Below are 288,358 nucleotides of genomic sequence, written 5' to 3'. Positions count from 1 at the left end.
TAATTAATTGCTCTTGATTACTCACATTAATTCACCTCCACTCTGATAATGGCTTATATGAATAACTTTGATATAAGTGGTTGACTCAAAGAGGTCTGTGTGGTATCAGTTTCAGAAATACCGATCTCCTCTTAGAAATATTGAAGTTCCAAAAGACGAATGCAAGTTCCAGTTTTCTCTAAGTCTAAATGAACACCATTAGCCTGAATGGGATAAAATTACCCACTTCTGTTATGGCTCAGGCTTGATTCTTACCTAAAAGTGAATCATTTTAATATATCCTACACTTTTAGTTTCTTGAAAAATGAAAATACATTGAATGTAGTGGCCTGTTTATAATAGGCATGAACATTTACTATTTAGGAGGCCATATTTCCAAAAACCCTTTTCAAATTGGAAGTGTGGACGAAAGGGGCCACATGCTGACCTGACAAGCTCAGGGAAGGCCTGCGTGGCAGCCTAGCAGACTCAGAGACCTAAAATAACCACAAAGGATGGTCTGAAATTAAACTTTAACTAAAAGCAGTTATGGTGGGCAGTTATGTCCTAAGCCAGTATCTTCACTGACAAGATCAACTTTGATCCTTACTGAGCCCATTTCCTTTTTGCCTCTAAGATAACATTCCCTTGGCCGAAACCAGTTTGGCTCAGTGGATAGAGCGTAGGCCTGCGGACTGAAGGGTCCCAGGTTCGATTCCGGTCAAGGGCATGTACCTGGGTTGCGGGCACATCCCCACTGGGAGATGTGCGGGAGGCGGCTGATCGATGTTTCTCTCTCATCGATGTTTCTGACTCTCTATCTCTCTCCCTTCCTCTCTGTGAAAAATCAATAAAATATATTAAAAAAAAAAAAGATAACATTCCCTTGAAGTGTCTGGGTAACTTGTAACTTCCTTTTTTCTGGAACCCCTGGGGCATAACCAAATGTTCTGGGCGCCAGGACAGATACTACAAATTCCTTCATTATCATGTTAATTGATCCTGCACCCACCTAAGTATGTGTCCATCATTTTACTTTTTATCCTATCACAGAGGTTCCCCCTCCCCGCCCCCCCTTCGCTTAATCCCACCTCCTTAAATCTGTCACCAATGTCACCAATGAATTTCATGTATAAATACGGATATAACCCTGCCATTCTCCGGAGCACTATCTCAATTCATTGAGGTTCTGCTTCCCGGCATATGTTGACAGTTTGGCTCAAATAAACTCACAAAAATTCTTTACAGGTTTCAATGGTTTTTTACGTTAACAGAAGTGTTAGTGAAGAGGTTGTGTTTTGTGTGGCACTTCATAAATTCTTTGGTAGAATAAAAACTTTTAAAATGTAGTTATAGTATTTCATCTGATCCTTCACCATGGAAGGTCCATTCATAATAAACATAATACTGATTTTATGGGGTTGTTTTCTTACTTTCCTTTGAAGTGGATTCAGTCTCCTAAAGCATGAGGTTTTTGAATTAAGTAGTTATTGAGTTGTGAAGTGGGAAGGAGGGTGAAATATGTTGTTAATTCCTCATGGAGTTACAAGGAGTAATTATGAGGCATCCATCAGCACATATTGTTGCTGAAAATGATTTGAGCTGAAGGGGGGCTATTGACTAATTTTTATGAAGCCCTTACAGAGAGCCCTTATACGCCTTCGACACTCCTTCTTTAGGTATCTCCTTCTTCTTGATTCCAACTCTTTTGGAAAAGTTGACAGACCTGAGGAAGGTGCAGTCCCCTTAATTTGTACCCTGCTGAAGACAACTATTGAAACTGAGACAGTTCCTTCTTTAGTGCTATTCTGTAGTTATTACTACTGACTGATGAATGCCATTTTTTTCAAACTTTCTTCTATAACTTGTATTCTACTACATTATTTTCCTGGAGACCTTTTAATTTGCACATTTCCTCACTAGCAGGGACAGCTATCTTAAGATTGCTGGTCTCTCCTTAACCCATTAAGGATGCCTGTACCTGATGATTATTGGGTTGAAATAGCTATTTTTGTACGTCAAAAATGGAAGAATGTCAGAAATTTCACATGGTTCAAACTTTATTTGCTTTGGCTAGAGATTCACAGAATATTTAAAGGACTGCTTAAAATTTATAAACAGCATATGCTTTGCCATTTTATTTTCTGTTCACTTACAAAAGGAAACAGTTAAGAGATAGGAAGGAATATCATCAAGAAAGTCTATAGAAGTGGCATGAGGTTCCTCGACATTTTGCATCATCGCTTAGCCCTCCCTGGTCCTGCTCCAGGCTGAGGGGTAATGAGAAAGAGGAGCAAAGGAAAGGAAGAGAGGATGGTTTACACTGAAGATCCTAGCCTCAGGCACTGTCTTTACTCTGATGGGCCTCTGCCTTTCAATAATGAAATGAGGATAAGTTCTTCCTACTTTAAAGAATTCTCTTGGTAGAAAATAGGATATCAGAAAAGTATTTTATACTTTGCACATCAAAGAAGCAGGGCACTTCTGAGACTTCTGTAAAGACATTTGTGAAGTAGCTGTAAACTTTCCCCTCCCTTCCCATCAAAAGAAAATACAAAAACAACAGTCACAAAACCTCAAGGTTGTCTAGATTGCCTTCGACCATATATCCATGGAGAAGAGAGGAAAGCATTTAGGAGAGATGACATCAAGGGGGATGAGAAGCCAAGGTGCCTACTTTTCCTCCTTGCCTACTCTGTTACCAGCACTTTAGTTGTGTTAGCTTATTAAATCCTCCCAACCTTTCTGTCATGTGGATATTGTCACCCCATTTTACAGAGGAGGAGATGAAAGCACCCAGAGGGAGTACAGCTTGTTTCAAGTAGAAAGCTTGCTAAGTGGCAGAGGAATAGACACAGCCATGCTGTCTGACTCCGTAGTTGTACTTCTTCCAAAATTATACAGAAAGACCCAAAGGTAGTGGGGCAAGCAGTGGATTTTATGGGAACCAGGAAAGCAAAGAATTCTAGGTAGGGGTAGGAACTCACCTGTCCGCAGCTTCTTTGATAATATATCATGGCCTCATGCGAGCCTTTCATTAGAACATTAATAAAACCCTATCCCTGATGGTCCTTGAAGAAATGTTGGGGAAGAGTGGGAGTGGCTGGACTGGGAATATTGCCTGTCCAAGCCTACCATTGCCCTGTCCCTGCACCCAAAATACAGTTTACCTTGCTGTAAATCTTAAAGGCATACATGCACTTTTAAAGAGAAACACTATATATAAATGCCCTCAAATAAAGACACAGAATGTTATAGGAGAGAGAACATAGTTTGGTGTGTCAGGGGGGTTTTTCAGTTAATGTTTGTAAGATTGTGGACCTTCTGGGACATCTGAAAATGGGCCTAATCAACCCTACTTTGTTGAATTTCTCTGAGTCAGCAATTCTGAATCTCTCTCTCTCTCTCTCTCTCTCTTTGTTTCAGAGCTTCTGTACACTGAACATTTTGTTGAGAACCCAAATAGCTTTTGCTTTGTTAGATATAGGTTATATCTATTTATATATAAAACTAGAGGCCCAGTGCATGAAATTTGTGCACTGGGGGGTGGGGTTCCCTCAGCCCAGCCTGCCCTTCTCACAGTCCGGGAGCCCTCAGTGGATGTCCTACTGACAGCCACAGTCTGGCAGCAGAGGCTCAGAGCAGGCGTCCTGTGTGTGTGTGTGAGTGTGTGTGTGTGTGTGTGTGTGTGTGTGTGTGTGTGTGTATGTGTCCGCTGGGGGCCTGCCCCCAGCCGCATTGGAGCATTGGAGGCTTAGAGCAAACGCTGTGTGTGTGTGTGTGTGTGTGTGTGTGTGTGCTTGCTGGGGACCTGCCATCAGCCACACTATGTTGATCTCTCAGACTCCTGGCCTCCACTACGTGTTTTTCTCTCCCTTGAGCTGTGGCCAAAGTGGGGTGCTGCCTGAAGGCTGCACTTTCCTGCTCATGGATCACCAGATAACTTAGAGACTGGGGGAAGGCCCTGCTGGGTGCTGCTTGTGGGGAACTTTTCTGCTCTGGGATCGCCATGGCATCCTAGGAGCAGGCCCACCTGGGGGCTGACCGCCTTCCGCACTTGCCTGCTCTGGGATCACCATGGCATCCCAGGAGCAGGCCCATCTGGGGGCCGCATGCCCTCCGTACTTGCCTGCTCTGGGATTGCCATGGCGATCACAGGAGCAGGCCCACCTGGGGGCCACCCGCCCTCCACACTTGCCAGCTCTGGGATCACAATGGAGTCTCAGCTGGCAGCGGGGCTTAGGTGGCACATGAGGGTCCCGGCTGGGGGCGGGGCTTAGGTGACGCGATCGCGCCACCTAAGCCCGGCCGCCCAGGGCTGCACCCAGCCAGGATGACGTCTGGCACTGGCCAGCCCTGCCTGCAGTATGCAACTAACCACCATCTTGGATGGCTGTTAATTTGCATATGGCGCTGATTAGCCAATGGGAAGCATAGCGGAGGTACAGTTAATTACTCTTTTTTGTCTTTTATTAGATAGGATATTATAAATTAAAACAAAGACATCTAAAATAGTTGTTAATTTTTTAAATGATAATATTTCTATTACATGTTAACAGATATTATATTTCTTAAGAACAATAATTACACATTCCAAAAAACTTAGTGAGAAGAGTGTCATTGTTTTACAACTTTGCAAATCTCTTTAATATGGGGCTTGCTATAGAACAGTCAGATACTCTGATCCACCATTGCATTCAGTCTGTTGTGATACAGTGTCTTGGCTCACGTGTATAAGACAACTCAGTGTCAAATAGATTTGTAGTTGGAAAAGTGTGGACCTCATGGATCCCCTCAAAGGGAGCCCCCAAATGTTCTGGGACTACACTTTGAGACCAGCTGCTCTGAAGATGAAAAAGAGTGCATGAATACAAAGGGTTTACCACAGTGCCAGGACACAGAGCAGATATATGCTCACTAAATTAAATGAGAAAACGTTATCCTCAAATCTCCATGTACCCACATACCTATATCTAAAAACTGTGTACCAAAATAAAATGTGTGTGTGTGTGTGTAGAGTGTGGGGCAAAAGTAGGTTTACAGTTGTGAATACACAAAATACAGAGTTTATTATATTAGTACTTTTTTATTATTGTATTATTTTCAATATGAACAACTATAAACCTACCTACTTCCCCCCCCTCCATGTGTATATGTAAACTTCACAGCAAAGCAAATAAATTACCTGGAACAAACAAAGCTTGGAATACCCTTGATCTCCCTTAAATCGGAATTTTGATACCACTTTCAGAATTATTTTAACAACATCCTTTTGCCCCCTACCAGGTAGATTGTTATGTCATATGACAAATACATCTTTAACTTCATACAATATTGTCCAATAGTTGACCAAAGCAGCTTTGCTATTTTGGGTTCCCACAATCAAAGGATAAAATTTTAGTTGCTTTATATCCTCACCAGCACTTTGGTAGTCAGTCTCTCACTCCCCACACCATCCAAATAAGTATATTCATGGTCATACATTTGTATTTTTGAGTTTTCATTTACTCCGCTCTTGAACAGTCACATAATAAGAAAGATTAAAATAATTTAGGCAACACTACTACAGCAACAATTGAAATAGTAACTAAATTAATGAGAAAATAACAAAAATCTAAAGTTTTCAATGTGTAAGCAAATGACTTTCTATGCAGTAAGTGTATGTGTTTTTGTCATGGGGTTAATATTTAACTAAATATTATCTTTTGAAATCCTCTAATTAAAAAAATTTAACATTGTATGGCTAGTAACTCAAATGCTAGAAGGCACATTAAAATTAACAAGCAAGTATAAACTCGATGCCTTCTCTAAGTGCTCTTCTAATGCAGCATAAACTTTCATTAAGTTGATATTATTTTTAAAAAAGCAATGTCAGTAATTCTAAACAAATGAATTTTTAATAATGACTATACATCCTGCAGTTGTTTAATAGGTTTTAAATTAGATTTCTACTTTCTTTTAAAAAATAGCTTTATTGAGATATAATTCACATACCATAAAATTCACCTATTTAAAGTATATGAGTCAGTGGTTTTAGTATAGTTGTAGAGTTGTGAATATAACAATCTAATTTTTCCAACTATTTACTTTTCAAAACAACAAGGGCATTATATTAGGTTATATGATTCTTTAAAAAAATTGCTCTAAGCCTCACCTGAGGATATGTGTTTTATTTATTTAAGAGAAAGAGAGAAACACTGATGTGAGAGAGAAATATCGATCAGCTGCCTCCAGTATGTGCCCCTTAAGGACTGGACCCATAACCTACATATGTGCCCTGACCAGGAATCGAACATGCAATCTTTTTGGTGTATAGGACAATGCTCCAACCAAATGATGTTAAGAGTAAAACTCTGCCTCCTCAGACACCTACAGCAGTGCCATGCCAGCTAGGACCACGATTCTTTATCTTTATTTCAGAGTATGCATATTATTACACACATTTTAAGTGATAAGAAATTCATAGCAGCAACAGTTAATTTTCTCCAGGACTAAACCTTTCTATGATTAATGTTAAGATTCTTTTGCAGCTAAATTAATAGATGATATAAAGCTATATTGATAACATTTTATCTGGGTCTTAAAAACTGTAAAGCTTATTTGTAATATTGCAGTAATTGAGTTGAAATTAAGTTAATTAAAAACTCTTCTTAGAAGTAAGCAAATTTAAAAGCCATGAATCAGGAGGCAAAACTTCATTAGGGTTAAGAAAAGCTTAATTTATTTTTCTCCTCACTATTTTCATCTTGTAGATCACATATTTTTCAGATAGCAACATTGCCTTAAACTCTTTAGGCCAAGTTTTCTTTTGTTTATACATTTACATTCAGGCCAGTTTCTATTAAGGATGTTGGGCTGTATTTATCTATGCAAAGTTAGGGGCATTATTTTAAAATATCTATTAAATTGATTTAACAAGTAATCTGAAGGTCACCAAACTATAGGTGCATATGAGGTCATATTAATAAAAACAGTCAAATTTTGCTAATTGGTCCATCTTCAATTTTGCTAACTGGTGTATTTTCAAATAAATTCAACTATCCCCCTTTCAATAAGTGTTGGGGGTCTCATACAGTGCCTCGGAAATGCTCACGGAATGGGCATTGGCTCACAATCAACTTGCTCACATTTCCCCCTCCTTTTACTGCTCTGTAATGAACTGCTAACTGTTGATCAATATTCACCAATGACAACAGCTCTGCTCCAACCTGCTTATAGCCTGTTTCATCTGTGAACTGGTTTGGTAAATCATTCCTTCCCTCTTGGGTTCAGTTCTCCTGCTTGGAGCTCAGCATTTCACAGCATTTATTAGGGCTGTACTTTTATCCAGAGCCACTTTCTACTCTGGGTTCCCATATATGCCAGGTAACTCCATAGGCCCCTCAGGCCCCACTGTGCATCCAGCTAGTCACCATCTCACCATCCTTAGCAAGAGTTCCCTTAGGACCCTGGTAATTCCACCCCTCTTTGAGATTGTGCTGTGCCCTCTCCACTCTTCCTCGACACCTTGCAGCCCATTGCCCCCACATCAACCAGACATCTACCAGTCACAGACACTGCGTTAGGTGCCTGAGGGGGCAGGGCTTTACTCTTAAATCTGCAAAGGAGCCATATTTCCTGCATGCCATGCAGTGGCTCCCTGAAAATAGAATCTGGGGTGGGTTTGCCTAAACTCACAGCAAGTGTATTACATGCACAAATTCAGTTCATCTTCAGCCACTTCAACAGGAACTGGAAAAGGGTTTGGGTAACAGATACACCAAGATTGGCTAGCTGTAACCATGAAGACTTGGTGGAATGTCAGCTACAAAGACAGACATTTGCATGTCTTTGCCCTGGTCTAACATTTTAATATTGCATGGTATTTTCCATAATCCCTGAGTTGGCAAACGAGTTATCATCTTGCATGAGGGAGATGTAGCTATGCAGAGGCACTTGGACTTTTGCCATCCCATTAAATATTGTTGAGTTATCTCAAAGCATGTGTCATAGGATATGAGATTCCCACCAATTTAATAATTGAATGAGGAGTTGATGTTTATTTCAACAAAACCAAATCCCTTTTCAACAAGTCTATTTTTTTTTTCCATTATGAGAGGAGAATTGCTTATGAGACATCGTTCAGAAGCAGACAATCACCCACTAATTTCTGAGTCATGCCTCCAGCTGGTGTTTCACCCTCTCATGTGTCCCTGACATTGTCACTGCCCACAGGGGAGAGGCAGCACTGCCACTACAACTTCACATACAGTTCCTTCTCCCCCTTTTCTTTCCACTTGTAGGTTTGCACAATGCTCTGATGACCTGGTTTTGGTATGCAAAATCAACAGCAACACCATAAAGGAAGCTTCATGGTAAAAGTAATGGAAGGAAGATATCTTTCCACATCAATTCCTTGCCTTTATGTAGAGCATATTAATAAGTTAAGATAATTTCAAAGAGGATATATATTCAAGCTGTTTTAAAAGTAGCATTGACAGATTCAATTTATTTCTCTTACGTTAGCTTTTCATTTGAACAATGACATCTGAGAAGTGGCAGGATACAGTCCCAGACTGCTGCCCAAGATGCCTGGGAAAGTCATTCATTCATCAAATGTGTCTGTCAAACTGTCCTGGGTGCTGGGAAATTCAGTAGTGAACAATACAAGTGAGGTTCCCTCCTCATGCGGTCAAACAAATGATACACACATAATCCAGTAAATCCAACAAGAGACCATCAGCTAGCTTTGAGGCCATGGTGATTTCGGATTTTCAAAGCAGCTCCCCAGAGCGTGTCTTAAGTGGAATCCAATCAGTGGGCAATGCGTGCAGAACAGAAGGACATTTTAGATGCTGCCAGCGAAGGCCTGGAAGGAATTTCAGGGAGGAATAATCCAAGGCATGGTCTAATCCCCTCAGGACAAGCGTTTCCAACCGTTCCTTGGCATCTAGTTCTGTCTTTCCACATCTGCCCCCTCACCTGGCAGCTAAGCAGATGCCGCAGGAATGCAGAGTGGGTGGTACTCGGGGAGGGTGCTGTTGAACCTTAGAGAACAAGCACGGAAAGGCTCACCACATTTAACAGTCACGTTTGAACTAGTTAAAAATGATTTAAAAATAGTTTTCTTCAGAACATATGAAAATTAGAAGAGGGTTGCCTGTTTCTAATCATCAAAGATTTTTCAACTCTGGGGCCAGGAAAAAATCATTTTTGATGCATTTGTAAATGGAATGATCCAATGCTGAAAAAGCTACTCTTTTATCTAGCCCCTGATAATATCTCCCTGAGGAACTAAAGTTTTCCCCTCCCAGGCAATGGAGGGGAAGTAATTACCTAAACAGTTTCTTACTTCTCTCTTCATATATCTTCCCTGCCTGTGATGCCTTCTGCAGAAATACCCCCAAGCCAGTTCATTGCCTGCACGTTGCACTTTGCATGCGACCCATATGACTGAGGGTCCTTCCAGCTTTGATCTACTCTTCAATTCTCACCCAGAGCAATAAGCAGAAAAGTTGTGAATCTGGGAACACCTGCAGTCCCATTTCACTTGATCTTATTGGTACATTAGCCATTGCAGTGGGTTGAATGTTGATACCAAAAGTTATATGCAGGTCCTAATCTACAGAACCTGTGACTGACCTTATTTGAAAACAAGTCTTTGCAGATGTAATTAAGCTCAGTATCCCCAAATGAAATAATCTTGGGCCCTAAATCCAATTTAAAAATATCCTTATAAGAGACAGAGAGATGAGGAGCCCACATGACTACAGAGGCAGAGATGGGGGTGATGCAGCCATAACAAGCCCAGCAATGCCAATCACCACCCACCAGAAGCTGGAAGAGGCAAGAAATGGTTTCTCACCTAGAGCCTCTGCTGACATCTTGATTTTGAACTTCTGGCCTCCTGGACTATGAAGAACTCATTTAAGAACACATTTTCTGTTGTTTTAAGCCACCAAGTTTGTGATAATTTGTTACAGCAGCCCTGGGAAACGAATACAGTCACTATGGATTGTATATTTCATAAAATTAGTGTCTACATGATGCTCCTGCATGTGTATCCTATGCCCAAATTAGTGTGATTTGATCAGGTCAGTTTAAGAATACAGGTGATTAAAAGGTCTATTATAAAAATATCCCTATTTCTGGCATTCATGTGGCATCTCAAGCAGAACGGAGCAGCTCCTCTTTCACTGTTAGAAGAAAAGAATGGGCATTTTGGGGGATCTGTTTAGTTAGGTGACGATAATCATATCCTGACAGCAAACCAAGAAATTAATCAAGGCCAGTTTACAGCCATATTTTCCTGCAGCCATCCCTCTCTTCCTTCACAGAGAGGTCTTTAAGTACCAAACTCAATTTCTCACCCTAGTGCTTAGTCAGTCCAGCTAAGCCTGTTAATTCAGCTTGAGGATGCTGTGTGGATTCGTTATTCCCTTTACACTGAAAAGAAAGCAACCTTGAAGCTCTCTGGCACTTGAACCACCATAAATTTCTTGAGTTGCTAGAGAACAACAAGGGCCAACTGTGGGGAGCGGTTGTTTATTTCTCCAAATACTGATGAAAGCGTGTTGTCTTGTGGTAATTCAGCTTCAAATTTGCCAGGAAAAAAAGAGTCCTTCTCACTCCTCAGTAATAAAACACGGTGGCTGGGGACATGCAAAGACACTGAAAGAGACATTCATCAGGGTGTAGACGCCATTTCATGAAAGCAAACTATCCCACGCCAATGACACTGCGTCCCCAGGAGCTGTTTGATCGTGCTCTCCTCACCTCCAGCGCCACGTCCAGAGCAGACAATGTTCTCCGCTTAAGGCTGCATCCTGCTCACTGCTATAAACAGTCATATGCAGGTAAATGAGAGTTTCTACTTCTGTCATTAGCAAGGTTCAACCTATTTCAGGCTCTTGCGGAACCCCGAGACTTCTTTGGGGTTTAGGAGGGCAGGCCCTGGTGGAGGGCAGCAGGAAAAGAGGATGCTTCTAAATTTCTCCAGGAATGCCTCTACTAATATGATTTATTTCAAATGCTTATTATAACCCATCCTTAGAATTAATTCATGAGGACAATAGCACAGACGAATAATTTTACCACAGCCTGATGTCTTGGTTTTGTTAGCGTGGGCAGTTAGGTAGATAATCAACAAAAGAGGAGGGAACAAATGGAACAGTCACCCCAGGGAGTAACCAGAATCCCTCTGCTGGATCAATGCGGGAGGGAGAAAACTGCAAAGGGGAATTCCTTTTACTAAGCACATGTGCAATAGAAGCCAAGTGATGTAGCAGAACGCTGAGGCATGCGCAGTGGGAGCCAACATGGTGACCATAGAGCGGGAGGGCAAAGCCTGGGAAAATCTGGGGGAAAGATCAGAAAGGGTGAGGCCATATGAACCTGGAATAGCCAGGAAAGAGATTCTAGAGGGGGAAGGCACAGGCCCAAATCTGGAAAGAGATCGGAAAGCCTGTGCTTTCCCAAGGCACATACTTTTTATCCTCTTTTCTGCTAAAATCTAAGGGTCCCCATGAGGCTTGCAACCAGGGGAGCAATTGTCAGTGGCAGAGGACCCTCCATTTGCTTCTGTAACTTCCCTTCCTGAGTCCACACAGTGGGTGCCCTATGGCCTGCCACTCTCTCTGCCTCTCCCAGAGCATAGTGTCACTTGTCACTTTTCGCTCTAATAAACCTGCCACTATCACTGAACTCCTCCTTCACGGGTGTCCCTGAAAGTCTTTTCCTGCAACATCGCTGAAGAACCCATTTCCTCCGGTAACAGTTTTATTGGGAAGAAACCTTTTTAAAACTAGTGGAACTACACTGCAGTCAGCAGAATGACTCAGAGATATGTCAGAACTAAATGCCAGTTTTAAATTTTCTGCACGGAACTGGCCTAGAATTCTAGCAATGTAGGAGAGGAAGTCTCACAGTCAATAATAGCTTTTTAAAGAATTTGTTCATCCTATAACTATAAATAGTGCACCCACCATCTTACCAGCATTACATATGCGCCATGAAAGATAAAGTCTATTACAAATTTCCATCTCCTACATTGTGCAATCTGCTCAAGATAACAGGCATATTTTCTTTAAAAAGTTAAGAAGAAATACAAGAGCAATTACAACATAGTAACTAGCTAATTTTCTAATGAACACAACATATAATGCTATGTGTTTATAGGTGAAAAAGATGTGGCAAGATGATTTGGTAAAGTGGACGGAATCTGGGCCTGTTTCATCCTCCTCCCCTTTTTGCCTTTTCCTAGCTGTGGGATGAGGGCCAGTAGGTTAACAACCTCTTGAGCCTAAACTTCACTCAGGTGTCTGTGCCAGATTCTTAAAGTGTTTGGAAAATGAGATAGAGTATATAAGCAACGACTCATACAATAGGAGTTCAAATGTGTTATAGCATTCTTTACTGCTGCTTCACTCCTATGGCCCACACTTTCCTATGAAGGAACACTGAAATCCTATATAATAAAGAGCTAAAATCCTAATTAGACCAAACAGCAGAATGACGGTCTGGACAACGGTCCAGACGACCTTCCGGATGAAGCTGTATTTGCGAGGGCCCAGCCCCTTGTACGAATTTCGTGCATTGGGCCTCTAATATTTTATAAGATTCTAATGAGGCATTTCAAAGTCTCTGGGATAGTATAGTGTTTGTCACTAGATGTGGTGAATGGGGAACTGCTGATTAAAGTAACACAACGTACTAAATAGAGAGTTCTTACAATCCAGATGGTCCAAAAAGATGGTGGAGTTTGTGACTTATCAAAGAACCAGTGATATGCATAGTTGGACCCCAAATTGAGGCCCTAGAAAGGGTCTTATATGAAAAATCTCCTTCTCAAAATCCAGATCTCATCTCCTTGGTTAATTATGTTTAAGTACTGAATTATCTCTAAGCTTCCTGGTACCCAGGTAAACAATGGAAACACATCAGATTATATGATTGTCATTGATTGATTTAAAAAAAAAAAACATGTGGAGTCTTTCTGGAGATTAAATTCTAAGATTTAAAAGGTGTGGCCATAAAGGAATGTGACTACATGTACAAGATGTATTGAAAAATGTGCTTTATCTCTTTGTTCCACAGGTGTGCCTTCCAGTTCTGCTATCAATGGTTGGAGGGAAAGTATAAAAATGCACACCTGGTGGATATTACCTTCAGGGCATTATGACTGAAGAGGAAGCCTGGGAAGATACAGATGTGTGTATTCAAGAGTGAAAATAAATGTGAACAGCATTAGCATATGTGAGATAAATGGAAAAATGGAGGGAAGGAAACAGGTAAGAATATGTCTAGACTGGCTTCTTTTTTTAAAAAATCTTCATAAAAACATCAGATATGAACAGCAATGGAATTCAGAGACTGGAATGAGGCTAAGAATATTGGACCGGATGGTGTGCCTGAATTTAGGATGGTTTTTATGACAGAATAGATTGAGGTGAGTCACTGGTTGAATTCCAAGTGAATGCAAGAAGAATTTGACCTGTTATTTCAGCCAGCCAATAATATATCTGAATTCAACCAGAAAAGGATTTTTCTTCCTATGACTAAAGAGAGTGAGCACAATCATTCTTGTCTTGAACAGGAAATGGGGCGTAGGAGGAGATTGCTGATGCTTTAGTTGTTGTGCTAAGATTGTTTCCCATATAAATTATTTTGCTTGTTTAAGGAGTACAAATACTGTCTTAGACAAGTCACAAGGTGGTCAGATTTCTGCATTAAGAAATATATGTGAAAAATTCCCAAAGACAAAACTGCTGAGTGATGATATTTCCTCCCTGTTCCATGGGTTAGAAATGATGAAAAATCACTCTGTGTGCAAAGTGCCCAATAGAACTTTCTGCTCTGCAAGTCTTGCTTGTCAATTTTTTCATTGATACATTCATTACCAGTTAACCGTGAGGCCAAAAAAAAAAAAGAAAAAAAAAGCCAAACCAATAAGTATTTTGTTTCCCTTTGGTTCTGATTTGTGAGAGGTTTAAAAATTCTCAAAATGAGCTGGTCCCCTTAAAGGCAAGGTCCCTACCCTCGCTGTCCATTACAATCACCTAGAGAGCTTTTCAAAATCTATATGCCCAGGTCTATTCCATTCTCTAGGGGGGGATTCAGGCACCAGTGTTTGCAAACCTGATCAGGTGTTACCAGTAGGTAAAGAAGGCTGGGCACCACTGTTTTAAAGGATAAACTAGTAAATCAAATAAGGAAATCAGATACAACTGGAAAGGTAACATTGGAATGAATCATGTGGCTGACTGACAATCATGGTCCCTTAGCAGGTGGAGTCCATTTCCCTGCTCCTTGCATCTGGCCTGGATGGTGATTTATTTTGTCCAATAAGATATGGTAGAAGTGATATGAGGTGAGTCTCAGAGCCTCAGTGCTGCTTGTGCCTTCATCCGTCTGGAATACTGCCTTTGCCACATGATTCCTCATGATTCCTGAACTAGACTATTGGATCGTGAGGGACCACATAGAGAGATGCCAAGTCAATAGCACCAATGTCTAGACAAACATGTGGATTTTATCTTGGGTCATCCAACCACAGTAGTCCCCCTCACACTTGATGGAGCAGAGGCGAGCCATCCCAACTGCGCTTGACCAAATTGTCAGCCTCTAAAACTATAACAAGAAATAAATGGGTTTTCTTTTAACCTATCTCTACAAGTGCAGCAATCAATATAAATATGTCGGAAATAAACTTTCTTAAAGCTGGACTGTCAGATGAGTCTGTGGCAGCTAGCCTCCTCCTGGCATTCAGGTCCCTATATCATCTCTTCCGACATTTTACAAGGCTTGGTCTGTATGGCCCATAGAACATGGCAAGATATGGTATGTAACTTCTGATCCAGGACTATACTGTGGCTTGAGCCTTTCTCACTTTCTCCCTGTTGCCTCAGGAGTGTGGAGTCAATGGCCAGATTGTGAGCTAGATAAGCAATGCTTTACAGCCCGAGGAAATGGGAAATGGTACATTTATTCAGGGTGCCAGGTGGTTATCCCAACAAATATAACCCTGTCTAGGAACAGAATTCAGTTCTGTTGGAGATTAAAAGCCTGCCACTGAATGGGGATTTAGGAGCTTCAGCTGAAGAGGTTAGAAAACTTAAGGTTGGTAGGCTGAGCATTACGCACACCTCTAGGGAAGTAGAGAAACCACTTTTTTTTAAATCCCCACTGGAGGATATGCTTATTGATCTGAGAAAGAGAGACGGGGGTTGGGAGGGGAGCGTCCACAGGGAGAAACATCTATGTGAGAGAGAAACATTGGTTTGTCCCGTACAGGGATCAAACCTGCAACATAGTATGTACCCTGACTGGGACTTGAACCCACCACATTTTGGCATACGGAACGATGCTCCAACCAACTGAGCTATCCGGCCAGGACACAGAAACCATGTAAACCAAGAAAAAAATAATATAGAAATTCATGTTACGAGGTAATAAAGAGAAATTTATCATTTTGGGGGCCAAATACCAGCTATGGCCTAAACTAAGAAAGGAAAGGGAGTTGGGAGAAGTAAAAGAAAGATTAAGCAACAGAATTAGAATGGAGAGAAAGGTAAAAAATATTTTAAGTGAGGATAATAAAATTTGAAAACAATATATATATATATATTTAAGTTAATACCTTAGGATAGTTTTTGTCCTTCTTCCGTAACTACTGTAACTATAACTAAGTATGTCATAATATATAGGAAAAATAGGGATAAAATGTGCATGTACAATGAAACTGAATAACTTCAATGAAGAATGCTAATATGTAAATTTCAAGAAGATTGTCAGTTTCTGTAAAACTCCTTAAAGAACAGCTTAGTTACAAGGCAGAGTGGAGAAAACAGAAAAACTGTAAACAGCTCAGCAGCTACAAAATAGAGACAAATGAGCAAAACTAAATTTACCAAAATAAAGGTCTGTAAGCTGTGGGATTTTATTGTGGGACATGAACTTTGTTATATTCTTACCCAGAAGAAGTAATTAATTGCTGAATGCTGAGGCAAAATAGATACAAAATGAGATTGTTGGATTCCCTAGCTCACTTCCCAGATATTCTCATAATTAGGTTGGTCAGGGGTATAAAGTTTCATTTATGCAAAATAAATAAGTTCTGGAAATCCAATGTACAGCAATGGCACTATTGTTATCAGCACTGTGTTGTGTGCTTGAAATTTGCTGAGAGGGTAAATCTCAAGTGTTCTCACCACATACACATACAAAAGGAAACAAAAGATGGTAACTATGTGAGGTGGTAGCTATATTAATTAGCTTTATTATGCTGATTATTTAAATACTAGTGGCCTGGTGCATGAAATTCATGCACATTAAAGGGAATTAATTAGAGGAAATATTTTAATATTGCTATTTGCCCTTTCTCTATAATATAAGTGTAAGAGATGAAAGGAAATTAGTAAAATGTATATGAAAATCTTCCTCCTGTCAGAGTCTGGGGCGTGCCACTGGTCCCAGAGTCAAGTCCCTGCCCACCCCCATTGGGTGAGACCCAGACCCAGCCAGCCCCACCCCTGTCAAGCCCATCTAGGCTGGGGGGCACAGCCTCAGGTCCCCTGGCTCGTGCTGGGTTGGGGAGTGAGGCCTGAGGTCCCCTGTCAAGCCCCGTGGGAGGGGGCATGGCCTGAGGTCCACCACCCTGGCCAGGTGCCATGCATCCTTAGGTCCCTGCTGTATGGTCATTACATTATGGTGTCCGGGCCAATTTGTATATTCCTCTATTATTAGTGTGTGTGTGTGTGTGTGTGTGTGTGTGTGTGTGTGTGTGTGTGTGTATCAAAACATCAAGTTGCACACTTATATATAAAAATTTTTATTTGTCAATTGTACCTCATTAAAGCTGGAAAAATTATGATGTAACAAATGGCATCGTCAGGAAGACGGCTCCAACAGAAAAATTCAAAGACAGCATCTATGAATAAATGAAACCATGATAAAAATAAATGAAAAAATAAACTGGAAGTAGAGTGAAGGCAGATTGAAAACAAAAAAGCTGTCAAAGAAATATGATTCAAAGGATGAATTAATCTGTTTAGCAGAGCATTTAATATAAATACATATTTATACTTATGCTTTTGAAGAAGCAATATGCTTACTAGTGGAAAAATCAATTTTAGACTCTAGGACATCTGACTTCAAAGTCTGTGCTTTTAACCATCATGTGATGGATGCTACCTAATAAAACATCTTCTATTTCTGAATGCATTAAGTTCTGTGTTTGTCTTTGTTTCTTGTAACCAACGATGGCCCCGATTGATCTGCTCATTCCATCCCAGCTACATTAGGTATCCTCACATCTTAGGGCTTTTCCCTTTGCTACTTTTGGAAGAATCTTTTCCCAACTATCCTCATGGCTAATAGATTCCTTACGTTTTTATCAAAGCTCAACTTTTACAAATGAGGCCTTCCCTCATCACTCCATCATCTGATTTAAATTAGGAATGGCCTCTCATATCCACTCTGGAGTCTCCCTTCCCTGGATTGGTTTGTTTCTGGTAGCATGTACCACCTTGTACCATATTATATAACTGACCTTCTGTCTTTCTACCCCAAGCAGAATATAAACTCTGAAAAAAGCAGTCATTTTTATCAGTTTTCCAATATATTCGATGTATTCCAAGCACCTAGAAGCAGTGTCTGGAATATGGTAAATCCTCAGCACATATTTATTGAATTACTTGATTGATTATTTATTTTAAATGTTTATTTCTTCAGTTTTTTTTCTCTTTTTAGGGACTACTATATTTAGTAGTAGACTCTCCTGAATTTATCCTCTAATATCTTTGTCTTTTAAAAAACATTTTTCATCTTTTTCTTCTGCTTCTATTTTCTGGAATTATTCCTAAACTTTCTCCTTTAGCATTTGAATAAGTTCTTTAATTTCTGCTATTTATTTATATTTAATGTTCATGAATCCTATATTGCTTCCTGATTTTTCTTTTTTTATATAGCATTCTATTTCCTGGATGTCATGTCTTCCCTTACCTGTTTGAATAAATTAAATGTAGGATTTATTTTTTTTTCATTTTATGATTATGAAAACAGACAGGAAACTGATAATGGTGAAATCCTATTGGAAGTAGAAATTAGGGGGAGAAGTCTTTAGTTTTTCATTTTATATCCTTTGATACTATTTAACTGCCTTACAATATGCATGTAGTACTCTTATAATGAAATTATTAATAATAATAATGGGGAGAAAGGAAAAGGAGAAAGAAAAATCATTAGATAAGCATTTTGACCTTTGACCAATGGATTTATAATGCTCGTGCAGCCTCAGAACATGAATATCCTTAAATGCCATCATAGGCCCAGGAGGAGAATTCAGATTCCATCAGGCAATTTAATGTCCCTCTGCATTCTATAGTAGGCCTTCAATGCATAATTTAGAGTTCCTGTAATGAGTTCTACTAACCAATGTCACTCCCCATCCTTACGTTATCTACTGCAGAGTGGGACTTTGATTTTTATATGATCTGGACTTTTATTCATCTGTGGCTATGCTACTTGCATGGCAGTCTTGGATCCCTTTAACCTACCATGCAGTAGTCTAAAGGGAAATCTTTCAGTTATCCTTAGTTAGTAATTTCTACTTTGACTCATGGGCCTCAGAATGGATCTGTTTCCTTGCATAAACCTTAAGTGTTTGAGCAAACATGAGCTGGGAAGCTGAGCCATCACTACCAAAGAAATGTGCACCAAAGAAGGCTTACCCTTCTATACTCAGATTGGATAGTTTGGGCCAACCTCACATGACCTGTGCTTGAGGCAATTCGTGGCAGACCAATCCTGGCCTAGGCGAACCTTCCATACAGGTACGACCAAGAACACAAACCATGTGCAGAGGACGCCAACTAGGCTGCTTCTGAATTCTGCACCCAGGTGAGGGCCTCACAAGGAGTGCTGCCAGGAGCAGACTTTTCACTAGGGTTCTGCCAAGAATCTCAGGCTCATTACTGTCCCCAGACTTTTGAGTTTGACTTATGCCAATTTCTATGGCCCAGGGTCTTGTTAGGGCCATCCCACTCCTTTCTGGTTTGTTCTGTCTTCTGCAGCAGAATCTTTAGGAGGTTTCTGCTCCTCATCCCTGTAAGGTTTACTAACATCTACCACAGGTAACATTGAGAAGCAGAAACAATGTGTTCTGGTACCTTCCCATCAGCACATGCAGCCAAAAGTGATGCCATCCTTTGAGGTCTTGATCTCTGTTAACTATTCACATTCATTCCACAAACATTAACTGTCCAATTACTATCTACCAAGTACCCTTCTAAACATTGGGGATATTTTGGTGAACAAAATAGGCCAAATCCCTGCCATCATGAAGCCTATGTTTTACTGAAGTGTGTCCTCAGAATCAAAAGCTTTTAATAAAGTATTTTCTGTTCCCAAAGGAATTGCCTTTAAACAGGTGCTTATGGGAGTTCAGAGTATACAAGATCTTCAGGAATTCAGTCAAATGATATTAGATAGGGACAAACTAACTATAGTCTATTATTACAGGAAATGTGCTTGTGGTGGAATATATCTTTAAAAGTACTAAATGTTTCATGTTGGGCTATTTGCATTGTCCTAAAACAACCTGTTATAATGGAAAGAGCTTTGGCTTCCGTATCCAAAGACATAAGTTAAAATACTATCTCTGCTCTGTGGTGTGCTTTATGGCAAGTTATTTTACCACTTTGAGCATTAGTCTGTCACCATCCCCCGTCCCAAGTATAAAGGGGACTTTATTATCCACTGAGAGGAAATAGTGTGATAATATATGTTTAGCATCCTAGGATGGTCTGCTGCAAAATAAAGACTCAGTGTGTCTGTACTCCCTCTGTAGAAAGGGCAAGGAATGAGCACCCTCAGCAGAGCCCTCGATCCCAACAGGTGAGCACAAGTATACAGGTCCTGCAGCTTTTGAGGGTTCTGCCTGTGGGAGAAGCAATTTGGGGCAGACAGTGGAGCCCGCCCAGCTCCATGGCCACCAGGCTGCAGGGTTGAGAGGCCTGGGTCTGACAGGGGGCTCTCTGATGCATGACGCCCTTCAGTGGAGCCATTCCCTTATGAAATAGGCAGTATTTGCCCACTGCAGTGTGTTTGCAATGAAAGCATATGCAATCTTCTTGCAGATGTCAAACCCCAATGACCTAGGAAAAAGATGGAGAAAAACCGTTTTGGAGGAGCAAGAGGAGAATGATGCTGAATTATGGCAAGGATGGCTGAGGACATGCACATGTGCTTTATAGGAGCTTAATTTATTTGTCACTATTATAAAAGTGAATTATATATTCTTCATTTCTCTAATTCAGAGGGAGAAGAGTCTAAGTAAAAGGCCCATTAAAATGACAATGCTATGGGTGACTCCCTCTAACTACCCTTATAGAAGTTTATATAGATGATGTAAGAAGGGAGAACCCCTTAGACATAAATTTGGTCCCTACTGACATGTACTTGTAACTCAGTTCACAGAAGGTCAGGATGAGATTCGGTATCCAAAGGCTTCAATGGGAAGTTTATCCTTGTCAAGAAAGAAAATACAAACAAATAGATAGTAAGAAGTATTCCATCGAAAGGCAGGAATGACATATGGATTTAGTAACACAAGGTAGGGCGAGTGATTCTCTAACAGAAAAGAGGGGTAAAGACAAAAGATAGAAGGTAAAGCAAAATTCTTATACAGTATTTTATGTGCTAAGATTTTTTGTGGAAAAAAATTTTACAGTTATCTATTCATCCCAATGATGGATATAGTTACTTAGGTTGACAACAAAAACATATTTTGAATTATCAGGGCTTTGTGGTGGCAGATAATATGTCCTAAAAATACCAGAAATTATTTTCATATTTTATACAGTATCATAATTATATCTAATATCTGTAGGGGAGGGAGAACATATTCCTTGAAAAAATCTTAATTTTAATATAACATTAAGAGACCTCAGTGAACTAGTCAAATAAAATGACTGGATCCTATTTTGATTGGCTTAGGAAGGCCTCAGTCTCAATGCCTGTACTTGCTTGAAGGGCATCCTCAGATGGGTTAAGAGAATTTTCTGGCAGCAGAGTTTACCAGTTAGCCTTCTTCCAGAGGGAAGTGATTTTAGATCAAACTTTTGGAATTTAGGGTTAAAATAAATAAAGCTTCTCTCTGCTACACATAATACAAACTTGTTTTGAAAGTATTTGAATAGATGTAAAATATTATATAAAATAGTTTTGTTTGTGATATTTTTAAGCAGTGAAAACAATGGAAAATTAAGATTTCAGTTTGATATTTTATGCAGAGAAATGTATATGGACATATATGTTTCTGCATATGTATTTATATATGTATGTGTAAATTATCTATCTATCTATCTATCTATCTATCTATCTATCTATCTATCTATCATCTATATCATCTATTTATCATCTATAATCTTGCTCTGCCCTGGGGTGTGAGGCGATAAAGGAGTTGAAAGACTTCTGCTATGTGAATTTAATTGCTTTTCTGCTTTCTTCCACTTACTGAAATTTGTGGGAGAGAAAAAAAACCTTGAACTCCCCAGTGTCAAGATATTCTCAGCTGCTAAATGATGAATGCCTGGATTAGTAGAGGCTTTGTCTAATCCAGCACCCCAATGAAATTGGAGATGTACAAGTTGAGGTTTGTTTGATATAGTGTCTCAAGGTTATGGTCATGGGATGCAGCTGGGCCCCACGGGCCTATAAAATTGTCCATAAGAAGTTTGGCAAGATCACAGGAAAATATAATTATTTGGTTCATACACAGTTCACAATTTTAAACATTAGATTATTTTTAATTTTTACAGAAACCCTTTATGTACTTAATATTTTTATCAAAGGTTTTTCATGTGCTTAAAGAACTAGGTTGGTCAGTTCTTCTTGACTAGGAGTGGTTTGTCTTGGCAATGGTATTTTCAATATTCAAACAATAAAATCAGTTGCTTGTGTATTGCTTTTGTTTGTTAAATTGTTTTTATTATCATCATGTGTGTATTTCAAATATTCCCTATTGATTAAATAAAAATAGTATAACCCCAATCAGGATGACTAAGAAATATTTCACTGAAGATAAAAGTGCTCTTAAAAAGAAAAGATATGCTCAGATGAAATTATGATATAAATAGTAAATGGGTCTTCAGTAAATGCTCAGATGAAATTATGATATAAATAATAAATAGTTATACAATTTCACATATGTAGAAAAAAATTAGAAGTGAAAGGGGAAATATAATTATTGATAGAAAAAATTAAATTTTTATAAGACTAGTGAGACTTCCATCTCCAAATATGTCTGCTATAAAACTTTTGAAAATATGCTCAAAAGGCATTTATGTTTACATGTCACTTTAAAATATATAATGGAACTTTCACTTATCTTTCAAAACAACTGTAAACTAATGGATCACAAGAAAATGGAAAAATTTATCTTTAAACTCAAAGATGAGATAAGAGTGAGAGATGCATAATTCAGTTTTTCTCTTTATAGGAAAATGGATGTTATTCTTGTTATTGCCAGAATGTTTATAAAAACACCATAATATTAATGATAAGTATAATGCACAGAAAGGAAACTAAATAAACCATCACCAAAACAAGTCTTTACCCAAATTATTTTACCCATTGACATTGTTAGATATTCCTTTTCAGAGGTAGGGTGTTATGCTTAACATAATTCCAATTTGACTCAAAAGCATCATCAAAGGAGTCACTGTAGCCTCAGCCTCAGGCTGATATGTTTCACCCTTTGAGTATTTTAAGATATCTGGCATACTTCCTTGTACACATTTGCTTCATTGTCTACCCCCTAATATCACAACATCATCACATTACAGGGACCAGCTGGGTATGATTGGTAAATTATTTTGAATCAGCTCAGTCCTTCCTTAGAGGTAACCATTAGGTGGTTTTCTTCCAAGTGAGTACAAATCATATTGCTATTAAAAACTATGGAAAAATCACATGCTTCTTTTTGTTAAAGCTGATTTTATAATTACCAGTTGTGATTAAACTGATCTGCCTTTTCCCATACCCTGGCATATTTCATTCAAAGCAAAAGCCAATTTTCTTTTCTTAGTTAGGTCCATTTATATTTTAGAATATTATTTAAGCTTGAACATTCTGGTGTATTTTATTGTTCATTGTGTTCTGCACCATTATCTTTACTCTCTAATTATTGTGAGTGCGGTAACAAGTTAGATGAAAACAGAAATATATAGTGTCTGAATCAGTCCTTAATATATAAAGGAGGCATTCTCAACAGAGGAAGTAATGAATACTTTTTTAAAAAATGGGTTTTATGCTAAAAACAAAAACTAAAGAAGAAGGTAATTTCTGTTTAATTGTTTTATGAGCACTGATGCAGACTTAATGTTAATGTCAGACCCACTGTCCATGTAACAAAGAACAATGTTGTGCAGCTGAAGGAGGCTAAGGCCACTAGGTGATTAGTCACTGAGAATAGTTAGCTACTGACCATTTGCCTCCTAATCCCAATTTACTAGTAGAATGGAAGAAATAATAATTGTCAATATAACTAAATGATTATCAGTTAATACAGATAGAACACTTGACATACTGAAGACTTTCATGAGAAATGGTGAGTACATGAGTCTTTGAAATGTGGGTTGAGATGAAAGATTTTCCCCATTACCTAGAGGGAGACTGAAAACATTTCCATGATTGCCACTGGCTTTCCCATGGTGCACTATCTCAGAAATATTGTCAGATTCTTTAGGGGCATGAATGTATCACCCCTGGACCAAAAATACACAAATTTAAAATAAAAAATTAGAATGCATCAAGATTTCTTAGGAAATTCAAATTTTATTACCTCAATTTCTAAACAAACAGCTTTTTCTCCAACAATCCCATATAATAAAAGGCTAATATGCAAATAGAACAAGTGGAAGAACAACTGAACAACCAAACAACCAGTCGCTATGATGTGCGCTGACCACCAGGGGGTGCACGTGGAACATGGCAGGTGTAGGCAGCAGGTGACAGAGCCTGGAAGATGGTGGGTGTCAGCCACAGCAGAATGGTGGAGTAGGTGAGCCAGAACAAGGCAGGGCACTGGTTGCTGTAATTGGGGCAAGCCTCTGGTGGTTACTGAAAATTCTTTGCTCCCACGCACCACAGTCCCACCCAGTGCTCGCACCCACTGCTGGCGCCTGGAGCCAGCCCCAATCACTTGGTGCTGTCAGCAGTGTGAGCAGCGGCTGCTGGCCCTGATCACCCCTCAGGACTTTTCCACCTCCCCCTGCTCCTGAGGGGCAATCTGGGTGACAGCCATCTCTCACACCTGCTGCTGGCAACTGCCCCATTCGCACCTGCTACTGGCGCCAGCCCCAATAGCTATGTGCTGTGAATGTGTGGGAGCTGCTGCGGCAGGAGCAGGGCTGCCAGCAGACAGGGTACTGGGGCTGTGGCTGGAGGGGCCAGGTGGGGGGCGTAGAGGATGGGCCAAGACCCACCCCTATGCCCTCTACAGCCACACAGCCCACAGCTCCTTTCAAGGTATACAAATTCATGCACTGGGCCCCTAGTTAATAATAATACTCTTGACTGCTTAATTAAGAAAGAAAATGATGTTCAAATTTTGCATAATAACTTGATTGCTGAAAATGTGTCTTTCCCTTCCAACTTCATAAGTTTGCATACTTCTTGTAAAAAAAAAAATGATGGCCCAAATGATACAAGAAAAAATGAACAACAAGTAATTCTTTTCAGATATGAATTAATCCAGCATAAGGATGAGGATTACATTTGCAAGATGAAATATGTAATTGTTTGTCTTTTGAAGGCTGATGTGACTATTGATTCAACAACCAGAGCAAAGTCATCTTTATTGAGATGTATCATCATATGTTCAATATAGGCTGAATTAGTCCACATTCAAATTAAATTGCCAGAATTATCTGTCAGGCCAAACATGGTCCACCATCCCTCCTGACATGTAATTGTGAATTAGGGTTTTCTAATTTTGTTTAAAGCAAATATAATAGTTAAAATAATAGAAACAAGTGATTGAATAACAACCCACTTCCCAGTTTATCTATCATTAGGCTAGATATAAAAACTTTGGCAAAAATTTACAAATGATTTTGTTGCTCCCAAAAATATGAAAAAATTATAACTAAATTTAATATTATTTACCTAAATGGGTTTCATTTGCATTTAAAATTATTGTACTTTCTTTTAAGTTGCTAAAAATTGATGGTCCATAAAAATTCTGATCAATCATTAAATGGTCTACTGGTGTGAAAAACTTTGCCAACACACTGTAAAAAATAATCACTCAGGTTAAGCACACTGAGAAAATTTAATAAGCAATCAGAATCACCAATTGCACTAATTGTCACAATTTAAAAATAGAAAAGCAAATATATTTTGTTTCAGGCATTCAAATCTATTAATACAAGTAACATAACCTTTCTGATTTTAAAAGAAAAAATCAGAGGACTAGAATTACAGACTCTAAGATATAGGTATGTTTTTAGAGAATGAGAAGATGCTGCCTTTATAATAAATGATGATCCTTACTGAAAGAAGTTAGTGTGATAAATACATGACTGCCAGATTAATGTCAGGGGTCCCCAGGAAAACCCTTGCCAAGAGAATAACTTTTCCAGGAAATATAAAGAATGAAGGCAGCAAGCTGTAGTTATGTCTACAAAAGAAGCTTGTCAGGCAGAAGAAAGAGCAGGTGCGAAGACCACAATGTGGGAACATTTGTGATGTGTTCAAGGAACAATGAGTCAGTCAACATGGCATGAGCATAAAAGAAAGAAGGGGAATGAGGTTGGACAGATCATGGGGAAGGGAAGTTCATATAAAGTCTTAGAGGTTTAACAAAGACTTTTGCTTTATTCTGAGTGAGATGGGAAACCTTTGTATAGTTTTGAGCAGAGTTGTGACATAATCTCATTGTGACTACTGTGATTGGGGAGACCTCTTAGTAGCTAATCCAAATGAGAAATGGTGATGGTTTAAGCAAGATGATGCCAGCAAGAAGAGTACAACTTGGTCAAAATCTGAGTATCTGTTTCAATAGTGCATTCTCCAGGATTTGGTGATGGATCTGGCAGGTGTTGCATAAGATTGAATCGCGAAGGACAGTTTTTTTAGGCCAGGTTCCCAAGAGGAAGAAGCGGAGACAGATTCCTGGGTATGTGATTTCAGGAGGATGAACTCTCAGGAGAGACATGTAAGGGAAATGAGAGAAGTAGGATGCAACAAGGGAGTAAGCCAGGCAAAGATGTGCACTTAACTGGTGACCAACTCTAGCTTGATCCACAGGCTTTGTGCCACTTGCTAGCCAATCATCCATCTTCTATAGGCTGCCCTCCGGTAGCAAGGGTGGGGCTTGGCTCCGAAGAGCAGTCACCTCCCAGGCAAGGCAGCTCTTATTCTGCCCAGGCCAGATCACAGGAGAAGGCGGCACCTGGGAGCTGTTAGCAGCAGCTGGATGCCCAGGAAAGGGGATCTGGGTGGGGCAGCAGCAGCACCCACTACAGTGGTATGGAAACCTGCCATCCAGACATCTTCACTTTCTTCCTGGGAGGGATGGTACAGATTGAAGGTCAGCATGACTGCTGTTTATAGCTTCCAGAGCATCAAAAATGGAAGTAAAGCATTCTAAAAACGACTGACTGTCAATTTTCCCACGAGTATCTTATCATTATTGTCCAGGCGAGCTGTTCAGAACCGAAGTTCACCTCTGTCCTCTGTCCTAACCGGGCTGCCCCTGGGGAATCCCTGGGGCTGAGGTTCTGAAACATCATCTCTGCTACCTCCTCCAAGGAGAGTTCCCGTCCAAAGTCCTCAGGTGATAGTCACAGCGATGACAATGACTTTGCACCTGATGCTTCTTGTTCATGTCATAAAGTACTTTAATTTGTGGGTGGCTGACAATAATCACTCTAACTCAGCTATTTTCAACCTTTTTCATCTCATGGCACACGTAAAGTAATTACCAAAATTCTGCTGCACACTGAAAAATACACTTTTTGACAATTTGACAGAAAATATAGGTATAGTTTTGATTCATTCACATTGGACAGCTATTATTTTGTTGTCTGTTGCCATTTTTTTTATTTAACAATCTAAGGGAAAAAAGGTTGGTGCCTCTGACTAAATAGTCAGGTATTGCATGTTTTAAAGTTCTTGCAGCACACCAGTGTTCCTGCCATGGCACACAGGTTGAAAATCGCTGCTCTAACTGCATTTGTGCGATATCCATGCAGACTCATGCTTCGTATTTATGGCTTTAAATTTGGCAGATGTAAATAACATTAACCACATACTTTATGAAAATGCGAGAAAACAGTGTTGCGGGGCAATTTTAGGAATTTGGAGCCCAGGGCCACTAGATTTTGGTTCTGCTACTTTGTAGCTAAATTTGGCCAAGTCATTTAACTTTACTGAGATTCAGACTTCTTATCTTTAAAATGAGAATAAAACCAATACACACCCACACCCGCAAGAATTTTAAGGAGGCCTCAGCATAATAAGACAGACAGGATGCCTTGTAGGACATCTGGCTCCTTAAATCTCTGCTCTTCTGCCTCCTTCCTCCCTTCTCGCCTCTGCAGAGGGTGGGTTTATGAATACTTTACTTTTCCCATTTATCCTTCAAAGGACCTCATTCTTGCTAAGTTCTGAGGCCAAGAGATTGTCCTGCGATGTCTGTTTGTAGGCTGTCACCAATTTGTACCCTACCCATCAGATCCTCAGCAAAGCCTCATTCTGTTTTTAAAAAGAAAAAAAGAAGAGGAAAAAAAAAAAAAAAACCTACCTCACCTCTACAGAATATACTAGAGAGAAACAGAAAATTTCCTGCTTCTCCCAAAAAGAAAATGTAACAGCATCCACATTTTCTTCCTACCCACACACCAGCAATTTTAAGTGGACCCTGCCCCCCATGGCTGTTCTTCTATGTCCCCTCTGAGCACACCAGCACCTCTCCACCCAGCGCCCCACAGAGTCTGCACCTGGCCTTCATCATGCACCTTCTTGTGAGGTTTGTGCTAGCACTCCGAACACTTATTAAAGTGAATCTTTCCAATGAATGCAATTCGCTACAGAGAGGAGCTCTAATTAAAAAAAAAAAAAATCCCCCCTTATTATAGTAAGAAAGCAGGCAAGAAGAGGAAAGGATATATTTAGTACAAAACAGCCTCCTTTTGCTTGGTAGTAAAACTCTTTTTCTATCAGTCATTTGTAACCCGGAGCTCTTCTTTCTTGCTTTTAGAGTCTAAATAATTGTGTAAACTTCATTTGAAACTTGACTGTCATTTCCTATCAGGAGGAAAACAAGAGGAACTCTGACTACACGTTCGTCCCCTGATTAGCTGTCAGCCCCACAGGAACAAGCCTCTTGCAATTTGTCCCTGCCCAGGAACTTCATCTTCAAACAGAAACTGCAGCTTAATTATAGCCTTTAATGGGCTGCCTCACTCCAGGATCAATATGTGTGACAAAAACCAAGCTCCACTAAAAGCTCATTAATTCACATCCGACTAATTCAGGATTTGTGATGATTTTGGCAGGGACTGAGCTGAAGTTTACCACCTGTATCATTGCTTACAAAGGTTCAGGCTGGCCTTTCAATTGGGGAAAAGAGAATTGCCAGGGAAGAATTTATAGAGCATCTATGTGCATGGAGATAACAGGCTGATTGTAGCTTCTAGTTCCTACTAGGCAACCCCAGTTAAGCACTATTTCCTGTTAGCACCTTGAACTTGAAAACTGCAAAGTGCAGTGCCTCAAAAATGTCTTCAAACCCACTAGTTTTCCCTCCCTGTGGTCTATGCCTTTGGTATATTGAATCACAACCCTCACCCCACCCCTGATTTCAGCCACAGCTGCAGCGGGCACTTCTATGTGGAGTTAAACTCATCTCTGCCAGCAGCATCTAATCAGCATAAACGTGTGTCTCATTGCTCTTTTGCTCAGTGCCTCCTCTGGCCCCACTGTAAAGGCAGACCAGAGTGTAGAGGGTTAATGCCTGCATAGGGTCACACTCCAGCAAGGGGAGCTGGTGGATGTATTGATGGGCACTTTGGGAGGCATTCTGTGAGTTTCTGAGAAGTCCTGGTAAAAGTGAGCCTGTATAGCCAACAGCTGTGACCTTGATCTTGTGTAGCTGTATTGGCTTTTCCTGCTTTCCTATCTTACTCTCCCTGCTGCGTAGCGCCAATTCCTAAATAAATTACTGGTCCTCACTCTGCTGTTTGGAGAACTCAAATTAAGGCATCAACTCCTTTAAAATTATGTATTTGAGATGCTTGCTTATTCCTTGGTGAATGCATTTCTTCCTTTTGTTTCCTGGGTTAGAGCTATCCTTTGGCAACAGTAGTGAATGAGCAATGTCTATTTTTTCCCTTTTCTCCACTTCCAGAACATTTCCACTTCTCCCTGATGTTCCTTCCGTTCTCTCACAGTCCCCTCTGCAACTCTCTATCCAGTTCTGATCTGTTTCTGGTACCATTTTTCTGTCTCCTCCTTTCCCCCAATATCAGCATAAACCATTCCCCCTTTTTTATCTTCTTCCTAGTATTCTCTGTTTCTTAGTAGCATAGCCTACACCAGTGATGGCGAACCTATGACACGCGTGTCAGAGGTGACACGGGAACTCATTTTTTGGTTGATTTTTCTTTGTTAAGTAGCATTTAAATATATAAAATAAATATCGAAAATATAAGTCTTTGTTTTACTATGGTTGCAAATATCAAAAAATTTCTATATGTGACACGGCACCAGAGTTAATTAGGGTTTTTCAAAATGGTGACATGCCGAGCTCAAAAGGTTCGCCATCACTGGCCTACACTAACGAATATGATAGATGGATCCATGTCAAAAGAACTCATGTGTTTTTATATTGTCCTGAAAAGACAAAAGAAGCATGTGGCTTAACCATGACTTTCCAAGCAACTAGGGCCTTTTCATTATCACTCAAGCCATCTTAGATTTGAGTGTACACAGACATGCCAAATGGTCCTGCCTTCTTGAACTATAGTTGTCTCAGATTTTGGAATATCACCATCACCTTATTCTCTTTTGAGCCCTGTGGTTTTGCTTCTTCATCTTTTGTACCTTCTTCCCATCATTTAACTTCTTGTTATTCATGGTGTGATCTGTGGACCAGTAACATCTGATACACCAGGAAGTCTTCTATAAATTTGGAATCTTGCATCCCTGCAGCATATCTACTAAATCTGTATTTCTAAAAGACCCCCAGGAGGTTCTCTACGCCAAGCTCATGCTCATTTGTGCAACATTCAACTGTCTGCTGGATTCAACTGTCACACAGGTGAGCCCAACTCAAGATATGGAGGTGTGGTGACTCTAGTGAGGCTATTGTTTATTGCGTTGCACATTCCTGGATATTGGCATCAATTAGGACCAAGTCAAATTAAGTTCAGGTGGTTACTTGTTGTTACTTTAAAACAAACAAACAAACAAATAAATAAATAAATAAATAAATAAATGTGTTCTTTCTTAAATTTGGAGTCTAGGACTATTTTATTCTAAAGAAAAAAAAAATAATGGCCTTTTAAAAAACTTAATCCCACAAAAACAAAGAAAGACCAACCTAGTGGTGGATAAAGTGTTACTCCTCCAGATCCTCTCTTCAGGATCAGTATAGCTCTCCTCTCCTGGAAGTACCTGCAGCTGAATCCCTTACTGGAAATTGTCTTGGGCTGCAGAAAACTCATGTTCTCAAAGGTGTGCCACTTTCAAGGTGGGTAACCCAAGGCTAATGAGCAAGAGATACCAGGAGATAAAGATCTAGTCCCCTTGACTCAGTTTAGAACTCTGAAGGGCTCATTCAAGCTTTCATGGGATCAGCTGGGGTCTCAGTTGCAACCACATTGTGGGTCAGACTCTACCTCTACTGTGTCCTGCTGTCCTCACTTCCCCACAGGTCTATCTCCTGAGAGCACTTTCCAATAAAACTTCTGTGTAAAATACCATCCCAGAGCCCGTTTCTAGGGAATCCAACCTTATACACTGATTTTCATTACTCCTTTTCTTACTGAATGCACCAATATTCATCCTAGTTTAGGCAAAACCAGACAACTGGGAATTATTATTTTTAAGTCTTTATTGTTGAAAGTATTACAGCTATCCCTTTTCTCCCCCATTGATCCCTTATAGCCTGCCCCTTCCCCCTGCCCAAGGCCTTCAGCACATGATTGTCTGTGTCCATGGGTTATGCATATCCTATATAATAAAAGGGTAATATGCAAATTGACCCTAACAGCAGAAAGACTGGGAACGACTGGTCACTATGACACACACTGACCACCAGGGGGCAGACGCTCAATGCAGGAGCTGCTCCCTGGTGGTCAGTGCGTTCCCACAGTGGGAGCTCTGCTCAGCCACAAGCCAGGTTGACGGCTGCCAGCACAGTGGTGGTGGCGGGAGCCTCTCCCGCCTCCTCAGCAGCACTAAGGATGTCTGACTGAATCTTAGGCCTGGTCCTTGCTGGCAAGTGGACATCCCCCGAGGGCTCCTGGGCTGCCAGAGGGATGTCTGACTGCCAGCTTAGGCCTGATCCCCAGGGGAGTGGGCCTAAGCCAGCAGGTGGACATCCTCCAAGAGGTCCCAGACTGCAAGCAGGCACAGATTGGGCTGAGGGACCCTCCTGAGTGCACAAATTTTTGTGCACCGGGCCTCTAGTATGCATATAAATTCTTTGGTTAATCTCTTCTGGGAATTATTTTCGACTTTCCCCTCACTGTCTCAGGCTACACACTAAGCTGTCAATGTTGCATTGATCCTACCTCTCCATCCTTTATGACTACTGTTCTAATTGAAGCTTTCATCCAACTGTTAGCTAGATAATTACAACAGTCTTATCACTTGTGTCCTCTATGCAACCATAATGACAGTTTTAGAACTAAAAATAAAAGTTAATTCTAAAATTTACAGTTCTTCAATACCTCCCATTTTTTTCCAGCATAAAATCTCAACTTTTTAAGACACCATATAATGCCTATTTGGTGCAGCCAGTACCATGCTTACCTTTCTCAGAGCACTCACTTCATTGTGTTACTGCAGGTTATCAGATTCTCTCCATAAAATTTGCCTTTTCAATGCCAAGGATGTGTTTTTGTATCTCAATATTCCTACAGCATCGAGTGGGAAATTGAATAAAAGTTTCCAGCAGACATTTACTCAATTCTCCTCTGTATGTTATTCCACCTGTCCCATCTATTCTAAATTCAAGCAAGGCAATTCAACAGTGAAATGCTTTCAGTGTTTGCTTATGTATCTAACCTGTCACTTACCTTTACTTCTTAAAAACAACCATTTAAATTTGAAGGCATGATGATCCATTAGGAATTTTCTGGGGTGACTGGACAGTCAGAATTTATAGCACTCTGCCGATGTGTTTCATTTTATGCATACTGTAAATTTTAGTTATAGCTACACTTGTCTGTGGCCAGTATGGACAAGGCTGGGTCCTTTTTGTAAATTCATAATCACAATAAGGTCATAAATTTCAATCTGCTTTTTTGGTAGCCTATTCCTGAAGCCAGATAATAGACTTCAAAGAGAAATGTCAGCATTAGTAGACAGCCACTCTCAACGAGCCAGGCAGTGCTGCTTCAAGGTTATGAAAAGTTTGACCCCATCTCTTGACTGAAGACTCAAGATTGAAAAATTTCTAGGATGTTCTCTGGAATCAAGTGGCCATATCTTTCCAGACCTGAAGGACAGGTGTGCAGATATGAGTATCCAGATGTTAATGATATCTTTCTGCCTCACCCAGATGGAAACTAGTCTTTAGAAGAACCATACAAGTAGTCAGACATCATGGGAATTTGCTTAGTTTTCCTGGAAGAAATAGCCATGTTTTACTTCACTATTATGTCAAACTGTCCCCATGCTGCAGTCTATGCTCACCCAAAGAATTGATCTTAAAGATTCGAATTATTATTTTGTAATAAATATTGTATTTTAGAATAGTCATAGATTGAAAGAAAAATGCAAAATAATACAAAGAGTTTTCATGTCCTTTACATCAGTTTTCCTCATTATTAATATCTTACATTAGTATGGTATATCTGTTAAACATAAAAAAACAATATTGATAAATTATTATTAAGAAAAGTCCATAATTTATTCACATGTTTAGTTTTTTCTTTAATGTTCTTTTTCTGTTTCAGGATACCTTCAGGAATACCAATTTATATTCACTTGTCATGTCTCGTTAGGTCACTTACTGGGGTGACAGTTTCTCAGACTTTACTTGATTTTGATGACCTTGACATTTTGGGGGAGAACTGGTAAAGTATTTTGTAGGATTCCCTCCATTGGGATGTGTCTGATATTCTTCTCATGATCTGACTGGGATTATGGATGTTTGAGATGAAGACCACAGGGGTAGGGCCATTTGCATATCAAAGTATATGCATTTAACATGACATCACTAACCTTGATCACCTGGCCCAGGCACTGCCTTCAGGTTTCTTCATGGTAAAGTTACTCTTTTTCTTTTTATACTATATTCTTTGGAAGGGACTCACTATGTGCAACCCACACAAAAGCAGAGACAAATTAATCTCTATTTCCTTTAGGAGAAAATATCTACATAAACTATTTGAAATTCTCTATGAAGATTTGACTATTTTCTCCTATATTTTATCTATTTATTTAATCAGCCATTTATTTATATCAGTATGGATTTGTCGGTTTTATTCTTTGCATTGTAATCCAATACTACTTTACTTATTTTATTACTCAAATTGTTTCAAGCCTGACCATTGAGAGCTTTTTCAGTTCACACCTTAGTCCTTAATATACTCTCATCATTGTGATTTGTTTATTTGTTGGAGCACTTCCTTACTTTATATATATCTTATAAATTTTTTTTAAGGCATAATATATCAGGTAATGGGGACAGAGTAAATAGGTCTTTGGTGCTAGGTTTTATGTTAATTGATCTAGGAGTTGTACTGTGTTTACTGGTGCTGTAACTATATTGTTTTTATCCCCCCTGTTGACTTTGGGCTTCCCTAAGGGCTCCTGCTCAGATAGAGTCTGCATCTTGAAGCACTTGGCTATTACACTGGAATGCTGGTGGTGTTGTGTTAAGGTATGGCAGAAGAGAAGCATTTTATAATCTACTAGAGGCCCGATGCATGAAAATTCGTGCAAGAGTAAGCCTTCCTTCCCCCGGCTGCCAGCACCGGCTTCCCTCCGGCACCTGGCCCCGGCTTCACTCTGGCTGCTGCTGCTGGCAGGTGCCCGGGACCAGGGCTGCTTCACTCCAGCCAAGGCTTCACCCAGAAGAACGTTCAGTCTAATTAGCATATTACCCTTTTATTATTATAGATAATTAAATCTCAATCTTTCATTAGGCCTGCGTCCCTGGACTATGACCTTCTCCTCTCCTCCCCTCCCCTCCCCTCCCCTCCCCTCCCCTCCCCTCCCCTCCCTTCCCCTCCCCTCCCCTCCCCTCCCCTCCCTTCCCCTCCCCTCCCCTCCTCATCTCTTCTCTTCTCTTCTCTTCTCTTCTCTTCTCTTCTCTTCTCTTCTCTTCTCTTCTCCTCTCCTCTCCTCTCCTCTCCTCTCCTCTCCTCTCCTTTCCTCTCCTCTTCTTCCTTTCCTTTCCTTTCCTTTCCTTTCCTTTCCTTTCCTTTCCTTTCCTTTCCTTTCCTTTCCTTTCCTTTCCTTTCCTTTCCCTTCCCTTCCCTTCCTTTCCCTTCCTTTCCCTTCCCTTCATTTCCTTTCCTTTCCCTTTTTCCCCTTAGATGAGACAGGAGGCTAGAGGGGACTGAAGTGGGAGAAATGTTCCTCACCTAGCTGGGATTAGCCCTGGGAAAACATTTTCTTGCAATGAAAGCCTTCTTAAGGAGAATGCTCTGAGTATATTGTACAAGGATTACCTCCCCCACCCCTGTCCCAGATCAGTTAGGGGCTCTTTTCTGAATCTTTACCATGAGAACCTTGTGGGGTTCCTGGAGGTAAGGCTCATGCAACTGTAGAGGCTCCAGTTGCAGCCTCCAGGAATTTTTCATTCCCCCACTACTTCAAACTCCACTTCCAATAGTTCCTCAAGATTTCCACCTAATTGTTCCTACCAGTTTGTGACCCCAGAAGCTCTGCTCCAGGTAAGCAGATCTTGGCCATGGCTCTGGATTTGCCTGTCTCTCCAGATTTTGGTGTGGCAGTTGCCTTGCCTTGAGACTTGAATTATCTGATGGCTCCAAGCAAAGTCTTTGATTTTAGTTTATTCAGCTTTTTTTATTATAAGGACAAGACTGGTGACTTCTGAACTCTTTACATATCAGAGCTGAAACTAGGAGCCAAGAATGGGACTTTAAGAAGAGCATAAAGAAGTCAGGATAACATCCAAAACACCTAGATGTCACCTCCACGATTCATTATTATTCAATCAGCTTCATATTAAACATATATGTGCTCATGTGCACACATGCATATGCAACATACAACAATAATAAACACTCAATTCTATAAAAGGCATTTGATAATTGAGTATCAGAGACTTTAGAATCTTAGAGTAGATGTTTTTTCCTTTTGTATTATTTCATATTATTTGTATCTTATGATTATTTTCTTACCTGTTAAACTGACATATAATATGTTCTCAAAGAATGTTTCATAAATAAACAAATGTCTTTAAGTAACTATACAATGCATAAAATCAAGTACAATGTGAGGAAAGAACACTTTTGCTTCAGTATATTAATGGATGATTAGTAACTGACAGATGATTTTGGAGATTGATCATTATTACTACTTTCCTGCCACACCAAAGAAAAGAAATATAAAATTGTAAGTTTGGAAATGAGAACTGAAATCACCATAATTTCCTGTCTCAGTATTACACAGTACTGAGACTGGGGATATTTTTCTCTCTGTGCGTTAAAGAGTACAGAAAACAAGCAACATTACTTAGCTTCTTGCTCCAAATATACTTTTTCCAGGAAAATAAGATTGTAAGCAACTGAAGTTACTTAAATGTCACAACTGATCATGTGAATATCAAGATCCTCACCAGCTTCGCTCAGCAATCTAAGACTATGGTGTCATAACCTCTGTTCAGTTCCCACCAGTTCCCCACCTTCCAAAACTCACCTTAAAATCAACTTGCCCAGCCCTAAAACCCCATACATATCCTCCCGTTATTTCCCTATACTGAGACACTACTAAGACCTGTGAAGGTGCTCTTCTACTTTCCTGCAATAAGTTTAGTAATCTTAGCTTTGCTTGAGCAACAGGTTTTCTAATTATATTTTGGGCTGAAAAAGAAACTGACTGCACTATTGTTTGGGAGCCTCTGCAAAGTCATACATACCTCTTGTATTTAAAAATATTTATGCAAAAACTCCCTCTAGTAACAGGACACTTTTAAAAATTATTTTTATTTATTTTTTTCTTAGACAAATCTATCAGATTTACCCCCACCCCCTTATTTTGGCTAAATTTCATGTTCTTTTTACATTAACCACTGCAAAGCTCATGACAGCCTCATGAATGATGTGTAATGATGTTTGCTTTTTGTGTACACTCCCAGAAAAACATTGCAATAATTTTTCATTTGAAAAACTTAAATAGGAAGGGAACTTATGACTATTCTATCATATTTTTAAAATACAGATGACTCCCTAAAGACCTCAAATTGACAACAAAGCACTTTTAACAAAATCTAAGGAAATATTTAGTGATGAGATTTATTTGTAAAGATCTAAATTTTATTTGAGATTATTGTAAATTAAGTAAGCCAATCCTAGCCAGGGACTGACAAGGTCCCCCCACATCTCTACTTATTTTTCCTCTGTTGCCTCTTCTCCAACACACACAGTACAGAGAGCTTGAGAAATGATTTTCCTGTCAATAAATGATTGTATAGTCTTATGGGATAGTAAGTAAATCATTTTTTCAAGCTAGGTAAATTGTGCATGCTTTTGATCGATAGTGTTTGCATTCTTTTTTTCTTCTCTCTGTGTGTGCTAGCATACATTACACAGATTATTTTGTTTACAATCCTAAACCACATACATTTGTCAACAAGTGTTTGGCTCAAGAAATGTTGGGGCAATCTGGACTTGGCCAATATCTATCTGCTCTGGGCCATGACCAAAATGAGCATGATGAGAAGAAAATCTGGGAGGGACATGCAGAATCCCCATTTAACTCCCCACAGACACCAGGGAGGACACCAATCTGCATGACTTGCCCACCTCCTTCATGTGTACAGGCCGTCTGCCACAGCCAAAACCTCTTGGTGTTTCTACTCACGGGCTTGTGAGGACTGGGAGGAGTGTTAATCTAGAGCTTTTCAGAAGAACTGGGCTTTCAAAGGGAGACCAGGAATGAGTTCCCTCTGAGACCAGCACACTTACTTTAACCAAAGAAGTGGGGATTTTTGTTGTTGTTGTTGTTGTTGTTGTTGTGTGTGTTGTTGTTTTTTTACCTAGCTGACCTGGCTCAGTGGATAGAGTGTCGCCTGTGGACTGAAGGGTCCTGGGTTCAATTCTGGTCAAGGGCATGTACCTCGGTTGTAGGCTTGATCCCCAGGCCTGGTCAGAGCATGTGCAGAAGGCAAACAATAGATGTGTCTCTTTCACATTGATGTTTCTCTCTCTGTTTCTCCCCCTCCCTTACACTCTCTCTAAAAAAAAAAAAAAAAAAAAAAAAAAAAAAAAAAAAATCAATGGAAAAATATCCTCAGGGGAGGATTAACCATCAACAAAAAGAAGTGGGTTTTTTGCTTGTTTGTTTGTTTTTTTTTTTTTTTAAATATATTTTATTGATTTTTTACAGAGAGGAAGGGAGAGAAATAGAGAGTTAGAAACATCGATGAGAGAGAAACATCGATCAGCTGCCTCCTGCACATCTCCCACTGGGGATATGCCCGCAACCCAGGTACATGCCCTTGACCGGAATCGAACCTGGGACCCTTCAGTCCGCAGGCCGACGCTCTATCCACCGAGCCAAACCGGTTTCGGCGTTTGTTTGTTTTTTAACTTAATAGTTATGCAGAAGATTCCATTTAAAATAAAAGAGAAAAGGTGCTTCTGATGAAATATTTAGAAACTATCAATTTATTTCCATACTACAGTAAATTAGCATCTGATTAAATTTCAGCCTTTTCCATCCAAATCCATGGGCCTTCCTAGGTCTAGCTACAGACCGAGGTGGTGCATAGATCCTAGACTGAGCATGCTGTCTTAAGACTACAATTAGCACTGTTATGTGCCAAGAACCTTCCTCGATGTATGTTACCTACCCTGTAACTCTACGTGTCATCCTGTTAATGCCTTTGGGATCCTTATCTCAGAGCTTCATCTACCTGTTGGGTCACTCTCACAGCCTGGCCCCCAAGGTCCTCCTTGAAAACCATCTGTCATTTATAGAGTTAGATCACACATCCTCAGTAAGTCTTTCCTGACTCTATCTTGTTTTCTGCTATATCGTCAGTGCCAGGTAACTCAATAACTACCAGATGTATATACAGGGTGTCACAAAAAGTGTATACACACTTTAATATAATTTTATTATATATATATATATATATATACATATATATAATATATACATATATGTATATATATATATATATATATATATATATATATATATATAAATTTATGTATGTACATATATGGTGTTCCCCAAAAATTATATACACACTTTAACAGCTGGTAACACACTTAATTTTTACTCCTTTTCAGGTTTAACTGATTTGAAATAATAGATGAAACCAGACCAAGCTTTGAACAAAGAAAATTTATCCTAAACTGCCACTAAACTTCTTTTATGTGGATACCTAAAAGATAAAGTTTATGGTACAAACCAGCAACAGTCAATGAATTGAGGGCACACAAATACCAAACGAAATGATTCTTGGTGTTTGTGATTCCATTGCTTCCCATTATCAGTAGTGCCTGGACCAGAATGGTCATCAGTTTGAAAACAGGCATTGACAAAAAATAAAAGTATTCATTTCCTGTAGATTCTTTTAAAATTTGAAAATTAATTGTATGATAATAAACACCAACTTTATAATCATTCAAAATGTGTATACGTTTTGGGGGACACCCTGTATATGTGTATATATATTCTAGAGGCCTGATGCACAAAAATTCATGCAAGAGTAGGCCTTCCTTCCCCCAGTTGCTGGCACCGGCTTCCCTCCGGCACCTGGCACCCGGACTTTCCTCCTCCAGCTACTGGTAGGCACCTGGGACCCGGGCTAGCTTCCCTCTGGCCCTGGCTCCATCAGGAAGGACATCCAGAATGACATCTGGAAGATGTCAGGTCTAATTAGCATATTACCCTTTCAATATATATTAAACTGTGATTTTACTCAACTATTCAGGTTCTTGATGCTATTCAGGTTTCATGTCATGCCAGATCCTTCTTGTCTAGGTCCCGTGACAAAACAATTGGAAGATCAGCTTCCTTCTCTGTGAGAAGGGACGTTCTGATTTATACTCTTACTTTGCTTTGTATGCATGGATGGCAGAGCTCCTCCCAGTAAGTAGACTCCCATTCATCTTATGCATTTTGAGTGACAGAAAAGTAGCTTTTGTTACATTGTTTAAAAATGCCTGGTTCTGACCACTGCCTGAGCATCCTATAACTTCCCTTTAAGGAAACACACAAACATCAACAACTCCTATATGAAACCTTAACACATCTTGAGATTCTACATGTCCCAGTTTCAGTATAGCACTGTACTCAACTTACCAAAATTAATTTGAAAATATTTCTATTCCTTACTCAGCAGACCTATTCTCACTCTGAATTGTCATTTCACATGCAAAAATTCTCATGGGATAAAAACCAATACCACTTATACATCTTATTGGAGAATATACTGTATGTGAGTGTATGCAAGGATGTGGGGGGTTTGCTTTGTGTGTATAGGCTCATTTTATTTTGTAGTAGCAAACTTGGTTTTCTCATAGTTAAATTCTATTTCCCAAAACTAAAATGTGTGTTGATTGCAACACGGATAGTTTTTGAAAGTGTGTGACAATAAGGGCCGGGGATGGGGGGAAGGGCGAGAGAAGTTCATTATTTCACTATCCATAATTCAGAGAGAGGATCACTGAGCTTTCACCAAAATACTGATATATTTAAGTGGCACTGACTTCTCTTTTGCAATCAGAAAAAGTTTTGCTTTGAGTAAAATCAAATGAAGGATGAAATCAACTAGTAACTGAACAAGAAAATGAAAATCAATAGTTTTTTTATAGAGCAAGGAAGAAATCAATAAAAATTGGAAGGTAAACTCATTATGTTCAAAGTAATCAGAGTTGAGAAGAAATTCTGCCATTGGTTAATTGACAAAAAAAATACTATATCTAACAAATCAGATTGCTATTCATGATCTGATACTTGAAAGAGCATTGCATTCAGAGCTTCCAATTATAAGACCTGATAGAAAATAGCATCAATAAACATTTCATTTTAATTGAATGTGGTGTTCAAATAGAAAATAAAAGTGAACTCAATCAAAAGACCCAAATTCTTGGTCTATTGAGCCCAATAACAAGGCTAATGCATTTTCTCCTTTTACCATTTTCTCCTTATGTTTTGATGTCACTTAAAAACAGACTATATTTGTTCTTAATTCCATGCACATGGAGCAACAGTTTCTACTTTGGTCCCCAAGAGTTAATCTGCCAAGATTTTCACATGCCCAAGCTTGCCTCATCTATCTTCCAGACAGACAGTGATAAAAAGAGTCAGACAACCAATGGAGCCCAAGCAGGCTTGTGCTCTTAATTAGTTTTGAAACTTTGAGATCAGGATAACCTTTCCAAGTAGAAGTATCTTCATTTTAAATGATGTTAATATTTTTCCAAGATACCACACTTCATTTAGGTCCTGAGCCTGAAAAAATAAAATTCTCTGATACAGGAAATGAGAAAAACCTTCTGCTTTCATTCCAGGAGTTGGAAGATGGTGATAGTGTCGTTTCTGTTAATTACTAGTGCAGTGAAACAATCTTGATAAAAAACAAACAAACAAACAAACAAACAAAAAACCTCTTGATGTCTGGTGTATAGATTCAAATATTATATTAAAATAAAATACATGTATGTGCCATTAACCATTAAGGAAAATAAATCGACACAATAAAAACCACTAACAAAAACATTGTGGGTCTTCTCCTCCAATGGTGGGACTGGTATTTGATCAAATAGAAATAAGAAGATTGTCAAGTGGAGATAATAGAACATTTAGAGTAAGAAGACCTAGGTCTACCACTCTTTTTTTTCTTTTATTTTTAATAACCTGGGTATTTTGACCTATTGAGCCTGTTTCCATTTCTGTAAAGATGGGGATAAAAATGTTGTTACCTATGTTATATTAGGGAGGCCAAAATAAATCATAACATACTTGAATTGTACATATAAATATTTTTATTTCTACACCAAAAGTTGAATAACAATAGTAGCTTTTGCCATTAGGGATCTCTAGTTCTCTTAATGGCTTTACTAGAGTCCCACATTTTATTCTGCTTTCTGTTGTGAAGGATTTCTTCAGTGTGAGGAATTGAGACTGTCTTGAATTATAAAGCATGACTACAAACTAAACTGACTTAAAAAATATTTACACCAGAATGTTACATTACATATGCATATTCTTCTCTTGGAGATCTATACACCTATTTTAGTGAGCTGCCAAACTTTAGCATCTTTGAAAATTTTGACTTTCAGAATAGAATTCTCATCTGTGGCCTGGTCTTTCAACAAACTGTTATTGAGGACCTACTGTGTGCCTGGAGTTGTATCAGAACAAGTTTGTGATTAGAATACAATGAAACTGATTTTACCAATTTAATCCCCAAACTTAATTCCAGACTAAGAGAAAAATAGCATTTATTAAATACTTAGTATTTTCAATCATTTTATTTTCCAAATTTTGAGAATTTTTTTCAAAAGTCCATCAACTATACTTGCCAATGAGAATTAGTGATTTTTGTAAAACCATATTACTAAAATGTGACAGAAGCAAATCCAAATTCAAGTCCCTCTGTCAAAGACCATGTCCTTCCTGGTATGGCAGTTGCATATCCTTAGGAGTTTCAAGTGTTCTATGGGCAATGACAATATAATTAGAATATTTACATAACTTCCCAAGGGAATTACTTAGAAATAAGGAAGTTTTGGAACCAGTAAGGTTAGAATCATTTACCAAAAAAAACAGTCTTCTTTAAAAAAAAAAATGTAATTTTTTATTGATTTCAGAGAGGATAGGAGAAGGCTAGAGAGATAGAAACATCAGTAATGGGAGAGAATCATTGATCAGTTGTATTGGGGACTGAGCCTGCAACCCTGACCAGGAATCAAACCAGGACCTCCTGGTTTGTAGGCCAAGCTCTACCACTGAGCCACTGCAGCCAGATCCCAGTCTTCTTAATAAGAGCACTTTACATGTTCATGCTAAAATAGGACCAATTTCCACTTCAACAAGAGGCAGCAAATTCCAATGGAAGGATGATGAGATGAGATTTAAAATGGCTTACCCAATGGACATTAGTAAGCATTAGCTCCAAAGTGATGAGATCACGAACTCTAAGGCACCTCAAACCCATGACTATTGCCACTTTAGTGACTTGACTTGTACAATTGCCAAAATCCAATCCCAAAATGACACTACTTTGTAAACCCTATTTGTTGTAATTCACTTTCCTAGTAAAAGCATGAAATACCCAAATAGGTAGCATGTTCCTTATCTCCTTCATCAGATTATCATCACTAAAGTCTAGCTAGCTCACCCCCAGGCCATGACCTCTATAACCACAAAATTTAGGTTCAGGACGCAGAGTGTGTGGGTTTACAGATCACGTTGCTGATGTATGCAGACAAATTGGCTGAAACACCATTAAATGACAGAACTGTTAAGGACACAAAGAACTCAGTCAGATGAACAATATTAAGATTAGGCTTTGCTTTTTGCTGGAACATTTTCCTATAGGAAATTAATTCATCCATCATTTTTGTCAAAGTCAGGGACAGCCAGCGTTTTTGTCAACCAGCCATGTTTATTTAATAAGCAGCATGGTATTGCTTCCTAATCACTGGAACACATCAGCTCTGTCTCTAAGTCCCCTTGCCTATGTCCCTCATCTGTGAATTGTTAAGCCATACTTACAGCTGACTCTCTGAATTAGGAAATTTCAGATTAGAAAGCTGCAGCCAACTGGGGCTGAGAACAAGATTGGTGCACATGTCAGCATTGGGTCCATAGCAATCAGTCAGCAAACATTCATTGAGTGGATTCTATCAGCAAACTCTTCCCTCAGTTCTGAGGGTAATATAAAAAAGGATGCCATATGTTTACACAGGAAAGGTTCTTAGAATCAAATTGGGGAGAAAATAACAGTAGCCACTGTTTATTATGAATTCACTTCTGAAATTTGTACATTAATCCTCCCCAATAAAGCTATAAGACTGTATTATTTTGCCCCTTTTATAGATGAGGTTTAAAGAAGGTAAGGAATTTGCACACAACACAGTAAGTAAAAAATACAAGATTTGAACCCAGCTTTCTCCAGCCACAAATCTTAATTTCTACCCATTATACTATTTTAATATCAATGTAAAAAAGGAAATAACATCACTAAAGGAGATAAATACAGTGCAAAAAATGTACATACACAGTACTAAATATGTGAGATAGTATGGGGGTTGCTAGAATTTGGTAGAATGTTTGAGCCAGTCTTGGAGGAGGTAATTGAGAAGACATGACCACCAGTTGACTCCTCACCTCCTCTCCTGTCCATGGAATGAATGTACACTCTGTCTACCTTTCCCACAGCTGAAGCCATTTTCATGGGCACAGCCTTAAGAGAATAATGTGTTACTGAGACCAGCCGGATGGTTTTTGTGACTGAATTCCATTAAGGCCTCTATATAAATCTTAAAATTCTGGTGGGCAGGATCAGAGATCTACTCCTCTTGTGGCCTAACTCAGCCTTGTAGGTAAGTTCCTTTGCTTATTAAATCTGTTACCTACCAATCTGGAGGCATCTGCTTCTTTCTCCAGTCTCTTCTCACCTTCTGTATATGGGGACCAGTGTGCCAACCAAAAGCCAGATTCTAGAGAATAAGGTAGCAGGGTCTTGAGAAGACTTCTGTGTTTAACTAAAATTACAATTTACCAGTCATCACTTTTCACTCTTAAATTTGCAAGCAAAATTTTTGTCATTAGTTAGATGATGTTATAATTGTGCTTTCTTTCAACAAATAGCAATGCACCAAAGCAAGAGTGCTGGCCTTTTAGTGCGATGTCCTTTCATTAACCTAGCAACTATGCTCTTTAGTCTTATTTAATTCTTCTTTGTCTTTATGCAATAAAGATATGGCCTAGATAATGGAACCCACAGCTATAAATGGAAGAGCTAGTACTTGTTAAACTCTCTCAGGTTCCAAGTGTTTTCCCAAATCCCCCACAAAAGCCATCCCAGTGAATTTCCTCAGTGGTCCATTATCTTTATTTTCCAGACAAGGAACAAAAAGAGGAGAACACCTGTTAAGGCCTTGGAAGATTAAAAAAAGAAGTTTGCTTCTGAAATTCCCTCCCCTGAAGCATCATGTGCCTTGTCTCAGAAATGAGCTGGAAGCACCTTTCTCATGGTGCCTGAGAGAGAGAACATGCTTACTTCTCAGAGTCATATGTGAGGCAGTTCCAATCCTGCCCCACACACTTTATTTTCTAGAGAAAGACTTGACCATACTCTTCTCCCAGCTAAATAGTGGCCAGCCCATGTGTTGTTTTGGAGAAACAAAGCAATTAGAAATCTTGCCATATTTTGTTTTCTCTCCAGTTCCAAATCCCCTTGGGTTATTATAGTTATGGTTGACCAAACTTATGGCTCTTATGCTTTCATTATCTCCAGGAAAGCCTCCCAGCATGCTATGAGCTTCTTGGGGGTAGAGGCAAAGTATTATTAAGTTATATCCCCCATCTCCTAGTTTAATGTCTGGCATATGCCATAAATATCATAAATACCTGGAGAAGGGAGCTTAATTCTATAAAACTTCCCCTACCTGATTTGAGTGGTTAAAGTTATGGGACAAGGACTTTCATTTTATAATGAAATATAAGGCTTCCAGGAAATTATTATCATAAAAGTCACAGTATATTGTACCTTTAATGGGAGAGAGAGAACTCTCACTGGCAGGGGGCACACAGGAGGCTGTTGGGGTAACATTTTTATTTCTTGACTTGTGTAGTTGATACATAACTGTTCAATGGCTAATTAATCCTTAGATATTTACAAGCATTTTTTCTGTACAATTTATGTACTTTATGAAACATAACATACATGCAACAAACAGAAAAGTGCTTGCACAATTTAAGGTAAATTACAAACCAAACCATTTTTGTTATCAACAAGCTAAAGGAAGAAGAAAAAAGAGACTTAAATTAAAATGCCCCTGTGTAAAGTAACAATGTGACTTAAATTCCTTCCTTAATGAGTATGATACTTTCTTGTGAGCACAAGGAAGTGGGGGACATTGTAAAGATGGAGAAGAGTATTGACAGTGAAGATTGAAGGATGAGACAAAATGGTCTTGGTACACAGGTTTGGGAAGCAGATATTCTTTTTATATGAGATGAGGAGATACATGTTCCCTGCTCAACAGGCTAGATACTTTGTCTTCAGCGTTATAAAAGAGCAATCAAAGTTAAACTTGTGGGAAGGAAGAGGTGATGTTGGATGTGCGTGTGGGTGGTTTTGGTAGGTCTATTGATTATAGTGCAAAACTATAGATCTCCCAGATTAAGATTATGATGCCTGAATAAGACTATGGTAATTCTTAAATAAAGGAAAATCTTGGCAGGTGTCATGTGAGAATCATTGATATATTGATAATCTTAAAAGGTTACTACATTTAAAAATCAAATATGACATATACACTATGGATCGGAGGATTACTGATCGGCATTATAAAATGACATTGATTTACTATGGTGGCTTGACATTTGTCTTTTTGTTTTTCTGTACGAATTATTTTTATGCAACAGGCTGTGAAGGTCTGAGCTTTGAAGTGATCCAATGTAAGCAGTTGTGAATCCTATTTGCTGAATGAATACTTCTTGGTAGGTGACACTTCTTAATGGAATGGTATTCCACTTGGAAAGCTAACAGTTAAGCACTTTTACACCAGTGGAGCAAGACCCATGGTTGGGCTTAGTATTAACTCCTATGCAGAATTTGTTCCAAGTTCCATTGTTTAAATTCAGAAGGCTAACGGAATGGAAACATGGAATTAACCTGATTACAGCAGAAAGCATTCCAGAGTGAGACCTTTCATTCTCTTGGTTTGTCTTAATGGGGAATCAGATGTGATTTGTGTTGTGTGGAGATGATTGCTGATGGGTAATTACTCTAAAATATCTCTTTCAAATCCTTTGCATGGCAATCAAGGAAGAATGTGCAAGGTTAGGCATTTCATTACCAGAGTTATCAGCAGCATATAATTTCTTAATTATGCATAAAAATGAATAGCAACTACTTGCTCAAGGACTTCCTGAATTTTCTTTGGGAAATGAAGTCTGGAGTACACATGGGCCTCTGAGCCTTATTAGAGAATCTGTGTTTTAAAAGACATGAACAGCCGGGCTGGTGTGGTTCAGTGGTTGACCTTCAACATTGGAACCAGGAGGTCATGATTTGACTCCTGGTTAGGGCACATGCCCAGGTTGCAGGTATCATCCCCAATGGGGGACATGAAGGAGGTAGACAATCAGTGATTCTCTCTCATTGATGTTTCTATATTTCTCTCCTCCTTTACTCTCTGACACCAATAAAAATATTTTAAAAATAAAAGTAAATAAAAGACATGAACAAAGATTCTTTCTTCTTTGTAGTAGCTGTGTGATTGAACCTCAGTTTCCTTACCACTACAATTAGAATAATGGGAATAATAAATAAGAAATCTTTTTCTTCTCAGGGTTGATTCATTTGACATTAAATCATATCACAATCTGTTTATTATGATTTCTGGCACATAATAAAAGACACAAAATTGTAGTTTTTATTCTGGCCATTATCATTACTATCAGCATTAATATTACTATTACTTCTTGTTTTCAAATTTTATTAAATTTATTAGGGTGACGTGGATTAATAAAATTATACAGGTTTCAAGAGTATAATTCTATAATATATCATTTGCATACTGCATTGTGTGTTCACCACCCAAAGTTGTCTCCTTCAATTATCATATATTTTAACCCCTTTACCCTTTTCTATGTCTCCTCACCCCCTTTCCCTCTGGTAACCACCATACTGTTGTCTGTGTCTCTGAGTTTGTTTGTCTTGTTTGTTCATGTGTTGCTTTCAGTTTTATATCAAGCATAGGAATGAAATCATATGTGTTGTGTTTTTGTTTTTTTTTACTTTTTCCAACTCACTTATTTTGCTTAGCATGATATTTTCAAAATCCATCCTCGTTGTCACAAATGGCAGTCTTTTATCTTTTCTGATAGCTGAGTAGTATTCCATTGTATATATGTACCACATCTTTACCCAATCATTGTTTAAGTCAAGTACCTCAACTAATAAAGGCCATATATAACAAACCTTCAACTAATAATATACTAATGATAAAAAAAATACACAACTGAAAGCTTTTCTTCTCAGAACAGGAAAAAAAACAAGTATGCACACTCTCACCTGTTATTAAATATAGTACTCAAAGTCCAAGCCAGAGCATTCAGGCAAGAGAAAGAAATAAAAGGTATCAAAATTGGGAATGAAGAAGTAGCATTGTCAGGTTTTGCAGACAACATGATTTGTTATACAGAAAACCCTAAGGAATCCAATCTAAAGCTAAAAAGTTATTAGAAACAATAAACAAATTCAGTAAAAGTGCAGGATATAAAAATCAATGTATAAAAATTCATTGTATTCCTATATACTAACAATAAAATTTCAGAATTTCAGAAAAAGAAATAAAAGAAAGGTAGTTTCTTTTGCAATTGCAAAAAAAGAGAATAAAATGCATAGGAATAAACTTAACAAAGGATGTGACAAACCTATATCTGAAAACTACAAGACATTATAAAAAATTGAAGGAGGCACAAAGAAATGAAAATTATATATATGGCCAGATTATTATGACCACCCCATCAGTACTTTGTTGGGCCACCTTTTGCCTTCAATACTGCAGCAATTCTTCTTGCCATTGACTCCACAAGATGTTGAAAGGTGATGCGAGGAATCTGACACCATGCCTGATGAATAGCACTGTCCAGTTCTGTGAGATTTGATGGTTGTGGAACCAGCTGCCTGATGGCTCTTTTTAACTTCATTCCACAATGCTCAATTGGATTGAGATCTGTTGATTTAGGGGCCACCTAAACAAGGTAAAGTCTCCCTCATGTTCTTGAAACCACTCCTGCACAATACTAGCACCGTGGCATGGCATATTGTCTTGTTGGAAGAAGCCATCTTCATTGGGATATGCCATCAACATGATAGGATGAACTTGATCAGCAAGAATACTTAGGTATGTTGTGCTATTCAGACTTTGTTCCGCAGGAATTAAAGGGCCCAAATCATGCCAGGAAAACATGCCCCAAACCGTAACACTGCCCCCACCAGCCTGAAGGGTTGTACTCATGCATGTGGGGTGCATGCTTTCATGCTGTTTCCGCCAAATTCTCACTCTGCCATCTGCATAATGCAACTGGAAACGTGATGCATTGGACGACATGACTTTTTTCCAGTGCTCGACTGTCCAATCCTTGTGTTCCTGTGCGAATTGGAGACGTTTTATCTTGGTAACTGCAGACAGCAAAGGTGTTCGAACAGGCCTTGGGCTTCCATATCCCATATGATGCAGTGTACGGCTAATTTGCCTACAAACGTCAGGTGGTCATAATAATCTGGCCACTCGGTGTATATATATGGATTGGAAGAATTAACACAGCTTAAATTGCTATATTACTCAAATCAATATATATACACACACATATATATATATATTTAATGTAATATATATGATATATATTTTTGAAATCAACATGATATATATAGTTAATGTAATCCCCATTAAAATCCCAATGGCATTTTTTTAAAAAAGAAATAGTACAAAAATCATCAGATTTGTATGGGAGCAATCCTGAGAAAAAAGACCAAGGCTAGAGATATTATCTATACTTTCTGACTTCAAATTATACTACATAGGGAAAATAGTCAAAACAGTATGGTATTGCCCTGGCTGGTTTAGCTCAGTGGATAGAGCGTCAGTCTGCAGGCTAAAGGGTCCCAGGTTTGATCCCAATCAAGGACACATGCCAGGGTTACGGGCTTGATCCCCAGTGGGGGGCATGCAGAAGGCAGCCAATCAATGATTATTTCTCATCATTGATGTTTCTCTCTCTCCCTCTCCCTTCCTCTCTGAAACCAATAAAAATATATTTAAAAAATACAGCATGGTATTGGCAGAAAAGCAAACACAGAGACCAATGGAACAGAATAGAGAGCCCAGAAATAAAGCCACACATATGTAGACAAATAATGTTTGACAAAGGTGCCAAAAACATACAAGGAGAAAAGAAAGCCCCTTCAATAAATGGTACTACCACTTCTTATACTACTACTCTTGATTAGGGCCACACATAATTCAGGTAGAGATAAATATAATTGAGGTGAATGTCAGTTAGATATTTTACTTTAGAAAAATATCATGGACACGGAGGTGAAGTGCTACTGTTTGGGTTAATTTCTTCTCAAAGTAAAAAGCAGACTTTACCACTTTGCGTCTTTTCTTAGCTGCTCCCACAAAGCCAGGGAGTTTGTTAAGACCTTGTGCTCTCAATGGCATGTATATTGAGATTTTTGAAGTCACAATTTATTAGCAGCAACATGGCAGAGAGATTTATCTACAAGTTCTTATGTTTGATGGTCAGAAGGGTAGGAATCTTATAAAAAAAAGTTCTGTATAGTGAAGAAAGCACAGTCTAGAACACATTTTTAGCTACTTATATGATGTTCCTCTACCCCCTCCGACCCCAGAAGGCTGCATGAACTTAGTGTGAACAAATTAGCAACTGTCAGTGTTTCTATATCTGGGGTATGGAGTCTGTAGGCTTCCATGGTAAATGCCTAGTGTTTGAGGCTGCCAAGTTATTGAAAAGGTACTACTCTTTCTGATTTGCAAAAGCAGCCATGCTGTCTGTCCTCCATGGAAGAATGCCATTGTATCTCAGAATGCTTGTCATGAACTGTACTTAAATAACAAAAGGAGTAAACCTGAGAATGGGGTGTGGTAGTGTTGTCCACAGCAATATTGATGATTAACTAAAGTTTTCTCATGGAAAAACTGTTGAATCCTGAGTGATTGTCTGCATAATCATTTTTGACAACCACAGAATCCTTCTTTATGAGTAACACAGTTGTAGATTGTATGCCACTCTAAAACATATTAAAAATTAATTAACATATTAGGAAAAAGTGGATCTATAACAACATATAAGAGAAAAGTGTGCTTAGAAAATTGAATTTCAACTGGTTTAATTAAATGCAATATTGTATAGCTATTTTACATAAATATAAATTAACTAGAATACTGTTTAGAAACACTGAACTCCAATATCAATTATTTAGAACACCAGCTCATGCGGAATTGACAATTTATTGCACTTTTAAGCCTTCGGGGTGAAGAGACAATTTACATTTTACCTCCTACTCTATTGTACATTGCAATTATGGTTTAAATCTGAATATGATGCTTTACTGAATTCAAATATATAATGTTTGAGGATGAAGAAAAATGTGGAAAACAAATGACTGCTGTACATTTATTTCATTCTAAGTTTCTGCAGCCCTCCTATGTCTGGAAGAAAGAAAATAGTTTTGTATTTAGATGCCTCATACAGCTTTCACTCAAAGTGGAAGTTTAAATCCTCTGAGGATGTTGAGTAACATTTTTCAGTAGTATTGGGAAAGCCATTTGTTCATTCGTTCCAGATGCAGTAATCTGACCCATTTTTTTCTCTCTCAATTTTCTCCTATTTTAACGTCATCTTGTGGAGGTCAAGGTCAAAATAAAGGGCAAAGTAATCCTCTGTGTCTATTGCAACTCTGCAAATTGAAGGTAGATGGAAATATATTGTTTCTGAGTGTTACAAAAGAACTGTGACATGTACACCCACTCTCATACTCACTGAAGGAGAAAGTTGAATATGTGAGTCCTTGGTACAAAGTGTGTGGGCACAATGACTCCAACCCCCCACTTTAATGTCTGTCTTTCATTTCTAAGTCAAAACATGCAGGATTGCAAAAATTTATTGTTTCAGCTTTTTGCAAGGTCTCCAAGGCTATGAGTAAACTGGAGGTACCAGACACTTTTGGAGGCATCAGCCTTGTCCAATAAATTTGCTCAATAGATGTGCTCAATAGGGAAAGATTCTTCCACTCTGAGACATTTGTGACATTCATGATACAATCTCTCAACAAAAATTGAGAGGTGTAGCTACAATGATAGGTGTAGCTCTCTGTTCCATGTAAGAGCACACGCACATGGCCATACTGCTTCAAACCCTTGGAAAAATGTTCATGGCATTGCACATGACTTTGAAGTAGGTTTATGTGTGATAGTACTTCATGTGCCTCTTTATTTGACAGAGTTTATGCTCTTGCTATTAGAGCAGTGCTCTAATGATATTTTCCTATACTCAGACATGAGCAAGAGATAGAGAAGGCCAGATGAATACTCAAAGGAAGGTCATTTTCCACTCATAACCTGCGACTTGTGTCTATGATGTCTTTTCTCTTTCTTTTTTGCTTTTCCTCCATCTTTTAGCTAAGATGAATCCAGTCTCCATCTATGACATTCCTTTAACTATATTTGAGTTCCTGTTACTCAGGTGGCCTTATTACCAATCTATTACCAATCTAGGATAGCAGCCTTGGTGAGTGCAACAGAGAAGAGGTACAAGAAAGGAGGTTATGATGAAAACCATGAACACAGACATGGGGCACACAGATGTGAGGTACACAGATGTGGGTCATATTGCAGCCCTAGTGCTTACTATCTGTTCGACCTATCTGCTTGATCAACAAGTGCCTTCATTACCTATAACAGGACTCTGAGGATAATAGTACCATCTTCACTCTAAACTCCAAAGGAGGTAAGGACTGTGAAAACTTCCAAGCAGTTAGTTTAGGTTTAGTGAGGACAGTTGATTGATCTCCAGTTTTTCCTTTTTTTTTTTTCTCCTGCGATAGTGTCATTCCTGTCTGCAGTCCCAGGATTAGATTCAAGAAACAACACCAGGCCTGGGGCGAGTGCAGGGGGTAGGGGGAGGAGGGGGCGAGAAGCGGTCAATTGGGGGCAGGGGGAGAAGACATATGTAATACTTTCAACAGTAAAGATTTTAAAAAAAGGAAGAAGAAAAAACAAAGTTTCCTGTTTCTGATAAGAAAATCTGTCACCCTTTGGTTACTTAAGGCATGACTTTTTACACCCATAGGATAATCTGTTTTCTCAGTGTCAGTTAGGGGAGAAATGAGATAAAGAAGTCAGAAAATACGATGGACTCATCAACCCCTGTTCATTTTTTCCAATGTGAAAAGTGAATTATTTTACACATTAGAAATTTCCATTTGTTTCAAATATTACACAAGCAATAACTATTACTATGAATGATACTATTAAAATAGCTTATATCACCAGCACTGTTTTTTAGGATTTTGTGAGCAATTATTTTGTGCCAGACACTATGCCCAGCACGGGTCCAACTCCCTCAGGGAACAGCATGCTAAAACCCTTCCTCTCTGGTGGGTCTCATTTCTCCTTCACGATTGCTGACATATGAAAATGGAACCTGAACCCAGGAAGAAAGGAAGAAGAAAGTCTGTAACATTTTTATTGACCCATAAGAAGGCATAACTCTGGTCAGATCAATAGGTGGTGACTATAGTTGGGGAAGTGGGTGAGTCGTGGCCCCCAGAAGAAAAGAATCAACAAATAGAAGCCTACCAGCCTGAGCAGAGTCTCAAGCATTGCTGCAAGTCTGAGGCTTCTCACTTGCTCTCAGGTGCTCTTATGCCAGGCCATTGAGTCATCATCATTGGCCTAAAGCATCCCTGTGCCTCACATGTGGCCAATGAGAACTTAAAGCTGGAACCCTAAAGTGACTTAATCACAAAGGTCGGGAGGGGGGATGCGTAGTTCAATTCCCTGATGTAATTAGTACCTTGGGGCTATTATGGCATCCAGTGAATATTGTCTATGAAAAAAAAAAAAGCCACACACAAAAAAAGTTTGGATTTGCAAACAAGCAAACTTACAGGCAGCCTTTTTAAAATATAATATTTGAGAGCTGCTTGTATTTATTTTTTGTACATGCAAAACCTGTTTTTTATTTTCACTGTTAGAATTTGGTGCTATAAAGGAGAAGTGTACTCTGAAATCACAAATTCTTCTGCTAGTCTGGGAGCCCTCTAGTAACAGAAACTATACCTTTTCAGTATCAACCATAGAGCCTCTTATTATAGTGTTATTGGTTGTTGACATCCTAGAGCAGGATCTTCAAATTTTATTGTGCCTCAGAATCTCCTAAGAAGCTTGTGAAATGGATTCTTGGGTCCTACTTCTAGAGATGGTGATGCATATGTTTAGGATGAAGCCTAACATTTTGCATTTATAATGAGCTCCAGGTAATGCTGATTATATTGGTCTTTGGATTATGCTTTGAGTGACATTGTCATAGAGCACCATTGCAATTTTTATCTTTACTTTGTTAGAAGATTCTAGCCTTGGTTACGCTATTTTGTTTGAGCAGAGACCAGATTGAATGATTGAACTTCATATCCACGACTCATGCCCTTCAGGTCTCAGTAAGATTCTTGGGCAGTTTTTAGATGTGTTATTCTTAGAGCCCTAAGCCAATAAAGACTGGGATGCAGGCACCCTTGAGACCTCTGGGCCAGCTCACTCTGCAAACTTGGGAGTAAAGAGGAAGGAGGTGAATCTGGAACACAGAATCAGGAAAGTGTTTTATGTGGACACAAAGGCACCAAACTATAAACCTACTTGGTCTCACCTAAGATAATTTCATTCTGGTTTATAAGGTTTGTCATGCATGCTTTTGGAAGGGAGATGACTGACACATGGCTAAATTAAAGCTGTGTTGATACAGAAATCTTTCAGATTTGCCTTGAAATACAATCATGCCCTAATTGGCTCACAGCCCCATTTTGAGCCTGGCTCTAGCTGGCCCCTGAGCATATTGAAGCATTTATGGAACAGTGGTGAAGCAAGGTAAGGGAGGAAGGGTATGGAGGTGCCAAGATAAGCTATGGGTAAATACTTTAGGTTCTCTTAACCTCTGTTTCCTCATCTAAAATATAACATCAATGATATTACACTGACGGAGTTCTTATTAGGACTGCATATAAGCATGTAGAAAAGCATCCAGTATGGCATCGAGAACATAATAATGTTCAATTGGTATTAGTTTTCCCCCATATATTTCACGTCTCCTGAGTAAAATATTGGGGGAGAATGAAGGCTAGAGAAAGAAGATAAATATTGGGTTCTTAGAAACTGCAAAATGGTTGGTTTCCTGGCATGTAACTGAATTAGATTTATTCTTTTTCTTTAAAGGTTAATGGAACTCTAAGGACTGGCCTGGAAACCTAATAGGAATTGTGATAGAAAATCTATAAAAGGGCATCATGCTTTCAAAATAGAAGACACATCTTAGGTGTTAAAGATAACAAGTGGAATATGGATGGCAAATATTTATATGAAGTCTTTAATGTTTAACAATAAAACATAGTAGCACCTCAAAATCCATATTAAGGTGTAAATTATATATAATTGAGTAAATAAGTGTCTGACATAGTGCAGTAGATAGAAAGGGAATGGAGCCAGGGCCTTGGTTTTAATTCCAGTCCTACCTTTAAACAGCCTTGTGACCTTGGGAAAGTCACTCAGCCTCCTCCTATCATGAATGCATACACACACACACACACACACACACACACACATTCCAGAACCAGGGACAGTGACTCAGCTAGAAATACAGTGCTTTGTTTATTATAATCTTCAAGGCTATATTTTGGATGCTAAGCATTCCCGTGTAGAGAAGCATTTCCAAGACAAAACAAAAACAAAAACCTGGAAAAATAAAGCTTTGCTATTAGGATACTGGTCTTTATAACTGTGGACAGAAACTCTGGAGACAAAATGTTGTTGAAAATCTCCACAAATTCTCTGATTCCTAGGCTTTTCTGATCACAGCAGATCATTAGAAGATATTTGAGTCGCTAGATTCTCTCTGGAGGTCAGATCCCCACCCTATTAGTACCATGAAACTGGTTTTGGCACACTGCCTGCCATGTAGTAAGAACTCCATCAAAATTTGTGGACCAGTGGGAAAATGGATGAATGGCAAACTATTCAGGTAATCTAGCCTCAGGAAGGTTGTCTCAGAGAGTCTATACAAATCAAATTGTGAAAATTTCTACCTTTCCTGATTCTGTATAGATGCAGCCACAATTTCTGCCACTGCCTGAAGGATAATCACAATAATCATTCATGTCTCCGTGTGGAAATAAGATATAACATTCGCACTTTCCCTGGGTGCATTACCACACATCATTTTTGAAAGAATAATATAGAAAATTAGCAGTTCCACTACAAGGCTAATGACAAATATTGGCAAAGCATTTGAAGCAATGGAAAGTAATACTTTTTTCCACTATGATCAGTTAAAAGCATGTAGTAGAAAGCCATGCATGGAACCACACTCCACATCAGGCAATAGCTTCACCACACTTCATTTAAAAATTGTTTTCTTCTTTATTTATCAATTCAGTTAGTTTGTCTTTAAAACATAGACGTCGAGTGCAAATTGTGTGAATGGTGTTATTATAAATGCAAAGGTATTAGATAATATATAAGGCATTTTCTCCCTACCAGAACCATGCAGTTGGCTGGGGACATAGACATATGTATAAAAATCTACACATGGAGGGTCTGATGGTGCCATACTAAGCAGAAAGAGGCCTGATAACTAAGATTTTTGAAATGTGCAAGTAAGAATAACAAGCTAGAGTGGTAGGAAGTAGAAGATTGGGAAGGTGAGAAAGCATATTATCATGAGAAGATCAAAATTGATGTAGAACACATATGAATATCTGTGCGGTCAAGTCAGCCCAAGAATCATGATGTGAAAAGCATCAAGGATCATCCAGAGACATGGCATTTATGGTAGCTTTAAGGTACAATAAAAAAAAAAGCACTCGTTTTGGAGTAAACATGTACATAGGAAATCCAGTGCTGCCACTTACCACCAGACAACTAATCTTGAGCCGAATCTATAAGCCCAACCTATATTCCAATTTGTGAAATAGGTTTATAGGTATTTATCTCAGAGAGATCTTCAGAAGAACCAATGTGGTAACATATAAAGAGAAAAGCACATTAACAACACACAGGTACAGAGCCAATCTCATCATGCTCTGGTGCATAAAAGAAGCTTACAAGGGAAAGCTAAACTAAAGGTACAGTCTGCAGATTTGGCTGAGGCTTTGTTTGAACCAGTTTTGACAATTTTGAGTCAATGAGGTTCCCCATCTCTAAGATTTCCGTAAGACAATTCACCGGAAAGCCAAATAATCCTAACATTCATTCTTGCCCTCTTTCAACACAGAGTGTTTACTTTCCATTTGAATAGTGAACCTGCTATTGTAGAGAACTAAATCAGATAATTCAGCCCTTGTTATTTTTATGTTTGAACCAGTTCATTTTGGCTAGCAATACTGAGGAGAGTAAGCAAATAACTGCCAACTTTCTACTTAGCTTGCTGGAAATATATACACACATCCTAGCTGTAATAAGGGTGAATCTGGGAGCAGGGATGTTGTTAAAGGATGAGCAAATTCCTAGGAGAAGAGGCTGGGGTTCTCTTGGGTTGTTCTATTCTTGGAGAATTTCCACCATGCACATTCAGAAAAATGTATACATCTGTCTATGCTCCCTGTTTAAATCACTGTGCTAGTGTCTGCAAGCTCCCTGGATTCAGTTCCACATATACCTTCTAAACAACTTCTGAACCTGGCTTGCACTTTGCCATCTAATAATAACATTTATAGATGAAGGCATTTCATTTTACAGTTTACAAGGCATTTTTACTTAATTATCCACTTGACTCTCCTAAGAACTATGAAAGCCTGGCATTGTTGTTTTCACTTTACAAATGAGAAAGAGTTTTAGTTGGGACAGGGGAACTAGAAAAGGGAAAGAATATAAATCAAGGATGGAAAGAGGAAGGCAGCCTCCTGGAAGTGAAGGAGGCCATGAGAAGTCAGTCAGCCCGATGGCTGGGTCTCTGTGGCCACAAATTGTGTAGTAGATTCTGAGCAGCGTGTTCGTTTCCTCTTCCTTGACAGCCACTATCAAAGCTCAAATTGTTCATGAAATTTTGACTCAGCTAGATAATGACTGAATCATGGGTCTTACCTCACGCCATGTTGCTGACACACTGGGCCTGGGACCTTACCTATCTTCACCAAAGTGTGTCCTTCATATAAAGGGCTAAAGGGATTATGGTGGTACATCAGAGAAAATCTTGAAAAAAAAATAAAATATATATATATATATATATATATATATATATATATATATATATATATATATACTAGAAGCCTGGTGCATGAAAATTCATGCACTGGAGGGGTGTCCCTCAGCCCAGCCTGCCCCCTCTCACAGTCTGGGAGCCCTCAGGGGCAGGAGGCGACCTGGTGATCAGGGGAAGATGACACCCCATCACACCTCTGCTGCTGCCGCTGCCAGCAGCACAAGCCTCAGCCAGCTCTGGTTACCTGAGCCTCGGGCGGCCCTGGGCAGCTGGGCAGCCACCATCTGAGGCTTGCCTGTGCCTCGGGCCAGCCCTGGGTAGCTAGGCGGCTGAGGGGGTTGTGGGACTCCAGAGGCAGGTGCACGGCAAGGCAGGGGCCTGCCTGGGTGGTCTCGACTTTGCCTCCCGCCTGCCACCCCAGCGGGGCTAAGGGGACTGGACACTGCTATCTTGTGGCTATGGGCACTGCCATCTTTGAGGGCAGGGCAGTCAATTAGCATATTCCCTCCTTATTGGCTGTGGGCGTCACCATCTTTGTGGCATGAAGGTCAATAAGATATTCCCTCTTTTTTATATAGGATAAAAAAATCTGTACACAAAGCAAATGCAGGGAGCAGTGATGGGAGGAAAAAAAAAATCCAGGCACTGATCAGATGATAATCTATTGCTGCTTAAATACATATCCCCTGAGCAAATGTGTTGTGATATATACTCTAATCCTTAACAACACTCTGTCCATACATGTGACCTTGTTTCTTGAGCTCCTGTCTTCTGATATCTTCAAAATTTTTAAGAAACAAATTATCCTTCTGTAAACACCAAGGACATATGGATTCTGGGAAAGTGCTGACTGAGCATGGTACAAAGCATGTAAATTGTAACTTGATGCTACCGCTCTTTCATTGACTTTGTATTTGTCTCCCAAGCATATATTTATTTTTAAGTCCACATTTTTCATTCAGAATATTTAATGAAGATGTGTATCTTATTCCTGAGTATCTGAATCCTCAATTCACCTTTGTTCTCTAGTTACAAGATAAAATTTAGGACAAATATAGATCATCATGGCAGAATTGGTTTATGTATTCACATCTGTCTTGTCTGCTCAGGCTGCCATAACAAAATGCCAGAGACTGAATGGCTTTGGCTTAAATAACAGAAATTTATTTTCTCACAGTTCTGGAGGTTCAAAGTCCAAGATCAAGGTGCCAGCAAGGTTGGTTTCTGATGAGACCTCTTTTCATGGCTTGTGTGTCCTTCATACTATGACCTCACATGGCTCTTTCTCTGTGTGCATGAGTACAGAGAGAGAAAACTCTGGAGTCTCTTTCTCTTTTTATAAGAATACCAGTTCTTTGGGATCAGGGCCCCACCCTTATACCTTATATAATGTTAGTTTCCCCTTAAAGACCATATCTCTGAATATAACCACTTTGGGGGTTAGGACTTCGACATGTGAATTTGGGGGTGAGGGGGACACAATTCAGTCCATAACAATATCTCAAAACAAAACTATGATCTACAGCCAATCTTTCCTGAATATTTTATCTCAAAGCATTCTAACCCAAGTGTCCCTTCACCCCCCCCACCCCACCACTATTCCCTTTGTACCCTCAGCTTCTTGCTGAATATTATTTTTTCTTACATTTTCTACACATTTTAAAACTGAAAGAGTCTAGGAGTGGCTGTTGCCTTGTGGCAACCTAAGGAGCCATCCTGGAATAAAGTAAGAAAGACTTGATCAGCTAGGAACTAGACCTTTAAAGCTTTAAGTTTGGGGGCTTGGCTATTTATCCTCCTTTTATTATGGAAAAAAAAGAGAGAGTTGAAGGAAAGATAAGGTCATTGGATAGGCAGTGAGACTTTGTGGAAAATGCACTACGAGAGGGAGTAGGTAGAAGCTACTAGATGGTAATTGAAGAATGTAAGGGTGTGAGGAGAGGTTCATCTTAGTCTGTGGTCTGAAGGCCAAAATCTAACTGGGAATCAATCAGATAAGAGAAGACTCTCTGAGTGAAAGGGTAGAGAAGACAGATGAGCAAAAAATAAATACTCCCTTTGGAAGAGAAAATAAATGGGCTCAGCCAAGAGCAGCTCTGTACCAATAAGTAACTACAAATGTTGGCTGCTGCTACAGTTTGTTCTTATTAACCTTTGTATTATTCCAAGTGCAAACAATATCCTTGCAGTTTCAGAAGGATGGTTCTTTAGTTTTTAGCTTATATTACCATTAGACAAAGAAAAGAAATTATGTTGTGTGTTTTTGGTTTTTTTTTGTCTCTCTGTGGATTACTGACCTCAAAATCTTCCTTTCTTCATTTAATTGACTAATAATAAAATGTTGACTTTAGCAAATGAATGGAGAAAATTGGGAGACAAGAATTCCAGAAACATTGAGTCTTCATTCACTCATGTGTTTTTGCCCCAATTCTACCACATCACAGTGATTAGGATGCTTTGAAACCCTCCTTAAAGTGTCAGCATTTATTATTTAAGATCTTTTCTAAAATGCATGACTCTATTTTGGGTGAATAATAAAATCTTTGATCATTTATTTACACATGGAGTTCCAGAATCAATCTCTATGAACACTAATTCTTGTATAATATCATATGGGGAAGATAAATAAAAGAAGTGCAGGATTTAGGCTGCAAGTGCATCACTGAGCAGGCACAGAGATGCATTTTGTTTGTTTTGGTACAAAGTCCTTTACATGGCTTTATTCTATTGCTGACACTTTTAAGATTCATTTTCCAAAACAGAGGACCAAAAATTTTGGTAGAGAGCTCTGGATTTTTAGCTAAAGGATTTTTTAACTATTCTGGGTCATTTTGGTACACTTTTCCACCAACTCCTCCTCATCACTTCGCTCGGTTAGGTCTCCTCCTACTCCGTCTGTTCCCAGTTGGTCTCCTTTGCTCTATGACCCAGTCTCCTTGACTTTTAAATCAGGAGTCTCACAGGGCTCACTCCTGGTACAGTTTTGATATTAATACTCCTTATTTAATCCCATCCAGTCTCATTGCTTTTTGATGGTCCTCAAAATTATATCCCTGGCCCCAACTTCCCCTACCCCAAAACTTAAGCTAATTCCTCCAACTTCCTGTGCAGTGTATCCACTATGAGAGTGGATAGGCATCTCAAACAAAACAGCCAAAATTAAATTATAAATTTCCTCCCCAAATCTATTTCTCTTACAGTCTTTTCCATATCAGTGAATGGTAAGCCCATTCCTCCAGTTGCTTAGGTCAAAACTCTTAGAGTTATCTGACTTTCTCTGACACCTCACAGCTAATCCATCAGAAAAACATGTTGCCTTCGTTACAGGATTTATCTAGACTTTCAACACATGTGCCCTTCACTGCTGTGAGCCGAGTTTGCTCCATCAACAACAGATCTGTACTCTCCCTGTTCTTCTCAGCTCTAGACCCTTAGAGTCTGCACACAAAAGCCAGAGATGCTTTTAAAATATCATATCATGCTGCACTCTATCTTAAATCCTACACTGACTTATCAACTTACTTGAAATAAAGTATTATGGTCCTATAAGTCTAGACACTTGTTACCCTTCTGAGTTCAACTCTTACCATGTTCCTTATTACTTACTAGAGGCCCGGTGCACAAAAATTTGTGCACTCGGGGTGTCCCTCAGCCCGGCCTGTGCCCTCTCGCAGTCTGGGACCCCTTGGAGGATGTCCACCTGCTGGCTTAGACCCACTCCCTGGGGGATCAGGCCCAAGCTGGCAGTCAGACATCACTCTGGCAGCCTAGCAGCCCTCAAGGGATGTCCACTTGCCAGCAGGGAGCAGGCCTAAGCTGCAGTTGGACATCCTTCGTGCTGCTGAGGAGGCGGGAGAGGCTCCCACCACCACCGCTGTACTGGCAGCCATCAGCCTGGCTTGTGGCTGAGCAGAGCTCACCCTGTGGGAGTGCACTGACCACCAGGGGGCAGCCCCTGCATTGAGAGTCTGCCCCCTGGTGGTCAGTGTGTGTCATAGTGACCAGTCATTCCCAGTCTTTCTGCTGTTAGGGTCAGTTTGCATATTACCCTTTTACTATATAGGATAGAGGCCTGGTGCATGGGTGGGGGCCGGCTGGTTTGTTCTGAAGGGTGCCCCGGATCAGGGTGGGGGTCCTACTTGGGTGCCTGGCCAGACTGGGTGAGGGGCTGATGGGTGTTTGCAGGCTGGTCACACCCCCTTCAGGGTGGGGGTCTCCACTGGGGTGCCTGGCCAGGCTGGGTGAGGGGGTGATGGCTGTTTGCAGGCTGGTCAAACCCCCCCCCCCCCCACAGTGGGGACCCTCACCCCATGGAGGTTTGGCCAGCCTGGTGAGGGGCTGATGGCTGTTTCCAGGCTGGCCACACCCTCTTTAGGGTGAGGGGTCCCCACTGGGTTGCCTGGCCAGTCTGGGTGAGGGGCTGAGGGCCATTTTCAGGCTGGCCAAGCCCCCCGGTGACAGAAGCTCACAGCCTCTCCTTTTTTTCTTTTTTCTTTTTTTTAATTCTGGGATTTATTTACCTTCTATAATTGAAACTTTATAGCCTTGAGAGGAGCTCAGAGCTGGCCAGGGTGGGCGGGAGGGAAGCTTGGCTTCCTCCATCGCTAGAGGCAACCCACTCCTGCTCGCTCCAGCTCCGTGGCCACAGCCGGCTGAAAGCAGGTATCTGGGGTTTATTTATCTTCTATAATTAAAACTTTGTTGCTTTGAGTGGAGCTCAGAGCTGCCACGGCAGGCGGGAAGCTTGGCTTTCTCCATCATTGGGGCAACCAAGCCCCCTGCTTGCTCCAGCTCTGTGGCTCCTGGCTGCCATCTTGGTTGGGTTAATGTTATGGCCAAAGGTGATCCTGAGTGGGGGCGGGGGGGTGAAAGGATTGAGAAAAGACAGACAAGAGAATGAAAGCTGGGTCTCGGTGGAACGCTGCTCCCTAATGAGGAGACAGTGCTGGTGCCCACAAGCCATGTCTTTATTTTATAGCAGATGCCACGAGGCAAAGTAGGGGTGTGATCAAGTTGTTTACAGCATTCTCGTGAGTTCCAACCCTACTCAACTACGTGCACCTGAACTCTAGCACAAGGCACATGGGGCCACGTGTTTGGACCATAGGTTCAAGCTTACAACCATAGCTGTTGGCTATAATTGTGCTGGGAGGGCCCTGCCCTTCCAGCTGGGACTTGCACATGGCAATGAGAGGATCCTGTCCTTTCATTAGCCTGAGGCTTGAACCTGGCCAAAACACTGTAGCCACGTCCTATAGGTTAATTTGCATATAGTCGCTCTGATTGGCTGGTGGGAGTGGCTTAAGGCGTAGCAAAGTATGGTCTCTTTGCATGTTTTTCTTTTATTAGTGCAGATTCCAGTGCAGCCCACCTGACCTCCCTGCAGTTAAGATGCTCATGCCTCAGTGCCTTTGCACACACTGTTTGTACTCTCTAAAAATTATTTCTCCAGAAACATGCCTTGTTCCTTCAGGTCACTTAAATATCTGTTCAGATGTCACCTTATCAAAGACATCTTCCTTGATCAGCCTTCCTAAAGTAGAATCCCTGTTCCTTCCCTCTCCATTCCTTCCCTGTCTTATTTTAGCTCATAGGCCTTATATTCACCTCACATATACCTCCTATGTACCTGTTTATTGTCCAATTTCCCCACTAAGGTGTCAGATCTCTGAGAATAGGCATGATGCATGTTAATTTGTTGATAGATCTCCAGTGCCTACAGTGCCTGGTTCATAGTAGTTAACCAATAAATGAATAAATTGACCTAGTCCTACTTTTTATATGTATTGGTCCAGTATTATCACTGACAATACAAAGAAGCCATAGGAAAGAGAACCAGAGAGAAATCAGAAACACAGCCTTGAAAAAAAAAATTTTCCCTTTTTTTGTGTTTGCTTCTCAAATTGTGGCATCATCTGGGAGCTTAGCTTGTTAGAAATGCAGATTTTCAGGGCTCATCTCAAACCTAAGAGAACACACTCTAGCAAAATCTGTTAATTTGAAGCAAAAGTTGATTTAAATTTTCTAGACCTCAAGGATATTATTTGACCCATTTTGTGGGCATCTGGATAGCTGAGCTGTAGCTGTGTGGACCCCACTGTACCCAGGACCAGGTCTGCATTGTAAGATTGAAATAAATAAGGCCCAGAATCCTGAATTCTAACAAGACTCCTGAGTAACTGGTATGCACCATGGCATGAGAAGCACTACCCTAGAGTCCCCAAATGCAGCTCCTTATTTCCTCAGTGAGACACCCTGTCTTGTTTGAGCAAAATATCGGCTTGCCTGATATCCGACATCAAGTGTCTTTCTGCATTGTCTGCCTTCCTGACCTTGTGACTTATAAATGGTTGATAAATGAGAAATGTGACTTGCATCAGGGAAACTAATAAGACTGGGAACCCTGCTGTAGTTCAATTTTTGACAGAGGAAAGACCCACCCAGGAGAGTGTGCAGGGGAAAATTATCACTCACAAGATCACGGTCCCCTGCCAAGGAGCAGGCTGCCAGTCTGAGCCCAAACAAGAGTCCATTGAGAATCACCACAGGCACAGCTTTCCCACTGGGGTGATCTAAGGAGACAGGTGCTTTGTGCAACAGAGCTTAACCTTCCGATGGCAGAAGGGAGACAGCTGCATTCACATTGTGTCTCATTCCTCTCAAGTTGTCTTGCAAAGAGCATCTTCTCTCCTGGTAGCTGCTGTAATTAGTGTATTATTATCTTTTCATTGTTCCAATTTGGTTTGCTAAATCATCTGAACTTCTCTGACAGGCTGATGCTGCAAGGTCAGAAAAGAACATTTCATACTTATCTTAAGCCAGGTTTCCTAGAAGCATACATGAGATGGGGATTTGAATGCCTGTAATTAATTGGGAAGTGATATCAGGAGAAAAGGAGTGAGGAAAGTAGGATGACACAGGGGAAAAGCCAAGTAAAGATGTGTTTTTTGTTTTTTTTTCAGAAGCTTAGACTCGCCTGATTCCTCAGAGAGCTCAGGGACATAGCATGCAAGACACCAGAGACTAGGTCCCACCTTGAGGCAAAAAGGCTGCTCATTTTTACCCTCTAACCAGTTAGCTGCAAGCTGTCCCCAGAAATTGTGTGTGACCTTTTCCCAATGAGGCAAATCCTTTAGACCAGGGGCAAGCTTCAGGATAAGGAGGGTAGTACTGAGCTGTGAGCAACCAACCCTCACAGAACCCGGGGTGCATCACAGGTAAAAGGTGACTTATAATACTTATGAGTAATTACCCATCTATAGCCACTTTCTGAGGGTTACTTTCATCTAGATTGGAAATATGTCTGATTATTCCAGGCAAAGAAAGAAATTCTTCCAATTTTATATGTTAACATTTTTATTTAATTACCTGTTTTAAATGCATTGTAAATATTAACTCATTTAGTCCTTATGACAACCAAGATATGGGGACTATATCACAAACAGGTTAGTGTTATTTCCTTTTTAATGATGAGAAGAAGAAAAAAAAAAACTAAGGCACTAAAAGCTCAGGAAATTTGCCCAAAGTACCCAGCAGAAGCATATCTGAGTCTAGGCAGTTTGGCGCCAGACTCCTTATCTTAACCACTAGGCTATGAGACACCAACTGGATGACTGCCACTTTGAACATAAGTACAGCACCATAAAACCTCACCCAGTGTTTGACACATTGTAGGTATCCATTTGTGTTGGCTTAAATGAGCCAAATGCCGTAAGAGAAAAAAGTTTGGATAAAAATATGGATCCCTTTGATTTTGTATACATCAGCTTTTGCTGCACAAGAACACATTTCAAAAACTGGTGGCTTAAAACAACAAACCTTAATTTAGTGCTCAATTCTCTGGGCAGCCTTGTAGTTCTCCCGTTCTTGACCGGCTCCCTCTTGCATTCTGTGGTCAGCTGGCAATTATCTAGGGCAGATCTCCCTCATGGATTGGTTTTCTGAAGCCTGAAGTGTTGGGAGCAAGAGGGCCATGTGTTTCTCGTCATCTAACTGGCTATGCTGAGATTGTTCAACTAGCATATTGGGAGTATTGTAGCAAGGAGAATAAAAAGCCTAGGCTAAGGATTGGGGCACCATCACTTCTTTGGCGTTCTGTTGCCAAAGTGAGTTACAAGGCCACCTCAGATTCAAAGGATGAACTGACTTCATCTTTTGAAGGGGAGGAGCTACAAATTCACATTGAAAAAAGCAAGGAAACTGGGAGGGAAAGAATTCATAACAATTTTTGCTTTTATCAGAGATCTCATTGCAGACCTGTTGGTTATGTTAGGCAGGATAGTTAGCTGTAGAGGCAGGAGGAGAAGGGGGGGTGGAAAAAGGAGAGTTTATCTCACCCACTGAACAAAGAAGTCAGCAGTCTAGGGACTTGCCAAGATAAAATCGCCAGATGTTCTAATAAATTCTGGGTAAAACCCTAACAATGTAAAAGTGGGAACTTGAAATCTAGTCTTTCCTTCAGGGGAACCTTGGAACCTATAGGGGGAAAAGTATAAAACTCTTGGAAAACCCCCCGGGTGGTACATTCAGATTAGCTGAGTTGCCTGCTTGTGCTTTTTGCTAAGTGTATTCTTAGTAAATTCACTTGTTTGGCTTCAACAATGCTGACTGTCATGCCTCTGAATTCTTTCCCATGAGAAAGATAAGACCCAAGGAAGAGAGCCTCCTCCAACTTGAGCAGCAATCCGGTAACAGTTACATGTAAATATGCAACATGGCCCCTTCTTTCATATTCATAACTTTCTTTTACATATAAAATATTAATAATGTTAGATTGGGAAACTTACAAACCAAATCATTATTGTTAATTGATTGAAAAACCCAATGTGCACATCTGAAATAAGAAACCTGCCTCTGAATGCTATTCTTTTTTTCTCTGAAAATATAAAAATATGACATCAGCAGTTCTATAATCCTACAATAAATATCTGTTTTAAGCAAGGTTAAAAAAGATTAAAATGTTATACAATGAAATTTGAGTCTCATCTCACTCAGCAATCTACCAATATTAAAAAATGTCTTCATGTATTTGCTAACATTAACTCCCTAAATGGGAATGTACTATACATATTGTCCTCTACTTTGTTTTTTCTCTTAGCCCTATATTTTGAACATATTTTCCTATTAGCACAAATAATTTAAACTCATTTAAAAAAAAATACGTTTTTATTGATTTCAGAGAGAGGAAGGAAGAGAGAGAAAGAAACATCAATGAGAGAGAAATATCGACCCTGCATGGCCCCTCTTGGGGATGGAGCCCACAACATAAGCTTATGCCCTGACCTGGAATCAAAAAATGACCTCTTGACGCCTGGGACAATGCTCAACCAACTGAGCCACATGGGCTGGGCTTAATTCATTTTTAAAATAAATATCCCTCCGAAGTCCAGGATGTTCTTAACTCATTCTAATATTGTGTTGCTGTTTTCAAGTCTAAGTCTGTATGAGGCTTTTTAAAGTTTTTTATTTATTGTGATAAGCATATTTACATGAGACCTACCCTCTTTGTTTTTTTTTTTAAATATATTTTATTGATTTTTTACAGAGAGGAAGGGAGAGAGATAGTTAGAAACATCGATGAGAGAGAAACATCGATCAGCTGCCTCCTGCACACTCCCTACTGGAGATGTGCCTGCAACCAAGGTACATGCCCTTGACCGGAATCGAACTTGGGACCTTTCAGTCTGCAGGCCGACACTCTATCCATTGAGCCAAACAGGTTAGGGTGAGACCTACCCTCTTAACAAAGTTTTAAGTGTACAGTAGTGTTGACTATAGGTACAGCGGATCTCTAGAGCTTATTCATGTTGCTTATTCCCATTAATTAGTGAGTCCCCATATCTCACTACCACCAGCCCCTGGCAACCACCATTTCCCTCTTTGATTCAATTAATTTGACTCATTTAGATACCTGATATAACTGGACTCATGCAGTATTTGTCTTTCCATTATTTCACTTGGCTTCAAGGTTCCTCCATAATCTTGCATATTGCAGAATTTCCTTCTTTTTAAGGCTAAAAAGTATTCCATTGTATGTATACACCACATTTTTTATATCTATTTATCTGCTGATGAACATTTAGGTTGTTTCCACATCTAGTCTATTATGAATAGTGCTACAGTAAACATAGGAGTGCTAAATATCTTTAAAATACTGATTTTTAAATCTTTGGATAAATATCCAGACATGAGATTGTTAGACTATATGGAAGTCTATTTTTAATTTTTTGAGGAACCACCATACTGTATTCCATAGCAGCTGTACCATTTTGTATTCCAATCAACAGTGTATAATTTCTCCACATCATTGCACATTTGTTGTCTTTTGTTTTTAAAAATGATAGCCACCCTGATAGGTGCCAAGTCAAAATCACAAGTACAAGCCTTATATTTCCTTTAAAAAATTAAACTTTTTGTCTATGACATGTATTGCCACTATTTTTTAAATGTACTTTACTTTTATCTTTATTGTTGAAAGATGTCCCCATTTCCCCCCTCCATCCTTCACCTACCCGCCCCCCCACCCCCACCTTCACTGCACTATTATAGTCACATAGGCAAATACACTGATTTTAAGAATATGCAGGGGGTCCCAAAAATGTATACACGCTTTAAACAGCTGTCTTTATAATTATTCAAAATGATACCCTACACTTTAATCAATTTTGGCACCCATGTAACTATCACACAAAGGAAGATATAGGATATTTCTAGCAGTCCAGATATTCCCTTGTGCACCCTTCCAAGCAATCACCTTACGATCCCACAGAGGCCACCACTATTCTAACTTCTAAGAAAATCAATTAGTTTTGCCTCTTCTTTGAATATGCTATAAATGTAATTACTTTTAACATGTAGATTTTTTGGAAAACATATTTTTTTCAACAATGGCATTTCATTTATCAGTAGTTTGTTGCTTCTTGTTTTGGAGTAGTATTTGCTTTTCCGACTGCAATTTGTTTATCTCTTCACCTGTGGATGGATAAATGAGATGTTTTTTGTTTTGTGCTATTGTGCACTAGGCTGCTGTGCACATTCTTATACAAGTCACTTTGTGCACATATTTATTTCTCCTCATATCTACCTAGAAGTTAAATGTCTAACACATCAAGTGGATATATTTTTTACTTCAGGAGGAGTTGCCAAACAAATTTTTAAATAATGTATCATTTTATATTTCTACTAGCAATGCATGTGATTTCCAGATGTTCCACACGCCAACACTTAATACTTCCAGTCTTCATAACTTCAGCTATTTTAATATGTGTGTGCAATGTATCTCCTTGTGCTGTGTTTTTTATTTCCTTGGTAACTAATGATGTTGATCAGATTCTCATGTGTTCATTGGCCTATCATCTATCTTTCATGAAGTGTTTTGTGAAGTTCAAGTATTTTGTCCATCTTAAAGGGGTTCACTTTATTTTTGCATTGATTTGTAGAAGTTATTTATTTATTCAGAATATGGGTATTGCACAAATTTTCTCTCAGTACAAAGTTTTCTTTTTTCTTTTTATAATGGTATCTTTTTTGAATAGCAGAAGATTTTAGTTTTCATAAAATCTTATCAGTGAGTTTGTTTTTCTCTTGGTTATAATTTGTGTTTCTTTTTGCTTCTTTTTCTATGATTTATTTCAAATTGATTTTTGTGTATGGTATGAGATAGGGGTTAAAGATACCTTTTTCTATATGGAAATGTAGTTGTTACAGCATCATTTGTTGAAAAGATTTTTCCCTATTAAATTAATTAGATAGCTTGGTTCTATTTCTTAGCATTCCATTTGATTCTATGTGCTATGCTGTTTTATCCATACAAAAAAATTAACTTCATGAATTTACTGTCACTTTTCAGTAAATATTGAAATAATGTAGTCTAAGTCCTTTTATTTTATCCTTCAGACTTATTTTTGCTATTCTAGATGCTTCATACTTAATATATAGATTTTAAAATCATATGTTAATTAACTTCTACAAGGAACAGTCCTAAATTTTAATCGGGATTTTTGTTGAATCTTAGATCAGTTTGGGAAGATTTAATATCTTCAAGTTTTTAGTCTTTTAATCCATAAACATAATACATCTATTTATTTAGGTCTTCTTTAATGTCTTATATCAATATCTTGTCATTTTCAGTGAAGAACTCTTGCACGCCTTTATTAAATTTACTCCTAGAATGTGATGTTTGATGCTATATAAATAGCATTATTTCAAATTATATTATAAGTTGAAGAAGTCATCATCTCTTTGTAATTTGCTAAGAGGTTTAATTATGCATAGGTGTCAAGTTTATCAAAAGATTTTCTATGTCTACTTAATTACATTTTTATGTTAATTTAGCACATTCTAGTAATTGTTTTCCAAATGATAAATCAAGTTTTCAGTCCTTAGATAATTCCTACTCGATCATGGTTTATATGTTTTGAATTTAATTTACTAAGACTTTGTAACAGATATTTGTGTCTGGGTTAATGAAGGCTATTATTTGGTATTTTTTTCTATGTTTTGTTATCAGGGTTATGCTGGCCTCATAAAATGAGAATATTAGCAATAACTTACATCTATGAGCTACAATAGCTATATACAAATGTGAATATTGAAGAGATAAATTGGAGCAAGAAAAATCCAATCCTAGAAGATTACATGTTAAATGATAAAGACAGATTCATAGAGAGCAGGCTTAGCGGGTGCTGGATAGGAGGTGGAGGGATTGAGCAAAAGAGAAAAAAAAAAGAGAGAAAGAACTCAAGGACATGGACAACAGTGTAGTGATGGCTGGAGGGAGGGATGGTAGGATAGGTATAGGGGGCATAAATGATGATGATCAGAGACTTGACTTGAGGTGGTGAACACACAATACAATGAACAGATGATGTATTATAGGATTGTATACCTGAAACCTGTATAATTTTGTGAAACAGTGTCATCCCAATAAATTTAATTAAAAGGAAAAAATAAAATTAGGTAAAATAAAATAGTACAATTTATATTTAATTACTTAACTACCCTTTATCTATGTTAGTTTTTATGTGTACAGTTAAAGACATAATAAGGTATATATAAAAGCATAAAATTTATATATCAACAATTTATTTTTTGCATTTTAAATTCTCACACAGTTAAATTATAATTAGATATAGTAGAATATATATTTATTCTCACCTTTTACATTTTTATAATCTAATAATTTTCCTTCACCCTTTGTTCCTTGACCACAATTAGTAAAAAGATATCTTAAAAAACAAGGTAAATTCTGTTTCTTCAAGGAAACCATGAAAAAAAATATTATGAAGCAACCCTTCTAGACACAGCTGTCTGGAGTATGATGGGAAGCAATGTAAATGCTCCCGGCACTTGCTACCAGAGTGCTATTCTGGAGCCAAAAACAGGTGCCTTGCATTCTGGGCATCATCGGTCTGAGAGGCTCATCCAAATATCCTTTGGTTATTTATGTGATTTATGTGATAATGATGTGATTGAAGATCACAGGGAATTCAAAAAGGAGACAAAAAATTTCCTTTGGAGTTCAGATTCAACCACAGATTTCAAGGGTAGATAAGAAATTACAGCCCTGGCAGTGTGACTCTGTTGGTTAGCATCGTTCCATGCACTGAAAAGTAACCAGTTCCATTCCAAGTCAGGGCACAAGCCCAGTTTGTGGGTTTAGGAGGCAGCCAATCAATGTTTCTCTCTCACATGGATTTTTCTCTTTCCCTTCATCTCTTTCTAAAATATTAATAAAACATATTTTACAAAAGCTTTTTAAAGACAATACATGGTAGTAGCCACAACAAAAATAGTAGTAACCACAACAAATAGTAGTAACCACAACAACAACAAAAACCAAATGAGCATAAAAAGGAAATTGCAGACCAAGTCTCAAATTCTCTACAGAAGCACTCAATTTTGGAATAGAGGGGGACAAAATCCTACGGAATAGAAAATACAGCTTCAAAATTTGTGCCCAGCTATATTTTATTCAAATTTAATGTCAACACACAGACATGTTTGAGCTTGCAATATTAGACATCAGAACAAACCTAAACCCTGCTTATGAAAAATACCAACTCAATCTAGAAATAAATGCAAATGTAAAATCAGGGATGGAGGGAGGCAATGAAGTCATGGTAAAAGAAAAAGTGATATGTCTTGAATTTACTGAACTTTAAAACCAAGATCAAACAAAAACCATATATTAATCATAAAACTTTGGCAAAGAAAGAATATATATATATATGGCAAAGAAAGCAACCATCGCAACCGAACAGATGACCAAACAGGCTGCGTGGGGTGACCAGGCCCACGGGGGGGGGGGCAGTGAGGGGTGACCAGGCCAGTGGGGGGAGAGCAGTTGGGGGCAACTAGGCTGGCAGGGAAGGCAGTTCGGGTGAGCAGGCTAGCAAGGGGGGCAGTTAGGGGCAATCAGGCAGGCAGGCAGGTGAGCAGTTAGGAACCAGTGGCCCCGGATTGTTAGAGGGATGTCTGACTGTCTGAAACTGGCAGTCAGACATCCCAGGAGGGGTCCCAGATTAGAGAGGGTACAGGCTGGGCTGAGGGGATTCCACCCCCCCTCCCCGCACAAATTTTATGCACTGGACCTCTAGTAATATATAAATGCCAAGTATATATTCATAATGTGTAAACACCAAATATTGGAAGGGGAAGCTGAGGAAGATGTACTAGTTTCCTCAGTTTTCAGAGCAGAAAGTCAACAGAGCATGTCTAAATTTGAAACATAAGGTTAAAAAAATAATCAAACATCTTAACATATCTCTAATTTATTGATTTCAGATTGCTCTTTTGGCAGATAACATCACGTAATAAAGAAATATTTATCTGAAGCTCAATATTCCTTCATTTGAATGCAGTTTTTACCCCCACCATTAGTTAAATGTAATAAATTTTCATTAAAAGGCTAAATATATATAGCAATACAGTATGATAATAATCTTTCTAAAATAATTTATATTTATTTATCTGTTTATTATTTATCATTTAGATCAGTGGTTGGCAAACCACGACTCACAAGCCACATGCGGCTCTTTGGCCCCTTGAGTGTGGCTCTTCTACAAAATACCACATGCAGGCAACAACATATAAACGTGACTTACCCAAACTTTCCAAGGAGATGCAAGGCCATTGTTCACATTAGTGTTTGTCAGTCATTGTCATGATTTAATTTTATGGATATTATAAGGTAAATTGTAAGGAATTTAATTTTATCAATAAATAATATCATTATTAAGTATGATATCAAGTTTTATTCAATGTACCTATAGTTTAACTAATACTTAAAACTTTAAGTAAAGTTTATTAAGTTAATTTTAGGGAACTTTGTGGAGTGAAAGAAGATATGTTGAGGATTGAGAAAGGTATGTTGAGATGGTTTGGACGTATAGAGAGGATGAACGAAAGGAGATAGACGAAACAAGTATACAAGACGAGTGTGGATGGGAGAGTTAGAAAGGGTCGACCTCAGCAAACGTACCTCAATCAGATTGAGGATGTTTTTAGCAAAGGCCAACTTAGGAGTACCCTAATTAAGTTAATAACAATGTACCTACCTATATTGTTTAAGTTTAAAAAATTTGGCTCTGAAAAGAAATTTCAATCGTTGTACTGTTGATATTTGGCTCTGTTGACTAATGAGTTTGCCAACCACTGATTTAGATGAATATATTTATATAGATACACCTGAAATAATAGCCCCTAAATTTTGACAATGATTATTTCTGTGTGGCAAAATAGGAAATAATTTTAAAATTATTTTATTTTTACTTTTTTAATTGTCTGAATGTTTTTATGTACTATTTGCATTACTTGTTATACATAAAACAATTCTTATTCTAAATTAATTATGAAAATTAATGTAAGTGATATTTGATTTAATAAACACAAACTAGAATCACAATGGTCAATGACTTTTTAAAATGCAAATGTATAGAATAGCACTCTAATAAAAAAAGGACAAAAACAAAAGGTAAAATATGGACATACATTAAAAATATATAGTGCAGATTCTCTATTTAGTTAGTAATTAAAGAAATGAAGTTCAAATCAACTTTTCTTTTTAAAAAAAAAACACACATGCTTATAAAGAATTACTGCAATTCAACATTTGTCTGGGTTTTTAAAGTATTAATAATCTTTTGCAACTTTAAAAATTTTAGCCTATAAAGATACTAAAAACATGTAAACAAACACTTATGTAAATGGATGTATATTTCACTGTGATTTCCAGAGAAGAAAAACAGAAACTAACCTAAAAGTCCAACAACAGAATAAATATTGGAGGCCATAATAAATAAAAGTTTTCCATTTTGAGCTTTCACAACGTGTCCAGTTTTGTCAAGGGCTTTGTATATGTGATCTTATTTTATCTTTATAATGACATAGAGAAGCAGGGACTATAAACATTTTACACATGACAGATTGCCCATCTGAGAGATTAGAAAGCAAGGTGGAGATTACAAAACTCATGCATGATTAAAAGATGAATGTTCCTCAATATTATGTACTTCTATAGTAATATAGTGCATCCATTTATTTTTATTTTAAATCTTTATTGTTGAAAGTATTATATATGTCCTCTCCCCCTGCCCCCCGATTGACCTCTTCCTCTTCTAGCCAGTCCCCACCCCCTGCCCCAGGTCTTCACCACCCTATTGTCTGTGTCCAGGGGTTATGCAAATATGCACACAAGTTCTTTAATTTATCTTGTTGAGTTATGATTGAATTTGTCTGTAAAATTAAAAATTTGGGTATTTACAGACTTCAAAAAAGTCAGTGCTGACTTCTGGTTTCCAGTTTCTCATGTTATATGCTTGGACATCACCACTCTCTCCTAGAACTCTTCTTGGATCCATAAGAGAGGGAAGGACACAGGGCATCCCCCAAGACTGGTGAGACAGATAAATCAATACAGGGAGTCATGAGTTACCAGAGCAGAGACTAAGTTCTATGGGAACCAATGCCAAGGTAGGTGAACCATCCTATATAATAAAACTCTAATATGCAAATTGACTGAACTGCAGAATGACCAGTTGCTATGATGCATACTGACCACCAGGGGGCAGACGCTCAATGCAGGAGTTACCCCCTGGTGGTCAGTGCACCCCCACAGGGGGAGAGCACTGCTCAGCCAGAATTCCTGAGCCGGGCTCATGGCTGGCAAGCAAGGTGGCGATGGTGGGAATCTCTCCTGCCTCCACAGCAGCACTAAGGATGTCTGACTGCTGGCTTAGGCTCTCTTCCCATCAGTCGGACATCCCCCGAGGTATCCCAAACTGCGAGAGGGTGCAGGCTGGGCTGAGGGACACCCCCTTCCCCGAGTGCCTGATTTTCATGTACCGGGCCTCTAGTAATTTAATGATTGCAGGAAGCTCAGTGTGAACTGAGAATTAAACATTCCAGAAGAACACAGTTTTGGGGTATGGAACACTCTACAATTTTGTGGTATTTACCTCTAGGAACTCAACCAGGTTCTCTCTTCATGTTTTTGTTGTTGTTGTTATTGTTTTTAATGTTTTTTAAAATATTTTATTTTTCAATTACAGTTTACATTCAGTATTATTTTGTATTAGTTTCAAATGGACAGCATAGTGTTTAGATAATCAAGTATTTTGCAAAGTGGTCTCCCAACATTTCAAGTACCCTCCCAGCACCAGACATAGTTATTACAATATTACTGACTATATTCTGTATGCTGTAGTTTACATCCCCATGACTGTTTTGTATCTACCAATTTATACTTCCTAACACTTTCATCTTTTCCACCCAGTACCCCTCCACCCACATACTCTCAAAACCATCAGTGGGCTCTCTGTATCTATGAATCTTTGTTTGTTCATTTATTTTGTTCTTTAGATTCCACATATAAGTGATATCATGTGATTTGTCTTTCTCTGCCTGACTTATTGTATTTAGTGTAATACCCTCTAAGTTCATCCATGCTTTCGCAAATGGTAAGATTTCATTGTATATATGTACCACAACTCTTTTTTTTTTTCAGTAACAGTTATGTTGGAGTACTTACTCTTTGACCTTGCTCGACTACACCAACTGTGGGAGCACAGGTCTTCTCTGCTAGGGATGATGCCCCTGTAGACACCTGGTATTAGACAGAGATGACAATATGAGCAGTCATAAGCATATAGGAGAGTCTTCATTGTAGGCCAAGTAGCCATTGCTAACAAGGAGCCATCAGACAAAACAGTTATTCAAAATAGCCTCACAAAGTAGCCCTACAAAACAGCAGTAAACATAGAAGCCATTGCTAACAAAGCAGCCAGACCAAGTAGCCTCACACTGGCTGCACAGTAACACATCGTTATACTAACTGAGACAAGAGTCTTCTTGACAAATTGCGACATCAGTATTTGGGTTATAGAAAAGTACGCCTGTGCAGTGCATACAGTAATATTGCTGTATCATTACTTTTGCACCTGTGTATGACAAATTGGCCTTGACCATCTGGCATACTCTGCACAGGGCCCCTACACTGCTATTGGCCTTGAACTTCCAGTGTACTCTGATTGGGGTTCCCACAGATTCAACATTCAACATTATTTTGCATCAGTTTCAGATGTACAGTATGGTGGTTAGACAATCATGTAATCCCCTTGTGCTGTCAGCAGGGGAGAATGAAAAGAGTCATTTTGAAATACACTAAAGCAAGCTGATCTTCTTACCCAAACCTATCCTCAGGAAAAACTACTTAAGCAGAACCTAATCTGTTGTGGTTTTATCAGAGCCTGACTGAATGAGGAAGAAGGAAATACCCAACTTCAGCCCAGTCGAGCCATCTGTCCTACCCATGAGAGGGGAAGAAACTGAGAAACACTTGTGATGTTCACAGATTAGAGACAAAGTCTCATTAAAAGACAGACCTAATCATGGGTCTACAGACATACCTCAGATTGCATATTCAGTTTCAGACATCTGCAATAAAGCAAACAATGCAATAAAGTGTCTCACAAATATTTTGGTTTCCCACTGCACATAAAAGTTATGTTTACACTGTACTATAGTCTATTAAGTATTCAATAGCATTATGTTAAAAAACCAAAAGTGCACACTGTAATTTAAAAATAACTTTATTGCTAAAAATGGTAACCATTTTCTGATCCTTAAGTGAGCTGCATTCTTTTTGCTGGTAGAGGGTCTTATCTTCAATTTGTAAAAAACTCTATGTGTGAGAAGTTCCATAAAGTGAAGCACAGTAAAATGAGGTATGCAACATTTCACCTCCACCCACACCTCACCACCACATTACCAAAGGTCTATTTGCAGCCATTCCTTTTCCCTACCAAGTTCAACATGTCCGGCTGTCAAGAAACATTTGCAAAACACACCAAAAAGCAAAACAAAATAGATCGAAATCCACAGAACAAAAATTTGAAGAGAGAGAGCAAGCATGAACACCAGAAATGGCAGGGGTATTGTAATCATCAGACCAGGAATTTTAAAAACCTGATTAATATGCTAAATACTTGAATGGGTAATGTAGAAAGCATGCAAGAACAGATGAGTAATGCAAGCAGAGAGATAGAAGTCATATGAAAGAACTAAAAACAACCCTAGAGATCAAAAGCACTGCAACATAAATGAAGAATGTCTTTGATAGGATCATTAGTAGATTGGACATGGCAGAAGAAAGAATCTCTGAGCTTGAGGACATCTCAATAAAAACCTTCAAAACTGAAAAACACAGAGAACAAAGACTTAAAAAAAATAACCAGAAGAAATTATCTAAGAAATGTGAGGCAACCACAGAAGGTCTAACATATACATAATGGGAATGCCAGAAAGAGAAGAAAGATGGAAAGGAGCAGAAGAAATATTTGCAATGATTGAACATTTCCCCAAATAAAAAAATGTAGGTATATAGTTGCTTATCACAATGCTATTTATTTTTCAAAAATATCATTAGACTCTAGATTTGTATAATAAGAAAATAGATTAGCATAGATTTATAAGTGAATCTGTATCCATTAAGACTTTTCAAATTTCTTTATTTAGAAAAATACATAAAATATAAAATTCAGTAGGAAAAGAATAAAAATTTCTGTTAGATCTCAATTCTATTTATATGTAGAGAAAAATGTTTTAAAAGGCAGAATAAAATAAAATATCTTAGTGGGTTTGTATGTAAAATGTTTATTTCTTCATATCTTTCTAAAAATTATGTGATGCATACACATGCCATTATTATCTTTAAAAATATAACTTCTTTAAAAAAACATATAATGTGCTAGAGTATTCTGAAACATACCCACAACAAAATAAATATAATTTTTAAATAAAAAGATATTGTACTGAGGTGGGAAATTTGCTAGCTATTCAATAAATGGGTCTGTGTTTATTGGAAAATAAAAAAACAGTTTGCTTTGTAACGCACACCATTCACAAAAAATAACAAGCCAAGTGTATCAAAGACCTAGGTGAAAAAAGGTAAAATGGTTATTTAAAGCAATTTTGTTTAGCCCTGGCCAGGTGGCTCAGTCAATGGGAGTGTCATCCCTTAAACCAAAAGTTTGCCAGATGTTTCTCTCTCACATAGATGTTTCTCTCTCACATAGATGTTTCTCTCTTTCTCTTCCTCTCTCTCTCTCTCTCTCTCTCTCTCTCTCTCTCTCTCTCTCTCTCTCCAAAATCAATTAAAAAAAACAAAAAGCATATCCTCAAGTGAGAATTAAATAAAAACGAACAAACAAACAATTTTGTTCAGTAGAAATATAATGCAAGCCAATTTTCATTGAGGTATAATTCACATGCTATATACAAGCCACCCATTTAAATTATACAAGTCACACAGGGTGCAACCAACACTACAATCAACTTTAAAATATCATCAGTATCTCTTCATAAAGCATGTACCAGTAGCATTAATTCTTCGTTACCTCCAACCCTTCTATCTCTATAAAATCATTAATGTACTATCTATACTATAGATTTGTGTATTACAGGCATTTCATTGAAATAGAATCTTAAAATATGGTCTTTGATGCTTTTGTTTTCACCAGTCATACATGTTGCTGCATGCATAAATACTTTATTCTTTTTATGGCCAAATAATATTTCATTTGAAATATATCATTGCATTTATCCATTTATAAGTTAGTAGATATTCAGATTATCTTCTTTTTTCACTACTATAAATCATGCTGCAATAAATATCCACATGCAAGATTTTGTATAGACATATGTCTGCATGACTCTTAGGTATATACCTTGGAATGGAAACTCTGGGTCATATCGTAACTCTATGTTTTAACTTTTGAGGAACTGGTTTGTAATGCAGCTGCACCATTTAGCACTGTTTCAAAAATAATGTCTACCAAAAGATAACAAAAATGTATTAATGTTATAACTTCTCAACATTCTAGCCAACATTTCTTATTATATGTCATTTTGATTCTAGCTACCCTAATGTGTGTGAAGTGTTATCACATGTAGTTTTGATTTGCATTTCCCTGATTAGTATTTTTTCACATGCTTATAGGGCAAATGAAAAACAGAAATGAGTACATATATCTTCTTTAGAGAAATGTCTACTTGGATTTTTTTTTTGCCAGTTTTTAATTTTGCTTGTTATTTTTGTTGTTTAGTTTTAAGAATTCTTTATACAGTTTTGATACTGTTATCAGATTTATGGTTTTCAAATATTTTCTCCCCTTCTCTGTGTTGATTTTTAGTTCTTAATATTAACCTTTGACACAAAAATTTAAACTTCTAACTTATCTCTATTTTTGTGTCACCTGTGTTTCTGGTGTCCTTAAGAAGGTGTTGCCTAAACCAAAACAACAAATATTTACTCTTATGTTTTCTTCTAAGAGTTTTATAGTTGTAGCTCTTAAATCTATGTCTATGATCCATTTTGAGTTATTTTTTTCATATTATCTGAAGGGTCCAACTTCATTACTTTGCATGTAGGTAGACAGTTATCCAGCAATATGTTGAAAAGACTGTTATCTCCTCTTTGAATTGCTGTAACACCCTGTTGAAAAACAGTAGATTATAAATATGAGAGCTTATTTCTGGATTCTGTTTTATTCCACTGGCCTATATGTCTATCCTTATGACAGTACCACACTTCTTGATTACAGTAGCTTTTTGTATGCCACATTCTGAATATTGAAAAGAAACAAGTAAAATTAATTTTAACTGTGTATTTGACATCTCATATCTGAAGCATTTTAACATGTAGCCAATATTAAAATTCTTAATGAGGTATTTTACTTTATTTTTAATTTTTTTTAAATTCAAAGCTCTATATGTATAGCTCAGTTTAGACTACAACATTTCCAGTTCACAATAGTGATATGTGGCTAGTGGCTATCACATTGGGCAGCATTTCTCTAAAAGAGAACATAGATGAATGTTTCCATAATCTTGTGGTAAGCAACGATTTTTTAAATGGTATTTTTAAAAGCACTAACCATAAGTGAAACAAATGATAAATTTGGCCAATAAAATAAAATGTGTATGTTCATTAAAAAAATACTATTACTTGAGTGATTATTAAAGCACGTTATAGACTAGAAGAATAATTTCCCTACATATATTGAACAAAAGACTAAAATCTATAAACAATTCCTTTAAATCATAAGTAAAAGACAGACAACCTTATTTTTCTTTGAAAAAACTAAAAGTCTTAATTGAGGTTTCCAAAAAAGTGTATGAAAGTTTAACATTATTTGGTTATCACAGGAATGCTAATTAAACACACAAGAAAATACCAGGATCCAACGCCTATAATGGAAAAACAAAAGTGATTATACTAAGGATAGAACAGCCAGAACTCATGCAGTGCTTGTGGGAAGTGTATATTTATACAACCATTTTGGAAAAACTCTTTGGCAGAGTCTATGAATACTAGACATTTCTCTATATTTCTCTTAAGTATATACCAAACAGAAATGAGTACATTTGTCCACCAAAATTTATGTAAACGAATGCTCATTTCAATACAGTTTAAAGTTGCTCCAAGTTGAAAAGTCCCCAAAAACTCAGAAACAATGCAATGGATAATCAAACAATGATACTAGAGACCAAGTGCACAAAATTCATACATGCGTAAGGTCCCTAGGCCTGGCTGGCAATCAGGGCTGATCTGTGGGGTGACCGGCAGGACAATCAGGGGGCCCTTACTGGCACCCGCCTTGGCTGGACTGGGGCCTATGGGCTGGGGGCAGCTCCTGTGTTGAGTATCTGCCCCCTGGTGGTCAGTGCACATCATAGCGACCAGTCTTTCCACCAGTTGTTTCGTTCTGTCAATTTACATATTAGGCTTTTAATTTACATATTAGGTTTTTATTATATAGGATAGTCACCCATGGAATAGTAAACAGCAATGGAAAAGAACAGATAAGACATACAGGCAGATGTATGGCACTCACAGACACAATATTCAGGAAAGCAAGTCAGATGTAAAAATGTACCTATTGGCCTGGCTGGCATGGCTCAGTGGTTGAGTGTTGACCTATAAGGAGGTCATGATTCAATTCCTGGTCAGGGCACATGTCCAGGTTTTGGGCTCAATCCCCAGTGTAGGGTGTGAAGGAAGCAGCCAAAAATGATTCTGTCTCATCATTGATGTTTCTACCTCTATCTCCCTCTCCCTTCCTCTCTGAAATCACATTATTCATATATATATATAATTAAATTTTTTAATATATTTTATTGATTTTTTTTTTTTACAGAGAAGAAGGGAGAGGGATAGTTAGAAACATCGATGAGAGAGAGAAACATCGATCAGATGCCTCCTGCACACTCCCCACTGGGGATGTGCCCATTATTTAAAATGGACCCATTTTTTATTGTATTATCCCATTTGTATGAATTGGAAGGAGGAGCAAAGGAATCTGTGGTGATAGCGCTCAGAATAGTGGGTATTTTGTGGAAGATGCTGAGTGGGAGAGGACAAGAAAGAGCCTTTCAGGCTGCGGGAAATTTTCTAGATCTTGATCTGTGTGATGACTGAACAAAAGTAGGCATATGTAAAATTTCACCAGGTGGTGCACCTAAGATTTGTGCATTTTACTGCATGCATGTTACACCTCAATACAATGTTTGAAAATTTTAAAAGTATAATATGAGGCAATAAAAGATTCCCGTAGGTCAAACAACCCAGGAGTGATAGGAATAAAAATTTAATGATGTAGAAGATAAGTCTTTTCAAGGAAATAAAGATTGCTTGGACTAGAGCATGATATAAATGTCTTATGCTCATTTTAAGTCAGTTTGGTTTGAATATAAATTATTTTTATATTATGGCAGTTTTGATAGGTAAATTGCTTTCGTGATTTGAAATCTCTGGGTATATTTAAAGGCAGGAAGAAAATAATTGCTATAATGAGTAAAAAAAGAACTACTTCTGCCTCAAGCTTACAAATATAAGAGGGCATTTAATGGAGCTTTTCTGTTAACTTTAAAAGCACCCTCTTTCCATATAATTTAATGATCCAGGAAGAGTTTTTGTGAATGGCAAACTATTGCTGGATGTAGCTAGAAAGGAAGTAGAAAGGGTAAGCGGGTTGGCTTATGCCATTAAAGACCCAGTAGACTTTATCCTATCAGTAAAAGACAAAATGAGGAAAATAAATGCACATTAGATATGACACAAAAAGAACAGTTGGTATTTTGTCCTTAGTGCTTTGCACTGGACAGTAGCTCTTTAAAGGATCCACTGGCTCTTAGAGATGACCAGGTAGAGGGAGAAAAAAATAAAATAGTTAAGATTATTTACCATGACCCAGGGAGGTATCTGACCAGTTTTTCTCTGTTCTATGCAGCAATTATTTAAGCCTATGTTTTAGAAGAAACTCGCTAGAAGCAGAGCTTGAAATAGGAATAACTTTGCCTGCGATTTCTTGACGAAATATTCTCAAGTGAAACTTGTAGAAAAATGAGGGAGGCAGGATAAGGCAGGGTAAGAATTGAGGCATAGATATGGGCCTGGCATAGTCGGGGTTAGCCATAGACTAAGGCCATAGGGAGCTCTGGAGTAGGAATCAACCACAGAGGTGCACTAACTACAGGCAAGAAGGATGCTTTTGTTAACTCTTTTTATCAGTTAATCCTCTAGGCCTGGTGGGGCAGAAGGGGCAGCAGGAAGTTATTAGCAGCCTGTTCTCTCGGCATATGAGAAATGGGGCACTAGCCTGATGAAATGGAAGTAGGAGGGGTGGCAGTAGCATACACTTTCCAGGAGTATGGAAGTAGGAATCTTAAATTAACCTCACTCTTGCTTACCAATGGCTGATGATTAAGTGAATACCTGGCTTTGTGTGTAAGTTAGTATTACTCAGACTTTAGCAATTTGCAAATCACATTCACATTATTCACATTCATATATATATATATATATATATATATATATATATATATATATAAATTAAATTTTTTAATATATTTTATTGATTTTTTTTTTTACAGAGAAGAAGGGAGAGGGATAGTTAGAAACATCGATGAGAGAGAGAAACATCATGAGAGAGAGAAACATCTATCAGTTGCCTCCTGCACACTCCCCACTGGGGATGTGCCCGCAACCGAGGTACAGGCCCTTGACTGGAATCGAACCTGGGACTCTTGAGTGCACAGGCTGACGCTCTATCCACTAAAATGCAAAATTTTATACACATATAATTATTCATATTCACACACATATATGTGTGTATATATAGTTAAAATGCATAACTTTATGCGTATATAATTAAATATATATGCCATTATCATCAAATCAAATTATTTAATCAATTAGAATTGACATTTTTCCCTATAAATAAATTACACTTTTGTTTTGGCAATACTGTCTGTGAAGCTATATGTTTGAGTGCTACATTCTTTTTTTAAAATTTATCTTTATTATTGAAAGTATTACAGGTGTCCCCCTTTTTTCCCCATTGACCCCCTCCACCCTCGTCCTGCTCCCCACCCAGGCCTTCACCGCTTGCTCTATAATCTGTGCGTGTGTGATTATTAGAGAACAGTGCCTGCTCTTTCTACATTCAGATGAAAATGCATCTCAAAGAGTTTTAAGGCAATTTAATTGTTTCTAGACCTGACCTTATCATTCCTATACATTCCTTCCAGGCGATGTAAAATTGTTAATCATTGGGATGCATACACCAAAACTGAAACTTCTGACCTAACAAATGCACTTTTGCTTATTTTTCTGCCTTTGAAGCCCCACTCATTTCTCTGAAGTTGGGAAACTCTTTCAGGGCTTCTTGAGGCTCTGCTCTTGGGCTATAGTCCTCAGTGAGACCCAAATAAAACTCTTTCTTAAATGTACAGAGTTTCAGCTACCTTTTTATTGACAATATTTAAACACAATATTGCATTATCAGTAGTACAAGTACTGTTGTTTGAGCAGCGTTGGTTTCAGGGTTGCCACATGTCATACTTGATATCAAAATGTGGTAGCCAACCCAGTACTGTATGTCATTTGAAGCTACCATCACAAAAGCTTAATCTTTTCATTAAGATGTCGCTGTTTAAAGGTCCCAGGGGCCCTGGCTGGTGTGGCTCAGCTGCTTGGAGTGTCCTTCCGTGCACCAAAAACTTGTGGGTTCGATTCCAGGTCAGGGCGTAGCCCAGGCTTCAGGTTTCATCCCAGTCATGGCATGTGTGCGAGGCAACTAATCAGTTTCTCTTGCACATTGGTGTTGTTTTTGTTTCTCTCTCTCCCTCTCTTCCTCACTCAAAAAATCAATAATAAAGAAAAGAATGTTTAAAGGTCTTAGTGTTACTGGACGGGAACCCAGCCCCGGAGCAGGAGGCTGAGGAGAAATGAGCTTAATGTCAAGGAAAGCTTTAAAATGTAGTCTGGCTACACCCCAAACATTACAATGATTAAGATACGTTGGTTTTAGTGAAAATGTAAACATGGAGATCAATGAAACAGAATAGAAATTACACCTATACAGTCAATTGGTTCATGACAAGATTACCAAGGCAATTAAAGAGGGAGGAAAATCTTTCAATAAGTGATCCTGGATCAACTGAATAGTCAGACAAAATTAAAAAAAAAAAAAAAAAAGATCCTTGGCTGTTTGGCTATTACCTGACACTATACACAAAAAGAATCTCAAAATAGGTCATTAACATAAGTGTAAATTTAAAACTATAAAACTTGGAAAATAAAGCAGGAAAAATATTGCGAATTTAGGGTAAACAAAAATTGCTCTAACACAACAAACATGACTCCTAAGAGAAAAACTGGGTAAATTTCACTGCATCAAATTAAAATTTCAGAAGTTCTTTAAAAGGCATTAGTAAGGAAACAAAAAGCCACAGAGTGAGAAAATATTTGCAACATACACAGGCAAAAGACTTGTATCCAGAAAGTATTAAAAAATTGCCAACTCAAAAGGAAGACACATAATCTCATAAAATATGAATAGAGACTTCACTAAAGAAGAAATAAGCACATGAAAAGACACTCAATATTATTAGTCATCAGGAAAATGCAAATTAAAACCAGAAAAAGTTACCAATACATACTGCTGGGGAAAGAGGTCCTGATTTTTCTTTTGGAGGGTTTCTTTCTATATGTTAATATCAGGTCATTTCAATCTTCAAGGGCAAATATAATCAGGAATCATTAACAAGCCAATCCAAAGCAGGCAGGCATGATTTCATTAGGCCAATTTAAAACAATGATAATTCTAAAGATGCCGCCTTTCATCTTTTCCATAATGAACTTGGGCAGCGCAGGATGCTCATTCTTGTGTGTCATTTCAGGCTCCCCTGGGTGCTGCCTCTCGGGCAGAGAAACAAGTAACACCAGCTCGCATCCCTGGCTTTGTCATAGCCGTGCCTGAAGAAGCTCTTGTATAGGTGATTCTGGAAATGTGGGGATTTAAGTTCCACTGCTTGAATAATTATGTCAGAGAAGTGGGATTTGTAGCTGTTGGATTGTGAGGCTGAGAGGGGAGAGAAGATGAAGGGTATTACTAAATAAATGTCCTGCTTATGCTGTTGGGATAGATACATCATCATCCCAGCTGTCACCAGTCACCACTAAATGAGTGTGTGTTTGTCACGCTTCATTTAGCAGGCTTTCAGAACTGGCTGAGCTTGAGCCCGACCAAGATTATAAGCTATATAAAGTCTCTACACCAGAGTTCATAATAAATCCCGCCACAAAGCCAAGGCCAGGAGCGAAGGGAGCCAGGTTATTGCAGGGCTTTGTGAAAGGGATGAAGGTGGGATCAATACTGCAGAAAGGCACTGGGGGAAGGCAGAAAGGCAGGCCTTTTCTGTAGATCAATCTGCACAGATTTTTCTATTTCCATACGAGCCTCATTAACTGCAAGCACATCGCTATCCTCATCCTCATGACTATCATCAATAACAGCTACTAAAGGATAACAGAAACTGTGTAAGTGTCCAAGGAATTGGGAGGAGTTTTTGCAAGGGTAGCCGGGGCAGGAAGTAAGAGTCAATGCTGAGTCTTGGCATTGTTACAACCCTGCTAGGCTATAAGGGTGTGCCTGTAGTCGATGCGAGGAAGCTGTGGCATAGGAGAGGTGTGATCATTTTTTGCAATCAATTAGAATATTTTTTATTCACTTGTGTTAGGGTAGCTATTGCAAAAGCTAGAAAAATGCGTGTACCAAGCAGCTGATCTCATCCTGAATGACCTTCTGAGCAGTGTGAGTTAGGAGAAACCTCCATCTCAAACTCTTCCTCTCTCAACTGCTGTGTAATTTGGATGTTTGCTCTGTACCAGCAAAGATGTACAGAATCAAAAGTGGAGGGGAATCTTCAGGGTGCTTGCTACAGGGTGGGAATGGATGCAGGAGGGAAAGCACAAATACACATGTAAAACTATATGGTGTTGCAGGGACTGGGGCAAAACTAGGTACATGAGACTGTCCAAACCAAATTTTTATGGAAGGTGAGCCAGAGTAGAGAAAGGTATGTGGGAGGAGTGGATGGGGCGTAAATAATGCCAGAAAGAGAGGATGTGAAGTAAGCCTGGAGAGGTGGTCAGAGGCCAGGTCATGAAAAGGCTTTATATCCATGCTAAGGAGTTTCAACTCCATGCTGATGATGAGAAGACATCGGAGAGCCTTAGAACATTAGGGGGTTGTAAGAATGTTATAAAGAGATGCTCGTACTTACAGTGTGGAGAACAAATTAGATGGAAGAAGAACTAAAGGCATGGAGATTGGTGGAGATGGCTACACTGGTCCAGATAAGAATTCATGATGAACTGGCCTACTAAAGAGGCAGATGTGGAGAAATGGGGAGGTGGGGGGGAGTGGATGGATTCAAGGAAGAAGGATAAGCTGACATGGCCAAGGAGAACCAAGATGGCGGCATAGGTTAACGCCGGAGTTTGCTGCTTTGAACAACTACTTCAAAAGTGAAACCAAAAAACGGAAGGGACATCACCCAGAACCACAGGAACGCTGGCTGAGTGGAAGTCCTACAACTAGGAGGAAAGAGAAACGCATATGGACACTCAGAGGAGGCGCAGTGCTGAAGTCAAATTCTGAGGTGCGGAGTGCGCAGAGCGGGCTGGCGGCAGAGGGCGCGGTTGTTGTTTTCAATCCGGAGGGAGTCGCAGACTCTGAGCACCAGATCCGGGCGAGTCTTTAGGGACCCAGACTCAAACGGGAGAAGCGGGACTGTCTGGCTTCGGTCAGAGCGAGTGCAGCTTTCTCTCCGAGCTTTGCAGCGGGTGCTGGGACTCAGAGAGGCAGAGCCCCTTGGGACAGGACTGAGAGCTGCCATAACTGCTCTCTCCGGCCCACCCTGTTGATCCTGTGTGACCCGCCCCGCCCAAGCCCAGCGCAGAACCATTTGCCGGATAGCCTCAGGCAAAGGCTAGATTAGCACCTCCCTAGAGGACAGAAGTTCTCTCACTGCTGACACAGCTGATTCTCTTAGCCACTTGGCCTGGAGGTCAAACCCTCCCTGGAATTAGCTACAACAATCAAGATTTATCTATAAGACTGCGAACAAAGACCACTAGGGGGTGCACCAAGGAAGCATAACAAAATGCGGAGACAAAGAAACAGGACAAAATTGTCAATGGAAGAAATAGAGTTCAGAACCACACTTTTAAGGTCTCTCAAGAACTGTTTAGAAGCTGCCGATAAACTTAATGAGATCTACACGAAAACTAATAAGACCCTCGATCTTATATTGGGGAACCAACAAAAAATTAAGCACACACAGACTGAAATAACGAATATTATACAGACGCCCGACAGCAGACCAGAGGAGCGCAAGAATCAAGTCAATGATTTGAAATGCGAGGAAGCAAAAGACATCCAACCGGAAAAGCAAAATGAAAAAAGAATCCAAAAATGCGAGGATAGTGTAAGGAGCCTCTGGGACAGCTTCAAGCGTACCAACATCAGAATTATAGGGGTGCCAGAAGATGAGAGAGAGCAAGATATTGAAAACCTATTTGAAGAAATAATGACAGAAAACTTCCCCCACCTGGTGAAAGAAATGGACTTACAGGTCCAAGAAGCGCGGAGAACCCCAAACAAAAGGAATCCAAAGAGGACCACACCAAGACACATCATAATTAAAATGCCAAGAGCAAAAAATAAAGAGAGAATCTTAAAAACAGCAAGAGAAAGAAACTCAGTTACCTACAAGGGAATACCCATACGACTGTCAGCTGATTTCTCAACAGAAACTTTGCAGGCCAGAAGGGAGTGGCAAGAAATATTCAAAGTGATGAATACCAAGAACCTACAACCAAGATTACTTTATCCAGCAAAGCTATCATTCAGAATTGAAGGTCAGATAAAGAGCTTCACAGATAAGGAAAAGCTAAAGGAGTTCATCACCACCAAACCAGGATTATATGAAATGCTGAAAGGTATCCTTTAAGAAGAGGAAGAGGAAGAAAAGGTAAAGATACAAATTATGAACAACAAATATGCATCTATCAACAAGTGAATCTAAGAATCAAGTGAATAAATAATCTGATGAACAGAATAAACTGTTGATTATAATAGAATCAGGGACATAGAAAGGGAATGGACTGACTATTCTTGGTGGGGAAAGGGGTGTGGACAGTGGGTGGGGAGTGAGGGCGGAGGGTGGGGTGGGAACTGGGAGGAGGGGAGTTATGGGGGAAAAAAAAAAGGAACAAATGTAATAATCTGAACAATAAAGATTTAATTTAAAAAAAATAAATAAATAAAAAATAAAACCAATAGCTTAAAAAAAAAAAAAAAAAAAAAAAAAGGAAGAAGGATAGTCATGGATTTGTGATTAGTTAACTCATTACTGTTTTTCCCTGATTTGATGTTTTTGAAGTTGGCAGACAGTCAACTTCCTCCACTTGCTCACACTCACGGGAATTCTAATACTTCCTGTTAAGGTCTCCATTCACTGATCTTTATAGAGCAGTGATTCTCAACCTTCCTAATGCCCCGACCCTTTAATACAGTTCCTCAGGTTGTGGTGACCCCCAATTTAATTGTTACAAATTGAACATAATTAAAGCATAGTGATTAATCACAAAAACAATATGTAATTATATATGTGTTTTCTGATGGTCTTAGGTGACCCCCGTGAAAGGGTCATTTGAACCCCAAAGGGGTCGCGACCCACAGATTGAGAACCGCTGTTATAGAGCATCGTCATGCATCTCTCTTTGAATCTGGAAGACCACAGGACCATTACAAGAAGTTGGGTCTAGGATCCATTATGCCACCGGTGTTACCTCTAGTAATAGAGGCCTGGAGATTGCAAATGTTATCTAGGAGAGAAACCTATTCAAGAAAGGTGGTTGCTGCTACCGTCACCTTTGTGTGATTCCCTGTTGTGTCGAAGCAATGTGAGCTCCTACTCTGTCCACTACAGCCATTGGTGCAATACCTATTGAGGCTACACCGCTATTTTCTCATCTTTCACCAGATCCAGTAATAATTTACTCAAAGAAGGATATACATGACAGTATCTGTTGTGGGATCCCAACATTTAAATTTACTTAGATTCAATCACACTGTTTCTTTCTCGAGTGTAGGAATGTCCCACAGTGGGGTGGAAGAGCTTCCACTCTCTGTCATATTAAGTTATACAGACTGCATTTCTGTACATCACTTGTGTGTTAGGTCTGGTTCCCAGAAGCTGACCTTGAGGTGATGATTCATGTAAAAGTGGTTTATTAAGCAAATGCTTCTAGGGAAAAATGGTAAAAGAGTAGAGCAGGGAAGGGGGAAGTAGCTAAGCCAGGGTGTGGTTCAGACAAAGCCCCAGTCTCAGTTTGATCCTAAAGGGAGCTATGAAATGTAAGTTATAACTCAGAGTCTTCCTTAACTCAAGGTAAGGGAGCTGGGCTTTCCTACTCATTGGCCAACATTCATTCCAAGGGATGTAAACTAACAGGCACTTCCAGTCTCTACTAGGGACAGTCCTTCAATCTTTGCAGATATGACCCTTAAAGCTACAGCACACAGAGCTGGGGATGGGAACAGAGAGAGTAAGAGGGGCCCAAAGGGAATGGAGAGGAGCACCAACAGTGCTCAAGTTATAACTGGTTTTGTGTATGAATATTTTTATTAATATTTCTGTGTTCTCCTGATGCCTCATTGCATTCATTGGCTTGGTTTTTGTCTTGTTTTTTTAAAATTTATCTTTATTGTTGAAAGTATTCATGTCCACTTTTTTCTCCATGCAGTCACATTCTAAAGACTCAATTTTAAGGGGAAAGGTGAGGGACTCTTGATTCCTTCCCACCCCCAAAGTCTTGAATTCCTTATGCAAATTTTCATATAAACTTTGATCTCTATATTTTAATATTGTTTCTATTACAAGTGACTGATGGGTGAGTGGGGACAACATAAGATATGGTGAACAGGGAAGAGTACACTTTGAGTTAAGAACTATAGCAATAGACAGAACCTATTGTGGGCTATTGAAACGAATGTAGGAATGTCCAATAGTGGTATAGAAGAGTATCAAGTATCAAGATTTCAGTAGCATGGGCAAAAACCAGAAAACTATATTTCAAAATGAAGTGAAACAAATAGCTGAAAAACCCCCATTAGCTTAGTGACATGGCTGGTAGATTTTTGGTCAACTTGGCCCTAAATCTGAAATCACATAAAAATACATAGTTTATACCCAGGATTCCTTTCACATGTTATTGGGTAGGCAAATTATGCCTTGATACATTTTGAAAAATATTGTACTTCTTGAATTCAGGGAGCATACAGAGCTTTTTACAGTTTACTGGGCAAGTACATATTTATTAAGTATATACAATTAAGGTTAGTCCCCACCAGTTTACAGCAATGAGGTCTAAGGGCAAGTTATAACTTTAAATTATCCTCTTCATTAATAAAATAGATGACATGGTAGAAAAAAAAAAAGTCAGACATTCAACAATGTTAGAGCCAAGTTTTATGCTCCTAATACTGAACTTTTTTTGAAGTCATTTTCCAAAGCAAATTCATAAGCTATAAAGGTGACCGTAATTCCTATTTGCAAACAATGCATAAAACATAAAGTAACAGGCACAGTATTCACATTTAAAAAATGCAATTTGGAATGTAGCTGCCTTGCTTATTTTGAGGCCAGCTGCCAGAGGATATGAATAACAAGATCAGAGAAATTCAATAAAGGCTAAGTGTGCTTGTGAGCAACTTCCCTCCCATTTGGGTGTAGTTCCACTTGGATGAAAGAGAGTTACCTGAAATCCCTGCACACATTTCAACTGGAATTTAAGGGGGGGGGAAAAAAAGCCCTCCTATTCAAAAATCCAATATAATGCAACTTGAACTATTCAACTAAACATCAACACCTCATGATGAAGGCTGGTGCTTCTATTAAATTTATTAGGAGCAGAAATTCAAACCTAGAAGTTAACAAAAATGCCTCAAGAATAACTAAAATATGAAATGTGCTATATATTATAACAGCTACTGGATATTGAATTTTTAAACAGCTATTTGTTGGCTTCCTACCATGTACCAGATATTTTTGTAGGCGCTGGGACAGAAAGATGAGAAATACTGACAAAATCTTTCTCTTACTAAAGTTTACATTCTAGTGGACAATTTGACAACAAATAAAATAAATAAATAAACAAGAGAAATTTGGAATGTAATAAATGCTATAAAGAAAAAAAAGAGTGGAATTATATACAAGGTTGGGCAAATTTAAGTTTACAATTGTTCATATAAAAAAACAATACAATAATGAATAAATAACAATACAAGAATAAGCTGTGTTTCATGTACTCACAACTGTAAATCTACGTTTGCCTCATTCTGTATAATGATGGAAAGGATTGAGTGGGAGCAAATTAGATAGAATGATTAGTAAAGATCTCTGTAAGTTTATAAAATTTGACTTGAGACATGAAACACTGAGCTTAAATAAAATATTTTATATTGTAATTTTATATGTTATATGTGAGTTTTTTAACCTCTTTGTTACATTTAAATAATAAACATAGTTTGTGTTGTTTTTCACTACTTTTCTTACCCCATGTTTAGTACTATGCATATCTAACAGGGCTTGAAACAATGACTGTTATTGGAAAAATATTAAAATATTAACATATTAAAACAATTTATGCATCTAATATTTTACACAAAAATTAACTCTATCATCAGCAATATTGTCCAGGTCCAATGCTTAAAGAATTTGTTTTGTCTACTTTCTGGATCAGCTAGCTATTCAGTGCTTAATACAATCATTTATCCTAGTTTGTGTATCTATAGGTAGGCTGATCAAGAATTGGCTTACATGAGTGGATACAGGTCTACCACAGGTGTTTTTCATTCTCCTTAAATAAGTAGGTAGGTCTTTTCATATAGAAATGGAGAATCACAAAAGATAAACCCCATTCATGAAGCACCTTTTAAGTTTCTGCTTTTGTCACATCTACTAACATCCCACTGAGCAAATAAATTCACATAACCAAACCCTAAGTCAAGTGATGCCGATAACGTGGCCTGAGGAATTCTCATTGCTAAACCCAGTATCAAAGGGGCACAGTTATAACACCTCCTTTCCAGGCAAAGAGAGAAAGCAAATATTTGCTATAAAGCACCTTTCATTCACCAAATAAATCCAGGGTGGTCCAAAAGTGGGTTTATAGTTATTCATATTAAAAAATAATATAAAATTAATAAATAATTATAAACTATGGGTTTCATGTACTCACAACTGTAAACCTACTTTTGCCCCACCCTGTATTGAGCACTTAGTGCATTCTAAACATTGTATAATGTGCTGTGAGACATAAAAACAAAAAGCAGAACACTCTATGTGCAAAGAAATTCTGGGTAAGTGTATTTGAGTAATTAACACAAGGTAACAAGTGAGATATGTATTCTCAAAGATTCAAGTAAAAGGTTTTGGATATTTAGAGAAGGATGAAATTACAGATACTCTTCATCTTGCATTGTCTTTTCAATATAGACTATCTTCTTAAATTAAAAAAGTATATACATATACTTACTGCCATGTCTACACATAAACACACATAGGCACAAAATCATGCATGAGTGATACATTTTACTGAAAGTTGAGCATATATTGTAGCTACCAGAGGAGTACATGAGTGGGATTCCTCAGTTGTTTGTGGGGGTGGGGCTCTTGGGGTGCTGCTGAAATGAGCATTTTCAGAACCCCCCCTGGGAGAATGAGAGGCGGTAGGTGGCTTTATTGGCGTGGAGTTATCTTCCTTGGGTTGTTGTAAGGTCCTGTCCCCCTTCAGTCAGTCCTGAAAGAGGAGAACTGTGGGTTTAGCAAGGCCAGTGTCCAGGGCTCTCTTTCCATGTTGCAGCCAGGTATAGCTCAGAATTCAGTCCGGATTTAGTCCACTGTGGAGTCCCATGTGGCCACAAGCCACGAGGGTGCAGGGAAGCTCGCCCCCCTGCAACAGGAGTCCCAAGAGCCCTGGGCACCAGAGAAAAGAGAGGGAACTGTCCTTGGAAGTTTAAAATATTCAGGATCCCAGTGCTTGCAGTGGCCACGCCTATTCTAGCCACTGATTTGCTCCCAGGTGTGATTGCCAGGAAGCACCTTCCCATCTCACTCAGACCTTATGGGGGCACCACATTGCCTTTGCCCAGTCCCTCCCCCAGCAATCAGCCAGGAACAGACTTGGAGAGTGTTAAATGCAGCATTTTTGCAAAGCTGTATAAATGGCATGCCTGTAATATCTAGTCTTCCCTGTCATCACTTGCTGTTAATTAATAACCATGTTATTACAACGGCATCATTATGATCTTCTATGTTTATAGAAGATGCTGTCAGTGCCACATCCATTTCTCCTTGACACTCACCTCCTGAAAGCTTCTGATTGCAAGAACCCACAGTCCTCTGCCTGAAGGCTTTGTCTGCCCCAAGGTGCATGTGCAGCCTGTGCCTGGAATTGGCTAGGAGGCCCATGGACTTAACGCCCTAGCACTCACAGTGGTACCTCTATAGGCCACCTTCTTGTCCCTCCCCTCCCCTCCCCTCCCCTTCCCTTCCCTTCCCTCCCCTCCCCTCCCCTTCCCTTCCCTTCCCTTCCCTTCCCTTCCCTTCCCTTCCCTTCCCTTCCCTTCCCTTCCCTTCCCCTTCCCTTCCCCTTCCCTTCCCCTTCCCTTCCCCTTCCCTTCCCCTTCCCTTCCCCTTCCCTTCCCTTCCCTTCCCTTCCCTTCTCTTCCCTTCCCTTCCCTTCCCTTCCCCTTCCTCAGTCCCTACCAATATGCTTCATAAGATCATCTCCCAAATAAATTAATTGCCACTTGTACTCAGATCCTTGTTTCAGGGTTTGCTTCTGGGTAATCCAAACTAAGATCATGAAATAAAAGGAAATAACTCAAATTGATGGTGTTGAAATCTATTTAAGGCAGAAGCAGCATACCAAAATAAAAAACCTGGAGGGAACCAGTGTTTGACTTGGTATCTGGCTTGGAGCTTTATATTTGTTCTTAGTTTCTGTATAAAAAGCAGAAATTTTCATCTCTATAGAACACATCAAATGCCTTATCAAGCAATGCACTTCAAGTTAAATTTGCATCACTCAAGAAAGATTATACACATCCAGCTGAAGGAATGGGGATACATTCTTATTCATGAGGACTGATAAAACCAAAACCAGGCATCTAGAATCTGATCATTGCCTTCTCTATCATTATTAATTCTATAAACATTGAATAAAAATTTACTATGTGAACAATACTATTTTACTTTCTTGAGATTAAACATAGATTTAGTCCTGGTTCCTCCTTCCCTCTAAGTATTTATAATCCAGTTAGTAGTCAGGCATGAAAGAAGATAATGAAAATTAAACTATAATATGAACTATGGCAAATGCCATAATTGAGGAATGAGCAAACTGCTCTCTGCATGCACTCAGCCTCACTATGAAAAAAGGGGTTACTAACAAGATAATTTCTGATAAGCAATCAAATATATTTAGGATAAATGTTTAAGAGAGAAAAGCCACTGCTGAAAATATAAAATGTGGCTTAAAATAAATAAAGGAATTTTTAATTTAATATTCCTGTTTTTTAGTCAGCAAAAATCTTTCATTTTAGCAATGTCCTGGCATTGGATCCAACTTTGTGAAATCTGGATCAGGCAAAATTTAGCTAGGAAAAGAGAATTGGAATATTTTATTCAGGGTCAGGGAGCTGCTTGGACAGGTGCTGGAGAACAGAGGGGTCTCCAAGGAAAAGTGGCCCAATGGGACGCAGGAGGCTGCAGCACCAGGCTTGAGGGAGACTGGCCTTGGGGCATGCAGCCAGGAGGAGCCAGATATATAAGGCACCACCCCTCTTTCCCTCCTTCCCATCCTAAACTCTCATTGAGCTTCCCATTGGCTGAACCCAGTGACTGCAGGAGAGACCTGAGAAACACAGTACTGGGGTGGTCTGTGGGAGCTGAGTCGGGGAAGGGTGACCAAAGGGCTGGGGGGCAACCAAGCCCAGGCCTGACACTGGAACTAAATTTCACATCTAGGTTTTCTCTGCAAATAGAAGATAATGCTCACTTGCTCATTCCTCCCTTGAATGTTTTATGTATCTACATATATAAAAGTTATATTATATATAATTTACATTTTTATATCATATGTAATTTCTATCTTTTATATGGAATATAATTTACATTTGTGAGCCAAAGTTAAGGAATAACTATCGACTCCCTGAAATTCACACTATGCTAAACAGCAAGAGAAAATGATGCTTACTTTTTTAAAATAAAATTTAAAAAATATATAAGCATTTTCACACCTTTATGATTTGGTATTTTAATCCACTTCATATTTTGAGTAAAAGTTGTGTGACCCTTTTTTATTGCAATCACTTGTCTTCTGCTTTTTCTTTCATTGACTTAATTGCTTGTCAAAGCTGTGCAGGATTTAGCCCCTCCTCCCATTTGCAGCACACATTGAAATAACTTTTTTTCTTAACCTACAGTGGAAATGAAAGGAGGGTGTGGGGATGTTCAAGAAAAACTGTTGTTTAGAGGAGGATCCAAGAAGAGGTGAGGGTAGGGAAAGAAGACAGGTGTCTTAGGATGCTTCTTAGCTGATACACCTCTGGCCAAATGTCCCCCAGCCTTTCCCTTATTTTTATTAACAAGCCTAGCAGCATTTCACCCAAGCATTACTAGCCTGTGACCATTCAGTGAAGTTTCATGGTCTCTAGGCCATTTACATGACATAAAGATTATTTTTACTTAGCCTCAATCTTCATAATATTATCCATAGTTTGCTTGCAAGCACTTACATGCAGAACACACAATTGCATGGTTGGTCCAAATGTGGTCAGTAAATTTTCAGAGAATCAGGTTTTACCTCCCTCACCCGAAGAAAAGCAGTGCAGTTCAAGAACAAAACACCAGCTCAACTAGACAAAATTGCCTGAGCAGAAATAATTTTTTTCTGCATTTTAAAAATAATAATCACAAAAAAGGAGAAGGGAGAGATATAGTTTAAAGTAATAGAGCTGTCCTAGAACTTTATTAAAATCAAAATGTAGTTTGAACTTGGGAGGAGCCATCTTAACATTAACACTTCGTTTTCATCTTTTCATCTTCTCTAGCTATTGTGTTTCGAGAATCATTCTTGAACAAGCCTTTCTATTTCATTCTAGGACTGGTGGACCTGATTCTCTTTGTCATCATTTCACAAAGAAGTGTACTGTATACATATTCAGACCTTAATGGTTGAAGATTCTACTTGTACAATGTGATCAATCATTTTCAATGACATCTTAAATAAAACTAAAGTTTCCATCTCAATCTCTCTTGATAACAAAAAATAACACAAATATTTTAGGCTTATATTTGAACCTAAGCATATAAACTTTTTTTTAACTTTATCAAGACCAGCATGGATTTTATTTTCTAGGTTACCTTTCAAAAGGAAATCATTTTTTTTTTTTTTTGTCACTACAAATGTACTCACTCACCTTTAACATGCATGGCAATAGGTGAGAATGCAACACCCATTTAGAGGCACAGAGGAGAGCATGTGGTTAGGCTTACCAACTTGCTGAGTAATTCCCTAGTGCCTGCTGGCCCAATAGTGGACATGGTTTATATTTTCATCCCAGAAAAATGACAAATTATTACTTGGAAGAGAACTTCGGGGAAGATCTTGAATAAGTGACATTAAATATGAAATCTCTAAGTACTCACCTACTAGTGTACATTGATTCAATTTTGCCTCCTTCCTCCACTGAGTAAGGTGATAAAGAGCATGGGCTCTTGAACCAGATGGTCTGGATGCGAATCCAGACAACACTGATTACCAAATATGGGAGCCTGAGCAAGTTCTTTAACTTCCCTTTGCCTGTTTTCCTTATTGAAAGTGCTGAAGATAGTAATGCTTACATTATTATTTGGAATAAACACAATAATACATGTAAAAGTATTATAGAGAAAGTAATAGAAGAATACTTGGCTTATAATAAGCACTCAATAAATGTTAGTTTATTATTTCTACAAGTTAATTACCCCCATTTTAACTCACCCTTGGGTTGAACATCATTTACATGATTTTCTAATGACTATTTCCACAGCATGTTATCATGCAAAATAGATCAAATGAATTCTATTTAATGATTTAATTAATTAATCATTTGGGCTTTATTTAAATTAAGTCCTAGACATTTTTATCTAAGATATATTAATTTGCTTGGCCTATTTCCTAGGCTCTTGTGAATAAAAGATGCTTGAATAAAATACACGCTTTATCCTTGTCCCAAATTATTCTGACTGGAGGCTCTTTGAAATGGTATCCCTGTCAGGCAATTCACAAAGGCTTGAAAACAAACAAGCAAGCAAACCCCTAGCCAGTCTGACTGCCTTGACATTGATAATTAAATGGAGCTTGAGTTAATTTATATCGAGTCAGGGTGTTTTAGCACCTTTTGACTTCTTTAATGTCCATCTAAGATTTTAGCAGCTCTCATTTTGACTAGAATGCAGTTTTCAAAACCCTGGGGAACCTAATCAAAATGAGTGAAAGTGAAAGAGAAATTGGATTGTCAGGCTTTATCAATATGGGTTTTCTTTTCTTTTTCATTTTTTGTCTTTTTGATAATGAATCCAAAAACATTTATGATTTACCAAGATTATGTTCTTTGGAACTGGAAAAATAACACAATGTAACAAAAATATTCCAATCTACTGAGTATCTTTCATGATGGCATTTGGGAAAGAAAAAAAAAATTTCTTCCCAATTCAATCCAGTTTTTAAGAGACAAAGGGAAATTTTTAAACCCTTTAATTTTTTGGACTTTGTCCTTTGACTTTCATCTTATTACATACTAGTGGCCCAGTACAAAAATTTGTGCACATTAAAAGGGAATTAATTAGAGGAGATATTTTAATATTGCTATTTTCCCTTTCTCTATAATAGAATTATCAGAGGTGAAAGAAAATTAGTAAAATGTATATGAAAATCTCCCTCCTTTCAGAGTCTGGGGTGCACTGTGGGACTCAGAGTCGAGACCCCGCCCACCTGCGTGCACCTCGAAATCGTGCGAGACCCAGACCTGGCCGGCCCTACCCCTGTCAAGCCCCTCAGGGTGGGGGGCGAAGCCTCAGGTCCCCTGTCAAGCCCCACCGGGCAGGGGGTACAGCCTCAGGTCCTCAGGCTCCTCCTCAGTTCCCCTGGCCCTGGCATGAGGGTGTGAGGGCAGGAGTGTGCGAGTGTGTGACAACCATTTGCATATTAGCTCTTTATTATATAGGATAATAATTTTAATTTAATAAGGCTTCTTGGAAAGTATTTTTCCCATAAATAATTTCCATTTATTTGATTTAGGAATGAAAGTTATTTTAATTGATATACCTAACTCAGCCTTCTCACTGAAGATGCTATTTGAAGGACATATTCTTTATTTCAACATCATCCTCCATAATGAGGCATTCAAGGTGGTTCCAAACAGTTCTATAGAAAAGGCAAGGATGTGAAGTTATGGGTGGGAAGGAAGTTAAAAGAAAAAAGTACAAAGGAAACAAAAGAGAAATGTGGTTTGTTGTTGTTGCTGTTATGAAAAGGACAAGAGGTGAGAGTTTCCTTTCTAAAATGTAAAAATAGCATCATATTCTCTACTTTTCTAAAGCACTGAATTCTTAACTTCTTCCAAAATGGCACTAACTCAGGCCAATAACCCAGGGCAATAACTTGGGAATCAGAGAGCCAACTGCAACTCAGCTTGTCTAGTCATTGTCCTTTCATTGTGTAGTCACAGAAAGCAAAATTCCTGGGCCATATTGCTCCTGCTCATTTGGAGGTGATGCCATTGATTTAAAATTTAAGGTCATGTTCTCAGACTTCTTACATAGTTGTTATTATTATCCTCTTTTTTAACAGACTTTAGTGTAAACCATGCCAAGCCAGAGAACATCGACAATGCTTATAAAATATTGATCATATTCATCATTAAAGACGTATAGGAACCCTCTGTTTCAGGAAGGCAAAGCATGACCATCCAGATTTTATATATGAAGTGATTGAGATCTACAGAAATTATGAGGTTTATATGAGATCCCTCCTCTTATTAGAGATGATGTCATGGCTATAAGTAAAAAGAGGTATGAAATGGTGAAGATCTACAATGTTCCTCCCCCAACGCAAAATTATTAAAATGACCCTTTTTCTTTTGTTGTATTATTACACAGTGTTAGAGTTACCCCTAAACATCTTCTAGCATTTCGATATACATTCTTTGGCAATAAATATCATTTAGTCCTATAAAATTTCTTATTGAACTAGTATTTTTTCTTGTATAATACATCTTTACAGGTATTTGTATTTTCACTTCCTTCACCATTTTGAAGTTATTAATAGCAGGTAAATACTCTAATACATTTTTATATTTCCCTGGGTCCTTTAAAACTATGCCTTACTAAAGTTAGTTCTACTACGGGAAAATACTTATGATTGATCAATTTATAAAGTTGAAATAAGCATAATGGAACGATCGCTGGGTTGTTTAAGGTTCAGATTGTAGGTCTATATCTGCGATAGGTAGGACCTCATGTAAGGCAGGTCGCTCATCATATGTAAGACTCAGGTTCTTTGTGGCCCATGTAGTAAATGGACAGATCAAATTGGATAATGTGTGTGAGAATGCTTCACTAACTGCACCCCTTCACCCTATGTGCATTCAACCTGTCTTTGGTCCTCACTGATTTCTCAGAGACTGAAATCAATTGAATTTATTATGTGTTGAGTTGAATGCAGAAATTTAAAAAGCAAGGGATAGCTGAGGATAGGACATCAACATGGAGCAGTGAGCTTAAGTTACCACAAAAGTAAGTACAATTTGATTTTGACTATACAACCTGCAGCTTTAACATGTGTCAAGAAAAAAAAAAAAAAAAGGCAAACTACCTGGTCGGTTTGGCTCAGTGGTTGAGCTTCAATCTATGAATCAGGAGGTCACAGTTCAATTCATGCCTGGGTTAAGAGCTCAATCCCCAGTAGGGGGCATGCAGGAGGCAGCCAATCAATGATTCTCTCTCCTGATTGATGTATCTATCTCTCTTTTCCTCTCTGAAATCAATAAAAATACATTTATTTTTTAAAAAGGACAAACTGACAAATTACATTCTTTCTCCTCTTTCACCTCATATAGAATTATCCTCTTTGAGGTCAATACTGCTTATTGCAGTGAATATATAGGAAATATGGACAATGAGAGCACATAGGCTCTTGAAAATCCCCAGAAGAGCTGATCACCATGGTTGTTCTTGGTTGTTACCTAGCTTGCCTCACAGAGGACACAGTAATGGTCACCTGATCTATGAGGTCCATTGGGTAGACAGAGTCTCTCCACAAAACTGTTTTACATAACTCTCTTTAGGCTTGCTCATCTTGATCTGGAATGTCAAACCTCACATTTAAAATGATGTTTTATTTTCATTGAGATAATCCTTTGTGCAGGTCCAGGTCCCATTCACAGGGTGTGTAATATGCCATAACAAATAGATAAATCTTCCCCAGCCAGAGCCTTAATGCTAGGTTATAGCAATTTTGCCCTGAGTGCTGAAATACTGGCACTTTCAGGGTTGTTACCCTATAATATTATTTTAGTGAAGAAATAATAGCACTTTTCTCTATCTTTTAAAAATATCTTCTGGCATTTTCAAGGGCATTAATCATAAAATCTGTGTTTAATAAAAGAAGAAATGGGAAATAAGAAATAAATTAGATTCCAAACAGCACTGAGGAAAATTCTGTGAATGCAGAGTATACTGGGAGGTAAACCTGTTGGACTTTTGACATATTATATTGAAGAATCTGAATAGTGAAATATTTTTCTATTCTTTCAGGATAGGAAAAGTTGAACAGATGTAAGTAAGATAGATTCCATTTTCTCTTGATATTTTGTGCTTCTTCATACAGTCATTTCCCCTAAAGTATGCATTTAAAAAATAAAAATGGCAATCTATCTTCTCTTCAACAGTGAAAATGAAAGTGATGGCTTAAAAATAGTCACTGGGAGGTAGTAAGTAGAATTTAATTCAGATTTACTGGAGGAATATTCTTCAATGAGCATTGTGTTTAGGGCCAAAATTTCTTTATACTTTATGCAAAAGTAGGTTACTACTATTAACAATAAGGATACAATAAGATAACTATGAAAGTAAATATTGCAATTATGTAAGTAACCTCAGATATTCTGGGGCTCTTCTTTATCAAATTTAATAAAAATGTAATGGTCACAAAGGATAGGCTTTCCTAAAAGTGGTTCAAATTCAAGTTGAAAGATACAATGAAATAGCCTAAAGTGCATCAGATAAACTTTCCTAAGATGTATGTCTTGTTTTTGTTCCCCATCTCCTACTTCTAGTGTGACAAGGGGTAAATTATTTAACCTTTATGCATTTTTTAAATTGTGAAAGTATAAGCTTTTTGGCTCTTCTTGAATTGTTGTGAGCATCAAACAAAATGATGGATGCAATCTCACTTTGTAAAATCTCATAGCAACGTGAAATAATATTCATCACCTCTGTTCTCTTTCAGTTCTAATTATCAATACAGCAATTCTTACCAACACATTTTAAGGACTTCTTGAAACTTGAAAATAACAAAGGTATTATAATCTTCTGAGGGGGAGGATTCATTCAAAATAATCAAGAAAGTCCCTTCTTAGATATCTAACTGCATACACTTTCCAGAGCACATTCTCTCAGTAAATTATTTAGATATCATATATCTTAGATTAAGTAAAATATTGTTATTGGGAAATTCCTTGAGAATATCACAATGCCTTATCCATAGTAGGTCCAAATATATATATTTTCCAGTGGAATGATTGAACTTGTGGATTAATAGCAAGAGATCTGAAAATGACCCCACTATGCAATAACATGTTGACAGATGAAGCCTTGTGTACTAGTATTTGTGCTTAAGAGCATTTATCTCTCTGCTGATGACTCATGTCCTCTAACAAGCATACCAGCTCACATCCAGTCAACACATTTAGACATTCTCTAATATGAGCATATTCCAAGGAAGGGTTGATTCTCCAATCTCCTACTAAAAGTCAAGAAAAATTTAAAAAATAAATCAACTCAAATTTATTGAGTAGCTACTATGTATATTAGTAAAACTTGTTTTACCATGAACAGAGAAAGGTAAGAGTTACTATTATATCAACATAGGGAAACGAGTTAAGTGGATCCCTACATGACTATAAGCACAAATGAATGTTTATAAAATACTAGAGGCCTGGTGCACAAAAATTTGTGCACTCGGGGTCGGGGGGGGCGGGATCCTCAGCCTGGCCTGTGCCCTCTCCCAGTCTGGGACCCCTCGGGGGATGACCACCTGCTGGCTTAGGCCTGCTCCTTGGGGGATTGGGCTTAAGTGAATTTAGAAATCATTGCTTAGAGAGTGATACATGTTGCAAATATATTCTCAGTTGGACTTCATCTATTTTCCTATTTATAGTTCATACTATTTTTTTTAACAAATAACACATTTACATAATTTAAATATTGGAATGATACATGCACATCATGAATTAACAAGTCTTACTTCTATACCGGTCCTCTCTATTACCCACCTCCTTGTGGGTAACCACATACAGATGTCTTCAGTATTCTTCAATCTGAATTTAATTACAAGCAGATACACATAGACAATGATATTTCCTTTTCATTCTTATAAAAAGTAGAATGTTACCGATAGTGTTCTTGCTTTCTCTTTTTCACTTGGGAAAACATACTGAACATCTTTCCATATCAGTAGAAAGAGTCTTATCTATAACTAGAGGCCCAGTACACAAAAATTTGTGCAATTGGGGGTGAGGGGTCCCTCAGCCCGGCCTGTGCCCTCTCGCAGTCTGGGACCCCTCGGGGGATGACCACCTGCTGGCTTAGGACTGCTCCCTGGGGGATTGGGCCTAAGATGGCAATCAGACATCCCTCTGGCAGCCCAGCAGCCCTCAGGGGATGTCCACTTGCCAGTGGGGAGCAGGCCTAAGCTGCAGTCGGACATCCTTAGCGCTGCTGAGGAGGCAGGAGAGGCTCCCGCCACCAACGCTTTACTGGCAGCCATCAGCCTGGCTTGTGGCTGAGCAGAGCTCCCCCATGTGGGAGCGCACTGACCACCAGAGGGCAACTCCTGCATTGAGCGTCTGCCCCCTGATGGTCAGTGTGTGTCATAGTGACTAGTCATTCCCAGTCTTTCTGCTGTTAGGGTCAGTTTGCATATTACCCTTTTATTATATAGGATAGAGGCCTGGTACATAAGTGGGGGCCGGCTGGTTTGCCCTGAAGGGTGACCCGGATCAGGATGTGGTCCCGCTGGGGTGCCTGGCCAGCCTGGGTGAGGGGCTGAGGGCCATTTTCAGGCTGGCCGGTGACTGAAGCTCCCAGCCTCTCCTTTTTTTCTTTTTTTTTAATTCTGGGATTTATTTACCTTCTATAATCGAAACTTTGTTGCCATCACTGGAGCTGAGAGCTGGGCCCCTGTTCGCTCCAGCTCTGAGGCCACGACCTGCTGAAAGCAGGTATCTGGGGTTTGTTTAGCTTCTATAATTGAAACTTTGTTGCTTTTGGAGCTCATAGACAGGCCATGGCAGGCGGGGAACCTTGGCTTCCTCCATCACTGGAGCAAGCAAGCCTCCTGCTTGCTTCAGCTGCGTGGCTGCCAGCTGCCATCTTGGTTTGGTTAATTTGCATATCTCACTGATTAGCCAATAGGAAGCGTAGCAAAGGTACAGTCAATTACCATGTTTGTCTATTATTAGATAGGATAAGAGAATGAAAATTCAAACCCATAATTAGGCTCAACATATAAAAAGACTTTAAAAAACTAAAGATGAAACCATCATTTCCAGAAATGAATGGAAGCACATAACCATGTAAGTAAAAATGCATAAGTGGATGCTATGAATCTTAGCCACAGATATAGGTCCTCATGCCTGGGTCTGGGGGCTGGGCTTCAATGCCCATCTGGGACACAGGGACCCTGCCAGCTAAAGGCTGGAACCAAAAATCCTGCATAAAGCCAGGCCCTGGAGGCTTCCTGCTCAGCCTACCAGCCCAGGGAAATAGCAAGATAGCTTGCTTGTTTCTGGTTTGAAAATCTGGGTCACAGCTATAACCCATGTTAACAATAAGGATATGAAGAAGACTCATTACCACCTCCCGCACAAAATTAAAATAACCTTGTGCTGTCCAGTTGTAGCCACACTCCTTCCTCTAGCCCTAAACCCTAGTGACCACTGACTGATCTGTTTATCCCTCCAGAATGTCAAATAGGTGAACTCAAACCTTCTGATACTGACTTCTTTCACTGACCATAACGCCTTTGAGATTAATCCTATGTAAATGTACCAACACTTTATTTATTTATATTGTTAGTAATATTTTATTGTATGGATGTGCCACAGCTTGTTTATCCATTGATTCATTGAAAAATATTGGGTTGTCTCCAGTTTTTTTGATCATGAATAAAACTCTGTAAACATTGATGTACATTTCTCTAGAGTAAATCTATTAATGGGATTGTTTGGTCACATGATAAAGTTCATATTTAAATTTATAAGAAAGTGCCAAACTCTTTTCCAAATATGTGTACAATTTTGAATTTGCACCAGGATTGCATGAGAGTACCAGGTCTTGGTCTTCTCAATATTTTTACTGTTTTAGTCTTTCTAATAGATGTGCTTCTCACAAAGGTTTTTCTTTGCATTTTCCTGAAGGCTAATGATGATAAACATCTTTTCATGTACTTATTTGCCTTTTATATATCCTCTCTGGAGAGATGTCTGAACAAATCTTTTGTGCCTTTTTAAATTGTATTTTTCCCCACATGTTGAGCTTTAATAGTTTCTAAAAGTATTTTGCAAAATCATCTTTGTTGAACATATGCCTTGAAAATATTCTCTCCCAGTTCTGAAGTTTGTCTTTTCATTCTCTTTAATAGTGTCTGAAAAGAGAAATTTAAAACATTTTTAGTAAAGTTAGCAATTTATCACTTTTTTCCTTCATAGATCTTGCTTTAGTTGTCATATCCAAGAACCCTCTGCCTAACACCAAGTAACAAATATATTTTGTTTTTTTCTTCTAAAAATTTCATAGTTTTATATTTCAGATTTTAAAGTAAAATTTTGTATCAGTTGTGATATTTAGGTCAAGGATTTTTTGTTTTTATTTTTGGTGTCATAATTTACAAGGGTCTCTATACCACTTGTTGAAAAGACTATCTTTTCTCTGTTAAAATCCTTTTGTGTCTTTGTCAAAAATTAATTGACCATATTTATATGGTCTATATCTGAACTCTATGCTGCTACACTGATCAATTTGTCTATCACTATCCATACTACACAGTCTTAATTACTATAAATTTACAATAACTTTAAAGTTGGCTAATGTGATTCCTGCAACTTTTTCCATTTTTTTCAGTTATTCCACATTTTTGTCCTTGAATATATTTGTACTATATTGAGTCTTCTAACTCACAAATATGATTATTTCAGTCATCTTTATTCTTTTGTCAGTAGTTTATAGCTTTCAGCATACATAGTCAGTACCTATTTTCTTATATTTATATCTAAGCATTTCAATTTTTATAACTCTTATAAATGGTATTGCATTTAAAATTGTTTTGAAATTGTCAATTATAGCATATAGAAATATGATTGAGTTTTGTGTATTGACCTTCTATTCTGTGCCCTTTCTAAACTCATATTGTTCATTTTGGTGATGCACTGGGGGAGGCCTTAAGGGTTCTACAAAGGCAATCATGTCCTCTGTAAATAATGACAATTTTATTTCTTTTGTTCCTGACTGTGTGATTTTATTTCTTTTTCTTGTCTTATTACATTGGCTAGGACTTTCAGTATGATAATGAATAGTAGTGGTGAAAATGAACATTCTTCCTTTGTTCCTGACCTTAGTGGGAGAGGATGCCACATTTACCACTGAGTATAATGTTTGCTATGGGTTTTTTATTGAAAGCTTATCATTTTGAGGAAATTGCCTTTAATTACTAATTTGCTAAATGTTTTTATTAAGTGCTGAACTTTGTCAAATGTATTTTATGCTTTGATTAATATGGTCATGTGATTTTTGTTGTTTAGACTGTTAATATTATGGATTATATTGCTTATTTTTATAATATATATTTTTAGCATTGACAATATTACAGATGTCTCACATTTTCCCCCCATTTTCTTCCCTCCATCCAGCCCCTACTCTACCCCAGGCCTTCACCACATTACTGTCAGTTTCCATGTGCTATGCATATAAGTATATAAGTTATTTGGTTATTATCTTCCAATGCCCCTCCTCCACTCTGAGTTTTGTCAATCTGTTCCATGCCTCCATGCCTCTTGACCTATCTTGTTGGTTTGGTCAGTTTATTTGTTTATTAGATTCCACATATAAGTGAGAACATGTGATATTTGTCTTTTTCTGACTGGCTTATTTCACTTAGCATAATAATTTCCTGATCTATCTATGGTATCTCAAAGGGTAAGAGATCCTTCTTTTTTATAGATGCATAGTATTCCGTTGCATAAATGTACCACAGCTTTTTTATCCACTCAATTGATGATGAGCAGTTGGCCTGTTTCTAAATCTTAGCTATTGCAAATAATACTGCTATAAACATAAGGGTGTTTATATTCTTTCTGATTTGTGTTTTGTGTTTCTTTGGATATATTCCTAGAAGTAGGATCGCTGGGTCAAATGGAAGTTCTATTTTTAATAATTTGAGGAAACTCCATACTGTTTTCCATAGTGACTACACCATTTTGCATTTCCACCAGGAATGTATTAGTGTTTCCATTTCTTCACATTCTCACTAGCAGTTATTTGTTTAAAAATATATATTGAATAAGACTTGTCTTCACAGAAAAAATGCTAGTTGATCATGATTTATTTTTTTGTATATTATTAGGACTAACTTGATAATATTTTTTGAAGAATTTTGTGTTTATGTTCATGAGGGATATTAGTTTTCTGATACTGGCTTTACCTAGTTGAAAACTATTCTCTCTTCTTCTCTTTACAGAGAATATTGTGTGATTTGTGTTCATTTCTTTTAGTGCAATGAAGGCCTGGAGAAGGGGAGGGACAGAGGTAGAGTAGGTCAGTGGGGGCGAGGGGGACATCAATAATATTTCAACCATAAAGATACTTTTTAAAGTGGTGGTCCCTTTGGATTAATATGTAAAAATAAATTTTAAAAATGTTTATTAGGCTAAATCTGTAAAAATCTGAACAGTTTGCCCTGGCCCCCTGGCTGGTGTTGCTCAGTTGGTTGGATGTCATTCCATGCACAAAAGGTTGCCAATCCCAGTTAGGGCAAATGCCAGGTTGCAGGCTCTATCCCCAGTAGGGGACATGCAGGAGGCAGCCAATCAAGTGATGGATGTCTCATTCTCCCATTGATGTTTCTCTCTCTCTCTCTCTCTCTCATCAATTGAAAAATTTAATAAAGAAAAAAAATGAGCCTGAGCAGTTATTTTTCTTCAGATAGTTTTAATTAAAGAACTATGCTAGTTATCGGTTTCATCTTGAGTGAGTTTAGTTGGCTTGTTTTTTTTGAGGAACTTGTCAGTATTAAGGTGCTAAATTTATATGTGCAGAGATATGTGTAATGTTTTTTTGTTTGTTTTTTACCACCTTTTATTATACCAATTTGAAATGTATCAAACCTCTAGGGCCATTATTTTACAGAAAAATCAGGGAATGAATATATTAATGCATTCAGAACAATCTAGATTGTGGAAATCTCTATAGTACAAAATCCTGGTTTCTTCAATGAATAAATTACAAAGAGAAAAAGAGAGAAGGAAAGATACTTACTAATAAAAAGAAACTAAAAAAAAAAACAAGTTAAATGATATATGCACATTATTTGAATTTAAATAAATATGCTTTGAAAAAGTAAACATTTATGAGTAATCAAAAGCATTTGAAAATGACTAGCTATTTTATAATATTTAAAAATATTTTAAAATTCTTTAGGAGATAATGTTACCATTAAATTGTTTTAAAAATTGAAATATACAACTTGTGATAAATTTGAAAAATTAATATAATTAAGATTTTAATTATGGGCAAGTTAACCTATAAGTCCATGCAATGTTAATCAAAATTATATTAGTGTTTTCCCTATGGAATCTGACAAAACTTTTTAGAGAGGTATATACTTAAAAAGTTACAAATAAAATATTATAATGGATCACATTTTTACAAAACAGTCCAGTGAGGAAAATAAATAACATAAAATAGTCCTGTGAGGAAGAGTGAAAAGTAAATAAAGATACAGTTGAAACAAGATTGGGCATGACTTCATTATTATTGAAACCAGGTGCTGCTACTCTTCTCTCTACACTTTCCATTATAAATATCCATTGTAAAATATTGCCATAACAAATATTTAATAAAAACTTCAAAATAGGTTTTCAATAACTTATCAAAACTAGTTACTTAAACTATCATAATGAAAATCATACAAATCTCAATAAAATTGTCGACAACTCAAGTTTTATACAATACATATAGGATGCAGATAGACTGGAGCTTAAGGAAAATGCATATATTAAAAAAGATTAACAATGAATGAGCTAAACATTATTTTAAATAATTTAGTAAAAGAGTAGCAGAAACTGACCATCACCACCAACAACAAATCAAATGGTTTAGAGTCAATAATGGAGAACAGAAATTGTTAAAATACCAAACAATTGTATGTAACCAAAAGCTGATTCTTTAAAACTACTATGAAAAGCTCTGGCAAGATCTAAGAAGAAAAAAATGAGAAAGAAACAAATAATATTATAAAAATTAGCTTAACATTCTAAAATAAATATAATATTAAAAGTATTTTATGAAAAAAACATTTGAAAGAATTCCAGAAAAATACAAAATATCTTAATTACCTCATTAAGAAAGAGAAACTCTATACAGGCCCATATTCCTTTTCTAGGGACAGACTTTATAGTATTTACATTTTACTGAACCTTAGGGAACAAATAATCAATGGCATATAAAAGCTGTTCCAGAAAATTTTAAATACAGAGATAGTTATATCTTATTTTATGAAACTAGAAAAAGCATATAAATAACATAATAAACAAAAATTACAGGCCAGTATCACTTATGACAAATGATGCAAACATGCTAAATAAAATACTAACAAAATGAATCCAATAATAAATATTTAAAATGTATTGTAAATAAGTTGAGTTTATCTCAGGAATGCAATGTGTTTTTTATTTAAAAAGTTTTGATAAAATAACCACTTATTAATTGTAGCCACAAAAGTTATAAGATGCCAGAAATAGATGTAACAAAAAGGGTATAAGACTTTTATAAAGAAAATAAATTGAGACATACTTTGGTTGCCAATTGAAAAATACAATATAATGAAAATGTTTGTCTTATATCCACTAATGAAAATTATGATATTTTCACAGAACTTTAATTTTCTTTTTTTTTCTTTTTTTCTTAAAATATATTTTATTGATTTTTTACAGAGAGGAAGGGAGAGAGATAGAAAGTTAGAAACATCGATGAGAGAGAAACATCGATCACCTGCCTCCTGCACATCCCCCACTGGGGATGTGCCCGCAACCCAGGTACATGCCCTTGACCGGAATTGAACCTGGGACCCCTCAGTCCACAGGCCGACGCTCTATCCACTGAGCCAAACCGGTTTTGGCTAATTTTCATTAAAATTAATATGAAAGATTGTAGAAAATAGCCAAGATGGTTTTGAAGAAAAGCAAGTTCTTGATATCAAGAGTCTTTATAAAATTAGAGTAATTAAAACATCCCAGGACAAAAAGATGCTTAAATAAGAAATAATTCCCCAAAATATAAAAGTCATAAATTTACTACATTAAAATTTAAAACTTGATTATATTAAATTTAGATAACATTGAAATTAATATTAAGACCTAAATACCATAAATAAGTGAAAATAAAATTTATTTAACCACATAATGGGAGAATATACTGATGATGCATAAAATAGAGAAATAATTATTATTGAGAACATATAAAGAATTCTTACAAATAAGTGAGAAAAAACAGCAGAATTGAAGAATGGACAAAGATATAGATAGGCAACATGAGAATATGAAAACAAATGGCTACTAAGCATATGAAAAGATACTTAGCAGTTTGGAAAATTTTAAAAATATGTATTTGTGTGTGTGTGTGAGAGAGAGAGTGGGAGGGAGAGAGTCAGAATCCACTGGAAATAAGAAAATTGGAATTTCCATACTGCTGATCTAATCAGGGGTATGCTAGTAGATGTCTGAAAACTGGCTCTCCAGGGAAATAAAAAGCCCAGCTAGTAGCATGGGCTACACAATTTGCCCTTACGTCCACATATCAGATGTGCCTATTTCAAGCTACGGATGGGAGATGCCATTACTGAAAACAGAGTTGAGGATAGATGTGTACAATTAGAAGTATAAGACCTAAAACCTAGTGTTTGAATTTTAAGTATATATGCCATTGATAAACCATAGTTTATAGGAACAGGGGAGAAAAATGTTGTAATTAATCTAAATCTAAATAAATAAATCTTATCATCTAACTAATCTAAATAGGATCATCATAAATCAATAATATTACATTTTCATTATAATACTGTACAGCAGTTGAAATGAATAAACTGGATATACCTAAAGCTATGCATATAAACCTCACAAACATGACTTTAGGTGAACAAATAAAATAGCAATGTGATAGCGGGAATGTAAATTTTATAAAAGCGAGGTCTAATATTATTTATAATAAAATATGAAAACATGGAATGAGAAAGACATGCCAGCTTCTTCTTCATGGCTATCTCCAAAGAGAGAGGGAAGAGGTAGGAAGGAGATAGAGGCTTGACTTTATTTCTTTTCAGAAATAGAGAAAAGATCTTCAGCCAATGTGGCAAAACTGATTTCAGATCAGGTCAGAGGTCATGTAGTTGTTGGTTGTATCATTCTCTTTCTTTCCTTGTGTGTTTGAAATATATCTAGGAGAATAATCCTCTTTGGCCTGAAGATATTACGGTTTCCTGTGATGACAGCAGGAAGCTTGTAGACATGGTTTGTGTAAATACATAGTCACGTTCAGTAGTACATGACAGTGAACATGTGTGAAGGCCCTCAAAGGGACAGTGGTCACCTGTGGGAACAGCTAGCTTTACATTCCATAAACTCTATATCTAGTTCCTGGAGCTGGAACGTCTTCTGTGACATGCAGTGGCCCTCAATCTGTGGCATCACTCAGCTCATAAATGGTGATAGTGCATATATTTAAGTGATACGTCTGCTTTCATCATGCACAAGACCAGGGGATGCCAAAAGGAGCCACTTAAGAGTACCATGGCATGTCAACTGTGAACCAGGCCAGAGAAGGTGGCAGAAGTCAGGTAAGACACAATTGTGCTGTTAACTACTGCATTCATTTCCTTTCTTTACGTTGACCAGCTTTCCTGAACTGAACTGAACTGAACTGTAATCCGCCATTCATTTCAAGGGACTGCCTATCTAAGAAAGACAGAATAAAAATATCCATTTAAAGTTGAAAGCTGTCAGTGCATAGATGGCCATTCAGAAATGAGAAATTTTTGAGACATGCAAAATGTTCGTTTTAGGATTCAGAGCTCAGTGATGTCACTCTTCTCTTCTTTTAGGTGGGGAAATCAAGGCCCCAGAGTGATTTCGTGACTTACCAACAGTGGAAGAACATCTGAGAACCTAATCATTTACAAGTTGAGTGACCTTCATGTACTTCAAGAAATCTTTTCATTACAAAATTTCCAGTAAGATTGTTTGGGATTCTCTCTTTCACTCTCTCTCTTATCCCAAGCTCAAAAAAAAAATAAACCTTGAAAACCCCATAGGAGCTAGATTACTGAAGACACTAGCTCTTTAATTATGATGTGCAGTGAGCTGCTTTTACCCTTCACTTACCTCTGAAGTTGGATTGCCTGGTACCTTTGAATGCTCCCTGACAGGTCCCTGTGATTTGTATCAGCTCACAAAATTAAAAAGAAATGCAGACTTGCAGCTCTAATTTGCCAGAATCCTTAAGATCTCTTTTATCATGCCCTGCTGCCGGATGGAAAGCTGCATTCTCTTTAGTGGCAATCTGCTCTAATCATTTTTTATTCAGGTGGCAGGCAGGGTTCAGGAAAAACATGAAAGAGAGTGATTGTGTCTTCGGATGGCTTAAACCACATCACTCAGGCAATTTTGATCCTTTTTTTATTTGGCCACATTTCAACAGATTTCTCTTATAGCGTAGCAGACCAGACCACCACACAGGATCTAAATAAGGTGCATCAGAAAAGAGTATGGCATTTGGAGTTTGAAGTAAGTCCCTACTAGATGTGTGTGACCTTGGGTTTCTAAATCTCTCTGAGTCTCATTTTCCCGGATACAAAATGAGGAATAAAAATGTAGTCGTCATTGGATTATTGTAAAGAGAAAATGAGCTTTGAGAATTGTATATAAAAGGGCATGATGTTTTATTTTTAACTTTATTTTTTGCTTTATATGTTTTAAAGTGTTACACTACGGTTTTATATATAAAATTTTTTAATTTGCCATCTTGTCTAGAAATCAGTTAAAAACAAGGCACACTAAAATTCCCCAGTAAATATTTAACTGTGCACATTCAGAATTATTTTTAAAAAATCAGATTCTGTAATTTTCTTCTTAGTAGTATTCTGTGTTGTGCACATCTGAAACGTAGACATAAGGCCAAATTGTGTAGTAAGCAATGATCTACTATCCCCAGGATTCCTTTTTTTAAATTGATTTCAGAGAGAAGAAGGGAGAGGGAAGAGAGAGATAGATACATCGATGATGAGATAGAATCATTGATCGGCTCCTCTTGCACACCCACTACTGGGGATCGAGTCCACAACCCAGGCATTGCCCTGACTGGGAATTGAATCATGATGCTCAACCACTGAGCCACACCACCCAAGCAATCCATAGGCTTTAAAAGAAGACTAATTTGCTTAAATTATGACATTTATAGGAAATCTATTTCCCCCATTTGTCCTAATCTATTAACTTAGTTATATGTTTCAATGTCCATTGTTTTGTTAGGCTCTATGCTAAATACCAAGGATAGTATTTAATAAGACCTAATCCTTGTCTTCAGTGTGTTTACGGTATACTTAAAGAGAAAGAGAAGGAACCAAAAGTGTAAATCTGGAGATATTCATACCCTCCCTCCCTCTTTCCTCCATTCCATCTTCCCAGCTGAAGATTCTTACTTACTAGTCACTTTCACATCTTTTAGTAAAGCAAAAGAAATCCAAACAATATATAGAAGCTAGGTTAATCATCATAAAAAGACCTGTGTTACAAATGAAGAAAATGGAAGAAAAAAATTGTGGAGTTTTGGAAGAGAGTACTTGGGAAAAGAGAGAAGGAGATAGCAAAGAGACTAACTTGGTTTTGTGTTTGTTATTCCTGTTGCTTTAAGCATCTCTCATGCATGAGAAAGATATCGAAAGTGAGAGATATTTCTAAAGACAATGTTTTAGCATTGTTTGTTTTTTACTTTAAACATACCCACTGGTACCCCTGGTATTTTTGCAAGAAAGTAGTTGTTGCTCTCAACAGTTGTCTGAAAAAGCATTGCTCTTCAGAGTCTGGGCCATATAGACCCCCAGTTATAATCCTGACCCAAAGGTAAATGAGCAATTACAAGAAGATGAGTAAAGTGATTTCATAGGGGAGGTACAAGGTATTGTAGCTAATGATAGGGAAGGCAACTAGTGGATCAAGGAAGGATTCTCAGAGAAATAATATCTAAGCTGGGATCTGAAGCATGAAATACCCACATGAACCTAGACATGGTAGGGATCAGGCAATAGAGCCAGGGGAACAGTAAGATTGCAACAAACTAATCATTATTCACAATGGCCTAAATAGTGTATAGGAATAAAAGGAAACATATCCTTGTGCATGGCATTTTCTTTAAAATATTTCTCTGGTAATATCTGAAATGTAACTTGGGGTTTTCTTTAACAAGTTCTCTTTACGCCTGTGGAATTGTCGTCTTCTCAGTGGCATCGCAATTTAAGTGCCTTGTGTGATGTCTTCCATCTCACCTAGGTTTTATCTGCCGAGTCTAACAGAGCCATATCGCAGATGAATCGGAGAATGACAGTAAACGGCCAACATGACTCAGGAACAGAGTGACAGGTATTTTTGTCCTGGGCAAAACTTCCCAGAGGAAACACATGTGCACACCCAAGGACTACATAGTTCTTGGGGTAGGCTCATGAAATAATAAAACAAATTAATTAGTTAGTTATTACTTATTATATCTGCTATGAGCCAGACACTGCACATATTTCATCTTCAATCTTTACAAAAACTCCAAAAGGTAAGACTTTATTTGCCTTAGTTAAGGATGAATAAACCAAAGCTCAAGTTGCTCATTAATTTGCAAAAGAAAATGCATCAAATGGTGACAGAAGCACCACTGTTTTTTACTATACTAGGCTGCTTTTAACAGCTATCAAAACTTAGAGTCTCCATTTAGCTGTGGGGTTCATTACAAATGTTAGCCTTTTTCCCCCAACCCCACACCTAAACACTCACCCAGTGCTTTCTGTTTTGCTAGTTGACCTGGACACTCATTTAGTAAGAGTAAGGACATCTTAGGAGTTGGAAAGTCTTTGTCACTCACTCATGCATTTTGTGACCTTGGAAATAGTACTTTAATTTTTCTAAGACTTTTCCCCTTACTGGGAAATAGAAATTGAATGGGTACTTTTCTCATGGGTTGTGATTAGAATTACATGTGCTTACTTAGGAGAAGAGTAAATATACCTGACATATAGTCAGCCATCAATGCATTTTAAATTTCCTTTATAGAGTTTATTTTTTAATAAATGATCTTTTTATTCATATTTATTGTTGAAAGTATTACAGATGTCCTCTTGTTTCCCCCTTATTGAGTTTTTAAACCTCAACTCTATTCTAAACTCTCAAATTCAGCCTATTTTTGTCCCTTTTTATAGGAAATCTTTGCCCCCATTATTACATCCACACACTTTGCCATTTGAAATGGCTCTTGATTGTTAAATTAACAAAATATCAACTGGTTAGCCATGTGTATCACATGTACTTGACAATTCATCAAAATAATATAATATAAAATAAAATAAAAATATTCAAAATTTCCTTATCTCTCACTTTCTAAATGAAAACTCCTTTGTTCTCCCAAGACCCCTATGGTGGAAATAATCAAAAGATTATTGCTGACACTTAGAATTTATGTCCCTTTATACAGGAGGTGACTACAACTCCACTAGAGGCTTGATTCAGTTCTGAGTCCCCATTATCTCCTCCTTCACCCTGTAAATTATCAAAGGGTCAGTAAAGGGAGGGAGTACACATAAAGAGAGCATTGTACCTTTAAGAAACATCTCCCTGCCAGCGCCTTTCAGGCAGATGATTTTGATCTGAAGAGTGTGCTGTCTCAGAAGAACGCAGGATGCAGAGAAAACATCACAGTAAATAACATGAGAATCGTCCCTCTGTACCCTGAGTGCCAAGCTCAGGGCCCAGGCACATCTCTCTCAGGATGTTCCAGAGGAACTGCCGAGTCTAACAGAGCCATATCGCAGATGAATCAGAGAATCTTTCTCTTCCTGCTGACTGTGCTCTTTCGGTCTGTGACAAGGCCAAGTGGAAGATGCCTTGTGGGGCTGAGGGTTGGTGCAGAATGACAGTAAACGGCCAACATGACTCAGGAACAGAGTGACAGGTATTTTTGTCCTGGGCAAAACTTCCCAGAGGAAACACATGTGCACACCCAAGTGGGGACTCCAACATTCAGGAAGTAGAATTAAAAGTTAGGTTTGTGAAAAGGTAAGAAAATGTATAGGAGGCATTAGGTAAGTTTCCCCAGAAGCAGAGCCTGAGATGGCATTCCAGTGCATGTAGTTAATTGAGGAAAGGCTCTCAGGAGAGGAGGAATCAGGAAAGCAGAGCGTGGCAGGGGGAAGAGTTGAGCAAGGATGGTGTCTTCTCTGGAGATTAACCTCAGCCTCCATGCACATTGTACACTAGCGATCCCAAATTTATATCTGCAATTAGTACTTCCACCCTGATATCCAGACTCATACAGCCAACTGCTTACTAGATGTTCCAAAAGAAATCCAGGTGAATGACAGCACTCTTGCTTGAAAGACCCTGGCATAGATATGCTTCCAATGCCTGTCAATTCCTTGACTTCTTTTCCTTCAGGGATCCTGTCCACTACCCACCTCAGCCAATCACACCCATAGCCACACCCCACACATTATTGACATGGCCTTCATGACCTCCATCTCAAGATTCTCTCTCTCCCTTTTCTGGTCATCCTTTCTAACTAGCCCTGCTCCAACATTCTTTGACCCCTTAGTCAACATCTATACTCCTTTGCTCCTACCACCTATTCACTGTCCAAAAATTCCTCATGACTTTGCAACTCTTTATGTGGTTTAAATTCTAGCATCAATCATTAGAATTGCTCCCTTGGATATACTTTCAACTCCTTTGTTTCTTTCTTGCCTTGACCTATTGACTTGGCAAAACTCCAGCTATAATTAAATTAGATTCTCCACCTAGTCATCTTATATACCCATTTAGCTGAGCACAGCTGGTCTTTCTGGTTGCCTAGCAATAATGTCCTACTTGCCTAGTCCATTTACTCTCCTGTTCTCTTAAGGATCTTTCTCATGCTTTCTCCTCTCTTCTCAAGCTTTCAATACAACTTTCCTGTCCTCACATCTGATGATTTATCTTCTTGTTTCAGTGAGAATAGAAGCATTCAAAAGAGAACTTGCACAAACTCCCACCATCACATTTACTTACTTACCTGTGTCCATGCCCTTTAATTCTATTTTCCCCTCTGTTACTCTGTAATGCTTAGATTGTCAAGGAGGGCTAAATTGTACCCTTATGTTCTATATTCCATCCCCTGAAAAAAAATGAGGAAATTATCTTCCTTTTCTCTTGCTTCATCAACTTTTTCCTCTCTACTAGATATTCATTATAATATACCAATATGCTGTTTTTTCCTCCAACTGAAAAACAAAACTTTCCACCCCTCCCCCTTCTTCTCTTCCCTTTATAGTTAAACTCCTTTCAAAAGTGTCCAATACTCTGTGCTCATTTCTCATTATCTTAAACCTACTCTCATAAGGCTTTTTCTGTACTGCCAACAAAAGTCAAAATGCTATTGTCAATGTAGCAGTAACCTCCACAGTGCTAAACCCTATGGTGGATCCTTGGCAAATATTAGTCAGCACTTTGCATAGCTGATCATTCACTTCTCCTTGCAACCCTTTCTTCACTTGGCTTCCACGACTTTACACATTTAAGGTTTCTCTTCTCTGTTATTGGCAGCTCCTTCTTAGCCTCTTGCACTTGTTTCCTCGCCTCTCTCCAATCTCTTAACATTGGAGAATCATAAGGCTCAGGATTTGCACCTCTTCTCTATCCCTCTCCACTTGCTCTCTAGTGACCCCATTCAGTCTCTTTGTTTTAAAAACATCTCTATACTCATGATCCCAAGTTTATATCTACAATTAGCACTTCCACCCTGAACTCCAGACTCATACAGTCAACTGCCTACTGGACTGTCCACCTGGATAGCTAATAACTACCTTACACCTCATATGTCAAGAACTGTCCTCCTGAGGTTCCTCTAATCTCCAGCCCTGCTCCAGTCTGATGACTTTCCATCTCAGTAATGCAAATCCCATCCTTCCAGTTGCTCAGACAAAATACTTGGTGATGGGATTTTGCTCACATATTAAAACCATGCCATCAGCAAATTCTGTTGGCTCTAACTCCAAAACACCCCAAATCACACCATTTCTCACCATAGCCTGTACTTCCTAACTAGCCCAGGTCATCATCATCTCTTAGCTAGATTCATTTCATAGCTTGCTAACTGATTTCTAAGAATTTAATGGTGGGCCCTTTTGTCTGTGCTCAACAGAGGTGACAGCTTTTTCTGATTTTTAAACAAATCAGATCATGTCACATCTATGCTCAAAGCCCTCCTATGGACCCCATTGTCTCTGGAGTTAAAACCAATGTCATAACAATGGAAGACTTTGGTCAATTTTTAAAAATGTTTCTATTCTGGGCTCTGCATACTTACGCCTCCTTTAAATGGCCGGTGCCTTTGTGAGAATGAGACTGTTCTCATTCCCTTTGGCCGATGCAGCCCTATTCCAGAGCCCTGTATCTTACAATTTAGCAAGTAGATGGCTGGCTGGCTGGATGACAGCCCCACTTGCTCCCTTGGCTGGTATCTTTATCCAGTGCACACACTGCACAGCTGTTTCACCTCTACCCAGCAGTCTGGTGCCTCCATGATCTCTAATTCCCTACCACTCTCTCCTGCATTTACTCTGCCCAGTCACACTGTTTTCTCTTGTTGTTCCTTGAACCTGACAGGCCTGCATCCACCTCAGGGGCTGTTTCCACTATCCTTACCTCTTTCTCTAGGTATTATCTATCAGATTCACTCCCTCACCTACTCCAGGACTTTGCTCAAATGTCAACTTTCCAGTGATATCTTCCTTGGCTCCCTTTTAAAAATTGTACTCATTTCTTCCCCTACTCTCTATCCCTTTTCTTATTAAAAATTGTTTTCTCCATAGCACTTACCATCTAACACTGCATGTTAACACTTAAGATTTTTATGTGTTTGACTATACCTTCCACCTGAAGATATGCTCCATGAAGGTAAAATACACACAGACACACATGTATTTTTATGTGTTTTTGTTGTTAAGTTCTGTTTCCCAGGAACCTAGAGTTCCACCTGTTACATAGTAAGCATTCAAATCTGTATCATACATGCAGAGGCATTTTTGATATAAGAGATATACTACTTTTTTCTCTGACCCATTCTCCTTCACTCAGAAAAATTTTCTCCTTAGTATTCTAGTTGTGCCTGAATATATTTTCTTATACTCTGTCAAATGCATCTTTCCTATCTGCCACATACACCCATTGACTTCACTCATATATTTCTCTTCTATTTCCCAACGGGGATTCCTAAATAAAACACTCACATGAAATGATTAATTCGGGGGAAGCTTCTACTATGTAAGTATTATATCAGTAAACAATGAAAATGAAGATATTTAATTTTTTAAAACCTAACACATACATCTGTTTATGAGTAAAAATCCACATAGACAATGGGAAATATAAGCAAAATGGTGTTTGAGGATGATTTCAAAATGGCAAGCAACCCTAGTTAACAATGAATACAATGTGTTTTTTGTTGTTGTTGATTTATAATTAAACATAAAGCAGCTCTAATCCACTTAATAGGCATTTAACTGAAATTCATTGGCTTCAAAGACACTTAAAAAAGAGTGTTTCTTCCTCACAATGTTGCATTTTTCTCTTTGGCTATAAAATATTAAGCAGGAAATGTGAGCTTGCTCTTTATTATCTTTGGCAAATACCATTTTCTATTTTGTCAAGTGGCTGCAATGACATTCTCTTGGTAACACCTCTGGCCTTGCAAAATTTGGCTTCACTTTCTTGATCTCTTTATATATTTACAACGAAACAAACAGGCTGTGTTTTTAGAAATATGTCATCTGTTTCTCTTTGTTTGAGCTCAGCTGGGGAACAGGAAGTGAAATCAGGTTTTGGAGGAAGAGCAACAGCGCCATTTGCACAGCTGCAGGCATGAAAGAGGACAGCTGGGCCAGGTTATGTCTCAGACTCCGAGCTTCTTAACCTCAAATTGAGGCCAAGAAATAAAAGATAAGAGCCTGTGAGATGCTATGGTGTGTGTGTTGGTTATAAAATTCATAACATGGCCATGATGTGTCAAAGCCATACCTTTCAACAAGTTCAAATAGCAAGCCTTTAAAGCTATTCTGAGTTTCAGAAAGCCACTACTGTCACAGTGGTTCAACCATCCAGGGATGGAAAACATTCTCGCTACACCTGTCCTGGGAAAACGGGTATTCCTTACCTAACACAAGGTGCAAGCTTGCACAATAATAATAAAGACCTTAAAGCATCTGATTTCTGGCTCCTAAAAATAATATCAGTCAACTGAACACAGTTGATACTTTTGATTGATAGCAATTTACATAAGTGCTACCTTCTTCTGTTAGGGCTTTTAGCATATTCAAATAGTATTTCTTGAGTCCATCTAGGAAACAAAGTATGTTATCAACTTTTTAAGGAGACATATGCCTTTTCAAATAAAAAAAAAAAATTGTTCTTTAATTTAACACATTGGGTGTCAATTTTATCTTGACTATCAACCCTCCTATACTAATCACCAAACTTAAAGACATGTTGAATCTTCATTATTTTGAATCAGAAATATCAATTAAACAACAGGCTCTGATTTTTTACTGTTGTTAATCCTCACCAGAGGATATTTTTTCCATTACCTTTTATTGAGAGTGGAAGGGAGGAAGAGAGGGAGAAAGGGAGGAAAAAGAGAGAGGGAGAGAGAGAGAAAGAAAAAGAGGGAGAGAAATGTGAGAGAGACCCATTGATTGGTTGCCTCCTGCGTTTGTCTTGATCAGAGCTCAGATCAAACCTGTAACCCACACACCTGCCCTAGACCGGAATTGAACCCCTGAGCCCTTGGTGTGCAACCTGATGCTCTAACCACTTAGAAACACAGGCCAGGGCCAGGCTGTGATTTTTTATTATCAAATTCAGCTGCTTGAAAAAGAGCACAAACAGAAACCCAACTATTCAGTTCTTATTCCTGACCTGCCTATGAAGGTGAGGAATTGGGCCACTTTCTTCAATGTTCTTTTGCTTCTGCCAAGGTGATGGGGTTGGTCAGACCTAACCAATTCCCTTTTCTGTGAGCCAGCAAAGCTGGTTAACATCCTTGTCAATTATAAGTGGGGATGGTGTTATTCTTTTCCAAAAAGGTTTTCTTGGCTAAGTTTGCAAGATATTGCATACATCTCTTGGGAGACTTCATAATGATACCTAGCATATTATAGGTTTTGAGAAATCCTATAACATTTATTTAATTTTGTTTAGCCCTAAAATTCTCACACTTTACTGACTAAGATGGGACATGTAAGACTCAGGCTTTTACTCAGAGTAGGATGAGAAACTATTGGAAGGTTTTGAATGGAGGAAGGACATCTACATATATAAAAACCTCAGCGACTGTTATAACTAGTCAACTGAACAAGCATCGACCAAACAACCGTCGACCAGTTGCTATGATGTGCACAGACCACCAGGGGGCAGACGCTCAATGCAGGAGGTGCCCCCTGGTGGTCAGTGTGCTCCCCTAGCCAAACTCCTGCAGTCCCTCACCCCAGACTGAGTGAGATGGCCCCGATCGGCCCTGATCGGCCTCGATCACCTGCTAGGCTGAGGTACCCTACCCTTGCATGAATTCATGCACTGGGCCTCTAGTAATTTATCCTATATAATAAAAGCTTATTATGCTAAGTGTTGGTCATCCGGTCAGCCACTTAACCAATCAAAGCATAATATACTAGTACTAATGATATGCTAAGGCTGCTCAACCGCTCTCTATGACATTCACTGACCACCAGGGGGCAGACAGTTGACCAGTCAACCAGTCGCTATGATGTGCACTTACCACCAGGGGGCAGATGCTCTGACCGGTAGGTTAGTTTGTTGCTGGGGTCTGGCCAATTGGGACTGAGTGAGACCAGCCAAATATGCCCTGGAGCCCTCCCGCGGTCCCTCCCCGGCTGGCCAATCTCGCTTGTCCTTCCCTGGACCCGATCGTGCACCAGTGGGGTCCCTTGGCCTGCCCTGCGCCCTCTCGCAATCCGGGCTGAGGGACCCTCCCCACCTTGCCCAAGTGAATGATTTCATGTACCGGTCCTATAGTAATTTATAAGGCTCATCTGACTGCTATGTGAGATGGGTCTGAAGTGGATATGCAAAGACAAATGTAGGAAGATGGTTAGAAGGGTATTGCAACAACACAGGTGAGCAAACAATGATAATTTGAACCAGGTGGTAAAAGTGTAGATGATGAGAGGGCATTGCTGTCCAGGTGCATTTCAATAGTGACTGACAGATAGGATGTGGGTATGAGAAAGAGAAGCTAAGGATGACTCCAGTGTTTTTGCCCTGAGCAAATGGAAGACTAGAAGGAGATGACTGAGGCATTTGGGAGTAAATCACGAGTGTCATTCTGGAGATATTAAGTTTAAGATTACATTATTAGACATTCACTGAAAGCCAAGACACTCTGTGGTATACCCTCTCTGAATGTGAATTGGTTCAGTGCAACAGTTCTCAACCTTGGCTCAAAGAAACTTAAAAGTTCCATGACCAGTATACTCCTAAACCAATTACATTAGAATCTCTGGGGTGCTTGAATGCATTAGCATTCTCAAAACCCTCAAAGTGTAGTAAGGGTTGAGAACAATGGGAACAGTGGCACCAGAGGCTTCTGGGTTTGGGTGGTCATGGAACACTCGTAGGGACAGGATGGTTGTGCTTCCTGGTTGTAAAAACAAAACTAAAAACAACAAAAAAACAAACAAACAAACAGACAAAAAAACTGCAAGGAAGACAGGTACTACTGCTAGGAAATAGTTAATTTCTGGATTCTCTCTAATCTTCAGGAACTTTTGCTTCATATTCTCCAAGTTCATGTAATGTCTGACCTTCTTGCTTAAGCCACCTTGTTTTACATATTCTTTACTTAAATTAGGCAGCATTTATGGTGCCTGGATGTCTTTCTGGCTCAGGACTTGAGCCTTTTATGCTGATCTCTTGAGACCCGTGATTCATTATTGAATTTCCTGAGACTATAGGAGCACTCCAGAGCCTCCCTCACAGCACAGCCAGCAGCACCTACAGTTGAAGTTAATCTGAAAGCAGTAGGAATTCAACAACACTGGATGGAGTGAGGGTGGGAGAATTTCAAAGTGAGATAGTTTAAGTGGTTTTTGGTCATGGTGATGAGGTCCTTAGGAAAAAGGCAGAGATATCCCTCAGTGAAACCCACACATGCATGTACCACTTGATAACTAAGTTCCTCATATAAACAGCATATACATACATTCAACACACACACATACAACAGACAGACTATCCACGTACACAACATGCATCATAGATGCCCCATCATATAATAATACACCTTTCATCCACCACCCCTATCATAGCAAACCTCTCAGGAAATAGTTTCAATGGGTTTATTCATGTTGTAGATAATAAAGGTTAAGTTTTTTATTTACTTTCTGTCCCCTGCCTCCCCAAATTTATAATTTAACTGATAAGCTTTGGACTTTCAGGTCTCATAATGCAGGGAAGGAAAGAGTCTGGAAGACAATGTGACTTTCCCTGAAGTCACGTTATTTAGATACCAATGTAGCCTGTTTACCTTCAAAACCACTCTTGAGTGAGGAGGAGATCGAGGTGGAAGAAGACCCTCAAAGCCCCTTTGCCCAGGGGATAGTTTTATCTAAGGCACGCCTATTCATTCAGACCTGAGGAAAACCCCTGAGGTGACAGGTTCCTCTTCCCAAGAGTGGTAGATGCTATGAATGAATGTCTGCTCACATCTCATGTGTCCTTACCAGGTCCATGCACAGCAACTCATTCCCCAAGCTCAGAGCTGCACTGTTTTGCCTGAGGGCTTCAGCAGCCCATTCTGCCTGCAGCAAGCTGGAGAGTCCAAGGAACTGACACCACCAAAAAAGCAGCTCTCCATCCATGTCTGGTGGGAAATGGCTGTCCCTCCTTTGAGTGGGATAATTCTGATGCATATTCTACTCAGGGCTTCTAGTATTCTCCATTGGGATTGAGTTTACAGTGGTGACCGGCTTGATAACAGACTTTCTTTGGCTGCTTTTCTTTCTCATCTCATTTTCCCATAACCCTACCAATATTTTCTGGGCTGAACCCTGGGAGAAACTATTTGTATTTAAATTCTTTGTCAGGATCAGCCTCCAGGGAGAACCTATGTTAAAACACCAAGAAACTGTAAATTACAAAAGATGGATGGAGATCAGAGTCACAAATATGTTTGTAAATCTGCTCTGTTATTTAGATTTTTTTTTACAAGCACAATTTGGGGAATTTGCCTCTCTGCTGGGGTAGGAACCAGAGTGACCGTGTAAAGGGGAAGCAGATGCACTCAGCCTGCGGCCTCACACATCTGCTGGATAAACAGTGACAATAATTTTTAGGAGGGAGACAATAAAAAAATCCACATAAAACTTTTTATTGTGTAAGTGACACTGGTTGTTATAGTCAGCAATCAGAAACCTACCCCGAGGACAGAACTTTTCTGCCTATTAATGTGGAGAAAGTGGGTAGCCTGCTTCCCAAGTCTCAGAGTGTAACATTGGAGATGCTAGGATTCATTCCAAAGGAGTTATATTACCAGCAGAACATAAGAAAGCTGTAGCAACTGAGTGTTTGCAGGAAAGATAATAAAATAAAGTCCAAGCATTTCAGAACTCTTGGGGAAAATTGAATCCATGGGAGTCGAAATATAAAGGGCTTGGGGAAAATATACAGTCTTTTTTACAGAAGATAGGAAAAGAATGTGTTCCTCCATTTTATGAAAGGTAGGGACTTTTGGACCTAAAGATGCTGCTGAGACCATTTCCAAACATACAAAAAATATTTCTTTAATCAGAATCCACAGGTTTTGTATTTATAATCAGTTCTTGCTCAAAATATTTCCTTTTACGTGTGGACAGATGCCAACACATGAATGCAATTTGTAAAGAGTCCCTATGGAAGATAACCAGCCTTCTCCTCTACCTGCTCCCACTGCTCGACTTCTTCAGTGTTGATGCCGCCTCCTTTACAGACAGACTCTATGGGGGCAGCCAGAGTGCCCACGTCTTCATCCACTCCATACTCTCCACCCTTACCCACCTCAAAGGGCTCTGCACCATTGCCTGGGTGTGAAAGACCTTTGAATGGGTTAGGGGTGAGTTTTACTATATGATAAGCACTAGAGCTTAAATAATTTTTTGTGGAGTATCCTGATATATTAGTTCAGATAGCTCAACCAAAGTGTTGTAACAAACACCAGCATCTGTAGTGGTCTTACCCCTTGAATCTTGATGTTTAACAAAATGAAAACTTCTCTCTTGCTTATCTGACAAGCTGATGCATGTCAGCAGGTAGGCAAATGGGGATCATTTCTGAGGTCATTCAGGGACCCAGGCTCCTTCCATCTTTTGGTGCCACAATCCCTTAAGATAAGGGTTGGAAAACTATTTATTTATTGACTTTACTTTTGAGAGCAGCTTTGGGTTTGCAGAAAAACTGAGCAGAAGGTACAGAGATTTCCCATATTCTTTTGTCTTCCAAACATACATACCTCCCCACTATCAATACCCTCCACGAGAGTGGTGCCTTTGTTCCAATCAGGAACCTACATTGATTGACACATCGTAACCACCCAAAGTCCATAGCTTACTTAGGGTCACCCTTGATGTTGTACCTTCTATGGTGTTAGGCAAATGTATCAGGACATGTATTCACCCTCATAGTATCATAGTTTTCACTGCCCTTAAAATCCCCTGTGCTCCACCTTGTCATCCCCACCTCCCAGCCTCCTTATCCCAGGCAAGCACTGAACTTATTACTGTCTCCATAATTTTTTTTCTTTTTCAAATGTCGTGCAGTTGGAATAATACAGTATGTAGCCTTTTCAGATTAATTTTTTACTTAATAAAATACATGTAAGTTTCCTCCATTCTTTTTAAGGCTTGATAGTTATAAATAATATTCCAACCCTAACCAGTTTGGTTCAGTGGATAGAGCGTCGGCCGTCGAACTGAAAGGTCCCAGGTTCGATTCTGGTCAAGGGCATGTACCTTGGTTGTGGGCACAGCCCCAATAGGAGGTGTGCAGGAGGCAGCTGATCGATGTTTCTCTCTCATTGATGTTTCTAACTCTCTATCCCTCTCCCTTCCTCTCTGTAAAAAATCAATAAAATATATTTATTTCAAAATAAATAAATAATATTCCATTGTCTGGTAGTACCACAGTTTATTTATCCAAAAGGCATCTTGGTTGCTTCCAAGTGTTTGGCAATGAAATTATTTTCAAAAAGTCAGAGAGTAAATATTATCATTTTTATTAGGGATACAATTTCTATTACAACTACAGCCATTATAGTTCAAAAGCTTGCAAAAACAATATATAAATAATATATATAAATAAATGGATTTCTGATTATAAACATTTGGTTAAAAGGGTACAATCTTTATATAGGAGTAATAAATAATTTTTAAAGTTTATAATTTTTACTTATTTTAATGGACATTGGTCTTCCCCAAAATTGTATCAAATGAAAGAGACTTGATTGCTGTCATAAGCTTGGCTAATAAACCAAGTTTTGTTTCCTTATGTAGCTCTAGAGAATAATATTACCCAATACAGGGTTAATTTCTCTTCAGTAATTCCTCAGAGTGATTATTTTCATGGAATCTGATAATAGAAAATAGTTATTTTATACCATTCAAGGTCTAAAGGATGACCATGCTTAGTAGTTATTAGCAAACCCAAGGGGCTAACAGGATAAGAAAAAAATTTCATCAGAAACTCTTGCAATGAAGAAAAGAAAAAAAAATGCACTGTGATTGTTCTGGTGTCTGATTTGGGTCAGAAAAAGCACAAACCAAAGAAATAAATCTAAAGCACTTGTCTTCATTTGTCAGCCTTTAAGGCTTCTAATGAGGCAGAGCTGCGCAGGTAAATCTAAAATTGTAATAAGGCAAAGATAAAAACATATAGAACTGAATCTGCAGTGCCCTTCAAAATCACCCTGAAGCCTTCAAGTTATCCTGATTGCTCTTGATTTGGGGTGCGCTCGGTATACTTTGACAGCTTCCCACTGCATTGTGTATCTCAAGCTTCCATTTCTTTATTATCCTCCAGCTCTCAAAGCTTTCCTGTCTTGCCTCCCATCCATCCCATCTGCTAAGGACAAAGCCAGGCTAAAACCTGCTGATGGGCCTATGGCACTACAGTGATTTGACAATGAGTAAGAATGGATATTACCTGCTAACTCTTTATTTCAGCCAGGAGATAATGGCATCATGCCTTTCTGGAAAACATTATCCAAAGGTTTTACAGAAATGCATTCCAAGGAACATTTCTCTCACGAGAGGCACTATCACTTACTTCTTGGAAATGCATATAACCTTTCATTTTCTGAGAGTCACAGTGAGCATTAGCTTGTTAAAGGCTCAGATATATTCAGGCTAAAAATAGTATTTGCTGTAGGTATTTAATCCAGATTTATTTTAACTTAGTGGATTCTAGTTCTGTTTGGATTTTTGTTGTTGTTTCTGCTTTTATAGTTGTTTTCATATAAAACCTTTAATATTTCTGAAACCTCAAGTATTTCTGGAGATTCTTCCTGAAACTAGAAGTAACACCAAAAGTGAGATATTCTGTTATTCATATACACAAATAAGAGGAGGCCTTTGGGATATTCATCTAGGTGGAAGCTGAGAGTCCACCTACCTACAAGTGATCTGGCTCATGCTCATTTCCAAGCCTACCCTAGATTCCCACCACTTACCGTTGGTGTTGCCAATGCATTATTTCCCCAAAGGCAGGAGAAGTATTGCAAATAATAGAGTAGTTTCTGTAGCTTTACTAAAATCCGAATTTGAAACATAATTTCTGACATTGTTCTGCAACTGATGTGGCAGAGGTATTATTTTTTGTAACAAAAAATAATTTATTATCTAAGAAACTCAGATTACTGAGCAAGCCTACATATTTAGAACAGAATGACTGTTGGTGGCTTATACAAATACCTCTAGCTACAGGTGATTAAAACACATAGCCCTTTAGCTACAATACTTATTTAAACACAAGAATCCTAATCTACTGAAAGTGAATGCTAAATTGTATATTTGTAATAGTGCAGAAGAAATGTTATTTTAGAAAATCACTAATGAAAAGATATGCACGAGAATAAAACTGGAAAGTTCAGCAGTGACTTCAAGGTTACCTTTATGAATGCAATGTAGTAATTATTTTCTAATACACTGTATTGCAGGGTGGCACATTAAAAAACCGAAATCCCTGAACTTGAGAGTCTTTCTCTGATTACTCATCTCAAATGGTAGCATCCTCCCCTCATTACTCTAAATCCCTCTTTTCTGCTTACTTTTTCTATAGAAGATTATCATAGTTTTCATAACATATATTTCTTGCTTGTTGTCTATCTTTCTTTCCTCATAATAAAATAAGAGCTGCATGAGAACCCAGTCTTGGTTGTGTTCACTGCTTGGCACGTAGTAGCCTGTAACAAATATTTATTGAATTTATGAACACAAATATTAGACCATTCTTCTACTGGTTTTGTTTCTAGAAATAACATACCAATCCAGTCCTTCAATGAGCAAGTAAGTGAATGTATTTGGTAGAGAAAATGAAGTTATGTTCATGATTTCATTTCCTCCTTTCTCCTTTAAGCTCTTCGACCTTTTGGCTTGTGGCAATTATTTTAAGATAATTTGGGATTTTCAGTGTATTGTTCTGTCAGGGTACTTGGCAATTTTGAGCTTAAAAGGATAAGAAGAGGAGTTTTACAAAGTAATTGCCATTTATTGTCAGCAGAAACCATGACTTGGCCAGAGAAAGCAAGTATGCTGTTGGATTATAATTGTTATTATAGAGATTGTTGAAGCTTATACAGATAATTCATTGGTATAACTACAGATACCTTTTTGTTTGTATAGACTGACTCATTCTCCAATCTTTGGTGTTGTTATGATCAGGCTCAAATCTCTATGCATGTTAACTGGACCACCTGGAACATTGTCCTAACCTAACTGAGTTGCAGTTACCTCATTTATACATAGAGGTAATAATAGCCACTGCTTGGGATTATTATAAAGATTAGAAATAAAATATAAAAGAACCTAAGTTTGATAGACACACACTGAAGGGTCATTGAATCAGCATATTTCATGAACTTTGTATATGTTTTCTAGGGCTGCAGTAACAAAGTGCCAACAACTGGTAGCTTAAAACAGAAACTAGTTATCTCATAGTTCTGTTGACTAGAAGGCCATGTTCCCCCTGAAACCTGTAGACGATAATCCTTACTTGACTTACTAGACCTGGTGGTGGCTGTCAATCCTTGCCATTCCTAGGTTTGCAGTTTTATCAGTTTAATCTCTGCTTCTGTCTTCACATGATGTTTTCCTGAGTCTGTGTCTTCACATGACCATCTTCTCCCCTTGTGAGGTCACCAGTCATATTGGGTTAAGGGCCCACCCTAAAGCCCTCCTCTTTACTTAATTATATCTGCAAAGACCTTATTTCCAAATAAGGTTAGATGTACAGGTACCAAGCATTAGGATTCAACGTATCTTTTGGGGCAATGCATAACAAATTCATCCTAATTTGCAAATCTCTTCTCAGTCCGCTGCCTGCATTTTTAGTTCTTCTCTAATCCTTTACAACTCATCCACTTGTTGACACTGAAGTTCATTGTCAGCCCAGAAAGAAAAGAACTTTCTGATTTGGAGAAAAATGCAAGAACAGCAACTTCCTTACTTTCAGAAAGAATAAGGGAGCCTGACACTGCCAGGCCCTAAAAGCTGAACAGCTTGGAGAAAAAGATTTAAAGCTCCAAAATATCAAAGAGCCTATGGAATATTGGAGGTGGAAAGAACAATCCTAAAAACAGTAAAACATAAATAAAGTTGGATTGGGTTCATTGGCTTCACTCCCGGGGCAAAATTATCCTCTCCTTTCCAAAAGTAGCATTTAGCACACCATTAGTTTGGAATGGCTATTTGTCTTTGTGAAATACATTATTTTTATAGCTATGGCAGAAATTGACACACAATATTACATTATTCTGTGTTTCCACTCAGATACACTCAGGTAGGGTTGTAGTCATGATGGGCCTTTTGAGGCTGATCTAACCTGTACCCTTCCCCAAACAAGGTCATTTACCTGCCTTCTGTGATAGTCATTTTCTCATCTGGTTCCCAAACCCGAGTATTATTTTTATATTCTATATACCTTTTCTGATAAGAAAATGAATAATTGCCATTTTACACATAGAAAAAAAAATTCCCTATATATAATCTCATTGCTTTAAGAAAATCCATTATCTATCTTATGAAACCTTGATGTGTAGTGACTTTCTAGTGCTTCATTGTCTGATGTATAATTGTTTAAGTCAATGTCCTTTTATTGCCTATTTACGTTATTGCCACCATTTTCATTCTTATAAAAATTGCTATAATGACCATCCTTGTGCCCAAATTGTTGTGTGCACTGTAGCATTATATCTATTTTCATATCCTCAGTTTCAAAAATTTTTAGAGCCCAACAATCAAAATATTTACTTTTTTTTTTTTTTCATGGAACTATAGTAATCTTGAAGGAGGAAATGAACACAATTGTAGACATTCTGGTCTGGATGACTGACCTGTTCTTTTGTGGTGATCCATATCTGGGGGCATTAATAGGGCAAAAACAGAAATATTTTGCTTCAATATTCTTAAGCCTCTTCCTACATGTGATACCATTGTAACTAGCTAGTTATTAATAATAGGAAAGAAAAAAGGAAAGCCAGACATTGTAGGCAGGTCGTTGGGCAGCTTCACCAGGAAGCTGCGGTTTCACAATCTCCAGGGAACCACCAACCCATTCTTTGAAGATTACTGGGGGGAGGGGTCCCATAAAGGGAAGATAGATACATGCACAGTGACGTAGGGGTAACATAGAGAAGGTACTTTTCTGTCAGTCACACCTGGGAACAGAGATCATTGGCCAGAATGGGTAGAGCCACTGCAAGCCTGAGAAAAGTTGGGAATATATAATCCCCGAAACCAGCGGTTCTCAACCTGTGGGCCGTGACCCCTTTGGGGGTCGAACGACCCTTTCACAGGGGTCGTCTAAAACCATCGGAAAACACATATTTTCGATGGTCTTAGTAACTGAGACACTGCTCCTCTATACACCCACATACGAGTACCCTGTACAAATACAGGTGTATGTGACAGGGTTGGCGCCATAATGTACTTATGTGGACCCGTCACACATGTGTAGAGAGCAGCTACTATGTAGAAAGCAGTTGCTGTGTTGAAAGCAGCTACTCTGTGAAAAGCAGCTACTGTATTGAAAGCAGCAGTATTGGAGGTAAAACGACACTTCCTGAATTATAATTACTGGGTAAATGTAAAATCATGTACTGTAAAATCATCAACTACTGCAAAAAAAAAAATCTGTACCATGGGAACTTAATCTGGATGCTGAAATTTATCACTGCAAGAACCAAATACATTTTGATAGCAAGCATCCAAGCTTTGCCGGCAAGGATACCAACTATTTTAGAAGCAAAGCTGATGGACCCAAGAAAGCCAGACTTGACACTGGTGGCAAGTACCACAAACAAAACATAGCAGCCATTGAAGCTTCATATTTGGTGGCACTCAGAATCACCAGAGCTATGAAACCTCACACCATTGCTGAGGAATTACTGTTGCCAGCAGCCAAATACATTGTTCTAGTTATGATCAGAGATGAATTTGTTACAAAATTGAGTGCAATTTCCTAATCTAACGACACTGTCCGCAGAAGAATAGATGACATGTCTGCTGATATTCTTGATCAGGTAATCCAGGAAATTAAATCTGCTCCACTTCCAATAGTTAGTATCCAGCTTGATGAATCTACAAACGTTGCAAACTGCTCACAGTTACTGGTTTACGTGAGGTATATTAATGATGGCGACTTTAAAGATGAGTTTCTTTTTTGCAAACCTCTTGAAACGACAACTACTGCACGTGATGTATTTGACACAGTTGGTTCATTTCTGAAAGACCATAAGATCTCTTTGGAAAAGGTTTGTGGTGTTTGCACAGATGGTGCTCCAGCTATGCTAGGATGTCAATCTGGATTTCAAAGTTTGATACTGAATGAGTCACCAAAAGTCTTCTGAACTCACTGTATGATTCATTGGCAAATATTAGCAATGAAGACGGTGCCACAAGAGTTACAAGAAGTAATGAAAAGCTTCATAAGGTGTGTCAATTTTGTAAAGGCGAGTACTTTAAACAGTCGACTGTTTTAGCAACTGTGCTACGAATTGGATGCACCAAACAATGCTCTGCTATTTTATACTGAAGCGAGATGGTTGTCGAGAGGAAAAATTTTAAAACATGTATTTGAGCTTCGTGATGAACTCAAAACGTTTTTTAATCAGAAAGCAAGACCACAGTTCGAAGCACTTTTTGCTGATAAAAGTGAACTACACAAAATAGCTTACTTGGTTGACATCTTTGCCATATTGAATGAGTTAAATTTATCACTGCAAGAACCAAATACAACATGCCTTTAATTGTCTGAAAAGATCTGATCATTCCAAATGAAACTTCAGCTTTGGCAAAAAAAAGTTGGATGAAAATAAAATTTACATGTTGCCTACCTTATCTGCTTTCTTGAGGCACATGACATTGAACCAGACAAAAGGATTACGATGATAATTTCTGTGAAAGAACACTTGCATATGCTTGCAGATGAAATTCCTGATCTGATAAGAAAGAAGCAATCGCAACCTTCGCACTGACGTTGGCTTTTCACACATACGGTCGCAAAATGTAGCAATGTAGTTTACTGTTGTTATATTAAGACTGTTACCCATGCTACACCATGCTTCAAGACAAAATTTCATTTATTTGTAATTAGAAATAAATATTTCACAATATATAATCACAATATATAATTTTTTGTGATTAATCACTACGCTTTAATTATGTTCAATTTGTTACAATGAAAATACATCCTGCATATCAGATATTTACATTACGATTCATAACAGTAGCAAAATTACATTTATGAATTATGACATAGCAATGAAAATAATTTTATGGTTGGGGGTCACCACAACATGAGGAACTGTATTAAAGGGTCGCAGCATTAGGAAGGTTGAGAACCACTGCCCTAAACACAGGAGTTCTCTCTTTTGTTGGTCTTATTGCTTGTGGCTTGCTCTCTTGCCTTCCTTGCATTTGCCTCTGTTTCCTCCATAGCCATGAGGCCCTGGGTACCCCATGCGCAGTGGACTGATGGAGTACAGTACAAACTACACTAGCCTGATGCTGTGTTGGACTGTGCAGACATGGGATGGAAACTCTCTAGACCAGTGATGGCGAACCTTTTGAGCTCGGTGTGTCAGCATTTTGAAAAACCCTAAATTAACTCTGGTGCTGTGTCACATATAGAAATTTTTTGATATTTTCAACCATAGTAAAACAAAGACTTATAATTTATTTTTTATATTTAAATGCCATTTAACAAAGAAAAATCAACCAAAAGAATGAGTTCATGTGTCACCTCTGACACGCATGTCATAGGTTCGCCATCACTGCTCTAGACACTGGCTCTGATTTTAGCTTTGCTGAAACCCCAGCTACACTTCTATGGCAGGACAAAGGGAAATGGGACTTCGGAAACTCAGGGATGTAATTCCACAGAAATGAAAATCACTCGTTCTCCCATGCAAGTCTCAGAAAATTCCTTTTCTCGGGATATCACACGAAATCCACTCCCATGAGCAACAGGTGGTGACAAGGACTTCTCCCCACTGGCAACACATGCACAGAAGGGAAGAGTTTACCTGGAGCTATTCTTTGGCTGCTGGTGCTCTTGGATGTAATTTCCCCATCTCTTATTCTCAGTCTTGGAAAGAGCTGGTGGGAAAATCTTGGACCATAGCCCACATTGATTAATTGTAACCATCCAGAATGTGGGTTTGTGGTGGCCTCCCAACATTAGGAGCAGACAGTTTGTGGTGGATAGATTATGCTCCTCTCCATCACTGTGCCTCAATCAATCAGGGCAGTTAGAGGACACATTTTTATAACTTCTCCCATGAACCCCCTCTGATCAGGGCATTAAAAGAAACGACTCATCTGGAAACCATTTTTCCAGATGACAGAACAGAGGCCCAAAGCCAAGGTAGAAAATTTCTAAGGCAGTGTTTGCTGACTGAGGGAAGTTTCTCATCTGATATTGTGACCTAGTCTTACGAGTGAAGAAAGAACAAAATAGATTAGGTTGGAACAAAATAGACTGAGTATACACTGCAAATAGGGGGATCCATTTATGCTTTCCTGAAGGTAATTCTTTGCTCTTCAAAGTATGCTTTATGAATAAGTAGCCTCAGCATACTTGGTGCTAGTTAGAAATGCAGATTCATTGGCCACACCCAGCTTCTGAGCCAGAGCCTTTGTTTTAAGGAGATCCCCAGGTGATTCCTTTGCACATAAGGCATGGAAAGCATTGATCTGTTATGTAAAAGGTATGTGAATTTTGTTTCCTGAAAGAAGTCCTTTTAAAAACTAACTCTGCTTATAAAACAAAACAAAATAAAAACAAACTATTAAAACATTTTCTTACTTGGAAGAATGTTTGAGTTCTTCCAGGATCTAGTTGAATTGTTTGTGGGACTAATATCCAAAAATTAATTCTAAGAGATGGGATTTACTTACCTGGATGTCATTTTATTTGTAATTATGTAATTTTAGGTAGCTTAATGTATTGAAGCGTGATATAGGCACAGGGTCAAATTTTCTGAGCATAAAAATGTATACAATGAAAAGTCACACCTCATCTTCCTAGTTTCATACCTAGAGGCAATCACTGCCAATAGATGTTTTTGTATAATCTTCCAGATATATATATATATATATATATATATATATATATATATATATATATATACATACATATACATATCCTTAAATATAGTGGTGTATGTGCACTTTACTTTTTAGTACCTTTTACATACCTACCTCATTGTTTTTAAATTTGCATAATATTTTTCCTATATTTGCATTTAAATTTGTTAAAGTTGACTGTCATTTAGAATGTCTCCAGTTTGTTTGTTTGTTTTGGCTAATTCAAATGATACTACAATGAATATCTTTGTGAAAATGTGTTTACACATATGTATGTCTATCTACAAAATAAAAACTTGCCCAGCTAGTGTGGTTCAGTGGTTGAACATCAACCCATGAACCAGGAGGTCACCAGTTCAGTTCCTGGTCAGGACTATGCCCAGGTTTCGAGCTCTTATCACAGTAGGGGGTGTGCAGGAGGCATCCCATAGATGTTTCTCTCTCATTGATGTTTCTAACTCTCTAGCCCTCTCCCTCCTTCTCTCTCTAAAAACAATCAATACAAACATATTTTTAAAAATCTAAGTAAAAAAAAATACATATATATATATATATATATAGAATTACTGGTTGTAAGGATAGGAGCATTTAGAATTATGATAGATTTTTGCCAATCTGCCCTTCCAATACACTAGCATTTGTGTCCAGTATCCCACCAATCATCCCTGAGACTTGTAATTACCCTATGTTCTTGCCTTAATTAAATGTAAAACTAGGAAATGTGTAAATTCTAAATTAGTGTCCTTTTTCTATTCTAATATGCATTTTTAATGAGTGAATTTCAGCATATTTCCATATGTTTAAAAGTTATCAAGGAGTTTTATCCCTATGTTTTCTCCTAGGAGTACAATTTCACGTTTATTGATTTGCAGATGTTAAACCATCTTGTATTCCTTAGGATCAATACCACTTGATCATGGTTTAAGATTTTTTGAAGGAGCTGCTAAATTTTCTTTGCTATTATTTTGTTGACAATTTTTGCATTTATATTCAGCAGGTATATTGGATGTACTTTTCTTGTAGTGTTCTTATCTAGTTGTGGTGTCAAGGTGATGCTGAACTGATAAAATGAGTTTGAGAGTGTTTCTTCCTCCTCAATATTTTGAAAAAATTTGAGAATTTGTATTAATTCTTCTTTAAATGTTGGTAGAGTTCGCCAGTAAAATCGTCTGATTCTTGGCTCTTCTCTGTTGAGAGTTTGTTTATTACTGCTTCAATCTTCTTTGTCATTATTGGTCTGCTCAGATTTTCTATTTTTTTATGATTCAGACTTGGTAATATTTTCTAGAAATTTATTTATTTATCCTAGGTTATCCAATCTGTTGGTATATAATTGTTTATAATAGTCTTTCACTGGGTCCTTCAGCTGATGGTTCTCTAGGCTGTGGCTGGGAGGGATTGAGCTGAGTATAGAGCCCTTTCATCATCTCTTGGGGTACAGACAGAGGTGTCTCCTGCTAGGCCCCTGGACCCACAGCCTTCTGACAGTCTGTGGCTAGAAGGGGGCTGGAGCAGAGTATAGGGCTCTTTTTAACTGTCTTTTTCTAAGGAAAAATAGGCATTTTTCTTATTAATTTATCAGAGCTCTTTTTATATAAGTGAATTTAGAAATCATTGCTTAGAGAGTGATACATGTTGCAAATATATTTTCAATTGGACTTCATCTATTTTTTCTGTTTATAGTTCATACTATTTTTTTTTAACAAATAACACATTTACATAATTTAAATATTGGAATGGTACATGCAGATCATGAATTAAGAAGTCTTACTTCTATACCGGTCCTCTCCATTACCCACCTCCTTGTGGGTAACCATGTACAGATGTCTTCTGTATTCTTCAATCTGTATTTAATTACAAGCAGATTCACATAGACAATGATATTTCCTTTTCATTCTTATAAAAAGTAGAATGTTACCTATAGTGTTCTTGCTTTCTCTTTTTCACTTGGGAAAACATCCTGAACATCTTTCCATATCAATAGAAAGAGACTTATCTATAATAATAAAAACATAATATGCTAATTAGACCAGACGTCCTTCCGGACATCCTTCCAGACAACTTTCCAGATGAAGCTTGGGCTGTGAGGGAAGCCCAGGTCCCGGGTGCCAGAGGGAAGGTGGTGCTGGCAGCCAGGGGAAGGAAGGCCTACTCTTGCATGAATTTCGTGCATCGGGCCTCTAGTCACTATATAATATTATGGTGATAAAGAATCTTACAACTATATAATATTCCATTATGTGAATGTGACATACTTTATTTCATAAAATTTGTAGTTATGTCCATTTGTGTTGTTTCTAATCCTTCATTATTAAAAGCAAAGCTGCAATGAGTAACCTTACGGCTATATTACCTCATATATAATGTATGAGCCAATGTACTAGTATGTATAAAATATATTCATTAGGTAAGATTGCTGAGGCAAAGTATAAATTGCTATATAATTGCAATAAATGTTGCCAAATTTTTCTACATAGCATTTTGTATTTCCACTAGCAGGTATGAAACTATCCTGTTGTCCAACTTGTGAATTATTGCTATATGATGAAAAAAACTGTATACCACTATGGTTTTAATTTGCATTTTAGTTTTCATGAGAACATATATTCAAGTAGTTTAAGGACCACTTCTAGTTCTTTTATTCTGTGAACTGTTATTTATCTGTTCATATCTTTGCCTACTTTTCTGTTGAATTGCTATCTTTTATTTATTATTTTTTATTTATTTCAGAGAGAGGAAAGAGAGGGAGAGGGAGATAAAAATATCAATTATGAGAATCATGGATGGATTGCTTCCTGCATGCCCCCTACTGGGGATAGAGCCCACAACCCGGGCATGTGCCCTGACCAGGAGTTGAACCATGACATCCTGGTTCATGGGTCAGTGCTCAACAACTGAGCCACACAGGCTGGGTTGGATTGCTGTCTTGTTAAATAAGTTTTTATAATCCTATCTAATAAAAGAGAAAAATGGTAATTGGCGTACGACGATACCCTTTTCATTGGCTAATCAGGGCTATATGCAAATTAACTGTCAGCCAAGATGGCAGTTAACTGCCAACATAGGCGCAATGCTGGGAGGTGAAAGGGGAAGGAGGGAAGAAGCTGCCTGCCGCTGACTGCAATCGGAAACCCAGGCGGCAGCCAAGAGCCAGAGAACCGAGCTGCCTTTGCTCGGAGAAGCCAGGCCTCCTTTGCAGGCTTCTGTGATAAGAGAACCTGGCCGCCATTGCCGGCCCTGGGCCAGTAATGGGAGAAGCTGGGTGGGGCAGGGAAGAGGTGGATGCCTGCCTGGCTTCTCAGATCACTGATCACCAGTGATGGGAGAACACCCAGAGGCGGGGCCAGAGGCCAGGCTGCATAGCTGCCTGGGGACACCATCTGGACCCCAGGGGCGACGCAGCCAGGCCCCAGAAGGAGACCCAGGGCCCGGGGCTGAGTTGCAGCTGTGGTACGCAATCCAGTGCCTGGGCTGAGGAGACCCAGAAGTAGACCCAGGCGCCGGGGCTGTTTTTGCCGCTGGGGCACGCAATCCGGTGCCCAGGCTGAGGAGACCCAGGGCCCGGGGCTGCGTCGCAGCTGGGGCACGCGATCCAGTACCTGGGCTGAGGAGACCCAGAAGGAGACCCAGGGGCCTCGCAAGAGGAGAGTCTCCATGGTCAGATGACGTGGTGTCGGGACAGGAATAAAGACCCGAGGTGACTCAGATGCCTGGCCACACACAGGGTTAGACCAGCCAGCAGGGCCTTTCAGTTGGGACTGGGGTGGGGGTGGGGCGAGGGAGGCAAGCCGTAAATAGAGAACTACAACTCCCAGGAGGCTTAGCGGCCAGGGCCTGGGTGCCTGGCTGTGAAATCGGATGGGCTGTAGTTTCGCAAGCCACTTTAAACTAGAGGCTTGCAAGGTTGGAAGTTCTGCGTTGGGAGCCAGGGAGAAATGGAGCTGGAGCAGAGAGAAGGGTCCATGGCAGCTGTGGGCTTTGAGGAGTTCTCAGCACCTCCCGGCTGGGAGCTGGCGCTGCCTCCGCTGAAGGTGGTCACATCCTGGAGAGTGAGCTTGAGACTGAAGTGGAGTTCGTGTCTGGGGGTCTGGGCAGCTCCAGCCTCCAGGAGTGAGACGAAGAGGAGGAGGCAGCCTGAGGCCAGCAAGGGCGGCGCCAACAGGAACTCAATCGCAGGAAGTACCAGGCACTGGATCGGCGCTGCAGGGAGATTGAGCAGGCGAAGGAGCGGGTCCTGAACAGGCTCCATCAGATGATATAGAGGATAACATGGAGACTCCAGCAGGAGCGGAGGTTCCTCATGAAGGTGCTGGACTCCTACGGTGACAACTACCGGGCCAGCCAGTTCACCATCTTACTGGAGGACTAGGGCAGCCAGGGCAGAGACGCCCCCAACCCAGGCAACGCTGAGAACGAGCCTCCAGAGAAAGAGGGGCTGTCCCCGCCCAGGAGGACGCCAGCGCCCACAGAAGCCAGCAGCCCGGCCCCTGGTGAGGGGCCCAGCAGTTGGAAGAGGCGGCGAGTGCCATAGGAAGGGCACTGGGCAGGAGTCCCGCTGACTCCGGAGCTGGCCCCCGTGCAGATAAAGGTGGAGGAAGACTTTGGCTTCTAAGCCCTCGAGGCTCTGGACTTAAGTTGGGTTTCTCGGGGGCCAGACAAGCTGCTGCCCTACCCCACCCTAGCCAGCTCCCCCTTTGACTGACCCCCCAATAAACGGACCCGATGCAAAAAAAAAAAAAGCTTATAGAGGCATGTTTATAGGATCAAATAGTATAAATATAGATGTAACAGGACAATAAAAAGAGAACCTGGCTATGATGATAACCTGAATGCTGCCTCTGTGTCATTCCTTCTTTGGGAACCCCTGGACCTGCTGGGGCTGGACCCCAACATTCCTCTTCTTATAAGGACTTCAGTGAGATGGGCTAAGGGTCCCACTGGAACTGCCACAATTTAATGTAATCCCCTCTTTAAAGATCTTATCTCCATATACAGGTACATTCTGAGGTTCTGGGGATTAGGATTTTAACATACATTTTGTTGATTACCCAAATCAGCCCTTAACAACCAGCATGTTTCAGAAAGTAGATTCCTACAGGGTTATTTACCAAACATTCAGAAGTATTTTTAAAAGAGCTAAGCCCCTCGCCCACCGTGTGGGCCCCTCCCAGCGAAGAGCGAAGGCCTGGGTTCCGGGCACCGGAGGAAAACTGGTGCCAGCAGCCAGGGGAAGGGGCCCCCAAGGGGCCCCAGATTGCGAGAGGGCACAGGGTGGGCTGAGGGACCCACCCGAGTGCACAAATTTTTGTGCACCGGGCCTCTAGTATCTTTATATATTCAGATATAAATTCTTTGTCTTCTCTATGAATTATTTTTATATTTTTAAAATATATTTTTATTTATTCCAGAGAAGAAGGGAGAAGAAGAGATAGACAAAAACATCAATGATGAGAGAGAATCATTGATTGGCTGCCTCCTGATGCCCCCTCCTGAGGATTGAGCCCATAACCTGGGCATGTGCCCTGACCAGGAATCAAACCATGACCTCCTGGTTCATCGGTTGACACTCAACCATTGAGCCACCACAGCTGGGCTCTGTGAGTTATTTTTAAAGACACATTATTCTGTTGATATTCCTATTTGTTTTTCATGTAAGAGTTTAGAACTTTCAAAATATCTTACCATTATTAATTATTTATGCCTTCTGTTTTGAGTCGAGGTCTTCCCTACTTTAAATGTATAAAGAAATTTACCCATGTTATTCTTTTAATTATTTTAAAAAATTTTCTTTACTTGAAGTTTATTTTAATGTACTACCTAAAATACCCAATACCATCCTTTTCCCAAGAGCTATTCAACTATATTAATATTAATTAATTTTAAAAGAAATCCTTGACCCATTAATTTGAGCTACCACCTTAACCAGATACTAAATGCCACACGTATATGAAATAATTTATGAATTATATTATTTTTATTTGCATGACTATTCATGTACCAATACATTACTGTTTTAATTATTGAAGCTTTATGGTATCTTTATCTTGAGTAGGGCTCAGTCCCTTTTATTACTTTTCAGGTTTAGAGATATCCTAACTATTTTTGGCAGTTTATTTTTCTGTATAAATTTGGAATAGAGTTAACTAGTGCCAGAAAAAGAAAATCTGTTAGCACTTTTATCATGTCATGCTAAGTTTATAAATTAGCTCAGGGGGAATTGACCCTTATAGGATGCAGAATATTTTTGTCCAAGAGATGCTATGTCTTCCAATATGCTCAAATCCACCTATTTTTAGTCTTACTTTAATGTTTCCCTTCTACAGTTTGCACATTTCTTATTAAGTTTATCCTGGTGTGCTATAAATGGAGTCTTTTATTATATATTCTTACTGATTGTTACTTGTATTTATAAACAAATTATATTCCCTACATTTATTTTATATTATGATATCTAACTACATTCTTTATTGTTTGGTAGTTGTTTTTCAGTTGATTCTCTTAGGTTTGTTAGATAATCATATCAGATGGACATAATGATAAACCACCTTCTTTCATAATTTTTGTTCATCTAAGACAACAGACTTAGTGGGGAGGTGTCTCCATCACACCCAACAAATAAAAGGACTGAATATGAGAACATAGTATAAAAGACCTGAGGAATCTCACATGTAGTTATGGGAGGTGTCTCAGAAGGCCGAAGTCACGTGTCCGGCAGGAATTGGTAAATCTTGAGTTGTTCCCACTTAAGAGACAAGTGCCTTAGTACTCAGGCTGGTGTTGGGGCTCATAAAAGGAGCCCACACAACTTGTTTACATTTTGGCATTAATTTTCTTTGAAACTAGTGCATAACTTTTTATAAATAATTCATAGATATTTGGAGAAAATGTAATTTCATTTATTTTTACTCAAGTCATCTATATCCTTACGTATTTTAGTGTCAGAAACTGTCAAAAGTTAGAGAAGTATAATAAATCCTCCCAAATCTATTGTTTCTCTGTGTACCTCTGCTTCCTCAGTTGAGGCTATATCTACTTTGATGTCTTCTTTTCCAGCAAATATAGCCTCATGGGAATTATAACTTATATATAACAACTCTTCTTGAGCTGTTTTTATGCTTTCTGTCTTGAATTTGACTTTGTCTAATACTAACACTGTCATCCCTACCTTAACTTAGATTCTATTTTCCTCATTAACTTTGCACATGACCTTCTTTTAAAAACTTTTTTTGAATCATTTTCTTTTTATTAGTTGTAGGGAGGAAAAAGTTGGGTTTTTGCTTTATGGTCTACCTCTAAATGTCTTCATTTTAGTATAGGAGCTTGGTCATTTGTGTTTATTGTCAGAATTGATATGTGTATTATATTTGAAAGTTTTTTTGTACTTATTTTTATGCTTCATTATGTTCATTTGTATTCTCTTGTTTGCTATATGGCAATGTTTTGTTTGATTTTCTCTTTTACTTTTCTTTCAAATATACATCTGCTAGTATATGATATCCTGGTTACATTTCAAATTTTCAAAAATGCTTCTCAATTTAAATTCTTTGTGCATGAAAGTTAATACCAAAATAATAAACTCTGATTTATTTTTATTCAGGAAAAGGAATTTCACACTTTTACAATTGTCTGCTTGCTTTTCTCTCAAATTCATGTGTTTATTTTTATGACATATACACTCATGCCAGCTAAGACAAATTCAAAATTGATATTAAATTATGTGTCCACATTTTTTTTACAACTTTATAGGCAATGTCATTTTAACTGAATCTCATGCTCATCACCTGTAAATGTATACCATGACTTCCCCATTTGTGAGTGGTTTATCCTTATTTCTCTCCCAGCTATTTGGAGCCATGGTCAAGTCATTTTTTTTCAAGAAGGGTACATAGGTGTTATGTTATCTGAACCTTTGAAAAAGTAAGAACATTTTTTAAAAAATATATTTTTATTGATTTCAGAGAGGAAGAGAGATGGAAGAGAGATAGAAACATCAATGATGAGAGAGGATCATTGATTGGCTGCCTCCTTCATGCCCCCTACTGGGTATCGAACCCACAACCCAGTCATTGATCAGCTGCCTCTTGCACACCCCCTACTGGGGATGTGCCCGCAACCAAGGTACATGCCCTTGACTGGAATCGAACCTGGGACCCTTCAGTCCACAGGCTGATTGATGCTCTATCCACTGAGCCAAACCAGCTAAGGAAAGAACATCTTTTTGTGTGTCTTATATGTATTAAATAGAGTAGCTGTCAAATATAAATTGGATAACAAAATTTCCCCCACAAAACTTGATAGATGCGATTGCATTCTTTTTTTGTCATTAGGTGTTGCACAAAAGAATCTCCATCTAGCCTGGTATTTGTTATTTCTGTCTGGATGTCAGCAAAAATATTTTTCATAGCATTTAGTTAATTTTTCTGTGTTTACCAACACTGACCTAAAATATCTCAACAGATTTCAATATTTTAAAGCAAGTTTGTTTTGTGGTCAGGGAAGATTTTTTAATATATTGGTTGTCTCCCCAAAAACATATATACTCTTTAACAGCTGAGAGCTCAATTTTGAAAATGAAAAATATTTTAATAAACATTGCCTTTATAATTATTCAAAATGTGTGTATAGTTTTTAAAAACATTTAGTTGTATTTTAATTGGAATTGTTTTATCCTCAGTGACACTTTCAATTGTTAGGCTTATTATCATAAATTCTGTCACTTTTTGTCTTTACATTGCAATCTATTTTTCCTCTACCTTAAAAAGAATTTCAAGTTTATTTTCCATATTACTAGGTCTTTACATTTAGTCTGCATTGAAGTTATTTGGGAAATAATTTACAATTGTGATGTCTACTGACATCCTGAAAATAAGAAATGTAAAATACACCCAATATTCTAATTCAGCCACAAGCCCTTACCCATCTCCAACATATTCCGTATCCCATAGCAACAGGTAGAGACATAATCAGAAAAAGTAAATGAGAAAAGCTTTCATGTTTATTTGGGGGAATTTTGTACTGAATGCGGACAGTGCTCCCCCCTTGACTATGGTTTTGCTTTCCACAGGCTAAATTATCTTTAGCAAACCTCAGTCAGGAAATATTACATAAAAAATGCCAGAAATAAGCAATTAATTAAGTTTTAAATTGCATGCCATTCTGAGTAGCATGATGAAGTCTCCTGCTGTCCTGCTGTTCTCCGGGATGAGAATCATGCCTTTGCCACGGTCTCCACACTGTAGGTTCTACCTGTCCCTTAGTCACCTAGCAGCTGTCTTGGTTATCAGATCGACTGTCATGGTATCATAGTGCTTGTGTTCAAGTAACTTACTTTATAACCCCAAAGTGCAAGAGTAGTCATGTGGCAATTAGGATATGGCAAACAGAAGCCATACAGTTCTTCCTTTTCTAATAAGGAAAGAAAATATGTTGTATACTGAGGTTGCTGACATCTATGGTAAGAACAAAATTTTTTGAAATTGCCTAATTTATAAATTAAACTTTCTTATAGTATAAATAGGGTCTGGTATTATCTGAGGTTTCAGGTACCCACTAAGGGTCTTGGAATGTATCCCCCTGGAAAAGAAGTGCCTACTGTATACCTTTGAGTCACCCAACATCTTGTAAGATATGCACCTGAAAACAGATCCTTAACAGCCACACGGCACACTTGGGTGCCTCCAACATTTAGTCTAGTATAACATTATCCATAAATCCTCCCTGAGCCAGCACTCACACTTCAATGAAAGATAGGCACCACTACTGCACGCCTTTAGAGAGCAGAGTGTAGTGACAGATCCCATTGCCCATTAAGCAAATCTCAACCGCAAAAGCACCACAAGGCAGGGGCGCACAGAATATCTTCAGAGTCCAATCTCTAAGTAAGAAAATGCAATACATGACAAAAGATGCTGTCTGTGACCAAGACGTCAGGACTCTCCATACCATCTTGGTCCTCACTCCTACACACCAAAGGCAGCTTGCAATGAACACCTGTGACTTTTTGCCTGCCTGACTGCAGGAGCACACTTGACCCAAATGCTGGGCCAGCCTTGTATGCCCTTAAGAATGAATGACCCCAGAAGTAGTCCCTCACCAATGATGGATGAGGATTTGGTGGATAAATAACCCAGCTTCCTCACCCTTGGGAAAGAAACCCAGTTCATGGACACTTCACTGTCTCCCAGGCAGAGCTCCCCAGAAGGATGGATGATATTAAGGTTCCTGCAGTGGTAAAGGCTTTGCAAGCCCACTTTTTATTAGCTGCCTTCCTCTCTCAGTTCTGCTTCTCCACCCCTGGGTCAGTGTTTCCCCGAGATCACCACCCCACTAAATTATGTACACTGGAATTCTCCCTGGGTCTGCCTGGAGAGAAAGCAAACCAAAACAGACTCCAACCAGAAAGAGAAAACAAACAAACAAACAAAACCCCCAAATACTGGAAAAAACATGAGTGATGCCCCGTAAGCTGTGTGGTCAGTAAAGCTCCCTTTTGAGAATCCATTGGTTTAAATGAACCTAGCAAACATCACGATTAAGGTTTTGTGTGGGGTTTTTTGTTTGTTTGTTTTGTTTTTTCAGGAAGATATTCCCTTCCCTTGTTTCATAGACTATGTGCAGTTTTCCCCCCATGTTTTCATCCTCAAAAGAGGAGATATACAGACAATATGTGAAACTCCACCTCTCTCCTTGGGGCTGGTCATTTCCTGTTCTCAAATCCACGGCACCCAGGACAGGTTGCTTTGCTCAGATCCTAGCAAAATGCCTCAGGACTAGCAGAGTAATGGGTGGCAGAGTTCTGTAGCCCTGAGTGGCTGTACCCCCTCATCTGCCTCTTCCCCCTGTATCTGAATAGATGTGGAGGGTGCAAAATTCTTTCTCACCTCAGCTCAACAATGGTGTAAAAAACACCACTTTCACTCTAATATTTTGTCTTTTTTTCCTCTCTCTTAAATGATCTCCCTGTTCTGCTTGGTGAAAACTCTCTGTTCCTTCTGCTAAAATCTGCTGCCTACAGGATGCCACGCTTTCATAATTAGTAGCTACCCGCCAGGATTTCTCATGCTTCTCTCCAATTCTTCCCAAGAATTGTATTCTTTGGTTGTATTAGTTCTCAAACCTGGTATCGCCAGCCATACTTTTACTATGATAGTTACCATACTTGTTGCTATATGTAATACAACTGTTATGTGAAATAGTGAAATATGAATGAAAAAAGAGAAAACCATTGTATCGATAAGAGCAAAGTTGATTGCTTCAGAAAGACTAAAAGAGAAATTATTTTTAACATTTGATTTAGAGATGTGTGAGAAGACTAAAAAATTGCAAAATAAAATTAGGTATATGTTTGTGTCTGTTGGGCTTATATGAGTTTTGCAAGTGCTGTGATTTCTTGCTCCACTTTAAAGAGACAAAAACCTTTAAATATTCTGATCCTATTTTTCTATAGTAAGGCTGTCCTTCATGCATTAGGACCTAGTTTTTAAAGTTTATCATGGGAATCTAATGTGTAGTAAGAGTGCCACAGGTATGAAACATCTTCACTAAGAAGAGGAACCATTCTAATGTATGATACAAAGCACAGGACTCCACTGATAGTTTTCCCTCAATATTGGTGCATCAGTCTAAAATTAGTGGTCATTCTTTCAGATGCTGGCAATAGGTTGTTTGCCCTCTAAGATTCCAGGGAAGTCAAAAGTTTTCCATCTTTTGCTCCTCTAAGGACAGGAATTTTAAAGTAACATTGCAGGAGAAAGGATCAAATGCCCTGAACCTGAGAATATTTTAAATTGGAAATGGATAGAAATGCTTGCTTGCTTTTTGCTACTTTTATTTTGCCATTGGCATTATTTTTTGTTGTTAAGATTTAATTATTTGTGGAACATGTATCATAATTTGTTATGATTATAAGCATACAAATAAACATTTATGCCATGTGTAAGAATAATAAGATGCATGCATGTCTGCCCACTATCCAAGTTAAGAAACAGAAAAATTTTGAGGATTTTCATTAGAATTGTACTAAAGATAGATTATGTAGAACAGGAGTTGACAGACAACAAACCATAGGCCAAAGTTGGCCTTTTGTCTCTTTGTCTCTGTAAATAAAGTTTCATTGGGACCACAGCCAAATCAATTCCTTAACTATTGCCAGTGGCTAATTTTAAGCTACAAAAACAAGAGTGGACTAGGTTTGATAGCAATTGCAAAGCCTAAAATATTTGCTATAAAGTTTGCTGGCCCCTTGATATGGATTGTTTGGGAAAATAATTAAATTTTTGTGATTTTTGAAGTTTTATATCCAGGAACATGGTACAAATTTGGTTTATTAATTCTTCTTAAATATTTCTTAATAAAGATTTATAGTTCACCACCATCAAGGCCTAATACATACTTTGTTAGATTTATTATCAGGTACTTTATATTTTCTTCTACTAATTGTTTATTATATCTTTTACAAAGTATAACCAACAGTTTGTTTCTGGTGAATAGAAATGCAATTGTCTTTTGTGTAATGATGCATATTGATTTTGTAGTCAGAGAATTTGCTAAACTGACATTAATTTTAATAAGTCAACTATATCATTTGCATTTTGTAAATTCACATATCAACTATGAGTAATGATTGCTGTTTCTTCCTTATCTAATCTACATACAATTGTAATATATTTTACTTATTTTAGAGAACAAACTTGGATCTCCAGAATAATATAAAAAACAAGTAATGATTTAGTCCATCTCCCTTCTGTTGTAAAAGGAAATGCTGTAAATTTTCAATATTAACTAATGTGTGTGATAGGTATTTTGTGGGTAAACCTAACAGATTAAGGAGTTCTTTTCTGGAGCTCATTTGCAATGATTTTTTTTTTTTTTAAATCATGAATGGATATGAAAATTTAGCAGAAACATTTCCTGCGTCTGTTGAAATGATCATCAGGGCTTTTAAAAATTATCTTTTAATTTGTCAATGAGTAGAATTTGGGTGGGGGAGTTGTTTATTCATTTCATTTTTTTCTCTTTGTTGTGCCCAGATTTCAAGATTCCCAAGAACCCACAGGGAGCCAGCGAGTCCGATGCAAAAGCAAAGAGTCCCTCATTTCGAACTAGTTCGGCTCCCCAACCACACTCACCAATGCAACGGTAGCCCAGTGGCCACGAGAGAGCGAGGCCTGATGGGATTGTGGGTTTTATAGTAAGGGCAGGGGAGGGGACTGTGGGCTCTGCCGATTGGCCAGGCGCAAGTCGGGTCTTGTTACACAGGATGTGGTCATCTCTATGGCGCCCACGTCCCTTGATTGTCATTGGTTAGTTTAAAGAAATCCTGGGCGTGGCCAGCAGGGGCCTGGGCTTCCGGGAAGAAGGCACTCTCCTGAGCACATGGCGGCCGCCCCAAAAATGGAGGGCCCAGGGCAAGATGGAGGGCGCAGTCCTAGCCCCCCCCACCCCAGGGCGAGCTGAGCCCGGGCTCCAGGGCCAGTCCGGTTGCCAGGGGTCCAGCAGATGGAACAGTTCCAGCCCAGACAGGAAGTCCACATCCTCCGTCTCGTTCCCGGGGGCGCTGGTGATCGCCTCCTCCTCCATCTCCTCAGGCGAGGGCACCTGCCCCGCCCCACCGCCGCCGGTCCGGTCAAGGGGCTGCGGGCGGGTGGCGGCCTGCGCCGGGCTCCTGCCGTGGGCTGGGGAGTCGGTGCCCGAGGCCGCCAGCAGAGTGGTCAGGCTGTGCCTCATGGGGCCCTGCGGCCGGCCCACGTAGGCCCCGCGACGACTCGCCCTTTCACTCTTCACTGGGTTGGAAGGTAAACTACGTATTTATATTCTTTTAGTAGGGACCCTAGGTATTTTATCACAGTTATCTTAAGAATTTCTAAAATTAATCAATATTTTTACCCACTTCTCAAAAACATAAAGACCTTGGAATGTTTTAATTTGAATCAGCCATCATTTCTACTTATAGGCTATAGTTAGAACCAAAATATTGAATGACTTATTTTGTGTTTTTATAGATTTAGGTATAGTCATTAGTGTTTTTGACATATAATATTTGCTTATAGTTATCACATCTGGAACTATTTATTGGCTCATCACCCCTTGCATGTTCTTTTTTCCTAAAGGTAATCTTTTAAAAATTCTTTAGTTCAGGTCTTTTAGTAATATGTTCATATTTTTTTGGCTTTTTAAATGTCTTTATTTTGCCATTATTCTTAAAAAGGTAATTTTACCATTTACAGAATTCATAGTTCTTTTTCTCTCACAATGGTGTCTTAAAAATACTATAATTCACTCTATCTGGCTTCCGCTGTTAATTTTGAACAATTAGCTGCCACCTAATATCTATTACTTATCTTTTTTCTGAAGTTGCTTTTATTATTTTTCTCTTTCCCCCCCCTGCGATTTTAGTGTTACAGATCCAGGTGAAAATGTGTTTTGTTTTTAATTACTCATTTTACTTGGGATTCACTGTGTCTTAAATTTAAGACTACTGGGCTTCTATTAATCTGGAAAATTGTCCGATGTATCCTACATATAATCTTCCACTATATTCTCTCCTCTTTTTAAAAAATTATATTCTCACCATCTCCTCTATGTTGGCTTACTGCTTAACTTCTCTGAATCTCTGCTGTATTATGGAAAAAAAAAATTTCAGAGCTACATTCTAATTCAATAATCCCTATTCAGCAGTATCTAAATTTATGGTTTCCAATTGAGGAACACTGTGATACTGACTTACCTCATTGAATTCACAGGGCCACAGAATATTTTAAATATTTGAGGGGCACACAGCAAAACTCAACACTGTGTGGTAGTAACACATTGTGCTGCTTCCTTGAGATAGCTCACTTTCAATATTTTTTTTTGATGAGGTCATGTCTTTTGTGGCTACTGTGATCAAAAGCAAATAGCACACACACTCAATGTGAAATAGGAAATGCGGCTGGTCATAACCAATCTGAGTCAACAGTTTGAAAAGTTATGCGTTGCCCATCAGGTGCACATATTTTGTTTGTTACAAATGGCTTTTTAAGAATGAAATAAAATTGTTATTTTTTTATTTAACTTATTCTTATTAATTTTCAAGTGGCTCCTAAGTTTATATGACAAATACTTATTAAGTGTTTGAACCTAACCTAACTGCTTCATCAATGGAATTGTAGGGTAAGTCTTTGGGCCTAGAAGAACCTTGGATAGCCGAAACCGGTTTGGCTCAGTGGATAGAGCGTCCGCCTGCGGACTGAGGGGTCCTAGGTTCGATTCCGGTCAAGGGCATGTACCCGGGCTGCGGGCTCATCCCCAGTGGGAGATGTGCAGGAGGCAGCTGATCGATGTTTCTCTCTCATCGATGTTTCTAACTCTCTATCTCTCTCCCTTCCTCTCTGTAAAAAATCAATAAAATATATTTAAAAACAAAAAAAAAGAACCTTGGATAAATCACTGAGCTACTAAGGTCACCATGAAATATGGAAGTTTAAAAATCTCTTGTTTAATAGGCTGCTTAACCTTTAGCTTTCAAGCATAATGTCTTTCTTTACAATGGTATAAATTTGATTAGGTTATATTACTCAAACTCTTTGGCTATTTATATATTCTTTTGCTTCTCATATTTTTCATTCTTCTATTTTTCATAAATTACATGTATACATACTGGCATATGTGTGTGTGTGTGTGTGTGTGTGTGTGTGTGTGTGTGTGTGTGTGTATATATATATATATTCCATAATATCTAGGTACTTCTAATAATTACATTTTTAGGTAATTATTGTGTGCTTGGGTGTGTATTTTTGAAACTGGTTCTCAAGCATAGTGCCCCATTGCCTGAGAGTGGTTGAGTTTGCTTCACTATAAATCAATGGCTTTGGATTTGTTTCTGTGACAGTTGTTTGAGGCCTGGTTTTATTCCTGCCTGGCTCCAAGGAGAATTACCACCCTGTATCCTATTAAAGTAAATTCTGAGCTTGATATTTTTCAGACAACATAGAGAGTATGAGTTTGGCCCACAAAGCTAGTGAGGAATAGCATACAGTTAGGCTTTCTCAAATTTTAATTTTATCATTATTTTTTTGTTGTTGTTTACTTAGCAACAAGTTTAAAACAGGCAAATTGCCACTACTTTATATGGGAAGATTTTAATAATAATAATAATTCAGTCTTCAAATGATGGCAGAGGTCTTTGGAATTCTGGCCTTATTCTGGTGGGGGTGGCTTTTAGGTATATCCTCATTCCCATGTTGACATTAAAATGAAAACTTGAGGAAAGTGGGGGGTCAGGTTAAAGCTTCAGAGCACTCCTGAGTGCCACTCTTCACTTATCCCTTGGGATTTCTACTTTTATTGTCTTGGCCATAAGGGTTTCCCTTATTTTCTTCATAACATAGAAATACATCCTTAACTTTTAAATTGGCTTTGCATGAGAAGACGTTCATTGTATGAATAAATTTTGGTCACCACACTCCTAGGAGAAAAAGTTGACTCTTCCTTGAATGAAGAGAGATCCAACATGCACTAATGATGTTAAGATCCCTTTTGCTAATCTCTACTTTCCACATGGGAGTGGATAGATTGCCACTGGCAGTTCCTACATTTCCCTGTGCGTAATTCATAGCCAAATTCCAAAGTCTAGTAGGCATTCACCTGGGCTGGTACTGCTGGTTCCTGGCAATCTCAGGAAGCAATTGCATGTAATAGGGGTGATAATCACGTGTCCACCAATCATTGATATGCACCCTGCTTCTCTAAGCTCAAGATGGAAAAAGGTACAGATGGAGATTCTTGTTAAGTCAACCACTGGTAATTTTTAGTCTGAATCATATTTATTAACTCTTTCCTCAGTTAGTGGAATCCCCCAACACTGGAAAAATATCAGAATCTTGTAATGCAACTGTAATTTTTATTCCCTTTTCTTTTCCCCCTTTGGGAAGGGCTATTTTAAGATGTTTTATAAAGAACTCTGGAAAGAACCCATAAAGGCCCTGACAAAAACTCAGAAGTGTTTGAATGCCAGTTAATGGGGCCAAAAGAGAGCTGACATTCATCTCTTAGTACATTTCTCTCTTGGCCAAGAATTTGGACCTTGTGAATGATTGGTGCTGACAGGCGGTGTTCTAGCACCATGCAGCTTAGTATGAGAGATGGTCTTTAGTCCTGTTTTTCTCCAAACACCTAGCCATAGCATGAAAGAGACCGGCTTCAGAAATTATATTTCCTCCCATTCCTAGTGCAACTGGATTGCCCATGTAATAGGACACTAACTCCTGCTGAAATAATGGCCTGCCAGCGTGACCCGAATCCCTGTGGATCTGGGGTGTATCAATTGGCAAATAGTTTCAATTTCCCCTAAACAGCTGAGCTTAACTAAACGTAAAATAGCTGGAGTATATTAAATAAGTCTATTATGGCAGAAAAATAAATGATAAATAACTGTGAAGGTTGCTATCTAGTACAAATTTCTTCCAAAGGATTATTAGATACAACACTCCCACCCACAAAGGTTAAAATGAATCATAAATGCTGCATTCTCATTATTATTAAGACATAGATAAAGCAAGAAAAAAATTATATCCATGGCTAGGTTGAAGGAAAAACAAAGTCTTAGCAAAATAATGGTTTAAGATTTTACCATCTGCAGAAAAATATTCAGATTGCAAAAAAAAAAAAAAAAGACACTTTGTGTGGAAAAAGCCAAACTAAACAAGTATATTTTAGGCACCTTGAGTTGGGAAGAAGGACAAAAGGCTATATTACAGGTAGAAAGCTGACATATATGTGAAGGGTAGGATTTAACCCACAGTGTCACCATATGTGTGGTATGTTGTAAAATCACCGAATGGTAGGTTTAGCACCCGTTTTCAGAAGAGGAATCTGAGATCCATAGATGTTAGGTGTTTTCTCCGATTCCATCACATGTCAAGGCACTTTAAAGAATGGTTGCTGTGAATCCTTCTGCCAGAAATTAGACGATTCAGATGACAGTGCCTGTTTGGCCCACTTTTCCTATGCCTCGTGGTGAATAATCAAGAAATTAGCTTGTTGGCTAATCATGAGCTTGTTTTCTCTAATGAATTTGATTTGGTACAATGAAATGCTCTCTTGGGAAGGAAGCCAGTTCTGAAGCAGCTAAAGTTGGGTGTGAAATAATAAAATAATATGAGAGTCGTTTTGAAGGCTATAAAGACAAGGCTGCAGATGATTTATTTGCTGGAGAAAGCAAGAAGGAAGGGCATACAGGGGAATGGGCACACCCAATACAGATCCCAGTTCTGAACTGAGTTCTCCCAAAAAGATCCATATTTAGAATCTGGATAACACATATTTGAACAAATGCTGGTAGTGTCCTCAGAAACCTTATATTCTAGCCTAATTAGTACTAAATTCTTAATAGACTTGAATAGTTTCGCATCTGTATGAGTTGGATAATACTTCTAAAACGTTTTAAAGACAGCTGAGACAGTTGTGCCTCAGGAAGTAAGAAGAGCAATTTGAAAATAGCTCCACATCACATCATTTCCAATATGTCTTTGTACTTTTGCAGGGATAGACACATGGTAAATGACTTCTTTCTTCCTCAGTGGCTAAAGGGAGAACAGCCAAATACAAATGCAATGAAGCTAAACAACTAATTTTTACATCATATTCTTACACCTACTTTGTTTTACTCCCAAGTGATAATGGAACTTATCACTTCCCACCTAAGTGCTTTGACAAGCACTCTATCTAAATATTTAGATCAGTGTGATAGCGCGCGCACACACACACACACACACATACATAGTTAGGATGGAAGACTTCTTATTATAGCACTCAACTTTATTTTATTCTCCGCAATTATATGGCAAAAATGCATTCTAAATAAAAGTTATAGGACAAAGAAGGAGAAAGGCATTTTTTTTCCTCTTGCTGGGGGTGGGAGTGGGGGAAATGGAGATTTTCACTACACTTCTAGGTACAATTTCTCTTTGCCATTGGGATTTTAATTCCATGATTAATGGTAATAAGGATTACCTAATTCTTCAAGGCCCATTCTTATTCTGCCTCATCAATAAAGCTTACCCAAGTCATTCTCACCCTTTCTCATCTTTCATTCTTTGAACTCCCCTATTAACAACAACAACAAAACCTATGCCAACCACTTTATTAAAGTTCAAATTCTGTTGTTCTCCATTCTTTATTTAAAAAAATATTTTATTAATTTTTTAACAGAGAGGAAGGGAGAGGGATAGAGAGTTAGAAACATCGATGAGAGAGAAACTGATCAGCTGCCTACTGCACGCCCCCTACTGGCGATGTTCCTGAAACCAAGGTACATGCCCTCGACCAGAATCAAACCTGGGACCCTTCAGTGTGCAGGCCGATGCTCTATTCACTGAGCCAAACCAGTTAGGGCTCCATTCTCTTTTATTTCATTTTTTTCCCATTATCTGCAACATGGACCACAGAATAAAATACGGAGTTAATCACACCTTTGTTTGAATACCAACATTTCTTTGGTCACATAGCCAAGCCAAAATCCAAGGGTCAGGAAAGTCATCTCTCCTTGGGGGTCGCGGGGGGGCGGTGAGGGGTGCCTGCAAAGTCACATGGAAAAGTGTTGAATGTAGGGAAGAGAGAAGAATTAGAGCATTTTCATTCAAGCCTCTATATTCACCCTTAATCACATTACCTTGGACAGGTCACTTAATCTCTCCAATTTTCAAATTATTTATTCATAAAATAAAGCAAACACTACCTCCTTTTTTAGTTATAAATTTTGATCAAATAAGATAATGAAATAAAGCACTGAGGGCTAGGCCTGGCTCTTTCCTCTACTGATACCACCTAATATATTATAAAGTATATGATTACTGCTATATTGGACCTTCCAAGACTGAGAAGCCAAAGAACAAGTGCTTCAGGAAGTGTGGAAATAGGAGCTAGACATATTGAATTAGAGGCTGGGCAGTAGGAGAGGAAAACTGACCTTTGCCACCTCTGTGATGACATGATTCTTTTCATGTTGATTCTGAGCCGCCTCCTACCCTGAGAAGTCACCATGTCAGATGTTTATTTTCCCTTTCCCCCTTGAAGCTGGGACTTATTTATTGTGAGGCTATGCCAGTCAATCCCAGCCCCACCCCCAGTATCTCTTTGACTATACAGCTAAAAATAAGGAACACAAAGAGTTCTCCATAGAAACCCATAGCATCTGTAGCCATTTCTAAATCAGCACTGACAACAGTGAGAGCCACGGAAGTGGATGCAAGAAAGACAAGTTCCCGGGGTTAGCAACAGTAGCTGCACTAATTGCAGTAGAGCACATATCCATGTCCAGGACATGGCAGTAGCTATGTGTTCCCTAGCTCTGTGGTTTGGGTATCATCCTCACCTTCATTGCTTTAAGTGTGAGTCTCCAGTGTTTCACAAGCTATTCAACATTCTCTTTAAAATGTATTTTCTACCTTACTAATCCAGATTTTAGCATAGCTTGCAACTAAGAACACTTATTGATATGGAAATTAGCAGCAAAAGTAGGCAGGTAGCAGAAATAGGTGGTCAACAGACCCTCTAAGAAATTTTAAACAGATTGTTATTTGGCTTCGCTAGGGCTCTTTGGGCCTCTCAGTTAACATTAAGGAACAGGCTCTGACAGAGCATGAAAAAATTAATTTAATGCTCATACATGGTTACCAGGTATGAATGCACAGCTTTGAGAAATCAGCTGTCTACTTTCCTAAAATAGTATCAATATGTTCAAAGACCAATGGGTAAAGTGTTGTATCTAATGGTATTGGCCTTGAGAAAAAAAGATCAACAGGATCAATTCTTAATTTTCACCTAAAGATGTAAGCTGAAAACCAGGGCTTTCTTTCACTGATAGAATCACTATCACTTTCTATGATTTATTTTCATCTCCTATCTCTTGCAGTCCCAGGTCTTAAAACTAAACAAAAGGTTTGGTCTTTGTGGTTCTATGACAATGCCCACTAACTTTGTGGTCGCATCGGTCTTTTAGAGCACTGACCAGGGAAGATTAGAAATGGAGTGGCAAAATTTAGGAAACTAGGTTATTTTCAAGTTACCAAAAGTTACCAAATCTTCATTCCCAGTTCAGCCTCCCTTGCTGACAGAAAGAACCATTCGCTTCTGTCTGAGAAAGCTATTTAAACAGATTGCAACCCTCCACTGAGGAAGGTTCCTTGCAAGGAGAAATGAATTCTCCTAACACCTCACCCTTCCTTCTCTCATAGTCTCTAGATTTCAGGAAGAGTCAGATTCTAGCATTATCTCAGGGGCCATTTATGAAGCCAAATATCGAAAGGGATGGCTACCTAATGAAAAAGGTGTAACATTATGCTAATTTCTAGCAACAAAAATCTGGCAAATCGATGTAAGAATGTATTTTAATGATGTGAGATTAAAGAGCAATAGAAACAATTTGTGGCCTGCCTGCTTTGATCAGCATCCATGTTCTGGACATGCTAGTTCACTGTGCTTATTTAGCTTCCACCAGTGCCCGCAGGATAGTTGACAGAAATCTGGACTCAAAAGTTAAAGTGGCCCTTGTGGTGTGTCTCAGTTGTTTGGAACACACACCAAAAGGTGGTGGGTTCAATTCCAGGTCAGGGCACATACTCAGGTTTTGGGTTAAATTCTCCTGCCACCTCCCCAGTCAGGGCTTGTGCAAGATGCAGCAGATTGATGTCTCTCTCTCTCTCTCTCTCTCTCTCTCTCTCTCTCTCTCTCTCTCTCTCTCTCTCTCTCCTCTATCTCTAAAATCAAAATTTTAAGAAGTTAAAGCAAATTTATCATATGTGACCTTTTGAACTTCCCCAAATGATGCTCCTCAAGGGAGCCCAGAAAGTTTTCCTTTCACTAAAGCTTTGAAACACATGAATAAGAAAAAGAACTACAGTGCATAATCTTGGAGGCAGTGAGCTTGTGGAAGTTGCTGCTGTTAAAATAGGTTTCCTTTATTCCAATGGGGAAGCCAGGATCCTAGGTGGCAGTCTAATTGAGGGACCTGATAGATAGATCAAAAGTCCAATGATTACTATGACAGGCAGCAGGATCACAATAGCAGTCAAATGCTATGAGCTAAAGGGCACTTTGGTAGCTAATTTAATTATGGGCTCCTTGTATTCGAAATAATTAGAAAATCTACCAACTTTATATTTTACTAGAGGCTCGGTGCACAAAATTTGTGCATGGAGGGGGGGAGGGGAGTCCCTCAGCCTGGCCTGCACCTTCTCACAACCCAGGATCCCTAGGGGGATGTCCGACTGCTAATTTTGGCCTAAGCTGGCAGTCAGACATTTCTCTTGCAATCTGGGATTGCTGGCTCCTAACCACTGGCCTGCCTGCCTGATCACCTCTAACTGCTCACCTACCTGCCTGATCTCCCCTAACTGCTTGCCTGCCCGCCTGATCACCCCTAACCGCCTCTGCCTCAGCCCCTGCTGCCACAGCTTTATCCGGAAGGACATCGGAAATGACGTCCAGAAGGTCTTTGTACTGTCTGGTCTAATTAGCATATTACGCTTTTATTGTAGATTTTTGAGAGAGATACAGAGAGAGCTAGCTATTAAACAGAATATTTATTTGAGCCACTTAAATTCTGAATAAGAAATAGTGTATTTACATTAGTCTTATTGAACTGAGCTTCATTTAACTTAATAAAATCAAATTATCAAAAAAAATCTTTCTCTCCTTCAGATTTCTATCAATTCAAAGTGAGACCTCACTGTACTTCATCATAGGAACTGTGTTTATAAACTAGATTCTCTAATTATTTTTCCCTTGATAAGTTGTATTTATTCATTTTTTTGCCTCTTTTAAAATTTTATATTTCAATTACAGTTTATAAACAATATTATCTTTATTCGCTTCAGGTATATAGCATAGTAGTTAGATAATCATATACTTTATGAATTGTTCCCCCCCAATATTTTCCGTACCCACCTGGAATCATACACAGACATTACAACATTATTGACTATATTTCCTAGGCTATATTTTACATCCTAGGGACTATTTTGTGACTACCAATTTGTCCTTCTTAATCCTTCACCTCTTTTACCCAGCTACCCAACCTCTGTCCCTTCAGTCAACCATCAGTCTGTTTTCTGTATCTATGAGTCTGTTTGTATTTCATTTGTTCATTTGTTTTGTTCTTTAGATTCCACATATAAGTGAAATCATGTGGTATTTGTCTTTCTCTAACTTATTCCGCTTACCATAATACCATATAGGGTCATTCACATTGTCCCAAATGACAAGATTTTATTTGTATATATGTACCATAACTGTTTTTATCCACTGGTCTATTTATGGGCACTTGGGTTGCTTTCATATCTTAGCTACTGTAAATAATGTTGTAATGAACATATATCCTTTGGAATTCATGTTTTGGGTTTCTTGGAATATATAACCAGAAGTGAAATTATTGAGTCATAATGAGGTTTCATTTTTAATTGTGACTTTTCCATAATGACTGCACCAATCTGCATTACCACCAACAGTGAAAAAAGGTTCCTTTTCCTCTTCCACATCTGTTCCAATGCTTGCTGTTTGTTGATTTATTGATTTATTGATGTTTGCTATTTGGACAGGTGTGAGGTTGTATCTCATTGTGTTTTTGTGTGTGTGTGTGTGTGTGTGTGTGTGTGTGTGTGTGTGTGTGTGTTTTACTTGTAGCAAGAATTACTATCAAACTCCACTCATTGGGCCAAAGACCCTTGTGGTGTTTCCCAAGTCTTGCCTCTCATGTAGCACACTACTCATTGTGGTTTTAATTTGCATTTCTCTGATGATTAGTGACATTGAGCATCTTTTCATATGTCATGTACTCCTTGGAGAAGTATCTATTCAGGTCCTCTGCCCAGTTCTTAATTGGATTGTTTGTTTTTTAGTGTTGAGTTGTACCAGTGCTTTATGAATTTTGGATATTAACTCTTTTGAACATATCCCTGGCAAATATCTTCTCTCATGTAGCACATTGTCTTTTCATTTTGTTGATGGTTTCCTTTGCTGTGCAAAACTTTTTAGTTTAATGTAGTCCCATTTGTTTATTTTTTTCTTTTGTTTCCCTTGCCTGAGGAGTTATATCAGAAAAATATATATATATATATTGTTATGAGAAATGTCTGTGATTTTACTGCCTATTTTTTCTTCTAGGAATTTTATGGTTTTGAGTCTTACAATTAAGTCTTAATTCATTTTAAGCTTATTCTTGTGTATTGTGTAAGAAGGTGGTCTAATTTCATTTTTTTGCATCTATTTGTCCAAATTTCCCAATACCATTCATTAAATAGCCTGTCTTTATTCCATTGTATGTTCTTGCCTCCTTTGTTAAATAGTCACAACATATAGGCTTGGGTTTATTTTGGTCTCTGTATTCTGTTCCATTGATCTCTATGTTTTTATACCAGTGCTATGCTGGCTTGATTACTATAGTCTTATAGTATAGTTTTGTCAGCATAAGCGGCTAAATTATTGATATGAGGAAAATAGCTAGTTATTAATATAAGCAAGAAAGCCAAAGGGAACTAAGTGATCTTAATAAACTGGGAAGCAGAAACAGGTAACAGAACAGAATTTCCATCTAGCTTGTTCGTAAATAAGACACATTCACACACTCTAGGGAACTGCTGCCAGGAGATTTAATCCCAAAAAATGGACAGGAAAATCTCCCCAGTGCTACTGACATCTCCCAGGTATCTGAGAGCGGGGAGGAAATTCCTTATCTCAGGGCATGGGAAGTAGGAACTAGATGATGTAATGAAACTTTGGGAGTCAGGGTGATAAAACAGAGGGGCAGGGCCCAGCATGGGAACAATGGGAAAGGTAATTGAATTGCATAGAACCCATGAACCCCTAGTAGAATTTACTGGGAGGTGGGATCCAGTCCAAGCCTGGGAAAAATTAGGAATTTGGGTTGGATAATTTAAATGGTTCTTTGTCCCTTACCCAAACCAAGAAGATATATGGAGGATTAACAGGAGCCTCTGGGTAGTACTTTTAGAGCCCCCTGACCCTCTAATTTCCCTAGGGTATATTAATCCCTCTTAATTCACAATAAAAATCTTACTGTCCCGTTTAAACTCCTCCAGGTGTGTGCATTTGGAATTCTTTTCTCACATCACCACAAACATTCACAAGTAACAGTGTGATCTCAAGTAGCACGATATAGTGGGGCCTTGACTTACGAGTTTAATTCATTCGTAGACCGAGCTCTTTAAGGAGCTCGTTAAGGAACTCGTTAAGGAGCTCGTTAACTCAAATTACTCTATCAACTCAATGTAAAAAATCAGCAGAGAGACAGCTGGTATCTCAAAAAACTCGTTAGTCGGGACACTCGTAAGTCAAGGCCCCACAGGACCTTCAACTTTGTTCTTCTTTCTAAAGATTGTTGAAGCTATTTGATATCTTCTCCAGTTCCATATAATTTTTTCTACTACTTGTTTAGTTTTGTGAATAACACCATTGTTATTTTGATGAGGCTTGGAATGAATTTATAGACTGCTTTTGGTAGTATGGACACTTTAATGATGCTAATTCTTCCTAGCCATGAACACGGTATCCATGAACCATGTCATTGTGGTCCTCTCCTTAGGTTCCATTCGCTTGCTAGTGAGATGCACAGAAATTAGAGAGACATTTTACTTACAAGATTACAATTTTTTATCTATATAAAAGATATAACTCAGGGACAGACAAATGGAAGCGATGCATAGGGCAAGGTATAGGAAAAGGCTGAGTAAGGAGCTTCTCTGAGACACCATCCTCCCTAAATTTCCATGTGTTCACCAATCCTGAAGCTCTCTGAACCTTCTCCTTTGGGGTTTTTGTGGAGACTTTGTTACGCAGGCATAGCTGATTAAATCATTGGCCATTAATGATTGAATTCAAGAGGCAGCTACTCTCTCCTACCTGGAGGTGGGTGTGGGGTAGGGATGGAAACTGGACCTTCCAACCCTCTAATCATCTGATGAGTTGTCCAGGCAGCCATCCCTCATCCTAAAGTAATTTCCAAAACACGCCTAATTAACATGACAAAAGACACCTTTCTGTCTCCCATCACTTAGGAAATTCCAAGGGTTTTAGGAGCTCTGTGCCTGAATCCAGATAAAAAACCAAAAACATATTTTTTAAAAATCACAATATTTCACATGTGGTCTCTCCTGGAGTCCAGCCCTATCACACAAGGAGCTCTAGGTTCCACTCGAAGGCAAGAAGGTCATCAGTCTCTGCAGCTGTAATTCTATCAGTCACTGGCTGCAGGGTATCCCAGAGGAGGGTGTTAACCTCAGGCAACAAAGTTCCTATCAGCTAAAGGCAATTCTCTGTGCATGAGGCCAGGTCTAAGTCACTGGCAGCCAAAGCTGGGAAATATGAGCAGCAGCCCAATAAAGCAAATCTGGGCAGGCCACCAACAGTGTCTCCGCAGAGCCTATCATGATATTGGTTTCTATTGTTACATAATATTTTTATTTATATTGGCTTTCTCATCTACTAAAATCAATATGTATTTTTTCCATACCTGTGCTGTTCAAAGCTATATACCCATTTCTGCTCTTTGTACAGATTAGTTTTCTGACCTCAGTGTAAAACATTACATTCCCCACTATTTTGTGTCACCTCATGACATTGTGGATGCTAACATCCAATACTCTCTAAACCACCTGATTTCATGCGAATCCATGTTTGAGTTCTGGTTAAAAATAGACTGATTCTGTCAGCAACATATGGTGTCTGAGTGTTGAAGCCCATCTATGCCCCAATATACAGAATGTCAAAACCAGACCCAGCTACTGTCTATCAAGTTGAAATCAATGTTTCACTTTCGCAGAAATTTCATATCTCTGAGGATAAAAAGGGTTCATTGGTTCAAAAACAATGGTTCTGAATTCCTCAGATCAAAAGATTATTAAAGAAATGTTTATGCTGTCTTCTCCACCCAATATTTATTATTTGGTTTCAGAGCATCCTCTACCTAAAGCCTGCAGAAGTTTTTAGCTGGATTTTTGTTGATCAGGTGTCTGATCAACAGCAAAATGAATCAGTCCCTTCATGAAAACCCTAAGTCCTCAGTGCTGGAGAAGTTAATGCAGGCTGTATCTGGTCGCCCCAGGTCTAAGCTGTACTTTCCTGCCACATGGGTGGTTAATGCAATCAAGGGTGAGATTAATTAAATTAAAAGTCTGCTTTTATTGCACAGAAAATGTACCAAATTCAATGCTCTTTGACAGCCTGGAGCTGGAGGCCTGGCTCTAATGTGATCATTGCCAGCTCAGTACAGCCAGACAGCACGTCATGTAGGGGGACAGACCGCCGCTGTGCTGACTATGCCTCCGCCTTGCATGTAGAAGCCTTTATTAAGTACAGAAGAAGAAACTTTCCTCTATGCTCCTCGGTTCTTCAGGCTGGTCTAATAATTAAATTGACATGAATCGAATTAACAAGAGAAGATAACTGATACATGAGAGAGTCAGAGATCACCAAATATAGGGAAATGGGTATGTGGTAGGCAGTCAGACAGGTATGAGCCCAGCAGGATAATTGGCCAGGTGCAAAATATCACCTGGGCAGCAGAAAGCCCCAGGTGCCTAACCAGGAGCAAAACTGGAAAAACAAGGAACTCGCCCCCAGGGTAATGCTTCCTCTCCTAGGATATAGCTTGTCATGCAGTTTAGACCCCCTGACCTTTCATGGTCATGTGGTTTGGACACCCCCCCCCCAACCCCCACTTATTCTCTCCTGGCATGTTGCTAGTCATGTGGGTTTGACCTCCTTAGAGGAGAACAATCAAGGGGGCCAGAGAATAGCCCCTAAGCATTAAGGCCCAGGTCAAAGCAGTTCTGACCCCCATCAAATACATCTAGGCCTCAGTTGGGTTTCACCTGTGGTGCTCAGGAAAGCAGCTAAGCCAGATAAGCAACACCATGGTTGACCTCAGGACAAGCTGCATTGACTAATGACTCATGCCCTGGGGCTGACCAATCAGTGGAGACCATAACCCAAAAGGCACACACCTGGAGAGCTGATGAATATTCTACTGAGATCTCTGCCTGGGGCTCCCCTAACATCTCCACCCTTAAAAGTCCTTATGACAAAGAACCCAGCATGTACTCCCTCCCTCTCCTCCCATCCCACTTCTCTTCCCTGTAGGCATGTTATTTTTACCCTTCTCTTTCCTACACTCCACTGCCCCTTCTTTTGCCTCTGTAACTTATTTCCTGAGCCCATTACTTCTACATCTCACTTCTACCTCTGCAACTTTCTAAAAAACTTCCTTTAATAGTTGGAGTCTTGACTCTGAATTCTTTCTTAGCCATAGCTCAAGTACTGAGGTGGCTGAACCAAGATCCAGTCTGACTCCATCGGTGTAACACCTGTTGCCATTTTCACCACTACCAACAGGTATACATGCCATGCTGAGCTAAGGATCGCCTTGGGGCTTCAAAGAGGAGGAAGTCATTTATAGCACAATAAGAAGAGCAGATGTTCAGTAATTAGTAGTTCGCCCTGACCTATAGATAGGTAATAAAAAATTATTTCTAGTGATAACCCTTATTATATGCAAAGCCTCTAATTTAAATTCTTTAAGGGGGATGTAAAAGTTCCTTGTGAGCCCACAGGATATGTATTTTTTAAAATAATTCTTGCCGGAACCGGTTTGGCTCAGTGGATAGAGCGTCGGCCTGCGGACTGAAAAGTCCCAGGTTCGATTCCGGTCAGGGGCATGTACCTGGGTTGTGGGCACATCCCCAGTAGGAGATGTGCAGCTGATCGATGTTTCTCTCTCATCGATGTTTCTGGCTCTCTATCTCTCTCCCTCTCTGTAAAAAATCAATAAAATATATTTAAAAAATAAAAAAATAAAATAATTCTTTATTGTTGAATGTATTTCATATGTCCCCTTCCCCCGCCCCCATTGACCCCTTCCAGCCTGCCCCGGCCCCCTGCCCCAGGCCCTCACCATCCCATTGACTGTGTAGCCCACAGGATCTTGATTTCCTTCAGCTCAAAATAATTCACAGGCCAAAGTGACACATTTTGGGAAGGCCTGTGCTGAACCCCTACAGAAGCAATCAACAGAATTCACATTCAATTCCTAGGACCTTTTTTCTTCTAAATACACTGTTCAGTTAACTAGCCATTCTCCCCAGTTAGCCTACAGCCCCTGTTGCTCTGTTGTGCTTGGAAAATCTTAGGCGCCTGCTCCTTTCATCTCCCCAGCCCACTCCCACTGTGTCCTACTTTAGGAATTGCTTTCTCATACATCTAATTGCATGAGTGTAAATGTCCTTCCCTTTGGAGTATTGAAGGAGAGCCATTTGTTCAGCACCTATTATGAGGCAGACACAATATATGCCTTTGCCATTATCCTTTGAATTAGAACCTTTGGTGTGGGAGAGTGGGTGGATAAAATATAGACTTTAGGCAGAGATATAGTTTTGCTTTCTGCCTTTCTAATTTACTCATTACAAGCTCTTGACCAATTATTTAATCTCTCTATATGCTTTTAAATGGGGCTCAAACCCCTTTAAGACTATTTGAAGCTTAAAAATTATGAGACACGCAGTGTAGCATTTATTCAAAGTCTGCTAGGCTTTCTTAATTTTGTTGGTATCATCATCATTAACCCAAGTTACTGAAGCTCAACAGGATCAAGTGACCATGCTCCATCCTTACCCTTTCCCTATAAAAAAAATCCTCTTATAAAAGTAGAAAAAATAGTTTATTGATTTTTAGAGAGAGAGGAAGGGAGAGTGAGAAAGAGAGAAATATTGATGTGAGAGTATAACAACAATTAGCTGCCTCCTTATTACCCCCTCCCCCACACACACGGGGGACACTGCCTGAGAACTGGCCACCCTTTGGTACATGGAATAACGCCCAACTAACTGAGCCACACTGACCAGGGCAAAGTAAATGTTATTAGCTACTATTAGTTACTTCCACCCTAGCATGAACTTACTCCTAAATGCTACTCCTCTGAGCTGTTAACATACATTAAGCCTGAGGCTCTTGGTTTTGGTTGCACCACAGAATTACCTGGGATAATTTTTGCCTGGGTTCCACCTCTAGGACTCCATGTATTCTAATTAGTCTTGGATGCTAATTGGACACAAGAATATTTTAGAGCTCCCCAGTAATTCTCCTGTGCAGCCAAGACTGAGAATCCCAGTAAGAAGCAATTCCCAACCATGGAAGGAATGACTTTGGTCAAAGTTGAAGAATTTCATGAAGGTCTAGAGGACCTGTGAACTCTGACAGACTCACCACCTTCACATTTCAGACAGGAATCAGTCTTGGCCTCCTTTAGGAGTAGCTGCCATTTCATGAACACTGGGAGGGAGCTCCATGAGAAAGGTATATCACCTCCAAGGAAGGAAGCAAGCAGGTTAAGAATTGTAAAGCCCTCAATGGATGGCTGTGCTTAATGAATGTGATCTTTACCTAAGTGTGCACCTTCCATGGTGCTCAGGAGTATATGAGTTGGCCTCAGGAGGGCCCTCCCTATAGCTCTGGTTGTGATATATTTTTCTATGCCTGTCTCTCCAGCTAAACTCTGAGTTTTCTGGGGGCCAAAGACATGTTTAGTTTTTCTCAAGCATCAAACCAAACTTTGTGACACAGATTTGGGAAATTCCACTGAAATTTGATTAAAAAGTTCTTGCCTCTGACCAACTTTAGAGTCTGAAGGTAGGACAGAATAGTGTGAATTTAAACATTTTAAATGAGCACAGGAAGAAGACTTTCTAAATGCATCACCAGTTTTCATTGGACAATGATAACCTTTTGCCTTAAAAGTATAAACACAGAAATGCTTAGGTCTTGGTAAACAAAATGGAGGAGCAGCTATTAGAGAAATAATTTTATCATGAATGCTTCTGTTACTTTAAATCTTTCTAGATACAGGCAGAAAAAATAAATTAATTAAATAATGTAGACAGGCAGAGATAGATAAATGAAATAACAAAACTGATATTTTTTCTTATAATACTGTTTATAGATCATTCAAAAAGTATTCCTCCTTTAAGTGTTTGCAAGATTCCAACTGGCCCCAGCTAGCCTTGGGCAGAATGTCCCTACACCAACAAATTAGAGCTTAGCATAGGGAAATACATCATTTTTTACAAAGATGCACCAAAAAGCATTTTTTTACTAGTATCAGTCAAAAGACTCTTTATTTCAGTTAAATAGAATCTCTCCAACTGCATAGAAATCATGGTATTTTAGAACAAAAAGGGACATTAGAGTTTGTGGATTAAATTGCCTCACTTTGTAGATGAGCTGGCTAAAAATCCCGGATGCTGAGGAACTTGCTCAGGGCTGCCTAGGAATTTACTAACAGAATGGGCCTTTGACTCAAGCCTTCTTGAAACCATGTTCCTGGCTCACTCTGTGCCCCATATTGCAGCTTGTTTTTAAGTCTTTTGTCCTTAAAAATGCAGTGGGTTGGGGGAGAGGGAAAGCAGGAGTCCATTTTATATACAGTATGATGATGCCAGGTTATTAAATCACCCTCTCCCAGGTAAACCTCTGAGAACAAAGGACCTGAATGCACTCTGCCCAACCTGTCTGGCATCCACCTTTTCTTTTCATTTTTGCCTTGTTATTTATTGCCTCTGCCTCCAGTACATGGGGCTAACCCTACAGGAGAAGAATGGGGAGGGAGGGAGCTGTGGAGTAATGAAGCTCACTATCTCTGAGTGAGCTCAGTGCTAATCTAATTGGTGGGTCTGTGTCATTTCTACCCCTCTCACCCTGTGCTCATCATTCTCATTGTGTTCCTTCTAGGTATAAGGGCACATGTACTTCGGAAGCAATTCCTCTAACTAAATAGATAGGGGTAGACTGGCCAAGGGCTCTGCAGAAATTGATAGCCCCCCCTGAATAAGGGGTTAAGCAGTGATGCTGCTTTGGTGCCATCCATCAGCAGTCACTGGGAACAGACAAAATATTTTCCCTGGTGACTTAATCAGAGGGATGCTGTCTAGCTGATTGAGGGAAGCTGGAGAGTGAGCAGTTGTTCCTATTATAACTTGTCATCGGCCATTGGTCTAAACAGAGAAAGTAAGGTCACAGCATTTTGATCAAAGATCAAGGCAGGTGTTTTGTTTAGCCCCGTGGAGAGATGTTGATTTAGGAGAGAGACATGAGGGCTTTCTTCACTATGGTCTGTTATTACATTTAATATGAAATTTATATCCTTGCTCTTACAGAGGATCCAGCGCACTGGAGTTGGGATCAGAAAAATAAAACACTTTGTCTCTTTAGTGAGTGTGAAAGGAGGTAAAAGGCAAACTTGGTCTTTTCCATCCTGTGTCTCCAGCCCTTTCCTGGCATCTCTGCCTGGCAGCCTCCTCTGCTCCTCTCCCCCACTGGACCCCTTCTGCTGGGCAGGGAGTCCTTCCCTAACCCATGTTACCCTAAGCATGTTACCCTGGCCATAGTCACTGCCTAGCATACTACCTACATATTTTATTTTCTTCATAGTATTGACTATCACCCAAAATCATCTTATTTTCTATTAATTTATTTACCTGTTTCTATTTCTAGAAAGTTAAACTGCATGATGAACAAGGACCCCATCTTGCTCACATGAGTTATCCTTATCAGTTACCATGGTGCCTAGAAGATAATAGGTCCACGATAAATATTTGGTTAATGAAATAATTATTTCATATGTGGTCACTCACCTCTTCTTAAATAGCTATTATTAGGTTGGGTTGTAGAAGCAAGAGGAGGAGATGTGCAGAACCAGGTAGACCTCAGAGTTCAGGTGACAAGAAGTGCAGAATGCAGGAGAGCCATCTTGATTCAGACACCGAGGTAAGGAGTGGTCAGGAAACAGTGAGAAGTGTGGGTAACTCTGTAGCAACTGAGACAGAAAAATCCTAGAAATTAGGCACATTCATGCTTCTTCTCAGACTGTTTCTCTATTTATCTGTCCTTTGAAAGTAAGAATGTATCTCCAGAATTCACTAGTTTGAGGTTTGCCTTTGTTGTTCTGATGGGTAAAATGAGACATTTTTGGGGGGCTAGCAATCTGAAACATTCTTATTAGCCTATAATCTAGCCACTGCCCCTTTAATTGTCTGGTCCTGCAAGACCTGTTTACTCCCATTTTAGAGAGGCCATAAACCATCCCCAAATGGAGTTATTGGTGCTTCAGGCCAGGCCTTTAGATGTGGTCTCAAGGCCCCAGCACATGGGGCTCTTTAAGAACTTGCAAAGGAGGCAGAAAAAACCCTTATTTTGGAGACAAAGGGCTGGAAAGATACAAAAGGGGAGGGCTTCCTCCATGTTTTTGCTCAGATTTTTGGAGGTGACTCCACTGAGACCATGGGCATAATAAACAGTGTAACTCCACTTCTCTGGGCGTTGCTTGGTTTTTCTCAAGTCTGTAACAGTTCATTGAAAATCCCTGACTAGGAAGGGAAAGGGGGTTGAGAAGGAAGAATAAATTCTGAAAAATTTACTATTGTTAATCTCTTGGCATTGGATAGGCTTCAAATGTACTCATATGTCCTGGATTCATTGCCCTTTGTGAGTGGATACTGAGGAGGATTCAAGATAAACGTTAATTAAAAATGTATAAACCATTGGGATTGCAATGAACTTGCATTTTATAATAAAGTGTTCAAGCCATTCAGGCAACTACTCAACCAGGATGCAAGGCCCTCAAATTGACAGTGGTATTTCCTTGTATCTTACATGTACCCTCATTATTACTATTTAATAGCCACTTATTGGACATTTAGTATGTGCTCCTTAACCAGAGAAGGTAAATTCTTGGGAGGGTGCATGGTGTTCTGGGTGATAGCCAAAGAATAAACACGTATCATCTATGTAGCATTGGTGAATTAGAGCTGAAGTTTTATATTTATTTTATTTTTAAACTGGTGAAAACTTTAACATGAAAGATATAGCACAAAACTCTTAAGAAGTGTTGTGCTGGTGGCTGGGCTGCTCTGGAGTGAGGCTCTGGTCTCCACAACTCTGGTCCCAATACTTTCATTGCAATCTAGAAAAACTCCACACCTTCCATTATCCTTATCCATTTAGCATCTCTGTTATCTTATGGATTTGGAATGTCTACATCCACATCAATTGTGGATGAGATATTTAGATGTAACAAATATTCCATGTGTTTATTTCCAGACATTGCCATTAGGATGGGGCCATGAGACAAATTTTGAAAAATGGATCCTAAGTAGAAGTTATGGCTATCACTTCCCAGCTGAGCCAGTTAAGAACTGATGTGTCTCGATGTGTCTCGTTCATCCCTTCCTCCTCTCCTCAGTAGCCTCGGAAGCCACATGTTGAGATGGTAGAAATAGTACATGCAAAGGTCCTAGATCCATGGGTTATAAGATAGAGATGAGGCCCCATTGACCTCAGATTTTGCATGAGTCAGAAGTAAATTATTTTGCTAACCCACTGAGATTTCAGGGTTTCTTTGTTACCACACATAGCCTATGCTATTCTTATCTAATACTCAACTCAAAATCATTTCAGAGTAAGGTATGACTCTTTGTTTTATTGCACTTCACAGATATTGTGTTTTTTACAAATTTAAGCCAAGACTCTCCACTAGAAAAAAAGATGATGACTTATTTTATTGTGATACACACTTTATTGTGGTGGTCTGGAAACAAACTTGCAATATCTCTGAGGTGTCTGTAGGGATGTCAGCAGAGAGTGGTGTATATTTGGTCATGAAGATTTTGGATGTCAGTTTGTTTGTGGAGTGAAATCTGTAAGGTTCTGGCTCTAGACATAGGAGACCAGTACGGTTAGTTAAAATACCCTCACAGAAGTTTTAATAGGTCTTCAAACTAAACTGTAAGCTTTTCTTTGCTTAACTTCTCAAAGTAGGACTGGCAATTCTTAAGTGCTAGTTTGGGATTCTCTAGGTATTGAAGTCCTGGATCTTTAGGACAAAAGAAGTTAACTGAGTGTGTTAGAACCATAGTCACTGTTTGAAAGTCCTCGTCTCAATAGAGCTGAAAGAACACGCAGACCTTCCTGAATAACAAGGGGACCTAAATCATACTAATATTGGCCAGAGCTTCAATCCATTCTATTGAACTGCTCCTATCCACAACAAAGAGATTATATCACCTCTCATGGTAAATTGTATTGCAGGAGGCTGGCAAGTACTTCAGTGTACAAATCAAGTTCAGATGAACACACTTGATAGAATAGAACTGAAATGGGGCAAAGGTCAGGAGTTGTAAGTGTGCAGCCATGCTTTGGGAACTGAAGACCCTCAATATTTCACCAGGTGATAATGCTAAATTATACATGTTAGGAAATGAACACAATGAGCTAAGTTTCTATTGAGAAGTGAATTACTTGCTCACCTTTGGATGTTGTAGTAATTCTCTCCAGACATAAGAATTCCCTTATAAGCAAGGACTGTGTCTGAAAATGTATCCTTGCAGCTACATTTAACCCAATACCAGAACTATATTAATAATAACTGGTATTTATAACTAAATATCTGCCAGTTTTACTGTATGTATCATATGCACATTAACTTATTTAATCCTTTGAATAAACCAATTGAGTGGGGATTATTATTAGCTCCAGTTTATACAAGGAATCTCAAGTATGGGGACTTAAGGAAAACTGCCCAAGAACCAAAATCTAGTTAATATGGGACCTAGGTTTAAACATGTAGACTGACCTGAGTGTCACATTTAACTACCATGTTCCAATGCTACTCTTGATGATTGGAAGAAGGAAAGAAGGCAGCCTGGATGAAAAAAGTGGTGAAAAAAAGTGATGGAAAGAGACTAAAACAGAGAAGGAGAGGATGAAGGGATACTGGAAGGAGGGTTGGAAGGGTGAATACAAAAAAATAGAGAGAGAGGACTGGATGGAAGGGTGGAAAGGTTAGATGATGAAGGAGTTGAAGAAGGGATAGAAAGCATATGGGAAGGATGGATGGATGGATAGATAGATGGATGGATGAATGGATAGATGGGTGGATGGAAAGAACATAGTTTAACTTGGTGGATAGACATAATAATAGAAATCTTTCTGCCTGGTCTAATGGAGTTGTCAATATTACTGTTGAGAAAGCTCCTGGCACCCACAAAATACAGATTCATGGCAAAGATGACCTGAACTTTTTGAAAGCACTTCAGTGTAATTAGCAACTTTTCTCTACCTCTTTCTTCTCCTGCACATTTAACCTGCGTGTTATCTCCTTTCCTGGGTTTCTTCCTTTAAGGCCTCCCTGGTTTTTCTTTTAATTGGATATTTCCTCCATAAACAGCATTTGGAGACCCTAGGGTTTTGCCTTTCCTGTTTCCCCCAAGGATTCAGAAAACGCACCTTTAATATATTAGTTCAGGTTGTTTCAGAGTAAGATTGTACACCCCTTGGGACAGAGGTATAGATATTTAACTTTTTTCATGAGAAAGGTTTCTACACTTAATATCCAGGCCCTTTGATTCCCAATTTAATCCTCTCTCCACCACCTTATGTCAGGTGTTCAATAAGCAATACTTAAAAAGAATGATATAGTGTAGACATGATGCACATGTGCTGAGAGATTTGTAGGTAAGAAGGGAACAGAATATGTGTTCCTTGCCAAGCAAAGCTGCTTAGGTTAATTACGTTGTGTATTAAAGGACAGCTGTAATGACAAATGTAATGACTGAATGGCCACCCAAGGATCAGTAGATATACCACAGCTGCCAGAGTGGAACGATTACCTTTCTCACTGTGGCCCTTTGTAGACTCCCAGCATGGAGAGTGTCTTAGGTTGTGCTCTCCCAGAAACAGACTCTGAGACAAGAACTCAAGTACCCGTAGAATATTTCGGATATTACCAGGAAACACTGCTAGGAGGTAAGTGAAGTGAGATGGGGAAGAGAAGGAAGCCAATGAAGTTAAGGTATCAATTAACTTCTATGGGTGACTGGAGCTTAAGCCCTGAAGAATTGTGAAAACCTGTGTAGATATGCACCCAGGGATGTCCACCTGAGGGACACGGGAACTGGTGTTTTTACACACCAATTTCCATTAGGCGTCGCCTACAGGTGGGAATGGTGCATTGCTTCTAGCACTTTCTGTGTACTGCACAGGTGCCAGGGTAGGCTTCAGCAGTCAGAGAAAGCCCCTGGGCAAAGAATTGCAGTTGCTGAGGTGGTAGTTGGACTGGCCTGCCCTGTTGTAAAGGAAGGCTATAGGCCAGTGGTTTTCAACCTTCCTAATTCCATGACCCTTTAATAGAGTTCCTCATGTTGTGGTGACCCCCAACCATAAAATTACTTTCTTTGCTACTTCATAATTGTAATTTTGCTACTGTTATGAATCGTAATGTAAATATCTGATATGCAGGATGTATTTTCATTGTTACAAATTGAACATAAATAATGCATAGTGATTAATCACAAAAACAATTATGTAATTATATATGCGTTTTCTGATGGTCTTAGGTGACCCCTGTGAAAGGGTCATTTGACCCCCAAGGGGTCGCTACCCACAGGTTGAGAACCGCTGCTATACGGGTAAGACAATTAGTGGTACAGTTAGGGATGCCCAAGGCCAGTGGTCAGCAAACTGTGGCTCACAAGCCACATGTGGCTCTTTGGCCCCTTGAGTGTGGCCATGAAGTTTCAATCACACTGTACGTGCGCACCCACACGTGGTATTTTGTGGAAGAGCCACACTCAAGGGGCCGCAGTTTGCCGACCACTGCCCAAGGCAATTCAGGACCAAACCAAGAAGAGGGATAATTCAAACTTTTATTTCCATAGTGCTTTAAAGCAGTTAAGCTCAGGAAAGTGTTGGCACAGCACTACTAGTATAAGCCCTATATTATTAAATCTATCTTAAATATGTGGAGACTGAGTCTTTGACAGATTAGTTAGTAGCCTTGTCCCAAATCATATCACTGCAAAGTGCTGGGGTCAAAACTATGACTTAAGTCTTCTGCATTTGCATTCAGGACCCTTTATATTGTATTTTATACTGTCTCCATGTCAAAGTCAAGTGGGAAAGCAGGCCAGAGCTTTCTGCCCTTACTAGTACTCTAAATCTGAATATGGAAAATAAAGGAGGGTGCTAACTCAGATTTCCTAGTGTTTGCTGGGATGAGTCCAGGTGAGGCTGTGGTGCTGCTGTTCAGGGCTGGTCCATCTCAGTGACTGATTTACCACCTGTTAGTACAGCATCCTCGCACACCTGTGATCTTTGGGGGAAAGATTTAATTTCATGTTGGGGTCCAGCCCCCGCAGGCCCAGGGGTTCCCGAAGGTGTGGACAGAGTCGGCGAAGAAGGAATGACAACAGTACAACGATTGAAATTTCTTTTGAGAGCCAAATTTTTTAAACTTAAACTATATAGGTAGGTACATTGTTATTAACTTAATTAGGGTACTCCTAAGGCTTAAGAAGAGCCACACTCAAGGGGCCAAAGAGCCGCATGTGGCTCGCGAGCCGCAGTTTGCTGACCACGGCTCTAGCCTACTGAGCTACTCAGCCAGGGCCTATGACTGTTTTCTCTAGACCACACTTCCCTTAGTGGAAGGAGATTGACTGGAAAAGAATATGCCCATGCAAACCTCAGAGTAACAAGCTTGAGATATAATCTCTTAAGAATGTGCTTTCCAATGACCTCTGTCTTGTCTACCATCAATGGTCCTGCTTGGCAATTGTTGTCAGTGGGATAATTCTGGTAATGGTCAGATTCACTTGTGATGGTTCTCAGCGGACTACAAACAAATCTGCTGTGGGTCCCCTTTCCTACCAGTCTTGAGGACAGGTGCCTCCAGTCCAACCTGAAGATCAGAGTGCCTTGGCACAGGTGCTGAAACCAGGTGAGGAGACAGCCATCTTCCTCGGAGACCAGATCCCTGACCTGTCTCATTTCTCTCCCTCTCATCAGAGCACTGTGGACATTTGTGTTCCTTTCCGAAGCAGGTGGAAGGAGATGGGTGGAAGCAGGGAAAGAAACCTTGCCAGCTGCAAGGCCATCCCACAGAGCTCTGGGCCGCCATGAAAGGGGACCTGCAGCAGCCACAGTGAGGACGCAGCAGCCTGGTTCTGTTTCTATAATTCCAGATACCATATTTTTCTGTGTATAAGACTCCCCCATGTATAAGATGCCCCCCACTTGTCCAAAATTAAGAAATCAATATTTTAAACATTTTGCTGGTTTTCCTCTTAAGGCTTCTTCTTTTTGGCATCTTAAGGAGTCCTTCTTTCCGTTTTCTCCACTGTCTGATCATACACTCAGTGGGAGGAGGTCCAAATTGTCTCTCTGCAGCTCTATTTCCATGCTCTTTTGCATAGCTGATTACATTCAGTTTAAGTTTTGCAGAGTAAGACAATCAGAGCACTGCAGACATTTGTATTTATCTTTTTACTTTTTGACATCTTTATGGGTCCTTGTTGCATCTGCGCGCTCTCCATTTCCACCTCCAATTACGGCATCAGCTGACATCAGTAACAATAAGGCTCATGATTAGAGGAAGCCTGTTTGACAAGGTATGGGCAGCTTTGTACCCGCAAGGCTCCCTCCTCGGCTGACTTCCATGTATAAGATGCCCCTTGATTTTCAGTCTAGTGATTTTAGAAAAAAAATAGCATCTTATACATGGAAAAGAAAAATATGGTATATTAGTGAATAAGAAGACATGACAGAGGACCAGGGGTAAGTGGGAGAAAGATGCCAGTTAAGGACTCCCACACAGGCTATTGAAAAAAAGAGAATATAGTACTTTATCTTCTTCCTCATAAAAGCAACAGAGCTAAAGTAGCGAGGAGGGCACGGGAAGTAGGGAAAGGCAAGGACAGTGATTAGTTCAGTTTACAGCTTGAGCCATCAGGGGAAGCTGGGATGTCCAGACCCCACAAACTGCAAAGGCCACTGCTCTTCATCTTTCATTTGAAATTCAGGGGGAACATGATAGACACTGAAATGACCCTTGAGCTTATTAAGGCATTGACCAAACCACCACCAACTGAGAGTCCACTTCAAATTTGCCTACCCCTCAACCAGTTTTCTAAACTGAGGGCCCCTGAGAAAGGAGTATGATTTTTGTGAGAAAATAAAAAAAAAATAAAGGTTAATGGCCTGTTTGGGGTTATTAAAAGCCCCATGGCATTTGAAGAGAGTTTGGGTTGTATTCCATTCATTGTCTTTTTATTGGCATTTAAGAGTTAACACAAAGGTTCTTTGAAATCCACTATTTAAGCAACATGGACTGCCTAAAAACTGATACAAGTGTCAATATTTTAAACGTGTGTTATATTTGCCTGTGTCCTGGAGTGGTTTAGGTAACTAGGGTAAAGGAAATCACCAGGTTGAAATTCCAATTCAGGGAATGTGGTTGAAGGGCTGACCCCGTGAGTTCCAGAACCTGCAGCTGCTCTCATTATCTGATCTGCCTTATGTCCTTCGGTGGATATTTGCCCAAACTCATAAAGATTTCTCTGCAAGGTCTATCGAATGTCATTGGTATTTGTAACTTAATAATCAAAATGAATTGGTGTTCTGGTGGTAGAATGAATGCATAAGGGCTGATTAATCTACTTGCAGAAACCCTGAAATGAAGATGAAAAACATAATAACAGCCAACCCTTAATATTAACCCTGTGGGGACTCTGTTATTAATTGATCTGGATGTGAGCATGGCTTTTAATCAATGTGCAGGGTTTTAAGCTTACACCCCCCAGAACTGCTCATTCATCTCCGAGACCGTGAAATAAATGTCGAACAAATGTCAGGGAAGGTCCTTTTAAGCTCATCTTAGGGCATTTTATCTACATCCGTATCTTGTAATAGCGCAGCGAAGCTGTCTGTGCTCCTGTGAGTCCATGCCTGGAAAGTATCTGCCTGTGATTTTTCACAGAAGGATGAAGGGAGAGCTCTATGCTGCAGAGTAAACAGGCTTTCGAGTCCATACTTGGTTAATTCAGACCAAAGTAAGCATTCTTAGGGGAGGATAGGGAGAGAAGATCTTTAAATGAAAACTATAAACTCAAACATTGGGATAATGAACTGGCCTGTAACATTAATCTCCACAGGGTCCTTAATTATTTGGATTGCAAACTAAAATTTGAAAACTATCACGCCAGAACTATAAAACTATGAATATATATGTTTCTCAAATGTAAATAAAGTCCAGGGGGTTGGTTTATTTACCCCCTAATGTCTTTCTTCTAACTCATAGGGAATTTGCCGGGAGCCGGTCCATCCTTGCTGTTTCAAGGGACCTGGCATATATGGCATACGGTTCTTAATATGTTTGCTCACCTTCTTGGCACTGTGTTTTAACCAAAGTCACCTCTCCGAGAAAGGTTGAATCCCCAGGTAGGGATTTTCCCCTGAAGTTAGGGAGGGAATAAAACCCCTCAACTAAGTGCCAGGCGGGTAATTAATCCCTTTAACTACGAACAATCATGCTTAAACTACATAATCTTTTCTCCCTGGAATGGAGATAAGAAACACCCTAACCTTTGTAATAGAGATTGATAGGATTGAATCAACTGGTATAAATACAGTTGTAACAAGACAGCAAGAGACAGAACTCAGAACTCAGAACTTAGAACAGAATCAAGAAGACAGAACCTACACGGAGCCTAGAGACAGAAGAACTTTGCTGGAGAGAGCATGCCGGAGGATCCTGGAGAGGGACTGGCCTCGGAGCCTAGAGACAGAGCCTAGCGGGAGAACATGGCAAGGGATCCTGGACTGAACCTGAGTACAGAGATTGGCAGGAGAACCTGACTGGAACCTGGACACTGAACCTGACTGGAGAGCCTGGACAGAACCTGGCTGGAGAACCTAGCGAGGGAACATGGCTACAGAACCTCGCTGGAGATCCGAAGCAGAACCTCTCTGGAGATCCAGACCAGAACTTGGCTGGAGATCCGGGCTAGAGATCCTGGCTAGGCTGCTGATCAACTGAACACTGTTCCCGTGCCATTCCTTCTTCGCCGACTCCGTCCACACCTTTGGGGACCCCTGGACCTGCTGGGGCAGGACCCCGGCAGGGAAGAACCCCAATTTAGATGCTTTTTACAGTAACTAGTGACTCCTCTTTTGTAACATTCTCTACTCCTGCTATGATTGATTTGTTTATTGACTGTCTTTCCTGGTTCTGTTCCTTGAAGGTAGGAGCCATGTAGACCTTTATTGCTGAAACCCCAGAACATAAAGCAAGGCCTGGGACACAGTTAGAACTCAATACATATTTATAAAATTAAACAGGGAGAATCCTCATCTACTGAATGTTTAATGTTCTTGTCCTAGTCCAGATAATGCTAAATTAAAAAAGTAGATAAAAATTTCCAAAATTAGGAGAATACTGATTGTTCCCTGTTTTCTTGTCTCGATGGCTACCTTTTCATTAGACATGATTAACTTCATAATAATAATGAATTGATAGAAAGCAGTGTCTGCAATTACATTTGATTCATTTAGTTTTCTAAGGCAGTGCTGCTCAAACTTTAGCATATATGGTAGTTACAGGAAGAGGCTGTGAAAACACAGATTGCTGGGCTCTGCCCTCAGATACTCTGATTCTGAGGGACTGGCTTGGAGCCTGACATTTTGCATTTCTAATAAGCTCTGGGTGATGCTGACTCTGCTGTCCATGGACCAACCACACTTTGAGGAGTAGGACTCTAAACACCCTGTGATGTGATTCTAATGATCTCATTTTTCCTTAAGTGGAATCTTGAGAGTCAGATCAACAGAGTAGAATTCTGAAGGCAGATCTTTAGACCCCCATTTGTTTATATCATGATGCCACTCCACACACGTGCCAGAATAACTTACCACATCTCTACCTCACAGTCCCCATAAGATTCTTCTTCAGGAGATATGACTACAAAGTCATTAAGCTCTTAATTTGTTTTTATTATGTAAACACTATTATAACTATGCTTATCAACATTTTCAGGAAGAAAAATAAATCTTTAATTTTTTTTCATTTTATTAGAAATTCCTTTTGGCATTTCTGTATGATCATGCTAATTTTTAAATTGCTGTAATCATGATGAATGTGAAATGTGTTCATTTTTTTACTTAACATGTTGAGCATATTTTCAATAAATTGCATTGGTTGAATTATTTTTAGGATGGTTAAATGACTATACGAAAATGTACATGTGCAACTGAGTGTTGTTCCTTCAATGTAGTCTTGGTGAGAAGCTATAAGTTTGCTCCATTGCAAGATAATTGCCCAATATACTTATGATGCCTCTTTTGGAAAAATTTTATGAACTGTTTTTAAAAGATTCACAATGAGTAGTCAGTGTCATTCAGCCTCAATCTAGTTTTGTGTTTTTTTTTTTATATTAGAAAGTGATATTTTTATTTTTTTAAATTTCTTTATTGGTTAAGGTATTACAAATGTGTCCTCATCCCCCCCATTAAATGTTACCCAACATCATCCCTTACTAGTGACCCTGCCTGACTCTCTAAAACATTTCCTATTTCCAGAAAAATAAATGTGTCTTTAAAGGATCTATTTCAACTACCACTGGGGAGCATGAAGACTTACAGGTCATGGTGATGAGGCTTGCTCGTTTGTGATGTCATTCAATTCCTCCTAAAATGATCTATAACTCCTGTAAAAACATACATTTTCGCAATAAGTAGTCTTAACTTATTATGGAAATATAAATATGAGAGAATAATAAATATAATTTTGAGGAGAAAATGAGTAACTATGTCTAGCAGATTTTATGATGCTACAATTAAATCAATTTGGTAAAGTGGCATGAAGAGAAGTGATAATGAAAGAGAAAAGAGTCCAAAAATAGGTTTGAATTAAGTATTTCATAAGAGCATAATTTCAAATTAATGTGAATTGATGGATTTTTTCAAAGCATGGACTTGAGACAAATCATTTGATATTTGAAAACATAATTTAGTGGATCTGTAAATTGTTCCTCCATTTGGATTTTTAATGTAACAAAACTTTAAGTAGTTTGTAGACATGTATAAAGTTGTGTAGCATTATTCCTATTAAGTAAAGGTATATTGAAATAAAAATGAGACATCATTTTTCACTTATCAGAATAGAAGCTACCAAAAGATTTAATAATTTATAATATTATTAACATTATTAAAGGAATCAGACAGTCTCATATTCATGAGGCGAGCATAATGTGCTGCAACCTCATTGAATGCCAATGTAATAGGTAAAAACCTATCACAAAATAAAATGCACATGCACCTTAAACCAGGATTTCCACTTCCAGAAATTAATGCAAAATTATACTCACAAATGTGTACTAAAATATATGTATAAATGTATTCATTATAAAATGATCTGTAACAGTTTAAAAAATGAGAAGCAACCTAAAGCCCATAGGCAGGGGAATGGCCACATAAATTATGAAACATCCATTCAGTAGAATACTAGATAATTACACAGAATGAGGTAGAGCTCTGTGTGCTGACAAGAAAAAAATCCCCAAGAGATATATTGTCAAATTAAAAAAAAAGAGCAAAGAAAAGGTGAGTTGTAGAATTGCATAGAGAGTGTATATATTATGCGTCTGTCTCTTTAAAAACTTAATGCTCAGAGTTAAAAATAATATCTAATATTTATTTAGCTCTCCCTATGAGCAAGTACATATTTCACAAGATTATTATAAAGATGAAATGAGATAATGTAGGTAACTACCCATGAGACATGTGCCAGTTATCTATTGCCACGTAACAAAACACCCTAATACTTAGTGGTTTAAAACAAAGGTTCTTTTATCACAATAAAAAAATAAAATAGTTCATACAATAGTTCATTGTATGACTATGCTACAATTTGTTTACACAATCACCTGTTAATGGGCATTTGTGTTATTTCTATTTTTTGGCTATTACAACTGAAACTGCTGTGAACATTCCCATACAGGTTACAGTGGCTCTCAACCTTCCTAATGCCGCGACCCTTTAATGCAGTTCCTCATGTTGTGGTGACCCCCAACCATAAAATTATTTTCGTTGCTACTTCATAACTGTAACTTTGCTATTGTTATGAATTGTAATGTAAATATCTGATATGCAGGATGTATTTTCATTGTTCTTGACCCACAGGTTGAGAACCACTAAGAGAATAAAAAGACAAGACATAGATGAAGAAAAAACAATTGCATAATATCTGCAAAAGGACTTGTATCAGAATATATAAGGGGCCCTTAAAACTCAATAATGGGGAAAGAAATAACCCAGTTAAGAAATGGGAAAAATATTTGAACAAACACTTTACAGAAGGTATAAGGATAACAAATAAGCACATGCAAAGATGTTCATCAGTCATTTGTGAAAATTAAATTGAGATATCACAACATACCTATTTATAAAGTTGTTTGGGAGTTTCTTAAAAAATTAAATATACACCTACCATATAAGTCAACTATTCCACTCCTAGGTATTTATGCAAACTGAATTTCGATTTCTGGTTATTTGAATGTTTCCTTTCTTAGAGAGTAAGTGTAAGCACCTTGAGCTTAAGGACACTTTTCTTCAATCTTATTTTATCTTATTTTTTTATTTAATGTGGATATTGCTAGCATCAGCTATCAAGTCTGGAACATCAAATTAACAAGTCCAGTAAATGTAATCTGGTAAATGACAGGTGAGCAATAGAAAATATTCCTGAATTGGATTGTCACTGGAAGAGGATAAAACACAACAAATCAATAACATTCATTCCCATAATTCTGTGGGTTGATTGCGTTGGTTTTTCACTAATCCCACTGGGGCTCACTCTTGCAGCTACTTTCAGCTGGCAAGTTGGCCACAGGATGCACTCAGCCGGGAAGACTGGAATGGCTGGGCCTTTCCCTCATCGTGACCTTTCAAATGGGCTTCGTCCTGGTGGGCTTCTCCATATCATGATAGTCTCAGGACAGCTTTGCAAGAGAGAAGCCTTCCGTGTTCAAGAACTTAGCAGGATTCTGTTGTATCACATTTGCAAGTCACAAGGCTAAGTAGCAGAGTCCACCAGAGTCCAATATAAAGACATGGAAAGCAGGAGCAGAGATTCTTTGGGAGCTGTTACTCTAAGAAACTACTACAAGATAAGTATAATCACCCCCATTTTACCAATGAAGAATTGGGGTTTAGGAAGAATTAAATGACTAGCCAGAGGTCACACTGCTAGTAAGCAGCAGGATAGAAAGTTCTCGCCTATTCCCAGACTCCAGAGCCTATTCCCTGGACCAGCACCCTATGTGGAATACCATGGTTTTTCCTACCTCAACCCATTCCTACATTCTCATCATACTTTCACTTTACCTTCACTTCTTCCTTTTGCACCATTGTGAAAGAGTTTCAAAGCACACTCCAACTTCTGTTGCTTCTCACATTTGGTTGGTCCAGTTAGATTTTCACAGAGCCTTCTTTGGATATGCCCTACTTTTCACCAACTCTCTGCGTTGAACTGCCTTCTGGAATGTCTTCTCACTTCAGAACTGCCACTCAGAATCCAAGAAATACTTCAAAATCATACTGTCAACTAAACTGCCCTCATTCACCCCAAACTAAGACTGTTTTTTGCTAAGGACTTAACACTTTATCTTAATGTTCTCATCCTATACTGCGATATTTAGGTAGAAAGCTTCTCTGTGACTTTCAGACTATAATTTCCCAGTTCCCCTGGTATAGGAGGCCTAGAATAATACACCTCTATATGCGCCACTTTGCAGACCATAGCATCTTATAAATATGTGAGGCATTGACTGAATAAGCTAAGCTGCCTTTTTTCTAACTTGCATTTTATCTTAAATGTTCTATAATAGTGCTTCTCAGCTTTAATGAGTACAGTAATCACCCAGGGACCTTATTAAAATGCTAGCAGTTTCTAAATCCTTAGGGCTACTTTAGGGTTCAAGATTCTGTACCTTTGGAAAGCTTCCAAGTGATACTGATGCTCTTTCTCAGGGCTCATGCATTGAATAGTACTAGTAAACCCTAGTCAGGGTATTACTGAGGGCTCCACACTTAAATAATAGAGCAAGGGTTTTGTTGAGCAAAATAATACCTACAAAACAACAACAAAATTGTTATAGTCAGAGTACCCAGGATAATTTGATGCATTTCCTGTTACTAATTTTACATTGATGTATTTGGCCTTTGAACCCTTCATATTCCTGGTTTTTGTTTTGTTAAACTGAAGTAAAAAATATTAATCTAGGTTGGGATGTCTTTATAGCTTATATATTTTCTTAATTTATTGTGAACATTTTACAGGTGACTCTGACCCCCCCCCCCCCACCCCCATATCATCTTTACATTTACCTCAGCATTAGTCTTTATATATATATATATATATAAAATATTTACTGTTGAAAGTATTATGTATGTCCCCTTTTATTTCCCCCATTGGCCTCTTTTAGCCAGTCTCCCTGCCCCCCACCCAAGGCCTTCACTGCCCTATTGTCTGTTTACATGGATTATGCATACAAATTGTTTTATTAATCTCTTTCTCCCCCCACCGCCTCCTCTCAGTCTTATTTATTCTAGTCTACTATCTAATTGCAACAACATAATCACATTAAAATACAAATGTGTTTGTCTCTCCCAATTGAAAATGATCCTATATAATAAAAGGCCAATATGCAAATTGACCAAACAGCAGAACGACTGGTCGCTATGACTCGCACTGACCACCAGAGGTCAGATGCTCAATGCCGTAGCTGCCCTCTGGTGGTCATTGTCCTTCTACAGGGAGACCGCCACTTAGCCAGAAGCCAGGCTCATGGCTGCCAAGCGCAGCGCAGTGGCAGGAGCCTCTCCTGCCTCTGCAGCAGTGCTAAGGACATCTGACTGCTGGCTTAGGCCTGCTCCCCACAGGACATCTCCTGAGGGCTCCTGGACTGTGAGAGGGCACAGGCTGGGCTGAGGGATTTCCCCCCCCACCCAGTGCACGAATTTCGTGCACCAGACCTCTAGTATATGGATAAAGTCTGAACTTTTTAAGTGACTCGTATGGTTCCCACCTGTCTCTCCAGTTCTTTATAGTCTATAGAATCCAGAGATACCATGTGCAATAGTTTAGGTTTATGTTTACTAAATATTCACATTCACATATCCCTCTCCAATGAGGGCAGAGTGCATTCCTCCATCCCCTCGCTTTGGCTTGGCCATGTCACTTGCTTTGGTCAATGAGATGTCAGTACTCATAACATAAGTAAGGACTTAAAATGTGTTGGGTAATTTGACTTGATTTTCTGCTCCAGTGATCTGCCATGAGAAGAGCATGTCTGGGTAGCAGCTTCCCCTTCAGTATGATCCTCAGAATAATGACATTGAAGAATACATAAACCTAATCCACATTTTGGATCTAGCTCCAGTTTAACTGCAACCTGAAACTGAGCTATCCTTCTGAGCTGATTGTAAGTCAGCCACACTATAGTTAGTCTATAGGCTCATGAACATGGGGACAAATATTTATGGTAAAAGTCACTGAATTTTGAGGTGGCTTATTATACAACATTTTTATAGAAATAGGTGACTGATACATCATAAATCTTTCAATTCCTCTGATTTTCCCTTCTCTGTTTTTCTTCTGGGCTTTTGCACAGATTGTCACGTCAATCTGAGTGACTCTTCCTCATCATCCCTCCTGATTTGGCTATCCTCCTCTTATCTTCACGGTCCCAGCAGAGAAGAAACTTCCCCCAATGAAAAGACTTTCTGATTCTGGGATTTGGACAGTATACTCTCATATGTATTTTAGCATCATAGTGCATCTGCCTGGTAGTGTTTATTAATAATTATAATTGCACCATTAGTTCTTTTTCTCTCCCACTTAGCTTGAAGCACCCAGAGATCAGGAAGAATATCTGTTTGGTTGATTTTGGAGCCTCAGTATTCAGCACAGTGCTGGGACATTTTGGAACTCTTAATGACATTTTGTGGAAACAGTTTGGTTTAGGGTATCAGCATTTCATTGGGTGAGCTTATTGATGTTTCATAATGCCTTTTCTCCTACTCGTGGTTAAAGCCAGATTGATAACTATTAGAGAGCAGAACTGTTTGAACTGGAACAAAACAAAAAGCAAGTAATGCATTTGAATAATTCCATACTGTGTGCCTTATACTTTGACATGAGCTGGGAAGGAGGAGAAATACCAGCTACACTGTAAATAAATAGCAGGGTGGTTGCATTGCAGAAACTCATATTTCATGACTGTTGAGAGGTTCGTTTTGAGCAATGAGGCTCATAGAGACAAGAGTTAATTCAATTCCTGTCAAAAAATGGTAGAATGAGAATATTACCATGTCTAGCAAGAAATATGGTGACACTTTTAAAGGAGACAGCAATGGATTGAAACATCCCATATTTGGTTGCGAGAATCTTTACTTTAGATGTTCACTTTTCCCTGGAACTTGCATTATTATGTGATTACATGATATATCCAGACTCTTGGACATTTTCTGTGCTCCAATTTTAGAGCTGTTCTTTGTGTTGAGTTTTTTTCTCTGAAGTCCCTTTGAAGTTGTAATCAGACCCATGAAACATGACATATAACCAATAATAAAAAAACAAAAAGACAAAAGAAAAACACCTTGTGTTTTTTCAAAAATGTCATTGTTACAAAAGACAAAGAAAAGAAAGACTGAACAGCTGTTCCTGATTAAAATCTAAAGAGATAACCAAAAACTGTACATGGTGCCTAACCTTGCCTTATACAAAAAAATTAAAATGTTTAATAAAGGATATTGCTAGGAAAATTACTAAAATTAGATATGTACTTTAGATTATATGAAAGTATTATACCTAATGTTAAATATCCTGATTTTGATAACTGTTTAGTAGCTATATTAGAAACCATCCTTGGTTTTAGGAAGTATATATTCAATTACTAGAGAATATATCACACCTAACATACCACGTAATAGTTCAGAAAATAAGAGAATGATAAAAAAAAAAGTAGCAAAATATTAAAAGTCAATAAATTTAGGTAAAGAGTACATGGAAAGTCTTTGCACTATTCTTATAAAGTTTCTGAAACTTAAAATTGTTATAAAATTTTTAAAGAGTTTTAAAAAATCAAATTATAGGATTTGTTAACAGGTCTCATAGGGCCCATCATAGTGGGCCTCATGCATTTAGAAACCTCTACACCACAAGGGGGCACAAAAGCCTGTGTTCCAACAACTCTAAACTCCAGGGGACTCATGTCAATGTCATCTATAAACAACTCCAACAAGCACACATCTGCTCCACTCCTGGGTTATTCTCACCAACGGGAAGCACTGCAGGACAGTTGCTGTGGGTCCCAGAGTTTATGCTGGAACGACAGAGAACAAAGCAGTAGATCCAGATATTCTGTGGGATGGAGGGTTAGGAGCCACACTCTGGCTGGGGAGGCAGGAGTGGGCTGGTATTGATCTGTGGTCACATGCACTGCTTTTACTTTGGTGGGCAGTTATTTAGGAATACCTTGGAAGGTAAGGAGATAGTCAGGAGGATAAAGCCCCTGCAGATGACTTCTTAGTGCTGCCACCAGTACATACATCAGACTGGATGTTATTTCCTCTGCTCAGATGTTACTGCAAGGCCCAGAACAAAGAACAGGTGCAGCACAATGTTCAGAGTAAGGGACAAGCTGAGACTCTGAAACAGAGTTAGCATCTCAAGTAATTTCATAAAATGAAACCACTAGAACAAAACATAGGTCCTAAATGAAGAATAAAATATCAAATAACTTTAGTTCTCATTTTTATATATGCAAACACCCCTGCCAAATATGGCTCTAAAAGCTGCATGCAAACCTGTTAGTGGGTAATTTCCTTTTTGTGTGTGTGAAACTGATCTGAAAAATTATTTAGCTCTCAACCTTAACTGTTTACTTCCCCTAGGGCCTTTCTGCAAATAAGCATTTTTCTTTAGCGTACTTGGCCTGCAATTTTAGGGCTACATTATATATTAACATACAAAGGTTCTATGTTGTCTTCATACATTGTTCATTTTAATTTTTCTTTCAGATGGATGATTTATGTATGCATTCAACATTTACTCAATACCTGTCCTATTAGGTATGTTAGTGCCATGTCCCCTTGGCCTTCCTGGAGTCATCTGCAGCTTCATTAAACAATTCCCACTTAAACATCTGGGATGCTCTGCCTAAAGGCTTTCTCATGCTGCTGGCATAGGGTTAGAGATAGACCAGAAGCGCTGAGGAGTTAATGTTCTTTATAAGAAACTTCAGCCAGTGAGAAATGGGAACTAGTGCATAAATACCCCAGCTTCTCTCTGCCCTCAGTGGGCTAATTCTGAGGTGGATTTCACGCAGTCTCAGAGGGTTCCCCTTGGGGTAAAGCTCTAATTGCATCCTCTGGTAACCTGCTGGATAGCACAGCCTTGATTGGCCTTTTTCTCTTCACTATCTTCCCCATCCCCTCACCTGTATTTCCTGAAATACAGCCAAAGAAGTTGCTTTGAACCAATATTCTTGTCTCTGTGTATTCAAACCAAGACACATTCTCTGCCTGAGGCACTGGTCTATGCAAGGGAGAGACAGTGGTGACAAGGCAGGAAAAGTTTCTCCTCTGGTGGAGCTTACCTTCTCGTGGGAGCAGCAGAGATGAAACAAGGAAAACTCAGAAATCAGAGATATCAGGACTACTGTGGATTCGATATGTGAGAAGAGAATAACTGGATAGAACATGAGTATGGAGAGACTATGGCAATAAATATTTGAGCAAAAGCAGAATGTAGAGAAGGGGTGAGCTTTGCTGAGATCTTTGGGAAAGCAGGACCGAGTGAGAGCAAAATCCTGAGGCAAAAAGAAGGTGGGGCATCCAAGAGCACAAAGAAGGTCAGTTTGGCTGGAGAGTGAAAAACAAGAAGGGAAATTAAATGAGCTTAGAGACAGAAACACTGAAAGCACTGACATGCAGAAAAATTTTATCTTTAATATTTAGATTTATATTTTGTTTGGTTTGTATGTGTTTCTACACACAGTACAATATTAGCTCACTGGGGAATAAATATCCATTTATTCAACAAACATTTCCTGAACATTTAACTAGGCACAGGCACTGTTTTAGAAATATAAGAAACAGAAATACGTGAAGTATAATCACTGTTCTTATGGAGCTGACACTCTAGAGCAGTGGTTCTCAACCTTCCTAATGCCTCCACCCTTTAATACAGTTCCTCATGTTGTTGTGACCCCCAACCATAAAATTATTTTTGTTGCTACTTCATAACTGTAATTTTGCTACTGTTATGAATTGTAATGTAAATATCTGATATGCAGGATATATTTTCATTGTTACAAATTGAACATAATTAAAGCATAGTGATTAATCACAAAAACAATATGTAATTATATATGTGTTTTTTGATGGTCTTAGGCAACCCCTGTGAAAGGGTTATTCAACCCACAAAGGGGTTGCGATCCACAGGTTGAGAACTGCTGCTCTAGAGTCTGAAAAACATAAAACCCTTCCCATTTATTTTATTTTAATTGCTTTATGTTTTTATTGATTTTTAGAGAGAGAGGAAGAGAGAGAGAAAAACATTGATGAGAGAGAAGCAGCAACATCAATTGGCTGCCTCCTACATGGCCCCTACTGGGGATCAAGCCCACAACTTGGGCTTGTGCCCTGATCGGGAATCAAACCAGTGACCTCTTGGTGCATGGGTGGATGCTCAACCACTGAACATCAGCTAGGCCCTTCCTTTTTATTTTAAACTAGAGGCGTGATGCACGAAAATTTCTGCAAGAGTAGGCCTTACTTCCTCTGGCTGCTGGCACTGGCTTCCCTCTGGCATTTGGGACCCAGGCTGCTTCCTTCCTCTGGCCACTCACAGGCACCCAGGACCTGGACTGACTTCCCTCCAGCCCCGGCTTTGTCAGGAAGGACACCTGGAAGATGTCTGATCTAATTAGCATATTACCCTTTTATTATTATAGATGACTGCTATTCATCATGATCCTTTAAACAGTCTTTTCCAAAACCAGTGAAATTTTGGCTCAGTTTTATAACTTTTCTAATAAATTTCAATTAGAAAACTAAATGCAAACCTGTTTAATACTTTAAATTCATAACCTATCTAAAGCTTTCTTTTCCCCCAACTCTTCTAGATTCTAAATCTTTCAGTGGAAAAGGAAAATAGCAAGTCACTTTTCTAAATGGGTACAGTTATTATACTTGTTGGTAGGAATATGTCTCTGTTCTGTTCTCTGAATCTATCTCCATCTAACAGAGCTGGTCTCCCATTAGATGTCTGTGAGATGCTCGTCTTCTTCCCTGGCTCTTCTGTGGAAAACTCCTCTAGAGAGAGGCAGCTGAGTTTTCCTTTGGCCCCACCTGTGGTCTATGCTCCCAATCCACTTTTCATATTAGGGATCCCAGTACTTGGAGAGGAGCTCCTCAGTTCCTAAAGTCTATGATCTCTCCTTGGAACTCTTAAAGTGCTCATCCCCTCTCTCCAAAGGTTACAGAAAATGACACTATCTTACAATGCTTTCCAAGCCTATGCCATAGACCATTTTAGCAGAATCCCTGCCTTCAGAAATTACTGAAGTAAAAGAGAAAACTAGACCCTATGCTCAGCCACAACTCCAAATTCCAGGGAACTTATGTCAAGAACTTTCAAACTTCTGACAGTATTCTGCTCTAATCAGAAAATGTTTGCGGATTCTAAACCCAAATAAGTATCCATCCCAAAATGAAATTAGCCTCCCTTCCTTACAGTAGCTTTTAAGACTTTTTAAGTCTTTCTCTTTAGAGGACCAGAGCTCAGGAGATAGCATCTCTCCTCTCCACCATGGTAAGGGAATTATAGCTGATGCTATAAGTGCCCCAGTCTCATCCCCTTGGCTACCACCATTCCAGTGCATACCCAGAGCATCCTATGCATACACCTGTGACTCATTTGAGGAGCTTTCAGCCTAATGCAGTGCAGATCAGAAATGCTGAGAAGTTGATATCACTGAGGACAGCCCTCAGAAATGATGGCTAGGAGTCAGTGTATAAACACCCCAGCTTCCACATCCCTCAGATGGTACAACTCTGAAGCATGTTCTATACTGCCTCCTGGTATTCCTAGCAGGACAGAGACTCAATTACCTATAATAATAAAAGTGTAATATGCAAATCAACTGAATGGCCAAACAGCAGAACGACTGTCCAGACAAGCATGCTATGACATGCACTGGCGCCAGGCCAGCTAAGGCAGGTGTGATGTGATTGGTCGGGGGCCCACCATTGCTTCATGATTGCCCCACAGAGGGAGGTCCAGGCCAACCTCCACTGGGAGATCCATCCGGGGGCTCCAAGGAACCGGAAAACCGGGGGGGAGGTGGCGGTGGATGCAGGCAGCACCAGGCTAAGGCGGGTGTGGGCAGAGGGCAGGGCCAGGGCTACAAAGCCAGGCTGCGAAGCGGAAAGGAAGGCCTAACCTTGCAAGAATTTCATGTATCGGTTCTCTAGTTTTCAATAACAACCTTCTTCAAGCCTTTATTGGGCTTCCTTCCCTTTTTTACTCCCTCACTTCCTCACTGGGTTTTCCTGGAATCACATCCCAAATAAATCATTTAAATTCAGACTATGCTTCAGGGAGACCCCACAAATATGACAAGAAGAACCCTTCTATTATTAACCCAGGTCTTCCCCAAACCCAATGGGGCACTGCATTTTATATGTCCTTCTCAGCTTTGGGAATTAACTATATTTTGGCTCATCAGAAAAGATCCCACTCAATACTATATATTTATTTGTATTTATATTTTAAAATTTATATTTACATACTTATGTAAATATATGAATATCTGACACATGACTGGACACTTAGGTCAGAGTAAAATATCTTCTAGCTCTACAATCTCAAGGGTCTCATAAGTAGTTGTAGTTTTTCTGCATCACTCTGTCCTCATCTCTAGCAGACCATGTGGACTTCACCATGCTCAGTGCCTCTTCCAAGGGAAGTTCTTCAGTTCTATAAAAGTTATGGAACTTTCACCATAAGGGGTGGTCAGAGTGTCCCTTTCCTGTAAGGTTCAGTGGGTGGAAGAGCTACGGGTGGGAAGGGAGCAGAATGTCCTCTCTCCAGCAAAAGGAACTTTGTGGGCCTGGGGGCAGAAGAGTTGGGGGCATTTCTGATGTCAGGAATTGGTAGGCAAATATTTTTTTATGCCTTGGTTTCCATGTAGGATACAGCCTTAATTTTGACTTCATAAAGTGAGTTAATGTATTTTTTATAGAGAAGCAGGAATTTTGGGGGTACATAGGCAGGTTTAGGGATTTTTTAGAATTGGGGTCCATGGAAAAGCATGGGGCTGCAGACTGGAAGAAGGGACATTTCCATAACACAAGGAAGCCAGGTGCAGTCACATCTCCATAAGACAAGGAAGCAGCAACAGGTATATTTCCATAAGACAAGGGAACTGGAAGTAGCCAAGAAAGGTCTATATTTACAAAATAAAGAGAAGGAAGCCCTTCATTCATTCAGAAGAAGAAAGCCCAAAGGGAATAGGGGAACAATGGGGAAGGAGGGGGAGAGAACCTCATATGTCCCCTGTGAGTTTCAACCTTTAAGCCCAGGAGTTACTATAGTAACCAACTCCAAGGGGAATATTGACCAATCAGAGGGAATATCAGGCACCAGCATCTGCAGCCTTTATAAGCCATAGGGAAAGGAACCCAGTGGGACCCTTTTCCCCCTCCCTACATGGGAGTCCATTCCATGGGACTCTTCCCTCTCCCCACGTGGGAGTCTGTACTTGTTCTTCAATAAATTTCCACCTTTGCTATACCACTTTCTCTCCGTGGATTCATTCTTCAATTGCAGTGGACAAAGAATCCGGGTTCCAGTCCAAGAAGTTGGTATCAGCAACCATTTATAGACTTACTTTAAAGGACTTATATTTGGAAACAGAGAGACACATTCTTTTGGCCCATCAGGACACCAATTGCAATGACTGAGCTATGCCATACATTTTCTCAACTTTGAAAGGAAACTCAGAAGACTATCCAATCAGTGCTTTGACCTGAAAAGGCAAAGCCAAGACACTTGATTTAATTGGAGAAGTCCCAAGATGAAAGGCATCTGCTCATGTCAAGGATTCTTGCTTTAGTTCACATCTTCAACTTCATTCTCACAAACTGATTACTTTCTTCCTGCCTGTGGAGAGCCTTGGCACATGATCAGAATTTCTGACTCTCAAAGCTGTGCCTATTCATAGTGATTTTTTCAGCCAATCTAGTAGGCATGGCAATTATCCACAGGAATCTCACCTGCCCCTCATACAATGTGGAGTATCAGAGCAGTGCCCCAGGAGCCCAAATCCTTTTTTAATTTCCAGAATCACAGACCACAATCTTGCCATCTTGTACTGATTGTATTTCATATTTAATACTTGTTCTAATGGAAATTTCCAAAATGTATCTGTTTCATAGCAAATGACTTTGATTTGGGGCCAAGTATTTAACCAAAATAACCAAGCAACCATGATTCTGTTAAGAAAATGAGAAAGAGAGAGAGAGAGTGAGAGAGAGGTGAGAGTCACTCTTTCAATCAGATGACATAGCAGTTATATTTCCCTTTCGTTTTTGAGTGGCTCATTTTCTTTGGCTTAGAACAGAGGTGGGAAACCTTTTTTACTGCCAAGGGCCATTTGGATATTCATAACATTATTTGCAGACCATACGAAATTATCAACTTAAAAGTTATGTTGCAATGAAAAAAGCTCCTAGATTTATTGAATTTCAAGTCCAGCCTGCGGTTACCTTGGCAGGGCCGGACTAAATGATACAGCCCATAGGCCGGATGTCTCCCAGCCCTGGCTTAGATAGAGGCAAATTAGAATTTTAAAAATCTCATGTTCTTAGATAATGAGGATAGATGAAAATATCTTAAAGATCTTCTACCCCAGGGTTTCAGAAGTACAGATTACAGTTCCCAGAAACAGTGAAGCTTGAAGCTGTTGATGAGGAAACACACAAATAGGCAAACAAATCCCCCTAAACTCTATCAACCAGATGGACAAATATCTAAGGGGCCAGGAGGGAAAAGGAAGCTAGTGATTCAGTCATCTGTCCTTCTTGTGAAAGTCCTGATATAAAGGCTCCAACAGACTGTGGCCTATGCCCTATGCCCTTCTGACTTCTTATGACATTAGCATTAGAGCCCCTCATTCAAAGCCTCCTCAGTTAACACTTTCCATGGTCACTGTTTCCCCTCTATTGAGGCCAGTGTCTCAATCTGACTCCTCAAAGTCTTCAAGTTCCTGATTATAGGAGGTACAAGTTTACTAGATGTTTTACACTGGACTTCACATTGCTTAAGTAGTATTGATCCATCAACATTAAAACCTAGTCTTCCTGCCCTGACTGGTTTGGCTCAGTGGATAGAGCGTCAGCCTGCGGACTGAAGGGTCCTGGGTTCGATTCCAGTCAAGGGCATGTACCTTGGTTGCGGGCACATCCCCAGTAGGGAGTGTGCAGGAGGGAGCTGATCGATGTTTCTTTCTCATCAATGTTTCTAACTCTCTATCCTTCTCCCTTCTTCTCTGTAAAAAATCAGTAAGATATATTAAAAAACAAACACCTAGTCTTCCTGCTCTCAGTTGATTCGTCATAGCAGCCGCATCTAAAGTAGGTAAGGTGGATCCATCAAACATGCTGGCAAAGCCCCGTTTCTAGCATTGCAATCCCAGCTGTGTCTTTCTCAAGACTGACCCAGGCAACAATATCCTTAAGCTTAAAAATGGCTCCAGGCTGGAAATACCAGGATGTAAAAGTGGAATACAGTTAGTTTTCACTAAGCATGATGCTCTTCTCCCAGAGAAAAAATCTTATTTTTAATTTTTTATTCTGAGCAGCTCAAACTGAAATAAATGATTTAGGGTCATATCAGACAGGAAATAGAATCCCTGTCGGTTTTGGTGAGTGCTGGATTGGCCTTGGGTTTTGTAAAAGGTGAAAGATTTATGCAGTCTGAAGAGAAACCAGAGCATGCGGCCTTGGGTTTTGATTGGATGTCTCATCTGGTACCATTTTGGCTTGGAGAAGGTCATCTTAGAGAACTCTACACTCCCTCTAAAAGCTGGATGGGGTTTAGAGAAGTGGCAGTAGCTCTTAGAGTGATTCTTGCATGGAGAAAAGGGGAAAGTAGAAACTGAGGACACTCAACAGGTCTATTTAGGTGGAGGTAGTAGGCTCATTACCAAAGAGGTAGTAGGCTTATTTAGTCATTGTTTGATGGCTAAAGTTATACAGCAAATAACTTTAGTCATCAAACAAACAATAGAGCTGAGTAGAAAGCAAAACAGTCTCGATCAATAGAGTGAAACAAAAGAGTTATAAAACCCAGGGAAATAGACCCTCGAGTTGACATCCAACAAAGGAGGCAACTGGTAGGCCACCAGTTCTCCATTTTGGTGACTGTTGCTCTTATTACCTCTCTATGTCCTTCATCACAGAATAAATCCTGTCCAGCCCTAGCCGGTTTGGCTCAGTGGATAGAGTGTCAGCCTGTGGACGAAGGGTCCTAGGTTGGATTCCAGTCAAGGGCATGTACCTTGGGTGGGGCACATCCCCAGTAGCAGGTATGCAAGAGGCAGCTGATCAATGTTTCTCTCTCATCGATGTTCCTAACTCTCTATCCCTCTCCCTTCCTCTCTGTAAAAAATCAATAAAATATATATTTTTTAAAAAAACCTGTCCAGATTGTGACCCTATAGCAATTGGAAATATCACATGGAAAATTCTACATAGTCAGAGAGAAAGGAACTATAATCACATAACTTTTAGTATAGTATATTGCTATAATTATTCTATTTTATTATTAGTTATTGTTGTTAACCTCTTACTGTGCCCAATTTATAAAATAAACTGTATCATAGCTGTATACACATAAGAAAAAACATAGCATATATGGAGTCTGGTACTATGTGTGGTTTCAAGCACCCAGTGGGGGTAATAGAACATATGCCTGCAGATAAGGGGCAGGGGGGACAACTGTACGTGATAAACACTAAAAGTGCCCCAGTTTTGCTAAGGGTTTAGATTAGAGCAAACCCCTCCCAATGCCTCAGACCTCCATCCCATTGACAGATATTAATTTGGGTTTAGCAGTGGTTCTCAACCTTGGCTGCACATTAGAATCACCTGGGAATCTTTTTAAAATCCTGATTTCTGGGCCTCATCCTCTGGAAATTCTGTTTCTTTGTTACTAATGTTGTGGCCCCACCCCATAACAAAAAAAGAGAATTTCCGGAGGATGAGGCCCAGAAATCAGGATTTTAAAAAGATTCCCAGGTGATTCTAATGTGCAGCCAAGGTTGAGAACCACTGGTTTAGGGATAGTTCAGGAGGGAGAATGAGAAAAGAATAAAAGCTATCTTCTCTGTGGAGGAATTCTTTTTTGTTTCCTAAATTAATTAATGGAGAGCATAGGGCTGACATTCATCTTAGTAAGAGGAATAAATTATGTTAAGTACTTTGAAAGCCCCTATTGTGACATGTTGTCATTGATTCTTATCTCTTTTCTATAGGACTCACCCAAAAACCAATGCTTCAATGTCCTAAGTTTATTTTTTTGTGCACTTGAAACTATATTAAACTCTAATTCTAGAACAACTTGTCCGTAAGTCAGATGTTACTCTGACAGCATCTTGTTATAGACTCAATGCAGGGGGACACTGACTATTTTAGGATCCACCGCCCAGCACTCTAACCAGATGGCTCAAGTCTGGACAAATATAAAATTTACCAAAAATTGGGCCAATGCCTCCCTCCCTTACCAGCAGTTTAAAATGAGTCCCACTCCCTACTGTTCTGTGTTCTGGCAGGAAAACAAAAGACAACAAATAAAAATAAAAAAATCTACGGGTGAGCCCCCTCGGTATTTCAAGATTAGAAAGTTATAGAAAATAAGAATCAAGTTCATTAAATATTTCCTCCAGTGTATACGGTCTACTATCTATCCGTCCCAAAGCAAAGAAGCAATATTTGAGGTTATAGGGAATGTAAATACTAACCGTGGTGTGAAGAAGCCTTACCACTCACACAGGCTCTAAAGGGGTTGGAGATGGGCTGGTGTTATTGTTCCCATTGCCTGTGCAAGATTACAACTAATAACTATGATTACATTCAAAAAGCCCTTGTCGGAAAATGACAGGCAAGCATGCCCCCTGAATTGACATTATTGCATTCCACACTCAGCTCCCAGAGCTGATTCTTTTTTAGGGCCTGTCGGTTAGAAAAATCTATACTTCTCTATGGAGGCCCACGTTTTACTAAACGAATACATTTTCTTTGATAAAATACCTGTGTAGTTTTCCAGATAGACACTGATTTTTTTTTTTGATTTTTTTATGTGAGTTATCATTCTGCAGCCTTTCTCATTGCCTTGGTTTTTTCTTCTGATCACCCTTTTAAAATAAAGGTCAGAAGTTGCAAACTATAAAGGCAGCATTTCCCCCACTGCTAAGGAGCGTGCCTTTTTGTTTATAGCTGGTAATGGTACATTTTGTATGAGATTCTACAAAAGCATGTGGAAAATTACAGATCCAGAAACTTCTGTTTCTCTAGCTGTAAAATGAGAGGGGTTAACCTAAAATAAACTTGAAAAGCACTTGCAAGTCTTCTAGTTTAAAAATGACCTTTGGGAAGACAAAATGCTACTCTGTCCTCCAATCATTATGCATATTCTTGCTAATCTAACGCAAGATGAATGAAGAGTTCTTCAAAAGAACTTGATTCCATAGCCCTGCTCAGAAACCCTCTCCAATAACCTTATCAAGGAATCAACCCTTCTGCACGAGTTTTCTATGCATGTTTTCAGGCAAAATGTTTTTGTTTGTTTGTTTGTTTTTGTTAGGTTATTAGAGAGGAAGATGGAAAACAAAGGATACTCTTAATAAATTTCTCTTAGAAATGGAAACATGAAAATTCAAAAGAGTAAGCGAATTTCTTTCACACAGCTAGGCAACAGCGGGGTGTTGGAGCTTTGGATTATACAGCTCCTTCTTAAAAAAAAAATCTTCATTGTTGAAAGTATTATAGGTGTCCTCTTTTTTCCTCCATTGCCCCCCCCCCCCCCCCCCCCGCACACACACACCTTCTTCCCCTCAGGCCTTCACCACGCTATTGTCTGTCTCCATGGGTTATGCATATATGCATATACAATTTTTTGTTAATCTCTCTCCACCCATCCACCCACCCACTCACTTCTGCCTTCCCTCTGAGACTAAGCAGTCTGTTCCATGCTTCTATGTCTCTGGATCTATTTTGTTCTTCAGTTTATTTTATTCATTAGATTTCTCATATGAGTGTGATCATGTGATATTTTCTTTCTCTAATTGGCTTATCTTGCCTAGCATACTACTCTTCAGGTCCCTCTTTGCTGTCTCAAAAGGTAAGAGATCCTCTTTTTTTTTTTTTTAACAGCTGCATAGTATACAGCTACTGCTTAATGGATTATGTTTTGAATCCCTATCTTGTGGTAGGCACTGTACATAGTGGTAGGAATCCTAGGGATATAGAAGGTAAGATCCTGCTCTTAATGAATCATGGTACAGGTGAAAGGACTTACAACAACAACAAAATAATGGACAACTATCATAGAGTGTGTCTTAAAACTATATTGGAATAGGTGACACTAAGGTATAGTGAGACATATTATAGGGGACAACTAAAGTGGCCGGTGGGAATTGGGAAAGACTTGCCAGAGGTTGTAAGATCTGAGCTGAGTCCTGAAGGAAAAAGAGAAATTAAGGACCTGAAGACAAAGATTTCAAGCAGATAGCACAGAAGTCTAAGGGAAGCCGAAGCCATGCCAGGTCCTGCAGAGAATAACAATGCCAGCAGATGGGCTGCGGTGTGTACAGCATGAAGGGGTTGGCAAGTGACACATCCAGAGAGGTAGACACAGCTTAGACCATGAGTTGTTCTTACACCAGATGTGCTGGGACACACCTCATCCCCTGAACACAACCTCACCTCCGCCCACCCTTGGTACCTCCATTTTTATCTGTGGCCTCAATAAGGGGTTTGGTGACAGTAGGTACATTCCAGAGATTCTAAGGACAGATCTCCCAGGCCTGGGTGAATGATCAGAAAGAAGATATGAGGAAAGGAGAGTACAATGGAGGAAATCATTAGAGATGATACAGGAAGGTAAGGTATCTTTGCTTCCCCACCCTCTTTAGTTTTCTCATTAAAGTGGGTGAGCAATTTCTCTGTGGGTTAACGTGGGTGCTGAGGGAGAAAGAAGGCTAAAGTAGCTAATTTGGGATGAGCTAGAGAGAACTGAGTGGAGAAAGGAAACACTGACCAGCCTAATTAATCTGAGAGCCATGAATATAAATCCTGAGGCAGTATTTCAGGGGAGGTCATTGGCATTCACCCATTAAAAGTATAACAGGAGGACCGACAAGCAGACAAGAGTAGCGTTCATGCCCATATGCAAGGATTGGCTAACTTCAGTTCCAGACCATGAAGGTAATGATACTTGCAGTACCTGACAGGGTGATGGGAAATTAGGAGTGCCATTGTTCAGCGGGGACTGTTTTGTTTGCTTATTTATATACGTGTTTAATAAGATGATAGACAACAGCTACAGAACCCAGGTCCTTCACACTTCTGCTAGGCACATTTGGGAAACCAGTTGCCACAGTACTTCACCATGCGTGAAAACTTCCTGGAAAAATCTTTACAAGCGACAAGTCTTCCTCTAAGGTGAATAAGCACTGTGAATGGAAGAATATTTACCCGGCAGCATGATAGGGAGCATGGTGTACATTTCCCCAGCAAGTTCTAGCTACAGCACAGGCTTCTGGTAGCAAAGCATAACTGACATCCTACTGGGTGGATTTTTTTTTTTTTTTGCAGGTTCTATACAAATCAAGCGAACACTGACTGTTGCAGTGTTTCTCATCAACAAAGTGATATGCCAGTAATTAGGTTTCAACGAACTCAGATCCCATTCCAAGCATTAATTGGGGGGAAAATGTGCAGATTGCTGGTTAATAATAGAACAGTTTTTGTTCCATACTTCTTTTCTTTCTGTTCATCAATTTGTTTGATTGCTTGTATGGCAAACACTTGATCTTCCCTGTGTGTGTTTAGCTATTCGAGACTTTATTTTTAAGCAGCCACTTATTAATTAGAGATGTCTTTAAAGGACCAGGGTAGCTGCTGATGGACCATGAAAGATTATTTTGAAAATTGAAAGCATCCAGAGGTGACATGTTGTTTTAGAGAACGACAATAATGTGCTTTCTATCTGTGTGAAGGGGGCGGGAAGGGGAGACTCAAATTCTTGAAATAAAGATTCAGAGCATAATGTGCCCTACTATTCATCCACTTTTAGATAAAATTATCTGCCTTGCAGTTTACAAAAAATTCTGTCCACCCTTAATTCCCATATACCTCTTCATCCTACATTTGTAGTTCTGATTATTTTTATTCGATGGGGTTCCCCTATCTAACTTTCTGGCACTTCCAAAGAGAATTCACACAGGCCTTTACTTCTTCCTAGAATTATATGACTTGATCTGAGTCCTAGCTGGATTGGGACTATTTTTATACCTAGCTTTGTGCTAGAGATACTATACAGGAGGTAAGTGGCAGATTTGTGAACAGAACACAGGAAATGTAGGAATAAAAATTACTCATAAGTTCATAGTCTAAACCAGGTGTTATAAAGTCAACTGCTTATGGATGACATGAGATACAGAAACGGAGTATCAAAGAGTAGGAGGTGTAGTAATAGAATGAGAGAGGGCTGTGGTTCTCAAATATAAGTTTGCATAAGAATCACCTGGCACCCCTGGTAGCGCCCAGGTCTGGGACCCAGCCTCAGAGATTCTGCTCCAGGTCTGAAGTGGGCCAAGTTTCCTCCAAGTTTCAGGAGATTCTGATGCAGCTTGTTGTTGAACTACCCTTCGAGTGGACGTAAACTCAAGAGCACAGGCTTCACAAAAACACTCAATTTATGAAACTAAAGTTTTAAACAAAATGCAATTCTGAAAGACACCCATACCCACAAAATCTGCAGGGAAAAGTAGATCCATTAGCTTCTCTTTACAAGTATCAATGTAAACAGAATTAGGGAAGAGGAGTTATAAAGAACCAGGCAGTGAGCCTAACACCAATCAAGGTTACTTTGAAATTGTCTTGTTTTACCCTTTCATTGATTCCCAGCAAGGGCCATGGAGAGATTTAAGAGTTGGTGCTGTTGGGCCTGTATCTCAAAGGAGACACAGACGAGGGCAAGGAGCACTGTGAAACCCTCTCAGGCCCCAGTGTTTTTTCAGGGATGACATCAAGTCATTCCCCAATATTTTTACAAAGATGACATCAAGCCCAGCCAACTCTATCATGAAGAGAAGTTGCCAAAGGCAAATCCTAAGAGCTTAAAGAAAAGAGGAGGAGAGGAGCCCATCTTTGCCTGGAAATGAGAGACTAACAGACTAATTCTAGCAAAAGCCCCTCTTGTTCAGGAAATACATTTTGATTTTTGTAAAGCCACAGTTGCAATATCAAATGTATGTAATGGACCAGGTATTATATTAAGAAAATTATTTCATGTAATTCTCACAATAATGAAATAATATATGCATTGCTACTATTTCCACTTTACGGAAGAGAAATTGAGGCTTCAGGAGGTAAAGAAAATTTTCTAAGATCAAAAAGATAGTATGTGACATTGCTGGAATTAAAACCTTGGTCTCTCTCCTACCATCTCAACTACTTAAGCACTGTGCTCCAGTCCCCATTGCTCTCACATGTTTACAATGATTTCGAGATTTGGGGGGCAGTATCTCTCCCCTGTGCCTCATTTTCCATCTTCTAGCAACATAACTAGCCCCACAAAATGGCTTAAAAGTGATGGGCTCTATTAACTGTATCTTGAGAAAAATATGCACACTAAAGTTTTCCAGTATAGGGCAATTGCCCTGGAGTAAAGATAGTGCTATAAGAACTCATGTAGGTTTTGGATGCATTATATTTTGTGAAAACCTATAGGGGCCATATAATTTTGAAATGTAACTCTTACTCATATTTCTTGAATATTAATTTCACTGATAAACTAATTTTTTTACTGAGAGTAATATTATGTCCCTGAGGATGTGGTGTACCACAATAAGTAGCATTGAACTTGACTGAAAGTGGCTTAAAATAAGAAATCAGGAACTGGAAACAAGTTATCTGGAGGTGAATGGTCCAGGGCAGATTCAGTAGCTCAGTGATGCCATCCAGTATCTGGGCTCTTTCTGACTTTCTATGCTCCTCCTCCCCATTGCCATCACTTCATAGGCTCTCTTCACATAGGCTCTCTTCATTGTGGCAACCTGCCAAGAAGGAAGGAAGAACCGTGTTGGGAGAAGTGGGTAGAATCTTATCTGGATGCCTTCTTATCTCTGGGGGTAGAATCATTCCTGGATACCCTCTTATATTGGTAGTTTTAGTGGAGAAAAGGAAAGAGGGAGAGGGTAACCAAGATTGGCTCTAATCAATCAAGATCTATTTCCTAGGTTTGGGCACATTGTTAATTTAGAAACAGATCTGCATTATATTGCAAGATGAAGGAGGGCCTCGCTGTGGGTAAAAGTACCTCTGCGGGTAGAAGATGTGGGTAGAAGTACCTCTGGTTTTGTCACCACCACTCCCCCACCCCAATACCAAACCCTTTCCCACATAAGGTCCTCGGTTGAGAGCTGTAGAGAATACATTGAATAGGACAGCACCTGCTTTCTAGGATTTCACAATTTAATCCAATCCAAATGGCACAGGTGATGATGGAAGAGACCAGAAATCATAATTAAGGGAAAGTTTAAAAAAACTGCATAAATTACAGAAAGAAAATGCCTTATTCCATCTTCCCAGATTTCATCTTGCGGTAAATGCTAATTTGTGGGAAGGCTTTGATTTGTCAGATGAATATCTGGAAGCAGAATTAGAATGTGGGCAAGCTACACATTTGCATCTGTTGTAATCTTTTGAGAGTTGCTCTACTAAATGAGAGAAAGAACTTAATTTTATTCTAGCCCTGAAAATTATTATGAGTGACTCACAATGAATGTTGCATTCTTTGATATTAATAATTTTTTAAAAATAGGCTTGCAGGCTGGATTTCTACTGGATTCTCTTCCCGTGCTATTCAAATTTATTAAGAATGTCGGCTTAAGATAAAAAGATATTCATGAGTGATTGCTTATGCACCACATGGATTCTCTGGGATTTGAACACTTAGATTTAATTCACTGTCTATACTGTCATTCTGTTGTATTCCTGACTGCTTCTCTGGTTCTGGGGCTTTCGATGACCTTCTTAGGCACTTCTATTCTTCATTATTTTAAGTAGGTTTCAGAATTCATGACTAAGGAACAGTAATTTTTCTAACTTGTCTCTTTTCCCCAAATAAAGTTCATTTCAAGCCACGGAGCTCATTTATACTCCTAGCCATCCATCCAGCCCACATTATCTATTAAGACAATTCATTTAAAGCTCTTAGTATAACATCTGGCAGAGAGACGGGGTAATTGCTAAATAAATGCTAGTTATTGTTAGTGTTAGAATTAAGATTCCTACTATCTTCAAGCCTTAACTCAGGTACTCATGTTGTTAGTATGCAGACTCTGAAGCCAGACCAGCTGGAGCCTTATCCTGTCTCCAGCACTCACAGGTACCTGGGACAAGCTCTTTCATCTGTTTGCACTTAATTTTCCCCTCTGTGAAATGGAGATAACAAAAGCACCATCCTCACTTTTATTTTTTAAGGATTAGCTAAAAGAGTACATCTAAGACAATTAGATTATATGTGCTAACTACTTACTAATTCTATTATCAATGATATTACAGTAGCACCCCCTTATCCACTAGGGATATATTCTAAGGCCCTCAATAGATGCCTGTAACCTTGGATAGTATTGAATCCTATATATGGTTATGATAAAGTTTGATTTATTATTTAGGCATAGGAAGAGATTAACAATAATAACCAAGAATAAAATAAGAAGTTATAACAATACTAGAGGCCCCGTGCACGAATTTGTGCACCAGTGGGGTTCCCTCAGCCTTGCCTGCGGGATCAGGCTGAAACTGGCTCTCCACCTTCCCCCAAGGGGTCCCGGATTGTGAGAGGGTGCAGGCCAGGCTAAGGGACCCTACTGGTGCACAATCGGGGCAGGGAGGGTCACAGGAGGTTGGCCAACCAAGGAGGGACTGCAGGAGGGCTCCAGGGCATGTCCAGCCTGTCTACTCAGTCCCAATCGGCCCCGACCCCAGCAGCAAGTGTCTGCTCCCTGGTGGTCAGTGCAAGTCATAGCGAGCAGTTGAGTGGCCTTAGCATATCATTAGCATATTACACTTTCATTGGTTGAACGGATGACCGGACATTTAACATATTAGGCTTTTATTATACAGGATACTGTAAGAAAAGCTATGTAAATGTGACATTATCCTATATAATAAGAGAGGAGTATGCTAATTGTCATTAGTCCATAACGTAACAACCAGTTTAGCTGTAATGACCAGTTTAGCAGGCTTGGGTGAGCGGGCCTCGGCAGCAGGGGGACGTGAGCCTGTGGTGTCTCTTTTGGAGTTGGAGAGCTAATAATGGACAGGCTCTGGTCCTCCTCTAACAGCCCTCTCCAGCAGGCATGGGCTGCTGAGACCCAGGCCTGGCCTCTGGCCACAGATACACAGATTCACGGAGACCAACTCCACCAGGCACGTGGCTGGGCTGCAGGGTGCCCCAACCTGGTGCTCATTCAAGACATGAAACAGAGAGGAGGTATGGGAGGAAATGCAGATAATGGGATGTGGAGGTTCAAGACTCACTCCCTTTGGGCTTTGTCCTTCTTGGGCCACTTGAGCGGTGGCTCCCAGGCGAGTGCTGCATCTTCATCAAAGTGGCCAGCCAGGAAGTGGGCAGTCCAAGGGGCGCAGAATGGCACTGAAGTGGGGTGCACTGGAGGGGCCTCGGGCTGGGGCTGGGGGCAGGTGGGCAGGGATCTGCCTCGCCCGCAGAGAACAAGGTTCTGCAGTGGCCCCAAGACACGGGTTGGCCCAGCGGAAAACAAGAGGCGTTGACTGCCGGCATGGAAGGACACCCGGATGGAGGGTCACAGACCAGCAGCCCTGAAGCGGGAGTTGAGGGGTGGCTCCACCTCAGTGGAGGGGTGCGGCACTGCCGGGTACCCCACTGCAGCGGTTTGGTGAAACTCCTGGCTTTAACTGGGCCTCAACTCAGCAGCCTGAGCACTTGAGAGGCAGCGATTCTTGCTCCCGCTGCAGCCCCAAAGGAAGCCTGCACCCACCCCACCCCCAGTTCCCACCTTGCTTCGCTCCACAGCTGCGCCTGCCCGCACAGTGAGTGTGAAGTCTGCTCCCCAGAAGGGTGGGCAGTAAAGAATGGGGGGGGGGGCAGGGGAGAGGAAAGAATGTGGATCATCCAGGATGAAGAAGAGGTGCTTGAGAATGAGGCTCGGAAGGCTGACTGGCTGGTTTGTTCTGTTTGCCCCACAGCTGTGAGGGCTCCCTGTGCGCTGAGTCCATTTCCGCAGCCAACTGGAATTGGCTTTAGTTTCCTCGTCTGTAAAATGGATTAAGTGTGTCCCAGTGCCTTCACTGAGCCTTGAGGACAATTGAAATACTACATAAAGAAAATGAGGGAAGAAGTGAGAAAGAAAAGGAATGGCGAGCAACACAAAATAAAGATTGGAAGGAACCTGTAAACCTATTGTCACTTAAATAGGGAATATAGTCAATAGTGTTGTAATGATGTTTTGATGCCAGGTGGGTACTGGAAATATCAGGGAACACTTTGTAAAGTATATGATTGTCTAACCACTATTCTGTAACTAATATAAAACCTTAAACTAATGCAAAATAATATTGAATGTAAAGAAATGAAAATAGGAATGAACTTTTTATAAATTTCAAAGTTTAAATAAAGGCTATAAAGGAAGGAAGGGGGAGAATAAAAATAGTGTTTTTCATTTTACCACTTTATTGTCTTTTCAGTACATGAAAAAGGCAGTTGTCTTTATATGGTGCTTTTATACTTTTTTAAGTCATCTCATTTGATGTTCAGAGCAACTTAAAGACAAGATAATTATTCTCTCTGCTATTCAAATAAAGGGAACCTTGGTGTCTGGCCCCAATGATTCAATCGTCAAGCCCTTATTGTAAAGCAGGGTTAGTGAAAGTTTCTGTGAAGGGTCATATCTATACTAATAAAAACCTTGGGGGCAATCAGGCCAGCAGGGGGGGGCAGTTGGGGGTGATCTGGCTGGCAGGGGAGCAGTTAGACATCAAGAAGGCCAGCAGGGGAGTGGTTAGGAGGTGATCAGACTGGCAGGCAGAAGTGGTTAGGGGCAATCAGGCCGGCAGGCAGGCTAGCAGTTAGGAGCCAGCGGTCCCAGATTATAAGAGGAATGTCTGACTGCCAATTTAGCGCTGATCCCTGTGACCTAAACTGGCAGTCAGACATCTCCCAAGGGGTCCAAGATTGAAGAGGGTGCATGCTGGGCTGAGGAATACCCCCCGCCCACACCATGCACAAATTTTGTGCCCTGGGCCACTAGTAGCAAAATAAAGGTAACCTGAACACAAGCACTGCAATGATAGTCAATCTGACAACTGAGAAACCTGTTAAATGATTAATGGGTGGAGAGCATATACAGTCTGGATACACTGGATGAAGGTATGGTTTTTGGCCTGGGTGGAACAGAGAAGGATGGCCCAAGATTTTTCATACTGCTCAGAATAGCATGCAATTTAAAACTTATGAATTATTTATTCCTAGATTTTTTTCATTTAATATTTTCAGATTATGGTTGACTCTGGGTAACTGCAAAACCGCAGATATGGGGGGGACTATTGTACTACTGAAACTACCTGATAGTACTACTTCTAATAATGTTGTTTTATATTACTTCCACTTTTGTAGACATATTTTTCCATCTTTTCTATAACCTGGATTCTCCCTATAGCCTCAAAATCTTTAAAGGCTGTATAACTTATTATCCCAAACACTTAGTGGTGTAAACACAATTTTAACAGTTTCATTAATTTTATGGATCTGCACTGTGAGGACAGCTCATTTCTGCTCAACAGGGTCTGAGTCCTGAGCAAGAAGACTGGAAGACTGGCTCCATGGGGCATCACCTGGGTCAGCCCAAAGCTGAAGCTGGAATCACCCAGGCTCACATACTCACATGTCTGGCTCCCAGACTGAGCAGACTTAAACACTTGAGGGTTTGCATAGCTGGGCATCTATTTTAAAGTGTATGGTCTGCCACATGGTCTTGCCAGTATGGCAGCTTCAGGCAGGTAGGCTTTTTACATGACAACTTGGGGATTTCAAAGTGCATGTTCCAGGAGGGAGAGGGCAAGGCAGAACCTACATTGCCTTTTACGATCTTTCTTCAGAAGTCATACAGTGTCAATTCTGTCATAGTCACAGGTCCACCAGTTTTAGGGAGAGGGAGCATGGATCCCACCTCTTCAAGGAGGGAGGTCAAGTTCTCACTGTAAGAAAAGTCTATGAGATGGGAGCAAAAGTGTGAGCATAGGTGGGGGCATAGGTGTGGGCACAGGCACACAGTTCAGGGCATCTTTAGAAACTGAAGTCTGTCGTGCCCAATCAAACCTAATTTTTAACATGAAGAACATCCACTCTTTCCCTTTGAAGATTTCATTGTTCTTTCACAAAGGACATTAACTTAGGGAACAGAAGGTCGTTGGCATAGTTGTTGGTCTCTTTGCCTGCCCCTCCCTTGAGGAGAGGAAAGGAGAGGCTGTATTTTCTGGAGTGTCCCATAGGGTCCTGAGTTAAGAGCACTGGAGGAGCTCAGTGTTATTTACTGGTTCTTCGATGGCCACTTGTTTTCTGCTCCATGACTCATGGACAGTTACTTTTCTAAGTCACATATTTAAAGAAGGTCTTCAGTTTCCTCACTAACTGAATTTTAGCACTAACTCTTAGGCTTCTAGTTTTCTGGAACTTTCCATCATCCATCTGGTATATTCATCTGACATTTTTATGGAATCAGTCCTAACCCCACAAATGACTCCTTCTTGTCTATCATCTAAAACCCAGATTTCTCAGCCTCATTGTAAGAGGAGCCACTTATTTACTTGTCCCTCTTCATTAGCCTAGAATCTTGTTACTTCCACAATAAGATGTTCTACAGTCAGCAACCACTATTGAAAAGTGTGTTGTAATGCATCAAAAATCAACAATAAGATTTTATTTTATTTATTTAATAAATATCAATAAAATAAGTTCAAATGATGAAAACCACAAAAAAAAGATGTTCTACAATAATTTTCCTTAGTTTTACTCCCATATGCCCAACTATTTCCTTCCTTCACGTTTTCAACTTGTCATTTTTAAACCAAGTTTAAAGCTTTTACCATCCTGAAGAAATCCTTTGATTCCTTAATACATTCATTGACGCTAACAAAACACACACACACACACACACACACACACACACACACACACATACACACAGTACCTACAAAATAATTTTATAAAATTTTTAAATTACTAAAGTGTTGCATCATTACTGGGATTATGTTGTCTGTATATATTCATCATGTTCGGCCTAAATACAGGATTCTTGATTTCTAATGTGGCCTTCACATTTTCATTCTACAAGCACTTCAGATTGCATCCTATAGGAAATATCAAATATATTTACTGACTAATGGGTTAAATCTTCTGACAGAGAGTCTGGATTATAAATGGGCAGTGTGAAAATAAACAAAAGACTGCATACCAATTGATATGTTGTACTAGAGGAGGAAGCCAAAACCTCTAGAACAGTGGTTCTCAACCTTGGTTGCACATTAGAATCACCTGGGAATCTTTTCAAAATCCTGATTTCTGGGCCTCATCCCCCTGAAATTCTGTTTCTTTGTTACTAATGTTGTGGCCCCACCGCATAACAAAGAAACAGAATTTCCAGAGGATGAGGCACAGAAATCAGGATTTTCAAAAAGATTCCCAAGTGATTCTAATATGCAGCCAAGGCTGAGAACCACTGCTCTAGAAGAAAAATGCATATTGTTTGAAAATGTCACTAAAGAAAAAGAACTGCTAAAATGTCTCAGAGAACGTGGATATGTTTTGTCTCCCCCTGTTTTTTATATTGGCCCACTCTGTGTGTGCCTGGCAATGGCTAAAGGTGTGTATCTTTCCTGTGCATTTTGAGAAAACTGAAGAAGCATTCATGAGAAGAGGAAGCATGATAGATCTTAACAATTGTGTAGAGTTGGTTGCCTGGTGAAACTGTGAGTCTATCTTTATATTTGGCCATGTCACCTGCCTTGGGTCACTAGAATGACTTCCTCTTGTTTTTCTGTGGCTCAGCTCCTAGTTTTATAGTATACTTTGGAGTAAGAGTGCTTTCATGGAGGTACCAGTAGATGTGATGGCTTTGTAATGTATCAAGGTGGCTAGTCAGAACTGCACTTCTCATAATTCCCCTTTTGTATGTTTCTTGTTAAGATGGACCATCAGAGATATTTTCATTTGGTGGCTGGAGGTGACATATCAACCGTATGCTTTTACTTTTGGATGGTGGGGAAGATGCTTTAGTCATTTAACCTTGTCATTGATCTACTGATTCCCCTTGTTGCTGCGGGCAGCAGCTGGGCCTGCATCTGTTCCATCTTCCCATGGATCTGACTTCAACTTCTCTGATTCTTGAGTCAGCTGTGTGTTTAGCTCACGACAAAGAGCTCCGGATTCTGCAGGACATCCACACCACCAAAATGTGAGGCAACAAGACTGCCATGAGTTCCAGTCCCTCCTTGTGGGCTCCTGCTGGTCTTTGACCTCCCCAACTATACCTCCATCTTCTTTCCCAACTGCCTCCCCTGGGGACTTCAGGTTTCAGCATCAGATGCAAAAACAAGTCTTATAGAGGCAATTTAATGAGTTGCTGCAGCATGAGCTGTTACAGGTCAAATCCCTGCAATGAATTGATACATACATGGATATATATATATATATATATATATATATATATATATATATATATATATATATCCTATTTAATAAAAGAGAAACATGCAAATTGACCATAACACCGATACCCTTCCCATTGGCTAATCAGCAGGATATGCGAATTAACTGCCAACCGAGATGGTGGCCGGCAGCCATGCAGCTGAAGCGAACAGGAGGCTTGCTTGCTCCAGTGATGGAGGAAGCCAAGGTTCCTTGCCTGCAGCTGCCAGCCTCTGAGCTGCACTCTAAGCAACTATGTTGCAATTATAGAAGCTAAACAAGCTCCAGAGACCTGCTTTTAGCCAGCTTCGGCCTCAGAGCTTAGAGCTGCAGTTATGGCAACAGAGTTTCAATTATAGAAGCCAAACAAACCTAGAAACCTGCTTTCAGCCAGCTTCGGCCTCAGAGCTTAGAGCTGCTGTGATGGCAACAGGGTTTCAATTATAGAAGCCAAACAGACCCAGAAACCTGCTTTCAGCCCTCAGAGCTGGAGACGGCTCTCAGGTCCAGTGACAGCTATAGAAGGTAAATAAATCCCAGAATTAAAAAAAAAAAAGAAAAAAAGGAGAGGCTGGGAGTTTAAGTTGCCCTCCAGCCTGAAAACGGCTCTCAGGCCCTCACCAAGACTGGCCAGGCACACCATTGGAGATCCCCATCCTGAAGGGGGTGTGACCAGCTGCAAACAGCCTTCAGCCCGTCATCCAGGTTGGTCAGGCACCCAAGTCGGACCCCCACCCTGATCCGGGACACTTTCAGGCCAAACCAGTCGGCCCCCACCCATGCACCAGGCCTCTATCCTATACTACAGGCAGGGCGGGACAGCGCGAGCTGCCATCCGGGCCCCATGTGCAGCCCTTGGCAGCGGGGCATAAGCCCCGCCCCCAGCCAGGACCCCTGTGTGCCACCTGAGCCCCCAGCCAGGACCCCCATGCCACCTAAGCCCTGCACTGCTAAGCCCCGCCCCCAGCCAGGACCCTATGACTATTGGAGAGCAGGAAAGTGCCGCTGGGCCCTGGGTCACTGTGGTGATCGGGCCATCGGTAAGTAGAAAAGTGCGGCCTGTAGGCAGCCCCCAGCTGCGCCTGATCCAGGAGCAGGAAAGCAAGCCCAGTCTGAGGGCAGCCCCCAACTGGGCCTGATCTGGGAGCAGGAAAGCAAGCCCAGCCTGTGGGCAGCCCCCAGCTGCACCTTCTCCCGGGTCACCATGAGGATCCGAGAGCAGGAAAGCAAGCCTGGCCTGAGGGCAGCCCCCAGCTGGGCCTGATACGAGAGCAGGAAAGCCCAGCCTGGGGGCAGCCCCAAGCTGTGCCTTCTCCCCAGTCACTATGGTGATCTGGGAGCAGGAAAGGATTTACTCTTGCCTTAACTGGTTTGGCTCAGTGGATAGAGCGTTGGCCTGTGGACTGAAAGGTCTCAGGTTCGATTCCCGTCAAGGGCATGTACCTTGGTTGCAGACACATCCCCAGTAAGGGGTGTACAGGAGGCAGCTGATCGATGTTTCTCTCTCATCAATGTTTCTGGCTCTTTGTAAAAATTCAATCCTATATAATAAAAGACTAATATGCCAATTTTCCCTATGGTGGGAGTTCGACCAATGGGGAGTTAGATGTGTGCTGACCTCCAGGGAGCAGCACAAACATGGCTGGCATTGGCGACATGGCATAGGCAGCGGGTGGCAGTGGAGGCACTGCTTGCCCTGATGGGCCCTGATGAGAGCGGGACCATGGCAGGATGGTAGAGCAGGTGAGTAGGCAATGCTAGGTCAAGGTGGGTGCAGAGGGGGCCCCAGCCAGTAGCCAGCAGCTGCTAGGGACCCTACTGTGCATGAATTTTGTGCACTGGGCCTCTAGTAAAATATAAAAAAGAATTCACTCTTTGCTGCCATTCCTCTCATACCAGAGAGAACTTTTCCCAAACTCTGTCTTATTTCTTCTCATATCAAACTGCACATAAGAGAGACCCCATCTATGTATTTATTTACTCAGACCTTTGCTTTGGAATTGAACGTTTTTTTTCCATTTGAAAAGAATTTCCTGTTTTGTATCTTGAAGCAAGAAATCAATCTTAGCTTCCAAGAGATGCAGGGAAGTTTTTGCTAAACCGGTAGCCCTGAGAGCAGAACTATGCATATTGTAGGAGTGTTTGACTCTATTTGGTTACCCCTGCGAAAGAGCATTGCAGAAACACTTAATAAATTCACCATCTTTCCAAATCTACTTACAATTCACTATAACAATGAAGTCAATCAAGCAAAGGCAAATGCCCCTTGCCACCTTCTCATTCAATGACTGGTGACTGGAAAGTCACTTATTGTGTCCTTCTTCCAGAATCTCCGTACATGCTCAATTCTTATAGTCTTTGACTCCCACAGATTTCAAATCATCATTTCCTCCTCTCATGTTGACAAACATTAACTATTTCTAACCCGGGTCATGGTAGTTCACTGGATACCCATCCCACCTCCATTAAATTTATTGTTTGGAGTCTATTGGTTATATGGAATAAAGCAGTGGATAGAATCATGTTTTTGATGTGTGTTTTTTTGTTTGTTTGTTTTGTTTTGTTTTTTGCTTATCCATGTGTTGCTCTGGCTTCTGTTCCTTGAGCTTATAGAGCTGTCACAGCAGCCACTGTGGTGGGGAGGGCAAGGCAGAGTCATTGCTATAAGTGACTATTCAGGATTCCTCCTACAATCTTGAAACTGGAAGGGGTCAGGGAGGGCTCCTTTATCCTTCTGCATGCCTCTTGATTTGCAGTATAAAATTCAATATGATGGAGAGATGGTTATGCTGATATGGAATGAAGTCACACATAGGTGTATGTGGAATCTAAGCAATAACATCCTTCATCCTCAAGATAGCCAAATTGGACCTAAATGGTATTTCTGAGGCCACTTGGAGTTTTGGAAAAAGCACCAATTTTGTAACTGGCCTGACCTGGCTCAGATCACTGTTTCAAATACTTGTGACATTTTCATTGGGTAAAAAAATTTAGCCTCAGTTTATTGATTTGTACAACTCAGATAGTAATGCTAACCTTTCAGGGATGTTGTGAAGATAAAAAACAATCTAAGAAAATCATCTGATTCAAGTTCCATACATCCTAGGTCATGTTGTAGAATTTGTGGGAACTTACCAGAGTATTAGCTCATTGTGATCATAACTTGGTGAGGACCTGCATACTGAATGGGAAAAGGTGACAAGGAGCACTTGACAGAAGTTTCTGAGAGTTAAAAAGAAGAATCAATATTCTGAAGCAACAATAGATAGGTCGTTATTCACAACATTCACTATGGTGTATATTTGATATTCCCTGACCTTTGACCTGTTAATCTGTCTCTCTAAACTGTTGAGACTGGTCAGACATCATTCCTTGGAGAAATGACTTTCTTTAGATTATGGTGGTGAAGAGTAAGCCAGATATCTATCTCAGATGGGGGAAGTCTCCTTGCCCTTTTTGACACATGGCTTAGATAATTTATTTTCAGCAGTCACTCGCTGAGCCTCCCTCGTGCATAGTGCAGTGGTCATCTCTGAGTGAATGGAGTGGGATTTGGATGCTATCAAACCTCTAGGGCATGAGGTGGGTATCTCACCCCTCAGCAATCCATCTTCATCATTTTTAGACAGTGGAGGAAGGAGTTCAACCATTTATTTATAAACTCAAACTCAAAATGAAAGAAGGTATGTCTTTCAATATCTGTAAGCTGCTTTTGCTGTGTCAAAAATTGTTGTTTTTTTTCTTGCCTATGGCTTGATAATACAGAAAAGCATTTTATACTGACTATTGGGTTCTTGTAATGCATGTCTGTTATAGCTTCACATTTAGTATTCTTGGAATCCAGTGGAATATATTCGATGATTTAATTCATTGATGCATTTATTCATTACTGAGAATGTTGGCACCTGATTGGTGATCTTAATCCCTGCCCCGACTCTTTCTAGCATCAGAGGTGATATGGTTGTCAGGATTTTTCAGTTCTGCAACTTCCTTAATTCTAATGACGTTCACCTCCACTGGACTTCAGTGATGCACTTCTATGACAATTCCAAGAACCTGAAGCTGAGCCACCTCTAAAATCTTATTCCTAGACTACACAATTAAAGCTTATTGTCCCTGACCCTCCCTGCATCATTCTTTAGCCTCATTATCATACTAGCCTTTGACACCTAGTTTCTGCCTATTTTTTTGAGACCCCCTAGTACATCACTCTCACTATCTTCCTTGTCTTCACTGCCATCAATGCATTCCAAACCTCGATTCCTCTAAACTTTTTTTTTCTTGTCAAGGTGCTATTGGACACCATTGGAGAAAGTTACACAGTTATTTTCATTCATGCCACTCAGCAGGACATGTTAAAAGAATTAAACACCAATTTAATTTTGTGTAGGATAATTTGTTTCTGCACCTAAGTCTTATGAGTTTGAACAGTAAAAGTACATTTACAAAAGGACAGCTATGTTGCAGGAGGATATTGGCAGTTTTTATTGTCTCTATTGAGGAGTGGGTCTGGGATTTCAGTGCTAATAACTGCATAGTACCACCAGCTCATGACCTCAAAGTACCTTTCTTTGTAGGTTTGCCAATGGCTCTATGAAGATAAATGCTATGTGTCTGTGCTCTTAGGAGGCAATTTCTTTGAAAAGCAAAATTAGTCGTTTCCCCACTGCCCTCTGTGCTCAATTCCTTCCATTTGGGATGACTTTATAGATAGACCTGTAGCTTCCGCTAAATCTTATAAGCTGGAAATGGGAAACTGGCACAATCAATTATTCCTTTAGCTTTCTCTATGACCTATACACTGAAAATGTCATCTGATTTTTTTGTCTGGAACAGTATCTACTAGGAGGTCTCTACTCCTGAAAGCTTTCTGAGTATGTCTACCCACTGCTGATCTAAACAGCAACAACAACAAAATGAAAAATGTCCTTCAAATAAATGACCAGAAAACTCTAATTCAAAAGACTCTATGAAATATAATTTATTTTCATGGATGTACATAAATGTTATAAGTAATGTGCCCAGAAGACCAACCTTAAACAATATTTTTGCAAGTAGTGAGATGTGGCTTCCATTATTTCTAGTTTCCATTATTTTTACTCTTTTATAATTCTTCCCTTCATTTAATCTTCTATATCAGTTTGTTATTGCCATGTAACAAACTGCCCCAAACCTTAGTGGGTTGAAACAACACCCAATTTTTATTTCTTATTATTCTGTGGGTTGGCTAGCTGGTTTTTGCTGACCTGATCTATTAATGCACCTGCTGTGTTCTGTGGGGGTGTTCAGGAGACATTGATCTTGGCTAAGATCTCTCATGTGTCTGTGACCTCAGTTAAGATATATAGACAGATTTAACTTTGTTCCCTATAGCTCATACTCTTTCGGGCTAACCTGAAATCTTTTCATTAATAAATCAGAAGTGTAAAAGAGAGAACAGAAGTGAGCAAGGACTTTGGGGAATCCAGATTCAGAACTTGCTCCCAATCATTTGCACCATACTCTATTGGTCAAAGCAAATCACATGGCAGTCCAGATCACAGGGGTGGCAGAAAGACCCCTCCTCTTACTGGGGACAACTGCACAGTCACACTGCAAAGACTGTGAACACAGGGAAAAATAACGTGTTGGGGTCACATTTAAAAGCAGTCTCTTTCAGTTTTTTAGGTGTGCTATAACTTTAAGACTTTCAACCTATAACCTCCCAAACACGGCTTTTTGTCCTTCAACATGGTTTTGGAAAATCATCTGAGAAAAATATTCATAGAAAGTTGAAAGTCTCAAAGCTGAATGCGCTATCTTTCTTCATGATAAATGGTACTGAAGAACTACTCCCCACCCCCCCACCCAAACACATACTCACAACATAGAACCTCTATACCACAGAACATCATGCATAAGCATGTAGTTCCAAGAAGCATTCTGCATGGCAAGGAAAAATTATCAGAAAAATTCCTTATATAATAACAATAGTAATAATTACAAATGTTATAACATAATGCCCATGTACATTTATTGAGCACTTACTATGCTCTAGGCCAGTGATGGCGAACCTATGACACATGTGTCAGAGGTGACACATGAACTCATTTTTTTTTGGTTGATTTTTCTTTGTTAAATGGCATTTAAATATATAAAATAAATATCAAAAATATAAATCTTTGTTTCACTATGGTTTCAAATATAAAAAAAATTTCTATATGTGACACAGCACCAGAGTTAAGTTAGGGTTTTTCAAAATGCTGACACGCCGAGCTCAAAAGGTTCGCCATCACTGCTCTAGGCTCTGAGCCACAAGCTTTAATTCATGATTTTATTTCTTTGAGGAAGTTCTTATTGGTACAATACCCATTTTATAGATGAAAATATGGAGACACAGATGGATTAAGTAATGTATACCCAGGCCCCCTGTTATTTGATGGATGTGCCAGGATTTGCACCTGCGCTTCCCTATTGTAAAGTGAATGCTCTCCACTATTGCATGTATGAACCCCCAGATGGCTTATCTATCAATTAAGGGAAGCTTGATCCCATATTACTCTCCACCACTGCTTCTTAACCTTAGTACTGACATTAACTGCTTAACAAAATACTGATGCCTTAATCCTATCCCCAGAGATGCTGGTACTTGTGCTGAGCATGGGGATTTTAAAATCTCCCCATGAGACGCAAATATGCAGTTTTGCCAAGGAAAGTGTGATTTCCAAGCCAGCATCACCTGAGCCTGTCAGAAATGTAAATTTTCAGGTCCCACTTACCACAGAATGTTGAGTCAGAATGTTTGGGGTGAGGCTTATGAATCTGCATTTTTAAAATCTCTCTAAGTGAGTTTGATGAACATGCATGTTTGAGAATTACCACTTTCTACCAATGATGGTCAACCTTATACATCAGAATCCCCCGGAGAGCTTTATTACAACTGAAGATGTCCAGGCCCTGCCCCAGAACTACTGAGACTGTATTTTCACATAAGACTCCAGCCAGAGAAGCATTGATCAGATGTTCAAGCATCAGAGGGAAGATAGGGGAGGGTGTGCGTAAGGGGGAGAGATCAACCAAAGGACTTCTATGCATGCATATAAGCCTGAGCGATGGATGCAGACAACAGGGGGTGAGGGTGAGGGCAGGAGTGGGGGGATGAGGGGACAATGGGGGGATAAGGACACATTTGTAATACCTTAATCAATAAAGGGGAAAAAAATCTAAAAAAAAAAGACTCCAGCCAGTTCTGATGTACTCAGGATTGAAAATCACATCTTTATACTCAATAGATTGTCCTGCTTTATACATTTCCACCACTGTGTGGACATTAGGATTTTTTAAACTGACACAGCTTTTCTCCCTCTCACGAGAACACAAATCTCAGTTCCAAAAGAAAGGTCTGGTGCTTAAAGAATCACACTCTTTGATGAGAACAGAGCCTGATCCTGCAGGATTAAAGAAATGACAGATTGATTGGTATCTCAGCTATAATTAGTAGGCTATAATGGCAAAGAAATGGCCAAACTGTGAGCACTGAAATGAAGCCACCCATGACCCCAGGACCTGTAATGCATATCCCAGTAGAAGCCTGACTATAGCCATTATCCTTTCTAGAAATAAATCAAATGCCCAGGCATAACTGACTTTAAGATTAAACTCAGAAGCTGATGTCTGGCATGGACATTGGATTTCCCATGGCAAATAAGAAATCACATTCTACTTCTTCCCAAAATTGCCATGTTCAATTTCTGTTGGCATATCTGAGAAATACTGGCCCATTACTAATTGGCCCCTTAGCTCTCTGTCCTAGAACAGAAGAAATGAGGTTCAGAAAATATTTCTATTGCAGGTTATCTGGAAACTTTTAAAAAAATTTATCCTCTAGTAACTTTACAGAGAGCCCTCCATGCAGGATAAAGAATTTATATATCTTTAGGGAACATACAGTTTTAAATCAACTTTTTTTTTAATCAAAATACCTTCAATTTTCACATTTTTCAATTAGTTTATAACCAAAATAACAAACAATTACTAAGTTCTTATTGGTTGGAAATGCTATGGGGCACTTAAAATAATTTGTGCACAGTAGAAAATACTATTCAAATGGTGATTTCCAGACCAGTAGCATTAGCATCACCTGGGGTTTTGTTAGAAATGAAGATCTCAGGTACCAACTCAGTCCTACTTTTAATAACATGCTCAGGAGATCTGTATGAGATTGCAATAGAAGATGTAGTCTTCTGAAGGCAGTTGAAAAACCACTATATATTGTACATCCATGAAAAGGTGTTATATTAAAAATTGAGGACCATAGCATGATTCATTCTCTCAAGATTCTTAAAGATTAGAGATAAATTAATGTGGCAGGTTGAATAATAATCTTAGGACAATCCCATAGAAGCAGAGCCTGAGAAAAGGATTTGGAACACTTGACTTATTGGGAAGGGTGCTCTGGAGAAAGAAAATGAGAGAATCAGGCTGGGCCAGAAGAAGAAGCTAAGTAAAGATGTGGTCCTAGCTGAAGTCAGCTTTTCCTAAACTGTGTGAGAGAGTATTTGGCTGTGGGCTGCCCTTGGGTTGGGAGGACATAAAACTTTGGCCAAGTGGCTTGAATTGAACTAAGCGCAATTCTCTGAAAAAGAACAACTGTGAAATGTTGGCAGCCAACACAGCAGGTGGAGGATGGATACACTGGCCATTAAAGGGAATCTGGACAGGGTATCAACAACATCCATTGGAAAAATATAAAAACAATACAAGGAATTCAGATAATGGCTGTCGTGACAAAGTAGCTCACTTGTAATTATCTTTTATGTGTTGAGAGGAAGAAACAGTCACTGTATTATCTGTGGTCTGAGAAGATGCCACAGAGAAAGTAGATTTTAAACTAGGCATTGGAGAAACTAGTCATCTTTCCCTTCCAAAAATAGCATTTGATTTTTCCTGTTGAACTCTCACCTCCTCCACCATCTCCACGTATGGTTTGTGATGGTCAAAACACCTCAAACTGTAGGGGTGGCCATAAGACTCAGGTGTACCCATACAGGACATCATATCCCCTTGGCTGTAGAGATTGGTTCTGGGATGGGGACTTAACCAAAATCACACCAAGGAGAGGCCCAATAACAGGCTCAGCTCTTAGGAAAGAGAGTGTTCCCTCTTCCTCTAGGTTGTGGAGCCCAAGAATAAGGTCACCTGAGAAAACACCAAGAATGAGAGACAGCCAGCCAGTGTTGCTCAGTGGTTAAGCATCAACCTATGATCCAGGGGGGTCACATTTTGATTCCTGGTCAGGACACATTCCCAGGTTGCAGGCTCTATCCCCGGCAGAGGGTGTGTAGGAGGCAGCTGATCAATGATTCTCTCTTATCATTGATGTTTCTATCTCTCCCTCTCCCTTCCTTTCTAAATTCAATTATATGTATGAGAGAGAGAGGAAAACTTAGATCTGATTATATAGAGCATGAACCCTGACCAGTCCCTGGGACTTTTTAGGAAATGTGAGCTAATAAATTAATAAATTGATTTGCTTTCTTTTTTTCTTTTCTTTCTTAAGCCACTTTGAGCCTGATTTTCTATGTATTGCAGTGAAAAGTATTCTAGGATTTAGATATAAACTCAGCTTTTTCTGTTTTTAATTTTCCTTATGGTCTTAAAAAAATGAACTTTTCAGTCCCCTTTCTTCTTCTTGTGAACCTTTGCCTTTCATTTATAGCTTGGCAGAAACACCATTCTTTTAAATTCTTTTCCAAGGAGTGAGGATGTTTTTCCATTGATTTTTAGAGAGAGTGGGAGGATGTGGGGAGGAGGAAGAGAGAGAAACATTGATGTGAGAGAAACACATCCATTGGTTGCCTTCTGCATGTGCCCAGACTCAGGGTGGGATTGAACCTGGAACCCAGGTGCATGCCCTTGATCAGGAATTGAACCCTCAACTCTCTGGTACACAGACCAACACTCTAATCACTAAGCTGCACCAGACAGTGCAGAAACACTATTTTTGATATAATTATGTTCTATGTTCAGATCACTCCTAAATCCAAATTGAGAATTTCTTTTTTTAAGAGTTACTTCACTACTAACCGCATCCTCATTTAGAGCCCATCTACACTAATAAAAGACAAACATGCAAATTGATCGTGCCTTCACTATGCCTTAAGCCACACCCACCAGCCAATCAGAGAGACTATATGCAAATTAATACAACCAAGATGGCGGCTGGCAGCCATGGAGCAGGAGGCTTAGTTGCCCCAATGATGGAGGAAGCCAAGCTTCTCTGACTGCCGTGGCGGCTCTGAGCTCCACTAAGTTTCAATTATAGAAGGTAAATAAACCCCAGATACCTGCTTTCAGCCAGCCATGGCCACGGAGCTGGAACAAGCAGGAGGCTTCCCTCCCTCCCACCCTGGCTGGCTCTGAGCTCCACTCAAAGCAACAAAGTTTCAATTATAGAAGGTAAATAAATCCCAGAATAAAAAAAGAAAGAAAGAAAGAAAGAAAGGAGAGGCTGGGAGCTTCCATCGCCAGGGGGGCTTAGCAAGCCTGAAGGGGGTGTGATCAGCTACAAACAGCTATCAGCCCCTCACCCAGGCTAGCCAGACATCCCAGCGGGACCCCCACCTTGATCCGGGACACCCTTCAGGGCAAACAAGCCAGCCCCCACCATGCACCAGGCCTCTATCCTATATAATAAAAGGGTAATATGCAAGCTGACCCTAACAGCAGAATGACTGAGAATGACTGGTCACTATGACACACACTGACCACCAGGGGGCAGACGCTCAATGCAGGAGCTACCCCCTGGTGGTCAGTGCATTCCCAAAGGGGGAGCTCTGCTCAGCCACAAGCCAGGCTGATGGCTGCCAGTACTGCGGTGGTGGTGGGAGCCTCTCCCGCCTCCTCAGCAGTGCTAAGGATGTCTGACTGCAGCTTAGGCCTGCTCCCCACTGGCAAGTGGACATCTCCCGAGGGCTGCCGGGCTGCCGGAGGGATGTCTGATTGCCATCTTAGGCTCAATCCCCCGGGGAGCAGGCCTAAGCCAGCAGGTGGTCATCCCCCGAGGGGTCCCAGACTGTGAAAAGGCACAGGCTGGGCTGAGGGACCCCACCCCCCAGGGCACAAATTTTTGTGCACCGGGCCTCTAGTTAACTTTATAATAGATTAAAATAAAATGAAAGCCAATATGTATTAGGGAAAGGTGATCTAGTTCTTAATTTGATCTTAACCACTGCTAACTGAAATGTAACATGTCAAAACCCTGTTGGAAATTTTCTTTAGGAGTAGCCACTCAAAAAAGATTCTTCTGAAAATGAGCTGATTTGGGGGCTTATTCATATGTCAGTGTTTTTCTGGGTCTCTCTGATCTGAATCCAGGATTTGTAAATATATGAGATCTCTTAGGGTACACCTGACATGTGGGGGGAGCCCCTAGTTTCTGCAAGAACTTCACTGAACACAGCCACGATTTGGTCTCCAAAGATTGCTGCCCTTCAGAAGTGTGATGGAAGATAATTGGGATAAGAGAGTATGTAGGCTCCGATATTTTCCTGAAACATCCATCAGCTTCCTGAATTCTGCACCGCAGCAACCTTTTTAGTCTGGAGGTCTGACATCACAGGGACACTTTCTGTGCCTCTACAGGTAAATAAGAAGACAGAAGTCCTATTCCTTGTAAGGCATCATTCTCTTCCATTAGTTCTCAAACTATAACCTGTCTCTAAATCACCTGGAGGGTGTATAAAAATAGAGTCTCTGACTCAGTCCGTCTGAAGTGCAGCCCCAAAATGTGCATTCCACCCAGTTCCAGCTGACGCTGCGGACCATGCTTTGAGAATCACTGCTCTACGAGAATACAATTCACAGTACAGGTGACAGTGCTGGGTAAACTGCTAGCAATGATGGGGCGAAGTGTGCATTTGAAGACATTTCCCCAGTAGGATTCACTGCTAATAAAAAAGGTGAAGTTCATTTCCCTAAGGTGTGTTGATTTGATTATTTCTCTTTTTTTTTGATACAAAAATGCATTTATGTACCTTTAACTTTATTTCCTATCTGTGTCAAGTTCCCTAAACTGTGCATGCCAGTGACTTAAAGCCATCCTGTCATCTTCTTGTCCTTCTGTGGCTTGGGAGGAGTTTGCAATGGCCAACATGCTCATCAGTCACAGCAGGAGAGCTTTTGTAAACAGTAGGCCAGACAGCACAGATTAGGAAATCTACCAACTGGGTAATTAAGAAAAATAAATACTCTTTAGAAAACACCATAATAATCACATTGGGCTTCCAGCCAACCCATCACTGGGCCATCTGTCTAAGGAAAGTGGGCAGGAGTCAGTGCCCACTGTAAGTGCAGGGTGCTCACAGGAGACTGGATGGTGATGGGAGCCTCTTCTCCATAAAGGAACCTGGTGGAACAAGCCTTTGACCCACTGTCCTTCCTGCCTGGAGGCTGTCGGGAGCCTCCACTTTCAGAGAACATCTCTGTGGGGGTTATTGAATATCAGAGGTGCATCCTCAGACCAGCAGCCTGTTTGCATCTGAGATGGTCTGGGCCTGTTAATCTTAGGCTCTTCTATTGTGGCAGCAACCTTTTTTAGTTGAATTTTTATATGTTAAAGTGTTCTTATGATAGTTCATTTTTTTAAAGATTTATGCTTTATTGTTAAATTTTAAAATTGATGTGAGTTTATTGTAAGCCAATATTATTTACTTTTAGTCAGTTAACCTCAAGGGGGTCTTACTATGTGTAACCCTCTATACACAAGGATTATAAATGAACTGAGAAAATCGTACCTTTAAGGGACTTGTGGGATGGTTGTGGTGAGAAGACATACAAAGGACATTATCTTCACGAAGCCTCCAGCCTCAGCCCAGCTAGAATTAGATGTCCTCCAACCAGGGGCTCCCGTGCATGAACGTCATTTCCTCATCTGACTACAGCTCACTGGACTGGAAACTTTTAATGGAAGAATAAGGTCTTGTTTGTATGCTCAGTGACAGACATATGATAGACATTCTTTTGGTGTCTAATAACTGAATGAGAATGCACTAAAATACCAGGCAGCGTGTAATATCTATATCAGTTCATAGGCAATTCATAAAGAGTGTTTGGGGAAAGCGTCTTAAAACATGAACTCTGTGTACATTTTAATTAAGAAGAGAGAAGATGTTCTATGTTGACAGCACAAAATTGATAAATACACAGGGGCAGGAATGTGTACCAGAGCTCTTGGATATAAATAATACTGCTCATCTTCAGTGATGTCTTCATCTTGGAGACGTGGAAAAAGATGAAGGCAAAAGTCATACTAAGCTGTTTGCATGGATTATTTTACTGGGCTCTATGTCAATCCCATGAGTTAGTCACTATTATTGGCCATGTTTTACAGATGAGGAAACACAATCTGAGAAAAGATGAGCATGTGTTCTACATCATTCAGTGAGATATAACGGGACTCAACTTAGGATGCAATGGTCTCTATTCAGGACCTAAATTGGTAACCACTGAAGTCCACTGCTAACCTGTAGGGACAAGCAGAGGCCTCCTGGACTTGAACAAAAAAATCAACTCACTATATAATTGTACCCTTGAAACCCATATAATTTTATTAATAAACTAGAGGCCTGGTCCTTCAGCCCGGCCTATGCCCTCTTACAGTTTGGGACCCCTCGGAGGATGTCCACCTATTGGCTTAGGCCTGCTCCCTGGGGGATCAGACCCAAACTGGCAGTCAGACATCCCTCTGGCAGCCCGGCAGCCCTCGGGAGATGTCCACTTGCCAGCGGGGAGCAGGCCGAAGCTGCAGTCAGACATCCTTAGTGCTGCTGAGGAGGCGGGAGAGGCTCCCACCACCACCACTGTACTGGCAGCCATCAGCCTGGCTTGTGGCTGAGCAGAGCTCCCCTGTGGAAATGCACTGACCACCAGGGGGCAGCTCCTGCATTGAGCGTCTGTCCCCTGGTGATCAGTGTGTGTCATAGTGACCAGTCACTCCCAGTCGCTCTGCTGTTAGGGTCAGTTTGCATATTACCCTTTTATTATATAGGATAGAGGCCTGGTGCATGGGTGGGGGCTGGCTGGTTTGCCCTGAAAGGTGTCTTGGATCAGGGTGGGGGTCCTGCTGGGGTGCCTGGCCAGCCTGGGTGAGGGGCTGATGTCTGTTTGCAGGCTGGTCAAGCCCCCCAGTCCAGTGGGGACCCTCACCCCATGGAGGTTTGGCCAGCCTGGGTGAGGGGCTAAGGGCCATTTTCAGGCTTGCCAAGCACCCTGGCGATGGAAGCTCCCAGCCTCTCCTTTTTTCTTTTCTTTTTTTTTTTATCCTGGGATTTATTTACCTTCTATAATTGAAACTTTGTAGCCTTGAGAGGAGCTCAGAGCCGGCCAGGGTGGGCAGGAGGGAAGCCTCCTGCTCACTCCAGCTCCGTGGCCACAGCCAGCTGAAAGCAGGTATCTGGGGTTTATTTACCTTCTATAATTAAAACTTTGTTGCTTTGAGTGGAGCTCAGAGCTGCTGCAGCAGGCAGGAAGCTTGGCTTCCTCCATCATTGGGGCAATCAAGCCTCCTGCTAGCTCCAGGTCTGTGGCTGCCGACTGCCATCTTGTTTGGGTTAATTTGCATATAGTCACTCTGGTTGGCTGGTGGGCATGGCTTAAGGCATAGCAAAGATACAGTCAATTTGCATGTTTGTCTTTTATTAGTGTAGATGTAACCCCCAAACATGCAATAAAAATGAATAAAACATCAACTTTTTTGCGCATCTTGAATTAGGTTGCTTTTTTTAAATTATTATTGAGTTTTAAGAGTTCACTGTATATTTTAGATACCAATATTTTATTAGATATGTGTTTTGCAATTTTTTTCCAGTCTGTGGCTTTTAATTTCATTCTCTTAACAGTGTTTTTTGTGAAAAATATATTTATTGATTTCAGGGAGGGAGGGAAAGAGAGAGAGAGATAGAAACATCAATGATGAGAGAACATCATTGATTGGCTACCTCCTGCACACATACCACACCTCTCCCCCAAACCCTCACTGGGGTTCAAGCCTGCAACTGGGCATGTGCTCTGACTGGGAATCTAACCATGACTTCCTGGCTCCTAGGTAGATGCTCAAACATTAAGCCACACCAGCAGGGCTAAACCATGTTTATTTTTGCTTGTTTGTTTGTTTTACAGAGAAACAGTTTTTAATTTTAATAAAGTCAGTTTATTCATTTATTTTTCATGATTTGTGGTTTTGTTATTGCATCTAGAAAAACATCACCAAATCTAATGTCACTTAGATTTTCTCCTATGTTAGCTTCTAGGAATTTTATAGGTTTTCATTTTACATCTTGGTCCCTGATACATTTTGACTTAAATTTTGTGTAAGGAGTAGGGTCTGTGTTTAGATGATGATGACAATGATGATGATGAAGATGCTGATGTTGATTTGCTTGTGGATGTTCAGTGGTTCCATCACCACTTGTCAAAAAAGCTTTCTCTTTAGAATTTCCATGGATTCTTTCTCAAAGATCAGTTAACTATATTTGTGTGGTCTATTTATGGGCTCTATTTTCTAGTTCATTGAAATGTTTGTCTATTTTTCATCAATAATCCACTGTCTTGTTTACCATAGCTTTATAGTAAGACTTGAATTTGGGGAATGTCAGTCATCTTTTTATTGTAAACTCTAAATTTTGCTTTTTGGGAAACATGTGTCTGTGAATATTTATAAATTCACATTGTGTTGTCATGGTCTGCATAGGTAACAGAGGTTACCACTCCCTTCTGTCTATCGATACACCCAATCACCAGAATGTAGGAGCTTGGGCTCTCCAACCACTAGATACCTAGTCACATCAAAATGGAGGGACCAAGGACTTCCACTCTATTAAATGATAAGAAATCCTGTAGAGCTTGCCACAGTCCCAGAGCATCTCTGAGGCACAGAATGTGGTTCCTAGAAAACACTCCGATGACATGGTCAGAGTAGAATTGGACTGGGAGAGGCAATAGTAAGGTGACCACCTGTCTAGGACTTGTTGAGGAATGTTCAGTGCTTCTCAGATAGGAGTTGCTTGCTGTAAGGCTCTGACAAGCTGCCCATCCTCCAATGTCCTTCACTATTTCCTTGACCGCAGCTTTGTGGGATCAGTCTAAAAGTCAGCATCCTAATACTTTACTCTCTTTATTCCTCTCTTAGAATGGCAAAGCCCTCCTTTTAGATTTTTGAATTTGCCTCCCTGTAAACTTTTCTCCTTTGACCAAAAAGACAGACCACACACACACACACACACACACACACACACACACACACACACACACAGTTTCCCCTCCTGTCATGAACAAGGTAAAGAAATAAATTTTGTGCCCCAAAGGGAGTTATCATCTCTCCAGGACATGGCCAATAAAGAGAGATATGTAATCTCTGATAGAGCATTCTCCCTGTTGTATACATTTTTATTTGCTAGTAATCCAGATATAATCCACTACATATTGAAGTACTCATCTCTCATTTTCTCTGTCTCATGAGCATACTAGCTATAGACAGGATTGGTCTTATATTGGCTGGCTTTTTTATCTAAAGCATTTTCCAATCAAAATTCATATAAAAGAAATAGCCAGGTGCAGAAATGTGTACAGACAAATTATACCTCTAGAAATGGTAATTGTACATCAAAATATGTAGTCTGTTAATGCATTCCATCTAGGTAAGAAACTCAAGACTTTTGCCTCATTAGAAAATTATACACAAAGAATAAGAAAGGGCATTCTGTTCTCCTTGGAGGAGAGAACAGTAGTCACTAGTTCTACCTCCCAGTCAGGTAACACTCCCACGCCCAAAGCCAATGTCATTCTGAATAAAATGCTGTATGTAAGATTCAATAGAATCAACTGATTCAATTTCAAGTAGAGTTTGATAGAAAATGGAACCAATTATTTTCCATAATCACTAAATATCATAGAAATCCATGTTCTCTATAAAGAAAGGCTTCAGAGCATAAGGATATATTTCCTCAAAGAGAAGATTGGCATAGTTTCCAGGAAAGTATTCAGTTCATCACTCTAAATTATATGCTGTACATAAAGAAAGAGATTTTCTTGTATCATTGCAATGAATAGAAACTTTGTAATGTTTATTTGTTCTTAGAAAATAGTCATGGAGGATGATGTATTATGTTTGTTCATAACTGCTTTATACCAGTATACAGTGAAAAGATATCCACCCCCAACTTGAAGCACTGACAATTTTCTAATATTTTAGTTGCTGCTATAGGGTAAGATATCAGGATAAGGGACATATCTTCAGTTCACAATTTATTTTAAATGCACCAATTAACTAGTAGGTGGATCCTATCCTTCTCTTACTTCTTTTTTTCACATATCTGTGATTTGGATATTTCATTTTTTGTCATGTCAGAATAGAGACACAGAAAGGTAATAACATTCAAAGTAATCAGTTTGGTCACTTTTTAACATGTCTTGTGAAAGATTGGATAGGAATGGAGTTTGAAGGTACTGGCCAAAATTGGAGATTCATGATTAGTTGTATTTTATTTAGGTCTATGTTCCCCTTCTACCTTTGCTGATTCCTCACATAATTGTGAGGTTGTACCTTGCATATATAAACATTCAATAAATATTACTTAAATTAATTAATATATAATACTTGGTTTTGCCTTATCTGCAGCTCTCTTTTATATCTCTTCCCCCCTCACAACCCCAACACACACAGTGACTTTCAAATTTTAGTGTGCATAGAATCACTTAGGACAGTGGTCGGCAAACTGCGGCTTGGCAAACTGCGGCTCGCGAGCCACGTGCAGCTCTTTGGCCCCATGAGTGTGGCTCTTCCACAAAATACTGACTTCTGCGCATGGGCCATGAAGTTTCAGTCACACTGTATGTGCATGCCCGCACGTGGTATTTTGTGGTATTTTGTGGAAGAGCCACACTCAAGGGGCCAAAGAGCCTCATGTGGCTCGCGAGCCGCAGTTTGCCGATCACGGACTTAGGAGACTTGTTCAAACTCACATTTATTACTGACCCAAGATCAGATTTTCTGATTCAGTGGTCTGGGAAAAGACCCCAAAATTTGCATTTCTAACATGTTCGCAAATGATGCTTAAGCTACTTGTCCAGGGGACCACACTTTGAATGAAAAATCACAGCTCTAAAGTCTGTGCCGTTTCTTTCCTGTGGCTTCTTTCACTCTACTCAGGAATGCTTTCTGCAGCAAACAAATTTGTTTCCCCTTGTCACATCTCCCCTAGAGTCTTCTCAGATTTAGTGACAGCTATGCTGGACAGTTCCATGCAAGACCCAAGCTGCCAGAGATCCCCTTTATTTGGGTATTTCTCTGCTCTTTCATCTTGGAACCTCCTTTGAAGCTGTAGTAACCCATTAAACTTAAACATACTGTCTGGAAGTATAGAGGAGCTAAAGTCCCACAACATGGCAAATTGGGGGTGAAGGTCCAGCCTCAGTTTTGTTCTTAGGGTAATGCTGAGAGGAATTCTGTGGGCTTTTCAGAGGTCCCACAGAATGGAGTCCCCATTACCTACTGTGACAGCTTTGACATTGCACATTCATACTGGCTGCTCCACTTCCCTGTATCTCTATCCATTTCTGTCTCATGGGTCATGTTCCAGTAAACTCTCTGCACCAGTATTTTTGTCCTAAGCTTTGCTTTCAGTCAAATATAAACACAAGTACCTTCCCTGAATCTTAGTAATAATGCACTATTGTCCTATTTTTCTCATTCCCTTTATCATCAACTACATAGAAAACTATACACTCAGTAACTTCATGTCCTCCCTCTTAGTTGCTTCTTCTGAAAGAAAAGATGGCCTCCATCTGCTGTACTCTTCCAAAATCCATCCCAGGTAAATTGCTTTCTATGTTTCAGATTCCATATGCTTCCCCAGATCAAGTGTTAGCTCTCTTCTGAAGCCAGAAAATCTATTCCACTGTCAAGATGGACCTCTTTCAGAACTCTATAATACTTTATTGTGCTGCTTAGTCACATGTCCTGTCTTATTCTGGTAAGCTCCTTGATTACAAATTCCCAACTTTTCTAGCCTCATGCCATCCTTATTATCTCAGTAATATTTTTTACAACATGTTTAGTCCAAAGGAAATACTAATAATTCCACTTAATTAAGGATTTATGCCAAAACAACTTAATAAATATATATGCATTAACAATTGCTTAGCCATTTGGAATATGACACACATAAATATTGATTAAGTTGTAAATGAACACAATTACTAATGGGATGTGTGTATGTCTATTGAGCACTGCAAAATTTTTCAACATTTGGGATCTGAGTGGACACCCTCACACTCATTTCCTTTTCCACATTGAGTTCTACACATTTTTATCTGAGAATTCAGGTTTGCAAAGATACAGCATTATTAAAAAGAATGCAGCATGATGTAATGAATGCTGAAACTGTGAACTACTTTGAATTAAAAATAGACATATAGATCAATGAAATAGAATTGGGAGTTCAGAACTGAAGTTACCCATTTATAATGAACTAGAGGCCTGGTGCATGAAAATTCTTGCACATTGGGGCAGGGGGAAGCTCCCTCAACCCTGCCTGTGCCCTCTCACAGTCCGGCAGCCCTCAGGGGATGTTCTACTGATGGCTTAGGCCAGCTCCTCATGGGGAGCAGGCCTAAGCAGCAGTCTGGTCTCCCTCTGCGGAAGGCAACCAGCAGCCCATCAGAGGATGCACCGGCTGGTGTGGCCACCCCCCACCCCCATCACCCTTCTGCTGCTGCTGCTGGTTGCTGCTGCCTCCTCCCCCTCTGCCGCTGGCACATGCCTTGGCCAGCCTGGCACCACCTGCTTGCTGGCCCCACCCCCCTGTTGATTGGTCATTCTGCCATTCTGTCAATTTTCATATTATGCTTTTATTATATAGAATTGATATTTGACAAAGGTGTCAAGACAATTAAATGGGAGAAAGAATATTCTTTTCAAAAGTGGTGCAGGAGCAACTAGATAGAAATATGCAGAAGAAGGATCCTGAACCACTCCTTCACACCATGTACAAAATAAACTCAAAATAGACCCAACTATAACAGTTGAAACTACAAAACATTTAGAAGAAAACAGGTACAAATGTTCATGACCTTTGACCAGGCAATGATTTTTTAGATATTATAGCAAGAGCAAAACCATTAAAAATTTGATACTTTGATTTCATACAAAAATATGTTTGTACTTTATGTGATGGCATAAACAATAAAATAACTACCCATAGAATGGGAGGAAATACCTGTATATAATATATCTGATAAGGAACTTGTATATAGAATATATAAAAATTCTTACAATTCAATAATAGAAAAACACATAACCCAATTTAAAAATTAGCAAAGCTAGAACTTTCTCCATGTAAGATATGCAGGTGGTCAATAAACACATGGTTAAGATGCTCAGCATCATTAGTCATTATAGAAATGGAAATTAAAAACACAGTGAGATATACTTTACTTTATACCCACTAGGATGTCTATAATAAAAAAAAAAACAATAACTATTAGTGTAAAATATGTGGAGAAAATGGAAAACACCTACATTCCTGGAGGAAAGGTAAAATGGTACAACCCTTTGAAAAACATTTTGGCAGTTTCTCAAAAAGTAAACACAGACCTATCTTTTTTTTGGTCTCTAATTCTTTCTTTAAAATTTTCAATTGCAGTTTATATTCAACATTATTTTGCACTCATTTCAGGTGTATAGGGTTATTTTATGACCCAGCAATTGTACTTCTAGGTATGTACCCAATTAAAAACATGTGTCCACATAATAACTTGTATACAAATGTCACAAGAGTGTTATGCATAATAACAGAAAGTGGAAACAACCCAAATGCCCCTCAGTTGATAAATGGATAACAAAATATGGTCTAACCTTACAGTGAAATACTATTTGGCTTTAAAAGAAATGAAACACTAAATAGATCCAGAGACATTGAAACATGCAATAGACTGATGTATTTCAGAAGGGGAAATGGGGAGGATGGGAAGAGACCGAATAAAGAATTTATATGCATATATGCATAGTCCATGGACAAACATTAGTGTGGGGAAGGTCTGAGGAAGGGGCAGGAGTGGGGTGGAGGTGGTCAACAGGAAAAAATACTTGGAACAATAAAGTTAAAATAAAAGAAATGAAGCACTGATACATGCTACAAGATGGATTAAACTTGAAAACATTTTGAGGAGTGAAAAAAGCTAGACATAAAAAGCTTCATATTTATATAAAATTTCCAGCATAGGAAAATTAATAGAGACTACAAGTAGATAGTGTTTTCATGGACCCAAGAGACTGGGCTGACTGCTAAGGGGTATGGAGTTTCTTTTGGAGGTGATGAAAATGTTCTAGAATTAGATAATGGTGACTGCACAAATGTGTGAATATATTAAACATCACTGAATCATCCACTTTATAAGGGTGAATTATCTGGTATGTGAATTACACCTGAGAAAAAAAGGTCAAATTGCCTATATCCTTATTCTGGTCCAGTAGTCCAACCAACCCCTTCCTAACTCTTAAATTCTCTCTAGAGTCTAGACTATCACAATCTGAGGTGGTTCACTTCATATTTAGTGAGTGAGATTGAAGAGAAGCTGATAAATTAGCCATGACCTTCTTGCAGAAGTTGTTTTTTGAAAGACTAGAGAGGGTTGTGCTTTGCCAAATTCAAAAAAAAATCTGCTGAACATGAGCTGACCTTTTTTGTTAATCGTTTAACCACCAAAGAGTAGAATGAAAGATTGGGGGTAAAGAGAAGCTTAGCAAAGCAAAGTGGTTAAGAGCACACATTCTGAAACCAGAACGCACAGGTTTAAATATCAGCAGAACTATTTCTATCGGTGGAATATTCAAGAAATCACTTCTCATCTTTGTGCCAGTTTCTTCATTTTCCAACAGTGGCATTCGATTCTACATACTAGAATTGATATGAGGATCTCATGAGTTGATATTTACAAAATATTTATTTATAGCTGTGCCTAGCATAGAGTAAGTATGGTATTAATGTGTTTTAACTAAATATACCATATTATACAAAGAAAACAGTTAGACTATATAACACACAATATACATACAAAATACAGTGCTTATTAAAACAAAATATAACACAACTTGTTTATTGGCCCTCATAGCTTTAGCTTACCTTGGCTAATGCTCCAGTCTTGGGGTTACTCTTGAGTCCAGTGCCTTCAGATGACCTCTGAACTCCAGCACAAACACCCCCAGGTTTCCATTGGTCTCCTCCCTCTTTCCTTGAGGGCTACCTGTGTTTCACTCCTTGCTTACCTTCTAAACTTTCTACAAAACTCCCTTCCACTGTTTCTATGAGAAATGCAGTTGTATGGGGAATAGCTCACCTTTCTTAAACTTGGATAAGCAAAGAATGTATATCTACTTATTTTCTCTATAAATCAAATTAAATATAAATCCAAGCCCTACTCTGTTGAGCTGGCAAGAAACTTCTGAGTGCTTCTTACTTCCCCCGACCTCTCTGGTTTCAGATGCAGGACCCAACCCACCAATACTGTCCACATTATGTTGTGTGGCCTCAAAGTCTGACATCAGTGCTACTTTGATGCCAGGCTCATGGGTGATAATCCTAGTAGAGACTGGAAATACAAGAGCTTGGGGCAGACTCCGTAGGCATGCCAGTCATGGTTTTTCAGCTTGGTGACTTCCCAGGATGCAGGGTACAGACTCTAATTCCTGGAGCACCCCGCCCCCCGCCCCGCCATGTTGGGAATCTAACCTGAAGAGAATGAGTCACATTGGCATCCTGCTAGTCATCCGCCCCTGGACCAGGGCTTCTTGTTGAAAAGAGATGGCCATTTTGCCTTCTTTCTTGAAAGCTGTCAGAGCCACAGTGCTCTTTATTTCCCTCAGATGAATGAGAATGCCAGGACTCTCTCTGATGATATCCAAATTACCCACTGAATCAAATTTTTGTAGGAAATGTTTCTATGAGAACCCTTTCTTGTGTGCATATTTGAAGTAGAATGCTTATGTTTTCAAGTCTCTAGCATAGCCAAGTGTCACATGGCATGTCACCTTCCCATTTAATGCTAGCTACATTAAAGCAGGCACAATTTCCCTGAAGAGGCATAGAACTTCAAAGAACACCCTGATTATGTATTATCCCACTCAAACAGAAATAATATCAGCAATTTGTCTGCCAGGGGATAAAGTTTAATGACTGAACTCAGATCTTCAGAGGGCATAATGAAACAGTAGGAAACATTCTGAAATTACCAGAATCACTGGAGATGTAAGATATATATAGATATATGGATAGATAGATATATAGTGGGTGTTTTCAATGAAAACTTGACTGTAGACAAAATTATTATAGAAACTTGAAAATCAGCCGATTTTATTAAAAGCATGTAGAACCAATTACTTATAGCCTCCACTCTTCTTAATTGTCTTTCAAATTTTCAGTATCATCTGAAGTTAAACTGTTTTCTGGAAAAGTATGATTTCAATATGCAAATAGGCTTGTCACTTAATTGTTAACAGAGGAGCTAATCAGAGTAGTCACCCAACCTTGAAAACTTAGACTGTCATGTGGGAAGAAAATAAAGTATTAGAAGACAATCAGTTAGCTCTTGCTACATGAAAATCCACCCTAAAACTTAGTGGCTTAAAATAGTAATCATCAATTTAGCTCATGATTCTATGGGTCAGTAATTAGGGCGGGGCTTACCTGGCTGGCTGTTCTGGCCTTAGTGGGCTAACTCACTTGTTGGTGGCCTGCTGGCAGGTATCTGCGACTGGCTTTTCTAGGGTAATCTGGGATGGCTCCTTTCTATTCCACATTCTAAAATGGTGGTTGTAGGGTTCCAAAAGAAAGATGAAAGCTCCCTTGAGGGCCAGATTCAGAACTAGTACCATGTCACTTCTACATTTGTCAAAGCAAGTCACATGCCAGGCCTAATTCGAGACAGGGATAGGAAAATTGTTCCCATGTCTTGATGGAAAAAAATAAATTGCAAAGCCGTATAGCAAAAGGGTATGGAAACAGGGAGGGAAATAATTGTGGCATTTTTGTAAGCAAAATGTATCACAAAGACATTTCCTGACTTTGAAGTATTTAAAACCTGCAAGAATAAGTAAAAAAAAAAAAAAAAAAATGTCCAGGAAATTCCCAAGGAAAAACCGAGTCATCATCCATAATTGTTGTCAATTGATAACCAACTAGTCATTGTTGCATCTCTTTGAATAGGCTTTCCACTTAGCTGTGTCTTTGCTCTAATCAAGCCCGATTTCACCCGTCTTCCACTTTGTGATTAATAATGTACATGGTAAATATAGTATTTGTGATATTTGACCTGGGTGGGGAACTTTTACAATTCTAAGGACTAAATAAAAGGCCTATATTCTCCCCTAAGGTACATCCCTAAAGTTTAGCACACACTTGTTTAAAAAAATCCTATGTAATAAAAGCTTAATATGCAAATCGATCAAAAGGTGGAAATACCAGTCCGCGGCGGGGAGTGGGGTGAGGGGTGGGGGGCAGTCAGCAGGTGGCACCAGGCAAGCCAAGGCTGGTGCCAGTGGACAGAGGGAGTGGGCAGCAATTGGGGGGCTGCAGAGACCGGCAGCAGTGGGACAGGGCTGGCATTCACTGGCCAGCACCGTCCCCTGATCTGCCTGCTAGTCACCTCCCGCAGAGGGAGGCCAGACTGAAACTTAGGCCAGCTCAGGCCTAATCCATCAATTGGACATCCTCCAAGGGCTCCCAGATTGAGGGGACCCCCCCCCCCCCGCCTGAGTGCACAAATTTTCATGCACCAGGCCTCTAGTGTTTATATAAACAGACTGCACTTCAGATATAAGCTTAGATAAGGACTCAAGGGTCTTATACATCCAGATAGAAAGGCTAAATGCCACTCATCAGAGGTTCCTGGCAATGAAATTATGCTGCCAGTAAATAGAATTAGTAGTACAGCCGACTGCACTGCACTTTCACCAGGTGGGGCTGAGGTTCAGGTAGACGCACATGTGCAGGCAGATCCCTCCACACCAGTGTTGTCCAATAGAAATATAATGGGAGCCAATTTAAGTTTGCTAGTAGTTATATTAAAAAAGTAAAAAGAAATAGGTGAATTTAACTTAAGCACATGTTTTATTTAACTCCACATTTCTAAAATTTTAGATCTTCAACATAACATATATTGTGACCTTTATTTAGCCTTGGAGGGCAAAAAGTATGTCATGATTTCTTTCTTTTTTAAAAAATCTTCACTGGAGGATATTTTCCATTGAGATATATATATATATATATATATATATATAATTTTTTTTTTTTTTTAGAGAGGAAGGAAGAGAGAGTGCGGAAGAAGAAACATTGATTGATGTGACAGAAAAACATTCATCAGTTGCCTCCTATGTGCTCCCCAACTGGGAACAGAACCCACAGCCTAGGTATGTGCCCTGACCTGGAATCAAACCCACAACCTTTCCGTGTACAGGATGACACTCCAACCAACTGAGCTACTGGGCAATGGCATACGTATGTCATGATTTTTATGCATTGTGTCTAACTCAGGGCATGGCACATGTTATGTGATCTATAAATACAGGATGAATGAATAAATAATGCACAAATAAGCAAATAAACCTTGGGTCCCTGTTGCCAGTACACTATGCTGTGAGGTGACTCAGGCTTTAAAGACTGTGTTGACATTGCCTAGAAGAATAATCATTTCTTTCAATGCATTTTCAGTTTTAAATTCTTGAAACTGAAGATCAGCCCAACTCTTAATCCTTAAATTATATGAACAATTTACATTGTATTTGAATTTCACATGGAAACTTACTTGAAATTCCTTAGACATGGATTGAGTTTGGCACTTTGACTAGTATTAGAGTAACTTAAAGTGCATGCTCAGGTCAGTCCTTAGCTACTTCAGTGTCATTTGAAAGGACATATAGTAATCCCTTCTTATTTGTGGATTTACCTTCCACTGTCTCAGCTACCTATGGTGAACTGCAGTCCAGAAATGGAAAATTCCAGAAATAAGCAATTCATTAGTTTTAAACTAGGCACTGATCTGAGTAGCAAGATGAAATTGTGTGCTGTCCACTCTATCCTGTCCAGAGACATGAATCATCCCTTTGTCCAGTCTATCCACATGTATATGTTTCCTGCCAATTAGTCACTTAATAGATGTCTCAATTATCAGATTGACAGTCCAATTACTTTACTTAATAGTGACCCCAAAGTACAAAAGTGGTGGTATTGGACATTTTGATAGCAAAAAAAGAAGAGAGGTGTAAAAAGCTTCTTTAAATTAAAAGGTATGTTTATATAGGAAGAAACATAGTATATACAGTATATAGAGTTTCAGACATCCACAGGGGTCTGGAAATGTAACTCTTGTAGATAAGAAAGGACGATTGCATATTTATTTTGGTAAGTGGATTTCTTATAGTTTACACTTACAATTCCCACTTGACTCTGGGTTCTATGACAGCTATTTTTTTCCTGCTATAAAAGCACCCAGTCCCTTAACTCCACTTGATGGACATTTGTTCAAATATTCATAAAGTTTTCTATAAATGTTCAAGTTTTCTTTCTGCATTCATAAATATATCAGTAAAAGAAGAATCACATATCAAACCAAGACAGCTTCAAACTTTAGCCTGAGATTTTCTTTGAAGTTAACAATCTCTAAAATACAGGTCACAGTTTTGAAAAATGTTTTTCTCTAGACAAAGAAAAATTGCATATGAAAGGAGGAGAAATGTGAACAAAAAGAAAACTTCTCCATGCCTGGTGAACCCCCAAAATTGAACCTATTAACCTGTCCAACACAAATAGCATATTTTAATGGGCACAGATCCACATGGCTAAGAAATCAACAAGGGACCTCTCAGCTTTTTATCTTACCAATATTTAGTCAGGAAACCACTTACTAAGTGCTGGCTGAGGGGTGATGGGGAGTGCTGTATAAGCTCCAGGCTAGTCATGATCCCTTCCTTTGAGTTGCTTAAGTTTTATTTGGTAAATAAGGCCAAGGTCACCTCAATGCCACTATTCATCCTTATTCTCTTTTTGCAGAATTTCTTCAGTGGAGCAAGGTCACCTCCTTAAGAAGGTGTTCCTAACAACCCAATTATGTACTATGTCAAAACTTGCTTTATTCTTTTTAATTATTGCTATTATTACTGTATTAGCACTGGAAAATGTGAGATGATAGATGATAGATAGATAGATGATAGATAGATAGATAGATAGATAGATAGATAGATAGATAGATAGATAGATGATAGATAGATCTAAAAAGCTGAGAATAAAATAAGTGACAGGTACTTGCACCTTCCAAAATGAGATGATAGGCTACAACATGTTTTGTAGCCTGAGCCCAACACTGGCCTCCGGTATATGAAAGGGTTAAAAGTAAACCTTGAGCAAGGCTTCAGGGAATCCTTTGAAGACTGTGTCCCTTAGGTAGCGCCAAACACTGTGTGGGAAAGTCTCATGGGCAGAAATTGACCGCAGCTGCCCCTATTAGCTGGCAAAGTGAGAAGTTTTGGCTATGTAGGAAAGTAAGAATTGTGAACGGTTCATAGGACTAGCTACTTCTATTACTTAAATGAAACAGTTTTGTGCCTAAAAGTGATTGGAGAAATTTTTATGTTGGAAGTGATGATATGAACTGAAGAAGCTCTGGGATTGAACTAACATTTCATTTGAGAGATGAAGAACTAAGTTCACAGAGAATTCAAATAAGTTGCAGAAAGAAAAAAAATAGTGTTATTTTATGATCATTCTTTTTAGATCTTGTTCTTTCAACATAGTAGTTACATATCTTAATGTATAGGGTGTCCCAAAATTCACGCAAGATTTGAATTTTGCGTGAGCATTAACAACAACGACAAAAATAAATAAAAGCCTAATTTTATTTGGTTTATTGAATCAGATTATAATATCTGTTGCCCTTTGATTTAAATCCCTTCAATTTGATAAGCATTACTAAGTACCAATTATGGCCCAGGAGCAGGGACAATGAAGACCAATGAAGACCACGGCTTTGCGTATGTGCCGGCAAAGATGTGGAGGCCATTTACCCAATGTGCTATTCCATACATAATCCTATACTATATACTTTATGAATCAATAAAAAACTTACAATTTTTAATTACAAACCTGTGTTTTCTATCAAAATTACTTCTTGCGTCAATTTTGGGACACTCTATATTCGATAATTGTCTGTCTTCCCCATTGGAACATAAGGTTCCCAAGGGCAAGGGCTTTAGCTCTTTTTAATAAAATCTATTTTTAAATGTATTTTTATTGATTTTAGAGAGGGAGGGAGAGAGAGAGAGAGATGTCAATGATTAGAGAGAATCAATTAACTGGCTGTCTCCTGCACACCCCACACTGGGGATCCAGCCTGCAACCTGGGCATGTGCCCCAACTGGGAATCGAACCGAATCTTCTGGTTCATAGGTTGACACTCAACCACTGAGCCATGTCGGCCAGGAAAGCCTTATCTCTTTTAATCATCATTGAGTCCCAGGAGGCTAGAAAAATGTCAAGCATGTTGTGCACATTTAACAAATATTTGTTGAATGGGTAGCAGTGCCTAGGGAATTAAAAGGGTTTCTACGTGATTTTGCTTGAGAATAAGATCTTGCTGAAATTTTTAAAAAAGGAAATACAAAAGTACTTAAATAATTCTTCCAGAAAAAAAATAAGATTAATGCCTTTTCAATCTAGCCATAGTTTACACTGGCTTCAGTGGAGGAAACTCAAAAGTCACGTTTAGCCTTCCGGTGTCTAAAACATCAGCTGCCTAGCAACATTTAGCTTGTGTGACTAATTACTACCACAGAAGCTTTTCTTCCTCCTTTGCATTTTCTTGTGTGATATTCTGTGGCTAATAAAACTGTCAATTTTCTTTTACTTCAATAAAAGGTCACACATGACAACATCCCCCTTTGCCTGCTAACAGCAAGAGCCGTTATTAATATTTTAAATGTACACAGTGATATTTCCAAAAGGTCAGACTTTTTAAAAGATATAAAATGTCAGTCCTAATTCTTTCCCTCCTTTTCTCTGCCCTGCGCCACCGCCATTTTGCTGTTCAGCCTCAGATATTGTGCTTATTATGAATTATGTTCAACTAGGTAAACATCAGGTGGGGGTATTAGGCAGAAGCATAACACAGGAGGCACATGCCTTTACCATCCGTATTTGTCCTATGGCTAAAGTACAACTGTGGCCATAGTGGACAGCTTTCTGAATAGAAAGATTCTAAATAGCAGTCATTAATTAGAATCTTAAAATCTCAGTCCTTTTTTTCAATACTCTATTAGTCATCCATTGCCATATAACAAATTATTTCAAAATTTAGTGTTTTAAAACAACAAACATTTATTTTGAGTCATAAATATGCGTGTGACTTAGTGGGTTCTCAGGCTATAGATCTCTCAAAGGCTACAATCAAGAGGTTGGCCAGGGCTCTAGTCATCTCAAGACTCAACTGAGGGAGGAGTCACTTTCAAATTCACACATGTGGCTGTTGGCAGGATTACTTTCTGGCAGGCTATTTCACTGCAGTCTAGATTTTGGCCAGATGCCTCCCCTGGTTCTTGCTAGGTTGGTGTCTTGATAAGGTAGCTTAAGACTAGGCAGCTGGCCTCCCACTGAGCAAACATTCCCAAGGAAAGAGAAGCAAGCAAGATGGAAGTCATTTTTTTCTTGGTAACTTAATCTTGGAAGAAATATCTCACCATTCTTGCCATATTCTATTGTTAGAAGTGAGTCACTAGGTCTAGTTCACATTCAAGGGGATGGAATTATACCAGGAGGCAAGAATCATTGGATCAAATATTATAGGCTGCCTACCATAATACTGAGCTTGGATTTGTACCAAACACTTTTTTAAAATGGCCGGGGGGGGGGGGGGATGACAGTAGAGTACTAGAGATTTTACATGAAATGACTTATTCTCTCACAAAAAAATCTATAAGATGGGTGCCATTAATATCCACAATTTATAGATGAAGTAACTGAGGCTCAGAAACATAAGGCAACTTCTCCAAGATTTTATAACTGGTCTTGGGGCAGACTCTGCCTTTTAACCACGATACCACAAACCTTACTCTGCTCTTTTTCAATCCCTCCTTTGTGATTAGTAATATACATTTACAAAGATAGCTGGCTAGTATTTTGGGTCATGTTTGTGGCTGTGAGAGAGAATGCAATGAACTAAGCTAGTGAAGAAGATAACCATAATGACTAAGCAGGTATTTCTAAAGAGGAAGCAAGCTGAGCAAGAGAAGAGAGACGAGGTCATTCCTATCTTGAGAAGCATGGAGGGGAGGCCCCGGAGACCAAGCACAAAGGAGAAGTCTGTACTGTCCAAAGTTTCAAAGCCAGTGAAGAACCAACCCAAATCCCCAGGCTCCAAACTGGTGCATCTACGGCTGAGTCAAGTGGTCCCCACAAAACCAAATGACAGGCAGACCCTTAAGTACTGCCAAGCTGGTAGAGGGCAAGTGAAGGAAAAAGCCAAAAGAAACAAAAAGTGAAGCTGTGAGGACTAGAAAAATGGAAGGCGATAGAGAAAGATGACAAAGTTCTGCCTTGGCCTTTGATGAGCTGTATGCACAGCCCAAAGAGCTTGTTCAGAAAGAGCTTTGTCAACCCCCACATTGGCCTCTATCATCCCATTTCTCAATACCTGTGATGTTGCCTCCCTTAACCCTTCCTATTGCTCTTTCTCCTCTAAGTGTCCCATGTAGCTCAACCAAAGGTGACTGAAGACTCTACCCAAAAAACCAAGACCAAAATATCTTTGTTTTCCCCAGTGTGGCCTCTGTCGTTCTATATATATATATGGCTTTTTTTAATGCTAGAAGTTAGTTGGATGTCAGCATTACATTCAAGATACTACTGTGTGGTGAGAAGACCGAAATGTAAAGACCCTGGTGTAAGGCAGAATGACTAATGATGGATTCTACCTGGGGAAGGGAACAACATGAAAGAGTTTGTTCATTTAATTTGTTAAGATGGCCAAAACATGGTTTCCGATCATATATAATTCATTAGGAGCCTACTTTGCTACTTATGAAATATGATTTGAAAAGTTACCATGATGTGCTTTTGTAAACCAGTGTCAGTGGCTTAAGTGCAGGAGAAGTTTCTTCAGCATTTTGATTTCTCCAGAGTGATAACTGTAGTTAATTGGGGTACATGGGACACTTCAGGTATTTAAGAAAAACTTAGAAACATCTACTCAGACAAATTAAGATAGACGCAACATTTTTACAATATCAGGGTTTCCCATGTCACTACAATTTCAGATGTTAAATAAAGTAAGTAAATAATTTGATTTAAATATCAAGATATTGATGAGAATTACTTGTTAGTAGTCATTACTATTATTTCTATGTATCCTGGACAACCAGGCTTAGAAAATCACATCTAGTTAAGTAAGCAGTGCCTGAATACTTCAGAAGGAGCTGTAGTCTATTCTGTCTCTTACACAGTACAAAAATGAGGGTGGCCTTCCCACTGCACTGTCGATGAACACCTCAAGGGGAGCTAGAATTCTCATCCTTGTCTAGTAATAAGGATTACTCACCTCCCCCCACCACCTCACTTGTCAACAGAGGCCAAGTGGAGAACCTGAAATTCTATCTTCGTCTGACAGTAATGAGATGGTCCCCCAGTCCTTTGCACTGCTATAGCTGTGTAAGAGAGTGACAACCGAAACAGAAGGTTACATATGACCAGAGTTTCATGGAATAATACAAACATACAGGTTTCAATTTTTTTTAAATGTTACACTGGGAACCAGGATACTCTATAATGGAACTAAAAAGACAATGAATAGATGCACCCATAATAAAAGTGCTTCCATGAAAAAGAATGAATATGCTTAAAACAGGTAAATAAAAGACTCCCAAATAAAAAGTTTCAGCAAAAAATGTAAAGAAGGACCATGATTGTAATCAATAAACCAACAAATAATAAGTATCGGTGAGTATGTGCAGAAAAGGTAGCCCTCATGCACTTTTGGTGGGAATGCAGATTGGAGCAGCCACTGTGGAAAGCAGTATGGAGTTTCCTCAAAATATTGAAAGTGGAACTGCCTATGACCCAGCATTTCCACTTCTGAGAATATATCTGAAGAAACTCAAAACACTGATTTGAAAGAATACATGCACCCCTATGTTCATTGCAGTGTTATTTACAACTAGAGGCCCAGTGCACAAAATTCATGCATGGGGAGGGTGGGGGTAGGCATTGTCCCTCAGCCCGGCCTGCACATTCTCCAATCTTGGACACCTGGGGGATGTTTCACTGTTGGTTTAGGCAAAACTCAAATAAATCCACACCAAAACACAATAATTACACATCTGGAAATTAAAGACAGGAAGAATCCTTCAAAACAACCAGAAGAAAAAAATGGCCTACATTACTTACAGAATCAGCCTGAAACCATAAGAAACCATGGAAGGCACAAGGAAGTATCACAATAATTTTCAAGTGTTGAATAAAAAGAACTTTGGGGATGGGGGGGGGTGAGGGAGGGAACAAGCTGGGAGAGGTCAGTGGCGGGGGGGGGGTAGAGAATCAAATGTAATACTTTAAACAATAAAAAAATTTTTTTTAAAAGAGTGTGTTGCTAGGAGACATAGACAATGGTTAAAAAATTCTCTAAAGAAAATGATTAAACAAAAGAGATCATAAAAAATCAGGATAAATAATACAACAAGCACAAATGTGCACAAACACAATGAATGGACTTTTCTTCTCCATCAACCAAGAGAATCTAATTGGCACTTGTAGAACACACTCCTCAACTACAGCAGAATGCACATTCTCCTGACATTCACTGAACATATGGCAATGTAGACCATATGTAGAGCCATTAAAAAAATCAACACGTTGAAAAGCATTGAAATGTTGCAGAGTTTATTCTCTGACCAAAATGGAATAAACTAAAAAATAACAGAAAGATAAAAAGAAAGTCTACAAAACTAAACAATACACTCTTAATATGCCATGGTTCAATTAAAGTGTCTTAAAGAGAAATTTAAAACTACATTACATAAAAAGTGGAAATACAACATATGAAAATTTGTAGGACCCTACTATAGCAGTTCTGAAAGGACAATTTATAGACTAGAAAATTCATTAAAAGAAAAAATTCTCAAATCAATAATGTAAGGCCTCACCTCAAGAACCTAGAAAGAGAAGAGCAAAGTATATCCAAAGCAAGCCAAAGGAAATAAATAATAAAGGTTAATAAATCACTTAAATTAAAAATAGAAAAAAACATTTAAAATCATTAAAAAGCCCAGCCCGTGTTTCTAGGCAGTTGAGCATCCACCGATGAACCAGGAGATCATGGTTCAATTCCCAGTCAGGACACAAGTCAGGGCTTGATCCCCAGTGGGGGGCATGCAGGAGGAAGCAGATCAATGATTCTCTCACATCATTGGTGTTTCTCTTTCTCTCTCCCTCTCCATTCCTCTCTGAAATCAATAAAAATATTTTAAAATCATTAAAAAAAGAAATGCTTCTTTGAAAAGATCAGTAAACTTTACAAACCTCTTGCAACACTTAACAACAAAAAAGCAGAAGATAAAAATTGCCAATATCAGAAGAAATAACAGGAGATATCACTACAAAAGCTGAAAAAATAAAGAAGTTAATAAAGTGATGCAGCAAAAAAAACTTTACACACATAAATTTAACAACTTAGGCAAAATGTTTCTTTTTTGTGAAAAATGCATTTCAATCATTATGAAATAATTTGTATAACCATATTAATATTAAGGAAATTGTATACTTAATTAAAAAACTCCCATAAGAGTGACCTCCAGGCCCAGATGGTGTCACTGGAGAAATCTACCAAACATTTAAGGAACAGTGAAAGGTAATTATATATAATCTCTTCCAGAAAATTTAAGAGGAAATAACACTTCCCAATTTATTTATTTAAGCTAGTATTTTCCCTATACCATAACAGACAAAGAGAGTACAACAAGAAGAAAACAATCTAATACCGCTCATAATTACAGATGCAAAATATTTAACAAAATATTAGCAATTACATTTCTGTAATATATATAAAGATTGATACAACATGACCAAGTAAGGTTTATTTTAAGGATACAGGGATGGTTCAATATTCAAAAATCAATCAACATAATCTAATATTTTAACAGACTAAAAGAGAAAAATAATGTGGTTATATCAATGAATGTAGAAAAAAACACTTAACAATATTCAACACTAATTTATAATAATATAGGCAAAAGAGAATGTCCTCAAATTGATAAAGTACATCTATAAAAATCCTACTGCTAACATTAAGTTAATAATAAACGATTGAATGTTTTTTTCCCTAAGTTTGAGACTAAGTAAAGGATGATCTTTCTCACTAATTTTATTCAACATAGTGCTGGAATTCTAGCCAGTGCAATATAACAAAAAATAAAATAAAATAAAAAGTAAAAATAAATAATACTGGTCCTATTTGCAGATTATATAATTATCCATGTGAATAATCCCCAGAAATATAGAAAACCCTCTACAATTAATAAATGAGTTCAGCAAGCTTTCAGGATACAGGATAAACTTATAAAACTCAATGGTATTTCTATATACATACTATCAAAGAACATGTGGACACCAAAATTTAATATAATACCATTTACAGCCTTTCAAAAAATAAAATATTTAGAATGAAATTGAATGAAATATTTACAGAATTTGTTTGCTGAAAACTATACAAAGATAAAATTAAAAAGAATGTAAATAAATGAAAAGAAATATCACGTTCATCGATTAGAAGATTCAACAGTAATATCAGCTCTCCCCAAATTGACATATAGGTTTAATGGAACTACTATTAAAATGACAGCAATATTTTTTATGGACATAGACAGGACTATTTTAAAATTTGTATGGAAGGAAAAAGGAACTAGAATAGCTAAAACTAATAATAGCTAAAAGTATACAGCGGATCTCTTTGTATTATTGATTATAACTGCATGTGAATCTCCAATTATCTCAGAATAAATGATTTGATTCATAGAAATTGGGGAAAACATTCATAAAAGAAAAGATAGCTTATCAATTCAGATGTACCCCTGACTGCCTCCAGATGGAGGGAAGCTGAGCCCTGCCGAGAAGAGGGTTTATTTGTACTTCTCCTTAGAAGTAATGAACTTAAGAAAGTCAGGTATCATTGAAACTATACGGTTGCCACACAAAATTATTACATGAATGTAATTTCCAACCTAGTGACACTTTACAGAGATTGTAATTGGAATTCAGTCCTTACAGAGATTCAGTAACTGCACACATTATAAATATCTTCCACATTTCTTCATTTTACAGAATATTTAAAAATCCCACATTATAATAGAGTAGACACCATGCTTGACACCCACAGGACAACTATTAACTAGTCCAAGCAATTGAGCACTACTAGTTAATACTATCTAATTAAAGATTACCTTGGAAAGATTTTAAAAATATATGAAGATTGAGTCTCAGATAGACTAAGTGAGTAGGTTTTTGACATTGAAGGAAAGACCTAAAAGGGAAATGGGTTCACTAAAACATTTATTTTAAAATAGAATATAATGAAATACATTTTAGAATAAATGTGGAAAAACCCAGGTTACACATTTCAAAGTGCCAGGTAATTCAGGTTTGATCCCATTTTCTGTCTTTTGTCCTATGCTCTTTCCACAATACCACGCTGTCTCTTTATAGAGGCAATAGTAGGTGATATACCATTGTTGGGTCAACTTTATTTCAATGTTTCTACTGCCTCATATTTAAGGATAATTTATTTGAAAATAAACAGATGAAATATATGTGTATGATCATCTATAGCCTGACATAGAGAAAACAAAACAAAAATGGGCATCAGAAGACCTGGAATCAAATCTTATTACTATTTATAATAATAAAAAAATAATATGCTAATTAGACTGGATGTCCTTTCGGATGTTCTTCCTGATGACCTTCTGGATGAAGCCAGGGCTTTGAGGGAAGCCCGGGTCCTGGGTGCCTGCCAGTGGCCAGAGGGAAACCGGTGCCGGCAGCCGGGGTAAGAAGGCCTACTCTTGCATGATTTTGTGCATCAGGCCTCTAGTTATTAATATTCTTTTGGCTTAAGTAAAGTCTACTATCTTCCAGTATTGGGTTCTTTGATTATTAGAGCTTTTATTTTAATATCATTCTATATAATAAAACCATAATATGCAAATCAACCAAACTGTGGAACAACCAGTCGCTATGACATGCACTGACTACCAGGGGGCAGATGGTCAACACAGGAGCTTCCCCCTGGTGGTCAGTGTGCTCCCACAGGGCTCATGGCTGGTGAGCATGGCAGTGTGGTGGTAGGAGCCTCTCCAGCCGCCGCGGCAGCACGAAGGATGTCTGACTGATGGCTTAGGCTCGCTCCCCGCATCAGTTGGACATCCCCCGAGAGCTCCCAGACTGCGGAAAGGGCACAGGCTGGGGTGAGGGCCCCCCCTCCCCTGAGTCCACGAATCTCCTGGACCGGGCCTCTAGTATTAAATAAGACAAATAGATACAACTTAAATAGGTAAAAGCATCAGAAGTAAAATACATTTATCACTGAGTATTCACTTTTGCAATAGAATGCTCTTGCTGAAGCATGTCTATTCCAGATCATGCCTGAATTTTCACCTCTCTCTACCTGCCTTGTGAGGTCTCTCAGTGGTAAATCTCAATAAAACCTTCAAGAAGCAATTTGGTAGAAAAATGTTTTAGCTAAATGCCTTCTGCAATGATATGTCAAGGGGCTTTAATTCCTCCTATATAATGCTTCTCTTCTCTTACAAGTATGTTGAATACCCAAATGTTCCCTTCTAGATGGTTTCTCATGCAGAACTGAGTTGGCTTCCAGTCGATGATCAGTCTAACTCCCACACACATTAAAACATATTTTTAAAAACTGTATTAATGTAAAAAGAAAAGTACAAAAAGAAAGGGTGGAGAAAAGCTTGTAAAAATTGGAGTTCTTATTTTCACCCATTTCTCAAGAAGGATTCAAATCTGTTTTTATGAACAAGGTCTAATGCATGTGACATTGGGTGTCTTGCTGTTTTTGCCATGTGTGTTACCTACCGGTATTGGGAGTCAAATTATCAGCCAAATAATCCAACAGATCTAATACTAGGAGTCTGATTGATAATTTTGCAAAAACATAATATGGGAAGGGGATGGACTAGACTAGTTTATGCTTATTAGGAGAAGTGTGCAAAGGGAAGTCAGTGCAGTTTAAGATAGCTGGTAATAAAAATAAAAGAAATGCAATTTGGAGAGATAATGAAAAAGTTCTGTTTTCTTATCTCTTTTCCCCCCTTGGGCACAGATATGGAGATATCTAAAGATTTTTGCAATTTGTATCTTCCTTGGAAGAGTCCTTAGTAAGAGCATCAATCCAGATAGATAGAAATGGCTAAATGGCTGCTATGAATTCATTGATGGGATGATAATATTGAAGACTTTACCAAGTTGATGGAAGGTGCAAGCTCGATTATCACAAAATGAGCATTAAAAAACCTTATAACTGTATGTTCACCAGAATGGAGTGTCATCACCTTATTCTAACACTTTTCTGGTTCTTCTCTGTTGCATATCCTTTGAACACCACCACTCCTCTAGAGGCACAGAAAAAGAAACTTTATTTCCCTGTAATAAGGCAACATTGATGTTCCTTCTTCTCACTGATCCCTTGGATTTGCACAGGACTAGTCTGTCCTCTCTTCCATGTGGCAGTTTTTCAAATATTTGAAAGAGCTATCCTCTTCCTTTCTGTTTTCTTTCCCATAGCTGTATAAATATATAAAAATGTATATACATGATAATTGTGACTACTTATAACGAGTTTCATAAGAAAGAATGAGACACACTAAAATAGAATAGAGAGGATATGCATAATTATTTTCTTTTCAATTTTTTCTAAGCTTTTGTAATTGCTTAGGTAATGGAGAAAAAATATATGAAAATAAAAAAGGTATTATTTTTCTCTCAAAAAAAAGTAAGTAGAAAGGAGAGCAAATACATTTTCTGAATTTGGCAAAAGAAGAGATCATACAATTCAGACTTCTTGTTCACTTGGTGAAACTAAGGCCAGGAGAGGTGAGGAGTAAACCATGGCTACTCTACAAGTGGGCAGGTCATGGACTCAAACATATGTCTTTTGTCTTTCAATCTAGTGCTCATTTTGTCACACCAATTCACCTGGATTGCCTGACAGTAACAGTATTGCAGTTCCTTTAATTTCCTGAAGGCCCACTGGTTGATATTCCTTAGATTGCCTCTCTGGATTCATCCTTCCATCATAGAAATTAAAGAAATGAAATTTAGAGATATTATGAAAAGATCCTCTTTTCCTACATCTCTTCTTTGCTTTGGGCATAGCCCGAGAGATTTTCACAATTGTGTTTTCTCTAGAAGTCATTAGTGAGAGCATTAATCCAGAAATGCCAAATGGCTGCTAGGAGTTTGTTAATAAAGGATAAAACTAAAGACTTTATATAAGACAGCAGATGGCAGTTAGTAAAACCCCTCGTGTGCCTATGCTTGATTTGCAGGGATACCCATGCTAATGCCCCATGTCAAGAAGGTCAAGTAACAGCCAAAGCATTTCACCCAGCACCCATCTGTTCTGACTCCTCAACTAACTATAGGCTTTTAAACTTGCATGTCTATGCTGAGGAGACAGGCACATGCAGGAATGAAATGTCCTGGATATAGAGTGACATGAACAACACCTTGGTGGGGATAACGTGAGCCTTATGCTTTCCACTGCCTCTATGCTACCTAACTTTCCTCACAGTGATAACCTGCTCAATGATGCTTATTCCTTCCCTTGTCACTTCCGCACTTTCCTTCCGTTGCTTCTTGGGATCACTGTCCAAATAAGCTGCTGGAACTCACAACTTTGTTTTAGGATCTGCTTCTGGGAAACCCAATATGAAAACCCTCTCATGAAGACACATACACCTGAACACATACCCTTGAGGCTGGAAGTGTGTTATCATGTACATGGGTTAGAAGTCATCTAGAAGAAATTAAAATTAGAAGCAATAGAGGAGAAATGTATCATTTCTTCTCAGGCATCAGTGAACAGAACCCTCCCTGTCTTGAGTCAAGTTGCACTGGAATTTGACTGGGAGGCAAATGACTTGTGGAAAGAGTTAACCCCATCGATCTTAGGAGCACACTCCTGGTTATTTCATCACCGCCTTAAACGTGTAATCTCCCCCCTGCTGTACTATGAAATAACTTTATTTACCAACTAGGAAGGAAGATAGATTTCATCTGTCAATACAGTCACTATAGGAGGCTCAATGAAACTCACAGATGTAAACATAGCAACAAGCCTTGTTGTGTTGCATAGTGACACACCACCCCCTCTCCATTCTCAGGGTGTGCCACTTTACTTGATTTAGAGGCCATTTCTACAAAGTTTCCCATTTAACACCTGGGTTTAGAAGAGAAAGGAGCTGACTTGCCATTAAGGGTCACATTACTAAATCAGTCCAAGAACATCACTAAAATGCCCAGGCTTCCTAGACAAGGAAGAGAAGTTAACCTATCAAACCACAAGCTGCTGCTTTTCTGCCATCCACAATGCTTGGAACGGAGCCCCTCAAGGAGAGAGTTCAAGAAACAGTACACAATTTTATTAAAGGATTGACTGACAACTTATGAAATTGTATACTGACGATCCGGAAGACTCCTGCGCATGGTGACATTCCAACCCTTCATCAGCATCTATGGAAGAACACTGGGCAACCAGACCAGCAGCCAGGAGCCTGTGGGAAGATCGAAAGAGTCCTAGGACTGTGGTCGGCAAACTGCGGCTCGCGAGTCACATGCGGCTCTTTGGCCCCTTGAGTGTGGCCCTTCCTAGGCCTTAGGAGTACCCTAATTAAGTTAATAACAATGTATCTACCTATATAGTTTAAGTTTAAAAAATTTGGCTCTCAAAAGAAATTTCAATGTTGTACTATTGATATTTGGCTCTGTTGACTAATGAGTTTGCCAACCATTGTCCTAGGACATGGGCCATAGTGTGGTGATTGCTGGGGGTTGGGGGATGGTGAAGGTGGAAGAGGGCATTGAGGGGACAAATGGTGATGAAAAAAATTAAATCCATCCATACATACATACATACATACATACATGAATACATAAATAAAGCAAGCATCCTAGAAATGGGCTCAGGGAAACCAGAGTGATCATGGGGCACTCAGAGCCCTGGGAGAAATTGCTCTTATCAAGCTGTTACTGCACAGAAGGGTTTAAATATTTAATGGCCAGCATGACTGTCCTGTGGGTACCACTGAACATCATGCCATGAGTAAGACCATATGTAGCTCTGGCCAGGCGACTGACCTCTAGCAGGTGCTGTTTGTTCTGCTCTGACTGCTGCCATATCATGGGAGTTGGGAAGTGCCCAAACAGACAAGGACTGAGTAACAAAAGCCAGTTCCTTTTCCTCAAGGGAAGCAACTCCAGAGCTTCCATGGGATCAGGCTGAGGTTGGAACTTCTCATACTTTGCTCTTGTTGGATTTCTACCCTTCTCTTTCTCAGTCTTGATCCTCTCTCACCCATATCAGTTTCTCCTGGGGGCACAAGGATCCTGGTCCCAGGGTCTGACCTCCAGGGACCTGACCTAAGGGACTCTCTGGGCTGCAGGTACAGCTAAGCCTTGAACAACAAGAGGGTGAGGAGCACCAATCTCCCACACATAGTTGAAAGTCCACATATAACATTTGACTCCCATAAAACTTACTGTCCTTTGGTATTCACAGGGGATTGGTTTTCCAAATACTGAAATCTGCACATGCTCAAGTTCCCAATGTAAACTGGCTTACATTGCATACAGTCAGCTCCCTGCACCCATGGAATCCCAACTACAGATCTAAAACATACAGGTATTTACTGAGAAAATCTGAGGGCACTCAGACCTATGCAGTTCAAACCCATGTTGTTAATGGGTCCCCCACTGTATTTTTTAGCTCTGGATATCATGGGTCTTTTTCATCCCCTGCCCTCTTATGAGGCTCCACTGGTCCCTGCTCCAGGTTGCTCCCTACTAATCAGTGTATTAACATTTACTTTTTATCCAGAGCCTGTGTTCTCCTTCCAGAAGACATTGTATCTCCAAGTCTCAGAGTTCAGTCTGGAGAACTCATCGCTATGTGTGTATTGCTTCAGCTATTTCTACTCTGAATTCTTACTGCCAAGTTCCATCCAAATTTAGAATTGCCAGAAGCATGATGTCCCTTCAAAGGAAACGGTTCTCCTGTAATATTCTTAGCCAATATCTGAACATCTTTCCTAGTTGTGGGTCCACTCTCACTAATAAAAATGATATCTATTGTTTATCAAGCAGTTACTGGATGTGTGGTTCTGGCAGGAGTGTTTTATGGATTATATTATTGAAGTCTCAGGGAAACACTTTAAGACAGTGATTCTTAACCTTCTTACCCTTTAAATACAATTCCTCATGTTGTGACCCAACCATAAAATTATTTTCGTTGCTACTTCATAACTGTAATGTTGCTACTGTTATGAATCATAATGTAAATATCTGATATGCAGGATGGTCTTAGGCGACCCCTGTGAAAGGGTCATTGGAGAGGTTGAGAACTGCTGCTTTAAGGTGAGTATCATTAACCTCAATGAATGTTGGGGAAAACTGAGGCAGTGAGACTTTTTAAAAAAATTGCCAAATGTCACACTGCTACCATGTTGAAGAACAAAGCCATGAGCTGCCAACTGGTACTGTCAACATTATGACAGAAATCGTAACTAAGACAGGAATCTGGAGGCCCTGTAGGAGATTTCTCACATCCTATAGTGGTCACAAAACCCTGCAGGAAAAACTCTATTTACAACAGAGCTCTATGGTTATAAGAGGCCCTCCCCTTAACTTCCTTTGCTCCTCTGAACAAAAACTTCCTGCTTCTTCTTACTTTCTCTCCATTCAATCCTTTCTTTTTATCTGAACATCTTTTTAGGTGAAAAAATAGCTAGTCAACTTTTGTTTCTGGTCATAGTACAAAAACTGCTTCTAACCCCACTGCTGATTGTGTCTCCCTGTGGAAGATGGAACCGGACTGAGCTTCCTGGCATTGATGGGGCAAAGATAAATCTCTGGTTACTTCCTACAAGAGTTGAAAGCCCCTTAAACCCAGCTGAGCCCTCCCCCGTGCCTCTTGTCATCAAGTGCCCTGCCCTTGCTAGAACAGCCTGAAATGCAAGCTGTCCATTTTCTTCCTTGCTAGGGCTCTGCTCCCTGGGTTACCAACTGTCACTCCATTACATTTTATTTTCATGAGTCTAAACAGCCTGTCATTTCCTTATTCTTTTCTGAGGTTCTCCAAAAAGCAAAAACATAAACCCACCATGCAAAAGCATTTCTGGGCAATGTGGAATGTATTGAAGCAAGTAATAGGCTTGGGGGTCTTCTCTATCCTTGAATTCCCCCCACACTAACTGCTAAACTCGCACCCTTCTTCCCAGAAAATTATGAAAGTTATCTCCTGTTATGTGAATGTAGAAGCCAGTCTGAAGCCCACTTTTATACTGTAGCCCCATATCAAAGGCTAGCCTTTGTCCCACAAATGAATTTCATGCATCTGTTGCTAAGAAGATAAACATTTTTTTTTTCCTTTCTAAATTGGGTAAACAAGGCACCATTCACACCCCCTTCCTGACTCCAGAAAAATGCAGATGAAGGACATATAATGCTTTCTTGAAACCAAGAAAAGGCCTTGCCATGTCTTGAGGTATCACATATATTAAACAAAATTTTTAAAAAGGTCAACACAGAGTGTGAATATTGTGGTCAATAGAATATGTTTATACTGAAAAACAACTCAAAAATTTTAACATATACACACAAATGTATTACAATATAATACTATCCACAAGACAGTCATAGAATTTAATTTTAGTTTAAAAAATTTGTTTTGTACTACCAGCTTCTGTAATGGTCAGATCATGAATTAAAATCTAAACTGTGATGAATGTCTTTTCTCATTGGTGCTAGGGTATCTGTCTGAGTATAAATATGTCCTCTTTAGAAATATTTCCATTCCTAAACTTAAAACTCTCCATGAATGTAAAGCCCTGACTAAATTGACCTCCCTCTCCCCTAACCAACTCAGTGTAATATGCTTTCAGTAAGTACCAAACCAAACAGCAAGACTCATTCCTATTCCTATTTGACTATATGAAGGAATGCATTAAAAACAGAGCATTAAAGAGGAAACATACTATACAACCTGGTTAAATAAATGCACAGAGACATTTAAAAAGATTAGAAACATATAAACAGATCAGTTGCCTTCAGGACTGCCCCTAGGCAATGAGTCAGTCTGTCCAATTATTGGTTTCATTCAATTGTGTAAACAAGTAAACCCTGAAACTTGCCCAATTAATACCCTGTCTTGCTGCATGTACTGCATGCATTTGCAGAATTGTATCAATTTTGAATTAAGAAAACACTACATCATATCATCCAGACTGTATGATGTCCCCTGGCTAATATGGTGACATAATAATTGAGTTACTTGACAAGAAATGGCCACCAAAAAAATAAAACAAAAGCAACCTTGGGCCACCCTAAATGTAACTCCTCTTAAAAGAAAATCAGAGTACACCCAAGTTTGTAGTGATTACTCTCTCACCGGAAACAGTGAGTGCCCTTAATGATCTGTCAATGAGAAATTAAGAAAAGAAAGTGCCACCCCTTTATTTGCCATAGACTTGGAATGGTATGGTAGAGCTTCTTAGATGAGTACGTTTTATCTAGCCATCACATTTGGCAGATAGACCTCTAAAGATAATGGGCTTTATCTATGAAACATTTTAGTGACATCGGCTTTTGTTGTCCATGGAACTTCTTAACCCCTTTTACATGGCATCACTAATATTTTACTCTATTAATAGTACTTCTTTCATATATATATATATATATATATATATATATATATATATATATATATATATATATTATTGCTTTCAGAGAGGAAGGGAGAGGGAGAGAGAAAGAGAAACATCAATGATGAGAGAGAATCATTGATCAGCTGCCTCCTGCATGCCCCACACTGGGGATCGAGCCTGCAACCTGGGCATGTGCTCTGACTGGGAATCGAACCATGACCTATCAGTTCATAGGTTGATGCTCAACCACTGAGCCATGTCAGCCAAGCCAAGCAGTACTTATTTTTTTTTGCAGATATTCATTTTGTCATTCGAGTTTCAGGATAGTGCAGTATAAGAACACAAGTTCATATTAAAAATCGGTTATGCATTAATTATGTGACTTTAAGAAAGTCAATTAGCTTCACTGAACCAGAGTTAGTTCTTTGTGGAATTGAAGTGGTAAAATTAAATGACATAAAGTTGTAGTGTTTTTATCAGGTCATACACAGAGTAGGTGATTAAACATGATTTATTTCTTTGCTTTCTTCTTTTTCTTCCCAGTGCCTAATTAAGTCTCAGTTTTCAGTCTGTGCAACACAACATACTTTGAATAACACTAAACACTGACACTGTGTGCATGAACCAATGATCTGAGATGAGAAGCAGAGGCAGCTGTGACTATGGATCGTCAGTTTCTACACGCACAAGGATGTACCACGTCCTTGTGAAGAAGATGCAGAAATCAATGCTCTCCAAGGGTGAGAGGCTGAGCGTTAGAATAATAAATGGGGAGATAAGTTTCTGCCAAACAACTTTCTCACAAATATGTGTCTATTTTTGTGACTCTATTTTTGTGAGCTATGCAACCTCTTCAAGGTTTTCTACAATCTCTGAAAACCTTCCTTGCCTTTTCTTGTCACTCAAGTTTCCTGCCACTTTTCATGATTGGAAGGCAGCAGAACATACAGTCAGGATACTCTCTAATCCTTGTTCTAGCAGCTCTGTGGCATATGTTTTAAATTTACATTTTTAAAATATCTTCAGCTCTATAAAAGCTCACCAAAAAAATGTCAAGTGCCCAAATGGCTGTCAACATGCTCCCAAAAGTATGATTCCTCTATAGTTAATGATTCTCAGTGGCCATTGCTGAGCAAAACTTGACCAGAATCAATTCCAGAAAAAGGTAGAGATTCTAAGCAATCCAATTGTCATAGGCGGAAAACGCTTCAAAGAACTACCTTCATGAGTAAGCATCTAACACAGATGTTTTCCCAGGGAATTTTGACTAGAACAGATAATTTGATGTCTATAGTTTTAAATTTGTCTAAAACACGGAAAAAAAATCCAAGCTTCTTTCTTTGTACATCCTGTAAAATGACTACCAAAACTCTAAAACATTAGTAAAATAAAAGAAAATTCCAGATCAATTGCATAGTGAGAAGTGATACAGAAAGCCCAATAAATAGTGTAAGGTAAAAACAGCAGTATGTTAAAAATAAGACAGAATACCTAAGTGGCATACAATACAAAAAATCCAAGAAGGTATCAATATTAGGAAATTTATAAATATTATTCACTATATAAACAGACCAAAAAGTGCTCATTCATCATTATATCCTATATAATAAAAGCCTAATATGCGAAGTGTCCAACCGTTCATTTGACTGTATGATCAGTCACTATGACGTGCACTGACCACCAGGGGGCAGACACTCCAACTGATAGGTTAGCTTGCTGCTGGGGTCTGGCTAATCGGGACTGGGCGAGATGGGCCTGACACTCACTGGAGCCCTCCCACGGTCCCTTCCCAGCCTGCCAACCTCCCGCAGTCCCTCTCAGGCTGGATCAGCAGGATCAGGACTGGGCAAGATGGGTTGGATATGCACTGGATGAATCCATGCACTGGGCCAGTTTCAGCCTCATCCCCGCAGGCCAGGCCGAGGGACCCCACTGGTGCACAAATCCATGCACTAGGCCTCTAGTGTTACCTAATAATAGACAAACATGCAAATTGACTTTACCTTCACTATACCTTAAGTCACACCCACCAGCCAATCAGAGCAACTATATCCAAATTAACCCAACCAAGATGGCGGCCGGCAGCCATGGAGCTGGAACAAGCAGGAGGCTTGTTTACCCCAATGATGGAGGAAGCCAAGCTTCCCAGCTGGCTCTGAGCTCCACTCAAAGAAGCAAAGTTTCAATTATAGAAGGTAAATAAACACCAGATACCTGCTTTCAGCCAGCTGTGGCCACAGAGCTGGAGTGAGCAGGAGTGGGTTGCCCCTGGCAATGGAGGAAGCCAAGCTTCCTGGCCAGCTATGCCTCCTCTCAAGGCAACAAAGTTTCAATTATAGAAGGTAAATAAACCCCAGATACCTGTTTCCAGTCGCCATGGCCATGGAGCTGGAGCAAAAAAAACAAAAAACAAAAAAAAGAAAGGCTGGGAGCTTCGGTCACTGAGTGGCTTGGTCAGTCTGAAAATAGCCATCAGCCCCTCACCTAGGCTGGCCAGGCACCCCAGTGGGGACCCCCACCCTGAAGGGGGTGTGACTAGCCTGCAAACAGCCATCAGCCCCTCACCCAGGCTGGCCAGGCACCCCAGTGGGGACCCCCACCCTGAAGGGGGTGTGACTAGCCTGCAAACACCCATCTGAGCTCCACTGAAGGCAACAAAGTTTCAATTATAGGAGGTAAATACACCTCAGAATGAAAAAAAAGAAAGAAAAAAAGGAGAGGCTGGAAGCTTCCGTTGCCAGGGGGAGCTTGGCCAGCCTGAAAACGGCCCTCAGCCCCTCACCCAGACTGGCCAGGCAACCCAATGGGGATCCCCACCCTGAAGGGGGTGTGACCAGCCTGCACACAGCCATCAGCCCCTCACCCAGGCTGGCCAGGCACCCCAGCGGGACCACATCCTGATCCGGGACACCATTCAAGGCAAACCAGCCAGCCCCCACCCATGCATCAGGCCTCTATCCTATATAATAAAAGGATAATATGAAAACTGACCCTAACAGCAGAAAAACTGAGAATGACTGGCTACTATGACACACACTGACCACCAGGGGGCAGGCGCTCAATGCACGAGCTTCCCCCTGGTGGTCAGTGCGCTCCCACAGGGGGAGCTCTGCTCAGCCACAAGCCAGGCTGATGGCTGCCAGTACAGCAGTGGTGATGGGAGCTTCTCCCCCCTCCTCAGCAGCGCTAAGGATGTCTGACTGCAGCTTAGGCCTGCTCCCCACTGGCAAGTGGACATCCCCCGAGGGCTCCCAGGCTGCTAGAGGGATGTCTGATTGCCAGCTTAGGCCCAGTACCCTGGGGAGCTTGCCTAAGCCAGCAGGTGGTCATCCCTTGAGGGGTCCCTGTGAGAGGGCACATGCCGGGCTGAGGGATTCCCCCCACCCCCAAGTGCACAAATTTTTGTGCACTGGGCCTCTAGTGTTGTTATAAAGCATTTTCTTAAAATAAGGATGCTACTATCACCATTATCACTTAATGTTACTCTAGAAATACCAATCAATACAATTAAACAAAATAAAGATTACAGTGAGAAACCAAAAAGTAAAATGATTGTGTGTAGATATTTTTATGGAAAATTGGGAAGAATCTAATTAAAAACTATCATGCATAATTTGAGAATTCAGGGTATCTATGCACAAAAGTAAAACATAGAAATCAGTATCCTTCATGCATTCAAATAACCAGAAGATATAATGAAATAAGAGATACCATGTAGAGTAGCAACCAAAAAAGAGAAATAATTTAACAAAAAATATGAACAATTGATAAAAATATTTAACACTTGCGAAATACAAAAAAGTAGATTAAGAAATGAAAAAAAACAACAAACAAGTTCTTAGCATCATAATGATATTAAACACTCAAGTTAACTATAAGTTGAAGGCAATCCAAATAAAAATGTGAATAGTATTCTATTTGCAACAAGATAAACTTACTTTAATGTCATATGGAAAAACAAGCAAGCACAAATAACCTTGAACATTCTGAAGAATAATGAGAGGGAACTAGAGACAGCAAATATTGAAGCATATTATAAAATCACAGTAACTTAAATACTACAATACAGACACATGAATAAGAGGTGAATAGTAGAAATCTAGAAATATCCATATATATGTGGCAATAAAGTTTTTAATGAAAATAACATTCCAAGCCTGGAGTGATGAGAGGAAGGCATAGTCAACACATGTAATGGGACAGCTTGATGGCCTTCTGGGAAAAAATGTATATACATTAAACTCCATAGCTCAACTTTAAAATGAAGCAAGTTCCAGACTGAAAAATGTATACATTAAAGCAAATAAAAGCAGATAATCACTAAAACACACACACACAAAAACAAATTTTATACAATCTTCAGGTGGACTAGCCTTTTTAATGTGATCAACAGCAGCCTGCAAACATATACCCACACAGAAACTTGTCAATGATTATGTTCACAGCAAATTATTAAGAATAGCCCAAAAGTGGAAACCTAAATGTCCATGAACTAATGAATGAATAAAAGTGGTATATCTATATACTGAAATATTATTCAACCATTAAAAGGGAGGAAGTACTGACACATCCTATAACACAAACCTTGAAAATACTACACTAGGTAAAAGAAACCAGACATAAAAGATTACATAGTGGATGACTCCATTTATATGTAATATACAAAATAGGCAAATGTATACAGAGAGAAAGCAGATGAGTGGTTGCTAGGGCTGAAGGGGAGAGGGAAATGGGGAATGACTGCTGATGGGTATATGGGGTTTTTTTGGTGTTGAAAAAGAAAAGGTTGGGAAATTAAATTACCTATTTTTTTTCTTAATTGTGTCTAAAAGCATTACATACAAAGTCAAATGTCAAACAACGAACTTGTAAAAAAGTATTTGCAGCTCGTATCACACTCAAAAAAGTTTTTTTAAACCAACATCCCAATAGTAAAAATGAACAAAATATATAATGAAGGGTTCATTAAAAATTTCCAAATATAGTAAAAATGTTAACTTTACTTATGGTAGAAAGGCTGAAAATTAAACACTGACATTATCATTAGTAGATTAAGAGACATCATATAGAAATAAAAACATATAGAGATCATAAAGAGATCAAAACATAATTTATTGATATCATTGTGAAAAATACTTTCATTACCAGTAAAAGTGGAAGAGTGTCTTAAAAGATGTATCAAGATTAAAATGTCTCTACTCTTTGAAACTACAATTCACCTTCTAGAAGTTTATTGTATGGACATACATATGCCAACTGATGAATATACAGCTTCATTCTTTGGAGTTTTACTTGAAAAATATTATACACAACTTAGAAGGACCAGTTAAAATAATTACTGCATAATCATTAAAAAAAACTAGTAGATCTATTTGAACTGATATAGAAAGATAGCATTAAAAAATACCTACGTGCAGAATTGCATATATAATGTGTACTATTTGTGTGATTGCAGAAAAATATTGTGGATTATCTCCAGAAGGACACGATTGAGAAATAATTGTGGTTGCCTTTGTGAGGGCATCTTTGAAGCTCCGAACACAGAGGGAGGTGACCCACACTGGGTCCTCTCTACTGCCTTTGATGCCCTTTCCATCCACTCTTATTCAACGTTCCAATTACATCTCACTATGGGTAATATGGACTTGGCTTTTCTGTTTTTCCCTCTTGTTTTCCTTATTGGGGTAATTTATGAAGAGAATGAGGGTACATGGCAACCTCACGTTGTCATCTGCAAACCAGAAATGTCTATTTCCTTTGGTACCATTTGAATTTTTAACCATATGTATCTATTTTCTATTAAAAAAATAAGTAAAAATATATTTTTAAAAAACAAGATAAAAAAGTCTAATGTTTAATTTGGGTTAATAAGCTTGACTAATTTTTGGCCACAATTATGATCCAACAAGGTCCTAAGGTCTTGGAACCCACTCCACAAGGCAAAGGAGAGGAAGGAAGGGAAAACCTTCGTCCTGTTTTCACTTTAACTAGAGTTTGCTCTTCAGGTTTACCTCTTAGCATTCTGAGTGGGAGGTTTCAATAACAATGGATTTCATTGCTGCTCTGTCCCTGACATGGGCATCAATGTTTATGGCATCAATTGTTTACCCTATATGGATGCCTACTGAGCCTAAACTATAATTTTACTATTTTAAATTATTTTCATGGTGTGCAGTTGCTAGGTGTTTACTAGTAAAACCTATTTTTGATGGTTTTTAGAACCATTCAATGCTGAGCCCTTAAGGGGTAATGCAACCTCAGGTTTTACCACTATTACTTTAGAAATTATTCTGTTTGCTCTCAGTTCATTTACTATTAGGACTTTCCTAAATGTATTCTGGTGAAATTGGGAAGTTACCTGTATAATGTCTAAATTTTGGAAGAAATTATATGGTCCAATGATACATGCAATATGGTCAGAAGTTGCAGTTTCCTAACTCTATACTTCCTTAGTATTTGGCTTAGTTGCCTCAGAAAATAAGTATACATTTCATTTATATTTATATCAAGATAATCAGCATTTTATAGATTTCTACATTCTCGGAAAGCATGCCAATCAGACATTAAATCAATGTGAAAGCATAATTTGTAGAAGTCAGCAGTTTCAACCAGAGTGAATACCATGATGTAGATTGCCAATCAGAAAATTGGAGGGGAATAAAATCCACTCTGAGTTTATGGGTTTTCCAATTGCTACCTCATAATCCCCCTCTAGGCATGAAATCCAGATACACAGGGAAACCGGGAGCATAGCAGGGAAGCTGGGAGCATAACAGGGTTTGGAGCATGACCCCTGTTCTGATTCTTCATTTAATGCTAAAGGCCTCAGGTTAGGTATTGCAGGTGAGGACTAAAGAATGGAGAGTTGAAATGTCATCTCTACTCCATTCTCTGCTCTCCTTGTTCCAGCTTTCACATAGGAAGCATGTCAGAAGTGGGTATACTCTTCATTAATTGAAAAACAAACAAGTCACCAGAGCTGAGAAATCTTGTACCTCAAGATACTTGGTGTCAGTGCTTGAAATGACTGTTTTTTCTTTAACCTGCTTCCTTCAATAGACATTTTTTTGAGCATCCCCTTTGTGGAATTGTGCCTGCTCAGTGAAGGTGACCAGATGATTAAGTGTATCATAATCTGTCTTCTAGTACTCCATAATCTAGTAATGGAAACAGATATGGAAATGGACCATTAGGGAAACCCTACTAGTTTTTCCTGGGCATAGTGGCAGCACAAGGGGCGGGGTATGATGGAAGCTGCCTGAGGTGGTGAGGGAAGCCTACCCCACAATAAAAGAGATAGGCTGGACTTAGAAAATTATTAGACATCTGATACAGAGAAGCATCCATATTAGGTAGTCAAGGCTAAACAACTACAGAGAGAATTCTGTTAAATTGGGCAGAGACATAGGGAGTATGTGCAGGAGCAGAAGGAAGTGAGGTCAGAAAGGGGCTGGACCAGACTGGCATCCCTGGTCAGCTTGGCATCACCTATAACAGAAGTGAAGGGAGCCTATAGATTCTGCTTTCTTCCTCTCCTAGTGTGAGGTAGTGAGAAAATGGCAAGAGTTTATTGTCCCCCAAATTAGTCTGTGCTCCGCAGTCATCATGTTGCTGAAACCTTCTACCATGCTCAAATAATGGCAGCATGGCACAAAAAAAGAGAAAGAAAGGAGAGAGGAGAGATGCCATCTAATATGACTATTCTTTGATCATCACCTGCAACAGCAACCTGGGAGTTTAAGATTTGATGAGGAATCTGCAAATACAAAGCTGCTGTCTCTGCAAGTTCAATATTGCAATCAGCTTTGCTGTGTTACTCTGGGCCTCACACACATTTGGTGACTACAGTGTAAACCTATAAACTCAGAGGAAATTTTATTCACCTCTAATTTTATGATTTTCAGTCTACATCAATATTCAGTCTGGCTGAAACTGCTGAGTTCTACAAATTATGTTTTTTGCAAATCATCTTTTTTAAAATTCACATTTAGTACTTTCATCTTAGGAAAGATCCACCCAACATTAAGCTGTCATTTTTCCAAGCCTCGGTTTTAATTACCATTTCTCAAAATCTGTAAATCTATTCTTCAGGGTGAATTTATTTAATCAAATAATCATGGTATGTGGGCATGTTTGCCTATATGTGTATGAGTGGTGCATTGCATTTCATTGGCATTCTTCTCAGGCCCAGAAAAGGGATCTTTTGCACATAGTAGGGATTGAATAAGAAAACACACACACACACACACACACACACACACACACACACACACACCTGGGTTTTCCCTGTAAATTAGGTAGTCATCTTGAATTAAATATATATAACCATCTGGATCCAGAATTAGCAATCCAGGGTAGAAGCCTAGATTCTATCAACTTAATACCTACCATGAAGAAAGGGGCACTTGGGAACCACCCAAATCAGTTTCTGAATTTCTAAACAGGACTAAGAACAGAAATGTATTTTGTCAAATTTGAAAAGTGTCATTTTGGAAACAATAATTATGGGCTGCATTTCCCCAACAAATTATAACAGGCATCTACAAGCAGCTGCTTGCGGCTTCATTGAATGTAAGGACATCACAGAAAAAAAGACAGGCTATCCATTGTGTCATTTTCTCCATGTATTCTAGCCACTACCTCCAGCAAGACTGGAAACCAGCTGACTTGTGAAACTCCAGCCAAGTGACCACCTGAGAAGTGATTAGGGATGGCCGGTAACTGTCTCTCAGGAGTTCTGCTGAGCTCAGCTAATAAGATTTTGCTTGACATTAAAATCAAATTTTAGTCTATCCATTAGGAGATAAAAAGCTAATGTATCTTAAACTCGACTGTCTTCCTCTTCACATCTCTCCCTAGCTACCCTGGCCAAGATTCTCGTAAGGTAAGGGGAAAGAGTCAGCATTTATTGACTAAGGTGCTGAGTTCGACAAATTTTTTTTTTCCTTTGTCAACTGGGTGCTTTCACATTTGAAAAGAACTCTACCAGAAAAGGCAGAATTAGCCATCTGTTCGGTTTCATTTTTCTGTCTGTGAAGACTCTGTCTTATTCTATGTCTCTCATAGACGCGGGTCTAAAACTTATTCTCATGATATAAAAGAACTATTGCCATCTCCTAAATCCTTTCTCATGCACTACCTTGTCTAGTAAAACCTAATGAAACTATAGAAAAAAAACTAAAAACATAAAATGACCTCCTTCACTTTATTATTTTATAATACAGTTCCTATGATACAGTGTCATGAAGTTTCTACAGTCCATTATAAATTTTCAAAAGTTGTCTTAATTAAGAAGAAAATGTCATCATTTTCCACACCAATTATAGTAAAAAATGCTTGCAAAGAATGTAAATTAAAACAAGTTGTCAAGAACTAATGTGAAATCTTAAAATCTTTAAAAATGCTTTCAGACAAATGTAAATTCTTACAGTAAAGTCCATACGAAGAGTAATTCTATATTCATTAAAATAATGTGAGAATTTGAAAAGGCATTACCTACAGTGAGTAATATCTTGTCCTTGCTGCCTAAAACTGTTTAGCTATTTGAATATTTTATTTAAAAATACTTCTTTCCCTGTTGTAATATATAGACCAAGTAATTTAATTAGACAGCATTATTTCAGAAAGAAAATTTGGGAAATTTCTAGCTGTCTTACTACATTAACATATAGTAAGACCTACAGTTAACTATAAAAGGCAGCACTTGTTGCTTATTTAGTAAGTGGAAGATCCTAGATATTATACATGTATTATTTTAAAACCAAAGATATGAAGTAGATGCTAACATTTTGTTCACACTATAGTTGAGTATACTGAAATGCAAAGGTTTGAATAAACAATAAAAGTTCTCATGGGCAGTGAGTGGATAGACCCAGTTGCTGGCCCCAGCCTGTGCTCCACTCTAATATGCTAGCTTTATTTCACATGCAGCATTGCTAAGGAGTAACCTATAGTCATTCCTTCCTTCCTTCCTTCCTTCCTTCCTTCCTTCCTTCCTTCCTTCCTTCCTTCCTTCCTTCCTTCCTTCCTTCTCTCCCTCTGTCCTTCTCCTTCCCTTGCTCTTCCTCCTTCTCCTCCTCATCCCTTTTCTTTGCTTGTCCACCAGTGATGACCATCGAAGATATGGTCAAATAGAGGCCAATAAGAAGAAATAAAGGATCAGAGCCTTGTCAACCTACATGCTTAGTAACTAGTCTGCAAATACTTAAAACTTAATAACTATGGATAGTGAATATTAACCTAAGCATTCTTTCTCATTGCAGAATCAATGAATCAAAAGTCTGCCATTCCTGTGGTATATTTTTGGCTTCCTCTACTTTATCTCCCTATGTGCAAGGTTTCCCCCTTCCCATCCCAAATTCACCCTGATCTCCAAAGAACTTTATTGTAATCAGTTCCTTCATCACAATGTTCGCAACTGTAGCAGACTCTGTCACTGGCTCCTATCCTCATGTGGGGTAAGTCTGAGGCATATTCCACACCATTTCCCAGAGCTTCCCAATGAGACTGAGTTCCAATTGCCCCCAGTGGCAACTTCTTTTATAACCCAGGCTTTATCAATTTATTTCTCTCATGACTCAGTTTTTTCTTGGAATTACCTTCTCAATAAACCACTTGCTCTTGAATCCTTATCTCAAAATCTGCTTCATGGGAACCAAACTAAGACCCTCTTGTAACTATAATGTCAGAGTGATATTGGTCATTACAAAAATCGTATGCCCAGAAATGAGTGCCATAGCAAAAGACCTTTGTAAAGTAAAACCAAAAAACTACCTTTCTAGGGTAACTGAACAGAAGTCTGCAAAACAGGATAGGACTTCACCTTGGCCTTCTGACAACTACCTAAAAATCACTGCTCTTTGATGAGTAACTTTACCATGGTCTTTTAATATTATTTTATTTCAGACATTACACACACAAAAAAAATTTGAGAACATTGAGCTTAGACGCTGTTTGGGCTGGTGTGGAACATTACAACTCTGCTAAGGTAGTCCCATATAGTCAACAATCATTTTAGAAAGTCTGGTGACCATGAATATAAATGAGTCCTTAAAGCTTTTCTAATTCTGTGCAGAGTGATTCATGAAAAGCCTTTCACAAGTTTTGATTCACTGCCCTTTAAAAATGAATTTTCATGAAGGATAGAAGCCATTTTTTGATCTACAATACCAATTATTCTGCTATAAATGAGCAAAATGGATGTCCCAACTCTGGACATAGTTGGTTATGCAAGAACTTAAATTGTGATGCCCCCATTAACATTCACTCTTGAGAACTTTTGCCTATGTGAAGCTGGATCCATCCATCAAAATTTTACCTGGTTTTCTAAGTTTGAAAAGGCTTTGTAATATTTCATCTTCTTTATGTTTCTTTAGCTATATAACATAAATCTGAATTAGTTCAACTAGAAAAACAGAATCCCCAAAAGAGAGGAGAAAAAAGGACAGTGTCAATTCAGTTTCGATTTTTTTTTGAAATTTCCAACACATAACTCATTTTATCATCTGTAAAGACTCACCCTATTCAAAACAAATGCATTTTTGCCATTTTTCCACTTTATTGACTACTGAGCAATTCATTAACTACTGACCCGAATCTCCATTACATGAAAGATTACCACAATAGGGAGTCTCTATTGATAAGAAAAAAAGTGATGCAGTTGGCAAACCAATAATAACACTGGAGAGATGCAGGCCAAGGAATAGGGCACTGGCACAGGTCTTACTAAAAACCTAGCTTCTGAAATTTAAGACAAAAGGAATGGACTAGGGTCTAACTCAAACATGCTTTTACCACTGAAAAGTTGGTTTGATACCTAATCTTGATTTAGTCCTTGTGCTTCCCCTTTTGTGTACTTTTTTGAATAGAGTCAGAGGTTATGATGATAAGAAGCCACTAATGAACAATTTAAGAATATATCACTGAAAATGGGTGGGAAAACAAATCCTTACAGTATTGCTTAAAGTTTTAGTGAGCCACTTCCCACAATTGTTCTAACTTCAAATCAGTCACTTATGAAAAATAAGCAATACTCTGGCACAAGTTTTGTTCTCTTTCCTAAAACGGTAGCTAATATTTGAGACTGTGATTAGCTAAGTAGAGTCTCCGACTTAAGGAGAAGTTATGGTCTGTTAGCCTTGACAGTTGGAGGAAGGAGGCTTCATGTTCTGCATGAAAGAGGAACACAAACCATTTCAAACTGTGACTAATTGCCGGCTAGAATCTATTGTAATCATCCCAACCTTCTGTGGTGATAAATTAAGTGCAAAGCATTTTATTCACTATGTCTAATCCTCATGGCAACCAATCAAGTGGGTATTATCATCACTCTGTCTCAGAAACTGAGAGGTTACCTGTATCCCAAATCTAATAGCTAATAAATACTGGAATCCTATATAATAAAAGGATAATATGCAAATTGACCCTAACAGCAGAACGACTGGTTGCTATGATGGGAACTGACCACCAGAGGGCAGACACTCAATGCAGGAGCTGCCCCCTGGTGGTCAGTGTGCTTCCACAGGGGGAGCTTCGCTCAGCCGCAAGCTGGGTTGCCAGCTGCAAGTGCCTATCGGTGTTCCCAATACAACCTGCTGTACGTTTGAAGTACATGGAAGTTTCTTTCCCACCTCCTGCCATAAGCTTTAAAGCAGTGGTTCTCAACCTTCCTAATGCTGCGACCCTTTAATACAGTTCCTTATGTTGTGGTGACCCCCAACCATAAAATTACTTTTGTTGCTACTTCATAACTGCAATTTTGCTACTGTTATGAATCATAATGTAATTATATATGTTTTCTGATGGTCTTAGGTGACCCTTATGAAAGGGTCATTCGACCCCCAAAGGGCTCGTGACCCACAGGTTGAGAACCGCTGCTTTAAAGCCATAGGTGTCTATGGACCAATGTGGTTGTTTTTTATTATGTTTCAATTTCTGAATCCTAATTCCAAATTCAGAATATTAAAGAAGGATATTAATGAAAGGTCATGTAAACACGATAGCCAAGAAAAATAAAAAATAAAAAAGACCTCATTTAACAAATAAACATGGTATAGCACATAGAAAGCTGACACTATGTGCCTTTTTGTATAGTTTAAACTCACACATGGTATAAATACAACATGTATTTGAAAGCATAGTACACATGCACACAAATATAAAAATTAAACTCCCTTTGTTTCTCTATACATTAAATATAAAAGTAGAAAAAACTATTTATCCACTAAGGAATTCTCGCTTAGCCATGGTGCTCAGGGCAGAATGATGTTATTTTAAATCCTCCTTTCATTAGAAGAAAAAGAAGTTTGCTTCTTCAGAGTGTGTGTGTATTTATACCAGAGCTCGACTGGCATTTTCATCATGATGTTTATGAATCGTAATATAGTTCCACTGCAGTTTCTGACACATTCATTAATTTGTTCCCAGCGGCAGTTCATTACCAACATCACAAGCAAAACACGTGCTCTCCCTGGGCACTGAGGGTCTACCGGAAATGAAGCAGAGGGGTGGCAGAGCATCTCCCGGCAGAGCCAGCAGCTTCATCTCCCGCAGCACGCTGGAGGTGGCCCAAGGAGGCAGGCAAAAGGTACCCCAGCCTTCCTGGTGCCTCTGTGCCTTCTCAGTTGTGAGCTGACTGGGAGCAGTGAGTCCTTGAAAAGGAAGGGCTCTTGCTGTCTCCACAATGTGCCTTTTCTGATCAGCCTGTTTCAGTAGAGCTGGAACAACAGTTTCTGATTCTTTGTGCAGATTTTTAGTGCAGAGAAGACATAAGACCTTTCCTTCCTCTGAATATGTTCTTTGATCTCCTTCTCTCTCTCTCTCTCTCTCTCTCTCTCTCTCTCTCTCTATATATATATATATATATATATATATATATATATATATATATATATATATATATTCAACAAACATATCTTAGGGTGAGGAAAAAGCAAAACAAAAACTCCCCATTGAAAAGAAGTGTCAGCACAGGAAGCAGAAACACAGTTCAGGGGAAGGAAAGGTCTTAAGTCTTCTCTGCACTAAAAATCAGAAACTGTTGCTCTAACTCAACAGAGAGGAGGAGGAGAGAGAAAGTGAGCAACAATGATGTGAGAGAGAAACATCTATTGGTTGCCTCTCATAGGCGCCCAAACCAGCAGACCAGGCTCAATAAAGAGGCCTCAGGATATAGACCAGAAAAATAGAAATTTCTGTAAAAGGAGCTCTTCCAGGGGCTCAGCTAAATCCAGGGATGTCACCCTTGATTCTAATTCTGGCCTTGTATCTGAGCCATCAGCAAATATCATGAGCTCCATCCTCAGAAGGTTCTAAATGGACCACTGTTCACTGCCTCTACAGCTTCTATCAGGTTTAAGCCACCATTATCTCCCCTGAGCCTCTAAAAGAGCCTTTTATCAAGCTTTCTGCTTCCACCTTGCTTCATCTTGTCTGTTCTCTTCACAGTAGCCAGAGGGATTCTTGTTAAAACATTGTGCTCTTACCAGCCTCCTGCTCAAAAACCTGGGGTGGTCTCAAGCAGAATACAATACAAAATTCTCACATCACAGCCAAAGGGACTTCCATGACCTGGCCCTGTGCTGTATCTTCTTCCACCTCTGACTCTCACTTCCTCTGCTCCAAGTGCACCAGCCATCTCGCTCTCCCTGAGAGAAAACACACACACACACACACACACACACACACACACACACACACACACGTGCTCCTGCCTTGGAACAGTTTCACTTGCTACTCCCTCTCCTGAAACTCTCTTTCCTAGGATGTACCAATAGTTTAAGTTCTCCTTTAGCTAAGCTCCTGCTGAAATTTCAGCTTTACAGAGAGGTCTCCCCTTGCCATATTATCTTACCACCTTATTTAAAACTGGAGACCCAGTGTACGAAATTTTTGCATGGGTAGGGTCCCTAGGGCTGGCCTGCGATCAGGACCAATCAGGGCCTTTCAGCTGCCGGCCCAGGGCCTCCCTTCCCTGGGTGCCTGCGGCTGGCTGGGACCTTCCTTCATTCAGTGCCACCCCCTGGTGGTCAGCGCACATCATAGCAAGAAATCGAACTCCCGGTCTCCTAGTCAAATTCCTGAGAGGGCAATTTGCATATTAGGCTTTTTTATATATATAGATAGCGTGGGTTCCATGCATGCACACATATGTCTGTGCCTATACATATGCACACACATGTGCATGTACTCTCCATCTCTTTACCTGCCTTATTCTTCTTTATATATTTATTATCATTTTCTATATATTTATTCATTTTTCTGTTGTCTATTCTCCACCTCAGCACCATATTAGAATATAAACTTCATAAGAGCATAGCATCAGTCTTTTTGATTTGTTCATATATCCCCAGAACCCAAAATAGTGCATGATATGTATCAAGTGTTTAATGAATACTTATAGGAATGACAGCATGAGTCAATTAGTTCAGATATTGAACGTCATCAAAAAGCACTGGGATGAAGCTATTAGAAAAATAATTAATTGGCTTTGATGATGCAGAAGGTGGTCATGACCTCAGCTGGCAGGTCCCAGGGGACAGACAGTCACATTAACTTGAGTGTTATGAAAACAGCCCTGGGTTGTGTGGCTAAATCATCCAGGGTCTTGAAAAGTGGCACCTCTGCCCAGCACGAGGAGTCACCCCTTAAAATTCATTATGAAACAACCAGGCTAAGTGAATAGTTCATATTCTAAGTGTGTTCTCTCCATGCTAGTGCTAATGTGCTTTCACTATTTCAGCCCTCTTGCTTTATCAGACAGCAATTTTATGCCACATAGAATATGTAACAGGTGAATTCCCATCCAGGGGACAGTTCTCTTATTATTGATGTGGAGAAAAATTAAATAACATTACAATAAAGCCTTCATTTTGAAGGTAAGAACCAATGACAAGATGGTGAGAAAGAAAAACTTATTTAGGAGATATAAAAATAAATATCTCTAAGACATTTTCTTTAAAATTTGCACAATATTTAATAGAATGTAGGTATCATAATTTATCCACCCTCTACATTGTTAATGCATTTTTCAACTTATTTTCCATTTTTCCCCATGCAAAGTTACAATAAACACTCTAATCCTATCTAATAAAAGAGAAACATGGTAATTAGCATACGACCTCTACCCTTCCCATTGGCTAATCAGGGCGATATGCAAATTAACTGCCAGCCAAGATGGCGGCCAGCAGTCAGGCAGCTTAAAGTGAACATGAGGTTTGCTTGCTTCAATGATGGAGGACTCCAACGTTCCGGGCCTGCCGCTGCCAGCCCCTGAGCTACAACTCTAAGCAACTATGTTACAAATATAGAAGCTAAACAAAACCCCAGAAACCTGCTTCAGCCAGCAGGGCTTCAGCCACTGGGCTTCAGCCAGCAGGATCACAAAATTGTTTCAAATACAGAAGGTAAAAAAAGGCCAGAAACCTGCTTTCAGCAGCAGAGGCCTAAGAGCTGGAGTCAAGCCGAAAAAGCTAAAGCTGGCCCAGAATTAAAAAAAAGAGAAAAAAAGGAGCGGTTGGGAGCTTCAGTCACCCACCAGCCTGAAAATATCCCTCAGCCCCTCACCCAGACTGGCCAAGCACCCCAGTGGGGACCCCCACCCTGAAGGGTGTGTGACCACCTGCAAACAGCCATCATTCCCTCACCCAGACTACCCAGGCACCCCAGTGGGGACCCCCACCCTGATCCAGGACACCCTTCAGGGCAAACCAGCCAGGCCCACCCATGCACCAGGCCTCTATCCTATATAGTAAAAGGGTAATATACCTCCCAGCACCAGAATCAGCAGAGCTGAGAGGCCTCCTGGCACCGGGATCAGTGTGACAGGGGGCAGCACCCAAACCCCCTGATCGGCCCTGCCCTGTGTGTGACAGGGTAGAGCCATAACCTCCCCATTGGCCCTGCCCTGAGTGTGAGAGTGGCGGTGCCCCAACCCCCTGATTGGCCCTGCTCTGTGGGTGATAGAGGGCGGCGCCCCAACCCCCACCCCACGGGCCCTGCTCTGTGTGTGACGGGGTAGAGCCATAACCTCCCCATCGGCCCTGCTCTGAGTGTGACAGTGGCGGCGCCCCAACCCCTGATTGGCCCTGCTCTGTGGGTGATAGATGGCGGCACCCCAATCCCCTGATCCACCTGCTCTATGTGTGACAGGGAGCGATGCCCCAACTCCCCTATCGGCTCTACTCTGTGAGTGACAGGGGGGAGCTCCTCAACCCCCTGATCAGCCCTGCTCTGTGAGTGACAGGGGGGAGCTCCCCAACCCCCTGATGGTCCCTGCTCTGTGCATGACAGGGTATGGAGCCCCAACCCCCCTGATGGGCCCTGCTCTGTGTGTGACAGGGGGCAGTGCCCCAAACCCCTGATGGGCCCTGCTCTGTGCGTGACAGGGGTGGCGCCGCAACCTCCCCATCGACCCTGCCTTGAGTGTGACAGGGGGCAGTGCCCCAACCCCCCAATTGGCCCTACCCTGAGCGTGACTGAGGGTGGCATCACAACCTCCCGATCCACCCTGCTCTGTGCATGACAGGGGGCGGTGCCCCAACTCCCCAATCAGCCCTGCTCTGAGCCTGACCAGGGGCTGCACCTAGGGATTGGGCCTGACCTCTGCCACCCGGGAGCAGGCCTAAGCCAGCAGGTCATTATCTCCCGAGGGGTCCCAGACTGAGAGAGGGCACAGGTCGGGCTGAGAGACTCCCCCTACCCCCGAGTTCACAAATTTTTGTGCACCGGGCCTCTAGTATATATAATATCTTCCTGGGCTTTTATTTCTCTAGGTAAAATTCCTTTAAGTGGGATTACTTGGACAATGGGTCTTCACCGTTTTTAAAATTAATTTTTAGAGAGAGAAGAAAGGAGAGGAAGAGAGAGAGAAATAGCCATGTGAAAGCAAATCATGGATTGGCTGCTTTCTACATGTGCCACCCTCCCGGCCCCCTTAATGGGGACTGAGCCTGCAATCCAGGTGTGTGCCTTGACTGGGAATTGAACTAGCAACCCTTCTGTGCACTGAATGATGCCCAATCAACCCTGTCACACTGGCCAGGGCTTAACTCTTTTAATATAAAGAAATATTTCTGATAATTTTCCAAAATGTGATACCGTCTTCCAACCTTCCTCTCACTGCCCCCAGAAAAAATATCTCACCACATTGGATTGCAAATCTGATTACTGGAAAAATGGTAAGTCACTTGTAAGGGGCTTTTTCCTGCATATGGTTGAACATTGCTTTTAAATTTATTGACTCTTTCCAGTCCTTCTCTAAATTGTGTATTTATACTTATTGAAATTATTTGTATTTGGTTTTAATTTTATCAATTGAAAGAATTCTTTGTGCAATAGGACAGGTACTATTGTTCTTGTTATTTCTAAATTTTAATTAAGTTAACAATCTATATAGTTTACATCCTCACTTTACTAATGATGTATTTGCTATGCTATTTTTAAAATACTTATATATAGTCATGTTTTGTATAACATATTTCAGTTGACAACAGGGCATATATCTATCTTTGATGGAGACCCAAATAACCTCTGCCTCCCTCCATGTGCCTGCAAAAATGCCATCCTAAAATAAACTGAAATTTAAATATAAGCTGAATTTAGATAACAGAATAAGTGTTTGAAGCCTTATGATTGGACTAGATATTAGGCTTAAAAATAAGACAATTTGTTCATGCTGTAGTCTTATAACATTCAAAAATAATGACTTGAAATGAGTTTGTTTCTTGAAAACTGAGTAATTTCAAATCAGGGTAATTTCAGTAGCTACAAAGGAACAGCTCTAATGAGTTCTGCTAGAAAAGCTTCTTCTCACCAGGAAATGATTGAAGACAAGGAGATAACCTCTCATTAATTTCGTATTAACTATTTTAATCAGGATTACATCACCATCTCACTCGGAGCAAGGACAATTGCCAGCAGGCTCTGGGGCTCAAATTCATTAAGCTGACAAGATGGAGAGGTCTAGGCAGCCAGAGGGGTCGGCCCTGTGCCCCCACTCCCACTACAGGAGTGGTATTTGGTGAAAACGTGACACCCTCATTTCTCAGAGTAGCCATTTCTACTTCTAATTTATTGCCATCCATCCCTCAAAAGCCTGACACAAATGGCTTTTTTGAATGAGTTCTCAAATGCCTGTGGAGGGAGGGCTGGCAGACAGACACGATGAGCTCCTACTGGGACCCAGCCCCCATTCAGCATGGCATGGGGTAGCCCCACCCCCAGGGTTACAAAGGTCCTTCATGTCCATCACTCTGCTGAGGTACCGGCCCACCCCCACTGCCCAGAGCTCAGGAAACCTGCTGTGTCTCAGTGGGGAAGAGCCCATTCTGCCCCAGTGAGAGTCACCCAGGGAGAAGAGAGCAGGGGTGTGGGGGGTGGAGCTTGAGATTCCGCCATAGTCAAAACTGCAGTTTTCACTCTACTCAAGAAATAGCCCTGCTGAGACTTACCTAGTCTCAATTTTCAGTTCATGCCAGGCGGACAGAACACGACTCCTCAACTTCAGGATGCCACACACAACTCAGGACTGAGTGACCCATGGCTATGGGGATTGGTTCAGGGATTTGCACATGTGACCCATTCAGAACCAATGAGCTACATACATTCTGAGAGGTCATAGTGGTATAGTAAAGTGGCCACACCTCCCTAGCTGGTTTGGCTCAGTAAATAGAGTGTCAGCCTGTGGACTGAAGAGTTCCAGGTTCGATTCCAGTCAAGGGCACATGCCCGGGTTGCAGGCTCGATCCCCAGTAGGGGGCATGTAGGAGGCAGCAAATCCATAATTCTCTTTCATCATTGATGTTTCCATCTCTCTCTTCCTCTCACTTCCTCTCTGAAATCAATAAAAATATATTTTTTAAAAAGTGGCCACACCCTGAGAGCAGGTGACAGAGTTCAAATCCCCACTCACCCACTTACTATATGTGTACCTTATTTGACCTGTCTCTATCCTAGTTTCTTTATTTCTAAAATAGGAATAATCTAGGCTCCCTCTCATATTGAAGATGTAAAAATTAAAGGGCCATCACATTCAAAGTTCTTTCACAATAAGTAGCAAATTAAAGGTCAATTTAAGTATTCATTATTATTATCATCCCCCCCCCCCCGATACTTCTAGGAGAGAAATTCTCATCTTTTCTCCATGGGACGTGAAGCCCCCACCCCCTAAAAAAGTCAGGCGAAAGTGCCATAGTGAACTTAAGTCAGTGAGGGAAGCAGTTGTCTAAAAACAAAGCTCACAGGAAGCTTTGCTATCTAAGAGAAGTTGAGAGACCTGTAAAGGTGAAAACTGGTCTTGGTGTTATCAGTTGAGGCAAAGATCAAGCTCTGTCCGAAGCAAACCCTTTTCCATGACATTCTCTTTTTGTTAAGCCAGTTTTATTTGGGCTTTCTGGAAACCTTACCCCAAAGCATCTTCGCTGCTTTTCTCTCTGTGGAGGGGCACCGAAGAGATCTGGATTGGCTATGCGGCCTATGTGATGCAAGGAACCAATGCCTAGAAGACAAAGGCTAGAACGTTTCTTCACACTCTTAAACACAACATTATACAATACATGAAATATAATATACAATAAATACGTAATGTGATCCCTCCAACTGAAGTGCCCGAAAGCTGATGCAGAGGGGGTGTGGGCCTCCATTCCTTCAAGCCTGGAAGAACAGTATTCCACACCATCCGGAACTTCTGCACGAAGTGGCAAGTGGGCAGCGTGTGTACTAATGAGCTAAAAAGAAGCAACCTGCAAGGAACTGCAAAGACCTGGGCCCGAGTGCTCACCTAAGGGCTATTCGTGTAGGCCATAATGACCTTCAGGAGGCACACTGATACTCAAATGCTCTCAGAATATGAGAAGAAGAGGCAGCCAGGCCACCTCTGGGCTAATTCAGGAGATAGAGTGCCAGTGGTACAGGTGTAGGTCCATATGCATTAATCTGTTCAGAAACCCAAAGCTTTGCTAAAATCCTAACATAAGAAAGCAGAAATCAACCTCATTCCTCTGTACCTTTCTGAACTATGAATATTTTGAATCAAAGCCCCTAAAGTCATTGAAAAGTCTCATTTTTTATTATTTTCCTCACGCGGTTACTTTGACCAAAAAAAAAAAAAAATGTGCATGTGTACACACACATACACACATCCTGCTCTTCTCTGTTTTCTAAATCTTCCAAATCTTTTTAGATATGGTCCTCTTTCAAGTCCTAAATGACATCAGCCCAGAGGATTTATTCTGTATATGAAATTCTATCCATTAAAACAATATTTTTTTTAGCAACACATATGTGCTAGATCTTGTTTCTGAAGACTCTGGAGAACAGCAGTGAAAATACAAGTTTCTATCCAATGATGTGTTGGCAGTGCTTATGGACTTTTTCCAACAACCCCAAAGACAGCCCTTATTTGTATGTAGCATTTGCTACTTTCCATGGTGTACATACATTTACTATGGCCAACTTCCAGCTATCAACATAAGGTGGTAAAAAATGGGCAGTATTACACCTTTATGGGGTATTTTTCCATTCTATAGATATGATAGAAATAAATAACCTCCAGACCATAGAGATAAGTAAAATGTAAAAAAACAACAGAAACAATAACAAATAATTAAAAAGTGATGAGGATTGAGTATTTACTATTTTTCTAATATAATTTATTTAATTATAAATGTACATTATTTATTTTTAATAATGGCTGTTCTTAAAATCAGTTTTCAAAATTCCTGGAAATTTAAGAATTGGCTCTTGAAACTCATTGGGAGCTGGATACAGCACACCACTGTCCCTTCTCTAGTTGCACTTACCTTTGAAAATAAGACAGTGAAAATAAACAGAAAAACACAGCATTATACAATGAATGAAACATATACAATTAATATGTAATAAAATGTCTGATGAAATAAATATAAAGAAAAACAAAGCAGGATAAGAAGACATTGAACATCAAGAAGATGGGAGTTTATTTTAGGTAGAGTGAATAAGAAAGTCTTCTCAGAAGAGTAGCAATTCTTCATTTATAAATGAAGCAAGGGGGCAACAAATGGGAAAAGCCAGGAAAGTGCATTCCAGATAGAATGCATTTACAAAGACCCTGAGTGAGGGGAAAGCTTTACATGTTCAGGAAATAGCCAGAAGACTAGGGTGGCTGGAGAAGATTGTACCAGTGTAGGACGCTAGGGCAGGTGATTGAAGACACCAACAAGGGTCAGGGCACGTAGGGCTCTGTAAGCCATTGTAAAGATTTGCTCCTTCAATCTGAATAGTAGACTAAGAAGCCATTAAAAAGATTGTTCATTAGATATATGGTATGGGCTGTATTAACTTGTCTAGTAGCAACATTAAAAAGCAAAAAGAAATAGATGAAATTAATATTAATTATATGTATCCCAACATTTCCAAAACCTTATCATTTTAACATTAGTATGATATTTTGCCTTAGCAATTTTTAACTTGTATTTGAAAGAAAAATAGGTCATTAGCAATATTATAAATAGTACCCTTTTTCCTTTATGTTTTATTCAGAGGATGTCAATTTTACCAGTTAATACTCATTGGGGAATCTCTACTGATTTTATTCAACATAGGTCTACTTCCAGATTCTGTAAGAACTTTAGAGACATGATTTTCTGCCCATATTGTCCCAAAATATCACAGTTTGTGGCAATAAAATTCTGTTGGGGGAACACTAAGTCATTAGGCACTTTAAGCCCCTCTGGTGAATTGAGCAGTAATGGGCAGTTCGATGTCCCTCTCTCTGATCTTGGCATAATGTCTCCCACTGGGATATGATCAGAACATGGATCATACACAGGAGGCCGAATCCCACATTTATGCTATATGACAGCAAATGCTTAACTTAAACAGCCTCTTCACTCTCTTCTTTATAAAAATGCGATGCCGTGGCACCCATCTTTCTATTGAATTACCGTCAGGTAAAGGCTTTGCTCAAGGTCAGCCTAACAATCCTCTCTGCTAGCTACCACAGCCGGCTTTAATACATCCGGGGATTTACGTCAGATTCCAGCCGCTAAAGATAGAGCTGATAATTGTAGGTATTTGGCAGAGGCATTAGCATTTCTGTATGTGCGGATTTCAATGCCCTATTAACTATTCTGAGGGATCCTTTACCGAGTAGGGGAAAGTATCAAGTTGAGTTAGGGATTCCTCACTGCCCACCCCAGGCAGTGTGATAGATATCGCCATTGCTTTCTGCATGGAGAGGTTAACCAGGGCGGCATATCACTTTGACTCCTAATAAATATGAATGTGCTAACTTGAAGATTTCAAAAAACAGCATCAGTAGCACAGAGAGAAAAAAAAATATGCTCCTGTGTGAGGAGTTCTGTGAAGGCCTCTGTGCATAATTTACTTGGAACACAGTGGGTGATTTTTGCTACTTCCAGAGAATGTAAAATCTGGAGCATTCTTCAAGGTGTGTCCCAACAGTACCTCCAGTGCAGGCCTTCTTTAGGAACATTGCTCTCTCCTTAAGGGCAGATTGCTACAAAAAGAAAAGCGCAATGTTGAGAAATAGCCCCTCGGTAGAGGTCATGGAGGAAAGTGAAAAGGAAATCTGTTTTTTTTAAATAGCCAACTTAACTATTTTGAGCAGAAGTACAGAGCTCTTTTAAGCACCCGCATCAGAGAGGAAAATTGATCATGCTTGCTTTGCTTACTCCAAATGTGATCTTATGATTATCAAATGATGAAGCTAATGTTTATTACTAGCCACTGAATTCTACAAGGGAAATAGAGACAGCTCCTGCAGTAGTCATATTATAGCCAATAAATATATTAATATTTAGAAAAACATTAGGTAACTTTTCCTGCAGTAATGACAAGTAGTCATACATTACAATAAGAAAGAACTACTGGTAACACACTCTGAACTGGCACCTTTTGGTAGGTCACCAGTTTGACCCCGCAGTGAACTGTGTGTTCCTCAATGACCTTTGCCCCATGAGACCCTAAGTTTCTGGAAGATAAGGTGAGAACCAATTACTATGTTTTTATAAACCTTATATATTTCAAACCTCCCAGCACACTGTTATGCACAAAGCCAATCCTACTGAATAAATCTAACATATAATTTATTATTATTACGGAAATTTCCTACAGTACAATAAGAAATGTAGATCTGATTTTTAATGGTTGAGCATTTATTAAGACCTCTTTTTTACACCCATACTCATTGTCTTAACTCAAGATTTTTATTTAAGACTGATCCTGACCATGAACCTTCTCTATTCATGTTGTTCCTGGGGATTCTAAAGGATGTAAGCCATCACTGCTTCCTGCCAGGAGACACAGCCACCTGAGGATGCATTTAGGAACCCACCCAGCTTCTTCCTTTGCAAAAGGAGAAAAGGCAACTACGAGAACATGGATTTGTTACATACTTCTCATCAAATATAGGAACTTAGAAATGTTTACTCCGCCTTTAACTTCAGGCCAACATAGCACAATGCAGGACGAGTGTTTTCATCTAATATTTCAGATTCTCTTAGGAGCTCTGCCTCCCACTTCAAGCAACGCATATTGAACCCCTTTCTGGTGTCAGGCAGGATGTCCACCCCTGAGGTGCATTCGGATATGTGCATGACAGAGCCCCAGCCTCACTGAGTTAGCCATTCAGTAGGAAGAGGGCATGGATGCATGTTACTCCTTTATAAGGCCATTTGACAGAGGGTTTTTGCAGCAAAAGAAGACAAGCTCATAATTTTATGAATATGATGTTTTAGAACAGGAAAAGCTAATATATGCTAAAAAATTTAGCGGTGTCTTATGGAGTGCAGGCGTGACTGGTTAAGGGGCATAAAGGCGCTTTCTGTTTTCTAGCTTCGTAGGGGTTTGGGTTACACACATGGGTTATACATTTGTCAAACTCATCATATCATATACCTTATTTGTGCGCATTTTATTGCATGCATATTTTACCTCAAAATGAAACTATAAGTAAATATTAGCTCTGGTTAATGATATGCTACTGCAGTATTTAGGAAGAAATGTACTGAAGTTTATAATTCACTTTGAAAGTTATAAAAAATAAGATGGATGGAAGAATGGTTACATGTGTGATAAAGCACATACAGTAAAATATTAATAGTAGAAGCTAGGTAATATATAAGGCATTCGCTATACAATTCTTCAAATACCTTTAAAAAGTTTTAATAATAGATGTTGGTGGGATAAAGGAAACCAACTTTGAATATGAGGGGGGATTTGCTCCTTGAAAAACCCAAGAAGGATTTTGAGTGGTAAAAACAGAAATAGAGGCCCTGACTGGTTTGACCCAGTGGATAGAGTGTCAGCCTGCGGACTGAAGGGTCCCAGATTTGATTCCAGTCAAAGACATGTACTTTGGTTGCAGGCACATCCCCATTAGGGGGTGTGCAGGAGGCAGCTGATCGATGTTTCTCTCTCATCGATGTTTCTAACTCTCTATCCCTCTCCCTCTCTGTAAAAAATCAATAAAATATATTTAAAAAAATAAAACAGAAATAGAGGACATTCACCACTGAGGAAATAACGAAATTAGGGGTCTAAGAAAGTGAGTGGCATGTTCAGGAACAAGAACACGCCCTCAGGTTAGAAAATTAAAGAGAAAGAGTGGAAGGGAGGGGAGGAGTGTGGCTAGGGTCACACATGGAAGCCCTCAAGGCCAACTGGGAAATCTCACTTCCCTGGATACAATGAGCAGCCATTGTGGAGGTTTTCTGAGCTGATCAGTGGGATCTCAATTTCAGCTTAAGAAGGGGACTTAGGTAGTGGGAGAGCAACAGGGGAGAGTCATTTATGGGCAAGTGATGGGAGTCTGACCAGGAAGGAAACAAAGGACCTAGAAAAAAGGTGATGCCTGAAGGTGAGGAAAGCAGGGCATGGACGATGAACTGGTCACAGGGTTGAATGTGAAGGAGCATTAAAACATGAGCCTGAGTTTTGAGCCTTGTGACAAGAAGGAACTCACTGGTGATTTGCTTCCCAGAAAAGGAAAATTAAAAACAGTTAAGTACAAGGCAGTAAGCTTGACACAAGCTATTTACAAAAGATGCACCAAAGGACAGTAACCATATGAAAAAATACATTAATAACCAGAGATGTAGAAGAGATCTCCTGGCAAAAAAAAAATGTAACAGGACTGACAATATTCAGTGCTGAGCAAGGTGAGAAGCAAAGGGCAGTCTAATATACTGCTTGTAGGGGTATAAGTTGGTAATGACTTTCATGAGAAAATTTGGTAGTCTCTAACAAAACATAAAAGAAGTAATATTTTTAATACAGAAATTCCACTCAGAAGTTACCTGTAGCATGTATATCCAAAGATGAATGTAGAATAAGGGTCATTTGCAGTATGGTAATAAGGGAAAACTGGGGATATCTTAATTATTTATAAATATAAGGGATATATCTGGCTTACTCTATGTATTAGTCTTCTATTGCATACAAATTACCTCAAACTTAGAGGCTTAGCACAAATTTATCATCTTATAGCTCTATATATCAGAATTCCAGTATGGCCTCACAGGGACAAAATCAAGATGTCAGTAAGCTATTTTCCTTTCTGGAGGTTCTAGGAAATAATTGGTTTTCTACTCTTTTAGTTTGTTGACAGAATCCAATTTCTTGAGGTTGTAGGACTGAGGTGTTGGTTTTCCTGCTGGCTATGAACTGGGGGCTGTCCCCAGCTTCTAAGAGCTGCTGCATTCCTTGACTTACAGCCCCTTCCTCCACCAGATTGAGTCCTTCTCAGGTAATTTCTCTCTGACCCATTATGTGACTTCCTTTTCCACTTTTAAAGATTTGTGTTGATTAGATTGGGCCTACCCAGGTAATGTAAAATCTGGACATACCACCTCAGTGTCCCAAGGTCCATGCCTTAATAACATTTGCGAAGTCCTTTGTGGCCATGCACAATAACATATTCACAGATTCTGGGGAATTGAATGTGGACATTTTGGGGGACTATTATTCCACCTACCATATCATCCTTATTGCGAAAAGCTTGGTAGCTATTGAAAAGAAAGATATAAGCCTAAATTACTGATTCTATAATATAAAAAAATCCAAAGGTTCCATTTGACATTGCCTTATACTAATATATTATAGTACATTATATCATGACCTCATTAATTTAACAAAACAAAAATTATTGTAAGTTAAAAACAGATTATATACCAAAAAGACGGGACTAACAAATGAAACAACAATCTGGACAGAGAATGTATCTGAGAAGGGGACTAGGCTTATCAAGGGGCTAATTGAGGCTTTGTGTAGTTTATTCTGTATACATGTGTACTTTAAACTTATTTTATTGAGAAAATATACATATACCAGTATATCTACAGATATATATAATTTCAAAAATGAAAAAGCATTATATTATTGTTTGTACAATGGAAAGATATTGCACCAAGGGCAACTAGGTGAAAAAAGCTGCTCCCCTGAAAGTTGAAGTAGTAAACATAAAGTCCTATTTACCTGGCCCTTGCCACTCCCTAATGTGTTCTTAAGTACAATAACCATGTAATTTAACTGGGCCCCTCTGGGAGTGAAAAGGAACATTATCAGTAATCAGTTTCATACAATAGGTATAGACTGGAACTGTCCTGGTCTACTTCTCAGGAAGTAATTATCTCTCCCACTAGAATGTCAGCTCCAGGAGACTAGGAACTTGACCTGGGATGTTCACTGCCTGAGAATGGTGGCTGAAAACTAGGACTCCCAACTGGGTGACTTGCTCATTTTAACATTGGAATGTTAACTTGACTTGCTGGTATGTAGGAAGCTTTCCCCACCCATACTCATAACTATAAAAACATTTTCCATATTTATCTTTTAGTTTTTATAGACATTATTTTTATTTATTTAATTTACCTATTAACTCAATCTGGAACTTACTATGTCCACATTTAAATTAGGCTTTTTTTCCCCCTAAGAAGATAGCCCCAATACTGTTTATGTTTTTATTACTGTTTTGAAATACTACCTTTTTCATGTGTTAAATACCTATATATTCATGAGCCTGTTTCTGGGATCTTCAATCTATTTCACTTCAGCTTGATACAGTATGAATTTAATGACCATGGACTTAGAAGGCATTTTTGCATCTGTTAGGGCAAATCTTCTTTATCATTCTATTATTCTTTAACTTTTTTCTAGGTCATTATTATATATTTATCTGGCTTACATTTGGGCTCTTTATATGAGATTCTATATAAAGAATGCAAAAAAGTGACCTATTCTCATTTTACCAATGAGAAATTTGAGGGCTATAAAGATGAAACTAAGCAGACAGGCTCAGCAAATAACTAGAACTATAAAGAACTGTGTGCTGTGTGATATGGTCTATGCTAACCACATGTGACTACTTAAATTTAAATATAAATCAACTAAAGTTAAATAAAATTAAAAAGCAAATGCCTCAGTTTCATCAGCTACCTTTCAAGTACTCATTAGCTATATATGACCAATATCTACTGTGTTATACAGCACAGTTCTGGAACTCTCCCATCACTGTGGTTTTGATGAGACCTCATACTTCTCACAACTAAGGTCAATGACAACTTTGGGATTCATCTACATGGACTTGTTAGTCAAATTTTTTTTTCCTTTTTTTTTTTTTTAATCTTTATTGTTCAGATTATTACATTTGTTCCTTTCCCCCCCCCCCATAACTCCCCTCCTCTCAGTTCCTGCCCCACCCTCCGCCCTCACTCCCCACCCACTGTCCTCATCCATAGGTGCACGATTTTTGTCCAGTCTCTTCCCGAATCTACCACACCCCTTTCCCCCCCAAGAATAGTCAGTCCATTCCCTTTCTATGTTCCTGATTCTATTATAATCACCAGTTCATTCTGTTCATCAGATTATTTATTCACTTGATTCTTAGATTCACTTGTTGATAGATGCATATTTGTTGTTCATAATTTGTATCTTTAACTTTTTCTTCCTCTTCCTCTTCTTAAAGGATACCTTTCAGCATTTCATATAATACTGGTTTGGTGGTGATGAACTCCTTTAGCTTTTCCTTATCTGTGAAGCTCTTTATCTGACCTTCAATTCTGAATGATAGCTTTGCTGGATAAAGTAATCTTGGTTGTAGGTTCTTGGTATTCATCACTTTGAATATTTCTTGCCACTCCCTTCTGGCCTGCAAAGTTTCTGTTGAGAAATCAGCTGACAGTCGTATGGGTATTCCCTTGTAGGTAACTGACTGTTTTTCTCTTGCTGCTTTTAAGATTCTCTCTTTATCTTTTGCTCTTGGCATTTTAATTATGATGTGTCTTGGTGTGGTCCTCTTTGGATTCCTTTTGTTTGGGGTTCTCCGCGCTTCTTGGACCTGTAAGTCCATTTCTTTCACCAGATGGGGGAAGTTTTCTGTCATTATTTCTTCAAATAGGTTTTCAATATCTTGGTCTCTCTCATCTTCTGGCACCCCTATAATTCTGATGTTGGTACGCTTGAAGCTGTCCCAGAGGCTCCTTACACTATCCTCGCATTTTTGGATTCTTTTTTCATTTTGCTTTTCCCATTGGGTGTTTTTTGCTTCCTCGCATTTCAAATCATTGACTTGATTCTTGCGCTCCTCTGGTCTGCTGTCGGGAGTCTGTATAATATTCGTTATTTCAGTCCGTGTATGCTTAATTTCTAGTTGGTTCCCCAATATAACATCGAGGGTCTCATTAGATTTCTTGAGGATCTCACAACATTTATCGGCGGTCTCACCAGTCTTTTCGAGGGCCTTACTAAGTTTATCGGCAGCTTCTAGACAGTTCTTAAGAGACCTTAAAAGTGTGGTTCTGAACTCAATATCCTCCATTGACAGTTTTGTCCTGTTTCTTTGTCTCCGCATTTTTTATGCTTTCTTGGTACACCCCCTAGTGGTCTTTGTGTGCAGTCTTGTTGCCTTTAAGCCTTGATTGATGTCGGCAATACCGGGGGTGAGTTGACCTCCAGGCTAACTGGCTATGAGAGTCCGCTGGGTCTGCAGTGGGAGGGCTTCTGTGCTGGATCTCTAAGGCGGTGCTAATATAGCCTTTGCCTGAGGCTATCCGGCAAATGGTTCTGCACAGGGCTTGGGCGGGGCGGGTCCCAGGGGATCTACAGGGCGGGCCGGAGCGAGCGGTTATGGCTGCTCTCAGTTCCTTCCCCAGGGGCTCTGCCTCTCAGAGTCCCAGCAATGGCTGCAAACCTCGGAGAGAAAGCTGCCTTCGAGTTCCGACCGAAGCCAGACAGTCCCGCTTCTCCCGTTTGAGTCTTGCTCCCCAGAGACTCGCCCGGATCTGGAGCTCAGAGTCTGAAACTCCCTCCCGATTGAAAACAACAACCGCGCCCTCCGCCACCAGCCCGCTCCGTGCGCGCACTCCGCACCTGAGTATTTCACTTCAGCACTGCGCCTCCTCTGAGTCTGGGTATGATATTCTCTTTCCTCCTAGTTGTAGAATTTCCACTCAGCCAGCCTTCCTGTGGTTTTGGATGATGTCCGTTCTGTCCTTTAGTTATATCTCTGCAGTGGTTGTTCGAGGCAGCGATCTCCTGCGTTAACCTACGCCGCCATCTTGGTTTCCCATCTTGTTAGTCAAATTTAATTAAAAAATGATACCAGCGAGGAAGAAAGTGAAAAGAGAAGAAAACTATGCAAGGACACACTCGTGGGAAGATGCTTGCATTAAGGAGTGAGAGACAAAAGGATGACCGTAAAGAGAGAGGGCAATCAAAAAAATTGCTAGAAGAAAAGGGGCCATGTCCCAGTGGCTCACAAGACATAGATCTTCAGGAGAAAGAAGAGGTGCACCACTCCAGATGACTCAGACAGTAATATGTAACCAGGCCAATGTGTAGCTTTTGAGTTTGGCAGCTGGGTGTTCAGTGGTGATCTGTAACAGGTTGTTGTCCTCTTGCAAATCGGAGACAAGGATTTGGGTGTAGAAGGTTTGATATGGAAGTGATCCCAGGAATCACAACAAGAGTTCTGTAGAGAGAAAGGGACAATGAGGAGGCCAATAGAGGGTGATTAATAAGCAGGTTACCATTTTAGGGGACAGGCATTCCTGCTGGAGACTCCCTGAGAGAGTAGAACCCACTTTAGAACTGTCCCATTAATAGGTGAGGCGGTTCAAGCATTTATCCATCAATTCCTAGTTCTCTTTGGAAAGGGGTATTCCTGTATGCTCCCCAAAATAGTCAAATCTTTATTTGGTACAAGGGAGTTTCTCCAGGTACAGAAAGGAATTCTAGACCAGCACAACCCTAATGACCCACCAGTTGACTGAATGTGCATGCATAAACTCAGAACTCAGTACAGATGAGATCAGAAAAACCTCCTGGCTGACTTGTGGACTAAAGACAATAAAAAAATACTTAATATTTTAAGATATTATATTTCGGAGTGGTTTGCTAGGCAGGAAATGTTAACTGATACAACATATTTAGGCTTCAAATTTATCATCTGAAGAGAAGGGGGATAAATGAAGTATATTCTAAGGCTTTATTGTTTTATTTTGTGTATTTTCTCCCTAGTTTCATCATTATATCGCATTTAGCTGAAATGAAACCTTTGATATGTATATGTTGATCTGCAGATATTGGAAAGCTGATGGACATTAGCTGTGGCATCTGTGTGCATAAACACCCAGGCACTTGGAAACATACTAGTACATGTAGCACACAAGTGGGGGTGGGGGAGAAAGCAGAGGGAACCCTTAGTAGTACAGGATCCAGAGAACCTGGTGACCTCTAACATCAGGATTGGATATTACTCTGGCCTTGCACTCCTACTGTCTTCTCAGTGCAGGTCCTCCTAGACTTTATTTAAGAAGTGCATTTTGATTGCTTATATTTATTTTATGCCCAAATCTCTCCCTTTCAGGTATGGATAAGACTATTTTAAGTTTTAACAATTGTCTGGGATTTATATGGTCAAATGGATTAAGCCTGTAGAGAAATCATGTGGCCTCCTTACAAACAAAACAAAACATCCTACTGTTTGATTAATGCAACAAAAGAGTCTCCACCCAAAGATCTCAAAGGGCCCAAATAATGCATAGAATAATAGTATGGGAGTTCTATTGACCCAGCTGAACACATATGTATATGTTAAGCTGTCTTCTCCTTCTTTTTTTTTTTTTTTTTTTTTTTTTTTTTTTAAGATAAGCCATTTAAAGACTCTAAAGATTTAAAGTTTAAAATGTTGGTCACTCACTATCCGTGTGAGCTGTAGAAAATTACTTAGCCGCTCTGAATATTAAAGAGGGATAAATAGACTAGGAATCACATGGCCAGTATCATAGGGTTGTTGTGGTGATTAAATGAAGCACAGTGAAACGTTTGAAACGTTATCTGTTGCTTGGTTAATATGTATTTTCCATCCACTGCATGTTGATTCATTTTCTAGACATCATTCAAAATCTAGCTTAGGTGAAGCCTCATTGTAAAGACTTTATTCACAATGTCAACTCATATTAAAATCCTTGTTTTCCCCTTTGTATTTATTCAACCAAACTGTCTGAGTCTGAGGTAGGCCTAGGGAAACAGTTATTAATAGAACTGTGCCTGCTCTATGAAGAGATGTAAAATAAATGGCATAGTCCATGATTAATAATCTCATCATGATGCAGGCTGCCCACTATCATTTGGAGACATTATGGGGGTATAGAACAGAGATGAGTCAGAAGGGTTTTTAAGGAGGGGCCATTGAAGCCAGGATGGAAGTGGAAGCAGGTATTAGCCACCAGGTAGAAAGAGCCAAGGCCTGTCTCTGCCTATCTGAACTCTAACTTAAATTTTTCCCAAACATACTTGTTGGTGCTTCAACTTTATATTGGATTATGAAATTTTCTAATACGTTCATTTGGCTATATTCTCTCCCCAATTAGTTTTTATACTCACATGTTGTACTTTTTAAATTTTTCTCTAGAGTGTAACAGTGTCAGGCAAATATTGGTGCTCAATAAATAGTTGACTGATTAGTTTTAAAAGGCTTGTCAATTATTTGTACTCACTGCCCTTGATTTTTAAGAATTCACAGTGACCTATCACCTAATTGCCACCTTTTAACTATAATTTTTGAACTAGAGCATACATAGAGAAAAGAGCACAAAACATAAGTGTATAATTTGATGAATCTTCATGAAGTGAACACACACATGTAAGCAGCACTTATTTCAAGAGCATTGCCATCCTCCAGAATCCCTTTGTGTTCCCTTCTAGTTACTATGACCCCAAAGGTCCCCATTACACTGACATCTAACAACAGATTTTTTGAAGTTTATATAAAGTATGTACTCATTTGTGTTTGATTTTCTTTACTTAACATTTTGTTTTTGAGATTCATTCATGTAGGTGCATGTCGTTATAGTTTTTTTTTTTCTTGTTAGCATAGAATATTCCATTGTGGGAATACCTACTATTTATTCATTTACTCTTGATGGCCATTGGGTAGGCTGATCTGAACATTCTTGTACATATATTTTATAAAGATACTAGAGGCCCGGTGCACAAAAATTTGTGCACTCGGGGGGAAGGGGAGGGGTCCCTCAGCCTGGCCTGTGCCCTCTCGCAGTCTGGGACCCCTCGGGAGATAATGACCTGCTGGCTTAGGCCCACTCCCAGGTGGCAGAGGGCAGGCCCAATCCCTAGGTGCAGCCCCTGGTCGGGCTCAGAGCAGGGCCGGTTGGGGAGTTGGGGCGCCGCCCCCTGTGATGTACAGAGCAGGGCGGATTGGGAGTTTGCGATGCCACCCTCAGTCACGCTCAGGGTAGGGCCAATTGGGGGGTTGGGGCACCGCCCCCTGTCACACTCAAGGCAGGGTCGATGGGGAGGTTGCGGCGCCACCCCCTGTCACGCACAGAGCAGGGCCAATCTGGGGGTTGGGGCGCTGCCCCCTGTCACGCACAGAGCAGGGCCCATCAGGGGGTTGGGGCGCCGCACCCTGTCACACACAGAGGCGCAGGGTGATCAGAGGTTGGGGAGCTCCCCTGTATCAGGCACAGAGCAGGGCTGATCAGGAGGTTGGGGCACCTTCCCCTGTCATGAACAGAGCAGGGCGGGTCTGGAGGTTGTGGCCCCACTCCCTGTCACACACAGAGCCGCAGGGCGATCAGGGGGTTTGGGCGCTGCCCCCTGTCATGCTGACCCCTGTGCCAGGAGGCCTCTCGGCTCTGCTGATCCCGGTGCTGGGAGGCATATTACCCTTTTACTATATAGGATAGAGGCCTGGTGCACGGGTGGGGGCCAGCTGGTTTGCCCTGAAGGGTGTCCTGGATCAGGGTGGGGGTCCCCACTGGGGTTCCTGGCCAGCCTGGATGAGGGGATGATGGCTGTTTGCAGCTGGTCACACACCCTTCAGGGTAGGGGTCCCCACTGGGGTGCCTGGCCAGTCTGGGTGAGGGGCTGAGGGCTGTTTTCAGGCTGGCGGGTGACATAAGCTCCCAACCACTCCTTTTTTTCTTTTTCTTTTTTTAATTCTGGGCCAGCTTTAGCTCTGAGGCTCCAGCTCTTAGGCCTCCACTGGTAAAAGTAGGTAATCGAAACAATGTATAACTCCAGCTCTGAGATCCCAGCTCACTGAAAGCTGGTTTCTGGGGGTTTTTTTTGTTAAAATGTTTCAAACTGCCAGCTCAGAGGCCTGCAGTGGCAGGTGGGGAACGTTGGAATCCTCCGTCACTGAAGCAAGCAAGCCTCATGTTTGTTTCAAGCTGCCTGGCTGCCGGTCGCCATCTTGGCTGACAGTTAATTTGCATATCTCGCTGATTAGCTAATGAAAAGGGTAGCGGTCATAAGCCAATTACCATGTTTCTCTTTTATTAGTGTAGATGCATTTATTACTATTGGATGTATACCAAGGAGATTTGCTGGGTCATAGGGTATATATATATATATCCTGTTTTTAGTAGAGATATGTCAAAAAGCTGTCCAAACTAATTGCATTAAGTTATGTTTTCACCAGCAGTATGCCTTGTTTTTAAAATATGGCCATCTTAAAAGTCAAAATATATCTTAGATCCACCACATTATAGGGCATAGAAGTTGTGCTCTTGGTGCCAAGTAAGGACACCTATGCACATACAGTTATGTGGACTTTTCATACTCAACTCCTTATCTCCATCAGTGCCACCAACATCTTGGTAATCTTTGGTGCAAAAAATGTAGCAGAGTTTCATAATAGCACATATGTTTTCCAAGATGGAATGGGTTTTAAAAGGAGCTATTGTTTTTTGGTGTGACTCAGAAAGACAAGCTCTTTCTCTATCATCTCTTCCATTTTTTTTTTTTTCTGTTAAGAAGAAAAATGCTTCTTTCTGGAACGTGGAAACATTATAAAGTAAGCAGTCTAGGAACTCAGAGTCAAATGCATATGTGATATTTCCTCCAACTATGAAGCTTTTCTCTTCATTCTGTCTCTTCTGCCATCTTCCAACCAGATGTTTCTACTCAACCTCTGTCACCTGGAGCCAGTGGGAACCTATGCTCCACTTCCTCCTCCCTCACCAGCTGTGACTGCACAGACTTTTGCCTCAGAGTGATGTTTACTGCCATCCTAGGAAACTTTCTGTTGCTGGTGGCCCATGTTGGCTGAGTCAACAACACACTTATTTATTAAATAAGATGCTGATATTCTGTTGAGAAAAAACACATTGTGAATTCTGACTTTGTGGCCCTTGAATTTTATAACCAGATACTTGAAATTTGTATGTTTTTATGGTGCCTTGCACACAGTAGGAGCTAAGGAAGAACTGATTGAATTGAGGTCTGGCTCTTTGCACCTGGGGACCAGGTTTACAACCCAATGGCTTGAGAAAGATGCTGCACATTCCCTCACTAGATGTCAGCCCTCTGAGGGTAATGCCCCATGGCATTCCTGGCATATAGCATAGGGCCTGGCATACATAAAGACTCCTTAGATGTACATAAAACTTCAATAATGATGGAATCAATGTCAAAGAAGAGAAAAAAGCATAAAATGGTTCAGACGGCAGAGCTAAACTGAAACACAGTTGGTGAGTTGCTTAAATGTTTTTCCCATCTTCCAAGATGTCAGTTGGCATGCAGTCTTTGATTCTAACAGGGACACAGGACTTACCTCCATGTATGTGTGTTTAAATAGAAGAGCAGGCAGCAAATAGTACACCTATTATACAATCTGCTTCTTAAAATAATATTGTGTCAGGCATGCTTTTTTGAGCAACATATATGC

At 39.4% G+C, this 288,358-nt stretch overlaps 1 non-coding gene across 1 annotated transcript; it reads right to left on the bottom strand.

The window, feature by feature from the left end:
- Positions 1–158,873: 158,873 nt before the first annotated feature.
- LOC132240351 (small nucleolar RNA SNORA62/SNORA6 family) lies at positions 158,874–158,987 on the bottom strand. Its single transcript, XR_009454274.1, has one exon. It is a non-coding gene; the product is annotated as a small nucleolar RNA SNORA62/SNORA6 family (small nucleolar RNA).
- Between the last annotated feature and the right edge of the window lie 129,371 nt (positions 158,988–288,358).

This window comes from Myotis daubentonii, chromosome 8 (genome assembly GCF_963259705.1).
Source record: "Myotis daubentonii chromosome 8, mMyoDau2.1, whole genome shotgun sequence".
NCBI lineage: Eukaryota > Metazoa > Chordata > Mammalia > Chiroptera > Vespertilionidae > Myotis > Myotis daubentonii.
Note: the sequence above shows the minus strand (reverse complement) of the source record. Positions and strands in the feature narration are given on the sequence as shown.